This window comes from Melospiza georgiana, chromosome 25, assembly GCF_028018845.1.
Source record: "Melospiza georgiana isolate bMelGeo1 chromosome 25, bMelGeo1.pri, whole genome shotgun sequence".
NCBI lineage: Eukaryota > Metazoa > Chordata > Aves > Passeriformes > Passerellidae > Melospiza > Melospiza georgiana.
The window spans coordinates 4,825,860-5,066,070 of record NC_080454.1 but is presented as its reverse complement, the minus strand read 5'-3'; the positions used below and the strand labels follow the sequence as shown (position 1 = coordinate 5,066,070).

Genomic DNA, 240,211 nt, shown 5'->3' with positions numbered 1-240,211 from the left:
GTCAGGGGAAGGGGGGTGAGGGCAGTGGGGGGTGCAGGGGGTCCCTGTGCCCAGGAAAGGGGGTGCACGGGCAGATCCCCGGGGTTGAGGAAGGTGATGGGTGGGGGCTGGGGAAGGCAGGAGTGGGGGTTCAGGGGGTGCCGGGGTGAAGGAAAAGCGGGGACTGGGGTGTCTGAGAGGGGGAGGGCCGGGAAAGGGGGTGCGGGGGGGGGCATTTGGGCTGGATAAGGGGGTGCAGGGGGATCCCCGTGATGGATAAGGGGGTGCAGGGAGGGCTCCTGTGCCTGAGAATGGAAGGTTTGGGAGGGTTTCCGTCCGGGATATGGGGGTGCACAGGGGTCTGGGTGCAGAGGAATGTGGGTTCAGGGGGTCCCAGTGCTGCATAAGGGGATGCACTGGCGTCTTGGTGCACAAGAAATGGGGTTCAGGGGGGTTTCCTTCCCGGGTTCCGGGGTTCAAGGGGTCCCGGTGACTGAAAAATTGTGGTTCAGGGGGGTTCCAGTGCCCAGGAAATTGAGATTCAGGGGGTCCCGGTGCCGGATAAGGGGATGCAGTGGGTCCCGGTGCCCAGAAATTGAGGGTGGTGGGGTTTCCGTGCCCGGGAATGGGGATTCAGGGGATTCCAGGCTCCAGATAAGGGGATGCAGGGTTTATCGCGGCTGGGGAAGGTGGTACGGGGAATCCCGATGCCCCGAAATGAACTTTCAAGGGGGTCTCTGTGCCCAGGAAGGGGGGTTTGCCCGGAAAGGGAAGTTCAAGGAAGGGACTGGGAGAGGCGGGATGGGGGATCCAGGGGGTCGCTGTGCCCACCAAAGGGTCCCTGGTGTTGAGGGCAGTGCGGTCTGGGAGCTGGGAAAGGCAGGAATGGGGGTTCAGGGGGTCACCGGGTCACAGGAAGGGGGGTCTGGGGCTGGGAGAGGCGGGCGGATCCCGGGGATGCAGCCTGGGAGAGGCGAAAGCGAGACGGGGAAAAAGGGGAATTCCAGGGAATTCATCTGGATCCCACTGGATCCTCGCTGAGACCCCTGAGACCCCCTGGGACCCTCTGGGACCCCTGGAACCCCTTCCAGGAAGCGCTGGGAATGGAGGACGGGGGGAACCCAGGAATTTGGGAGATCTAGGGGTGCAAAAGCTGAGGAAAAGGGGGGGGACTGGCGTCTGGGAAGGGCGGGATGGCCGGGAATGGGTGTGCAGGGGGTGCCGGAGCACTGATGGCAGTGCGGGGGCATCCCAGTCCCGGATTGGGGGGCAGGGGGGTCCCAATGCTAAAAAACGGGGGTCAGAGGGGTCCCAGTGCCCAAAAAATTGGGGTTCAGAGGATTTCCATGTCGCGGAATGCGGTTTCAGGGGGAATTTCCTTCCTGGAATTTGGGGTTCGAGGGGGTTTAGGTGCTCGAAATGGCGTTTCCAGGGGCGCTGGTGACCAGAAATGGGGGTTCAGGGGGGTCTCAGTTCCAGATGAGGGGTACAGGGGTGTCTCGATGATGGGGAAGGCGATTGAGGAGCGTCATAGGACACAAAGTAGGGGTTATGTGGGGTGCCCCTGTCCGGGAATGGAGGTTTAGGGGGTCCCGGTGCCCGAAAATTGCAGTTCCGGGAATGCCAGGGACCAGAAATGGGGGTTCAGCGAGGGTCCCTTCCCGGGTATCGGGGTTTAGGGAGGTCCCTGTGCCAGATAATGCCCTGGCTGGGATCTGGTGCTGTGGAAGGGCTGCAGGACGTCTCTGTTCACAGGAATGGGGGGGCTCGAGGGGTCCTGGTGTAGTGAAATGAGGGTTCAGGGGGCCCGGTGTCAGATAATGGTACCCAGGAAATGGGGTTCAGGGGGGTTCCCTTCCCGGGTTCTCGGTTCAAGGGGTCCTGATGCCTGAAAATTGAGGTTCAGAGGGGTCCCGGTGCCCAGAAATTGGGGTTCAGGGCGGTTTCTGAGCCCGGGAATGTGGGTTCAGGTTGTTACATGCTTCAGATAAGGGGATGCAGGGTTTATCGGGGCTGGGGAAGGGGGTACAGGGCAGGTCCAGGGGTCCCCGGTGTTGAGGGCAGGGGGGTCTGGGAGCTGGGAAAGGCAGGGATGGGGCTCCAGGGGGTCCCTGGGTCACGGAAAGGGGGGTCTGGGAGAGGCGGGCGGATCCCGGGGACGCAGCTTGGGAGACGCGAAAGAGACCGAGGGAACGCAGGGGAAGGGGACAGAGGGAAAGGGGGAATTCCAGGGAGTTCATCTGGATCCCTCTGGACCCGAGTGTGACCCCCCCGGGACCCCCAGGACGCTCTGGGACCCCGTTTCAGGAAGCGGTGGGAGTGGAAAACTGGGGGGACAGAGAAAGCTGGGAGATCTGGGGGATCTAAAGTTCTACGAAAAGGGCGGGTCTGGGCTCTGGGAAAACCAGGATGCCCGAGAAGGGAGGCACGCGGGTCCCAGAGCACTGACGGGGGTGCGGGATGTCCCAGTCCCGAACAAGGGGGCGCAGGGGGGGGGGTCCCGATGCCCGGAAATGGAGATTCAGGGGTGGCCCCGTGCCCAAAAATGGGGGTTCAGGGGGGTTCCAGTGCTGAGATTCGGGGATCTAAGTGATCCTGAACCCCAGGAATGGGAGATCCGGTGGGTCCCGGGGCCAGATATGGGGGTGCAGGGGAGCCGCACCGCCAGGAAATGGACGTTCATGGAGGTCCCCGTGCCCAGGAATGGGGGCTCAGGAGCTTTCCCTGCCCAGGAATGGGGATTCAGGTGATTCTCTATCCGGAATTGGGGTTTCAAGTGGGTCTTGGTGTCAGGAAATGGCGATTCAGGGGCCCCCGGTGCTGGGGAAGGGGGATCAGGGGGGTCCCTATGCCCAGAAATGGGCGCTCAAGGGGCCCCCGTGCTCAGGAATGGGGGCTCAGTGGATTCTGATGCCCGAGAATGGCGGGTCACGGGGGGTCCCGATGCTGGGGGAGGGGATCAAGTGGGCGTCACAACCACCCCACAGGCTATGGGGGGTTCCCATGCCCGGTAATGGAAGTTCAGGAGGGTCCCGGTGCCCGGAAATGGAAGTTCAGGGGTTTCCCGGTTTCGGGGTTCCCACTCACCTTTGGTCGCGCCCCCCGGGTCCCCCAGGAGCCCCAAGAGCAGCCCCAGACCCAGCGCTGCAGCCATGGCGCTGCTCCGCTGAGGCCCCGCCCACAGACTTGACCCCGCCCCAGACCTGACCCCGCCCCCAGAACCGCCCCAGCCCCGCCATAGGCGCCGGTATTTCCTGCCCGCCAATGGTAGCCCGATCTGTCCGTGACGTCACCGGTCGCCGGGCAGATCCCGGTCTCGCAGGTTGGGACACGGAAGCGAAAGGGACCGAGGAGGGCGGGGCGGGGAGGAGACGGGGGAATTGCAGAGAATCCCTCTGGATCCCTCTGGATCCCGCTGCGACCGCCCTGGAGCCCTCTGAGAACCACCTGGGAACCCCTGGGACCCCCTTAAGGAAGCGCCGGGAGCGGAGAACTGGGGGGACCCGGAAATTTGGGAGATCTGGGGGTGCAAAGGTGAAGGAAAAGGGCGGGTCTGGGATCTGGGAAGGGCGGGAGGGCCAGGGAGGGGTGCGGGGGGTCCCAGAGGGGTTTGAAGGGGATCCAGGAGGGGGTCCCAGTCCCGGATTAGGGGGTTCAGGGGGTCCCCATGCCCTGGAACGCAGGTTCAGGGGGTCCCAGGTCAGGGGATGGGGGGTGAGGGCAGTGGGGGGTGCAGGGGGTCCCTGTGCCCAGGAAAGGGGGTGCACGGGCAGATCCCCAGTGTTGAGGAAGGTGATGGGTGGGGGCTGGGGAAGGCAGGAGTGGGGGTCCAGGGGGTGCCGGGGTGAAGGAAAAGCGGGGACTGGGGTGTCTGAGAGGGGGAGGGCCGGGAAAGGGGGTGCGGGGGGGGGCATTGGGGCTGGATAAGGGGGTGCAGGGGGATCCCCGTGATGGATAAGGGGGTGCAGGGTGTGGTCCTGTGCCTGAGAATGGAGGGTTTGGGAGGGTTTCCGTCCTGGATATGGGGGTGCAGAGGAATGCGGGTTCAGGGGGTCACAGTGCTGCATAAGGGGATGCACTGGGGTCCTGATGCCCAGAAAATGGGGTTCAGGGGGGGGTTTCCTTCCCCCCGGGTTCCGGGATTTAGAGGGGTCCTGGTGACTGAAAAATTGAGGTTCAGGGTGGTTCCAGTGCCCAGGAAATTGAGATTCAGGGGGTCCCAGTGCCGGATAAGGGGATGCAGTGGGTCCCGGTGCCCAGAAATTGAGGTTCAGGGCGGTTTCCATGCCCGGGGATGGGGGTTCAGGGGGTTCTAGGCTCCAGATAAGGGGGTGCAGGGTTTATCGGAGCGAGGGAAAGGGCACAAGGGAGTCCCAGTGCTCCGAAATGAACGTTCAAGGGGGTGTCTGTGCCCAGGAACGGGGGTTCGCCCGCAAATGGAAGTTCGGGGGGTGCCCGTTCCCGGGAATTGCGGGTCAGGGGCTCTCGGTGCCAGGGCAGTCCCCGGTGCCCGGGCGGATCCCGGAGCCGCAGCTTGGGAGACACGAAAGTGACCGGGGCAGCGCGGGGAGGGGGAGGGGACAGAGGAAACCCTGGGAATTCCCCTGAAATCCCCGGAACCTGCCCGGACCCCCCGCAGGACGCGCAGGGGGTGGAGAACTGGGGGGACGCAGAGATTGGGGGGTCTGGGGGCGTCCAAAGGTCGGGAAGCGAAACCGGGAGAGCTGGGAAGGGTCCAAGGTTCAAGGAAGGGACTGGGAGAGGCGGGATGGGGGATCCAGGGGGTCCCTGTGCCCACCAAAGGGGGGTCCAAGGATCCCCGGTGTTGAGGGCAGTGGGGTCTGGGAGCTGGGAAAGGCAGGAATGGGGGTTCAGGGGGTCCCTGGGTCACAGGAAGGGGGGTCTGGGGCTGGGAGAGGCGGGCGGATCCCGGAGACGCAGCTCGGGAGACAGGAAAGCGAGACAGGGAAAAGGGGAATTCCAGGGAATTCATCTGGATCTCGCTGGATCCTCGGTGAGACCCCCGGGAACCCTCTGGGACTCCTGGAACCCCTTCCAGGAAGGGCCTGGGGGAATTAGGGGCGCCCAGGGGGGTCCCAGTGCCCAAAAATTAGGATTCAGGGAGTTCCTCTGCCGTAGAATGCAGGTTCAGGGGGAGTTTCCTTCCCGGAATCCTGGGCTCGAAGGTGTTTAGGTGCCCGAAAATGGCGTTTCCAGGCGCATCAGTGACCAGAAATGGGGGTTCAGGGGAGGCCTGGTGCTGCCCAAGAGGGCACAGGGGGGCGGGGTGGCTGGAAATGGGCGCTCAAGGGGGTCCACGTGCTCAGGAATGAAGGTCAGGGGGATCCAGTTGCCAGATGAGGGGGTACAGAGGGGTCTCGATGGTGGGGAATGGGATTCAGGAGGGGTCACAGGACCCAAAATAGGGGTTTAGGGGAGTTCCCCGGGAATGGAGGTTTAGGGGGTCGCGGTGCCCAAAAATTGCATTTCTGGGCGTTCCAGTGACCAGAAATGGGGTTCAGGGGGAGTCCCTTCCCAGGAATCAGGGTTCAGGGGTATCCTGGTGCCAGATAATGGCCTTGCCGAGCTATGGTGCTGTGGAAGGGGTGCAGGGGGTCTCTGGTCACAGGAATGGGGCGCTCGAGGGGTCCTGGTGCAGCGGAATGGGGGTTCAGGGATCCTGGTGCCAGGTAACAGGATGCACTGGGGACCCGGTGCCCAGGAAATGGGTTTCAGGGGGGTTCCCTTCATGGGTTCTCGAGTTCAAGCGGTCCTGATGCCGGAAAATTGAGGTTTAGGGGAGTCCCGGTGCCCAGAAATTGGGGTTCAGGGCGGTTTCTGAGCCCGGGAATGTGGGTTCAGGGTGTTACATGCTTCAGATGACGGGGTGCAGGGTTTATCGGGGCTGGGGAAGGGGGTACAGGGCAGGTCCAGGGGTCCCCGGTGTTGAGGGCAGGGGGGTCTGGGAGCTGGGAAAGGCAGGAATGGGGCTCCAGGGGGTCCCTGGGTCACAGAAAGGGGGGTCTGGGGCTGGGAGAGGCGGGCGGATCCCGGGGACGCAGCTTGGGAGACAGGAAAGAGAAAGAGACCGAGGGAACGCGGGGGAAGGGGACAGAAGCAAAGGCGGAATTCCAGGGAGTTCATCTGGATCCCTCTGGACCCGAGTGTGACCCCCCCGGGACCCCCAGGACGCTCTGGGACCCCGTTTCGGGAAGCGGTGGGATGGAAAACTGGGGGGACAGAGAAAGCTGGGAGATCTGGGGATCCAAAGCTCTAGGAAAAGGGCGGGTCTGGGCTCTGGGAAAACCAGGATGCCCGAAAAGGGGGGCACGCGGGTCTCGGAGCACTGACGGGGTGCGGGATGTCCCAGTCCCGAACAAGGGAGTGCAGGGGAGAGTCCCGGTGCCCGGAAATGGAGATTCAGGGGTGGCCCCGTGCCCAAAAACGGGGGTTCAGGGGGGTTCCCGTGCCGCGATTCGGGTTTTAAAGGGATCCTGAACCCCAGGAATGGGAGATCTGGTGGGTCCCGGGGCCAGATATGGGAGTGCAGGGGAGCCGCACTGCCAGGAAATGGACGTTCATGGAGGTCCCCGTGCCCAGGAATGGGGGCTCAGAGGATTCTCTTCCCAGAATTCGGGGTTCGAGTGGGTCTCGGTGTCGGGAAATGGCGATTCAGGGGCTCCCGGTGATGGGGAAGGGGGATCAGGGGGGTCCCTATGCCCAGAAATGGGCGCTCAAGGGGTCCCCGTGCTCAGGAATGGGGGCTCAGTGGATTCTGATGCCCGGGAATGGCGTTCAGGGGGGGTCCCGGTGCTGGGGGAGGGGATCAAGTGGGCGTCACAACCCCCCCCCACAGGCTATGGGGGGTTCCCATGCCCGGTAATGGAAGTTCAGGGAGTTCCCGGTTTCGGGGTTCCCACTCACCTTTGGTCGCGCCCCCCGGGTCCCCCAGGAGCCCCAAGAGCAGCCCCAGACCCAGCGCTGCAGCCATGGCGCTGCTCCGCTGCGGCCCCGCCCACAGACCTAACCCCGTCCCCAGAGCCGCCTCCGGCCCCGCCATAGGCGCCGCTATTTCCTGCCCGCCAATGGTAGCCCAATCTGTCCGTGACGTCACCGGTCGCCGGGCAGATCCCGGTCTCCCAGGTTGGGATGCGGAAGCGAAAGGGACCGAGGAGGGCGGGGCGGGGAGGGAACGGGGGAATTGCAGAGAATCCCTCTGGATCCCTCTGGATCCCGCTGCGGCCGCCCTGGAGCCCTCTGAGAACCACCTGGTAACCCCTGGGACCCCCTAAAGGAAGCGCCGGGAGTGGAGAACTGGGGGGACCCGGAAATTTGGGAGATCTGGGGGTGCAAAGGTGAAGGAAAAGGGCGGGTCTGGGAAGGGCGGGAGGGGCGGGGAGGGGTGCGAGGGGGGTCCCAGAAGACGTGAAGGGGATCCAGGAGGGGTCCCAGTCCCGGATAACGGGTCCAGGGGGGTCCCAGTGCCCAGAAATGGGGTTCAGGGGGATCCCTTCGCAGCAATCGGGAATCAGGGTGCTCCCGGTGCCAGATAATGGCCTGGCTGGAATCCGGTGCAGGAGCCGGGGTGCAGGGGGTCCCCCCCATTCACAAGAATAGGGGGCTTGGGGGGGTCCTAGTGCAGCGGAATGGGGGTGCAGGGGTCTGAGGGCTGTATAAGGGAGATGCAGTGGGGTCCCAGTACCCAGGAAATGGGGTTCAGGGGGGTTCCCTTCTTGGTTTCCGCGATTCAAGGGATCCTGGTGCGTGAAAATTGAGGCTCAGGGGGCTTCCAGTGCCTAGAAATGGGGTTCAGTTGGTTCTGGTGCCAGATAAGGGGATGCAGTGGGTCCTGATGCCGAGAAATGGGGGTTCAGGACAGTTTCTCTACACAGGATTTGGGGTTCAGAGAGTTCCAGGCTCCCGATAAGGGGGTGCAGGGGTTATCGGGGCTGGGGAAGGGGGTACAGGGGGGTCCCGGTACCCCGAAATGAGCGTTCAAGGGGGTCTCTGTGCCCTGGAAGGGGGATTCGCCCACAAATGGAAGTTCAAGGAAGGGACTGGGAGAGGCGGGATGGGGGATCCAGGGGGTCCCTGTGCCCACCAAAGGGGGTCCAGGGGTCCCCGGTGTTGAGGGCAGTGCGGTCTGGGAGCTGGGAAAGGCAGGAATGGGGGTTCAGGGGGTCCCTGGGTCACAGGAAGGGGGGTCTGGGGCTGGGAGAGGCGGGCGGATCCCGGGGACGCAGCTTGGGAGACGGAAAAGTCTCCCAAGGGGAGATTCCAGGGGAATTCCAGGGAATTCATCTGGATCCCGCTGGATCCTCGCTGAGACCCCCTGGGACCCCGGAGGACCCTCTGGGACCCCTGGAACCCCTTCCAGGAAGCGCCGGGAATGGAGAACTGGGGGGAGGCAGAGATTTGGGAGATCTGGGGATCCAAAAGCCGAGGACAAGGGGGAGACTGGGGTCTGGGAAGGGCGGGATGGACGGGAATGGGGGTGCAGGGGGTCCCAGAGCACTGAGGGGGGTGCCGAGGCGTCCCAGTCCTGGTTTGGGGAGTGCAGGGGGTTCCCCGTGATAAAAAATGAGGGTTACGAGGGGTTGTAGTGCCCAAAAATTGGGGTTCATGGGATTTCCATGCCATGGAATGCGGGTTCAGGGGGAATTTCCATCCCGGAATTCGGGGTTCGAGGGTGTTTAGGTGCTTGAAACTGGTGGTTCCAGGGGCGTCAGTGACCAGAAATGGGAGTTCAGGGGGGTCCCGGTGCTGCTGAGGAGGGGACAGGGGGGTCGGGGTGGCTGGAAATGGGCGCTCAAGGAGCTCTGCGTGCTCAGGAATGGGGGTACAGGGGGATCTCGCACCTAGATGAGGGGTACAGGGGGACTCTCGATGCTGGGGAAGGGGATTGAAGGATGTCACAGGACCCAAAAAGCGGCTATGTGGGGTTTCCCTGTCTGGGAATGAAAGTTTAGGGGGTCCCGATGCCCAAAAATTGCGGTTCCGGGAGTGCCCATGACCAGGAAATGGGGTTCAGAGGGAATCCCTTCCTGCGAATCAGGGTTCAGGGGCATCCCGGTGCCAGATGATGGCCTGGCCGAGCTATGGTGCTGTGGAAGGGGTGCAGGGGGTCTCTGGTCACAGAAATGGGGGGCTCGAGGGGTCCTGGTGCATCAGAATGGGGGTGTAGGGGGTCCTGGTGCCAGGTAACGGGATGCACTGGGGTCCCGGTGCCCAGAAAATGGGGTTCAGGAGGGTTCCCTTCCTGGGTTCTCGGGTTCAAGGGGTCCTGGTGCCTGAAAATTGAGGTTCAGGGGGGTCCCGGTGCCCAGAAATTGGGCCGGGAATGGGGGTTCAGGGTGTTACATGCTTCAGATAAGGGGGTGCAGGGTCTATCGGGGCTGGGGAAGGGGGTACGGGGAGTCCCGATGCCCCGAAAAAAGCGTTCACGGGGGTCTCTGTGCCCAGGATGGGGGGTTTTTCCGGAAACGGAAGTTCAAGGAAGGGACTGGGAGAGGCGGGATGGGGGATCCAGGGGGTCTCTGGGCCCACCAAAGGGGGGTCCAAGGGTCCCCGGTGTTGAGGGCAGTGGGGTCTGGGAGTTGGGAAAGGCAGGAATGGGGGTTCAGGGGGTCACCGGGTCACAGGAAGGGGGTCTGGGGCTGGGAGAGGCGGGCGGATCCCGGGGACGCAGCTTGGGAGACGGAAAAGTCTCCCAAGGGGAGATTCCAGGGGAATTCCAGGGAATTCATCTGGATCCCGCTGGATCCTCGCTGAGACCCCCTGGGACCCCGGAGGACCCTCTGGGACCCCTGGAACCCCTTCCAGGAAGCGCCGGTAATGGAGAACTGGGGGGGACGCAGAGATTTGGGAGATCTGGGGATCCAAAAGCCGAGGAAAAGGGGGGGAATGGGGTCTGGGAAGGGCGGGATGGCCGGGAATGGGGGTGCAGGGGGTCCCGGAGCACTGATGGGGGTGCGGGGGGATCCCAGTCCCGGATTAAGGGGGGCAGGGGGGTCCCAATGCTAAAATACGGGGGTCCGAGGGGTTCTAGTGCCCAAAAATTTGGGTTCAGGGGATTTCCATGTCACAGAATGAAGGTTCAGGGGGAGTTTCCTTCCCGGAATTCGGGGTTCGAGGGTGTTTAGGTGCCCGAAAATGGCGTTTCCAGGCGCATCAGTGACCAGAAATGGGGGTTCAGGGGAGTCCTGGTGCTGCCCAAGAGGGTACAGGGGGGTCAGGGTGGCTGGAAATGGGCGCTCAAGGGGGTCCACGTGCTCGGGAATGAAGGTCGGGGGGTCCAGTTGCCAGATGAGGGGGTACAGAGGGGTCTCCATGGTGGTGAATGGGATTCAGGGGGGTCACAGGACCCAAAATAGGGGTTTAGCGGAGTTCCCTGGGAATGGAGGTTTAGGGGGTCCCGGTGCCCGAAAATTGTGGTTCTGGGGGTTCCAGTGACCAGAAATGGGGTTCAGAGGGAGTCCCTTCCTGGGAATCAGGGTTCAGGGGCGTCCCGGTGCCAGATAATGGCCTGGCTGGGATCTGGTGCCAGGGAAGGGGTGCAGGGGGTCTCTGTTCACAGCAATGGGGGGCTCGAGGGGTCCTGGTGCAGCGGAATGGGGGTTCAGGGATCCTTGTGCCAGGTAACAGGATGCACTGGGGAGCCGGTCCCCAGGAAATGGATTTCAGGGGGTTCCCTTCCTGGGTTCTCGGGTTCAAGGGGTCCTGATGCCTGAAAATTGAGGTTCAGGGGAGTCCCGGTGCCCAGAAATAGGGGTTCAGGGCGGTTTCTGAGCCCGGGAATGTGGGTTCAGGGTGTTACATGCTTCAGATGAGGGGGTGCAGGGTTTATCGGGGCTAGGGAAGGGGGTACAGAGCAGGTTCAGGGGTCCCCAGTGTTGAGGGCAGTGGGGTCTGGGAGCTGGGAAAGGCAGGGATGGGGCTCCAGGGGGTCCCTGGGTCACTGAAAGGGGGATCTGGGGCTGGGAGAGGCGGGCGGATGCCGGGGACGCAGCTTGGGAGACGGGAAAGAGACCAGGAGAACGCCGGGGGAGGGGACGGAGGGAAACGGGGAATTCCAAGGAGTTCCTCTGGATCCATCCGGACCCGGGTGTGACCCCCCCCCCGGGACCCCCAGGAAGCTCTGGGACCCCGTTTCGGGAAGAGACGGGAGTGGAAAACTGGGGGCACAGAGAAAGCTGGGAGATCTGGGGGATCCAAAGCTCTAGGAAAAGGGCGGGTCTGGGCTCTGGGAAAACCAGGATGCCCGAAAAGGGGTACAGGGGGGTCCCAGAGCACTGACGGGGGTGCGGGATGTCCCAGTCCCGAACAAGGGGGTGCAGGAGGGGGGGTCCCGGTGCCCGGAAATGGAGATTCAGGGGTGGCCCCGTGCCCAGAAATGGGGGTTTAGGGGGGTTCCAGTGTCGAGATTCGGGTTTTAAAGGGATCCTGAACCCCAGGAATGGGAGATCCGGTGGGTCCCGGGGCCAGATATGGGGGTGCAGGGGAGCCGCACTGCCAGGAAATGAACGTTCATGGAGGTCCCCGTGCCCAGGAATGGGGGCTCAGGAACTTTCCCTGCCCAGGAATGGGGGTTCAGAGGATTCTCTTCCCGGAATTCGGGGTTCGAGTGGGTCTCGGTGTCGGGAAATGGCGATTCAGGGGGTCCCGGTGCTGGGGAAGGGGGATCAGGGGGTCCCTATGCCCAGAAATGGGCGCTCAAGGGGTCCCCGTGATCAGGAATGGGGGCTCAGTGGATTCTGATGCCCGGGAATGGCGGTTTAGGGGGGTCCCGGTGCTGGGGGAGGGGATCAAGTGGGCGTCACAACCCCCCCCACAGGCTACGGGGGGTTCCCATGCCCGGTAATGGAAGTTCAGGAGGGTCCCAGGGCCCGGAAATGGAAGTTCGGGGGGTTCCCGGTTTCGGGGTTCCCACTCACCTTTGGTCGCGCCCCCCGGGTCCCCCAGGAGCCCCAAGAGCAGCCCCAGACCCAGCGCTGCAGCCATTGCGCTGCTCCGCTGAGGCCCCGCCCACAGACCTGACCCCGCCCCCAAAGCCGCCTCCGGCCCCGCCATAGGCGCCGCTATTTCCTGCTCGCCAATGGCAGCCCGATCTGTCGTGACGTCACCGGTCGCCGGGCAGATCCCGGTCTCGCAGGTTGGGACGCGGAAGCGAAAGCGACCGAGGAGGGCGGGACGGGGAGGGGACGGGGGAATTGCAGAGAATCCCTCTGGATCCCTCTGGATCCCTCTGGGTCCCGCTGCGACCGCCCTGGAGCCCTCTGAGAACCACCTGGGAACCCCTGGGACCCCCTTAAGGAAGCGCCGGGAGCGGAGAACTGGGGGGACCCGGAAATTTGGGAGATCTGGGGGTGCAAAGGTGAAGGAAAAGGGCGGGTCTGGCGTCTGGGAAGGGCGGGAGGCCCTGGGAGGGGTGCGGAGGGTCCCAGGGGGGTGTGAGGGGGGTCCAGGAAGGGGTCCCAGTCCCGGATTAGGGGGTGCAGGGTGTCCCCATGCCCGGGAACGGAGGTTCAGGGGGTCCCAGGTCAGGGGAAGGGGGGTGAGGGCAGTGGGGGGTGCAGGGGGTCCCTGTGCCCAGGAAAGGGGGTGCACGGGCAGATCCCCAGTGTTGAGGAAGGTGATGGGTGGGGGCTGGGGAAGGCAGGAGTGGGGGTCCAGGGGGTGCCAGGGTCAAGGAAAAGCGGGGACTGGGGTGTCTGAGAGGGGGAGGGCCGGGAAAGGGGGTGCGGGGGGGGCATTGGGGCTGCATAAGGGGGTGCAGGGGGATCCCCGTGATGGAGAAGGGGGTGCAGGGTGGGGTCCTGTGCCTGAGAATGGAGGGTTTGGGAGGGTTTCCGTCCTGGATATGGGGGAGCATGGTGGTCTTGGTGCAGCGCAATGTGGGTTCAGGGGGTCCCAGTGCTGCATAAGGGGATGCACTGGGGTCTTGGTGCACAAGAAATGGGGTTCAGGGGGGTTTCCTTCCCGGGTTCCAGGGTTCAAGAGGTCCTGGTGAGTGAAAAATTGAGGTTCCGGGGGGTTCCAGTGCCCAGGAAATTGAGGTTCAGAGGGTCCCGGTGCCGGATAAGGGGATGCAGTGGGTCCTCGTGCCCAGAAATTGAGGTTCGGGGGGTTTCCGTGCCCGGGAATGGGGGTTCAGGGGATTCCAGGCTCCAGATAAGGGGGTGCAGGGTTATCGGGGCTGAGGAAGGGGGTACGGGGAGTCCTGAGGCCCCGAAATGAGCGTTCAAGGGGGTCTCTGTGCCCTGAAGGGGGATTTGCCAGGAAATGGACGTTTAACGAAGTAATTGGGAGAGGCGGGATGGGGGATTCAGGGGGTCTCTGGGCCCACCAAAGGGGATCCAGGGGTCCCCGGTGTTGAGGGCAGTGGAGTCTGGGAGCTGGGAAAGGCAGGAATGGGGGTTCAGGGGGTCCCTGGGTCACAGGAAGGGGGGTCTGGGGCTGGGAGAGGCGGGCGGATCCCGGGGACGCAGCTTGGGAGACAGGAAAGCAAGACGGGGAAAAGGGGAATTCCAGGGAATTCATCTGGATCCCACTGGATCCTCGCTGAGACCCCCTGAGACCCCAGGGGACCCGCTGGGAGCCCTGGAACCCCTTCCAGGAAGCGCCTCGGGGAATTAGCGGGGCCCAGAGGGGTCCCAGTGCCCAAAAACTGGGGTTCAGGGGGTTACTGTGCCGGGAAATGCGGGTTCGGGGGGAGTTTCCTTCCCGGAAATCGGGGTTCGAGGAGATCCCGGTGCCCGAAAATGGGGGTTCCGGGGCGCTGCTGACCAGAAATGGGGGTTCAGGGGGGGGGTCCTGGTGCCAGATGAGGGGGTACAGGGGGGTCCCAGTGCTGCCGAAGGGGGTACAGGGGGGCCGAGGTGACTGGAAATGGGCGCTCAAGGGGGTCCGTGTGCTCAGGAATGGGGGTACAGGGGGGTCTCGATACTGGGGAAGGAGACTGAGGGGGTTCAAAGGACCCAAAATGGGGCTATGTGGGGTTTCCCTGTACGGGAATGGAGGTTTACGGGGTCCCGGTGCCTGAAAATTGCGGTTCTGGGAGTGCCGATGACCAGGAAATGGGGTTCAGAGGGAATCCCTTCCTGCGAAATCGGGGTTCGGGGGGGTCCTGGTGCCAGATGATGGCCTGGCTGGGCGGGGGGTCTCTGTTCACAGGAATGGGGGGCTCGAGGGGGTCCTGGTGCAGTGAAATGGGGGTTCTGGGGGCCCGGTGCCAGATAACGGGATGCCCAGGAAATGGGGTTCAGGAGGGTTCCCTTCCCAGGTGCCCAGAAAATCGAGATTCAGGAGAGTTCCAGTGCCCAGAAATGGGGCTTCGGGGGCGAGCCGGTGCCCAGAAATTTGGGTTCAGGGCGGTTTCTGTGCCCGGCAATGGGGGTATAGGGGGTTCCAGGCTCCAGATAAGGAGGTGCAGGGGATATCGAAGCTGGGGAAGGGGGTGCAGGGGGGTCCCGGTAGCCTGAAATGAGCGTTCAGGGGGTCTCTGTGCCCTGGAACGGGGGTTCGCCCGCAAATGGAAGTTCGGGGGTCCCCGTTCCCGGGAATTGCGGGTCAGGGGCTCTCGGTGCCAGGGCAGTCCCCGGTGCCCGGGCGGATCCCGGAGCCGCAGCTTGGGAGACGCGAAAGTGACCGGGGCAGCGCGAGGAGTGGGAGGGGACAGAGGAAACCCTGGGAATTCCCCTGAACCCCCCCGGGACCTGCCCGGACCCCCCGCAGGACGCGCAGGGGGTGGAGAACTGGGGGGACGCAGAGACTGGGGGGTCTGGGGGCGTCCAAGGGTCGGGAAGGGACCCGGGAGAGCCGGGAAGGGTCCAAGGTTCAAGGAAGGGACTGGGAGGGGCGGGATGGGGGATCCAGGGGGTCTCTGTGCCCACCAAAGGGGGTCCAAGGATCCCTGGTGTTGAGGGCAGTGGGGTCTGGGAGCTGGGAAAGGCAGGAATGGGGGTTCAGGGGGTCCCTGGGTCACAGGAAGGGGGGTCTGGGGCTGGGAGAGGCGGGCGGATCCCGGGGACGCAGTTTGGGAGACGGAAAAGTCTCCCAAGGGGAGATTCCAGGGGAATTCCAGGGAATTCATCTAGATCCCCCTGGATCCTCGCTGAGACCCCCTGGGACCCCGGAGGACCCTCCGGGACCCCTGGAACCCCTTCCAGGAAGCGCCGGTAATGGAGAACTGGGGGGACACAGAAATTTGGGAGATCTGGGGGTGCAAAAGCCGAGGAAAAGGGGGGGACTGGGGTCTGGGAAGGGCGGGATGGACGGGAATGGGGGTGCAGGGGGTCCCGGAGCACTGATGGGGGTGCGGGGGGAGCCCAGTCCCAGATTAGGGGGGGCAGGGGGTTCCCAGTGCTCAAACATGAAAGTTTAGAGGGGTTCTAGTGCCCAAAAGTTGGGGTTCATGGGATTTCCATGCTGCAGAATGCAGGTTCAGGGGGAGTTTCCTTCACGGAATTCGGGGTTCGAGGGTATTTAGGTGCTTGAAACTGGCATTTCCAGGCGCGCCGGTGACCAGAAATGGGGTTCAGGTGCTGCCGAGGAGGGCACAGGGGGGTCGGGGTGGCCAGAAATGGGCGCTCAAGGGGGTCCACGTGCTCGGGAATGGGGGGTACTGGGGGATCTCAGAGCTAGATGAGGGGTACAGGGGGGGCCTCTATGCTGGGAAAGGAGACTGAGGGCGGTCACAGGACCCAAAAAGCGGCTATGTGGGGTGTCCCTGTCCGGGACTGGAGGTTTAGGGGGTCCCGGTGCCCGAAAATTGCGGTTCTGGGAGTGCCGGTGCTGGGGAAATGGGGTTCAGAGGGAGTCCCTTCCTGCCAATCGGGGTTTACGGGGTTCCCAGTGCCTGGCTGGGATCTGGTGCTGTGGAAGGGGTGCAGGGGGTCCCTGTTCACAGGAATGGGGGGTCTCGAGGGGGTCAAGATGTAGTGAAATGGGGATTCAGGGAGCCTGCTGCCAGATAATGGTATCCAGGAAATGGGGTTCAGGGGGGTTCCCTTCTCGGGTTCCGGGGTTCAAGGGGGCCTGGTGCCTGAAAATTGAGATTCAGGAGAGTTCCAGTGCCCAGAAATGGGGGTTTGGGAGGGTCACGGTGCCAGAACTTGAGGTTCAGGGCGGTTTCCGTGCCCGGGATAATGGATTCAGGGTGTTCCAGGCTCCAGATAAGGGGGTGCAGGGGTTATCGGGGCTGGGGAAGGGGGTTCAGGGGGTCCCGATACCCCGAAATGAACGTTCACGGGGGTCTCTGTGCCCTAGAACGGGGGTTCGCCCGCAAATGGAAGTTCGGGGGGTGCCCGTTCCCGGGAATTGCGGGTCAGGGGCTCTCGGTAACAGGGCAGTCCCCGGTCCCCGGGCGGATCCCGGAGCCGCAGCTTGGGAGATGCGAAAGTGACCGGGGCAGCGCGGGGAGGGGGAGGGGACAGAGGAAACCCTGGGAATTCCCCTGAACCCCCCGGGACCTGCCCGGACCCCCCGCAGGACGCGCAGGGGGTGGAGAACTGGGGGGCGCAGAGATTGGGGGGTCTGGGGGCGTCCAAGGGTCGGGAAGGGACCCGGGAGAGCCGGGAAGGGTCCAAGGTTAAAGGAAGGGACTGGGAGAGGCGGGATGGGGGATCCAGGGGGTCTCTGTGCCCACCAAAGGGGGTCCAGGGGTCCCCAGTGTTGAGGGCAGTGGAGTCTGGGAGCTGGGAAAGGCAGGAATGGGGCTCCAGGGGGTCCCTGGGTCACAGGAAGGGGGGTCTGGGGCTGGGAGGGGCGGGCGGATCCCGGGGACGCAGCTTGGGAGACGGGAAAGAGAAAGAGACCGAGGGAACGCGGGGGAAGGGACGGGGCAAACGGGGAATTCCAGGGAGTTCATCTGGATCCCTCTGGACCCGAGTGTGACCCGCCCTGGGACCCCCAGGACGCTCTGGGACCCCGTTTCGGGAAGCGACGGGAGTGGAAAACTGGGGGGACAGAGAAAGCTGGGAGATCTGGGGGATCCAAAGCTTTAGGAAAAGGACGGGTCTGGGGTCTGGGAAAAGAGGGATGCCCGAAAAGGGGTACAGGGGGGTCCCGGAGCACTGACGGGGGTGCGGGATGTCCCAGTCCCGAACAAGGGGGTGCAGGGGGTGGGTCCCGATGCCCGGAAATGGAGATTCAGGGGTGGCCCCGTGCCCGGGAATGGCGGTTCACCGGGGTTCCCGTGCCGCGATTCGGGTTTTAAAGGGATCCTGAACCCCAGGAATGGGAGATCCGGTGGGTCCCGGGGCCAGATATGGGGGTGCAGGGGAGCCGCACTGCCAGGAAATGGACGTTCATGGAGGTCCCCGTGCCCAGGAATGGGAGCTCAGGAGTTTTCCCTGCCCAGGAATGGGGGCTCAGGTGATTCTCTACCCGGAATTCGGGGTTCGAGTGGGTCTCGGTGTCAGGAAATGGCGATTCAGGGGGTCCCGGTGCTGGGGAAGGGGGATCAGGGGGGTCCCTATGCCCAGAAATGGGCGCTCAAGGGGTCCCCGTGATCAGGAATGGGGGCTCAGTGGATTCTGATGCCCGGGAATGGCGGTTCAGGGGAGGTCCCGGTGCTGGGGGAGGTGATCAAGTGGGCGTCACAACCCCCCCACAGGCTATGGGGGGTTCCCATGCCCGGTAATGGAAGTCCAGGAGGGTCCCAGGGCCCGGAAATGGAAGTTCGGGGGGTTCCCGGTGCCCGGTAATGGAAGTTCGGGGGGTCCCGGTGCCCGGAAATGGAAGTTCAGGGGTTGCCCGGTTTCGGGGTTTCCACTCACCTTTGGTCGCGCCCCCCGGGTCCCCCAGGAGCCCCAAGAGCAGCCCCAGACCCAGCGCTGCAGCCATGGCGCTGCTCTGCTATGGCCCCGCCCTCGCAGACCTGAGCCCGCCCCAGACCTAACCCCGCCCCCAGAGCCGCCTCCGGCCCCGCCATAGGCGCCGCTATTTCCTGCCCGCCAATGGTAGCCCGATATGTTCGTGACGTCACCGGTCGCCGGGCAGATCCCGGTCTCGCAGGTTGGGACGCGGAAGCGAAAGGGACCGAGGAGGGCGGGACGGGGAGGGGACGGGGGAATTGCAGAGAATCCCTCTGGATCCCTCTGGATCCCGCTGCGACCGCCCTGGAGCCCTCTGAGAACCACCTGGGAACCCCTGGGACCCCCTTAAGGAAGCGCCGGGAGTGGAGAACTGGGGGGATCCGGAAATTTTGGAGATTTGGGGGTGCAAAGGTGAAGGAAAAGGGCGGGTCTGGGATCAGGGAAGGGCGGAAGGGCCGGGGAGCGGTGCGGGGGGTCCCAGGGGGGTGTGAGGGGGGTCCAGGAGGGGGTCCCAGTACCGGATAAGGCGGTGCAGGGTGTCTCCATGCCCGGGAACAGAGGTTCAGGGGGTCCCAGGTCAGGCGATGGGGGGTGAGGGCAGTGGGGGGTGCAGGGGGTCCCTGTGCCCAGGAAAGGGGGTGCACGGGCAGATCCCCGGGGTTGAGGAAGGTGATGGGTGGGGGCTGGGGAAGGCAGGAGTGGGGGTTCAGGGGGTGCCGGGGTGAAGGAAAAGCGGGGGCTGGGGTGTCTGAGAGGGGGAGGGCCGGGAAAGGGGGTGCGGGGGGGGGCATTGGGGCTGCATAAGGGGGTGCAGGGGGATCCCCGTGATGGATAAGGGGGTGCAGGGTGGGGTCCTGTGCCTGAGAATCGAGGGTTTGGGAGGGTTTCCGTCCTGGATAAGGGGGTGCAGCGGAATGCGGGTTCAGGGGGTCACAGTGCTGCATAAGGGGATGCACTGGGGTCCTGAGGCCCAGGAAATGGGGTTCAGGGGGGGTTTCCTTCCCCCCGGGTTCCGGGATTTAGAGGGGTCCTGGTGACTGAAAAACTGACGTTCAGGGTGGTTCCAGTGCCCAGGAAATTGAGATTCAGGGGGTCCCAGTGCCGGATAAGGGGATGCAGTGGGTCCCGGTGCCCAGAAATTTGGGTTCAGGGCGGTTTCCATGCCCGGGGATGGGGGTTCAGGGGGTTCTAGGCTCCAGATAAGGGGGTGCAGGGTTTATCGGAGCGGGGGAAGGGGCACAAGGGAGTCCCAGTGCTCCGAAATGAACGTTTAAGGGCGTCTCTGTGCCCTAGAACGGGGGTTCGCCCGCAAATGGAAGTTCGGGGGGTCCCCTTTCCCGGGAATTGCGGGTCAGGGGCTCTCGGTGCCAGGGCAGTCCCCGGTGCCCGGGCGGATCCCGGAGCCGCAGCTTGGGAGACGCGAAAGTGACCGGGGCAGCGCGAGGAGTGGGAGGGGACAGAGGAAACCCTGGGAATTCCCCTGAACCCCCGGGACCTGCCCGGACCCCCCGCAGGACGCGCAGGGGGTGGAGAACTGGGGGGACGCAGAGACTGGGGAGTCTGGGGGCGTCCAAAGGTCGGGAAGCAGAACCGGGAGAGCTGGGAAGGGTCCAAGTTTCAAGGAAGGGACTGGGAGAGGCGGGATGGGGGATCCAGGGGGTCCCTGTGCCCACCAATGGGGGGTCCAAGGATCCCCGGTGTTGAGGGCAGTGGGGTCTGGGAGCTGGGAAAGGCAGGAATGAGGGTTCAGGGGGTCCCTGGGTCACAGGAAGGGGGGTCTGGGGCTGGGAGAGGCGGGCGGATCCCGGGGACGCAGTTTGGGAGACGGAAAAGTCTCCCAAGGGGAGATTCCAGGGGAATTCCAGGGAATTCATCTGGATCCCGCTGGATCCTCGCTGAGACCCCCTGGGACCCTGGAGGACCCTCTGGGACCCCTGGAACCCCATCCAGGAAGCGCCGGTAATGGAGAACTGGGGGGATGCAGAAATTTGGGAGATCTGGGGATCCAAAAGCCGAGGAAAAGGGGGGGACTGGGGTCTGGGAAGGGCAGGATGGACGGGAATGGGGGTGCAGGGGGTCCCGGAGCACTGACGGCAGTGCTGGGGGGTCCCAGTCCTGGATTAGTGGGGGCACGGGGTCCCAGTGCTAAAAAATGGGGGTTCAGAAGGGTTCTAGTGCCCAAAAATTGAGGTTCAGGGGATTTCCATGCTGCGGAATGCAGGTTCAGGGGGTATTTCCTTCCTGGAATTTGGGGTCCAAGGTGGTTAAGGTACTCGAAATGGCATTTCCAGGGGCGCCGGTGACCAGCAATGCGGGTTCAGGGGGGTCCCGGTGCTGCCGAAGGGGGTACAGGGGGGTCGGGGTGGCCAGAAATGGGCGCTCAAGGGGCTCTGCATGCTCAGGAATGGCGGTACAGGGGGCTCTCGGCGCCAGGTAAGGGGGTACAGGGGGGGTCTCGATGCTGGGGAAGGAGACTGAGGGGGGTCACAGGACCCAAAAAGGGGCTATGTGGGGGGTCCCTGTCCCGGAATGGAGGTTTAGGGGTTCCCGGTGCCCGAAAATTGCGGTTCCAGGGGTGCCGTTGCCGGGGAAATGGGGTTCAGGGGAATCCCTTCCTGCGAATTGGGGTTCGGGGGGTCCTGGTGCCAGATGATGGCCTGGCTGGGCGGGGGGTCTCTGTTCAATGGAATGGGGGGCTCGAGGGGGTCCTGGTGCAGTGAAATGGGGGTTCAGGGGGCCCGGTGCCAGATAACTGGATGCCCAGGAAATGGGGTTCAGGGGGGTTCCCTTCCCGGGTGCCCAGAAAATCGAGATTCAGGAGAGTTCCGGTGCCCAGAAATGGGGGTTTGGGGGCGACCCGTTGCCCAGAAATTTGGGTTCAGGGCGGTTTCCGTGCCTGGCAATGGGGGTATAGGGGGTTCCAGGCTCCAGATAAGGGGGTGCAGGGGTTATCGTGGCTGGGGAAGGGGGTGCAGGGGGGTCCCAGTGCCCCGAAATGAACGTTCAAGGGGGTCTCTGTGCCCTAGAACGGGGGTTCGCCCGCAAATGGAAGTTCAGTGGTCCCCGTTCCCGGGAATTGCGGGTCAGGGGCTCTCGGTGCCGGGGCAGTCCCCGGTCCCCGGGCGGATCCCGGAGCCGCAGCCTGGGAGACGCGAAAGTGACCGGGGCAGCGCGGGGAGGGGGAGGGGACAGAGGAAACCCTGGGAATTCCCCTGAAACCCCCGGGACCTGCCCGGACCCCCCGCAGGACGCGCAGGGGGTGGAGAACTGGGGTGACGCAGAGATTGGGGGGTCTGGGGGCGTCCAAGGGTCGGGAAGGAAACCGGGAGAGCCGGGAAGGGTCCAAGGTGCAAGGAAGGGACTGGGAGGGGCGGGATGGGGGATCCAGGGGGTCCCTGTGCCCACCAAAGGGGGTCCAGGGGTCCCCGGTGTTGAGGGCAGTGGAGTCTGGGAGCTGGGAAAGGCAGGAATGGGGCTCCAGGGGGTCCCTGGGTCACGGAAAGGGGGGTCTGGGGCTGGGAGAGGCGGGCGGATCCCGGGGACGCAGCTCGGGAGACGCGAAAGCGAGACGGGGAAAAGGGGAATTCCAGGGAATTCATCTGGATCCCACTGGATCCTCGCTGAGACCCCCTGGGACCCCAGGGGACCCTCTGGGACCCCTGGAACCCCTTCCAGGAAGCGCCTGGGGGAATTAGCGGGGCCCAGGGGGGTCCCAGTGCCCAAAAACTGGGGTTCAGGGGGTTCCTGTGCCGGGAAATGCGGGTTCAGGGGGAGTTTCCTTCCCGGAATTCGGGGTTCGAGGATGTCCCGGTACCCGAAAATGGGGGTTCCGGGGGCGCCGCTGACCAGAAATGGGGGTTCAGGGGTGCCAGATGAGGGGGTACAGGGGGTCGAGGTGGCCGGAAATGGACGCTCAAGGGGGTCCGCGTGCTCAGGAATGGGGGTTCAGGGGGGTCATGGGGGTTCAGGGGGGTCTCGGTGCCAGGCCAGGGCGTACAGCGGGGGGCCGGGTCAGGAGAAGGGTATTGAGGGGGGTCACAGGACCGAAAATGGGGGTTCAGGGGTGTCCTGGTACCCACGAATGGAGGATTAGGGGGTTCCTTATGCCCGCGAATTGCGGTTCAGGGGGCGTCCTGCTGACTAGAAATTGGGGTTCGGGGGGTCTCGGTGCCAGATGAGGGGGTACAGGGGGCTCCCGGTGCTGGGGAAGGTGATTGAGGGGGGTCACAGGACCCAAAATGGTGGTTCAGGGGAGTTCCCCTGCCCGGGAATGGAGGTTTAGGGAGGTTCAGATTCCCGGAAATGGAAGTTCAGGACGGCCCCGGTGCCCGGGATTTGCGGTTCAGGGGGGTCCCGGTTTCGGGGGGTCCCACTCACCTTTGGTCGCGCTCCCCGGATTCCCCAGGAGCCCCAGGAGCCCCCAGAGCACCCCCAGCCCCAGCGCTGGAGCCATCGCAGCCGTCCCCGATCGCGGCTGTGGCGCAGCTGGAGAGACGCGAAAGCGAAAGTGCCCGAGGAGCGCGGGGGGAGGGGAAAAGGGCGAATTCCAGGGAATTCACCTGGATCCCCTCCTGGCCCCCTCTGGATCCCTCGGGATCCGTCTGGGACCCTCCAGGGCCGCGCCCTGCGGGACCCCCGGGCCGGGCTGTGCTGAACTCCCGGCCCTGCGCTCAAACTCTGCCCGGACCCCGCTGGGCTCGGCCCAAAGCCGGGCAAGCACCGCGAGCAGCGGAGCCAATTTTTCCTGCGGGGGCGGGTCCCATCCCCGGCGGAGCATGGCTGGCCGCTGGGACCCGACCCCTGATTCGCAATCTCCTTCTCTCTCTCCCTCTGCTGTTCTCTCCCTTTCCTATGGGGGATCACAAATCCCAGAGCGGCCGCAGAGCCCCGTGCCCAGGCTGGGTTTCCCAGCAAAGGGAGGCTGGGGCTGAGGTGCCCCGGGCTGGCCGGGAATGGGGGCCCGGGGGTCCCCGGGATCACGGAAACGGGGGATCCAGGGGCCGGGAGAGGAGGACACCCGGGAAAGGGGGTACAGGGGGGTGTTGGTTCACGATAAGGGGGTGCAGGGGGGTCCCAGTGCCCGGGAATGGGGGGGGGGAGGTCAGAATCTGGGAAACGGCAGCAGCTGCTGGGGAGGGACTGGGATGGACTGGGGAAAGAACTCACTGGGAGCAGAGCTGGGGTACCAGGGATCATACTGGGTTATACTGGCACCGCACTGAGGGCTACTAGGCGTGACTGGGAACACACAGGGGACAATTGAGATATACTGGGAGAGACTGGGAGTGGTGTGGATCATCCTGGGATTGACTCGAGTCATACTGTGAGTGATCAGATCTGTAGTAGGGTTGAAGAGGAGAAACTGGAATAATGCAGGGAGCAACTGGGATGATACTGGGAGCAGCTGGCCCATGCTGGGGTCATACTGGGATTATACTGGGACTGATGGGGTGACACTTGGAATGACTAGCATGGTACTGGGAGTGTCTGGGAGTAACTGGGATCATACTGGAGGTGACTGGATTCATACTGGGAGCAACTGGGACCACAGCAGGGGTAAATGGCATCGTGTAAGGTGTGACTGTGCTCACACTGGAAGTGACTGGGGCCACACTGGGCTCTTACTGAGAGGAACTGAGAGTGAAAGGAACCATACAGGGCATGACTGGGAGCCACTGGGACCCTACTGTGAGTTGGAACATACTGGGAGTGATCGGGACCCCACAGGTGAGGTGGCGGCGGAGCTCGGAGGCGGCCGCAGCGCAGGTGGGAGCCGCGCTGGGTTGTGCGGGGGCTCGGGGCTGGCTGCGGGCCTCGGGGGCGGCAGGGGGCTCGGGCGGGTTCGTTGTGCCGTGTCCGGCCCGTGTTGCCGCTGGCGTGAGGGCGCTGCGGGAGCGGCTGCCCGCGGTCTCCTTGCGGCCGCTGCCTCGGCAGGAGCCGCTGCCGGAGCAGCGCTGGCTCGGCCCGGCTCCTGTGGCTGGGACAGAGGGGGCTGCCCCGCGCCCAGAGGCTGCGGTCCGCCGCCGCCTCACCAGGATCCGGTAATGGCGGCTCTGCCGAGCCAAGGCCGCCCTCAGGGCGGCACCAGGGGCCGTGCTTGGCCCCGCTCCCACCAATCACCGCGCGAGCTCGAGGAGCGACGGCAGAATCAGTCAATCGCAGCGTGGGGCCGGCTCTGCACACGGCACGGCCCCGCCTCCCTTTCCCCGAACTCCGGCATTTCCCGGCAGCCGCGGCTGAGGAGCGGCCCCGGCGCTGTGCCCGGCCCGGGCAGGAGGCCAAGGAGCCGCTGCTGCTGCCCCGAACCGCCGGGAGCTCGGCGTGACCGGGACCTGAGGGCGCTGGGAGCTGGGGTGAGTGCGGGACGGAGCCGGGACCCGCCTGCAGCCTCGGCAGGAGCCCAGGCCGGAGCACGGGATGCTGGAGGGAGGCCAAAACTTCTCTGTCACTTCCCTCCTCCACCTGGGCAGGGAACAGAGCGCGTAAGGAAAGGCTCGGGGGTCTGGGTAAGCGTGGGGACAGTTCAATCACTGGTGACGGGCACAACGCACTTGTCAGGAGAATTAATCCACAAACCTCAGAGGTTTATGTCTAACAAGGAGACAGAGGAGTCCTTTTCCTCTATTCGAATAAAGAGAGAGGCCATGGGGCATTCCCCTGGGGTCTCTCCAATTTTTGGAGGACACAGCCTCCCTTTTTATCCCAGTTTCCCGGCCGCATTTCCCTTCTCTCTTTCCCCATTGGCTGAGGTACTTGAGAGGTTCAGATTTCCCGCTACTCACGATACTTAAGATTTCCCTCTGATATATAACCCTTCCTTTTAATTTTTAATTCTTATGGAATTTAGGGTTTTCCCTTATTGTTTCTTTCATCTTTCAGTGTTCAGTTTCATTTATCAGCAAACCTAAAGTTTGTTTGTAAAAGCCACTATCTTTTCCCATTCATCAATCAATGGAATCTTTTCCATTGTTTCTTTTATCTCTCAGTGCTGGTTTGATCTACCAGCAGACCCACAGCCTGTTTGTTAGGAGAAAATCCATCATTCCTCTCACACTTGACTTGGGGAAATTAATTGAATCTATTATCAAACATAGCGGGGCAAGAGAATGAGAACTGAAATAATTCCTACGAAAATATCCTGCCCCCACTTCTCTCTCCTTCCCGGGCTTAACTCTGTCCTGCATTCCCTCCCTTCTCCCCAGCCAGAGGCGTAGGGGATGGGGGTCACAGCCCGGTCCTGTCACAGCCTCCCCTCAGGGACAGGAATCCTCGTCCTGCTCCGGCCTGGGGTCCCTCCCACGGGACACATCCCTCGGGAACGGGCTGCTCCAGCGGGGATCCCCCCGGGCTCACAGGTGCCGCCAGGAGCCGCTTCCATGGCTCTGCAGGGGCTTCCCAGGGGCTCGGGGCCTCTCTCGGGCATCCCCTGCCCGCGGTCTCCTTGCGGCCGCTGCCTCGGCAGGAGCCGCTGCCGGAGCAGCGCTGGCTCGGCCCGGTTGCTGTGGCTGGGACAGAGGGGGCTGCCCCGTGCCCGGGGCTGTGCGGGGAAATTGCCGTGGCCGGAGATTTCTGTACCCAGAGGAGACAGAGGAGTCCTGTAAAAGTGACTTTATTGTGAGCAGAGGGAGAGGCCGAGGGGCATTTGCCGTGCGCTCTGTGCCATTGTTGTAGTTCGCAGCCTCCTTTTTATCCTCATTTTCCCGGCCTCATCTCCCTCTCCCTTTGCCCACTGGCTGAGGTACTTGGAAGGTTCAGACCTCCCGATCCTCCAACTGCATGTCCTCGGTAATGTGCGCCCCCAGTTTTGTATAACAGCTGATATTCACTGCTCTGTTAAGTCTTTGTTCTTCTCGAAATTCAGAAATTCAGCGGGACTTTGAGGAACTTTCTGTGTCAATTTCCAACATTTTCTAAAGCTGATGGTTTCTCCCATTACTTCCTTATCTACAAGTCCCCAGCCCTATCTCCAGGCAGATTCACTCATTGACTCTGTTTTTTAATTCCTGGGTCTTCTTTGGTTTTGGGATTATTCTCAGTGCCCTCATTCCCTGACCTTCTGTGGCTGTTTCTGGATCAGGAGGCCTGGCTGCCACCTGCATCCCCTCGCTCAGCTGCTGAATGAGCTGCACTCTCAAGGTGTGGAGCATGGTAAAACAAATGCTGTTTCTCCTCTGTAGCACATCAGAGGAGAAACAGCATTTGTTTAACCCATGGTCTGCCAGGGAGCCACAAAACCGTGTCCCATTCTGTTATGGTTAGAGGCTGGCACAATGCTAGTGCTCCTATGAAGATAGTTTCTCTCTGGTGTCTGCTGTGAGATGTGACCAGGAATAAGCGAAACAGGCTTTTACTTAGAAATAAAGAAAAGAAAACTTTATTAACTAAACTACAACTCTAAATAACAAGAAATATGCAGGGAAAATGAAAACTTTGTAAAAACATTTCCTCCTCTCTCTACTAAATTCCAATACATCTATCTCTCAAATTTCAACTCTCGGTCTACCACTAGTCTTTAGATAATCAATTGTCAATTCATCAAGAGGAGAGGAGTCTTTCTTGTGCTATAGGCTTCTTCTGGAAACACCATTGAAACTTCGTGTGTTTCTGTGTCCCTCGTGGCACCGCCAGGAGTAAATCTGATGTCATGACCTCTTCCCTTTATGTCCAGTGCTCTCCCTGCTGAACATGGACTAGAGCTGCTCCTAGGGTTGTCTTTTTAAGGATGCTTTGTCCCGTTACCAAACAGAGCACAGTCCCATCTTTGGGACACTTGTCTTCTTCAGATTTCCCTTCTTGGGGCTGAGGGGTACTAACACTGAACTTTCTTGGGTCTGAGCCATTTCCTCCCTCTGGATGCAGTCTCTGTGTCACAAGGAACATGATTCTGTCCATGGCTATAACAAGAAGAGTCTAGGTAAGCTACTTTATCATCTCTTCTCACTTAAGATTCTTCACTTTGACACTTGCACACTTCTTTCTTCCATTTCATCTCTATCACTCTTCTAGGAAAGGTTAATGTTCTGCAAAGTTTTCATTGTCTGAGAAAGGGTTCAAAGCTCCCACAAGCGGCAGGACACCTTCTCGCTGCACCCCCCATCCTTCTCCACAGGCCGGGCTGCCTGCCAGCGCTTGATATCAAATTTCAAGGGGGCACAGGCTCTATCTCTGTCTCTGTCTCCTGGGTGGGGGGGCTGCCCGATGCCTCCTGGTGCTTCTCCCACCCTTCTGTGCTGGGCCTCTTCACTTCCCTCGCTGGAATTCCAGAGATCTTCCCCCGAGAGTTCTTTGCTCTTAACCCCTGCGTTCTCAGAGGCGTGTCTAATGTCTCTAGTGGCTACACTAGGTGCTAATATAAAAATCTGAACACTTATTGGTGACTACAGCATATCTCAGAAAACTTACTTCCTCTCAAACTATGACACATTCCCATCTTATCCGCGTTTGGATTGGTGCATGAGCTGCTTTCTTGTTTCCTTTGTTATCTGTTTCACCACTTTTCCTTTGTCATCTATTTGCCAACAGCAGTTTGAGTCATTGATTTTTGCAGAAACTCCTCCTCCTTCTGCTAACAGATGATCTAATTCCATCTCATGGAGAAATGTTGTGTTCCTCATTTCAGTGGATTGGTCAGCAGCAAGGTCAGGAGCCGGAGCTGTCTGGTTGGTTATTATTGCGAGGGCAGCTTGAAATCTAATGATGCCATTGAAATGAGAAATGGGTTCTGTGGCTCCTGATATGAATTGGTTCGGGTTCCCAGGGGCCGGTCCATGGTGTTGTAGGATTTGTTCTGCTGGCCGTTCAGCTTTTTCCCGGTTTTGGGCACTGCCTCAGGAGCCAAGACTGCATCAATTGACCACTTTTCTCTAATTAAATCATCAAATACTTTGATTCCAAACTGATTTCCCTGAACTTGTGATAGCTAGAACATCTTAGTGCTCTAATACATCCTCTATAACATACAGACAGTCACAGCACATGTTGGAGTGGGCAGAGGGATGATTCCCCCCCCCATTTATTTAAAGTGAAGTTTTCCCAACATTCTCCATGTGCTGTTTCCCTTTGCAGCTTCACCCATTTCTGTTGCAGGGTCAGATATCCTCCCCCTGGGCTCTGCCTTGAGCTGTGCAAATTCCATCATGCCAGCAGGCAGAGCTTGGGGTGAGGGGCAGAGGGAATCAGCCCAATTCCTGCCCCAGGCAAGAGACCCAGGTGCCTTGTCCACCCTTTGCCCAGCAGTGTTCATTTGCATTTCTAAAGCTCCTCTGCAGGCTGCCTGGAATGAAGCTTCTCTTCCAGGGTGTACTCACACATGCCCCCCTCCCTCCCCCCCCTCCCCCAAAGCCAGGGGTTTTTGGGGTATTTTTAATTTTAGGGGTTTTTTTTTGAAGAGTGTTCTATTAACTGTTTATGAGTTAAAGGGACACCTTTAAAGCTCTTCTAGTTCTGTAAAATGCAGCCTGAAGGTAAACACCAGAAAACTCAGACCAAAATTTTGCAATCCCCAACAGCCACACAAACACACAAGAAAAAGAATCCAAAGCAATAAAGATTTTTTTCTACTTCTTCTGCTAAGAATAAAAATTGATTCTCACACTCCTGGCCCAAATCTAACTGACAATATCAAAGTAACATTAATTTGAAACAACATTCTCATGGTGTAATCTTATTCCAGCCAGCCCAGTGTGTGAGTGCAACTGAGCTCCAGAGTGGAATTGTGCCATGGTATTCCCCAGCAGCTGTGGCAGTGCAGGCCCAGACAGACATGTGGTACAACAGAACTAGGCTCTGTATCAACTTTTATAAAATTAATTTGCGTTCCAAGTTTAGAAAACAAATCGCTTCCCAGTCAATCATGATAGCAATTAGGAGGAAATAAAAGTTCATGCATTTCAAACCCATTGCCCACATCTGCTAATAGTGGTTGAATAAAACCACTGCTCTTTCCCACTTATCTCCTTACTAATCAAACATATTTCTAGCATTTTTTCCCTCTTGGGTCTAAGATTCAAAGTGCATTGAGAGGCTCCTGTGTCCATCAAGGGAGGCCTCCTCTCAATGCAAACCCACCCTGAATGTTCTCAGTGTGGAGGGTCCCTGGTGTGATGGGAGCTGTGACAGCCCTGCCAATCCATGTCCATCAAGGGGTGGACTTGCTGGTCCTGAGGGTGCTGCTGTCTGTGCTTGCAGTGTCCTTGTGCCCTGCAGCTGGAGCCCTGGTTCCTTGCCAGGGGCTGTTTGGGTGGGCTCTGCCCTGCCGAGGAGGGCAATGCCTCTGCCAGGTGCTTGTGGCCGAGCCGTGCCCTGGGTGCTGGGGCCCCCTTGGGCCCTGGGGTTGATCCCTCAGGGGCTGTAGGAACTGTGCCCTGGCCTTTGCCTTCAGCTTGGCCTTTTGCTGCTCCCTTCTTGCACTCACCTGCTGTGCCTTTGTGCCCAAGTGCTGCAGGGCCTTCTTGTGCCCCTCCTGCAGCCCCCCTCAGTGCCTGTGGGTGCTCATCCTCTGACAGCTGCTGAGCTTTCTGCAAAATCATTTGTTTTCCAGCGACTCAAAGAATATCTTGATCCTTCCCTAATAATCCGCCTTTCCCAGGTGTTCCTTGCTCCTCCTCCCTGTGCTCAGGGTACCCTCCCCAGCCCGTATCCCAGAGCCGCTCCCTGTCCTGCCGCAGTGTCCAAAGGCGCCCCTGGCGGGCAGGGCCGGCAGCTCCACGGGGCCGGGCAGCGGCCGGGGCGTCCCGCAGCCTCCTGGGGGCCGGGGGCCGCTGCCGGCCCTGCCCGGGGCTGGTGGGGTCAGGCAGCGCCCGGCGCTGAGCCCCGGCTGCCCCACAGCCCCGGCCCGGCCCCGCAGCTCCCCACAGGCCCCCAGCCCGTGCTCCCGGTGCCGCAGCTCTGCGCCCGGTGCTGCCGCCCACAGAGAAACCCCCTGAAACCCTGACCTCCTTGATTTCCTCTCCTGGAAACCGGGGATACAAATGATCAGCTGACAAATATTGAGGATAAGACTCTGTTGAAAATCATCCCAATCCTCGGTATTTTTCTCTTCCTCCTCTTTTCTTTTTCTTACCACATAGATTCCTCCTGCTGCTTCTTGCCTTAACCATATTGCTGCACACTCCCCTTCATCCAGTCTCTTCCCAGCACACCAACACCATCCATCCATCCATCCATCCATCCATCCATCCATCCATCCATCCATCCATCCATCCATCCATCCATCCATCCATCCATCCCCTGTTTTCCAAATCCCTTTTCCACTTCCCTTATTGCCCCTCTGGGTATCCATGTCCATAATTACCTCTGGGGGAATGTGTACTCTTCCTCAACCTTCTCCAAAGGGACCCTTCAGAGATATTTTGGGATCATCATCTGTTGCATCCCTTTGGCCAGGACCCCTTCCCGGCTTTCCCTTTTCTACCCTCCATGGGTGCCCTGTCATGTTCACTCCCCAAAGATCCCAGCACACTCACAGATGAGATTTGCAGTGCTCTCTCCCTGCTGACTCTTCAGAGCCTCCCCTGATGTGTCACTTGTTTGTCTCCTGGTCACTCTCGGGTACCCAATCAATCCCTGGTGCCGCCGCCCCCCAAGGGAGTCACCCAAGATCACCCAAACTGGGTGAGGCACCTTCAGCTGCACTCGCTGCCCGCCACCCCGGATGTTGGAAGGAATTCTGGACGAGTCCCAAGGTGTGTGGAAAAATGGACACCACCAGAGGTTTCTGTTCAGGAAGAAGACAGAGGACTCCTGTAAAAATAATTTCATTCAAAAAAAAAAAAAAAAAAGTGAGAAGCCATGGGACATTTCCTATGGAGTCTCTCCACTTGTTGGAGGACACAGCCTCCTGTTCATCCTAAGTTTCCTGTCTACATCTCCCTTTCTCTTTCCCTATTGGCTTGAGAGCTACAGACATCCCAGTCTACCTACTGCTTCCCCTTCCTAATATGCTCCCCATTTTTGTATAGCAAACAATATTTATGGCTCTGTGAAGTCTTTGTTCTTCTTCTCGAAGTTCATTAATTTAGCAGGACCTTGGCTGAGCAGCAGTCTGTGTCATCAATTAATAACATTTTATGAAACTGATGGCTTCTCCTGTCGCTTCTTTATGTACAAGTCCCTGGCTCTATCTCTGAGCAGATTCACAGCATCTGTTTGTAAAGACACTTTCCTCTTCTTCCTTTCATGGGGGTCCCCCATTTGTGGGGCATCCCCCCTGGAGCAGGGTGTCCCCCCTTGCTGCAGCCCCACCCTCAGGCAGTGCTCAGCCAATCAGCGCACACGCTGATGATGACTCAGTAGTTGCCAGGCAGACCCGCGGCTCTCAGCGTTCCCCATCTGCGCTCCCGCTCGGCCCCAGCGCCCCCCTCGAGGGGAATTTGGGGAGGTGGGAGTGCGGCAGCGCCAAGGCCGGGCCCCCCCGCGCTGTCCCGGCGGGAGCGGCTGCAGTGGGGACCGAGTGCGGGCGGGAGCGGCCAAGAGCCCAGCGCTGCCCCAGCCCGAGCTGCCCCAGCTCCATCCCTGCCCCTGCCGTGGGATGCTGTGGGTTTGGGGGCAAGAGGGAGCCGGCAGTGGGTGCTGGGCCTGGGGCAGGAGGAGAAGGGAAGGAGAAGCAGGGTTGAGGAACAAACTGGTCAAACGATGCACGTGGGACGAGATGGTGGGATTGTGCAGGAGAATGAGGAATAGCAGGAGGAAGAGGAGTGTGAAGAAGAGCGGAGACACAGGAGGAGGAGCAGAAACAGGAAGCATCAGAAGGTTCCATCTCTCCCTGTATCTGCAGGCTCTACCCCAAGCCCCAGGATCATTGTCCCCTCATATGCAGCAGATATCCAGGGAGGAGGATCCATGAATTTCACTGGGGTGAATCTTGGTGTTTCTGAGCTTTCTTGGGCTAAATGTTGGTGCTTTGGTTTTTTGTAGAGGCTGAATCTTTATCTTTTGGAGGAGGTTTTTGCCAAATCATGATGTTTGGGGAGTTTTTGATCTGTGTCTTGGTGTTGGAAGAATTTTTGTGCTGAATCTTGGTGTTTTGGAAGTTCTTACAGACACAAGATGTCCTATTAGTTCCTGAGATGAAGTTGGGCAAGGAGGAACTCCCAGTGCAAGGCACCCTCTTATTCTTTTTCTTTTTTTTTTTTTTTTTTTAACCTAAACCAGGATTTTTTATTCCCAAGGCTTGGTCTAATGGAGGATGAGGAAAAACCCCGGAGATCCTGCACAAGGAGTGGCTACAAACCCAGCCCAGGGAGCTGCGAGGAGGAAAGAGCCCCCCTGAGCCAGGAAGATGGCCAGAGATCCAGCCCGAGCTCAGAGCTGGTGGAGAAGCCTCATGGCAGGAAGAAGCCCCACAAGTGCTTGGAATGTGGGAAGGTTTTCAGCCAGAGCTCCGACCTGATCCAGCACCAAAGGATCCACACTGGGGAGCGGCCCTACCAGTGTGGGGAGTGTGGGAAGAGCTTCAGACAGAGCTCTGGCCTAATTCAGCACCAGGTGATCCACACTGGGGTACGACCCTACAAATGTGGGGATTGTTGGAAGAGCTTCAGAGACAGCTCTGACCTGATCCGGCACCAGATGATCCACACTGGCGAAAAGCCCTATGAATGTGGGGAATGTGGGAAGAGCTTCAACCAGAGATCCCACCTGATCCAGCACCAGAGGATCCACACTGGGGAACGGCCCTACACCTGCTTGGAATGTGGGAAGAGCTATGGGTGGAGCTCAGACCTGAGAAAACACCAGCGCAGCCACACCGGGGAGAAGCCCTACGAGTGTCCTGAGTGTGGGAAGAGGTTCCAGATCAGCTCCACTCTCCTCAGACATGAGCGGATTCACACAGACGAGAGGCCGTTCCGCTGCCCCGACTGCGGGAAGGGCTTCAACCGCAAATTCGCCCTCGTCTCCCACCAGCGCATCCACTCCAGGGAGAGGCCCTAAGAGTGTGGGGAGTGTGGGAAGAGCTTCTCCCTGAGCTCATCCTTGACCAAACACCAACGGAGGCGTCACTGAGGGAAGCCCTGTGGGTGCCCTGAGTGCTGGAAGAGCTTTGTGCACTGCTCCAGCTCCATCCCCCATGGGAGGATCCACGTTTGATGATCCCCAGTGACCTCTGTTAGGCAGTGCCCTGGTGATCTGTGTTGGGATGACACCTGGCTGGGGATGCTCCACATCTTCCTGGCTCCCTCTGGGCACTTGGACGAATGCAGAGAGCAGAACATCCATCAGGAGGTAGACCAACAATGGGAATTCCATGGGGAGAGCAGATGTCTTGACTTTCAACGCCAGAACATCTTTTGTATTCACTCCTATCTTCTGGTGTCATCAAGGAGTTCTGGATGGTCTTGGAGGTCTTTTCTAACTTCAGGGATTCCATGATTTTAATTTCCTGTTGCCTAAGGGAGTCTTCTACAGGCAGATGATGAAAAAGTGAAGAAAAGACCAAAATTTTGGAGACAGTAGGGTAGAAACTCCACCAAAAAAGGTTCTTCTCTCCCACCCAAGCAGGTGGAACCTCAGCTGGCACTGTCATGATCTGTCCCAGCGGACAGGTAACGCGATGATTTTTAGGTGCAAAATTAACCAACAAGGCACAGGGGATTTGCAGTAACAAATCGACAAAATGCAGTTTTATTGAAATAAACACAACTGAAATGCGTTGGTAAGCGGAACTGGGGAAAAAAGGGAGAAGATAAGGGAAGAGGGAGGAAAAGAGGGAAGACAGGTATAGCTGCCGAGACATGATACCTCTTTTGTCCTTCAGGGTCCGGCCATCAAAGCTCACTGGGTCACGTCCGGGAGATCTCGAAAAGCATGGCTAACCAGGGCTCCAATTATACGATTTTTCATTGCGGGGAAGGGGAGCCGAAACAAAGGTCTCCCGGGAGGGGGAAAGAACAGAAAAGGGGGTGCACAGAGTCCTAGCCAAGCAACAGGCAAAAACCATTGTTTTCCTGGCCCAATGCTCGCAGGTGCGTTTACTCTGGGCAGCTTTTCCCCCCTTCGTGCACACCTCCCCCGAGTTGGGGGGGTTCAGTCTCAGTGTCTGGAAGAAGGTGCGAGGGGGATTTTCTTGCACGGGGATTTCCTGTCTTGGTTCTTTGATGAAGAGGCTTGCATTTCTGCTTGTCTGTCACAATGGCTGAGGGCGGATGAGAGGGGTCTTCTGTGGGAGACCACCCAGAGCTCAAGCGAGGCAGGCCAGGAGGTAGGGAGAGTCCATTGTTCAGAAGGGGCAGAATGCACCCTTCGTGTTCAGCTTGGGGTGTTATGCAAATAACACCTGTGGAAACAAACTGACAATCGCATGACTTCCCCTCCCCACTGGCTCAACAGTTTTAACTTTTTGGTGGTCTTTTCTTCATGACAGTTGTGAGGCATAAATGAAGGATATTTCGGACAGACTCTCACAGGCACGGACATGGAAATATTTTTATTTTAGGTTGATTTTCTTTTAATATCTCTTTATCCCTTTAAAATATCCAACACAAGCGTAAAAATAAAGACATCGAACTAAGACATGGGTGTGGTCACGGTGGACACAGACTTGGTGGGACACAGACATGGGGACTGACAAGGGGACACATGGACATGGAGGGGGATGGGGACATGGGGGCACAGGGGCACAGAGGCTGATGTTGGGGACAATGACAGGGATGGAAACACGGTGGGGAGACAGCCATGGGTGAGGACATGGTGGGACATGGCCGGTGACCTGTGGAGGCATGGCCATGGCTGGTGCCATGGGGATAACTTGCAGGGGATGTGGGGGATGCTGGGTTTGAGGGAGTTGAGGGTTCCTGGGAGGGACCTGGGTCTTGCTGAGGCCTTTGGAGACCCCAGGCTGAGCAGCTCCAGCTGTGCTGGGAGACCCTGGGGGAGGTTCTGGGGCAGCTGCTCAAGGACCCTCTGACCTGGAGTCCCAGCCAGGCATTGGGCTCCTGGAAGGGGATGAACGTCCTTGTCCCCAGGAGGGAAATCCCAGCACCCCAAGGGTGTTGGAGGCAGCTGAGGGGCCACAGCAGGAAGGGGAAAGCCAGAGAGAGCTGTCCCTCTCCAAAACTGCACCCCAAAAATCCCAAAACTCAGGGATTCCTCTCAGGAAAAAGCACCCAAGAGCTGCCAGATTTCAGGGAAAGGGGGAATGTGACCCCCCCCAAGACAGAGCCAAGAGGGGCTTGGATCCCCCAAAACCCAAGCACGAGGGTGAGGGATGGGGCTGGAGGGACAATGGCAAAGGGGCAGAAGAGCAGGGGAAAAGAGGATTCAAAGAGAGTGGGAGAGGCATGGGACCCCAAAACTGAGTTGCGAGGGATCTTTAGTTTGGGGGAATGATGGGAGAGGGGAGTAAAAGGTGGGGATGGAACAGAAAAAGGGCAGTTCCATGGGGATCCCTTTGTGTTCCCCAGTTGATCCCTGAAGTGTTTCCCTGGAACTCTGGGGAGGGATGGATCCCCACTGGGTGGGTCCTCAAGCCCATTGCCCATCCCTGGGGGTTCATGGGGGGTTCCCTCCACCCAAATGCTGGTGGTGCTGTGGCTGTGGGAGAGATGTGGTGGGGAAAGGGGGGTCTGGGGTGGGCAGGGAGGGGGAGCAAGAGGAAGAGGAGGGAGAGAGGGATGAGGGGGAGGAAAGGAGGAGGGAAAGGAAGAACAGGAACAGTACCAGGAAGAGGAAGAGCAGCAGGAGAACCACGCGGTTCCCTCACTCACTGAGTCCGCAGCTCTCGCTGCTTCTGGCAGCATCAATCCACCCTCCACATCCTGCAGGTGAGCAGGGAGGGGTAGCTCGTCCCACATCCCTCAGGGAGTGTCCAGGAGGGCTTTTTGCAAGGGAGGGGATGTTTGGATCTCACAGACCCCATCAGCTGAGCCGCAAATGCCCCTTGGAGGGGTCTTGGAGGACCCACATGGTGATTGCCTGCTACCAGAAGGGGCAGGGGGGTGACATCAGTTTTGGGGCTCACTGGGAGTGGGAGAGCAGGGAGGAGCAATCCCGGAGCTGGGGGATCCCACCAGCCTGGAGGGGTGGGGGAGGCTGGAGATGAGCAGGGTCTGGGCCCACCAACAGTGAATGGACTTCTGGAGCTGGACTTGATCAGAAGGACCAAGGTGCTCACCCCAAGCCAGGATTTGTCAATCCCAAACTTTGTCCAGATGGAAAAGGAGGCTGCAAGGAAAAGGAAGATGCAGGGACACGGAGGCAGGTGAGGAGGAAGTCACTGCTCCTTTCCCCTTTCCTCTGTTCCATTTCCCAGCCTAGCATCACCCCTGGCTGCAGAACAACCCTGATGATGAAGCTGTCCTGCCGGGGATGCATTGGGTGGGTCTCCTTCCCCTTCCCTCTGGCATGGAGGCAAATCTCGTCCTCTCCTTGTCCACCCTCGTTCCTCTCCTCATTCTGTCCTTCCTTCTTCATTCCTTCCTCTCCTTTTCTTTCCTTATTCCAGGCACTGAGCTGCAGACGGAGACCAGGGAGGACAAATCCCCATGGCAGAACCTCATGGAAGAGGCCGTTTTGAGTGGCTCCAGGGCAGAGCACGGGAATCTAACGGGTGCGGGATATCTTCTCCCTGCGAGGGAGCTCCTGGGCAGGTGCAGTCAGAGCAGACTCCTCAAGGTTCGAGGGAGCAGCTTCCCCAGCCCACCTTGCACTCAGGCCCTGATGGATAATCTTGTGCTCAACCAGTTGAAGAAGGAGGGCTCTAGACACTGCTGAGGGTCCAGCTGGTTTATTGTAGGAGAGTCGAAGGGTCCAGGTGAGGAGAGGAGCAGGGACACAACCACAGCCAAAGGAGAGCTAGTGGCAGAGCCCAGAACAAGGGTGGGGCCAGGATTTATAACAGGAAGAAGGTGGGTGGGGCCAGGATACAGACAACCAATAGGAAGAGGGATCAGAGGAGAAGTCAAAGTGGGGTGCACCAATGGGAGTGGTGGGAAAGGGTGGTCTTACAACACAATCCAATGGGGAAATGAGGAACAGAGAACCTTCTAGAAATTGGGGAGTGGACCACAGCTGATTGACAATTAGACAGAAGTGTCCTCCCAAGGCATCTCTGCCCCATTCTCCCTGTGGTCCCTTCCCACAAAAGTGGAGGAAAAGCCCTGGAGATCCCACAGAAGGAGAGGCTGCAAATCCAGCCCCAGGAGCTGTGAGGAGGAAAGACTCTCCATGTGCCGGGAAGGCGGCCAGAGGGAGATCCAGACAGAGCTCGCAGCTGGTGGAGAAGCCTCAGGATGGGGAGAACCTCCACAAGTGCTTGGAATGTGGGAAGGGCTTCAGAGGGAGTTTTGGAGCTTCAACTTGATCCACCACCAGGTGATCCACACAGAGAAAATGGCCCTAAGAGTGTGGGGAATGTGGGGAGGGCTTTGGGCAGAGCTCCAACCTCGTCAATCACCAAAAGATCCACAGCAGGGAGAAGCCCTATGAGTGTCCTGAGTGTGGGAAGAGGTTTCAGACTAACTTCCATCTCCTTTACATGAGCAGATTCACACACAGGAGAGGCCCTACCACAGCCCCACTTGCAGGAACGGTGTTAACTGCAACTCCACCTGTGCATCCACACCTGGGAGAGGCCCTATGAGTGTCCTGAGTGTGGGAAGAGCTTCTCCAGGAGCTCTGACTTGACCCAACACCAACGGAGGCATTGGTAAGGGAAGCCGTGTGAGTGCCCCAAGTGCTGGAAGAGCTTTGTGCGCTGCTCCAGCTCCATCTTTAGTGCAATACAGCCATCCCCCATGGGCAGATCCACACTGGATGATCTCCAGTGATCCCCGTTGGGCAGAGCCCTGGTTATGCCCATTCTGGGTGACTCTTGTTGGGTTGGGAGGAGGTGTTGGAGAGATTTATTTCCTCTCTCCTTGTCCTGATTTGATTTGGTTCATAATAAATTCCCTCCCTGTGCCCAGGCTGTGTCTGTGATGCTCATTTTGGTGTTTAGTGAGGGATCTCTTTTCATCTTATCCTGACCCAGGAACCCTTGGTTAAATTTTCTCTCCCCTGTGCACCTGCCGGGGGGCAGGGACAGAGTGGCTTTGGTGAGTGCCTGACATCAGGCCAGCATCACCCAGGCCATGGGTGTCTTTCTGTCCCTGGCCGTCCAGGGAATGAACCCCTTTGCAAAACATACAGAAGACCTTTCCCTGTTCCTTGTCCCTGACCTCAGTGCAGTCCTATCCCCAATGCAGTCCACCCATGCTGTAGAGCAGCTGTGCCCTATGGCTGCACCCTGGTTTAACTGCTACCTCAGGACAGCCCACTCTCACCCACGTTGCTGGGAGCCGTTTGGGCCAAAGAGATCTGGCACCACAGCACCCGTCCTTCACCCAGTGGGAGATGCAAGAGCATCTGAAGTGAGGATTTCAGTGACCTCTGAGGAGAATTTTTTACAGGGACCTTGCTTGCACTGACTGTTTCTGTCTGTGTGTGTGCCCCTGCACATATGTGTGACTGTGATTGAAAAGGGTCTTATCCAATTAAATATCTCCCAAGGCTGCAGCCATCTCAGTGGCCAGGACCTGAAGGGGCACGGAGTTCAAACGAATGAGAGCATCCAGACCGGATCTTTCAAATGCACTGTGTAAGGGGGTCTTGGGAAATAAACTGCCTCTGTTGCCACATGAAACTGGGGGTGAGTGGTCTCCATCTCTTGTGCCCTCTCCCCCCACACTTCACCTAACACGTGGTGACCTCCAAAGTGATCAGGACTCTGCCATAACCTGGCACAGAGCAAAGGAGACAGATGGCGAAAAGCCGCTATGGTGTTTAGAACCAGGAATATTACAGTGTAAAGCTGGGAATCGGTGTAGAACCGGGTTACAAGCAGTGTAAGAGCTGGGAATCAGTGTAGAACCAGGTTACAAGCAGTGTAAGAGCTGGGAATCTGTGTGAGAACTGGGTTACAAGCAGTGTAGGAGCTGGGAATTGGTGTGGGAACCGGAATAAATACAGCGTAAAACTGGGAATTGACGGGACAGCCAGCATGGTAATGTGACTGTGGTCACAAGGGTTCTTGGATGAGGGAAGAGACGAGAATGTTGACTCCATGTTCAGAAGGCTTGATTTATTATTTTATGATATATATATATTACATTATAACTCTACTAAAAAGAATAGAAGGAAAGTTTTCCTCAGAAGGCTAAGCTAAGAATAGAAAAGAAAGAATAACAAAGATCTGTGGCTCAGACAGAGTCCAAGCTATCTGGTCTGTGGTTGGCCATTAATTGTAAACATTCAAGATGGCCCAATCAAAAATCTACCTCATGCATTCCACAGCAGCAGATAACTATTGTTTATATTTTTTCTCTGAGGCCTCAGCTTCTCAGAAGGGAAAATCCTAAAGAAAAGGATTTTCACAAAAAGATGTCTGCAACATGGTGAAAAACCAGAACTTTGCTAAGTAGATATTGGGAAGGGCTGTGAGGTTTCTAGCCCTGTTTTTGTGGAGTGGAATCACCTAGGAGACCATGGGAGCTTGGATGTCAGCACCAGAAAACTCTGTAATGAAGGTACTGATTTTCTTCTTTAAAGGAGAGGGATTGATTATGATGAATGAGCCCTACAAGTTTTGTTCACATGGTGTGAAAGCCATCAGCTGGATGTATCAGAAGCGGCTGTTTTAGATTTGCCCTTTTGGCAGGGAGCTGGACAATATATATTTGCAGCAGCCTCTAATCCTGAGGACAAAGCCATGGGTGTTATAAAGCCTTGGTCAGCAATTATGGACCTGCTAAAACAGTTGGAATATGAGAAGCAAAGGGGGAAGAGCAGCAGCGCAGCCGCTCCTTTGTGTAATGCCGTGCGGGAGCTGGCGGGCCCCGGCCGCTGTGAAAACGTGTCCTGCTACATTGGGACTGCGGCTGAGAACTGCTGTGAAAAGCGCCAATCACTTGGGTTTTTAAAAAAAATTTAAAAGTTTAATAGTAATAAAATGGTTATAAAAATAGTAACACAATTAGAGTAATAATATTCTGGACAATTTGAATTAGGACAATATGACACAATAGAACCAAAGAGTTACAGATGTCTGGGTACCTTTTTCTGGGCAGTGTGTTTCTAGTATCCATTTTCTGTCTGAAAAAGGACACCCATTAACAAAGGATTAACCTTTAAAAACAACAGCCTGTTGCATATTCATACACTTCATGCATGATACATAAATTCCATTCAAAAATAGGATTCTGTCTGGTCATTGTTAGCTTCGTCCTCTGAATCTTTACAGCGCCTTCGAGGTGGTAGGATGTTAATTTCTTCTGATAAGAGGGCAATAAATTTTTTTTCTCTGAAAGATTTAGGTGTCCTGTGGCTGCTATTTCGCTGCAAGTCCTTTCCTTAAAAAAAGTATCCTACATAGCATTGTTTATACTTTAACATTGTTTATAACCTAAAGCTATATTTAACACACTACTTACGAGAATTAAAACAGCATTACTTTCTAACACAACACATATAATATTCATTTTAATATTTGCATAAAGCCAATCATAAAATACGCATTTTTCACAATCCTCACTCTTATTCTTTGTAAATCATTTGGTTTGAGCAATATTTCTTGTCTACTTGCATCTTCTGGACTATGCTGGCAAAATAAAACAGGGGATTACGCAAGGAAGAAATATCAAATCAGTTGTAACACATAAAATGAAAAATCTTAATTTCTTCTAATACATTACCCCACCAGCTAGGTTTTAACATTGTTTTCTGATTTTTGGACTGGTACCTGGGTTATTATCTGCATACATTTTTTCTTCTTCGATTTCTTTTGCTTTTTCTAGAATGACTTTTCTGTGGTCATCAATTTTCAACAATCTGATATATTCAACTTTCCACAAACACCCCCTTCTTTGGCCAATACATAGTCTAAAGCCAACCTATTCTGATACACTACAGTTTTTGTTTGGCTTAGCTGACTTGATATTAACTCTAATGCCTGGGCAGCTTTATTTGCTACTATTTCTGTAAATGCTTGGAGTCTTGTAATACGACTCAACAGATAATTTGGGGTCAATACAGAGTTAGATTGCTGTGCTGGTTTTACCTTTTTGTTTACTAGTTGTTTTTTTACCAAATCCTGAACTGTAAGTTCAAATGTAAAACAAATCCATCTCTCTCCTTTTGGACATTCAATTCCAAATCTATTACCATTTTTCCTAAGTTTCTTGCAATCCAATAATTTTCCCCATTTTGCCTGCAGGTACCTAATTTGCATGGGTTATATAATAGTGGCTGTTGACATGGGTGTGTGTAATGGAAGAGGAACTTTGGTTTCTTTCCATGTAATACTTTCTGTGGCATTTGTGATGATCTTGCTGGTATTCCAAAAGGGAAAAGACAACTGTCTTGGTTTGGAAAGACAAGTGCCTGCTAAGGAAGGCAGGAGCCTCCCCTGAAATGGAGAATGTAAACCCTCCCCACCCCTCCGAATTGCTATAAATTTTAAATTAAGAGGCTCTCAGGCAAAAAATATGAGATCAAGAAATAACAGATCTTTATTAGGGAATAAAAATAAAAGGATAAAATAAACAATGCAGTACACCAGAACAACACTGACAGAGTCAGAACTCAACCTGACACCCTGTTAGTCAGGGTGTTGTTAGCAGTCCCATTGGAAATGTGGCTGCAGTCCTCCTGGAGTGTTAGGGGTGGTTCTGTTGCAGCAGGGGGTCCTGCAGAAAAGGGTTTAATCTTCCTCCAAAGATCCAGTGGAAGAAGAGGCAGCTGCTGTTCCTCTGGGGAATCCAGTGGAGAAGCTGTGTTGGTGTTTCAGAACCTCTGGATTATATCTGGGTAGCAATGCTTGGCTCCTCCCTCTGGGCAGAGAATCTCACAATGGGATGTTATAGTTCTTATCAGTCATGCAGTGACATTCAATAGTCTGTTATCAGCAGATGTCCCCTCCCAAGGGAGGAGTGATTGTGGTCACTCAAAGAGAGAGAGATAAGGCAAACTGCCCACTTGACAAAAGACAACTGCCATCCAGATGGTAATAGAATACATCTTTCCTTGCAATCTGGAACAGATGGGCTCAGCGTCATCTTCCTCCTGTTCATTTACTTCAGTTTCTTGCTCTAATTCCTGTTCCTCCAATTCCTCCCCTCTATCTTGTTCTGCTTTTCATTCCTTCAATGCTTGATACAACAGTCTCCAGGTAGTAGCCAAATTGACATCCGTCTTATCTCCCTTAGATATCACTTCCCATAGTCTCTTCCCAAACATTTTCTATGCCCTGACACTGAAGGCAGTGTCGGCATCAGCTTTAAAGTCGTGTGATTTACACCATATTAGTAAGCTATGAAGAGCATAATCAGAAGCTTGAACATTTTTTCTTTTCAGTAAAGTTTTTCACGTAGACAAAAAAGTCTTTTCCTCGTTTGATAAATTATTTCCCATTATTTTCCAAATCACTCACCTTGAATCAGACATCTGAATTAGGTCCAGACCTCCATAGCGTCCGTGCTGCCTTCCCTGAATTTTAGGGTACTCTTCACCTTTTTTTCTCTCTTTTTTCACTTTCCTTTTTTACAGTCCAGTTGCAATCATGGTGGTTGGCACCAGATGTTGCTATAGAACGAGACACAGCGCAAAGCACCAGCTCCATCAGAAGGGTGTATAAGAGCGATTTAATATAACAACATGTTGGCTTTATAGTTTTTCAAGATATTTTAATTTACTTAGCAGACACATCCACTGCCCATTTGTCATAAGAAAGAAACAATGTTCTCAGTAGGTGAACAAGGAGCCACATCATTCTGTGAGCCAGCTAAAGTCCGTATCTTTTTACTTTCTCTTTTCCATCCTGTTGCCATGGGGATAGCCTTGGTGTCTTCCTTGAGAGAGATACGAGGAGGAAGGCTTTCCTTATCTTCAGGAAGCCTTTGCTGGTTCACAAGAACAGCACAAAATGCCTTTCGTACACTGCCATGCCTATTGTCTGGCACTGGTCAAGCACAAGGGGATTGAAGCCAATTTACCCATAAGGATCAGCATAATTGCCTGTGCCAAACAGCACATCAGTGCCAGTCACACGCCTGGGATCCTGCAGACCCAGCATAGCATTCTGCTCCACTGCCCTGGCTGCCAACTGAGTCCATTTAGACTCAAAAATGCCGAATTCTACAGTCAGAATAGAAGCCAAACTGTGGATGTCATAAGGTGTCAGCAAATCAGTAGCAAGCATCGAAGCAGCTGCATGACTTCAACAGACCCCAGACCATATTGTCCAACCTTATCATGGAGTTCCATCATAGCTATCCATGATAAAGGCTGATAGGTGTTATGAGTAACACCCCTAAGCACAGGGAAAGCCTGGCAACCCCCCAGTAAGGTGGCCGCACCTACCAAGTCTCATCCTTTGGGCCCCACAGGGACAGAGGCAGACGCCTGACTGGGAGTCAGCTCAACACCACGCAACACTGCGTCCCCTGCAGCATCAGCAGGGCCAGAGGAGCCATCTCGGCAATCCAGTAGATGCTGCGTGAAGGCACAATCAACCATTTCCTCGACCTTAGCTTTGACTTCTCACCAGAACCACCTGTGTTCCCTCAGACGTACAGTCACCTGACACGGGGAGAGTGTCCACAAGGCCATCAAGGAGGGTCTACGCCGGCCGCGTCACCATTTGCGCTTAAAGTGAACACCAGAGCATCTTCCTGCACCACAGCCCCAGTGTCTGTGGGAGGCAGGGGCGGCGGGGCCGAACCAGCCACTGCAGGGCCCACTCCAGCCCCAGCAGAGCCCGTGCCCGTTGGCAGCCCAGCAGTGCTGTCTGCTGCACTATGGGCAGAGGACATGGCGGTGGACGCAGGTCCTGGCAGTACTCGTAGATCTGGTGTGGGTCGGAGCGGGACCTGCTTGGGGCCCCCTTACGCAGCGTGGGAGAGGAATGGGGCGCAGAGAGAGACGCGACTCGTGGAACTGCAGGGCAGCACAGGAGTGTCCAGGACCACCCCTATGAGAGTTCTGCCCATGACATGAAACCCCACAGCAGACACCGCCCCCCCGAGTGGAGTGGGGTGGGCTGCCCACCCACCGTGGTGGGGCCCAAGATAGCATCGATCACACCCTGCCTCCAGCAGCTTCCACCGCCTGTGCATGCCCAGCAGGCTGCGCAGACTCAGAGGCGGTTGATACCGCCCCCCTGAGGACGAGACCAGTGCTGAAGTGGATGAACCTGCTCCCGCTGTGCCCAGGGGTTGTTTTGTGGAAACGCCACAATTTCGACAAAGTGTTGTCACCAAATCAGACTCAAGCAGAGGTGGAGGCTGAGCCGGGGCTCCCTGCAGCCCCTGAGTGCCAGGAAGGTAAAAAGAGAGGGCAATGCCCCCACACACCGCCGTCTCCACGGTCTGAGGCAGGGTGGGCTTGGCTTAGCTGACTCCACAGGGCCCCCAGAAGTCTGCGGGGTTCTGCCCACTTGCTGGCTGCTCAGAGCCAGCTGGCTGAGAGCCCAATCCACCTTTGGGGAACAAGCGTCACCCTCTGAGCCAGAACCGTCTCCCAGCTCACCATCCCGAGGGAGAGGGGAAGCTTCTGCTTCATGCAGAAATTCAAATTCCCCCTCCTCCATGTCCAAGATGGAAGAGTCCCCCTGGGAACTCTGAGAGCTACAAAACCCAAACCCTTGCCAAACCATGTCAAACTTTTTCCATTGCACCAGCAACAAACCCACGTCTATACTACAATCAGCAAAGAGAGCTTCCATGAGGCATTCTCCCACGAGAGACCACGCCTCCCTGGAGAACACCTCTGCGGGGTCTGAAAAAAACCCCTTGCTCTCTGGCCCACAGACATAATCTTTCAAAATTGTTCCAGGAAATGAAAGCCTGTTTCCACTCCATGAGACCTTTCCTGAGATCCAAAACCAAAGAGTCCTCCATAGAAACCACAGGGGTTGCCACTACGACAAGAGCTGCAGGCAAAGTGCCAAACGGCTCACAGTCACCATGCTAAAGCAGGGAGTGGGGGGTAAAACTATACGACCTCACTCATGGCTGTCCCACACATGGACACCAGATAATTCAATTGGACACGAAATAATAAAACGCGGACACTGGAATTCCATGGTAAGAAGAAAGGAAGTTTATTTTCTGATTCCACTATTTATAGACTTTCAAAAGTGACAGAGGATTGGAGGATGGAATTGCCACCTCCCCACTGACACTGGACAAGCCAACAATCCAACAGATTTCTCCTCCTCCAGAAAGGAATGTAAAAACAACAATTATTTACATAAAAGTGCGTGAGAAACTCCATTACAAGAATGTAAACATCAGAAGGCTTAGAAGAACTTAGAAGACCAGGGCAACAAGGAGCCAAGCATTCCTAACTGGATATAATCTGAGATTTGGAACAATGAAGACAGCCTTTTCCCACTGGAATCCTAGAGAAGCAGATTTTTTCTACACTAGATTCCCAGAGGAAGTCCAGGCCCATCTACACCGCCACTGGATCTTCAGAGGACAACTCCACCTTTCTACAGGATCACTGCTTCAACAGAACCACACCTGTCACTCCAGGAGCACTGCAGCCACCATTTAATAGGACTGCTCCCACCACTCTGACCCACTGGGTGTCAGGTCGTATTCTGACTGTCAGTTTCCTTTGTTTTGTACTATTGCATTTGTATTTTTTTTTCCCTTATAAAGAACTGTTATTCCTATTCCCACATCTCTGCCTGAGAGCCTTTGAATTTCAAAATTATAATAATTCAGAGGGAGGGGGTTTACATTTTCCATTTCACAGGAAGTTCCTGCCTTCCTTAGCAGACACATGTCTTTTCAAACCAAGACAGAATGTCATCCATATAATGTAGGATAATGGCATCTGGGAAGGTCCTTTGGATGGGAGATAGGACATGGGCCATGTACCACTGGCATAGAAGGTGAGTTGTCCATTCTTTTGGGGAGGACTCACCATTGGTAGTGCTTCAGAGATGCCTGTCTGTTCAGGGAGGGTATGGAAAAGGCGAATCTGGGAGCATCTCGAGGATAGAGAGGGATGTTAAAAAAGTGGCCTTTAATATCAATGACTCCATTCAGTCTCCAATCATGGGGAAGCATGAAGTGAGAGAGAAGGCCAGACTTCAAGGGACCCATGTCCTCCATTATTTTAGCGCATTTTCTTTGTTTGGCAGGTTCACTGCTGAATTTGTGATTTTGTTCTCTACCTAATCTGTGGTCTTGTAGTCCCCCTGTATTGTCCTCCCCCTGTCTTCACAGTGGCATAGGCTCCTCATTTTGTATTTTGTGTTTCTAAAATTAGACGTACTCCCTCATTGTTATTCAGTTCAGTTAGATGTCAATAATTTTCTTTGTCACCTATCCACTCCCTACCGAGGTTTAATCCCCAACCTTCCCAGTTGCCAATCCTTCCTATTCTTGCCCCTTTTCCCCAGAATCCTCCTTGCTCTCCCCTCCCACTGAATGTCAATCCTCCCCCAAACCTGCCCTTTCTTCTGGAGAATTCCCTGTCTATTCTGTATCTTTTAGAACCCTAATTGGTTTACCCAAGTTATGTCCCTCCCTATGGCTCCCTTACTGGTTCAAGTGTAAAATGTCCTGCTTGGACCCCTCCCCAACCATACTCCTATTGGTTTGCTACCCTAAACCCCTCCTCCTGAGTGATGTTATAAAAGCTCTTGTTCACCCCAAGTCTTTGTCTTGGCTGCTGGTCATGAAATAAAGCCACCCATGTTTCACCCCCAAGACCCGTGCTGCTGCCTTTTTGTTCCTGCACTGGACTGGGACTGGTAGCTGGGATTTGCAGAACTTGGGGGGATCTGTCACGCCCCTGTTGTCATTGTCACCTGGCCAGGGCACAGTCCATGCCGCGACACTCCATGACCTCATTAATTTTATGAAGGTCATGGAGGAGCTTCCACCTGTCCTTACCAGATTTTTTAAGAACAAAGACAGAGGAGTTCCAAGGGCTGTTGGTAGGTACAATGTGGCCCTTGGAAAGCTGCTGCTCCTCCATAAGGAGCTCGAGAATACATAATTTCTCTGTTGAGAAGGGCCACTGATCCACCCACAGTGGGGTGTCAGTCTTCCAGGTGAGTTGTGGGGTGTTGCACTCTGCAGTGGCCCCAACTAGAAATCCTGGGATGGAGGTGGAATATCAAGTCATGCTCCCCATTGGGACAATAGGTCCCTGGCCCACAGGGTGATGGGTGTCCTGAATATAAATGGCCTGATGGTGGCAGTTTGGCCCTCTGGTCCCTCTATTGTGATAGTATGCTTGCTCCTCATGGAGATGTAGGCTCCTCCAATCCCTGAGATTACTCCAGTGACAGGAGTCAGCTCTGTAGTAGATAGGGTCAGGCGTTCGGAAAATCTCGCGATGTCATGGAAAGCAGCAGGATTCCTCTCCCCCTAATGCCTAGTGATAAGGGATCACCCAAGAATGTAGTCCCCCCTAACATTAGTAACTTTCTACTCCTTATTAACCAATTACAGTAAGGTAAGACCTCCTGATGTAGAGAAAAAACTTTCCCGAGTATAAAACCCGATGGGATGGGACAATAAAGGTCTTTGAACCGTCCACCATACTGGTGCCTGCGTGTGTTCTTGGCCCGAGTGACCCTGGAGAGTTTGGGTCGCCGTGCCATTTCCTCAGAACCAGGTCGCCTTGCCTTGCATCAGAAGGCAACAACTGGTGCCGACACCCGGGATCGAACCCGTGCCCGGGGAACGGGGAGCCGCCTGGAGAGAGGACGGCGGCTGCACAGCTGGCCTTGTGCAGTGGAGGGGACGCCCTCGAATCATGGAAGCAATTGCAAAGGTAGTAAGTGAAATGCATGCACAATGGGGAATCGAATGTAAGCTTAAAGATATGACTCTCGCATTGCCGAGATTGGTTAAGCTGGAGGCTATAGAAAGCCCCGTGGATATTTTACACCCGGAGGTGTGGGATAATTGTATGAAAACCCTGGTCGAGGATACCATGTGTTCAGGCTTGGGGAAAGCCCTAAAATCGTCGGGCAGAGTCATCCGGGCTCTGCAAAAAGCTCGACAAGAGCAAGAAACCTGGAAAGCTGCCAGAAGCTGCTTAATAGCCATTCCGCAGCTAGGGGTGGGGGCAGCGACACAGACCACCCCAGAAAGTGATCAGATTGCAGACGGGGATGTGCGATTGCAGACGGGGATGTGCGATTGCAGACGGGGATGTGCGGGGGCTAGGCGCGTCCCACCTCCCCCTGAGCCCCAGCCCAAAGCCCCCGGGAGACCCCCCAACCCCCCCGCGGAGCCCGCCATATCCCAGCCTCCCCTTGGAGCCTCTCGACCAAACCACGGCTCCTCTACCCGTCTCCCCCCGCCGATTGCCGACCCGACGCAAGAGGCAGAGCAACAGGCGCAGTGTTTCTGCGGGGAGCTGGCAGAGGAGGCGCGGAAAGCGGCGGGATGGTCAGAAACCGCCCGGATCGATAAAATCTCTCCGCTGCCGTATGGGCTCGAAGATGGCAGCTGGCCGCGTGGTCAGGGCGGAAGAGAAGAGGGGACAAAGGGCGGAAATGGAGTCAGCCTGCTTAACATCGCATGCGCGGGCGAGCGGGGAGGGGGGGCGGTCCCCACAGTGAAGGGTGAGACCAATCAGAGCGCTCTATTCAAATTAAGCCCGTATAAGGCAAGAACCTCCCACAGCAGGAGGCAGGGAGACCCCAGGGGGAGGGAACGGTCTGCCCCCCACAGGAGGGGGCGGGGTCGGAGCCCGAGAAAAAGGCAGAGCAGCCCGGAAGTGCTCGATCATTCCACTTCCGACTCCGACTCAAACTGGAGCCGGGATGAGTCTGAGAGGGAGTCGGGGAGCTCCGGTTCGGATACTAGCCTTAACAGAGGGAGAGCAGCAGCATATAAGGTCTCTAGTCACAGCGCTCCCTCATGGGTGAAGGGGTCATCAGAGAAAGACCGAACCCCACTTACAGACTGGTGAAAAATAAAGATAGCCTGCGCCGAGTACGCCCCTTCAGCCAAGCTAGTGTTCCCAGTCCGTGTGGGGGGGGCAGGCGAAAACCAAAGAAAGACCTATTCTCCAGTGAATCCAAAAGAGGTACAGGCAATTATTAAAGCGATTGCAGACAAGGGAATTAATTCTGCCATGGTTACCACACTTATTGACAGCGTTTTTGGGGGGGATGACATGCTTCCCTTTGACATCAAACAGACATGCAGAATGATTTTTGATGGGGCAGGAATGATTGTTTTTAAACAAGAGTGGGAGGATCAATGCACAAAGGAGCTAGCCCAGATAATGGGACCTGACCATCCACTGCACGGCTCCAGTATACAGAGATTGATGGGTAGAGACCCCACTATGATCACCCCCCAGGCCCAGGCTGAGGGATTAAGGGCCCATGAAGTTATGACAACCACCTGGGCTGCCCGAGAGGCCATTCGTTCTGTTTCCAAAGTAGTGGCTAACCCTGCCCCGTGGTCCACCATAAGACAGAGCGAAAGTGAGAGCTTCGCTCAGTTTGTGGACAGGCTTCAGGCCACATTAGATTCCTCTTCATTACCCTCAGAGGCTAAGGGTCCTGTGCTGGCAGACTGCCTATGCCAGCAATGCAACTCAGCCACCAAGGACATTTTAAGATCACTGCCACCTGGGGCTAACATAGATGACATGATCAGACACGTTGCAAAGGAGGAACACCTTGCTCCCATCCAAGCAGCAGTTCACACTGCAATAACCAGTGTGATGGCATGCCTTAAGTGTGGCCAGGCAGGCCACTTGGCAGTAAACTGCCCCCAGCCAAGGAGCCGATCAGCAGCTGCTCCACCACGCCAAGGGGGATTTAGGGGACCGTGCTGGGCATGTGGGAAAAAGGGACAGTTTTGCAGCCAGATCACCCTAGCTGGGCCATAGGCAGAACGTGGACAGTAGTCCTTCAAGGGTCAAAAGACAGAGTGAATGCGCGAATTATTAAGCTCCAACCGTCGGCACCCCGAGCGGTCGGACCCAACAAAGTGATTAAAAGCGTGCCGAAAGGGAGAAACGCGACCCACCCCAAAGCCTTGCCCACAAGGGTCGCTGATATCCCGACCGGCCATGTGGAAGCCTTTCAGATAGACCGTTTAGCCAAGTCAGATTTAGACCCAATCCTTCGTATGTTAGAAGCTACCTTCCTATCCCTGAACGAATCTAACCCTAACCTAACCGAATCCTGCTGGCTTTGTTACGATGTCGAACCTCCCTTTTACGAAGGAGTCGCTTTAAACACTCCCTTCAGTTACTCCACAGCCAATGCCCCTCACCAGTGCAGATGGGATACCCCCCGCAAAGGAATCACCCTGAGTCAAGTCACAGGCCGAGGCAGATGCTTTGGCAATGCAACCCTAGCTAGGCAAAAAGGCAACGTCTGCACCGATGTTGTCAAACCCAACAGGAAAAACAATAAGTGGGTAGTCCCATCCACATCTGGGATGTGGGTTTGCCAGCGATCTGGAGTGAGTCCTTGTGTGTTCCTTGCCAAATTTGATGACTCTAACAACTTTTGTGTCCAAGTTCTGATTGTTCCTAGGGTCCTGTACCACGCAGACGAAGAAGTGTATCACCTTTTCGAGGAACCCAGCCGGCTCCACAAAAGAGAAATAGTAACAGGTATAACTATCGCAATGCTGCTGGGCCTAGGAGCAGCAGGAACGGCCACAGGAGTCTCAGCCTTGGTGACCCAGCACCAAGGACTGTCACAGCTGCAGGCAACAATTGACAAGGACCTGCAGAGGATCGAGAAATCCATCTCCTTTCTAGAGAAGTCAGTCTCCTCACTCTCAGAAGTAGTCTTGCAGAACAGGTGAGGACTGGACCTCCTGTTCATGCAGCAAGGGGGCCTGTGTGCCACCTTGAAGGAGGAGTGCTGCTTCTACGCAGACCACATGGGAGTCGTGAGAGACTCCATGACAGAACTCCGAAGCAGACTGGCTCAGAGACAGAAAGACAGGGAAGCCCAACAGGGTTGGTTCGAGTCCTGGTTCAGTCGATCACCATGGCTAACCACCCTAATTTCTACCCTAATAGATCCATTGGCAATGCTACTTTTAGCTGTCACCTTCGGACCATGCCTGCTGAACAAGGTAGTTTCATTCATTCAGACCCGCCTAGAACGGGCCAACATCCTGTTCATAGGCCGGCAGCAAATGCTGTGAATTCGACCAGGGAACACTGCCAGTCACAAGATTTTCTACCCAGGTTTACCAAACCCCTTTCTTTGTCAACAACCTCATGCCTCATCTCAGTACCTATGTATATGACTACTTCGTTCATTTGTGAAAAAGCGGGGGGAGATGTAGTAGATAGGGTCAGGCATTCAGAAAATCTCGCGATGTCATGGAAAGCAGCAGGATTCCTCTCCCCCTAACGCCTAGTGATAAGGGATCACCCAAGAATGTAGTCCCCCCTAACTAGTAACTAATTAGTAACTTTCTACTCCTTATTAACCAATTACAGTAAGGTAAGACCCCCTGACGTAGAGAAAAAACTTTCCCGAGTATAAAACCTGATGAGACGGGACAATAAAGGTCTTTGAACCGTCCACCATACTGGTGCCTGCGTGTGTTCTTGGCCCGAGTGCCCCTGGAGAGTTTGGGTCGCCGTGCCGTTTCCTCAGAACCAGGTCGCCTTGCCTTGCATCAGAAGGCAACACAGCTCCCAGTTCGGGGGCCATTTAGGTTGTGTAATCATAATAATATCAGCACCTGTGTCCACCATCCCGTGTAGGTAGATGTTATTACCTTTATTCAACTGACTGCAGTCTATAAGAGGTTTGTCTTGGCCCATGATTTCAACCCAGAATGCCACTGGGTGCTCTGGGATATTGTCTATGCTTAAGGCAATAGAAAGGCTTGGGTGATCACAGTCTCTCTGTGCAGGAAGTGTGGTGGTTTTGCGCAGCGGACAGTGACTGTGATTTCATCAATTGGCCCAACAGTTTGTACTGCTGCTGTAATATGTATTTCATTTGGTCCATGAATACAATTATCTTTTACCAGCACATCTCTAGGGGTCCATATTTTCTTATGGGAATACAGTAGAAAGCAGAGTCATCAAATAGTACGGACAGAGCACTCACCAATTGGCGTCAGGTCCTGACCTGAACTTGCTGGAAAGCCTTGGTGACTCTGGTCTGCTGTTCGGAGTATGAAGAGCTCAGTGGGAATTTCACATCTTGGACCTCTGGAATAGTGGGGAGGGTACGGTGAAACAGTTTCCATTTGCTGTCTTCATGCGGGGCCACCCTGCAGTCTGTTGGAAGTTTTTTGGCTGATAATGGTGGTGGTGAGGCTGCTGGTGATTACGAAACTGAGAACGGTTGTTAGAATGTCTGTTGCAATCCATACAATGTGGTGAATGGCACCCCTTTTGTGGCTGCTGGTCTTTAGGCATTTTGTATTCTTGACAGTCCTTCATAAAATGGCCCAGTTCCCCACAATTAAAACATTTTGCAGCGTCTTTGACATGTTAAAAAGGTCTCTGCTACTCTCTTAGAAATTGCCTTTGCCACGGTGTGTTCAGCAGAAGTCAATTTGGCACAGGCCTCATCCATCTGGTCAATTGTAGGTTCTGGGTCGAAGGGGAGAGCTCTTAATATTGTTTTGCAGTCAGCGTTCACCTTTGCCAACGCCATTTTCTTTGGAACTTCCTTCCTGGCCTCTGGGCTTTCTATTTGTCTCTCAAGTGCAACTTTAGGTCCGTCTACAAATTTGATGAAAATTTCACTTGCCCTCGTTTGATGTTAGTGAAACTCTGTGTATGTAGGGTGCCATTGGGAGTGAGGAGCTGGGATGTCTTTGCAGTAGTGGCGATGTCATTGAGTGCAGCTTCTTGTAAATCCTTTGCTTGGTCTTGTGGCTTCTGGAAGTCACCTTCTCCTGCCATTTTTTCAAGGGTTAAATTTGGTTTGTTGGCATCTTTTGAATATGTGTCTGCCAGTGATGTGAGATGCCTTTTTTACTGCCTCTCCCACAGCATGCACTCGGCCAGGGAGAGTAGGCAGTTCATGATATTTTTAATATCATGAGGGATCAAGATACAGGCAGACATAGTAGCTTTCAGCAAGTTTTTTAAGAAATGCATCCCTTGACCATATTCCTTAGCCACTTTGCAGAGCTCCTTCAATTCCCCATAGGGGATTGGCTCCCAGGAATTGATTGCAGTCACCCTTCTGCTGTGTTTACATATAATTGACAAGCTCAAGATTTTTTGGCAAGCTCTGACCCCTCCCAGGTAGCTTCCCTCTGCATCTTGTCCCAGCAATCCTCAGACTCAGGACCGGAATCCAGGTCTGCGGAATCCCTACTTTCATCCCCCGAGGAGGATGGAGGGTGCTTGATGACTGCACGGGACCTCTTGGGGCAGCCAGAATCTGCCTGTTTGTGGGCAGCTGTGGAAGCCAATATGGCCTCCTTTTGGTCACTGTCATCACCACTTCTGGCTTCAGTGTTGTGGGAATGGGAAGGGGAGGACAATCAGGGGAGGAGTCAAGAGAGGAGGGGATTCCCAATAGACAGGGGAAGTCCCAACGGGGACACACTTCCTGACAGAGAAGGGAGGGGCAGGGCGCGATTACAGGAACAGAGAAAGTGGGGGGAGGGTAAGAGAGGCCATTTTTGGTAGGACAGGGAGGTGACAAAATGGCGGTCACCTTTGTGAGGTCAGCATCATTTTTTGGAAAAAGGGCAGGAAAACTTGGAGAGGGAGAAGACAAGATGGCAGGGCGAGCAACATTGCTGGCACCATTTGGGAGAACAACTAGGGGTGGTAGAACTGGACATTGGTAAGAGGGTTAGGGGAGAGCCCAAGGCAGCATGGCCAGTGCTGCCCTTGAGAGGGAACAGAGAACACTGGGAGATGTCAGGGTGACGGTAGCAACCCTGCGCCTGCTGGCAGGATCCATCTCCTGATCCTCCCTGAGGCAGAGAAGAGGGTTTAGGGATGCAAGGGGAGGAACGGGGAGAAGGGGTGTTAAACTGGGATCCTGAATGTTTCCCAACATTTTCTACAGATGTAACAATAAGGCCAAAGGATAAAATTTCCCCACTGAAAGATCCCCTTTAACTCGAAGAACGTAGAATCTTTTCTCTATATGGTCCCAAAACTCATTGGAATGGATTCCCTCATAATATCAGGAAAATACTTGAACAAACAATGAAGAAAAGATTTTAAATCTCCCTTTGAAAAATGAAAATTTTCCCCAACAAGGATTCCGTTAACTTGGGTATAAACTTCCCTCTGTGGGTGGGTCAGTTTGGCTCCCATCCCCACACTTCCTCCCAACATCCAAGCGGAAAAGAAGGCAAAGGAAAGACAAAAAAGGGTGACCCCCAAATATATTACTCACCAGGAAGGAATCAGCAAAAGCTCTCCAGGTGCTCTGTCAGCTCCAACCGATCTTCTCACCTCAAGAAAGTTGCCGGTCACCTGTGTGATTCCCCCAGTAAAACTTAGGAGTATCCTCTGGGAACTGGCTGCTCCGAACATGGCTTAATTTGAGTAGCAAAAAAGCTACTAAAGATGCCTCCAGGAACGCTCTGAAGAGGTTCCTGTTCAGGCTGCCAACTGTCCCAAGCTGCAAGCCCACTGGTGGTGGAGTGAGAGGAAGTGGAGCTGTGACCTTCCAGAAACATCTCCAGTAATGAAGCTGCTCAGTGGCACAGGTGCGCACACACAGAATCACTGCAGCACACACTTCTCTTGTAGAATCACCAACGACAAAGAAACAGGAAGGGCCTGTCTATGGAGGTCTGAGGCGGAGGTTTATTCCAGCCACGCACAAACGGGTCCAGGGACAAAGACAAAAAGAACAATGGAGGGTCCAGGTTTAAATACAGGGGACAAGGGAGGGCAGAGCACAGCATCTGCCAATGGCCCAATGGGCTGAGGCCTCAGGGCAGTACAGAGGGGAGACATGGGGTGGCAGCCAATAGGTTAAAGGGGGTGGGACACTGAGCAATATGGGGCCAATGGATAAGCAGGGAAGGGATAACATTCTAGGACATATAAATATAACAAAAAATGGAGGGAGATGCCAACAGTTCAACCAAGAAGGTAGAACTGGGTACATTTGCATATACAACAAAGCATCCTGGAAGAGGCTCTGCTCAGTTGCCCTGAACAGGGGAGATTTCTCCAGCTTGGGGTCTGTCTGTCTGTCCAAAGGACTATAATGACCTTTGTTCTGTAGGCTCTCTGGCCTCCACAGATGCTCAGTGGAAAAAGGGGTTAGAAGCCTTGCTTGTGAAATTTGTGGGACATGCAAACCAGAATATCACTGTCCTCATGATTGACCACCTGGCTGGAGAGGGAACCCACTCAGACCCTGTTGGGCAAACCAGCATTCCTGGAGAGGCCCTTGAGGGTATTACTGAAGCTGTGGATAGAACATATTTAAAGGTTCCCGATGCTGTGACCCCCAAAAAGTATTTACTTATGTAAAGCAAGGACCGGCGGAGCCTTATATGCAATTCAAGGGCTGCTTGAAACAAGCTCTTAAAAGACAAATTGAGAATGACATTGCCAGAGAGATGTTGCTTTCAAAATTAGCTGTTGAAAACACTAATGAGAAGTGTAAAAATCTTCTGAAGTCCTTGTCTAAGGAGGAACCCACCCTGCTGTAAATGATAGAGGCATGTAACCTGTGTACCTTCAGCATAGGGCAACTGTTACTTATGAAGCTGTGGGGCTGGTATAGCAAGTGCCTTTGTGTGGAAGGGGCTAACAATAGGCCTGTTAGCTAAAGGAGTGAGAAGAAAGGTAAGAAGCAAGAAGTTGATCAGGAGCTCTCTCCAGGGCTGTAACTAAGAAGACCATGAGAAGTGAGGAATTCAAGAAAGATAAGAAGAGAACTTTGCAGCTGGATGAAGTGTTTTTTAGAAAGTCAGTTGAAGTCACTGTAACTTTTCAGCAATGATGTTATGTTGATTTATTGTGGCCAATAGTTAGGGTAGAAGAAGTATAAATAATTAGAAAGTGTATAAAAGGTCAGCCATGTTCGATAATAAAGTTGCCATCTGAGACTGCTTGTAGTCTCTGCTTTATGTCATGACTGCCTTGACAGTGTCCTCTGGTGACCCCGACGTGATTCAACACCCTTAAGAACATACTTGGTCTGGACCCATACGGGGTCCTAGCGACTGGCAACCGTGACCCACTGGGACCTAGTGGGGGAAGTGGCCTTGGTGCAGCTGAGAATGGCGGGTGGAAGCCACAAGGAAGTCCAGACCTGACTTTCTCCTATCAGGACACCTGGAAGTAGGAAAGCCACCAAGTAGTAATAATGGGAAATAATTTATCTAATGAAGAAGAGACTGTTTTTGCTACATGGAAAGTTTTGTTAAGAAATAAGGGAATTAATAGTTTAGACTATGCCCTTCATAGTAAATTGCTGTGGGCTAAATCACAGGATTTTCGTAGTGATCCTGACACAGCATTTAGTGTTAAGACATGGAAAAAAGTCGGGGGCAGACTGTGGGAAGTCATCTGAGCAGGAGATTAAACTTTTTTTGATCTAGCTGTTACCTGGGGATCACTTTTTGAGGCATTAAAAAAATGGGAAAAAGACCAAGAACAAGCAGAGCAGAACGCGGACTAAGAATCGGGGTTGATAACAGAAACTGATGAGGGAGATGAGGCAGACGGGGCCTCTGATGGGGAACTTGGTGAATCTCTCCTTGAAGAAGATGCAGGTGCCATGCAAGTTACCAGGTAGGCTACCAAAGCTTCTGGGAAAGCTGCCAGAGTTTCTGGGCTGGATGCCAAAGCTTCTGAGAAAGCTGCCAAGGCTTCTGGGCAAACTGCACAGCAGCTCCCGATGGTGTCTGTATACACTACAATGCTGCACCAGGTAGCTGAAATGCTTTTAGCAGAGAGAGAAACCCAGCTGTCTGCCCCCCTGATTCCCTCTGCTCTAGTCCAGCCATCTACTCCCTCACTCGCCTTGAGCTGCATGAACAATCTGCAAGGTTGTATCCTCTGTTACCTGACAGTGACAGCAACAGTGAATCAAGTGAAGAGTTGCCCGCAGTAACCTGAGTTGGGGCAGGGAACTGTTGACAGTTCACCTTCTAATAGCTCTAGCCTTACTGCCCCATAGATTTTGCCCCCATGTCAAGTAACTGGGCTTCCTTGACAGCCTCAGGAGTTTTGGGAATTTGTTAGGAAGAAAACAGCTGAAGAAAAGAATTGGGACATGATAGAAAGATTCGTTGCTCCAAGAGTACCTCAGGAGAACAGTGCCAATGCAAATGTTGCCTGTGATAATCCTATGGCTTTTCCAGGTTTTAAAGCAGCTCCTGAAACACGGCAGGATGATAGTCTTCACATCTTCGCCTGGAAGGTTGTGCAAGATCTCCAATCGAAAGTGGCTCAGTATGGTATTAATTCCTCAGAGATAATGCAATTAATACATGTAATTAATGCAGTTATCCTTGCACCTTATGACATCATGCATCTTTCTACAATTTTATTTCAGCCAGTACAGTATGGTGTATTTCAAGAAACTTAGAGGCAAGTGGCTGAGTGCCCAGCTCTAACAAATATGCAGTTGCCTCAACACAACCCTCCTCATGCTGTGGGTGTTGATGCCTTACTGGGCACTAGGCCTTTTGCTAACCCAGATTTACAGGCAAGGTGGGATCCCTCAGTTTTGGCACAAGCTCAGAGAATTGGCATGAGTGCTTTAATTAAAACAATGGAAATGGCAGCTCCAAAACAGAGATGTATTACTATACAACAAGTGATGAGAGTACCATTTTTGCAATTTGTGGAAGAACTTGCTGCAGCTATTGAAAAACATGTAGATAATGAATCTTTGCAACACAAATTGTGTATACATTTGGCTAAAGAAAATGCAAACTCAGACTGCAGAAAGATTATTGACACTTTACTTGGGGAACCCACATTGCCTGAAATGATTACTGCTTGCTCAAAAGTTGGTTCAGTAGAGCATAAAATGGCAGCTCTTGCTGTGGTTCTAAGACCTTCATCAAAATGCTATAATTGTGGACAGCAAGGGCACGTAAGGGCACAGTGTAATACCCAGAAAATAACATCTAAGTCAAGTGCAAACAGCAATATTGTGCGCAATTGTTGTGCTGAATTTGGGCACTATGCTAAATAATGCAGGAATAAATATCATGCAATTGGTCAGCTGTTTCAGGGAAACAAGAGGAGGAACATGAAGGGGCATGTGGGAAAACAAATACCCCAACAACCACAGCAGCAAATATGGTCCTTTCCAGCACTGCAAAGCTACCCATTTGTGAACAATACTCAGGGGCAACAAGTGGGTCTGCAGGGATTGATATACCCACTGCCGACACAGTAACCATTCTGACAAAAGAAATGTGCAAAGTGCCCCTCAATGCCTATGGTCCTGTAGGACGGGGATTGAGTGTATTTTTGATAGGAAGATCAAGTACTACACTTAAAAGGTATTCATGTGCATGTAGGACCTATTGATGCTGATTATTTAGGGCAGATTCATGCTATGGTATCCATTGATGACCCTCCTGTCACTATTCAGAAAGGAACTTGCATTGCTCAACTTGTACCTATTGTGAGTTCTGTTCCGGATACAGTGGACCGAAGTTGCGGCACAGGAAGTTTTGGATCAACAGGGGTACCTCAAGTGTTCTGGACTGAGAAAGTAATGGAGAACTGTCCAGAAAAGACATGCATCCTCACCGCCAGTTGACAGTGGTCACAAGGGTTTGGAGGTGAAGAGAGGTGAGAATATTGATCTCATGATCAGAAGGCTTGATATATTATTTTATGATATATATTCTACATTATAACCATACTAAAAATAAATAGAAGGAAAAGTTCTCAGAAGGCTAGCTAAGCTAAGAATAGAAAAGAATGAATAACAAATGTCTGTGTCTCAGCAGAGAGCGAGACTCAGCTCTGCCGGGAGTGGTCAGTAAATCCAAACATCCCCAGGAGACCAATCACGGATCCACCTGTTACATTCCCCAGCAGCAGATAACCATTGTTTACACTTTGTTGCAGAGGCCACAGTATCTCAGAAGGAAGAAAAATCTCAAGAAAGGATTTTTCACAAAAGATGTCTGTGACATTTCACCCTTTTAATTTTATTAAATTAAAAAGAAAAACGTTTGTAATTTTCTCTGCTGTGCACATGCAGAGGAAAGAACAAACACTTGAGATGTTATCTGTTGCCAATCCAAATGTCTGTCAAGTGCTGGTGTGGAATGAACAGGGAATTTCTTCACCTGTAGAAAATTAAATGCTATCAAATCACTAAAACAATCTTACAATATAAGAAAATGCAAAAACAACACAAAAAAGTCCAAGTCCAAACAGCTGAGTTTCAGGAAAAAGTCCATGGACTGAAGATGTTCCTCTTTGACATCTCTGAAACTCCTTTTTGGTCCTGAAACAGGCTTGCTGCAGAAAAGTCCATCAATAGTTATCAAAAGTCCATTGACAGTCATACAGTCATAGAACAATTTCAAACAATTTGCCACACCACAGCCCTTTATTGAACAACTTTGGGCTGAAGTTAATTTTTGGCCCTTCAGTGCTTCAGAGCTGCTGCCAGGTATTTCAACTCTTCTGATTTAGTTAATTTTTTTTTTTTTTTTTTTTTTTTTTTTTTTTTTTTTTTTTTTTTTTTTTTTTTTTTTCCTCTCGAAAAAAGCAGCAGTAGCAGAGCAGCCCAAGAAAAGCCCTGGGAGGCCCTGGCCCATGGAGAGGGATCAGGAACCCCAGATCGGGCCCACAAAAAGGTGGGCCAGGACCAGAAGGGTGAAGCAAAACCCCCAAACCCATTAGGAGGCTGGAAGGTGGCCCTGGCCCAGGGACCCAAGCCCAACAGCCCAGGCCCAGCCCCCGAGGCAGGCTCTGCCTTGCCACAGGCCTGCACCCTGCTGCCAGCACAATGGCAGAACGGATGGTGAAACACTTCTTTTCCCCAAAATCACTGAGGCATGCCAGCAGCAGGGGAATAGAAGCCCTCCCAGAAATCCTCATCTCGGGTGTAAGATTGTTTGTTCCTCACAGCAAGCAAGCCATGATCGCTTCCTGCTGTGCCCTCGGCCTCTGCAATGCAAATGCAACAGGTGTGTCTCCCATCTGCCTCACGGCACCACCCCCTCTGGGCTGGGGACCAAAGGCAGAGCTTTCGGGACCCACCTGCCCCTCGCCGCTGGGGTGCACGAGGGGCGGGACGGATGGCAACCTCCAAGGGGCAATCCCCGAACAAACGCCCCCCAACCCACCAAGAATGGTGATTTTGAAAACAGGCAGCCGGGCTGCCCTCGCCCCCAGCTGTCAGGACATGCCTCCTCCATGGAAGGAGAGGCTGACGCCCTCTTCTCCTGTCCCAGCTCCCCCTGCAGGGGCAGCCTCGGGACAGCCCAAAAAACTCAGGGGGGGAAATCGTTTTGGGTGCAGGAGCCGCCGCGGGCTGCTCCGAGGGTCCTGAAGGTTCAGAGGCGTTTTCAGCATCATCCTGAACAGGGACTGTCTCGGCGGCAGGCGGCAGGGGTGCACAGGAACACACCGCTGCTGTGTCGCTTGGCTCCGGGAGCGGCAGCGCAGGCGACGAGGCCGGAGAGGGGGCTGGCGCCGGCAGATCGCTGTCACCTAGCAACATTGGTGCAGCCACAGGGAGTGGTGTTTCTGAGCTGTCAGACGCAGGCATGGAAGCCGGTGAAGGCGCGGACAGGGCCGCCCGAGGAGGCGGCCGCGGGGCGGCTCCGGGAGGCGGTCCCGCAGGCCCGGCAGAGGGGGCATTGGAGACTGGTGCCGCCCCCATCTCTGAGTGGGGTGGGGTCCAGGAGGCCGGCCGTGGGGGGCCTGCCAGGCTTCCAGGGGCCGTGCTTGCAGCGCTGGCCAGGACAGCACTGCCCACTCTTCATTCCCCGGAGAGAAGGGGGGGAGAAAGACGGCCCCATCTGAGCATGCTCTGAAGACACAGTAAAAAAACCCTTTTCGGCTCCAAGTGAAACTTCGCCCCCCCGCCATGCAGGGGGACTGGGAAGCAGCAGATTGTCCCCCTCCAAAGGATCTTCTCCTGCTGGAGTCAGGGGAAATGGGGCGAGCCTGTTGCAGTTAGCAATCCAGGGAAAAAACGCTGCTCTTCGTTCCAAGACCGGAAAGAGTGCCTTAAATGTTAGATAAATTCAGGGGTGCCCGAATCCACGGTCCAAAAGGACTGGGAAAATGGATTCCATGCACCCCCATACAAACACATCCAGGGCATACAGCACATTCATAAAAATCCCAAAAAGCTTTGCCCATTGGAAAAACTCATAGAAATGCCTTTCTGACAGGAAAATTCCACTAATTCCATCCTCTTCACCCCATTTTTGCCAGAGGGCAATAATATTCTCCTCCGAAGGGGAGAAAGGAACCTCGGCCCCGGTGGGAATGCCCCACCACCTTTGCAGCCATAATCTGCAAAGGCCAGGATCAGCAGGAAGGGAAAAGCCAACAGTACCTTTTGAAAGAGTCCAGCATGCTCTAGGCCATCTGCACGGTGCTGAGCTTTCCAGCCATTCTCCTGGAGGCTTTTCAGGAGGTTCTCTTTGTGGTTAGCCTTGCTGTGAACTCTGTCCAAATCAGGATCTTCAGTTCTTCAGCTCCTGGCTAGACTCCACTTCTGTGGTCACTTGTGAAGAAACCATCAATGCCACACATTTGGGGTTTACCTAGTGCAGCAAATGCTCCTCTGGGATCTCATCAAGTGATGATTTGCTCTTCAGACGAGGGGTCACCAATTGATGATTTTTTTCCTCCTCAGTCACTTGGGGTTCACCAGTTGTGACAGTGGTCACAAGGGTTTGGAGGTGAAGAGAGAGGCGAGAATGTTGACCTCATGTTCAGAAGGCTTGATTTATTATTTTATGATATATATATTCTACATTATAACTATACTAAGAAGGAATAGAAGGAAAAGTTCTCAGAAGGCTAGCTAAGCTAAGACTAACACTCAAGTTCTCAGCCTGTGAAGTTAGACATTGATGTTAAAACTGCTACTGATGTACAGAAATTTGTTGGTTTAATAGGTTGGATTAGATCATATTTAGGCATAACTAATCATCAGATGCAACCATGGTTTGATTTGCTCTCAGGTATCACTTCCTCTACTGAGGACAGGCAGTTGACCCCAGTGGCAAAAAAGACTCTAGAAGAAATTGAATTAGCCTTAGCACACAAATTTGTTAACAGAATAGATACCTCTGTTGGTGTTCAATTGTTTATTTTGAAGCACCATGAAATACCATGTGGAATACTGTGTCAATGGAGTGATAATTGGGAAGATTAACTGCATAATCTGGAGTGGATATATTGATCTTTCAGATCTCAGAAAACAGCTCCAGGACTTTATGAGCTTTTTGCAGATATCATCATCAAAGGCCGCAGACGTTGTCATGAGATTTTGGGACAGGACCCTGTGACCATTGTGATACTTGTAAAACAGTGGTATTTTGAATGGTGCTTTCAAAATAATAATGAGTTACAATCTGCCTCATCTTGTTTTACAGGCCAAATAAAATACCATTTGCCTTCTCATCCTGTTCTAAAACTGGCCAAAGAAATTCATTTTGAAGGGAAACAAATTTGTTCTCCTGTTCCAGTGGAAGGTATAACAGTTTTTACAGACGAAACCGGGAAAATGGGAAAAGCAGCTGTGGCTTGGAGAAAGAATGATCACTGCTAATATGAGACAATGATTCATCAAGGATCTCCTCAATTGGTTGAACTTTGTGTTGTTCTTTTGACTTTTACTTTATTTCCTGATTCTGTAAATATAGTTACAGATTCCATTTATGTTGCCAATTAGGTTCTGCACTTAGGTCAAGAAGTGTTGTATAATATTCAAGAGAAACCATTATTTATCATGTTAGTGAAGTTATGGACAGTTATTAGTGGTCAAAAATATCCTTACTTCATCATGCGTATTTGTAGCCATACGCCATTACCTGGATTTTTTTTGAAGGCAAGGCCTATGTAGATTCTCCAGTAACTGCTGCTGCAATCGAGACTGTACCTGATGTGTCGCAGCAAGCAATTTTATCTCATCAAGTTTTTTGTCAGAGTGCTCAAGCTTTACAGCAGCAATTTAAATTGTCTCCTGGTGAAGCAAAATCAATTCTTTCTTCTTGTCCTGACTTGTCACATGACTCATGTCACTCAATATTATAGTACCAGCCCTAGGGGCTTCTTGCTTTAGAGGAATGGCCAACTGATGTTACTAAAATGCCAGAATTTGGTCGCTTTAAGTATATTCATGTCGCAGTTGACACCTTTTCTCATGCAATGGTTGTTTCAGCATTCAAAGGAGAAAAAACTCATTATGCTATTCGTCATTTTCATCATGCCTTTTCTATTCTAGGTGTTCCATGTCACATAAAAACAGATAATGGCCCAGCATATGCTTCGCAGAAAATGCAAACATTCTTTTGTGCTTGGGGCATTGAGCATTCAACAGCCATTCCACGTCTCCACAGGCTAAGCAATCATTGAAAGGGCCCATGGTCTTCTTAAACGCCAGGTTCAAAAACAAAAAGGGGGAATGTATCAGGAGTCACCTCAAGTGAGATTAGATAAAGCTATTTATGTGTTAAACATTTTGCATCCCCTACCTGACTCACAGTTATCTCAATTTTCCCTCTTTGAATTCTAAGCAACCAGATTTCTGTAGAAATGTCAAGGTATGGGTCAAGGATTTAATTACTTGTATGTGGTCTTGTCCAGAGGAACTAATAACCTGGGGAGGGGTTATGCTTGTGTTTTGACAGACAGTGGTCCTCGATGGGCTCCTGCTCGCTGTGTTAAAACTTATCTGGAGCGTGCAGGACGGGACACGATGGATGGTTCTGCAGCTGAAGCAGAACGTGCGGATGACACTGGCTAAGGCCATATATCAGGACATGCATTTCATCAGTTTTAATGTGCATTCATAGCAATTAAAGGGTGTGGTTTTGGTTTGCACTGATCAGGAGAATGCAGGTTTTTGGAATCTTTGTTCTAGTATTCCTGCATCTCCTTTTGAGCACTTGGGGTGGTTATAGTTTAAGGTTTGAGTATTAGACATATAACTTAATAGGATAAAGTAGTTAAGAATTTTAAAAGCACTTATAGATGAAGGACAGGAACGATTGTATTAAGAATGAGAATGTTAATTTTGTTGATGGTTGTGATTGTTGCTTTGTGTTTCCCCTGTCTGCTTGGAATTTTGCAAAGGGCTCTGCAAAAATCCATAGCAGCTGTATTAACAGATAAAAAAAACAAAAAGGAGGAATTGTGGTAGGGGCTAACAGTGGGCCTGTTAGCTAAAGGAGTGAGAAGAAAGCTGAGAAGCAAGAAGAAGCTGATAAGGAGCTCTCTCCAAGGCTGTAACTAAGGAGACCAAGAGAAGTGAGGAACTGAAGAAAGAAGAGAACATTGCAGCTGGACAAAGTAATTTTAGATAATCAGTTGAAGTCACTGTAAGTTTTCACCAATGATGTTATGTTCATTTATTGTGGCCAACCGTTAGGGTAGAAGTAGTATAAACAATTAGAAAGTGTATAAAAGTTCAGCCATGTTCGATAATAAAGAGTTGCCATCTGAGACTGCTTGTTGTCTCTGCTTTGTGTTGTCACCGCGTCTACAGTGACACCTTTGCAGCTTTGAGGACTATGCCAGGGGACTCCTGAACATGCTCCAGGGTCAGGAAATCTGGGCATTTGAATAAAGAAGTGCTTTGGAAAAGGGGAGGCAGATCCAAAGCTCCCAGTATTTGCCGTCGGTGCTGTAATGGAAGGCATTATGCTAATCAACAATGTTCCAAGTTGTGGATTTTGAAGAGCATTTGATACCGAGAAACAGGAGCTGAGGCACAGGGTGGCACTGCACACAGACACAAATGCCCCAGCTGATGCCTCAGAGCAGACCATAGCAAGTCCCAGCCCAGGTGCCACAAGCAGCCTTTGCCTGACCATTGCCAATTTACAACCATCCACAGCAGGGAGCGCCGGACTGGACCTGGCCACCTCTATCACAGTAACGTTGCTTGAGTCATCAGTTCATTTGCTTCCCACAGGAGTTTTCAGACCACCCGGGCAGCGTATGCATGCATTGTTTATAGGTTGGTCCTCCACCTCTTTGATGGGACTTTTTGTTCTCCCTGGGGTTATAGACTCTGACCCTGATAATGAGATTATGATCATGGCCTGGACACTCCAAATGCCTTTCAGTGTTCCCCAAGGAAATTGAAAAGTTTAATTGATTTTATTTCCCCAAACCATGAGGATACCTTTCACAGACATGACGCGAAAAAGGGGATTTGGGTCTACTGCAACACCCCAAGTATGCTGGGTAAAACCTATATTAGAACAACGTCCCACATGCTGGTGTACTCTGACATCAAAAGGACAAAAGAGAACATTTGACAGCCTCATAGACCCAGGGGCTGAAGTTACAATTATCTCTCAAGCCAAATGGCCCTCACAGTGGTCCCTTGCTGAAGTGCTCCAGGCATTTGCAGGCATTGAAAGAAGCAGCTGAAGCTATCAAAGCCAACACTTGATTCAGATCAAAGGCCCCGAGGGACACTGTGCCTCAGTCATACTGTTTGTATTACCAATGTCAATGGTACTGTGGTGGGGGATGTTCTCTCCCAATGGGGCTTTGGAATTCAATCAGATTTTTAATGGGGGCCATTGAAGCGTGACACTTTAACCTGGAAAACAGGAAAACCCGTTTGGGTGGATGAAGGGCCCCTACCATTACAAAAACTTCATGTATTAACAGTGTTGCTCCAACAACACTTCCAGAAAAAGCATATTGTCCCTTCTACCCATCCTTTGAATTCTCCCATGTTTGTTATCAAAAAAACAAACTGGAAAATGGAATTTACTCCATGATTTTCGATAAATGTAGCTGTGGAGAACACGGAGGCCTTACAGCCTGGTATCCCATCTCCTACCATGATCCCTGAGTTTGGCACTAGACTGTTATTAATTTAAAAGATTGGTTTTTTGATACTCCTTTGCATCCTGATGATGCTCCTAAATTTTCCTTTTCAGTTCCAAGCACAAACATGCAGGTGCCCTTACAGCAATATCACTGGGTAGTTTTACCTCAGGGCTTGAAAAACAGCTGAAGTATTTGCCAGTGGTATATTGCTAGGTCCTCAGTTCTGTTCATCAACAAATGCCCAGTGTTCTTTTGTACCATTCTATGGATGATATTCTTGTAGCAGCTGAACAACAGGAAGTCACGGAGAAAGCCCAAGTTAGCCCTTGTCACAAAAGCTGTAAATCCGGCAGGGCTTTGCATAGCTCCCAAAAAGGTACAAAAACATCCTATGTGGAGGTATTTGGGGTAGTGCGTTGGAGTCTATTCAATTTCTCCCCTAGCTCTGCAAATTCAAATATTTGCACCTTACATGATGCACAAAAACTTTTGGAAACAATCAACTGGGTGCACTCCTTTTTAGGGATTTCAAATTCAAGGCTAAAAGTCCTTTGCTTGAATGGTTAAAAGGAGATTCAGATCTTTTATCACCTAGACAACTTACATTTCAAGTTCAGCAGGCACTGAAATGCCCGACTGATGCCATAGTAAGCCAACAAGCTGCACGCTGGGTACCTTGAGGAAAGTGAAGGGAGACAACCACATCCTGATTGATGAGCATCGATCTCCGATTTATTGATCCAGCTTACACACTTTTATAGTAGTGTTAATTAAGCTCATACATATTGCAAAACCTGAGCTCATCATTGGTTACAGATTACACACCAACCCCTCCTTTGTTGTCAATACCTGTGGTTTCATGTTGAGGCTAGTACTTGTTTTTCTCATCCTGCTGTTGACTTGTTATTGAGCACCCTTTCAAGGACTCCATGTTTTTCACCATGCCTTTTCTCATCACTTAGCCAAGGACTCGGTATTTACTGTTTAAGGAAAAAGCCTGAGAACTTGCTGCTTACAGCTGCCTTTTAGTTTTTAACCAGCTGTATGTGCTCATGGCCTTTCTATAAGCCATGTCTGAACAAAATTCTCCCACAGTACCTGAGCAGCCTTTTTTTAAAATAACCTTGCATCCAGCAAAACAGCCCCATACCTTGATGTTTCAATGGGACTCCAAGGCACCAGACTCTTTGTTTATCACTGAATGGATTTATTTACCGCACCAAATGACTAAAACCATTAGTACCCAACATGAAATGATGGTCCAACTGGTTGTTCAGACCTGAATGAGACTTATTTCTCATGCAGGAGGGGAATTTTCAACTATTTTCCTACCAGTAGGGTAGCCTTTGCTGAATTCAGTGGACAAATCTCAATACATTCTGCAAAACATAAGCTGTTTTGACATATTTTAAAAGCTTTTTTAAGCTTTTATATTTTTTTCAATTGACAGAGAAAACCAACTTCAAGGCTTAGCAGTATTCACAGATGGTTCTGGTCACTCTAAGAAATCCGTGGTAGTATGGAGAGACCCCTCTTCTAGTGCCTGGAGAGCAGATGTATCCACAGCTCAGGGGTCCCCTCAAATTGTTGAACTTGCTGCTGTTGTGAGAGCTTTTCACAAGTTTTCTGTTCATTTAATCTGGTTACAGATTCAGCTGAAGTTGTAGGAATTGTGATGAGAGCTGAAGCATCAGTTTTGAAGAAGGTTGAAAATTGACAACTTTTTTATTGGTTGCAGCTCCTTGTTTTTTCCTTGGAAAATAGAACATTTCCTTATTTTGTTAAGCATATTTGACTGCATACAGGACTTCCCAGAATTTTAGCTGAAGGGAACAGGCAAACTGACCTTTTAACAATGCCTGTACGAGAATCTGTTCTACCTAATAAGATAGAACAGGCTAAATTGAGCCATTCATTTTTTCACCAAAATGGTGTCACTTCGATTTGGCACTTTGGCATTAGTAAAGCCCAAGCTTCAAGAATTATTGCTGTTTGTCTTGATTACCAAAAGTATTCTTTTCTCTCTATTGTAGGAAGTATTAATCCCAGAGGGTTTCAGAGCCTTCAAGTCTGGCATCAGACATTACCCATTTTTCTGAATTTGGCCATTTAAAAGACATTAATTCCTCTTTTGATATCTTTTCTGGTGCTCTTTTTGCATCTGCCCATACAGGGAAAACAGCTTAAGATGTCTCTAGACACGTTGCTGCTTTTGCAATGCTTGGTATACGATCTGAAGTAAAGACAGGCAATGGCCCAGCTCATACTTCCTGTCAAGCTGCTATCTTTGTTGCCTTTTGGGGAATTCTTGTATTTGTGGGGTTCCCAGACCAAGGAAGGAATGATGAATCTGACTCCATGTTCTTAGAAGGCTAATTTATTATTTTATTATATTTTACTATATTAAAGAGTGGTATACTAAAACTATATTAAACTACACTAAAGAATACAGAAAGGAGACTTACAGAAGGCTAAAAGATACTAATGAAAAACTTATGACTCTTTTCAGAGTCCTGTCACAGCTTGACCGTGATTGGTCATTAAGTCAAAAGAATTCACACATGAAACCAATGTAACAATCACCTGTTGGATAAACAATCTCCAAATACATTCCAAACCAGCAAAACACAGAAGAAGCAATGAGATAATATTGTTTTCCTTTTTCTCTGAGGCTTCTCAGCTTCCCAGGAGAAGAATCCTGGGTCAAGGGATTTTTCCAGAAAATATGACTTCCACAGGGAATTATGCACAAAACTGGTATTGCTCATTCCCCAACAGGCCAATCTATCACTGAACGGGCTCATGGCTCCCTCGAACGTCTCTTGGTACAACAGAAAGGGGGGGCCAGAGATGGCACCCCTGCCAAGAGACTGCAGAAAGCCCTTTATGTTTTAAAATTTTTGAATTGTTCTTTGATGAACCCCAACCCACTGATTGTTCGACATTTTAATTGTAATTCACAATTGCAACTAAAGGGAAAAAAACCCTGCCTTAATGAAGGATCCAGAATCTGGTAAGATACTGGGGCCTGATCCTTAGTTCACATGGCGTCACCATTGAGTCAGGAACAGGAGTCAGGTGACACATGAAGTCTAACTCTCTTCAGGAGACTAATAATAATTTTATTAGAAACCCATTCCTTTTTATACACTGCTCTGACACAGGTGGACCTGACTGGTCCTTTAATCAACACACTTCACATGATTGGCTACTTAAGGAAACACACTTTAGTAAACATCTTATGAGAAAACAACTGTTCAAAACACCAGCTGCAAGATTGTTTTAATTCTTTCTCTTAGACTTCTCAAAACTCCCCAGAACAATTCCTGCGAAAGTTTATCTGGCTTTCTCTCTCTGACCAGGCTGCCAGTATCCACAACCTGGGGTAGAGGTTTTGCTTGTGTCTCCATAGAGAATGGTCCCAAGTGAATTCCAGCAAAGAATGTGACACCATTTTGAGAATCTTTGAGTGCATACCCTGAAGATTCACCTTGAACACCAATACTGGCAGAGAACCCTTGTGAACAGGACCTCAACACCACATCAGCACCTGTTTAACCTCTAACAGACTTATGCCCTTGGGAAAATGGCTAAGGTTACCCAGTGGTATCAGGCTTTACAGGGCTAGGTAAACTTCTGGGGGACTGGAAACTTGGTGGATGGATAAGAAATTTTGTTAAAATACCCTTATATGTATCAGGCATTGTATTATGCATTGTTATGCTTATTATATTATTTTACAGTGTGTGAAAAAATTAATAGACAAGTCACGTAAGAGTGTATTTTTGTTTGAACAGATAGGGGGAGGTATGGGGAATAAAACAGAGAGTACAGTGGAACTGATAAAGGGGCCTGTTATCTGAGGCCTGATCAAGCAGAAACCATGGGAAAGACAGACACAGATAAAGGTTCTCAGGGCAAGAAGTGACCAAGAAAAATATTGTGAGACTTAGTGATAAGATAATGTTACCAGGCGACATGATGTCCTGAAGAATGTGTAACCAGTGGGGGATTGTTACCGAAAATAGAGCCCTATATAAGTACCATACAAGTAAAAATCTCTATAAACCCCTGGTATACTCAATAAAATTGGCTTCTGATCTAAATTCGGATATCCCTGTGTCTCCATCATCATTAACCCCCCCTGATCAGGGGGAAGAGGCTGGAGAGATTCCTTTCCCTTCTCTTTATCCTGCTGTGATTTGGTTGGTAATAAATTCACTCCCTGTGCCCAGGCTGGGTCTATTTTGCCAATGCCGGTGCTCTGGGCGGGATCACTCCCATTCCTGCTCTCAACTCCCAGGCTCTCCACAGCCAATCGGAGAATGTGATGAACAAGAGTCAGCCAATCAGAGAGAGCAGGTCTGATGACTCACCACTTGCTGGGCAGACCCACAGCACCCAATGTTCCCCACCTGGCCCACACCCTCCCTGCCCAGTCACACCCCAATCCTCCCTGCCCAATCACAGGAGGTCTCAGCCAGGTGCATGGCCATGGGAAGGGGCTGTGGCCGCCACCAGCTCAGGAGCTCTGTGGGCAGAGAAAAGGGGGTGACACCGGGACTGGGGGCACTCACAGGGCTTCCCCGAATGGTGCCCCTATTTGTGTTGGCTCAAGTGAGAGCTTCTGGAGAATCTCTTCCCACACACAGGACACTCACTGGGGCTCTCCCCAGTCTCGATGTTCCTGTGGGTGACAAGGGTGGAGTTGTGCCTGAAGCCCTTCCCGCAGTCAGGGCAGTGGAAGGGCCTCTCCTCTGTGTGAATGGGCTGATGTACTGAAGCACGGAGAGACAACTCTTCAACTAATTAAAGTTGAAAAGAAGGGTATTTTATTGCAGTTCTGGACACATAAGGAATCATTTCCAAATGCAGGTGCAAGGAGTTGCAGACTCCTGCTCTCTATTTATTCAGAAAAGGCTTTACATATCCAAGCAGTTTCTAAGGAGGTGTAGTATATAATCATTACCTGCCCACTTTGTATTATAATCAGCTGAATACCTAATATGGCTGCGCACTTGCACTCCCTTAATTGGGTCAGTCGGATTTTGAAATGAGGGAGTGGGCATATGGGAAGAAGAAAGCTCTCTTTCTCATGGTAAACTCTTCACCCATGGCCAGTTGGCAGGACTTTTTGATCTGCTGATCACAATCCAAGCCTCTCCTTACTGTTTGATTATTCTTAAGGCAAGATATTTCTATGGTCTCTGCTCCTTCACAATTGCTACATCTATCCCTGTCACTCCTAGCTTTACTTTTCTAATATATTTGTTACTCTTTCACTAAGGTAGGTGACTGTGCTAGCTAATTTAGCCTTCTTAACAAATTTTAAAATCTTAACTAAAATACGTAACCTTCTACTATCTCAGTAATATTCCCAGCTGGCCCCTGGACTCATTCACAGTTTTCAATTATCATAAATACATTTCCAGCTTACCCCTTGACTCATTACGATGAGATTGGACCTGCTCAGAAACCACTTCCTACACTCGGGACACTCATAGGGCCTCTCCCCAGGGTGGATCTTGCAGTGATGGATGAGGTAGGAGCTCCACCCAAAGCCCTTCCCACACTCCCCACATTTGTAAGGCCGTTTCCCCATGTGGATCACCTGAAGCCAGATTACATCTGAGCTCCAGAGCTCTGGCTGAAGACCTTCCCACATTCCAAGCACTTGTGGGGTTTCTGCCAGCCATGAGTTGTCTCCACCACCTCTGAGTTCCAAATGGATCTCCAGCTGCCTTCTGGACACAGGAGGCATCTTTCCTCCTCACAGCTCCCAGGGCTGCGTTTGCAACTCCTCCTTATGGGATCTCGAGGGCTTATCCTCCCCATTGCATTCCCATGCTCAAAATGGCCTCTTCCATGAGGTTCTGCAGCAGGGATTTGCTGTCCCTGGTCTCTGTCTGCACCTCAGTGTCTGGGGTAGAGAAAAGGAAAGGAAGGAATGAGGAAGAAAGAAGGACAGAATGAGAAAGGGAAGGAGCTATGGACAAGGACAGGATGGGATTTGCCTCTGTGCCAGAGGGAAGGGGAAGGAGATCCCCCCAGTTCATCCCTGGCAGGACAGCATTGGTAGTGGGCATTGTCCTGCAGCCAGGGGAAATGTTGGTCTGAGACATGGAGCAGAGGAGAGGGGGAAAGGGGCAGCGACTTCCTTCCCACCTGCCTCATGTCCCATGCCATCTCCCTTTTCCTTGCAGCCTCCTCCATCTCCATCCAGACAAAGTTTGGGATTGACAAATCCTGGCTTGGGGGAAAACAACAGGTGAGACCCTCACTCCTGCTTCCCAAGCCCAGTTCGAGAAGAAACCGCCCTGTTCACGGTTGGATGGGCCCAGACCCTACTCATCTCCAGGTTTCCCCACCCCTTCAGGCTGCCGGGATCCCCCAGCTCCAGGACTGGCCTTTGCTGCTCTCCCCAGTGTGATGCCAATAAGAGCCCCAAAATCAAGGTCCCCCCTCAACTGGTACCACTTCCCCAGCCAGTACAGACAGTTTGCCACAGGAACCCTCCACAGTTCTCCACAGGGGCATCTGCATCTCACTTTTGGGGCATCTGCAAGATCCAAACATCCCCTCCCCTGCAACAAACCTTCCCAGAGATCCCTCGATGGATTTGGGGTGAGCTCCCCCTCTCTGCTCACCTGTGAGACCTGGGGGGTTGATGCTGCCAGGGCCAGGGGAGCTTCAGACTCAACGGGCAAGCGGGAAAACCGTGGGGTTCTGCTGCGGCTCCTCCTCTTCCTCTTCCTGCTCTTCCTTTTCCCATCCTCCGCCTCCTCTCTCCCTCCTCTTCCTATTGCTCCTCCTCCCTGCCCACTCCAAGTCTTCCTTTCACACCCTTCTCTCTCCCATGGCTGCAGGATTTGGGTGGAGGAAACCAGGGAACTTCCCATGAGCCCCCCAGGTATGGGCAGGGGACTTGGGAACCCACCCAGTGCAGATCCATTCCCCTCCAGAGCCCCAGGGAATCACTCCACGGATAAAGCAATGGGGACACCATAGGATCCCCACCGAACCACCCTTTGTCTATCCCATCCCCTCTCCCATCGCTCCCCCAACCCAAGAACCCCTCCAAGTTTAATTTGGGGATCCCATCCCTCTCACACTCTGAATCTTCTTTTCCCCTGCACTCCTACCCCTTTCCCATCGTGCCTTCAGCTCCACCTCTCGTCCCTGTGTTTGGTTTTGGGGGATACAGGCCCCTCCTGCTCAGTCTGGGGGGGTCAGATCCCCCCTTTCCCTCAATTCATGCAGCTCCTGGATGCTTTTTCCTGGGAGCAATCCCTGAGTTTTGGGACTTTTGGGGTGTCGTTTAAGAGTGTAACATCTCTGTCTGGCTTTCCCCTTCCTGATGTGGCCCCTCAGCTGCCCCTGACACCCTGGGGGTGCTGGGATTTCCCTCCTGGGGACAAGGACGTTCATCCCCTTCCAGGAGCCCAATGCCTGGCTGGGGCTTCAGGTCAGGGGGTCCTCGAGCAACTGCCCCAGAACCTCCCCCTGGGTCTCCCAGCAAAGCGAGAGCCATTTGGCCGGGGGCCCCCAAAGGCCTCAGCAAGCCCCAGGTCCCTCCCAGGAACCCTCAACTCCCTCAAACCCAGCATCCCCCCCATGCCCTATAAGTTTCCCCCATGGCACTGGCCATAGCCATGTCCCACCATGTCCTCACCCATGGCTGTCTCCCCACCATGTTTCCATCCCTGTCACTGTTCCCCACATCTCCATCCATGCCCGTGTCCACACATGTCCCCATGAATGGCTATGGCCCCCTCCATGTCCATGTGTCCCTATGTCAGTCTCCATGTCTGTGTCCCACCATATCTGTGTTCTACCATGACCACACCCATGTCTTAGTTCAATGTCTACTTTTACCTCAAGATTAGATATTTTAAAGGCATGAAGAGAAATTAAAAGAAAATCAAGACCATAACAAAAGGATTTCAGTGTCCATGCTGGCTGAGGATCCACGTGCTTAGGCAGAAGGCAAGAACCTTTTCTGGTGGAGTTTCTATCCCACTGTCTCCAAAATCTTGGTTTTTTCCCCAGTTTTTCACCATTTGGCTATGGAAGACACCCTTGGGCACTGGGAAATCAAAATCGTGGAATCCCTGAAGTTGGAAAAGACCTTGTCCTTTGGTTCAGGAGAAATTTGGGAGAGAACCCCCAAAGGGGTTCCTCTAGACAGCAGACTGAACTGGCCCCTCCCCCAACTGGTTCAGGAAAAATAAAATACCTCCTTGAAGGAAAGTGGAAAAACCTGTTTATTACACAATAAAACCTAAACAGTATTAAACAATAAAACCTCTTGCTGCTCTAAAAGAGAGACAAACTCACAAAGTCCCTCCATGGGCTGTAGCTTGGCTCACTCAGTCTCTTATCAGTCCCTCTGGTGCTGGAAATGCAACGGCCCAGGCCTGGCCTGGTAGGCCACAGGTGTGAGCTGCTGGTGCTCCCCTGGGTGTTCAGGCCAGAACAGGTTTAAACAGGTCCAAAGAAAAGGGAAAAACCCCACAGTCCAGGGAACTTCTTTGCCTCAGCTAGCTAAACTAACTAAAACAAAGGAGAGCTCTGTCTCGCCGTTTGTCCAACCGCAGACAACACAGCACAGGAGCAGGAATGTCGAGGAGTGAGTGCCGAGTATGAAAACAAACTCCGTGCTTCTTCTCTCCCCCTTTCAGGACAAGTCCTAAAGGTACAAAACTTATTATTCAGCATAAACAGAACAGACTGGGGAAACAAGAATCATTTAGTCCAGTCCACCCTGAACATACCTTCAACATCATTCAGTACTAGCTGATGTTACCAGAAGATAGGATTGAATGCAAGAGATTTTATGTGGTTGAAAGTCGAAATCTGCTGTCCCCAAGGAATTCCTATTGCTGGTCTGTGTCCCAATGGATGTTCCTGCTGCTGCATTTATCTAGTTGCCCACAGGGAACCAGGAAGATGTGAAGCCTCCAAGCCAGGTGTCTTCCCAACACAGATCAGCAGGACCATGGACCACCAGGGCTCTGCCCAACAATGGTCACTGGGGATCATCCAACGTGGATCCTCTCATGGCGGATGGAGCTGGAGAAGCACACAAAGCTCTTCCCACACTTGGGGCACTCGCAGGGCTTCCCTCAGTGGCGCCTCCGTTGGTGTTCTGTCAAGTGAGAGCTCTGTGAGAATCTCATCCCACACTCCCAACACTCGTAGGGTCTCTCCCCGGTGTGGATGCGCCGGTGGATGGTGAGTTTGCAGTTTTGCTTGAAGCCCTTCCCACAGTCGGGGCAGCGGAATGGCCTCTCCTCCGTGTGAATCCGCTCATGTTTGAGGAGATCGCAGCTCCTGTGAAACCTCTTCCCACACTCAGGACACTCGTAGGGCCTCTCCCCAGTGTGGGTGCGCTGGTGTTTTCTCAGGTCAGAGTTCCACCCATAGCTCTTCCCACATTCCAAGCAGCTGTAGGGCCGTTCCCCCGTGTGGATCACCTGGTGCCGAATCAGGGCCGAGCTTCCTCTGAAGCCCTTCCCACATTCCCCACACTCAAAGGGCTTCTCCCCAGTGTGGATCATGTGGTGCTGCACCAGGTAGCCCTTCTGCCTGAAGCTCATCCCACATTCCCCACACTCATAGGGCTTTTCCCCAGTGTGGATCACCTGGTGTCGTATCAGTTGGCCCCTCTGCCTGAAGCTCTTCCCACATTCCTCACACTCAAAGGGCTTCTCCCCAGTGTGGATCCTCTGGTGTTGGATCAGGACAGAGTTGTGGCTGAAACTCCTCCCACACTCCTCACACTCAAAGGGCCTCTCCCCAGTGTGGATCACCTGGTGCTGCCTCAGGGTGGAGCTCCAGCTGAAACACTTCCCACATTCCAAGCATCTGTGTGGCTTCTCCCTGACATGAGGCTTCTTCACTAGCTCTGAGCTCTGGCTGGATCTCAGGATGCATTCCTGGCTCACGGGGCCTCTTTCCTCCCCAGAGCTCCCTGGGCAGGGTTTGCTGCCCCTCTTCATGAGGTACATTTGGGGCTTTTCCTCCTCCTCCATCAGGCCACGCCCTGGGAATGAAAAATCCTGGTTTAGGGAAAAAATCAAGAGGAGAGCAGCTTGGACTGGAAAAACCTCCATGTCCAAGTTCATCTAGGAAAGTCATTAGGCATCTTGTGTCTGTAAGAACCTCCAAAACACCAAGATTCAGCACAGAAATCCTCTAAAGATCAAGATGCAAGTCTAAAATTTCCCAAACATCAATATTCAGCAAAAACTCCCGCCAAAATAAAGAGATTCAGCCCTCACAAAAAAACAAAAGCACCAACATTTGCCCAATAAAGCTCAGAAACATCAAGATTCAGCCCCCAGGGCTTGTGGTAGATAGGGGCAGGCGTTCGGAAAATCTCGCGATGTCACGGAAAGCAGCAGGATTCCTCTCCCCCTAACGCCTGGTGATAAGGGATCACCCAAGAATGTAGACCCCCCTAGCATTATGAACTTTCGACTCCTTATTAACCAATTACAGTAAGGTAAGACCCCCTGACGTAGAGAAAAACCTCCCCGATTATAAAAACCCACGGGACGGGACAATAAAGGCCTTTGAACCGTCCACCACATTGGTATTAGTGTGTGTTCTTGGCCCGAGCGACCCTGGAGAGTTTGGGTCACCATGCCGTTTCCTCAGAACCAGGTCACCTTGCCTTGCATCAGAAGGCAACAGGGGCTGAGGGGAGGCTGCAGATATAGGGAGGAGTAGAACCTTGTGGTGCCACCTCTTTCTGCTCCTCCTTCTCCTCTGTCCCTGCTCTTCCTCACACTCCTCTTCCTCCTACAATTCCTCCTTCTCCTGCACAATCCCACCTTTTCCTCCCACGTGCAGCATTTGACCAGTTCGTTCCTCAACCCTGCTTCTCCTTCTGCCCCAGGCCCAGCTCCCACTGGTGGCTCCCTCTTCCCCCCAGACCCACAGCATCCCACAGCAGGGGCAGGGATGGAGCTGGGGCAGGTCGGGCTGGGGCAGCGCTGGGCTCTCGGCAGCTCCCGCCCGCACTCGGTCCCCACTGCAGCCGCTCCCGCCAGGACAGTGCGGGGGGGCCCGGCCTTGGCGCTGCCGCACTCCCACCTCCCCAAATTCCCCTCGAGGGGGGAACAGATGGGGAACGCTGGGAGCTGCAGGTCTGCCCGGCAACTTCTGAGTCATCAGCGCCGCGTGCTATGATTGGCTGAGCACTGCCTGAGGGGTGGAGCTGCAGCAAGGCGGGGACACCCTGCTCCAGGGGGGATGTCCCACAAATGGGGGACCCCCATGAAAGGAAGAAGAGGAAAGTGTCTTTACAAACAGATGCTGTGAATCTGCTCAGAGATAGAGCCAGGAACCTGTACATAAGGAAGCGACAGGAGAAGCCATCAGTTTCAGAAAATGTTATTAATTGATGACACAGACTGCTGCCCAGCCAAGGTCCTGCTAAATTCATGAACTTCGAGAAGAACAAAGACTTCACAGAGCCATGATAACCGTTTGCTACATAAAAGCAGGCAGCACATCAAGGGGATATGTAGTAGGTGGATTGGGAAGTCTGTTCCTTTCAAGTACTCCACCCAATGGGGAAAGGAAGAGGGAGATGCAGCTGAGAAAATTAGGATGATCAGGAGGCTGTGTCCTCCAACAATTGGAGAGACTCCATAGGAAATGTCCCATGGCCTCTGCCTTTCTTTAGGAATTAAATTACTTCTACAGGACTGGTCTGTCTGCTTTGTGGACAGAAACCTCTGGTGATGTCCATTTTTCCACACACCTTGGGACGCGTCTGGAATTCCTTCCACCATATGTAGCGGCGGGCAGTGAGTGCAGCTGAAGTTGCCTCACCCAGTTTGGGTGATCGGCTTCCTTGGGGGGGGCAGCACCACGCGGGATTGATTGGGTACCCGACAGTGACCAGGAGACAGACGAGTGACACATCGGGGGGGCTGTGAAGAGTCAGCAGAGAGGGAGCACTGCAAATCTCATCAGTGAGTGCACTGGGATCTTTGGGGAGTGAACATGGCAGGGCACCCATGCAGGGTAGAAAATAGAAAGCCGGGAAAGGTCCTGTGCCAAAGGGATGATGATCCCAAACTATCTCTGAAGGGTTCCTTCTGAGAAGGTTGAGGAAGATTGCACATTTCCCCAGAGGACTTGGACATCCAGGGAGGCAATAAGGGAAGTGGAGAAGGGATTTAGATAACAGGGGATGGATGCTGTTAGTGTGCTGGTAAGAGACTGGGTGAAGAGGAGTGTGCAGCAATAAGGTTAAGGCAAGAAGCAGCAAGAGGAATCTATGTGGTAAGAAAAAGAAAAGAGGAGGAACAGAAAAATACTGAGAATTGGGATGTTTTTCAGCAGGATCTTATCCTCAACATTTGCCAGCTGGAGAGGAAAACAAGGAGGTCAGGGTTTCAGGGGGTTTCTCTGTGGGCGGCAGCACCGGGTGCAGAGCTGCGTCACCGGGAGCACGGGCTGGGGGCCTGTGGGGAGCTGCGGGGCCGGGCCGGGGCTGTGGGGCAGCCGGGGCTCAGCGCCGGGCGCTGCCTGACCCCACCAGCCCCGGGCAGGGCCGGCAGCGGCCCCCGGCCCCCAGGAGGCTGCGGGACGCCCCGGCCGCTGCCCGGCCCCGTGGAGCTGCCGGCCCTGCCCGCCGGGGGCGCCTTTGGACACTGCGGCAGGACAGGGAGCGGCTCTGGGATACGGGCTGGGGAGGGCACCCTGAGCACAGGGAGGAGGAGCAAGGAACATCTGGGAAAGGCGGATTATAAGGCAAGGATCAAGATATTCTTTGAGTCGCTGGAAAACAAATGATTCTGCAGAAAGCTCAGCAGCTGTCAGAGGATGAGCAGCCACAGGCACTGAGGGGGCTGCAGGAGGGGCACAAGAAGGCCCTGCAGCACTTGGGCACAAAGGCACAGCAGGTGAGTGCAAGAAGGGAGCAGCAAAAGGCCAAGCTGAAGGCAAAGGCCAGGGCACAGTTCCTACAGCCCCTGAGGAATCAACCCCAGGGCCCAAGGGGGCCCCAGCACCCAGGGCACGGCTCGGCCACAAGCACCTGGCAGAGGCATTGCCCTCCTCGGCAGGGGAGAGCCCACCCAAACAGCCCCTGGCAAGGAACCAGGGCTCCAGCTGCAGGGCACAAGGACACTGCAAGCACAGACAGCAGCACCCTCAGGACCAGCAAGTCCACCCCTTGATGGACATGGATTGGCAGGGCTGTCACAGCTCCCATCACACCAGGGACCCTCCACACTGGAGCCCTTGAGAACATTCAGGCAGGGTCTGCATTGAGAGGAGGCATTTCCTGATGGACACTGGGGCCTCTCAATCCACTCTGAATCTTAGACCTAATGGGCAAAACAGTAAAGGCATGGTTTAATTATTAAGGGAATAAGTGGGAAAGATGAGCAGGTATGATTTAATCAACCACTATTAGGAGATCTAGGGGATATGTTTGAAATAAATGAATTTCTTTTTCTTCCTACTGTGATTGCAATTTACTGGGAAGGAGTTGGTGGCTGGATTTTGATATTGTAAAAGGTCATACAGCGGCTTATGCTGTTGAACTTGTGTGTCAAATGTCTGGCAAGGCCTACACTGAAGAGACCCCAAAAATGTGGGAAGTCCCAGGTAAAGAACGGAAATTAGCTATGGAGCCTCATCGAATTACTTTGAAGCAACAAGGACAAGAGGTTGCTTCTATTTATTTAAAATCAATACCCTATTCCAAGAGAGGGAAGGAAGGAAGGGCTTTCAGCTTATTACTCACTACCTGTTAAAGGCAGGGTTTTGGAGCCAGGGATCTCTCCCTAGAATACTTCAGACAACAAACTGGATGGATGGACACAAGGAGGAATCACAGAATTTTCAAGTGTTAAAAAGCACATTAACTGAGGCTCCTGCCCTGGCCCTCCCAGACAGCGAGAAAGAATTTGAATTATAGGTGGATTTTAAACAGGGCCATGCCAAAGGAATTCTTGTGTTAAAATGTTTAACCCAGTGGCCAGAGATTGGCTTCATTTTCTGCAGAATTGTGCAGACACAGCTCACATGGGAACTGAGAGCTGAAAACAGATGACAACAGGAAGATCTCCTATAGTTCAAGTCTGGCACCAAGGTAAAGCTTTGACAACCAAAAGAGCCTCTAAATGGATGAGCAGGGCTCGGTTATTACAGTATGAAACTTGTTCAATGGCACAGGAGGATTTAGAACTGAGGACAGGGCAAGGGTTTAACCCAGCCTCCTGTCTGAACAGCCTGGAGAGGGGCTGGCAAGGAACCCAGGACTGCACTCAAGGGACAGAGCTCCAGACCCAGGCTGGGAGAGATTGATGATGGGACATTCCCTGGCCTGAGGGAGAAAATGTGTTTGTGGACGGCTCTGCAAGGGCAGCAGAAGGGAAAAGAGCTACAAGACAGGCTGTTATTAAGGAAGGGGAATCAGACACAGCGCAGGTCACCGCCCCATGCTCAGCTCAACCCGCGGAGCTGTGGGTGCCTGTGAGAGCCTGGCACTGAAATGCCCTGAGTAGGAAGGCTTCAACATCTTCTGCTGACACCATGGCACCTAACAGAGGGGCAAAGGCAATTCTCACTGCTTCGGCATTCACTGCATCACTTATCAGGAATTTCTAAAAGAACAATTCATAGAGAAGGGATTGTGGAAGCAATAGACTCAGAAAGAAGAAGTCATTTTACTGGAAAGATCCTTCAGGGGGTTATGGCAGCTTTAGGAATACAATGGGACCTCCATATCCCCTGGAACCCCCAGAGTTCAGGTCAGGTAGAAAGAATGAATGGGGAAAGAAAGAAAGAACGAAAGAAAGAAAGAATGCAAGAACGAAAGAAACACCTTTGGAAGCTGGTGATAAAAACCAAGATGCCATGGGTACGGCTTTTGCCATTGGCTATGGCAAGAAGAAGAGACAGACTCAGGGCAGATATTCAATTATCTCCCTTGGAAGGGATGTCTGGAATTCCTTATCCTGGTAATTCTCCACCTAGAGCAGGGTGGAGATGAGGGATGTACATTTAAGGCAGTCTGTGGCCACAATCCTGTCACTTGCGAAATCTCTCACAAAGGAAGCTGGGCTGGCACACAGCCTGCCCTGGCACTTCGCTGCTGCCAACACCCAGCCAGGACATCGGCTCCTGCCTAAGGAGTGCAAAGCAGCACCACTGGTGGCCAAGGGGCCCATGCCAAGTGTCCCTGAGGCCAGAAACAGCCGCCAGCACAGCTCAACACGGGGGGACCCCTCAGCCTGGCCTCAAGGGCTCTGAAGCCCCGGAGATTTGCACTTCCCGCCCACAGCAGGAGGATGGGAGGCCACCCCTGAGCCTGCCCTGAAGGCAACGCAGCAGCAGCCAGGGCTCCACAGCGGGCCAAGCCCCTGCGCCTGCCCACAGATCCTCGCCTGGAATCCTCTGCAATCCTGGCCACCCTCCTCTGCCATCTCCAGCCCCTGGGGCCAAGCCTTGCTGCCACTGCTGCAGCTTCAGCGCTGGCTGGGCCTGCACTGCCACAGCTGCTGGGGAACACCACGGCACAATTCCACTCTGGGGCTCACTGACACCCACACTCTGGGCTGCCTGCCATTGCACTGCTGCAAAATGTACCGAGTTTGGTTCTTTTAAACCTTATTTCTCTACTCAGGCTTGGTTTGTCTTTGCTTTGGGGAAAGGAATTTTAAAGGTTTTATTTAAGGGATGTTACACCATTCAATGGAGATGAGTTCAACCTCTCAACAGACTGGGAATAGCCCAAAAGACACCCACAGAGATAACGACCAGCAATAAAACATCAACATTGCCCAGCAGCAAACAGCAACCAACAGCTACCCCAGACACTGCCCCCCCCAGAGCTGGAGACACCTGGGCTGGAAAAAGGCTGAGAAGGAAATCCAGGAGTTTGGACCTAATTTACATCAGAGGGGAAGAAATCTGGGTCTAATAGGAAACCACACACTAAAAACTTACACAACTTGGAAGCAATGAACATTAAACCAGTGGATTTCTGTGGGTTTTGGATGGCATAAAGTTTAGGAAAAATCTAGTAAAACTCACGTGTCATTCAACAATTTTCTTTCCACACCCGGGCTGTGTGTGAGTGAAATGATTTCTGTTGCACATCCTGGCCAGAATCAAGTAATTCCTTGACTTTTTAACACTGGAAATGTTGGAGAGTTTTGGCTCTTCCCACCATTTTGGTGATAAGATTACAACATTAGAATGTTTTTTTCTTAATAATCCTTCTTTTGGTCAATAAGGTTTAGGTCAGGGGTGTCAGAATCAATTTCTATTCTTATGAGAAGTAGAGGCTTTTTGGGTATGTGTGTGCGTGTCTCTTAGCGATGGCACAATTTTGGTCTGTGTTTCTCCATGCTCACCTAAATTTAGGAAAAACTAGAAGAGGTTGAAATGCGACGCTTTAACTCATAAACAGTTAACAGAATACTATTTTAAAAAAGGAAAAAAAAAAGACATCAAAAAAAAGGCAAAGGAAGGTGGGTGGGAAAGGAAAAGGGGAGTCACCAGGTTACTGCCCTGGAAGAGAAGCTTTGGTTCTAGTCAGCCTGAGAGGAGCTTTAGAAATGCAAATGAACACTGCTGGGCAAAGTATGGACAATGTACCTGGGTCTCTTGCCTGGGGCAGGAATTGGGCTGATTCCCTCTGCCCCTCACCCCAAGCTCTGCCTGCTTGCACTGATGGAATTTGCACAGCTCAAGGCAGAGCCCAGGGGGAGGATATCTGACCCTGCAACAGAAACGGGTGAAGCTGCAAAGGGAAACAGCAAATGGAGAATGTTGGGAAAACTTCACTTTAAAAAGTGGGGGGGAATCATCCCTCTGCCAACTCCAACATGTGCTGTCACTGTCTGTGTTATATAGGGTGGATTACAGCATGGGGGGTGTTGCTACCACAAGTTCAGGAAAGCAGTTGGGAACCCAAGTATTTGATGTTTAAATTACAGAAAATTGGCCAACTGATGCAGCCCTGGCTCCTGAGGCAGTGCAAATAATGGGAAAAACATCAACGTCCACCAGAACAAATCCTACAACACCATGAACCAGCCACTGAGTACCCGAACCAATTCATATCAGGAGCCACAGAACCCATTTCTCATTTCCATGGCATCATTAGATTACAAGCTGTCCTCGGAATAACCAAGCAGACAGCTCCAGCTCCTGACCTTCCTGCTGACCAATCCACTGAAATGAGGAACACAACACTTCACCATGGGATGGAGTCAGATCATCTGGTAGCAGAAGGAGGAGGAGTTAATGAAAAATTAAATTACTCAAACTGCTGTTGGCAAATAGATGACAAAGGAAAAGTGGTGAAACAGATAACAAAGGAAACAAAAAAGCAGCTCATGTTCCAGCTAAAACGTGAAAAGAATGGCAATGGGACACGGTTTTGTGGCTCCATGACAGACCATGGGTTAAACAAATGCTTTTTCTCCTCTGATCTGCTACAGCAACTCTCATCTTTGTACCATGCTCCACACCTTGAGAGTGCAGCTGCAGCTCATTCAGCAGGTGAGCAAGGGGATGCAGGTGGCAGCCAGGCCTCCTGATCCAGAAACGGCTACAAAAGGACAGGGAATGAGGGCACTGAGAATAATCCCAAAACCAAAGACACAGTAAGGAAAAAAAGAAAAAAAAAAAAAAATCACTGAGTTAATCTGCCTGGCGACAGGGCCAGGGACGTGTAGATAAGGAAGGGCGAAACCATCAGTTTCAAAAACTGTTACTAATTAACATGGACTGCTGCTCAGACAAACTCCCGCTGAATTCCTGAACTTCGGGAAGAACAAAGACTTAACAGAGCCGTGAATATCAGCTGTTATACAAAAGTGGGGGTGCACATTAACGAGGACATGCAGTTGGTGGATCGGCAGGTCTGAACCTTCCAAGTACCTCAGCTAAGGGGCAAATGGAGAGGGAGATGAGGCCGGGAAATGAGGATGAAAAGGAGGCTGCGAACTACAACAATGGCAGAGACCGCACAGCAAATGCCCCACGGCCTCTCCCTCTGCTCAGCAATAAAGTCACTTTTACAGGACTCCTCTGTCTCCTCTGGGCACAAAAACCTCCAGCCACGGGAATTTCCCCGCACAGCCCCGGGCACGGGGCAGCCCCCTCTGTCCCAGCCACAGCAACCGGGCCGAGCCAGCGCTGCTCCGGCAGCGGCTCCTGCCGAGGTAGCGGCCGCAAGGAGACCGCGGGCAGCCGCTCCCGCAGCGCCCTCACGCCAGCGGCAACACGGGCCGGACACGGCACAACGAACCCGCCCAAGCCCCCTGCCGCCCCCGAGGCCCGCAGCCAGCCCCGAGCCCCCGCACAACCCAGCGCGGCTCCCACCTGCGCTGCGGCCGCCTCCGAGTTCCGCCACCGCCTCACCGCGCTCCGGCCACTGCCGCCGCTCACGGGCCCGCTCCGACAATGGCGCCGCTGCCCAGCCACGGCCACCCTCAGCCCGCCACCGGGGCCCTGCTCCGCCCGGCTCCCACCAATCAGCGCGCCACAACCACGACTGACGGCACCATCGCCCAATCCCAGCCAGGGGCGGGCTCTGCACACGGCACAGCCCCGCCCCGCGCTCTCAGCGCCCCCCGGGCTGCGTGAGGGCAGAGCCGGAGCTGAGGAACAGCCCTGGAACGGGCCCGGGCCCGAGGGGGATTGAGCTGAAAACACAAACAAACTTCTCTGCACCTCCCGCCACGGCTTTCCTGGCACTGCGGCTCCGGTGGCTCCGGCTCAGCGGGACGCCCTGGAGCCTCATTTCTCCTACCCCTAATTAGGAGCATCAGTGCATCGCTTTGATTTCCCCCAAAAACGGGAAAACCGCCCCAAAGCCCTGTGGATGAGTGGGGGAGTGGAGAGATTTGTGACAGAAAACTCCAAAAACTCAGAGCAGCATAATGAGAAGTAAGTGGAGACCCTTAAATCCAGCTTTCCCCCACGCCTCCCTCCTTCCAGCTGCACCTCCTACCCTGGCCGTGCCGGAGACAGGGAATGGGGCCGGGCTCAGTTCATGCCCCGGGGCTTCTCCCTCTGCTCAGGGACAGGAGTCATTCCCCTGCTGCACCCTGGGCTCTCTCTCACCGGAGACTTCTCCAGGAACTTCTCCGAGCTGAGTCCATCCCATGGGGCACAGCCCTCTCCAAGTGCTGCAGCGTGGGTCACTGTGCCCCGGGGTCAGTCCTGCCAGGACAGGCTGCTCCAGCGGGGCCCTCTGGCCGCGGGGTCACAGCCTCCTCTCAGGCATCACCGTGCTCAGCGTGGCTGCTCCGGGGGCTGCAGGGGGATCTCTGCATCCAAATGGATCTGCAGGGGGATGTCTGCAGCCTCATGGATCTGCAGGGGGATCTCTGCATCTCCACGGATCTCTACATCCGACACCACCGTCTTTGGAGTCACCACGAATAGGTTGAGCTCTACCTGAAGCTCTTCTCACATTCCCCACACCCTTCCCAGCACAGGGAGGCTTTTACCTCCTCACAGTTCCCTGGGCTGACAAGGAGAAGAAGAGACATGGAGAAGGGAAAAGGAAAAGGCAGAAGGAGAGGAAGGAACGAGAAGGAACAAGGGAGGAAGGAGATGAGAAAGAAACGTGGATGGATGTAGGACAGAATGAGGAGAAGAAGGAGGGCAGACAAGGAGAAGATGGGATTTGCCTCCATGGCAGAGGGAAGGGGAAGGAGATCCCCCCAGTCCATCCCTGGCAGGATGGCGTTGGCAGTGAGGCTGTCCTGCAGCGATGCTGGGCTGGGAGATGGAGCAGCAGAGAGGGGAAAGGGGCAGTGATTCCTCCTGCCCTGCCTGGCTGTCCCAGTCTGGAGTGTCCTGGCGCTGCCGAGGCCCTTGGAGCGTCCGGCACTCCGGAGCCCGAAGCTCATGGCTGCTTTATAAAGCTGACAAAGTCGGCAGGATGGGTCTGGGTATGATCTGCAGCAAACTGGGTTTATTGGTACAGGAACAGGGGCAGAGCTGAGCAGGGCCCAGGAACAGAGACAGGGTGCAAGCTGAGGGCACAGGGGGTTTTTATCTGGGGTAGTGAGGGTGGAGCTGAGGGCCAGGGTCCAATGGATATGGGGGAAAATGGTGCAAAGGAGGGGTTAAGGGTCGGGTCAGTTAATAGGGAAACAGGGGCAGAGGAATGCAGTAAACTAGGGCTAATGGAGGGACAGAGAGAGGAGAATATTCTAGGGACTAACCAGAGATGGGTAACAGGGGTTGAACTAGGGTAATTAGGCCAACAGGCCAATGGAGTAACATAACTTTACATAAATCAGCATGTGCCTGCAAAGATCTGTGGGAGAAGCAAGCTTCTCCCATAACCTTGAAATCTATTCCTCTTATTGGGGACCAGTCCTCCACGAGTGGGAGATTAAACTCTAATGGTAGGCCCACGGGCCTCTACACCAATGCATTTTCCTTTTCTTTGCAGTCTTTTTCTTCTCCATCCAGACAAATCTTAGGATTGACAGATCCTGCCTTGGGAGAACAACAAGGGGTGAGGACCTTGGGTGTTGTGAGAAAGGAGCCTCACGCTTTAGAATTTTTAGAATTTTAATAAGGGATAACTAGAGACACATGAATAACAGCACTGGTACTTGGCGATGGCCTGAGGCACACCTGTTAACCACTGCAACTCTTATCTCCTTTTCCCCCTACATTGGTCAAATACATATTCATAATCATTATAGTAATTCAAACATTTCTTTTAACTTGTTTACATGTTCCAGGAATTCTTTAGGTTGGTTTGACCCCAACTCGCCTTTTTAGAGCACTTGCAGGAATCGTGGATTGCTGTTTTGAGGGTTGTGTGTCACTCCCTCACAAGGGCCCCTGTTCTGTGGTTTCAGCAGGTGACAGTTATTGACAGTGGAAGGGTCAGTGGCAGGGCTCCTCATCACATCCCTTCCTGAAATGGTATCTGACCACGCAGACGCTTTTTGCTATTTCCACAAGTACTTTAAATGAACATTAGCTATTTCACAAATATCTCTGAATTATTATTGTCAGTTAGTTACAAAAATAAAAGCATTAGTTATTATTTCACAACTACAGCTACTTCTGCAAAAGTTAACATTATAACGGACAACATCTGGCATCCACTTTAATATTTTGCAAAAGCCAAAATTATAATGTATGTTTTTCACACTGTTCCCAAACTAAAATATCATCCATAAATGATGTTCTGAGGATATGAGCTACACAGGGGCCAGGGCATTGGCCACAAAAACCTGACAAATTATACTACAGCAAAAGCAGTTAAAAGTGATTACAAACTGTACTGCATCAAAATCGTTGTGATTAAGAATAATTTGCAGATGTCAATACATAATAGCAAAAGCCAACACTACCCAGTTATTTATAACAAACCCAGGGCAGGTTTTTCCCTTGCATGGAGCACTTGGGCCTTCCCCGGGCCCCTTCTGCCCTCGTGCAGAGCCGGTGGCATTTTCCAGCACACCCAGTTTGTAACCAAGAGCCGGGTGCAGCCGAGAAGGCTCCAAGCGCCTTCTTCCAGGCTGACTCTGCAGGGGCCGAGGCTGCTCTGGGCTCTGCCAGGGCTCTGCTGGGGCTCAGCTCTGGGCCAGGCTGGGCCCGCTCTCCCCTCACATTGCTCCGGGCAGCTGAGGCACAGCGGGAGAAGGAAGGGACACGGCAAGGCAGTGGAGGGTTAAGAGAGTTTTTATTCAAACAACTGCCATAACAAACAGGCTGTCCTAACTACCATCACAAACAGGCAATCCTAACTACCCTAACCAACTAGCAGTGCTAACTACCATAACCAACTAACAGTGCTAACTACCATAACTACCTAGTTGACCTAACTACTGTAACAAGAAGCTGCCCTCAAGTGCTTCATCTCCTCCGCTGCTCCCTCAGTTGCTTTGCTGCAGTGATCAGAGGTGTCAGGCTGGAGAGAGGCTTGGCTGATGATAAAAATGGGTGCTGCCAAAAGGATAAAGAGGAAAGAAATGAACTGTTACTTTCCAGAGTCAAGTTCCTCACAGGCTCTGTTGCAACAGGACAAAGGGAAATTGTTTGAAACTCAGGAGAGGGAAGCAGGCTCAGATTAGATCTAAGGAAGAGCTTTTTAACCAGCAGAGTGGGGAAACACTGACAGAAGGTGCCCAGAGATGTGGGAGGTGCCTCCTCCCTGGAAACATCCAAGCTCAGGTCAGGCAGGGCTCTGGGCCCCCTGAGCTGCTTGAAGATGTCCCTGCTTGCTGTGGGGCACCAGGCCCAGATGAGCTTCAAAGGAGCCTGCCAAGCCACAGCAGGCGAGGATTCTGCTTGCTCTGCATGTGGAACGCAGCCAGACTGGAGACTGTCGGAGGGGGCCCCACAAGAAAACCCCTCCCTGGCGCTGCTGCATTCCCTGCAGCCCCCGGCCCTCACCTGCAGCAGCTCCTGGGCAGCCCAGCGCCGCTCCTCGTCCGTCTCCAGGCTGCACTCGAGGAAGTCCCGCAGCAGAGCCGACAGGCGCCGGGGCTCCTGCAGCTGCGGGGTCCCGTTCTGCCGGATCAGAGCGCGAGCCTGCAGGGAAAGCAAACTCAGCGCTCTGCCAGCTCCCTTCACACCCACACGGGCTCACATCCACCCCGGGCCTCAGCCCCAGCTCCAGGGGCACTTTCCTCCCTGCCACAGATGCTGCTCAGAGCTCATTTTGCTATGCCAGCCAAAAAAACCAAACCCTGGGGCTCCCACAGCCACTGCAACATCCAAATGATCTCGCCTTGAGAGCCAGTTTCACTGGCTGACTTTGTTTGTTGGAACCTCCATCAGAAATATTGTGTTATTTCAGAGGATTCTTACATCAAGTGCATCTCTGCAGTGCCACTGACACTCAAGTAGATGCATTCCTGATGCTCCGTCCCAAAAACTGCCAGGCAAGAAAGAGGAGATTTGTGTTGCTGAAAGTTCAGGATTGGTGACAAAGAGAAAGTAGCTTGGACTAGGAAAGAAATATGTTAGACTCTAAAGGGGATGTTAAGCAATCATCTTCAGGTTTTAGACAAGTTTCCCAGTGAGACGAATCAGGGGGGTGATCATCTTGCAAAACCTCTTTTAGAAACTCCTTCAGAAAACTTGTTGGGATTTGTGGGTGGCATTTGGGGATGGTTTGGGGTTTTCTTGCAACATTAGAGCTACTGCATTCCTTCACATTTTCAGGTCATCCTCACAGCCAGAAGAGCTGCAACAACATAAATCCCAAAGCAGATTTTTGCTGGAGACTGCAGAATAATCATCTGTGTTAATGATGGAGTCCACTGGGAATTCCCTTCCCCATGTGTAGAAACCTCCAGCTGCTGCTCCCAGTGCAGGGTCCCCCTGTGCTCACAGGCCTCTGCAGCCACTGCAGAATTTGCCTCTTACCATGGCCGCCGATTCCTTGAAGTAAGGAGGTTCTCCTTCCACCATCTCGATGGTCACAATGCCAAAGGCCCAGATGTCCACCTTGGGGCCATAAGGAGATCTGGTCACAACTTCTGGGGCCATCCAGTGAGCAGTGCCCACCATGGAGCTGCACTGGTCCTGCTCAGGGCTGAGCTGAGCGCAGAGGCCAAAATCAGCTGAGGACAGAAACAAACCCTGTCAAAGGCAGCTGGAATGAGGAAACCAAGCACAAAGAAGGGCCATAGGCAGAGCAAAGGCACTGCTGGCACCCTGCTCCTCTCCTGAGCTCTCTGCAGGGACAGCCGCTCTCAGCTGGCAGCAGAGGCCGGGCAGTGCCCCCAGCAGCCCTTGTGGGGCTCTGGCCCTCCCTGGGAAGCAGCCCCACACCCGCAGCCCGGGAGCGCCGTGCCTGGCCAGGAACACCCACCCAGCCTGACAGAGCCGTCCATGCTCAGGAGGATGTTGGAGCTCTTCAGATCCCTGTGGATCACCCGGTTGGAATGGAGGAAATCCAGGCCCTGCAGACACTGAGAGAGAACAAGAAACATGAGGGCAAAAACCAATGGCCAGAATATATCACACAAGAAAGGACGGTTCAGAATTGTGCCAGCAGCAGCTTTGCTGTGACAGGCCAGGAGTGCAGTGCACACAAGCTCCAGGCAAACGGTTCAAGGCACAGCTGAGAACAGCAAATCAAATCCAAAACAGACAGAGAGTACCAGAACAGCAGGAGACAGAACAAGAACAGAGTAGAAGTGCAGTGATGCTGGCAGGCCGTTCACTGCAGAGGCTCTTTCTTCTCCAGCTCACAAAAACAACACAGAAACAAAGCTCTGAGCATGGAGCCACTCCTGTTCTCACGCCCTGTTTGGAAGGACCATCGTGTCCCAGCCATGGGAGTGACAAGCAGGATCCCTCACCTCCCGACTGACAGCTGCCATCTCTCCTTCAGCCATGCGTATCTGTCTGACAACATCCTGCAAAGTTCCTCCATCCATGTATTGCATCACCAGCCAGACATCTCCATCAACAAGGAAGCTGGAAGAGGAAAGCAATGGCATGGAAATGAAAGTGCAGAGCTCAATTCCCTCATGGAAAAGCCTGGAGTGGAGTTTTGTTTCCAGGTCACTTGTCAGTGAGGACAGAATCAGATGGAGAGACATTCCTGCCAGGCTGCACAGCCCTTGGAATCTGCACAGTCTAAAGGAGAAGGAGACACCTGTGAGAAAGGAGAGGCCTGAGATGGCAAGCAGGTGAAAAATGCAGTTTAGCAACAGCCCAGATCAATGTGGAACCACAACCCTTGGCCCCAGCTGGTTCAGCTCCTGAACTCATCAGTTCTACCACTCCCTGCAGAACAAGGCAACACAACTGCCAGGGTTATCCAGGGGAGGAGGCTGTGCAGCACTTGGGACAAAAGCAGTCAGAAAACCTTTCAGAAAGTCCCTTCAGAAACAGGCAAGGCCAGTGAAAAATGGGTAAATGAGGCATTTTTGGAAAGAAGAACCTGGTCTTCCTGGCATCTGTAGCAATGGAAAAGGGCTGGGAAGAAGAAGCCAAGGGAAATAATTTCTGCTGTGGTTCATCAGCACTTGTTAGAAGACACAGCAAACGGGGAGGAACTTGAAGGAAAAACCAAAGCAAAGCAACCAAAGCACATGGAGGGAGTAAACTGCCAGGCTGTTGTTTTGGGAAGATGTGGCTGAGTCAGGCATTTTCAAAACAGACTACAGACTCCAGATGCCAGGAAAGGTTAATGCAGGGCCTGGGCATGGGATAAGAGCTGAAGCACTCACCTGTCCAGAAATTTGACAATGTTGGGGTTCTTCTTGTCCTTCAGGAGCAGGATCTCATTCACAGCTCGTTCCCTGTTCTGCCCTCTGAGACTCATTTTCTTGATGGCCACCTGAAGGGACATTGCAGTCTTTAACTGCAGGAGTCTGTGCCAGGAGGCCACAGCAAACACGGAGCGAGACTTTGTAGAGCAACGGAGCTGGGCTGGGCCCAACTGCCTTGGGATGGGACACCAGAGCTCAGCAAGGGCCATTCCCACAGCCCATTGCTCTGCCAGCTGGGGGCTGCTTACAGAACACATGGCCAGAGACATTTGGCCTTGCAAGCTCTGCAGAAATGGTCCCTCAGCTGTCAGCCTCAAAGCTCTAACAACATTCTCTGCACCTACAGTCCCCTCAAATGGCCTCAACACTCTCATTATTATTATTATTATTCAAACACATGTTGCAAGCAGGAGGTAATTCTGGTTCTGTGAAAACAGAGCAAAACAGCCAGAAACCCTTTAGCAATTCTATGGGATTTGGTCATGATTTCAGATCCAACGGCTCTGTTTGGGATTGCACAACAAAGCAAACACACACATCCATTGCTCAGGTGATGCCTGTCACAGGCTATCACTGACACCAGACCCAAACACAACTGCAGGATTTAGGAGAGAGCTTTGCTTTGACATCCATCTTCTCATTTCTGTCCCTCTCCTTCTGTGAACAGCTGAAGTAGGACTAAAACTGAGCCCAAGCAGGATCTCTCCCTAATTAGGCCTTGAGGTTCCCTTTGAAGATAAAAGGCAGGATGGAAAAACTGCTAAATAATGTTCCTGTCTGAGGCTGGGATGAAGATAAACTGGACCTCAGTCTCCAGCAGCTGATGCATTCACACTTTTAGATATCAAGACCAAGCCAGGGCGTCCTTCACTGACAGACATCGCTGCCCTCCTTCCATTCCGTTGGCACTTGAGGAGGACCAAGTCTGTCCCAGCTGTGCTCTGCAGGCTGACACTGCTCTGCCTTCAGAGGAGCAATCTGGGCAGGAAAGCTCTTCTGGCCCCCAGAGCTGCAGCCACAGCTCCCAGCAGAGGGGAAAGCCCTGCAGAGCTGCCAGCCGTGCTGGGCGTGTTGGCACTGACCTCTCCTCCAGTGGCCCTGTCGAGTCCTTTGTAAACGGTTCCGAAAGCCCTGGAGACAAAAGAGCAGAGAAGAAAGAAGCAGCGCTTTAGGCCCTGGCAGTGAAAGCCAGCCCAGACAGGAGATCTCTGCTACCTGCAGCGTTCACAAACACCTGGGTGCATCGACCCTTCCAACAGCAGCACAGCAGCCACCAGCCCTCTGCCATGCAAGGTGTGCAAGAGGAAACTGAGACCCAACACGAAGGAACTGGGCTGGAGCAAATTCCAAATGTCCACCCTGAATTGCTTTAGCTCAAAACCTGAGGTGAGAAATGGGTGTCTAAAGAAGTGGAAAAGAATGCATTTCATCCTTTTCCATTTCCTGCCTAAGACCTGCAGGATCCACAAGGGCCCTGCCATCAGGCAGGCAATGCATTTTACCCCAGAGTGCATCAGCTCTGTGTCTGTTACTGAATGTATGGGGTCTGCTACCTGTGCTAGATTAGAGCACTTATTAGTTCATCTCTGGTTTCTGTTTCTAAACCATTAGGTTGATAATCCTGACCAGTGGATATTTTTTGAAGCAAAATATTTGAAAGAAATATTCTTGAGAACTGTTTTCTGACAGTCACCAGATGGTGAGTTGCTCTTTTAGGCAATCCAGTTCCAGGGACAGAAGATCTTCCAGGTCCTGCTCCTTGCTGCAGGCAGGACACTGCCAGCCTCAGGGGCCTTTGACGGCGCCTTCTGACCACAGTTATCAATTCTGATCAGGACTGAGAGACAGCAGGATGGTAGCCCAGTGTCTGAAGGTGCTTTGGGCTCTCCTGACCTCTCACTTGATCCTGCACCAGCACAACACCCAGCCCTGCCTGTGCAGAAGCAGCTGCCGTGCACTTACCCTTGGCCAATCTGCTCCACCTCCAGGTATTTCTGGCCAGGCTCCGCCTCACTCACGGTGTTCCCTGAAAGAAAAAACGTGGAAGACGCTCCCTCCCAGAGTGAGAGCCCGCCTTGCAGCTGAGCCAGAACTAGCCCCACTCCCTGGGGCCGTGAGCCCCTTGGTGTCAGCTGGGGAAGGACAATTAATGGCTCTGTGACATTCAGCTGCAGAGCAACCCTGGGTACAGCTGATGCCCAGACACACACACAGCACCTGCTCGGGGACCCAGGAACAGAGCAGACGTACTCAGCTGCATCAGGCACCACTCCCCTCTCCCCTCTGGCTGCAGGGCTGTGCTGCTGTCAGAATGTTCAGCCCAGGATCCCGCAGCGGAGGGAGCTTCATTGTCCTCTTCCCAAGCAGAGGGAGGTTCTCCAGCCTCTTCCCAAAATGCTGCAGCTTCTCCATCCTCTTCCCAAAATGCTGCAGGTTCGCCATCATCTTTCCAAGCCAGGGGATGGTCACTGTCCACTTCCCATGCTGGGAGATGTTCACTCTCCTCTTCCCAAGACACAGGATGTCCTCCATCCTGTGGGAGGAGGATGGGCGATGGGAGATGTCCTCCATCCTCATCCCACACTGCGCGTTGTCTGTTGTCCTTGTTCCACTCCAGGAGATGTCCTCCATCCTCATCCCACACTGGGAGATGTCCTCCATCCTCATCCCACACTGGGAGATGTTCTCCATCCTCATCCCACTCCGGAAGATGTCCTCCATCCTCATTCCACACTGGGAGATGTCCTCCATCCTCATCCCACTCCGGGAGACGTCCTCCATCCTCATCCCACTCCGGGAGATGTCCGTTGTCCTCGTCCCACATTGGGAGATGTCCTCCATCCTCATTCCACACCGGGACATGTCCTCCATCCTCATCCCACTCCTGGAGATGTCGTCCATCCTCATCCCACACTGCGAGTTGTCCGTTGTCCTCGTCCCACTCCGTGGGAGCTTGGCCATTCTGGTCCCACTCCAGGGCACATCCACCGTCCTCGTCCCACACCGGGAGATGTCCCCTGTCCTTGTCCCACCCCGCGGGAGCCTCGCCGTTGCATTCCCACACCGCGGGATGTTCGCCCTCGTTTCCCAGAGCAGAGGGAAATTCACTGTCATCTCCCGGCACTGAGGGAAGTTCACCATTGGCCCCCAGAGCAGCGGGAAGCTCACTGCTGTCTTCCTCCTCTTTGGCCTCCTCTTTGGAAGCAGAGGGAGCCCCAGGAGGTGCTGGTGCTGCTTTTGTGCCCTGTGGACAGACGGCAGCGTGAGGGACGTGTCTCAGTTATCACCTTATTTATCCTCAGCTGGACATCCAGCTGCACTAAGCAGAAATTGGGTTCAGAGCTGTTCCAACTAACAATTGGCTAAAGTCAACATTGCCACTTATTGTTGGGAATTCAATATTCCACCATGGCTAAAGCCAGCAAGCAATCCTCTGCCTGCAAAACCAGACCTGCAGCCCTTCAAAAGCTCTTCAGCAGAAAAGGAGAAAACTGATGGGAATTCCTTTGCTGCTGCTGCTGCAAAGACACTGACAGGAACTTTGCTTCAGCCTCCCAGGCTGGCACTCAGCTGCCACATGCTGAGCTCACAACTTGCTGCACAATTCCAAACACCAAAGGTTCCTTTCCCACTCACCGAAGGAGGAGCTGCTCGGAATGTAGACATGAGGTGCCCTGCAATGGGAGAGGGAACATGAACCAGATGCTGTTAGGAGAAAAACTGCCTGTGGTGGGAAATGCCACGGAGCAAGGCAACCCCGAGAGAGCATTTTGCTTTCACAGCATCCCTCCAGGAGCCACATTCCCTTCCCGCAGCAAGCAAGAGAACAGCACAAAATACTGGGCTGGGTCAGTTCTTGGCTGGAGCAGCAAAGGGAGGGAGTTCCAGGCTCTGCTGGCACAGACTCCCTGCTTGAGGGAACAGAACCCCCCAGGGCTCTTTGCAGATGCTGTGCACGCCCTGCTGGCTGCAGACACCCCCTTTTCCAGCTGCAGCTGTTGGCAGGAGCTCTCCCAAAGCAATGGTGTCTTCATGGCAATTTGGTTCCAAAGTCAACACAGCTCCAGAGGAAGAACAGAAAGCACACAGCAAGCCCAAAGCCACTGATGCTGCAAGAAAGGAAAACCTCGACTTACGTGCCAAGTGGGTTAAAAAATACCCTGAATAAGCCACAGAGTACAGAGTGCAAACTGCAGCAGCCACGTGCTGCATCATTTTGGCTGCGCTGCACACGTCTGCAGCCTGTAGCCCTGGAAGCACAGAAGGACACCCGTCAGGGCTGGCCTGGCTGCTGAGAATGCCTCGGGCAGGAGGATCCTCCAGCAACGAGCCCAGAGCCACTCTGGGCACTGAGGCCTCCGTGTCCCACAGCAATGGGAACACCATGGGGACGTGGCGCTGTTCCTGTGACATCCCAGCAGCAGCTCACGCAGAAACCGCCTGGAAGGTTCTCCTGTGTCACAAAGGAGCACAAAGAACCCTCCCAGGGCACAGCCTATGGCCCAAAGGGTGCAAGAGGAACTCGGAAAATGCAGCAAACAAGGACACCCCATAGCCCAGCCTGCACACTGACGAGGAACAAGAACGGTACCAAACCAAAGGAAACGTTACCTTTAGTCACTGATACTTCTGACTAAAAGCATCAAACCTTGTTCCATCTGGGATCTTTGTTCTGGTTCTAAATGCAAGCAAGGTTCTCCACTCTAAATACACAGAAGGCAGGAACTGGGGAGGAGGTGGGGTTAGGAAGGAGGAGGAGGAGGAGGGAGAGAGGAAAAGGAGGAGCAGGAAAAGGAAGAGGAGGAGCAGGAGCAGGAAGAACATGAGGTTCCAGTGCCCCCTGTGGCCGCGGCTGCGGGACCATCGCCCCCAGCACGTCCTGAAGGTGAGCGGGGAGGGGGAGCCCGTCTCAAATCTATTGGGGGTCCCTGTGAAGGTTTTATATTGGGGTGTGTTTGGAGCTCACAGATTGTGGAATTGACCCCAACTATTATCTGGTGTCCCTGGGAGGTTTTTTCTCTGTGTGTGTAGGTTTGGATCTTGCAGGAGCCCAAAGCTGAGCCCCTTGGGGGATCTTTGGGGGCCCACGTGGCCATTGCCCAGTATGGGGAGGGCAGGACATTGGTCCTGGGGACCCCCGGGAGAGCAGAGGAGGGGAACCCCTGGGATCCCCAGATTGGGGAGAGCAGAGAGGGGAGATCCCAGAGCTGGGGGACCCCAGCAGACTGGAAAGGGAGGGCCTGGAGAGGAGGGATCCCTGGGATCCCTGGAATCTCAAAGTAGAGCATCAGGGCAGAAGGGCCCCATGGACCCCCAAAGGCCCCTGGAACATCCCTAAGCCAGACGCTGGAAAAGGGGGAACCCCTGAAACCGTTGGGCTGAATCTTGATATCGTGGAGATTTTCATGGGCACAAGACTCCTGCTGAGTTCCAGAGATAGACCTGGCCAGGAGGAGCCTCTACTCCAAGGCACTCCCACCTTGGTTTCCCCCAAACCAGGGTTTGTCATTCTCAAGCTGTGGCTAAATGGAAGAGGTGGAAAAGCCCCAGAGATCCTGCATGTGGAGGGGCTGCAAACCCAGCCCAGGGAGCTGTGGGGAGGAAAGAGCCCTCCTGAGTCAGGAAGATGGCCGGAGATCCAGCGAGAGCTCAGAGCTGGTGGAGAAGCCTCATGGCAGGGAGGAAAGCTTATGTTTCCTTCTTGCTGGTTGGTGGAGACATTGCTGTGATCTTGTTGATGACATCAGTGGGAATCTGACGCCATCCATCTTGCACTTTACTCCAGGAACTGGATTTTTTTGGGCAGGTCCCTTGACTTTGCTCTTCTTGATGGTGAAGCTGGCTTCCAGCAGAATCTGGATGATCCTCTCTCCTTTCTCAAACACTTCCATTGCTGTGTTCCCCCACACAATGATGTCATCGATGTATGACAAGTGCCCTGGAGCCTCACCCCTTTCTAGTGCAGTCTGGATCAGTCCATGGCAGATGGTGGGGCTGTGCTTCCACCCCTGGGGCAATCGGTTCCAGGTGTACTGCATGCCCCTCCAGGTGCAAGCAAACTGAGGCCTGCATTCTGCTGCCAGAGGAATGGAGAAAAATGCATTGGCAATGCCAATGGTGGCATACCATTTCACTGCCTTGGACTCCAGCTCGTACTGGAGTTCCAGCATGTCCGGCACAGCAGTGCTCAGTGGTGGAGTCACTTCATTCAAGCCACGATAGTCCACAGTCAATCTCCATTCTCTGTGAGACTTGCGCACAGGCCAGATGGGGCTGTTGAAGGGTCAGTGGGTTTTGCTGAGCACCCCTTGGCTCTCCAGCTCATGGATAATTTTGTGGATGGGGATCACGGCATCCCAATTTGTCCAGTACTGCCGGCGGTGCACCGTCAAGGTGTCAATTGGCACTTGTTGCTCTTCCACCCTCAGAAGTCCTACTGCAGATGGATTTGTGATAGTCCAGGCAAAGTGTTCAATTGCTTAATGTTCTCTGTCTCTACAGCAGCTATGCCAAAAGCTCACTTGAGTGTTTCTGGGTCCTTGTAAAGCCATTCGGGAGGAAGTCTATGCCCAGAATACACGGGGCCTCTGGGCCGGTCACAATAGGATGTTTCTGCCACTCCTTCCCAGTCAGGCTCATCTCAGCTCCCAACGGGGTCAATTGCTGGGATCCCCCTGTCACCCTGGCAATGGAAACAGGTTCTGCCCCCACATATCCCGATGGTATCAGGGTACACTGCACACCAGTATCAACTAAGGCATCATATTTTTGTGGATTTGATGTGCCAGGCCATCAGATCCACACTGTCTAAAAGATCCAGTTTGCCCGTGCCTCTTCCTGGCTAGAGGCAGGGCCCCTCTAGTCCATGTTATTTCTTTCCTGGGCATACATGGTAGAGGTTCCTTCAAGGGGATCTGACAGATCATACTCAGCAGCTCGGTCATGGGAGGTTGAGGCTACCTTCACTTTACTGGAGTTCCCTCGATTAGTGTTTCCCTCCTTGAATTGACGCACCCGTGCTGCTAGGACAGAAGTGGGTTTTCCATCCCACCTTCCCATGTCTTCCCCATGGTCATGCAGGGAGAACCACAGGTCAGCCCCTGGGGGGTACCCTCTCTGTCTAGCTGGGGAACATTGGGCTCTGACTTTGGGGCCTGTGACTTGCACTGGTGCCATATGGGAACTGTTGCTCCTCACTGTGACGGTGTTCACAGGGGTCCCAGAATGAGGGAAGAGATGAGAATGTTGACTCCATGTTTCAGAAGGTTTGATTTATTATTTTATGAGATATATTATGTTAAAACTATACTAAAAGAATAGAAGAAAGGATTTCATCAGAAGGCTAGCTAAGAATAGAAAAAGAATGAGTAACAAAGGCTTGTGACTGACCAAGACAGTCCAGACAGCTGGACTGTGATTGGCCATTAATTAGAAACAACAACATGAGACCAATCACAGATCCACCTGGTAATTCCACAGCAGCAGATAACTATCGTTTACATTTTGTTCCTAAGGTCTCTCAGCTTCTCAGGAGGAAAAAATCCTAAGGAAAGGATTTTTCATAAAATATGTCTGTGACACCTTGCCTCCTCCCTCATCTCCTCTTTGAGATTTTTAATCACAGCAGAGACATGAGCCAGCATTGGGCCATTGATCATACTGTCATAATTTCTAAGCTTGTTGGCAACAGAGCCCACTGTCTCTCGGTTGGTGTCGGCATTAATAGTTGAAATAAAGGTGGTGTATTGAGATAGCCCCAGATTTACCAGACTCCACAACATTTGCGTTGTGCACCTGACGTTGTTGGGGTCATTATCATGCTGTCCATCCCTCCCAAAGAGTACCTCCAATACTGACACATCTCTCAGCTGTTGGATGCCTTCCTCAAGGGTCTTCCAGCATATTCTGTGGTGGTGCTCCTGCATGCTCTCCCTGTGGACAAACCTCTCTCTGGCACTCATTAAAAGGCGCTTCTAGAGGGAAAGGGACCCTGGCTCCCTTACAAAAATCTGATTCATACCTGAGTGCTGGGTCAAGGGTCCCAAATTCCTTGCCTCACCACCATCTAGTACAGGACACCTGTACTTATAAGGTCCCAAACCCTAAGTAGCCAGGTTGTATAAGTCTCACATCCCCATCATACAATGTCTTTGTGCAGATTTTGGAGATTTTCGTACGTCAGGGACTCGGTGACAATCTCAACCTCTGGATCTGCTGAGGGTTGTGAGGGCTTTTCCTTATCGGGGTGCTCTGCTTTCATCTTAGATCTCCTTGTTTCTACAGGGGCAACTGCTGCTGGCTGTGACTGCCTTTGCAGTTCAGCAGGAACCCGGACAGTTGTAACAACTGTGGGTTCCATTGCTGCACTATTAAACTCTCCCTCTTTGAGGCACTGGGAGGGCTTCTCATGAGCTTGAGAAATGTGCTTTATCTCACGTATCTCTCCCTCACCAGAACACCCATCCAATCTGGGTAGTTTATAGCTGAGATGGGCTGTGGGAGAGGGTCAGGCTCTGGGGCAGCATCTGTTGTCTTTGGGGTAGGTGTCAGGGTGGTGTGGGATCCCTGAAAAAGGGGGGCAGGGGCCTCCCAGAAATCTGACTGGGCTGTAGGGGAGTCCCAGTCCCAGATAATGGGGTTTAGGGGAATCCCAGTCCTGGAAATGGAGATTCAGGGGTGTCCCAGTGCCCAGGAATGGGGGTTCAGGGGGGTTCCCGTGCCGAGATTCAGGATTCAATGGGATCCTGAGCCCCAGGAATGGGAGATCGTGTGGGTCCCGGTGCCAGATAAGGGGGTGCAGGGGGTCCCGCTGCCATGAAAGGTTCACAGGGTCCCTGTGCCCAGGAACAGGGACTCAGGGGGGTCCTAGTGCTAGGGAAGGTGATAGAGGGGGATCACAGGACCCAAATTGGGGGTGCAGGGGAATTCCCCTGCCCAACCAACAATGGAGGTTAGGGGGTTCCCATTGCCCGGAAATGGACATTCGGAGGGGTCCCTGTTGGGATTTTAGCTGACTAGAGATTGGAAAAGTACAAGGCCGTGGCTAATTCCAAGTCCTGCACCTGCAAGATAGCGTGTCCTTGGGCCTAGCTGTAGTATGATAACAAATAGTGAAAGAGACATGAGAACAAGAGAGATGTAACCCCTAAGGAATGGGGAAGAGCTGATATTGTGGTGTGGCCAATGGACGGTGTAAATTACAGAATATTCATGAGTTTATTACTTGCTGTATAAGTGTCTGATGCTCTCTTCAATAAAACAGAACTTGCGGATGACTCATATTGAGTCCGAGTTTTCCGCTCACCCGACAAATGGCTCATCCCTGACAAACGGCTCATTCTGCAACAGGTCCCGGTGCCCGGGAATTGCGGTTCAGGGGGGTCCCGGTTTCGGGGGGGTCCCACTCACCTTTGGTCGCGCTCCCCGGGTTCCCCAGAAGCCCCAGGAGCCCCAAGAGCACCCCCAGCCCCAGCGCTGGAGCCATCGCAGCCGTCCCCGATCGCGGCTGTGGCGCGGCTGGAGAGACGCGAAAGCGAAAGTGCCCGAGGAGCGCGGGGGGAGGGGAAAAGGGCGAATTCCAGGGAATTCACCTGGATCCCCTCCTGGCCCCCCTCTGGATCCCTCGGGATCCGTCTGGGACCCTCCAGGGCCGCGCCCTGCCGGACCCCCGGGCCGGGCTGTGCTGAACTCCCGGCCCTGCGCTCAAACTCTGCCCGGACCCCGCTGGGCTCGGCCCAAAGCCGGGCAAGCACCGTGAGCAGCGGAGCCAATTTTTCCTGCGGGTGCGGGTCCCACGCCCGGCGAAGCAGGGCTGGGCGCTGGGACCCGACCCCTGATTCACAATCTCCTTCTCCCTCTCTGTGCTGTTCTCTACCTTTCTTTTGGGGGATCACAAATCCCAGAGCGGCCGCAGAGCCCCGTGCCCAGGCTGGGTTTCCCAGCAAAGGGAGGCTGGGGCTGAGGTGCCCCAGGCTGGCCGGGAATGGGGGCCCGGGGGTCCCCGGGATCACGGAAACGGGGGATCCAGGGGCCGGGAGAGGAGGATAGTCGGGAAAGGGGGTGCAGGGGATGTTGGTGCAGGATAAGGGGGTGCAGGGGGGTGTTGGTGCAGGATAAAGGGGTGCAGGGGGATCCCAGTGCACCTGGGGGGTGGGGCAGGATCTGTGAAATGGCAGCAGCTGCTGGGGAGGGACTGAGATGGACTGGGACAGATTGGAAAAAGAACCCACTGGAAGCAGAACTGAGGCACCAGGGATCATACTGGGATATACTGGGACCATACTGAGGGCAACTGGGAGCAACTCAGAGCATGCAGGTGCAATTGAGATATACTGGGAGGGACTGGGAATGGTTTGGATAATCCTGGGACTGACTGCAATCATACTGGGAGTGATCAGATCTGTAGTAGGGGTGAAGAGGAGAGACTGGAATAATGCAGGGACCAACTGGGATCATACTGGGAACAGCTGGCCCATGCTGGGGTCATACTGGGATCATACTGGGACTGATGGGGTAATACTTGGAGTGACTGGCACAGTACTGGGAGTAACTGGGATCATACTGGAGGTGACTGGGGCCACAGAGGGCTCTTACTGAGAGTGAAAGGAACCATACAGGCCATGACTGGGAGCCACTGGGACCATGCTGGGGGCAACTGGGATCCTATCGGGAGTAATTTGGAACATACTGGGAGTGACCGGGATCATCCAGGGGGTAACCGGGACCCCACAGGTGAGGCGGCGGCGGAGCTCGGAGGCGGCCGCAGCGCAGGTGGGAGCCGCGCTGGCTTGTGCGGGAGCTCAGGGCTTGCTGCGGGCCTCGGGGGCTGCAGGGGGCTCAGGCGGGTTCGTTGTGCCGTGTCCGGCCCGTGTTGCCGCTGGCGTGAGGGCGCTGCGGGAGCGGCTGCCCGCGGTCACCTTGCAGCCGCTGCCTCGGCAGGAGCCGCTGCCGGAGCAGCGCTGGCTCGGCCCGGTTGCTGTGGCTGGGACAGTGGAGCCTGCCCCGTGCCCGGAGGCTGCGCTGGGGCCGCCTCCGAGCTCCGCCGCCGCCTCACCGGGCACCGGCCGCTGCGACCGCTCCCGGGCCCGCACGGACGCCCCGGTAATGGCGGCCCTGCCGAGCCAAGGCCGCCCTCAGGGCGGCACCAGGGGCCGTGCTTGGCCCCGCTCCCACCAATCACCGCACGAGCTTGAGGAGTGACGGCAGAATCAGCCAATCACAGCGAGGGGCGGGCTCTGCACAAGGCGCGGGCTCTGCACACGGCACGGCGCCGCCCCGCCTCCCTTTATCCGCACTCCGGCATTTCCCGGCAGCCGCGGCTGAGGAGCGGCCCCGGCGCTGTGCCCGGCTCGGGCAGGAGGCCAAGGAGCCGCTGCTGCTGCCCCGAACCGCCGGGAGCTCGGCGTGACCGGGACCTGAGGGCGCTGGGAGCTGGGGTGAGTGCGGGACGGAGCCGGGACCGGCCTGCAGCCTCGGCAGGAGCCCAGGCCGGAGCAGGGGTTGCTGGAGGGAGGCCAAAACCTCTCTGTCACTTCCCTCCTCCACCTGGGCAGAGAACAGAGCGCGTAAGGAAAAGCTCGAAGGTCTGGGTAACGGTGAGACAGTTCAATCACTGGTGACGGGCACAACGCACTTGTCAGGAGAATTAATCTACAAACCTCAGAGCTGTATGTCCAAAAAGGAGACAGAGGAGTCCTTTTACTTTATTCGAATAAAGGGGAGAGGCCATGGGGCATTGCCCTGGGGTCTCTCCAATTTTTGGAGGACACAGCCGCCGTTTTTATCCCAGTTTCCCGGCCGCATTTTCCTTCTCTCTTTCCGATTGGCTGAGGTACTTGACAGGTTCAAATTTCCCGCTACTCCCGATACTTAAGATTTCCCTCTGATGTACAACCTCCCTTTTAATTTTTAATTCTTATGGAATTTAGGGTTTTCCCTCATTGTTTCTTTCATCTTTCAGTGTTCAGTTTCATTTATCAGCAAACCTAAAGTTTGTTTGTAAAAGCAAATATCATTTCCCATTCATCAATCAGTGGAATCTTTTCCATTGTTTCATTTATCTCTCAGTGCTGGTTTGATCTACCAGCAGACCCACAGCCTGTTTGTAAGGGCAAAATCCATCATTCCTCTGACACTTGACTTGGGGAAATTAATTGAATTTATTATCAAACATGGCTGGACAAGAGAATGAGAACTGAAATAATTCCTACGAAAATATCCTCCCCCCACTCCTCTCTCCTTCCCGGGCTTAAATCTGTCCCGAATTCCTTCCCTTCTCCCCAGCCAGAGGCGTAGGGGATGGGGGTCACAGCCCGGTCCTGTCACAGCCTCCCCTCAGGGACAGGAATCCTCGTCCTGCTCCGGCCTGGGGTCCCTCCCACGGGACACATCCCTCGGGAACGGGCTGCTCCAGCGGGGATCCCCCCGGGCTCACAGGTGCCGCCAGGAGCCGCTTCCATGGCTCTGCAGGGGCTTCCCAGGGGCTCGGAGCCTCTCTCGGGCATCCCCTGCCCGCGGTCTCCTTGCGGCCGCTGCCTCGGCAGGAGCCGCTGCCGGAGCAGCGCTGGCTCGGCCCGGTTGCTGTGGCTGGGAGAGAGGGGGCTGCCCCGTGCCCGGGGCTGTGCGGGGAAATTCCCGTGGCCGGAGGTTTCTGTGCCCAGAGGAGACAGAGGAGTCCTGTAAAAGTGACTTTATTGCTGAGCAGAGGGAGAGGCCGTGGGGCATTTGCCGTGCGCTCTGTGCCATTGTTGTAGTTCACAGCCTCCTTTTTATCCCCATTTTCCCGTTTTCATCTCCCTCTCCCTTTGCCCGCTGGCTGAGGTACTTGGAAGGTTCAGACCTCCCGATCCTCCAACTGCATGTCCTTGTTAATGTGCGCCCCCACTTTTGTATAACAGCTGATATTCATGGCTCTGTTAAGTCTTTGTTCTTCTGGAAGTTCAGGAATTCAGCAGGACTTTGAAGAGCTTTCCGTGTCAACTTCTAACATTTTCTAAAGCTGATGGTTTCTGCCATTACTTCCTTATCTACAAGTTCCCGACCCTATCTCCAGGCAGATTCACTCATTGAGTCTGTTTTTTCTTCCTGGGTCCTCTTTGGTTTTGGGATTATTCTCAGTGCCCTCATTCCCTGCCCTTCTGTAGCTGTTTCTGGATCAGGAAGCCTGGCTGCCACCTGCATCACCTCGCTCACCTGCTGAATGAGCTGTACCCTCAAGGTGTGGAGCATGGTACAAAGATGAGAGTTGCTGTAGCACATCAGAGGAGAAGCAGCATTTGTTTAACCCATGATCTGCCAGGGAGCCACGAAACTGTGTCCCATTCCCATCCTTTCCATGTTTGGGTCAGAACATGAGCTGCTTTCTTGTTTCCTTTGTTATCTGTTTCAGCACTTTTCCTTTGTCACCTATTTGCCAACAGCGGTTTGAGTCATTGAATTTTCCAGAAACTCCTTTTTCTGCTAACAGATGATCTGATCCCATCCTATGGTTTAGTGTTGTGTTCCTCATTTCAGTGGATTGGTCAGCAGGAAGGTCAGGAGCTGGAGCTGTCTGCTTGGTTATTAATATGAGGACAGCTTGTAATCTAATGATGCCTTGGAAATGAGAAATGGGTTCTGTGGCTCCTGATATGAATTGGTTTGGGTTCCCAGGTGCTGGTCCATGGTGTTGTGGGATTTCTTCTGGTGGCCTATCAGCTTTTCAGAATTTCTTTTGCCCCCCTGTTAGGTGCCATGGTGTCAGCAGAAGATATTGAAGCCTTCCTGGTCAGGGCATTTCGGTGCCAGGCTCTCACAGGCACCCATAGCTGCACGGGTTGAGCTGAGCATGTGGCGGTGACCTGGGCTGTGTCTGATTCCCCTTCCTTCCCTCCCCTGGAACACGGTGTTGCTTTTAGACACCACTTGTCCTGGTTGCTTCAGAGTGCTTTGGACAGACTCCACATCTAATTTACCCTCTTTCCCTGGGGCTGCCCACACTTCTGGGTTCACTTCAGCATAGGCCTGGCCAGACATATGACCCAGAGGTACAGCTGAACTGGCCTCTGTATCACCTTTTATAATATTAATTTGTGTTCTGTGTTTAGTGATCAAATCCCTTCGCAATAAGTCATGATAACAATTAGGAGCAAATAAAAATTCACGCATTTCACACCCATCTCCCACATCTGCTAACAATGACTGAATAAAACCACGCATCTTTCCCACTTTCCCTGAATAATCCAAGACGTTGGCATTTTCTGTCCCTTGGGTCTGAGATTCAGAGTGGATTGAGAGGCCCCTGTGTCCATCAGGAAATGCCTCCTCTCAATGCAGACCCACCTTGAATGTTCTCAAGGGCTGCAGTGTGGAGGGTCCCTGGTGTGATGGAAGCTGTGACAGCCCTGCCAAACCATGTCCATCAAGGGGTGAACTTGCTTGTCCTGAGGGTGCTGCTGTCTGTGCTTGCAGTGTCCTTGTGCCCTGCAGCTGGAGCCCTGGTTCCTTGCCAGGGGCTGTTTGGGTGGGCTCTCCCCTGCCGAGGAGGGCAATGCCTCTGCCAGGTGCTTGTGGCCGAGCCGTGCCCTGGGTGCTGGGGCCCCCTTGGGCCCTGGGGTTGATCCCTCAGGGGCTGTAGGAACTGTGCCCTGGCCTTTGCTTTCAGCTTGGCCTTTTGCTGCTCCCTTCTTGCACTCACCTGCTGTGCCTTTGTGCCCAAGTGCTGCAGGGCCTTCTTGTGCCCCTCCTGCCGCCCCCCTCAGTGCCTGTAGGTGCTCATCCTCTGACAGCTGCTGAGCTTTCTGCAGAATCATTTGTTTTCCAGCGACCCAAACGATATCTCGATCCTTCCCTAATAATCCACTTTTCCCAGGCGTTCCTTGCTCCTCCTCCCTGTGCTCAGGGTGCCCTCCCCAGCCCGTATCCCAGAGCCGCTCCCTGTCCTGCCGCAGTGTCCGAAGGCGCCCCTGGCGGGCAGGGCCAGCAGCTCCACGGAGCCAGGCAGCGGCCGGGGCGTCCCGCAGCCTCCTGGGGGCCGGGGGCCACTGCCGGCCCTGCCCGGGGCTGGTGGGGTCAGGCAGCGCCCGGCGCTGAGCCCCGGCTGCCCCACAGCCCCGGCCCGGTCCCGCAGCTCCCCACAGGCCCCCAGCCCGTGCTCCCGGTGCCGCAGCTCTGCGCCCGGTGCTGCCGCTGTCCCTCACAGAGAAACCCCCTGAAACCCTGACCTCCTTTTTTTCCTCTCCTGGAAACTGGGGATACAAATGATCAGCTGACAAATGTTGAGGATAAGACCCTGCTGAAAAATATCCCAATCCTCAGTATTTTTCTCTTCCTCCCCTTTTCTTTTTCTTCCCACATAGATTCCTCCAGCTGCTTCTTGCCTTAACCATATTCCTGCACACTCCCCTTCACCCAGTCCCTTTGCAGCACACCAATTCCATCCATGCCCTGTTGTCCAAATGTGAGGGGAATTTGGGGAGGTGGGAGTGGGGCAGTGCCAAGGCCAGGCCCCCCCGCGCTGTCCTGGCGGGAGCGGCTGCAGTGGGGATCGAGTGCGGGCGGGAGCGGCCGAGAGCCCAGCGCTGCCCCAGCCCGACCTGCCCCAGCTCCATCCCTGCCCTTGCCGTGGGATGCTTTGGGTTTGAGGGAAAGAGGGAGCCAGCAGTGGGTGCTGGGCCTGGGGCAGGAGGAGAAGGGAAGGAGAAGCAGGGTTGAGGAACAAAATGGTCAAATGATGCATGTGGGAGGAGAAGGTGGAATTGTGCAGGAGAAGGAGGAGTTGTAGGAGGAAGAACAGTGTGAAGAAGTGTGGAGACACAGGAGGAAGAGCAGAAACAGCAAGCATCACAAGGTTCCACTTCTCTCTGTATCTGCAGCCTCTAACCCCAGCTCCCGGAGTGTTGCCCCCTCACATGCAGCGGATATCCGGGGAGGAGGATCCATGATTTTCATGGGGGCTAAATCTTGGTGTTTCTGAGCTTTATTGGGCTAATAGGTTGGTGTTACGACTTTTTTGTGAGTTCTGAATCTTTGTATTTTGGAGGTGGTTTTGTCTGAATCTTGATGTTGGCAGAGTTTTTATCTATGTCTTGAAGATTGCAGGATTTTCGTGCTGAATCATGGTGTTTTGGAGGTTCTTACAGACATAAGGTTCCCAATTACTCGGGCTTAGGGCAACCACCAGCCCAAGGCACTCTCATCTTGTTTTTTTTCCCCCAAACCAGGATTTTTCATTCCCAGGGCGTGTGTGGATGGAGGATGAGGAAAAGCCCTGGAGATTTCGCACAAGGAGGGGCTGCAAACCCAGCACAGGGAGCTGCGGGGAGGAAAGAGCCCCCCTGAGCCAGGAAGGCGGCCAAAGATCCAGCCAGAGCTCAGAGCTGGTGGAGAAGCCTCATGGCAGAGAGAAGCCTCATGGCAGGGAGAAGCCCCACAAGTGCTTGGAATGTGGGAAGGGCTTCAGGTGGAACTCCAACCTGATCCAGCACCAGAAGACCCACACTGGGGAAAAGCCCTACGAGTGTGGGGAATGTGGGAAGTATTTCAGCCGGAGCTCAACCCTGATCCGGCACCAGGAGAGCCACACTGGGGAACGGCCCTTTGAGTGTGGGGAGTGTGGGAAGAGCTTCAGAGACTGCTCTGACCTGATCCGGCACCAGAGGATCCACACTGGGGAACGGCCCTACGAGTGTGGGGAGTGTGGGAAGAGTTTCAGCCAGAGCTCCCAACTGATTCGGCACCAGATGATCCACACTGGTGAAAAGCCCTATGAGTGTGGGAAATGTGGGAAGAGTTTCAGGCAGTGCTCTGGCCTGATGAGACACCAGGTGATCCACACTGGGGAACAGCCCTACACCTGCTTGGAATGTGGGAAGAGCTTTGGGTGGAGCTCCACCCTGAGAACACACCAGCGCATCCACACCGGGGAGAGGCCCTATCAGTGTCCTGAGTGTGGGAAGAAGTTTCATGTCAGCTCCGATCTCGTCAAACATGAGCAGATTCACACCGAGGAGAGGCCCTTCCGCTGCCCCGACTGCGGGAAGGGCTTCAAGCGCAATTCCACTCTCACCACCCACCGGCGCATCCACACCGGGGAGAGGCCCTACGGGTGTCCTGAATGTGGGAAGAGCTTCTCCAGGAGCTCAGCCTTGACCCAACACCAACAGAGGCACCACTGAGGGAAGCCCTGTGAGTGTCCTGAGTTCAGGAAGAGCTTTGTGGGCTGCTCCAGCTCCATCCCCCATTGGTGGATCCATGTTGGATGATCCCCAGTGACCGTTGTTGGGCAGATCCGTGGTGACCCCTTATGGGGCATAAAACAGAGAGTACAGAGGAACTGATAAAGGGGCCCGTTATCTTAGGTCTGAGCGAGCAGAAAGTGTGGGAAAAACAGACACAGATAAAGCCTCCCTGGGCAGCAAGTGACCAAGCAACATGTGAGATTTTGGTAAGATAATGTTACCAGGTGACATGATGTCATGAAGAATGTGTAACCAATGGGAAAATGTTACCAAAAATAGAGCCCCATATAACTACCATGCAAGTGAAACCCTATATAAACCTCTGGTATACTCTATAAAATTGGCTTCTGATCTAAACTCGGATATCCCCATCTCTCCATTGTCGATAGCCCCTGTTCTGGGTGATCCCCGTTGGGTGGGGGGAAGGTGTTGGAGAGATTTTTTCCCTTCTCCTTGTGCTGCTGTGATTTGGTTGGTAATAAATTCCGTCCTTGTGCCCAGGCTGGCTCTGTTGTCCCCGTGCTGGTGCTGTGGGCAGGATCTCTCCCTTTCCTTCTCTCTTCTGTGCCACTCCTCAGCCAATCAGAGAATGCGATGAACAGGAATCAGCCCATCAGAGAGAGCAGGGCTGATGACTCACTTGCCGAGCAGATCCGCAGCACCCAGTGTTCCCCACCTGGCCCCCACCGTCCCTACCCAGTCACAGCCCCCCTTGCGGGGTCCCCCCAAGTCCCTCGCCAGTGCCCCCCATAAACTGGACTGTGTTTAACTGGGAAGATTTACTGGGAACACTGGGAGCAGCCAGGTGGGGGGAGAGCGACAGCGGGGCTTGGGGGACACACGACCCACCCCCAAAATCAGCATGGGTATGGAGCAGGAGGTCCTGGCCGGGCCCGAGGCCACGGGGATCTGTTTTCCCTTCTCTAAATTTTCAGTGTGAGGTGCCCTGATAAACCAAACACCATTTGTTTTTTCTGATTTCTCCTCCAGGATTTTACAGGTCCATATTGTCTACTGTAATTAATCTAATCTACTGCAACCTCACTCCATGTCCAAACTTTACGGCTACTGGCAGGTGAATTAGATTGAGAAGCTGGGGCCTGTGAGGGGATGGAGTATGGAGTGAAACCAGAGTCAGTAGATCCAGTTTGGTTGGTGAGGTTACCAAGGAATCTACCTAGTCTCTCTATGGGACCCAAGGCCATGATGGTTTTCTGTAAAGTAATTGCTGTACATTTAGGTGTTCTGGAAGCCCTCGAATTAAAGAAGTAATAATTTCAGGCTTTACAGGTAATTGCATTGGTGACTGAAAACCAGGAATCAACTTTTATTCCATGAATCATTTGCAGGCAGGTGGCTTTGTGGATGCTTTTCAAAACTGGGTCGAGGGTACTGACTATAGCTAAAGGGTCTCCCCTTTCCAAAGTATTAATTCCCCTGGCCCAGAAAGCTGCACATTGTGTCAGGGACCATGTGTCACGCTTATCTCCTGTTGTTAAGAAAACTCCATGTCCCCAGTACCCACTAGCCTCCTGTTCAGTTAATTTAATTTGATCTCCACCACTGAGGGACACTCAGAAGACATATTCTTCTCCGATTCTTGTGGAAGGCGGCCATATTTTTTCTTCAGCTTAGCTAATTCGGTAGCACTGAATGGTATTTGTTCAGTTGTGATATGTGGTTCAAAATCTTCATCATTAATATAACTATATTCTGTTTTAACCAGGAGTCTCAAATGAGGGCAGCAGTTTTCTCCACAGTGTTTTACTGCTTCTAGTTCCTTATGGGGATAAATCTGTTTAATGTGAGGAGTTTCTTTTCCTCTGCCTGTGTTGAGGAATCAGCATTCAGTGAATTCTTAACATGTTCCTCTCTAAGGGCAGCTCGTAACAGATGGATCTCATTCCTTTATTAATTTAATTGTTTTTGCAAAATTTCAACTAGGTTTTGAAGGGAGTCCATTATAGCTTTTTCCTCACTTCTTCACTTTAAGAGAGTTTCTATAGCTGCTGTAAGACAAGCTCCCAAAACTGAGCAGACAATAGTTTCAGTTTTGCCCAGTTTAAATTTTTTTTCATGTTGTAAAGAACATACTCTATCAATAACATTTTCCAAATTAAATCAGTTACTTTGTGCCCATTCTACTCCTCCTGGAGAAGGTTTGGCATTGTGTTTGGCTAGTAGAGCATAAAATTCAGCTTTAACTTTTGCACTGAGGTTTTCAGTCATTTTATGAAGGGACCAAAACCATGATAGGGAGGTATAGACTTAAGTTACACAATCTTACAGCCTTTGCTGTGTTTCCCTTCACTTCCCTGAGTGGGTGAAGAGACTAAATCTGCCTGGGAGGTTCTACTCAGTTACTTCAAGTTGTCCCTTCACTGTCCAGACAGTCCAGATTTGCACATACACAAAAAACAGTTTCCCCTTTTTGCACTAAGAGATCTTTCATGAAATTCTGAAGACAGAACCCTCAATTGAGTATGGGGGTGCTTTTCACCTAGGCTTGTGCAGTTTGTTGCAAATTCGAGTCACCCCCCTTGCTTTCTAGACAACTGCTCACCCCTTTTGGGTTGTTGGGCTCAGTGCAGCTGGAGTGAAATGTCCTTCCCCTGTTACAGACTACACACAACCCTGCAAACCCCTCTGTCTGTCAGAATCCGATCCATGATGCCAATTTAATGTCATGATCTGCTCGTACAAGTGGGGTTGTGATGGTCCAGTTTACCGATCTCAGAGTGCAAAAACAACACAGAGGGGATTTCAGTCTTAATCAAAACAAATGCACCTTTTATTGAGTGCCCATAGCAAATGCGAGAGAAGGAATAGAAAGGAGATAAAGGATAGAGGGAGAAAGAAAAAGAAGGGGTGGGAATAGCTACCAAGGCAGAGACAAAATTCTCCTGGTCCAGCCAATAGATCTGTCTTGTCATGTTGGGGAGAATCTCAAAATCTTTGGATAACTCAGGGGTCTTTTATAGTCATCCACTGAGGGGGGAGCGGATAAAAGACAATGTAGAATAAGTCTATTGAAAATGAGTACAGACAGTCCATGTTCCAAAACAGGACAAGTCAATCTTAGCAGTGAGTGGGATCCATTGTTTTCAGGATTGGTGTCCATGAGAAACCATTCTTGGTCTAGCAAACACACCTGCAGACAGTACTTGGCAAACATATTGCATCAGTCAGGCCAGCGCCCCTGTATTAGAATTTTAAGGGTCTCAGTCTCAGTCCTTGGGAGGGGTCCTTACAGTCCTTTCCCTTACAGCGGTCATGAAGCAGATGAGGGATTTTCTGTAGAGGATCACCAAAGTTACCCCAGAAAGTTCATTTGGCCAAGAGGTGGGGAAATTCATGGACCATTGTGATGAGCAGGGATCGTGAAGCAGGTGTAAGTGTACAGAGCAAGCCACTCGCTGTCAGCCCCTGCTCAAAGCAGTTGTACTGTTGTGACACAGCAAGCACAGCTGCAAACAATCACTTGGCGAGCATCCACCTCAACCAGGCCAGAACTCCAGCCAGGGTCTTCAGGATCTTGGTCTCTGTCCTTGCCACGGTCAGGAGGCAAATGAGGGAAACTTTGGACCATCTCTTACAGCAGTTTACTTTATGGCTTCCTCAACAATCCCCCCTCTGGGAGATATCTTCTGTTAATGGGCCATTGAGTGTCACTGCATGACTGATAAAAATTTCATCATCCCCTTGTGAGGTGCTCCGGCCAGAGGGAGGAGCCAGGCATTCCTACCTGGATATAATTTGACATTTGGAAGAGGAGAGACAGCCTTTTCCCACTGGATTCCCAGAGGAAGTCCAGGCCCATCTATGCCACCACTGGACCTTCAGAGGATAACTCCACCCTTCTACAAGATCTCTGCTTCAACAGAACAATACCTGTCACTGCAGGTGCACTGCAGCCACCATTTAATAGGACTGGTACCACCACTGTGACCCACTGGGTGTCAGGTCATATTCTGACTCTGTCAGTGGGGTTTTTTGTTTGTACTATTGCATTTGTATTTTTTATTTTCGTAGTAAAGAACTGTTACTCCCATATCTTTGCTTGAGAGATTTTAATTTCAAAATTATAGTATTTCAGAGGGAGGGGATTTACATTTTCCATTTCACAGGAAGCTCCTGCCTTCCTTAGCAGATACCTGTCTTTTCAAACCAAAATAGAATGTCATCCATATAATGAAGGATGATGGCATCTGGGAAAGTCCTTTGGATGGGAGACAGGACATGGGCCATGTACCACTGGCATATAGAGGGTGAGTTTTTCATTTTCTGGGGGAGGACTCACCAGTGGTAGTGCTTCAGATGTGCCTGTTCAGGGAGGGAATGGAAAAAGCGAATCTGGGAGCATCTCGGAGATAGAGAAGTATGTTAAAAAAGTGGCCTTTGATATCTATGACCACCAGTCTCCAGTCATGGGGAAGCATGAAGGGAGAGAGAAGGCCAGACTACAATGACCTTGTTAATTTTACAAAGGTCATGGAGGAGCCTCCACCTGTCCTTGCCAGGTTTTTAAGAACAAAGACAGGGGAGTTCCAAGGGCTGTTGGTAGGTACGATGTGTCCCTTGGAGAGCTGGTCCTCCAGGAGGAGCTCTAGAGTACGTAATTTCTCTGTTGAGAGGGACCACAGATCCACCCACGGTGGGGTGTCAGTCTTCCAGGTGAGTGGTGGGATGATGCACTCTGCAGTGGCCCCAACTAGAAATCCTGGGATAGAGGTGGAATATCAAGTCAAGCTGCCCACTGGGACAACAGGTCCCTGTCCCACAGGATGATGAGTGCCCTGACTACAAATGGCCTGATGGTGGCAGCTTGGCCCTCTGGTCCTTCTATTGTGATAGTATGCTTGCTCCTCATGGAGACAATGGGGGAGATGACTCCAGTGACAGGAGTCAGCTCCTGGTTCAGGGGCCATTTCGTTTGTGTAATGATAGTAATGTTGGCCCCTGTGTCCATCATACCTTGTAGGTAGATGTTATTACCCTTTTTCGACAGGCCACCCTCTATAAGGGATCTGTCTTGGCCCATTATTTCAACTCAGAATGCCACTGGGTGCTCTGGGATATTGCTATGTCTAATGGCAACAAAAAGGCTTGGGTGATCACAGTCTCTCTATGCAGGAAGTGTGGTGGTTTTGAGCAGCAGACAGTGACTTTGATTTCGACAATTGGCCCAACAGTTTGTACTGCTGCTATAACATGCATTTCATTTGGTCCATGAATACAATTACCTATTACCAGCACATCCCTCAGGTCCTCCAGGGGTCCATATTTTCTGATGGGAATATGATAGAAAGCATAGTCATCAAATTGTACAGAGCACTCACCCGCTGGCGTCAGGTCCTGACCTGAACTTGCTGGAAAGCTTTGGTGACTCTGGTCTGCTGTTCGGAGTATGAAGAGCTCCACGGGAATTTCCCACATCTTGGACTTCTGGAATAGTGGGGAGGGTACAGTGAAACAGCTTTCCATTTGCTGTCTTCAGGCAGGGCCACCCTGCAGTCTGTTGGAAGTTTTTTGGCTGAAAATGGTTCTGGTGGTGGTGAGGCTGCTGGTGATAATGAAACTGAGAACTGCTGTTAGAATGTCTGTTGCAATCCATACAATGTCATGAATGGCACCTCTTTGGTGGCTGCTGGTCTTAAAGCATTTTGTATTCTGGACAGTCTGTGGTAGATAGGGACAGGCGATCGAAAGATCACGCGATGTGACGGAAAGCGGTAGGACTCCTTTTCCCCTAATCCGTTAAGATAAGAGATCACCCTACAAATGTAACTAGGAATGTAGCCCCCCTAACGATAGTAATGCTGGTAACTTTCCACTCCTTACTAACCATAGATGGTACTGCAGACCCCCTCTGACATAGAGAAGCCCCTTAGACTATTAAACCCTACGAGATGAGATAATAAAGGCCTTTGACCTTCTACCACATTGGTGTCTGCGAGCTCTTTGGCCCGAGCGACCCTGGAGAGTTTGGGTCACCGTGCTGCTCCTCGAAACCAGGTCGCCTTGCCTTATATCAGAAGGCAACAACTGGTGCCAAAACCCGGGAAGAAGCTCGGGCAACGGGAATTCGCCTGGACAGAGGACAGCGGCTGCAGCGACGGGACCGTCTGCAGCGGGGGGGACGCCCCCAGACCAGCGTTGAATATGGAGGCCATAGGGAAGGTCGTAAGTCAGATGCATGCACAATGGGGTATTGAGTGTAAGCTTAAAGATCTATGTCTTGCATTACCGAGTCTGATTAAGCTTGGGGCTATAGAAAGCCCAGTGGATATCCTCCATCCGGGCATGTGGGATAATTGTACAAAAGCTCTGGCCGAGGAAGCTATGTCCTCAAGCTCAGGGAAAGCCCTAAAATCGTGTGGCAGAGTTATGCAGGCTCTGCAAAAAGCTTGACAAGAGCAAGAAACCTGGAAAGCCACGCAAACTTGTTTATTAGCCATGCCGCAGCTGGGGGTGGGCGCGGCGATGCAAACCACGGAGGATCTTGAACCGGGCGAGCGTGTGGAGGTGCGAACGCCGGAACCCCCTCAGCGAGCCGACTCACCATCAGAGGGGGGGGACACGCGCGGGCGTTCTGGCAGGGGCTAGCAGAGGAGGCGTGGAACGCGGCCGGATTGTCAGACCCCATAGGGATTGATAAAAACTCCCCCCCACCCTATGCATTTGAAAATTGCGCCGAACCACGTGTTCAGGGTGGAAAGGAAGACGCGGAGGGTGGAAATGCTGTTAGCCTGCTTAACAACGCATGCGCAGGCGAGCAGGGAGAAGGGGCGGCCCTCGCGGAGGAGCGTAAGACCAATCAGAGTGCTCAGTTCACATTAGGTCCCTTTAGGGCAAGGACCTCCCCCAGCAGGAGTCGGGGGGACCCCAGGGGAAGGGAACGGCCCGACCCCCGCAGGAAGGGGCGGGTTGGGAGCCCGAGAAAACGGCAGAGCAGCCCGGAAATGTCCGGCCAGTCGACTTCCGGCTCGGACTCTGATTCGAGCTCTGAGTTCGAGAGGGGATTGGAGGATTCCGACTTGGATTCTAGTTTTAACAGAGAGAGAGCAGCAGCATGTAAGGTCACTAGCCACAGCGCTCCCGCGTGGGTGAAGGGGTTATCAGAGAAAGACCGAACCCCGCTTATAGACTGGCGGAAAATAAAAATAACGTGCGCAGAGTGGGCTCCGTCTGCGACACTGGTGTTCCCGGTCCGTGTGGGGGGGGCAGGCAGAAATCAAAGGACCTATTCCCCAGTAAATCCGAAAGACGTGCAGGCAATTATTAAAGCGATTGCGGACAAGGGAATTAATTCTGCCATGGTTTCCACACTCATTGACAGCGTTTTTGGAGGGGATGACATGCTACCTTTTGATATTAAGCAGAGTTGCAGGATGATTTTTGATGGGGCAGAGATGATCGTTTTTAAACAGGAGTGGGAGGACAACTGTATAAAGCAGCTGGCTTTGGTAACCGGAGCTGACCATCCACTGCACGGCTCCAGCATACAGAGGTTAATGGGAACAGACCCCACTATGATCACCCCCCAGGCGCAGGCTGAGGGCCTGCGGGCCCATGAGGTCATGACAACAACCCATGCTGCCCGATAAGCCCTCTGTGTTGCTTCCAAAGTAATAGCCAAACCCTCCCCATGGTCCTCTATAAAACAGAGTGAGAGTGAGAGCTTCACTCAGTTTGTGGACCGTCTTCAGGCAGCATTAGATTCCTCTGCATTACCCTCAGAGGCGAAGGGTCCTGTTCTGGCAGAATGCCTACGCCAGCAATGCAACTCAGCCACCAAGGACATTTTAAGATCACTGCCGCAGGGGTCTAATATAGCTGCCATGATCAGACACATTGCAAAGGAAGAACATCTAGCTCCCATCCAAGCAGCAGTCCAATCTGCAATAACCAGTGTGATGGCATGCCTTAAGTGTGGCCAGGCAGGCCACTTGGCAGTAAACTGCCCCCAGCCAAGACGCCAATCAGCAGCTGCTCCACCACGCCAGGGGGGACTTAGGGGACTGTGCTGGGCATGTGGAAGGAAGGGGCATTTAGATAAGGAATGCAGATCCAGGCCTCATGGAAACGGGAGAGGGAGGGGGCAGCCAGGCCGTATCCAGCCTCCTCCCACCTGGAACATGCAGTGGCCCAGCTACAGCAACCCCCAGTGGGGCAGGGGACCCTCATACCACATGCCCCCACAGGGAGCAGTCAGTTTCGCACCCCCGCCAGTAGCACAATGGCAGAGTTGTGCAGCACTGCCAGCAGTACTTTCGCATTCTCCACCACCACAAGCTGCGCTGGTGCCACAGGGCCAGCAGGGGATGCCCCAGAGCGGGATCCCTGGGTGGCCCTGGCCATGAAAATAGGGAAGGAACCCCTGATGGTGTGGGGGACATGCCGCCTTTACGGCAGCCAAGATCCCCACGTCATAGGGTTTCAGTTCTGGGCGGACACAAGATCAGACTGCACGATTTTCCCCCAAGCGCATTGGCCCAGACATTGGCAATTCAAAGAAGTCCCTCCAGTGAACGGAGTGGGAGGGCAGTCCCGGGCATGGAAAAGCACCCAGCTGGTGGCTATAACACTTCACATGAAAAAGGGACCAGAACAGACAGTAGCAGTCTACCCCTACATTTTGCAAAATTCTCCACCCCTGATAAGAAGGGATGTCCTTGCTATGCTAGGAGTCAGGATTACAAATTTATCATAAGGGCCACTGCCGTACACCCTCCGCTGCCAATCAAATTGACTTGGAAATCATCAGACCCCATATGGGTCAAGCAGTGGCCCCTGACAGAGCCTTGAGTGGCAGCCTTGCTGGAACTGGTCAACCACGAACTGCAAAAGGGTCACACAGAACCCTCCACCAGCCCATGGAACACCCCTGTATTTGTGATCCCCAAAAGGTCTGGAGAAGGTTATCGTCTCATCCACGACCTGAGAGAAGTGAACAAGATGATCCGACCCATGGGCCCAGTCCAGACACTGCTACCCACGAACTCAGCCATCCCCGCAGGGCAGCCATGCACAGTGCTGGACATCAAAGACTGTTTCTTTTTGATACCCCTGCACCCTGAGGACAGAGAACGATTCGCCTTTTCCGTTGTGTTTCCAAACGGTGAGCGGCCCAACCTCCACTTCCAATGGCGAGTATTACCACAGGGCTTAGTAGACAGCCCGACCATATGCCAAATCACGGTGGACAAAGCACTAACGCCAGTCTGACACTCCTATCCCACTGCGACCATCATCCAGTACATGGACGACATCCTAGTCACTGCACCATCGGCAAGCCAAGTAGATCACCTGGTGTCCACAATCACGGAAACCCTTCAGGCCAACGGCTTCGAGATCGTGAGCGCAAAGATCAAGAGAGGACCCTGCGTGACCTTCCTGGGAGTGGGGATCACAAGCTCCTACGTAACCCCCCCCAAGGTGAAGGTCCATCGAGACATCAAGACGCTCGAGGACGTGCAACGCCTGGTGGCATCGCTGCAGTGGCTTCGCAGCATCGTCCTAATTCCTCCCGAGGTCATGGACCCTCTATATGACCTCCTGAAAGGAAAGCACCCCTGGGAACCCAAGGAGCTGGCGCCACAAGCAACGAGCTCCCTCAACTTCATCGAAAGCCAGATGTCCACTGGCACACTTGCCAGGTGGCATCCAGCCGTGTCCCTGGACCTATACGTCCACTTTACACCGAAGGGGGGAGTGGGAGCACTGGCCCAAGGACCTTCCGAAAAGTCCCGACCAATCCAATGGGTGGTCCTTGGAAGACCTGCTCGTGCATTTTCCCCAGGAATCAAATGCATCGCTAACCTCATCATGAAAGGCAGGAAACACCTTGAAACACCTAGGAACCAAGCCGACAAGCATCCACCTTCCTTTCCACAAGCAGCTGACCATGGAGTCAGCCACAATATCGGAGCACCTAGCCCTTGCTCTCACTGGCTTCAGAGGAGAAATCTCCTACTCCTCCAGACCACCCTGGACTCAGCTGCTGACCATTGTCGACATGGACATGCCACCAAAGGTCATGGACCGACCGCAGCCAGGACCAATGGTCTTCACAGACGCTTCCTCCATTACTTCAACCCCAACAGCAGTGTGGCAGGCAGGAGAATAATGGCATTGCCTGTTGGAGAATTTTGCTCAGAAATGGCTTATAGAGTTTTGTTCAGACATGCCATAATAATATACAGCTGATGGAAAAGTAGAAGGCAGCTGTAAGCAGCAGTTCCCAAGCCTGTTTCCATAAATAACAAAAGTTCTCAGGCACGTTTATGTAAACAGCAGAAGTTCTCAGGTTGTTTTTAATAACAAGTAAATATCTTATCCTTGGATAAGTTTTGGGAAAGCAAAAGTGACAAACATGGAAGCCTTGAGAACCGTTCACATCAGGGTGAGAAAACAAATCTTGGTTTCAATAACAAACCACAGGTATTGAAAACAAAAGGAGGGATTAATGTTCAATCTGTAACCAATGATGAGCTTGGGTTTTGCAATATGGATGAGCTTAATTAACACTGTTATAAAATGTGCCTGGTGGATCAACAAATCGGAGTTCGATGCTGATCAAAGGATGGGTCATCTCCCTTCACTTTCTACAAATGGTGACACCTGATCGTGATACGGCAACACACCACGAAGGAGCGAAGAAACGGGTCAGGCCCAAGCAGCCGGGGCGGCAGTAAACGCGACAAAAGGGATAAAAAAGAAGCTGAGACGAGTTGTGCCTTGGGTGATCGTAAAGGCGAGCCCAACTGATATGTGCTGCACCGACCTTGAAGAGGCTGCAATCAGCGCTGACGATTTTAGGTATGGAAAGGCAAGCAGCATATGAATTATTGACTGCCTTTTTACAAAAAAGGCAGGTTAAGGGGGTAGATTTGCAAAAGGAATTACCAGGACTTTTGGCTGACAGTTATGCTAGAGGGGTTTTCCTTAACCCCCATACGGTTCACGAGTTAACGGAATGGCATAAATTTGGTGATTTATTATGGGAGGCTACTTTAGATGATGATAAAACTGCCAAGAAGTTAGGTAAATTATGGAGGGTCATTCGCAATGAATTACTGCAGTTTCAGGCCGAAAAAGAGGCTGCCCAGCAGGCTAACGCCGCTCATGGGTGTAATAAAGGATACGATCAGGACAGGGGATTACCATTGGCCCCTGCAATGAGGACGGTTTTATTATCTGCTTCGCCGCCCTCTTCAGCAAGCCAGGCTACACAGAGCGCTTCTGAGGCTCCCGCACCCCCTGAACAACAGCAGCCATGGCAGAGACCCCCTGATCAGCTCCCGAAAATCAATCAGCCGATCCCTGGGGCGAAAAATGACCTAGCGGGGGCTATTGTAAGGGAACGGAGGGCTGCGCTTGCCAGAGATGCTATGAAAGGGGGGGATCGGGAGCTTATCAGCGTTGGTGCCAAACTGGCTTGTCCTGTTGTATCCACAGCACAGGAGGGAGGGGTCATGCAGGCTACTATTACAGATTTTGATTCGAAATTGCTGTCTCAACTGAGATCTACTGTTAGTCACTTTGAAGTGAAAAATGAGCCAGCCAAACAGATGTTAGATTATATTTTTGATGCCTACCTTCTCCTTCTGGAGAATGAGTGTCATGAGATAACTAAATTGATCTTATCTCAGCCCCAGCAATTGTTATTTAATGCTCATTGACAAGGGCTTGTAAATGAACGCGTAGCACAATTGGGGCTAGGGACCTCTCAGAATCAGGTGTTAGCTGCTCTTGCACCTCTTCAAGTGTCAGTCGCATTGGCACCAGCAAATAGAAGAGGCCGCATGAAATGTTACCGATGCGGAGGCATGGGTCACAAGCCCCGGGAATGCCAGGCTGCAGGACTCTGGTGCTGGAGATGCTGATCGGACACTCATAATACGAGCGCTTGCAGACGGAAATCGGGAAACTTCCCCAGGAGTACAAACTGCAGTGACCAACAGAAGTCGTCGCTGCAGCATCAGCACCCTCTCCTGTCTCCAACCTGACACCACAGGGAGCCGCCACGGGGGGAGCGGAGCCGCTGCGGGGGGAGTGACCCGTGCCGCCATGGCTGTAGCGCGGACGGAGCGCGCGCCGCACCCAGCGCGGGGGGGTAGGTCGCCCGTTCTGACACAAGCAGCACGGGACTGGAGCGCTTTTCCAGCGCCAGCGTTTCTTCCTCCGACCCACAGCCGGTAAAAGCTTCAGTTTTAGACCTAACAGCCATAATAAATATGACTCTTGGCAATAAAAGAAGGGCTCCCTACTGCAATTAAGAAACCAGTGATAATAAATAAGCGACACCAAGGAGCATTATTATCCAGACGTTCCTTGCCTGTTATGCTGTCGTAAAATCACCTGTATTAACACAAACTTTAGATATCAGAAGTCCAAATAACTCAGTCGGTGAAACATCAGACTCTAAAATTATATTTTGAAAAATTTAAAAATGTTAAAAATGTGTTAGTGATTGTAGAAATAAGATGTAATGAGTGTGTTTTTTATATTTTTTAAGCTTTGTTTAGATGTGATAGATGTAAAAGTGAGCACTGAATTCAAAAGAATTTTTCCACAGGTATACCTTAAACAAACTTTTTATGTTTAAGTGCATTCAAGTATAAAAATGCTGCAGCAAACACGTGAAAAAAGTTGTTTTAGCTTAGTATTTTAGAATTAGGCCTGTAAGTAAGTTATAGTAAATGCTATATTATTTTTTTATAGCAAGTTTTATTTGTTGCTAAGTAGTTTAAGTTAAAATTATCTCTTAAGTCTTAGTAAGTTTAAGTGAAGTAGATTCTGTTAAAATTAAATTATATTAGGTTTAAGTTACGTAGAATTTAAAGTCAGTGAAGTTCTGTTAAAGTTAAGTGGTTTTATATGTAAGTTTTCTTGATTTGAAAATCTATTAAGTTTAAGTTCTGTTAAGGTTTAGTTCTGTTGAGTTAAAGTTTTGTTGAGTTTAGTTTTTGTTAAGTTTAAGTAAAGATAGATCTAAGTAATGTTAAGTTCTGTTAAGTTTAAGTATTTTAAGTATTTTAAGTCTAAGTGGTATTAAGTTTTAGTGATGTTAGATAGATTTATGCTAGATGTTTATTTTATGATCTGCATTTGTTGGGACTATTTGTTTTGCTTGGCATCATTGATGTGGACCATATGGTCATGGCATATACCCCTTTTTCCCCACTTCAAATCAACAAAGGGACAGAGAATTCCTCAGCTGGTGACATTTGAGCCAAATGACTAAGGAATTACAGACTGTAAAAGGACAAGAGAGGGGAAAAATGGTTTTGAATCCACCGGAGGACTTACCTTACTGACTTTGAACTTTTCTGAGAAAGCCAAGAAAACGGGTGGACGTGGAATTTTCAAGCTTGTTGGACACTGGGGTCGATTCCAGCATTATTAGCCCTAGCTGTTCGCCTCCTCTCTGGGTTTGCATGAATGAAAACAGCTAACAGCCTTCTTTTCTTAGTCAAATTACCACCTACTGTGCAACGCCTGATAAGGCAGGACATTATGGCTCAGCTGGGGGTGGTTTTAACCCTTTGGGGTAAAAGCCATTGCTCGGACCGTGGCTGGGGAACCTTATGGAGATGCTGGGTGTGCTTGTGACGCTTTTGCTTGCTTTGCCTTGTATTTTTTGATTGTGTTCAGGATATGGTCAGCAGAATTAGGTGGAGGGGCCCTGGCAGACTGGCCTCCATGTGCATAAAAGAAAAAAAATGGGGAATTTGTTGGAGAATTTTGCTCAGAAATGGCTTATAGAGTTTTGTTCAGACATGCCATAATAATATACAGCTGATGGAAAAATAGAAGGCAGCTGTAAGCAGCAGTTCCCAAGCCTGTTTCCATAAATAACAAAAGTTCTCAGGCACGTTTATGTAAACAGCAGAAGTTCTCAGGTTGTTTTTAATAACAAGTAAATATCTTATCCTTGGATAAGTTTTGGGAAAGCAAAAGTGACAAACATGGAAGCCTTGAGAACCGTTCACATCAGGGTGAGAAAACAAATCTTGGTTTCAATAACAAACCACAGGTATTGAAAACAAAAGGAGGGATTAATGTTCAATCTGTAACCAATGATGAGCTTGGGTTTTGCAATATGGATGAGCTTAATTAACACTGTTATAAAATGTGCCTGGTGGATCAACAAATCGGAGTTCGATGCTGATCAAAGGATGGGTCATCTCCCTTCACTTTCTACAATTGCGTCAAAGCCTGTGAGCCCACACTGTCAGTGCAACAACTGGAGGCAGCAGCAGTGGTCTTGGCGTGCGGACTCTTCCAAGATGAACACCTCAACATTGTAACGGACTCTATATTCGTGGCAAGGCTCTGCCTAGCCATGGCAGGACCAGGTGTGTCAACATCTGCAGCAGCCCTAATGCTGGAAGAAGCACTCTCCTCGCGACAGGGCACCGTGTCAGTCATTCACATTAACAGCCACGACCCAGCCAAAGGTTACTTCCAGATTGGCAATGACAAAGTGGACGCCGCAGCAAAAGGCGTATGGACGTTGCAGGAAGCTCGTCAACTGCACGAGTCGCTCCACATCGGAGCCAAAGCACTGGCGAAGAGATGCGAAATCTCGACAGCAGACACAAAACATGTGGTAGCCACCTGCCCTCATTGCCAGAAGACACCCCTATGTGGGGTCAACCTGAGAGGTCTCAAGCCTTCAGAGATCTGGCAGTCGGACTTCACCTTGTGTCAACTGCTGAAGCCCTGAGCATGGCTTGCAGTGACAGTGGACACTTATAGCAGAACAATCATAGCCACACAGCACCACAAAACTAACTCCAAGGCCACAATTCAGCACTGGCTGACAGCCATGGCTTGGCTTGGTATCCCCAAGCAGATCAAAACTGACAACGGTTCCAATTTCACCTCCAAACCAGTGCAAGAATTCGCCTCAAAATGGAGCATCACATTAGTGCAAGGTATCCCATATAACAGTACCCGGCAGGCCATAGTTGAGAGAGCAAATCAGACCCTGAAAACCAGGTTAGAAGTGTTGGCGAAAGCAGAGGGCTTTGCCAATTCCATTCCCTCAGGAGATCAGGCACGTATGTTGGCAACCGCTTTGCTAGCACTGAATCAATTCCCTAGGGGAGATGAAACAAACAGTCCTGTTCAAAATCACTGGGCCAACCAAACGCTAGAGGAGGGCCCACAGGTTGTAATTAGAAATGAGCTAGACGAATGGGAATGGGGCTGGAGGCTGATGCTCACGGGGTGAGGGTACGCAGCTGTCAAAAAGGACGGCAAAATCAGGTGGTGTCCACTTAAGTCAATCTAGCCCGACCTTCACAATGAGCAGAATGAGACTGACGAGAGTTGCGAGTTTCTGTTTACAGGACATGCTTGTGGGGCGTCCTCGTGATGCGTACATCCCCATTCCAGAAGAAAGTGACAGACCACCAAGCCGCCAGGCAGTGCCCGAGAGACCCGCATGGGTGAGACCCAAGCATCAACCGTGTCTCTGTGTGATTTTGCTGTTGGGGCTTGTTGCCAGAGGGCAAGCCAGCCCAGACCACTACCCCCATCGGCCATTCAGGTGGGTCATGCAACACCTTAGTAGCGACAAGGTGCTCAAAGAAATCACCACACCGAACGCCCCATCCTTCGTGCTCCGCATTACCGACCTGTTTCCAGGAAAACCAAAGGTAGACCTCAATTCCCCACATGCCACACACATGTACCTCTCCTACTGGTGCCCAGTTTCAAACCCAGGAAAAAGCTACTGCAATCACCCAGGGTGGGGATATTGTGGGCACTGGGGCTGCGAAACCATTGTTACAGATGCAAGACCGTCCGGGCCTGGGTGGGAGCCACAAGAGCCCAACAAATTCCTACAGTTCACCTGGGCACCCACCGGCTGCAAAACACCTCTTTTCCTCCAGGAAAGTTTCCATCGAAACCGCCATAAAATCCCTAGATTTCGGAAATGCACTGGCTATAACATGACGGTTTTCCAGCCAGATCACCCTAGTTGGGCCATAGGCAGAACGTGGACAGTAGTCCTTTAAGGGTCGAAAGACAGGGTGAATGTGTGAATTATCAGGCTCCAACCGTCGGTACCCCGAGTGGTTGGACCCAACAAAGTGATTAAAAGTGCGCAGAAAGGGAGAAACACGACCTACTCCAAAGCCTTGCCCACAAAGGTCACCAATATCCCGACCGGCCATGCGGAAGCCTTTTAGATAAGCCGCTCAGCCGGGTTGGACTCAGACCCAATCCTTCGTATGTTAGAAGCTACCTTTCTATCCCTGAACAAATCCAACCCTAACCTAACTGACTCCAGCTGGCTTTGTTATGATGTTAAACCCCCCTTTTATGAAGGAGCTGCTTTAAACACTCCCTTCAGTAACTCCACAGCCGAGGCCCCTCACCAGTGTAGATGGGATACCCCCTGCAAAGGAATCACCCTGAGTCAAGTCACAGGTCAGGGCAGATGCTTTGGCAATGCAACCCTAGCTAGGCGGAAAGGCAATGTCTGCACCAAAGTTATCAAGCCCGACAGGAAAGACAATAAGTGGGTAGTCCCATCTGCATCTGGGATGTGGGTTTGCCAGCGATCTGGAGTGAGTCCCTGTGTGTTCCTTGCCAAATTCAATGACTCTAACGACTTTTGTGTCCAAGTTCTGATTGTTCCTAGGGTCCTGTACCACTCAGACGAAGAACTGTTCCACCTTTTCGAGGAACCTAGCCGGCTCCACAAAAGAGAAGTAATAACAGGTATAACTATCGCAATGCTGCTCGGCCTAGGAGCAGCCAGAACGGCCACGGGTGTCTCAGCCCTAGCGACTCAACACCAAGGACTGTCCCAGCTGTAAATGACCATCGATGAGGACCTGCAAAGGATCGAGAAATCCATTTCCTTTCTAGAGAAGTCAGTCTCCTCACTCTCAGAAGTGGTCTTGCAGAACAGGCGAGGACTGGACCTCCTGTTCATGCAGCAAGGAGGCCTGTGTGCTGCCTTGAAAGAGGAGTGCTGCTTCTATGCGGACCACATGGGAGTCGTTAGAGACTCCATGGCGGAACTCTGGAACCGACTGGCTCAGAGACAGAAAGACAGGGAAGCCCAACAGAGCTGGTTCGAATCCTAGTTCAATCAATCACCATGGCTAACCACCCTAATTTCTACCCTAATAGGTCCATTGGCAATGCTACTTTTAGCTGTTACCTTCGGACCATGCCTGCTGAACAAGCTGGTCTCATTCATTCAGACCCGCCTAGAATGGGCCAACATCCTGTTCATAGGCTGGCAACAAATGCTGGGAATTCGACCAGGGAGCACTGCCAGTCACAAGATTTTCTAAACTTGCCTGGCAAAAACTTACTCAGGTTTACCAAACCCCTTTTCCTTTGTCGAACTACAACCCTATACCTCATTTTAGTGCCTATGTATATGACTACCTCATTCATTTGTGAAAAAGGTGGGGGGAGATGTGGTAGATAGGGACAGGCGATCGGAAGATCACGTGATGTAACGGAAAGCGGTAGGACTCCTTTTCCCCTAATCCGTTAAGATAAGAGATCACCCTAGGAATGTAACTAGGAATGTAGCCCCCCTAACGATAGTAATGCTAGTAACTTTCCACTCCTTACTAACCATAGATGGTACTGCAGACCCCCTCTGACGTAGAGAATCCCCTTAGACTATTAAACCCCACGAGATGAGATAATAAAGGCCTTTGACCATCTACCACATTGGTGTCTGCGAGCTCTTTGGCCCGAGCAACCCTGGAGAGTTTGGGTCACCGTGCTGCTCCTCGAAACCAGGTCGCCTTGCCTTATATCAGAAGGCAACAACAGTCCTTCAAAAAATGGCCCAGTTTCCCACAACTAAAACATTTTGCAGCATTTTGGGATGTTTAAAATGACCCTCTCCCTTGGAGATTGCATTTGCCACAGTGTGTTCATTGGAAGAAAATTGGCGCAGGCCTCACCCATCTGGTAGATTGTAGGTTCTGGGTCGAAGGTGAGAGCTCTTAATATTGTTTTGCACTCATTTGCCTTTGCCAAGGCCATTTTATTTAGCACTTCCTTCTTGGCCTCTGGGCTTTCTATTTGTCTCTCAAGTGCAACTTTAAGTCTGTCTACAAATTTGATGAAAATTTCACTTACCCTTGTTTGATGTTAGTGAAACTCTGTGTAGGTAGGGTGTCATCAAGAGTGCGGAGCTGGGATGTCTTTGCATCAGTGGCAATGTCAATGAGTGCAGCTTCTTGTAAATCCTTTGCTTGGTCTTGTGGCATCTGGAAGTCACCTTCTCCTGCCATTTGTTCAAAGGTTAAATTTGATTTGTTGGCATCTTTTGAATATGTGTCTGCCAGTGATTTGAGATGCCTTTTTTACTGCCTCTCCCACAGCACGTACTCGATCGGGCTGTGAGACTCTATCCAAAATTTCTCTCATCTGCCTCATAATCGTCATTGGGGAGCACTGAAGAAAAGACCCTTGTCTGAAGTTTCTGGCCCTGTTGGAGAAAATTACATGCCAACGGCTCTGAGACCTGAGCACAGTGCTAAGCTATTGTTCACAGGTGTTGTTTGCTGTATGGTACACTGAGCCCAATGAAAGAAGAAAGGGGCATCTTCCTTTTTCCAGCAATAGCCTTAAAATCTGTCCTAGCTCTCAGCCTGGCTGGACTTCTCCTGAGTCTTGGGTGGTCCCTCACCTGTTTTACAACCACTGTGACAGACAGACTGAGATGTAAGAAGCCTCTCCATCAAAGACCGAGACATGAAACCCCCATGTGAAAAGGCCCCACTTCTCCTTCCAAGGACTGGGAATGAAACCCCCAACTCGGGAGAGATGTGTGTGGGAGGCAAGCTGACCAAAGCGAGATGTTTGCCTGCAGGTTGTGACCACTGGACCAAGAAGACAATGGCTCTCACTGCTCAGAACATGGACTACCTGTTACATCTGTTATTTATTGTATCTGTTTCCCCCCCGCCCATCCTTGCAATTTTCAATAGAGTTATCATAATAAAAACCTCTGAGTTAGCTAGAGATTTCAAGATCTCCCTAGACCTGACCTGGTGAACTCCATCAGCTGGACATCAAAGGACTTCACTGTTCTATGTTTGGTAGCTATATACCTTCCTTACTCTTTCTCCCTCTTTTAATTCTTTTTCCCTTTTTTCCCCAATTCCTCCCCAATGCATTTGGCTGTGGTTATTCAATAAAGGTGCATTTGTTTTGATTATCACTGCAAACCCCCCTGTGCCATGTCGGTTTTTTGCACCCTGAGATCAAATCCACAAACAATCACAAAACCCATTCATAAGGACGGATTGTGACACGGGAAGAGTAGGCAGTTCATGATATTTCTATTTTCATGCACGACCAAGACACGGGAAGAGAAGGTGGCTTCCAGAAAGTTTTTAAGAAATGCAACCCCCGACCGTATTCCTTAGCCACTTTGCAGAGCACTTTCAATTCCGCATAGGGAATCGGCTCCCAGGAATTGATAGCAGTCACCCTTCTGCTGTGTTTACATATAATGGACAGGCCCACAATCTTTTTGGCGAGCTCTGAGCCCTCCCAGGTAGCTTCCTTCTGCAGCTTGGCCCAGCGATCCTCAGACTCAGGACCAGAATCCAGGTCTGTGGAATCCCTACTCTCATCATCTGAGGAGGATGGAGGGTGCTTGATGACTGCATGGAACCTCTTGGGGCAGCCAGAATCTGCCTGTTTGTGGGCAGCTGTGGAAGCCAATATGGCCTCCTTTTGGTCATTGTCATCACCACTTCTAGCTCCAGTGTTGTGGGAATGGGAAGGGGAGGGACTATCAGGAGAGGAGCCAAGAGAGGAGGGGGTAGGGATGGTGTGCATTATGGGGAGGGGATTCCTGATAGAGAAGGGAAGTCCTGACATGGACACACTTCCCAACACAGAAGGGGAGGGGCAAGGCGCAATGACAGGAATAGAGAAAGTGGGAGGAGGGTCGGAGGGGTCATTTTTGGCAGGACAGGGAGGTGACAAAATCGCCATTGCCTTTGTGGGGTCAGCACCATTTTGTGGAGAAAGGGCAGGAAAACTTGGAGAGGGAGAAGACAAGATGGCAGGGCTGGCCACATTCCTGGCACCATCTGGGAGAACAACAGGGGGTGGTAGAACTGGCTATGTGGACATTGGTAAGAGGGTTAGGGGAGAGCCCAAGGCAGCATAGCCAGTGCTGCCCTGGAGAGGGGACAGAGGAGATTGGGAGATATCAGGGAGACGGTAGCAACCCTGCGCCTGCTGGCAGGATTCCTGAGGCAGGGAAGAGGGTTTTGGGATCTGAGGGGAGGAATGCGGAGAAGGGGTGTTAAACTGGGGTCCTGAATGTTTCCCAACATTTTCTACAGATGTAACAATAAGGCCAAAGGATAAAATTTCCCCACTGAAAAATTCCCTTTAACTCGAAGAACGTAGAACCTTTTCCCTATATGGTCCCAAAACTCATTAGAATGGATTCCTTCATAACATCAGGGAAATACTTGAACAAACAATGAAGAAAAGATTTTAAATTTCCCTTTGAAAAATGAAAATTTTCCCCAACAAGGATTCTGTTAACATGTATAAACTTGGGTTTAAACTTTCCTCTGTGGGTGGGTCAGTTTGGCTCCCATCCCCACACTTCCTCCCAACATCCAAGAGGAAAAGAAGGCAAAGGAAAGACAAAAAAGGGTGACCCCCAAATATATTACTCACAAGACAATAGGTCAACAAAAGCTCTCCAGGTGCTCCGTCAGCTCCAACTGATCTTATCACCTCAAGAAGGTTGCCAGTCGCCTGTGGGATTCCCCCAATAAAACATAGGAGTATCCTCTGGGAACTGGCTGCTCTGAACATGGCTTAATTTCAGTAGTAAAAAAGCTACTGAAGACGCCTCCAGGAATGCTCTGAAGAGGTCCCTGTTCAGGCTGCCAGCTGTCACAAGCTGCTAGCCCATTGGTGGTGGAGCTAGAGGCAGCAGAGCTGTGACCTTCCAGAAACATCTCCAGTAATGAAGCTGCTCAGTGGCACAGGTGCGCACACACAGAATCACTGCAGCACACACTTCTCTTGTAGAATCACCAACAACAAAGAAGAGGGAAGGGCCTGTCTATGGAGGTCAAAGGAGGAGGTTTATTCCAGCCACACACAAAGGAGTCCAGGGACAAAGTCAAAAAGAACAGTGGGAGGTCCGGGTTTAAATACAAGGGACAAGGGGGAGTGGATTAGAGCATCAGAGCCAATGGGCTGAGGGCTCAGAGAGGTACAGAGGGGAGACAAGGGGTGGCAGCCAATAGGGTAAAGGGGGTGGGACACTGAGGCAATATAGGGCCAATGGATATGCAGGGAAGGGAGAACATTCTAGGACATATAAATATAAGGAAAAAGGGAGGGAGAGGCCAACACTCCAACTGGGAAGGTAGAACTTGGTACATTTGCATGTACAACAAAGCATCTTGAAAGAGGGTCTGCTCAGTTGCCCTGAACAGGGGAGATTTCTCCAACTTGGGAATTCTGGGCAAACTGCACAGCAGTTCCCGATGGTGCCTGTATACACTACACTGCTGCACCAGGTAGCTGAAATGTCTTTAGCAGAGAGAGGAACCCAGCCATCTGCCCCCCTGCTTCCCTCTGCTCTAGTTCAGCCATACCTACCCCCTCACTCGCCTCTGACCTGCATGAACAATCTGCAAGGTTGTATCCTCTGTTACCTGACAGTGACAGCAACAGCAAATCAAGTGAAGAGTTGCCCGCAGTAACCTGAGTTGGGGCAAGGAACTGTTGACAGTTCACCTTCTAATAACTCTACCCTTACTGCCCCATGGATTTTGCCCCCATGTGAAGTAACTGGGCTTCCTTGACAGCCTCAGGAGTTTTGGGAATTTGTTAGGAAGAAAGCAGCTGAAGAAAAGAATTGGGATATGATAGAAAGATTCGTTGCTCCAAGAGTACCTCAGGAGAACGGTGCCAATGCAAATGTTGCCTGTGATAATCCTATGGTTTTTCCAGGTTTTAAAGCAGCTCCTGGAACACGACAGGATGATAGTCATCACATCTTTGCCTGGAAGGTTGTGCAAGATCTCCAATCGAAAGTGGCTCAGTATGGTATTAATTCCTCAGAGATAATGCAATTAATACATGTAATTAATGCAGTTATCCTTGCACCTTATGACATCATGCCTTTTTCTACAATTTTTTTCTAGCCAGTACAATATGGTGTATTTCAAGAAACTTGGAGGCAAGTGGCTGAGTGCCCAGCTCTAACAAATATGCAGTTGCCTCAACACCACCCTCCTCATGCTGTGGGTGTTGATGCCTTATTGGGCACTGGGCCTTTTACAGGCAAGGTGGGATCCCTCAATTTTGGCGCAAACTCAGAGAATTGGCATGAGTGCTTTAATTAAAACAATGGAAATGCTCCTCTGTGATCTCATCAAGTGATGATTTGCTCTTCAGACGAGGGGTCACCAATTGATGATTTTTTCCTCCTCAGTCACTTGGGGTTCACCAATTGTGGCAGTGGTCACAAGGGTTTGGAGGTAAAGAGAGAGGCGAGAATGTTGACCTCATGTTCAGAAGGCTTGATTTATTATTTTTTGATATATATATTCTACATTATAACTACACTAAAAAGAAGGAAAAGTTCTCAGAAGGCTAGCTAAGCTCAGAATAGAAAAGAATGAATAACAAAGGTCTGTTTCTCAGCAGAGAGCGAGACCCAGCTCTGCCGGGAGTGGTCAGTAAATCCAAACATCCCCAGGAGACCAATCACGGATCCACCTGTTACATTCCACAGCAGCAGATAACCATTGTTTACACTTTGTTGCTGAGGCCACAGTTTCTCAGAAAAGAGAAAAATCCCAAGAAAGGATTTTTCACAAAAGATGTCTGTGACAGCCAGTGAATGTCATCCAGGAACCATACCAGTAACAGTTTTGATTGATACTGGAGCAGATGTCAGAATACTCTCGTGACTTTGCTGGCCTCAATCGTGGCCTCTCGCTTATGCAAGTTTTGGACTTCTGGGGTTGGGTGGTGCCACAACAGGTGGTTTGTTAGCCATTGTAATTAACGTGAGACATCCTGATGGCCAGCAAGCTAACATCAGACTCTATGTTGCCAATGCCCCTCAAAGTTTGTGGGGACTAGATTGTTTATGTCAATGGGGTGTCAAAATTACTACGAATTTTTAATAGGGCCACTGTGATGCAGGGCAATGAATGTCCAGTTGTGGCCCTGACATGGTTGACAGATAAACCTGTCTGTGTTGGCCGGTGGCACCTTACTACCGAAAAGCTTACTGCCCTGCAGGAATTAGTCACAGAACAATTGCAAGCGGGACATAAGAAGAATTGAAGAATTATTCAGCTCCTGGAATACCCCTGTTTTTGTAATAAAAAGAAATGGTGAAAATGGAGACTTTTACATGATTTACGGTAGATAAATGCCGTAATGGCAACAATGGGAGCTTTACAAGCAGGCCTTCCTACACCTACAACGATTCCACAGGAATGGCAAATAGGTCATTGGTTTGAAAGATGGTTTCTACACATTGGCTGAGCAAGACAAAGAAAAATTTGCTTTTACTGTGCCTTCCATAAATCATGCTGCACCCAATAAAAGATACCAATGGAGGTTACTCCCCCAAGACATGAAAAATTCGCATGGATCAGGAAATCTGGGCATTTGAAAAAAGAAGTGCTTTGGAAAAGGGGAGGCAGATCCAAAGCTCCCAGTATTTGCCGTTGGTGCCGTAATGGAAAGCATTATGCTAATCAACAATGTTCCAAATCGTGGATTTTGAAGAGCATTTGATATCGGGAAACAGGAGCTGAGGCACAGGGTGGCACCACACACAGACACAAATGCCCCAGCTGATGCCTCAGAGCAGACCACAGCAAGTCCCAGCCCAGGTGCCACAAGCAGCCTTTGCCTGACCATTGCCAATTTACAACCATCCACAGCAGGGAGCGCCGGACTGGACCTGGCCACCTCTATCACAGTAACGTTACTTGAGTCATCAGTTCATTTGCTTCCCACAGGAGTTTTCAGACCACCCGGGCAGCGTATGCATGCATTGTTTAAAGACTGGTCATCCACCTCTTTGATGGGACTTTTTGTTCTCCCTGGGGTTATAGACTCTGACCCTGATAATGAGATTATGATCACAGCCTGTACAATTCCATCGGCCTTTCACTGTTCCCCAAGGAACTTGAATAGTTCAATTGATATTATTTCCCCAAACCATGAGCATACTTTTCACAGACATGACATGAAAAAGGGGATTTGGGTCTACTGCAACACCCCAAGTATGCTGGGTAAAACCTATATTAGAACAATGCCCCACATGCTGGTGTACTCTGACACCAGAAGGACTAAAGGTAACACTTGACAGCCTCATAGACACAGGGGTTGAAGTTACAGTTATCTCTCCAGACAAACGGCTCTCACAGTGGTCCCTTGCTGAAGTGCTCCAGGCATCTGCAGGCATTGGAGGAAGCAGCTGCAGCTGTCAAACCACCACTTGATACAGATCAAAGGCCCCGAGGGACACTGTGCCTCAGTCATACTGTTTGTATCACCAATGCCAACAGTACTATGGTGGGGGATGTCCTCTCCCAATAGGGCTTTGGAATTCTATCAGATTTTTAATGGGGGCCATTGAAGCGCGACACTTTAAAACTAACCTGTAAAACAGAGAAACCAGTTTGGATGGATCAATGGCCCCTACCATTACAAAAATATTGTGCAATAAAGGAGTTGGTCCAACAACACCTCCAGAAAGAGCATATTGTCCCTTCCACTTGTCCTTTGAATTCTCCCATGTTTGTTACCAAAAAACAAACTGGCAAATGGCATTTACTCCACGACCTTTGAAAAATGTACCTATGAAGGTCCTAGAGGCCATACAGCCTGGTCTCCCATCTCCTACCATAATTCCCTAAACTTGGCACTTGACTGTTATAGATTTAAAAGATTGGTTTTTTAACATTCCTTTTCGTCCTGATGATGCTTCTAAATTTTCCTTTTCAGTTCCAAGCACAAACATGCAGGTGGCCTTACAGCGATATCACTGGATAGTTTTACCTCAGGGAATGAAAAACAGCTGTACTATTTGCCAGTGGTATATTGCTAGGTCCTCAGTTCTGTTCATCAACAAATGCCCAGTGTTCTTTTGTACCATTCTATGGATGATATTCTTGTAGCAGCTGAACAACAGGAAGTCACGGAGAAAGCCCAAGTTAGCCCTTGTCACAAAAGCTGTAAATCAGGCAGGGCTTTGCATAGCTCTCTAAAAGGTACAAAAACATCCCGCGTGGAGGTATTTGGGGTGGTGTGTTGGAGTCTATTCAATTTCTCCCCAAGCTCTGCAAATTCAGACAAATATTTGCACCTTACATGATGTGCAAAAACTTTTGGAAACAATCAACTGGGTGCACTCCTTGTTAGAGATTTCAAATACAAAGCTAAAAGTCCTTTGTTTCAATGTTTAAAAGGAGATTGAGATCTTTTATCACTTAGACAACTTAGATATCATATTCAGCAGGCGCTGCAATGCCCAACTGATGTCATAGTAAGCCAGCAAGATGCACACTGGGCACCTGAGCTGCCTTTTTTAAAATAACCTTGCATCCAGCAAAGCAGCCCTGATCAATAAAATTGAGCCTGTGATGATCATATTGATGTCCTGGTTCCCTTCCATCGACAAATGGTGGAGAATGCGGGCAAAACCAAATCTCTGCCCTTTTTTCTCGGATTAAAAGAAAAAGGGGATTACGCCACGGTCGAGGAAGTTGGGTTTGGGTCCTTGCAGCCGGGACGGTGCCGGAATTTGAAGCACCCTTGAGGTTCACAACGGTGACTCAAGCCAATACGTGTCTGCCGGAGCCTGGAGAGCTGCAGCAGCGCGCGCTGATTAATAGGTATGGACAGGCAAGCGGCATATGATTTATTCGCCGCATATTTAGAGCGGCGAGGGATAAAAGGGATAGATTTAAAAAAGGAGTTACCAGGGTTATTAGCCTATGGCCATGCTAAGGGTATCTTTTCTAACCCTCATACAGTTCATGAGCTAGCAGAGTGGAAGAAGTTTGGGGAAATACTGTGGGATACAGTGCTAGACGATGATAAGTCAGCAAAGACATTAGGAAAGTTATGGCGGGTGGTGTATAACACGTTACTTCAGCAGGTCTCTGAGAGAAAGGCAGCCGAAAGGGCAACAGAAGCTCATAAGAGGAATATAGGGCATGGTCGTGAGGATGATCCCCTGGCACCTTCTGTAACTAAGGTACTTATGCCTAAGAGTCCCCAGCAAAGTGGTGTGGAGGATTTTCCTATAGGCGCAGTGGAACTGTCTGCACCTTTTCTGTCAGAGGGGGAGGGCGAGTCGGATGGTGGGGGTAAGAGCAAACCAGCTTTGCCTCCGCCACCAACTTCAGGCGGGTCGGATGGTGGGGGTGGGAGCAAGCCAGCTTCGCCTCCGCCGCCAGCTTTGCCTCCGCCGCTTCCCCCGAGCGAGCCGGCTCTGGTTACAGCTGCAGCGGTGGGGCCACTTCCCCCGCGCGAGCCGGCTCCAGCGGGGGGGCTGATTCCTCTGCGCGAGCCAGCCTCTGCTTCACTGCCTCCCCCGTGCAAAAGCTCGGTGTCTGCACCGAAGCGCCAGCAGCATAGCACCCTTAAAGAGTCAGATCCCCTCCCAGGGGCACACCGTGATCCATGGGCGGAGATGGCTAAACAGAGGAGGGAAGCTTGGGCTGCTTTGGCGAAAGAAGTAATGCAAATGGGGGATGGTGAAGCGGTGGAAGTAGCTTCTAGTCTTGCATGTCCAGTCACATACACACCACAGTATGATGCACAGGGGAACCTTACGCATAATATAGCAGAATATACTCCCTTAGATTGGAAGCTGTTAACTCAGCTACATTCTACAGTTAGTCAGTTTGGAGTAAAAAGTGAACCTGTTAGGCAAATGTTAGATTATCTTTTTAATACTCAGGTTTTATGTCCTAATGATTTAAGAGGAATAGTTCGGTTGATATTCACTCAGCATCAGCAGTTATTGTTTAATGCACATGACCCATTACATGGAGTAATAGTAGAGGAGCTGATGGGCTTAGGGGCATGTTTATGTACAGAGGCACAGATGATGTCGGGAGCAGATAAACTTAGAGAGTCTATGGGGTTAGTGCGTGCTGCAATAGATATGGTTAAAGAGCCAGGAGGGTTACCGGCTTATATGGGTATTAAACAAGGTAGAGAAGAATCATTTGGAAATTTTATCGATAGAACAGCTACTGCTATAGATTGGGCTGGTGTTGCAGGGCGCTATTGAAGCAGTGTGCCTTGCAAAATAGCAATCCAGCAACCCAAAGAGTGTTAGCTACTTTAGGGGCAAATTGGACTATTGAGGAAGCATTAGAGTGAATGGCATTAATGCCAACAGCTTCACAGGCATTTATAGCAGAAGCCTTAAAGGAGTTAGGATTAGGATTGCAAAAGCAAGCAGAGTCTACTCAGAGTCAGGTGTTAGCTGCTCTTGCTCCTCTCCGAAGTGGCTCACTGGCATTCACGCAAGGAGGTTCAAAACCATTCATCAAGTGTTACCAATGCGGCAATGAGGGACAGACACAAGTTGCCGCCGTGACATCGGAGACACCAGCTGCTGCCGTAACATCGTTGCTACCTCCTGTCTGCAACCCGCAACATCAGTGAGCCTTGGTTTGGACTTATCAGCAGCAGTAGACGTCACACTAATGACGAACCAGCCTGAGAGGATACCCACTGGAGTAAAGGGCCCTCTTATATTAAATGGACAAACATGTGGAGCATTACTATTGGGATGTTCTTCTACAACTATGTTGGGATTATTTGTTTTGCCTGGTGTTATCGATGCGGACTTTACAGGGGAAATACAAATCATGGTTTACACACTTTATCCTCCGATTAAAATTACAAAAGGACAACGCATTGCACAATTGATACCACTGTTACAAATGACATCGGGAATACAACCATTTACTGGGCAAACACGGAATGAAAAAGGTTTTGGCTCTACTGGTGTTACACTTCTGACTGTGGATTTACAAAATAGACCAAAGCAAAAGTTTGAAATTACTTATGGGCATCAAAGCATAACCCTTTATGGATTATTGAATACAGGTGCAGATACCAGCATCATTTCTCCAGAAGCATGGCCACAACATTGGCCCCTATTTCCATCATCAAACATGCTCACAGGAGTAGGAGGATTTACATTGGCAAGCAGATCGCCGTCTTTGTCTGTGTGCATTGAGAATCAACAAATATCTGCTGTGTTTTCAATTGTTCAACTGCCTCCTACAGTTTCCTGCTTAATTGGAAGGGACATTTTAACACAATTGGGAGTGGTGTTAACTAATCAGCACCCTTTGGGGTAATTGCCATTGCTTGGACTTTCCCCATTCCACTCACCTGGAAAACGGATACACGGGTGGTGGTTAAGCAATGACCATTAAAAGGGGAGAGTCTTATGCACGCCCATGAATTGGTAAAGGAACAATACACACAGGGATAGCTTACAAACCCTGGAATTGTTAGCAGAAAAATGGGCAGTGTCCAACTTACAGGAACCTTTAAATGTGGTCACAGACTCTATGTATGTTGCAGGAGTAGTCAGACGAATAAAGGAAGCAGCAACTAAGGAAGTGAATAATAAATGATTGTATGAGTTACTGATACAGTTAAGGAAAGCTTTATGGGTAAGAGCAAACGGTACCCTTAAGCAGTATATTGAAAAACATCAAGATTTGAGAGATCCACAAGCATGTTTGGCTAAGGTTTTGTATGTGATTAATCATTTATGCATTTTTGGGGAAGATGATACCCCTCCTTCAATGAAGCATCATCCGAGGTCAGGACAGGAAAATACTAAGGAAACAGAGGTCTGGATTAAGTATAAGAACCCGAGTACAGGATTATGGGAAAAACCTGCAAAAGTATTATATTGGGGTCGGGGCTATCTTTGTGTTTCCTCACCTACAGGGCCTTTGTGGGTGCCTGCTAAGTGGACTAAACCTGTTTTTGATGCAGCCTCTGGTGGATCGCCTTACGGAGGAGGACAGGGAGCGACTGGGGAAGAAACTGCTTCTAGTCCTACAACCACTACTGTTACAATTGAAGGGGTACTCGGAAGCAGTGGACAGAGCACTGACACGTCACTATCGGACAGCCCAGGAGTTGATTGGTTTCATTGACTCATTATCAACTTTTCGCTTAACAAATCCAGCGAAACTACATTGCCTTGACTGTCACAATCCACATTGTGCTGCCTGGATAGCTCTGCGTTGTGGGGGTTGTGAAAGAACTTTTTGGATAGAACAATCATTATTGTGGGATTTGTGGTGTCACACTTGTGAACATGAGCACACGTGGGGAAAAAGCTGGCAAGATGAATTAAGGAGAAAAACAGGGCAAAACGCATATATAGCTTTAAATCTTTATGAGTCTCCTGAACAGAAGGTTCTTGCTTATTATCGATGGGAAGTACAATGTATTGTAAATAGAATTAAGGTTCAAAGTAAATCACGTATAGTTTCTATAAGGTGTAGGAAATTAGTGCCTTTAACACAGCATTCAATTGTAGGACCCTTCAAAGGGGATCCTGATAGAGCATTAGATTGCTGCATTGACAAGTTGCAAAAATTGAGTTTGCAAGTGGCAGGACCAGTAAAATCAGGAGCAGCAAGATTGAAGACAGATAAGAAAAGGAAGGCAAAAAGGGAACGGTCTCATTTGAATAAGGATATCAGTGATTGCTAATTAATTTTCTATGATTAGAACAATTTTACAGTTGTGGGACCCTCAGGAGGATATAGTTGTTGAGGAGGATAACGAACAAGAACTACGATTACGGAATAAGATACGCCTTGTGTTAAAGAAAGACCTTGAGCTATTAGCCTCATATAGTAAAAAGGCTGAAGAGGCTTTGCGATCACCACCATTGAATTGGTTGCTTTGGATTGAAGAAACAGACTTTTATACTGGTCCTTACTTATATTCACTTCCTTGTTACGTTTGCAAAAGGGATAATGATAAGTGCTATGCATGGATAGCTTTGCATTGTGCAGATTGTAATCAGGTTTATTGGTATTCACAGCGGTCAGTAGATTATTTATGGTGTGCACCTTGTTCTGGAAGGTGGATTCGAAATTTTTTCTGGGTTAGAGCTCTTGAACAAAGTACTGGCCTGCCAGGACGGACAGGATTACAGCTCTTTGAGAGTGCAGAACAAGTGGTTATAGCATATCTTAGGTGGAAGTTGCAGGAAAACCTTAGAATATTTGAAATTAATAAAGCCTCACGCATCATAGCAGCTCACTGTAAAGCTGATTTGCCTTCAAACTTATCTCATGCTATACTTGTGAGCAAGGATGCTGATTTAGAATTAGATCAGTATTTCAAAACTTGACTCAGCCTTACAATAGACAATCTAGCAAACCAGGGAAAAGACAGCGAAGAAAGAAAAAACAAAGCAAGCAGAAGGAAGCAAAGGAGAAGCAAAGCAAGCAGAAAGAAAAATGAGGTTTGTTCTTGTTATACTGCTCAATGCTGTAGCAAGTGAAGCAGTAGGAATAACACACTTTAGTCAACCAAGGCAAAATTTATGGGTAACACTTGCTAATCAAACTAACCAATCATCACTCAGTCTTGGAGGAGTCACTAACCCATTTCGAACATGCCTGGTGGGACTTCCGGTGTGGTCTCCTGGAGAATTTTGCAGTTTGATAAACAATCAAACCTTATGTATGTCTAACATGTCAAACATCACATTGCCAGCGCAACAAGGGTATACTGCAGGTCAGAGTGATGGCTATCGTCAATGCTTACTAATCCAATCACTTAACACCTCTTTGCATTCTCCTCCTGAAGAATTGGATCTTTTTGGAAGTACAAATGCCAGTATATCTAACACTACAGCTGGCGGATGGTTTAGCTTTAAACTTTCGGGTGCTCAGAATTTAAACCAACCTAAAGAAACATGGGCCACCCTAGATTCATCCCTGAATGTAAGTGAATTCTCTCCACAGCATTACAGTCAATGTAATGGCACGAATATCACAGCACCAATGAAATTACCCACAGGAATATTCTTGATTTGTGGAGACGGCATGGAATGGTATACCAGCTAAACCACAGGGTGGACCCTGTTTTTTGGGAAAATTGTCACTGTTTCACCCTAATGTGTCCTTGCTAATGCAGCTGAGTCAAAATTCAAACAGGAAAAAACGTAGCATACATGACTTAGACTGCAGCCAGATAGGAGATCCACGGTTTTGTGGCACCTTCAAACAGGTGGTGGTTTCAACTATCTTGCCAGGAGGATCTGCCAATAAAGCCATGAATTTAGCAAAACAATTAGGATGCTGGGCAAGGGATGAGCTGAACAAGACATCACAAATTCTAGACATGTTAACTGCAGATGTGCAGAGTGTTAACCATGCTGTTTTGCAAAATAGAGCTGCTGTAGATTTTTTGCTCTTGGCACAAGGGCATGGATGTGAAGAGTTCGAGGGAATGTGTTGCATGAATCTGTCTGATCATTCGGTGTCCATTCACACTAAGATAAAAGAATTGCAACAGGGACTTCACAAACTTAAGGAAGAAGATGGTTTAGGAATTGACGAATGGCTTAAAGGCTTAGGACTTGGACCGTGGCTGAGGAACCTTGTGATCTATGCTATAGGCCTGCTGGGTGTAATTTTACTGTTTTTGCTTATTTTGCCTTGTATCTTTAACTGTATTCAAAACATAGTCAGCTGTACAATAGCAAAAACATGGCAAACCAATCTCCTTGCTCAAGAAGAAAACGGGGGAAATGTGGAGAGATTTATTCATAATTGGTTAGCTGAGAAAGGCCATACTGACATAATGCCGCTGGTTAAGCTGAAGGAAGAAAGTCAGCAGTCAGCAAGCTGAAAGGAAAGGTCAGCAGTGACCTTGCTGCAACATGAGGATAGGGAGTAGAGATTAGTCCTGAATATATCCTGAGAATATGTAGAAAGTATCAAAAGTAGAACCATAGGAATGCAGAAGTAGGCGTAGGTGCTGATATGTAACTGACCAATCCTGAGCTCAACTTTTGCAATATGTATGAAGTTCATTATTAACTGTATTTAACCCGCCGTACTGATCAATAAAATTGAGCCTGTGATGATCAAATTGATGTCCTGGTTCCCTTCCGTCGACACAGCCCCATACCTTGATGTTTCAATGGGACCCCAAGGCACCAGACTCTTGGTTTATCGCTGAATGGATTTATTTACCACACCAAATAACTAAAATCATTAGTACCCAACATGAAATGATGGCCCAACTGGTTGTTAAGGTGTGACAAAGACTCATTTCTCTTGCAGGAGTGGAATTTCCCACTACTTTCCTACCTTTAACCACCTTTTATTTGAATTGGGTACTTCAGGAATCAGAGGCTCTTCAGATATCCTTTGCTGAATTCAGTGGACAAATCTCAATACATCCTGCAAAACATGAGCTGTTTTGACATCTTTTAAAAGCTTTTTTAAACTTTTATATTTTTTTCAATTGACAGAGAAACCCAAGAGGAGTGAGGTTCCACTTCAAGGCTTAGCAGTATTTACAGATGGTTCTGGTCATTCTCAGAAATCAGTGGTAGTATGGAGAGACCCCTCTTCTAGTGCCTGGAGAGCAGATATATCCACAGCTCAGGGGTCCCCACAAATTGTTGAACTTGCTGCTGTTGTCAGAACTTTTCAAAAGTTTTCTGTTCCTTTAATCTGGTTACAGATTCAGCTGCAGTTGTAGGAATTGTGATGAGAGCTGAAGCATCAGTTTTGAAGAAGGTTGAAAATTGACAACTTTTTTATTGGTTGCAGCCCCTTGTTTTTTCCTTGGAAAATAGAACATTTCTTACTTTGTTATGCATATTTGATTGCATACAGAACTTCCCAGATTTTTAGCTGAAGGGAACAGGCAAGCTGACCTTTTAGCAATGCCTGTACGAGAATGTGTTCTACCTAATAAGATAGAACAGGCTAAATTGAGCCATTTGTTTTTTCACCAAAATGGTGTCACTTCGATTTGGCACTTTGGCATTAGTAAAGCCCAAACTTCAAGAATTATTGCTGTTTGTCTTGATTACCAAAAGTATTCTTTTCTCTCTATTGTAGGAAGTATTAATCCCAGAGGGTTTCAGAGCCTTCAAGTCTGGCATCAGACATTACCCACTTTTCTGCATTTCGGCATTTAAAATACATTAATTCCTCTCTTGATACCTTTTCTGGTGCTCTTTTTGCATCTGCCCATTCAGGGAAAACAGCTTAAGATGTCTCTAGACACGTTGCTTCTTTGGCAATGCATGGTAAACCATCTGAAGTAAAGACAGGCGATGGCCCAGCTCATACTTCCTGTCAAGCTGCTACCTTTATTGCCTTATGGGGAATTCTTATATTTGTGGGGTTCCCATACCAAGGAAGGAATTATGAATTGGCCTCCATGTTCTTAAAAGGCTATTCTATTCCATTATATTATATTATATTATATTATATTATATTATATTATATTATATTATATTATATTATATTATATTATATTATATTATATTATATTATATTATATTATATTATATTATATTATATTATATTATATTATATTATATTATATTATATTATATTATATTATGCTATACTAAAACTATATTAAACTACACTAAAGAATACAGAAAGTAGACTTACAGAAGACTAAAAGATACTAATGAAAAACTCGTGCCTCCTTCCAGAGTCCTGACACAGCTTGACCATGATTGGTCCTCAAGTCAAAACAATTCACATGAAACCAATGTAACAATCACCTGTTGGATAAACAATCTCCAAATACATTCCAAACCAGCAAAACACAGAAGAAGCAATGAGATAATATTGTTTTCCTTTTTCTCTGAGGCTTCTCAGCTTCCCAGGAGAAGAATCCTGGGTCAAGGGATTTTTCCAGAAAATATGACTTCCACAGGGAATTATGCACAAAACTGGTATTGCTCATTCCCCAACAGGCCAATCTGTCACTGAACGGGCTCATGGCTCCCTCGAACGTCTCTTGGTACAACAGAAAGGGGGGGCCAGATATGGCACCCCTGCCAAGAGACTGCAGAAAGCCCTTTATGTTTTAAAATTTTTGAATTGTTCTTTGATGAACCCCAACCCACTGATTGTTCGACATTTTAATTGTAATTCACAATTGCAACTAAAGGGAAAAAAACCCTGCCTTAATGAAGGATCCAGAATCTGGTAAGATATTGGGGCCTGATCCTTAGTTCACATGGCGTCACCATTGAGTCAGGAACAGGAGTCAGGTGACACATGAAGTCTAACTCTCTTCAGGAGACTAATAATAATTTTATTAGAAATCCGTTCCTTTTTATACACTGCTCTGACACAGGTGGACCTGACTGGTCCATTAATCAACACACTTCACATGATTGGCTACTTAAGGAAACACACTTTAGTAAACATCTTATGAGAAAACAACTGTTCAAAACACCAGCTGCAAGATTGTTTTAATTCTTTCTCTTAGACTTCTCAAAACTCCCCAGAACAATTCCTGCGAAAGTTTATCTGGCTTTCTCTCTCTGACCAGGCTGTCAGTATCCACAACCTGGGGTAGAGGTTTTGCTTGTGTCTCCACAGAGAATGGTCCCAAGTGGATTCCAGCAAAGGATGTGAAGCTTTTTTGAGAATCTTTGAGTGCATGCCCTGACAATTCACCTTGAACACCAACACTAGCGGAGAACCCTTGTGAACAGGACCCCAACAACACATCAGCACCTGTTTCACCTCCAAAACAGACTTATGCCCTTGGGAAAATGGTTAAGGTTACCCAGTGGTATCAGGGTTTACAGGGCTAGGAAAACTTCTGAGGGACTGGAAACTTGGTGGATGGATAAGAAATTTTGTTAAAATAGCCTTATATGTATTAGGCATTGTATTATGTATTGTTATGCTTATCATTTGTATTTTACAGTGTGTGAAAAAATTAATAGATAAGTCACGTAAGAGTGTATTTTTGTTTGAACAGATAGGGGGAGGTATGGGGAATAAAACAGAGAGTACAGTGGAACTGATAAAGGGGCCTGTTATCTGAGGCCTGATCAAGCAGAAACCATGGGAAAGACAGACACAGATAAAGGTTCTCAGGGCAAGAAGTGACCAAGAAAAATATTGTGAGACTTAGTGATAAGATAAAGTTACCAGGTGACCTGTTGTCCTGAAGAATGTGTAACCAATGGGAAATTGTTACCAAAAATAGAGCCCTATATAAGCGCCATACAAGTCAAACCTTATATAACACCTGGTATACTCAATAAAATTGGCTTCTGATCTAAACTCAGATTTCCCCGTCTCTTCATCGTCAATAAGCCCTGTTGTGGGTGATCCCCGTTGGGTGTGGGGCAGGTGTTGGAGAGATTTTTTTCTATTCTCCTTGTGCTGCTGTGATTTGGTTGGTCATAAATTCACTCCCTGTGCCCAGGCTGGGTCTGGTGTCCCTGTGCCAGTCCTCAGGGTGGGATCTCTCCCATTCCTTTTCTCAATGCCCAGGCCTCTCCACAGCCAATCAGAGAATTTGATGAACAAGAGTCAGCCAATCAGAGAGAGCAGGTCTGATGACTCACCACTTGCTGGGCAGACCCACAGCACCCAATGTTCCCCACCTGGCCCACACCCTCCCTGCCCAGTCACACCCCAATCCTCCCTGCCCAGTCACAGGAGGTCTCAACCAGGTGCAAGGCCACGGGAAGGGGCTGTGGCTGCCACCAGCTCAGGAGCTCTGTGGGCAGAGAAAAGGGGGTGACACTGGGACTGGGGGCACTCACAGGGCTTCCCCGAATGGTGCCCCTATTTGTGTTGGTTCAAGTGAGAGCTTCTGGAGAATCTCTTCCCACACAAAGGACACTCATTGGGGCCCTCCCCAGTGTGAATGCGCCTGAGGGTGATGAGGGTGGAGTTGCGCCTGAAGCCCTTCCCGCAGTCAGGGCAGCGGAAGGGCCTCTCCTCTGTGTGAATCTGCTGATGCACTGAAGCACGGACAGACAACTCTTCAACTAATTAAAGTTGAAAAGAAGGGCATTTTATTGCAGCACTGGACACATGGGGAATCATTTCCAAATGCAGGTGCAAGGAGTTGCAGACTCCTGCTCTCTATATATACAGGAAAGGTTTTACATATCCAAGCAGTTTCTAAGGAGGTATAGTACATAATCATTACCTGCCCACTTTGTATTATAATCAGCTGAATACCTAATATGGCTGCGCACTTGCACTCCCTTAATTGGGTCAGTCGGATTTTGAAATGAGGGAGTGGGCATATGGGAAGAAGAAAGCTCTCTTTCTCATGGTAAACTCTTCACCCATGGCCAGTTGGCAGGACTTTTTGATCTGCTGATCACAATCCAAGCCTCTCTTAACTGTTTGATTATTCTTAAGGCAAGATATTTCTATGGTCTCTGCTCCTTCATAATTACTACATCTATCCCTGTCACTCCTAGCTTTACTTTTCTAATATATTTGTTACTCTTTAACTAAAGTATGTGATTTTCGCTAGTTAACTTAGCTTCTTAACTAATTTTAAAATCTTAGCTAAAATATGTAATCTTCTACTATCTCACTTATACTCCCAGCTGGCCCCTTGACTCATTCACAGTTTTCAATTATTGTAAATACATTTCCAGCTTACCCCTTGACTCATTATGATGAGATTGCAGCTGCTCAGAAACCACTTCCTACACTCGGGACACTCATAGGGCCTCTCCCCAGTGTGGATCTTGCAGTGATGGATGAGGTAGGAGCTCCACCCAAAGCCCTTCCCACACTCCCCACATTTGTAGGGCCATTTCCCCATGTAGATCACCTGAAGCCAGATTACATCTGAGCTCCAGAGCTCTGGCTGAAGACCTTCCCACATTCCAAGCACTTGTGGGGTTTCTGCCAGCCATGAGTTGTCTCCACCACCTCTGAGTTCCAAATGGATCTCCAGCTGCCTTCTGGACACAGGAGGCATCTTTCCTCCTCACAGCTCCCAGGGCTGCGTTTGCAACTCCTCCTTATATGGGATCTCCAGGGCTTATCCTCCCCATTGGATTCCCATGCCATAGAGCTGCTCAAAATGGCCTCTTCCATGAGGTTCTGCAGCAGGGATTTGCTGTCCCTGGTCTCTGTCAGCAGCTCAGTGCCTGGGGTAAGAAAAGGAAAGAAAGGGAGAGGAAGGAATGAAGTAGGAGGAAGGACAGAATGAGAAAGGGAAGGAGCTGTGGACAAGGACAGGATGGGATGTGCCTCTGTGCCAGAGGGAAGGGGAAGGAGATCCCCCCAGTTCATCCCTGGCAGGACGGCATTGGTAGTGGGGTTGTCCTGCAGCCAGGGGAAATGTTGGTCTGAGACATGGAGCAGAGGAGAGGGGGAAAGGGGCAGCAACTTCCTTCTCACCTGCCTCACGTCCCATGCCATCTTCCTTTTCCTTGCAGCCTCCTCCATCTCCATCCAGACAAAGTTTGGGATTGACAAATCCTGGCTTGGGGGAAAAACAACAGGTGAGACCCTTGCTCCTGCTTCCCAAGCCCAGCTCGAGCAGTAACCGCCCTGTTCACAGTCGGATGGGCCCAGACCCTGCTCATTTCCAGGTTTCCCCACCCCTCCAGGCTGCCGGGATCCCCCAGCTCCAGGATTGACCTTTGCTGCTCTCCTCACTCTGATGCAAATCAGATCCCCAAAATCAATGTCCCCCCTCAACTGGTACCACTGCCCCAGCCACTACAGCCAGTTTGCCACAGGAACCCTCCACAATTTTCCACAGGAGCATCAGCATCTCACTTCTGGGGCCCTGCAAGACCCAAACATCCCCTCCCCTGCAAACAAACCCTCCCAGAGATCCCCCGATGGATTTGGGGCGAGCTCCCCCTCCCCGCTCACCTGTGAGATCTGGGGGGTTGATGCTGCCAGGGCCAGGGGAGCTTCAGACTCAGCGGGCAAGCGGGAAAACCGTGGGGTTCTGCTGTGGCTCCTCCTCTTCCTCTTCCTGCTCTTCCTTTTCCCATCCTCCGCCTCCTCTCTTCCTCCTCTTCCTATTGCTCCTCCTCCCTGCCCACTCCAGATCTTCTTTTCACACCCTTCTCTCTTCCATGGCTGCAGCATTTGGGTGGAGGAAACCAGGGAACTTCCCATGAGCCCCCCAGGGATGGGCAGGGGGCTTGGGAACCCACCCAGTGCAGATCCATTCCCCTCCAGAGCCCCAGAGAATCACTCCAGGGATCAAGTGATGGGGACACAATGGGATCCCCACCGAACCACCCTTTTTCTATCCCATCCCCAACTTTTCCTCTTCTCTCCGATCATTCCCACAGCCCAATAACCCCTCCCAAGTCAATCTGGGGATCCCATCTATCTCCCACTTGGAATCCTCTTTTCCCCTGCACTCCTACCCCTTTCCCATCATGCCTTCAGTTCCACGTCTCATCCCTGTGTTTGGTTTTGGGGAATACAGGCCCCTCCTGCTCAGTCTCAAGGGATCACATCCCCTCATTCCCTCAATTATGGCAGCTCCTGGATGCTTTTTCCTGGGAGGAATCCCTGAGTTTTGGGACTTGTGGGATGTAGCTTAGAAGTGTGACAGCCCTCTCTGGCTTTCCCCTCCCTTCTGTGGTCTCTCAGCTGCCCCTGACACCCTGGGAGTGCTGGGATTTCCCTCCTGGGGACAAGGACATTCATCCCCTTCCAGGAGCCCAATGCCTGGCTGGGGCTTCAGGTCAGGGGGTCCTCGAGCAGCTGCCCCAGAACCTCCCCCTGGGTCTCCCAGCAAAGTGAGAGCCATTTGGCCGGGGGCCCCCAAAGGCCTCAGCAAGCCCCAGGTCCCTCCCAGGAACCCTCAACTCCCTCAAACCCAGCATCCCCCCCATGCCCTATAAGTTTCCCCGATGGCACCGGCCATGGCCATGGCCCACCATGTCCTCACCCATGGCTGTCTCCCCACCATGTTTCCATCCCTGTCACTGTTCCCCACATCTCCATCCATGCCCGCGTCCACACATGTCCCCATGAATGGCTATGGCCCCCTCCATGTCCATGTGTCCCTATGTCAGTCTCCATGTCTGTGTCCCACCATATCTGTGTTCTACCATGACCACACCCATGTCTTAGTTCAATGTCTACTTTTACCTCAAGATTAGATATTTTAAAGGGATGAAGAGAAATTAAAAGAAAATCAAGGCCATAATAATAGGATTTCAGTGTCCATGCTGGCTGAGGATCCACATGCTTAGGTAGAAGGCAAGAACCTTTTCTGGTGGAGTTCCTATCCTGCTGTCTCCAAAATCTTTTCCCCAGTTTTGCACCATTTGGCTATGGAAGACCCTCAGGCAACAGGAAATCAAAATCGTAGAATCCCTGAGGTTGGAAAAGACCTTGTCCTTTGGTTCAGGGCAAATTTGGGAGAGAACCCACAAAGGGGTTCCTCGAGACAGCAGATTCAATTGGCCCCTCCCCCAACTGATTCAGGAAAAATAAAATACCTTCTTGAAGAAAAGTGGCAAAAACTCTTTATTACACAATAAAACCTAAACAATATTAAACAATTAAACCTCTTGCTGCTATAAAAGAGAGACAAACTCACAAAGTTCCTCCATGGGCTGTAGCTTGGCTCACTCAGTCTCTTATCAGTCCCTCTGGTGCTGGAAATGCAACGGCCCAGGCCCGGCCTGGTGGGCCACAGGTGTGAGCTGCCAGTGCTCCCCTGGGTGTTCAGGCCAGAGCAGGTTTAAACAGGTTCAAAGAAAAGGGAAAAACCCCACAGTCCAGGGAACTTCTTTGCCTCAGCTAGCTAACAAGCATCATATAGTTCACCCTGAACATAACTTCAACACCATTCAGTACTCCCTGATGTCAGCAGAAGATAGGATTGAACGCAAAAGATTTTATGGGGTTGAGAGTCGACAAATCTGCTCTCCCCAAGGAATTCCCATTGTTGGTCTGTGTCCCAATGGATGTTCCTGCTGCTGCATTTATCTAGCTGCCCACAGGGAACCAGGAAGATGTGAAGCCTCCAAGCCAGGTGCCTTCCCAACACAGATCAGCAGGACCATGGATCACCAGGGCTCTGCCCAACACCATTGTTGGGGATCAACCAACGTGGATCCTCTCATGGCGGATGGAGCTGGAGAAGCACACAAAGCTTCTCCCACACTTGGGGCACTCGCAGGGCTTCCCTCAGTGGCGCCTCCATTGGTGTTCTGTCAAGTGAGAGCTCTGTGAGAATCTCATCCCACACTCCCAACACTCGTAGGGTCTCTCCCCGGTGTGGATGTGCCGGTGGATGGTGAGTTTGCAGTTTTGCTTGAAGCCCTTCCCACAGTCGGGGCAGCGGAAGGGCCTCTCCTCTGTGTGAATCCGCTCATGTTTGAGGAGATCGCAGCTCCTGTGAAACCTCTTCCCACACTCAGGACACTCGTAGGGCCTCTCCCCAGTGTGGGTGCGCTGGTGTTTTCTCAGGTCAGAGTTCCACCCATAGCTCTTCCCACATTCCAAGCAGCTGTAGGGCTGTTCCCCCGTGTGGATCACCTGGTGCCAAATCAGGGCCGAGCTTCCTCTGAAGCTCTTCCCACATTCCCCACACTCAAAGGGCCTCTCCCCAGTGTGGATCACCTGGTGTGGTATCAGTTGGCCCCTCTGCCTGAAGCTCTTCCCACATTCCTCACACTCAAAGGGCTTCTCCCCAGTGGAGATCCTCTGGTGCTGGATCAGGACGGAGTTGTGGCTGAAACTCCTCCCACACTCCTCACACTCAAAGGGCTTCTCCCCAGTGTGGATCACCTGGTGCTGCCACAGGGTGGGGCTCCAGCTGAAACACTTCCCACATTCCAAGCATCTGTGTGGCTTCTTCCTGACATGAGGCTTCTCCAGCTCTGAGCTCTGGTTGGGTCGCAGGATGCATTCCTTGCTCACAGGGGCTCTTTCCTCCCCAGAGCTCCCTGGGCAGGGTTTGCTGCCCCTCTTCATGAGGTACATTTGGGGCTTTTCCTCCTCCTCCATCAGGCCACGCCCTGGGAATGAAAAATCCTGGTTTAGGGAAAAAGTCAAGAGGAGAGCAGCTTGGACTGGGAATACCTCCATGCCCAAGTTCATGTGGGAAAGTCACTGGGCATCTTGTGTCTGAAACAACCTCCAAAACACCATGATTCAGCACAAAAATCCTCTAAACATCAAGGTGCAGATTAAAAAATTCCCAAATGTCAATATTCAGCAAAAACCTCCTCCAAAATACGGATATTCAGCCCTCACAAAAACAAAAGTACCAACATTTGCCCAATAAAGCTCAGAAACATCAAGATTAAACCCTGGTTAAAATCATGGATTCCCCTTCCCCCGGTCACCTGTGCTATATGGGGGCACAAAGCTGGGGGGGCTGGGGTGGGGCTGCAGACACAGAGAGGAATAGAACCGTGTGGTGCCACCTCTTTCTGCTCCTCCTCCTCCTCTTCTTCCTCCTACAACTCCTCCTTCTCCTGCACAATCCCACTTTATTTCCACACACCTTGGGACTCATCCAGAATTCCTTCCACCATCCAGGGCGGCGGAGTGCAGCTGAAGGTGCCTCACCCACTTTGGGGGATCGGCTCCCTTGGGGGGTGGCAGCACCGGGGATTGATTGGGTACCCGAGAGTGACCAGGAGACAAACGAGTGACACATCAGTGGGGGCTCTGAAGAGTCAGCAGGGAAAGAGCACTGAAAATCTCATCAGTGAGTGCACTGGGATCTCTGGGGAGTGAACATGGCAGGGCACCCATGCAGGATAGAAAAGAGAAAGCCGGGAAGGGGTCCTGTGCCAAAGGGACGATGATCCCAAAATATCTCAGAAGGGTCCCTTCGGAGAAGGTTGAGGGAGTTTGCACACTCCCCGAGAGGTAATTAAGAACTTGGACACCCAAGGGGGCAATAAGGAAAGCGGAGAAGGGATTTGGAGAACACGGGATGCATGGTGTTGGTGTGCTGGGAAGAGACTGGGTGAAGGGGAGTGTGCAGCAATACAGTTAAGGCAAGGAGCAGCAGGAGGATTCTATGTGGTAAGAAAAAGAGAAGAGGAGAAGGAAGAGAAAAATACTGAGGATTGGGATGTTTTTCAACAGGGTCTTAACCTCAACATTAGTCAGCTGATCATTTGTATCCCCGGTTTCCAGGAGAGGAAATCAAGGAGGTCAGGGTTTCAGGGGGTTTCTCAGTGGGAAGCAGCGGCAGCACCGGGCGCAGAGCTGCGGCACCGGGAGCACGGGCTGGGGGCCTGTGGGGAGCTGCAGGGCCGGGCCGGGGCTGTGGGGCAGCCGGGGCTCAGCGCCGGGCGCTGCCTGACCCCACCAGCCCCGGGCAGGGCCGGCAGCGGCCCCCGGCCCCCAGGAGGCTGCGGGACGCCCCGGCCGCTGCCCGGCCCCGTGGAGCTGCCGGCCCTGCCCGCCAGGGGCGCCTTTGGACACTGCGGCAGGACAGGGAGCGGCTCTGGGATACGGGCTGGGGAGGGCACCCTGAGCACAGGGAGGAGGAGCAAGGAACACCTGGGAAAGGCGGATTATAAGGCAAGGATCAAGATATTCTTTGAGTCGCTGGAAAACAAATGATTCTGCAGAAGCTTAGCAGCTGTCAGAGGATGAGCACCCACAGGCACTGAGGGGGGCTGCAGGAGGGGCACAAGAAGGCCCTGCAGCACTTGGGCACAAAGGCACAGCAGGTGAGTGCAAGAAGGGAGCAGCAAAAGGCCAAGCTGAAGGCAAAGGCCAGGGCACAGTTCCTACAGCCCCCGAGGGATCAACCCCAGGGCCCAAAGGGGACTCAGCACCCAGGGCACGGCTCGGCCACAAGCACCTGGCAGAGGCATTGCCCTCCTCGGCAGGGGAGAGCCCACCCAAACAGCCCCTGGCAAGGAACCAGGGCTCCAGCTGCAGGGCACAAGGACACTGCAAGCACAGACAGCAGCACCCTCAGCACCAGCAAGTCCACCCCTTGATGGACGTGGATTGGCAGGGCTGTCACAGCTCCCATCACACCAGGGACCCTCCACACTGCAGCCCTTGAAAACATTCAGGCAGGGTCTGCATTGAGAGGAGGCCTCTCCTGATGGACACAGGGGTCTCTCAATCCACTCTGAATCTCAGACCCAAGGGGCAAAACAGTCAAGGCATGGCTAAATTATTAAGGGAATAAGTGGGAAAGATGAGCAGGTATGACTTAATCAACCACTATTAGGAGATCTAGGGGATATGTTTGAAATAAATGAATTTCTTTTTCTTCCTACTGTGATTGCAATTTACTGGGAAGGAGTTGGTGGCTGGATTTTGATATTGTAAGAGGTCATACAGCGGCTTATGCTGCTGAACTTTTGTGTCAAATGTCTGGCAAGGCCTACGCTGAAGTGAAGCCACAAATGTGGGAAGTCCCAGGGAAAGAAGGGAAATTAGCTATGGAGCCTCATCAAATTACTTTGAAGCAATAAGGAAAAGAGGTTGCTTGTATTTAGTTAAAATCAATACCCTATTCCAAGAGAGGGAAGGAAGGGCTTACAGCTTATTACACACTACCTGTTAAAGGCAGGGTTTTGGAGCCAGGCATCACTCCCTACAACACTCCAGTCAACAAACTGGATGGATGAACACAAGGAGGAATCACAGAATTTTCAAGTGTTAAAAAGCAGATTAACTGAGGCTCCTGCCCTGGCCCTCCCAGACAGCGAGAAAGAATTTGAATTATAGGTGGATTTTAAACAGGGCCATGCCAAAGGAATTCTTGTGTTAAAATGTTTAACCCAGTGGCCAGAGATTGGCTTCATTGTCTGCAGAATTGTGCAGACACAGCTCACATGGGAACTGAGAGCTGAAAACTGATGACAACAGGAGGATCTCCTATAGTTCAAGTCTGGCATCAAGGTAAAGCTTTGACAACCAAAAGAGCCTCTAAATGGATGAGCAGGGCTTGGTCATTGCAGTATGAAACTTGTTCAATGGCACAGGAGGATTTAGAACTGAGGACAGGGCAAGGGTTTAACCCAGCCTCCTGTTTGAACACCCTGGAGAGGGGCTGGCAAGGAACCCACGACTGCACTCAAGGGACAGAGCTCCAGACCCAGGCTGGGAGAGATTGATGATGGGACATTCCCTGGCCTGAGGGAGAAAATGTGTTTGTGGATGGCTCTGCAAGGGCAGCAGAAGGGAAAAGAGCTACAAGACAGGCTGTTATTAAGGAAGGGCAATCAGACACAGCGCAGGTCACCGCCCCATGCTCAGTTCAACCCGTGGAGCTGTGGGTGCTTGTGAGAGCCTGGCACTGAAATGCCCTGAGCAGGAAGGCTTCAATATCTTCTTGCTACAGCAATATCTTCTTCTTCATCAGCTACCCCAGACACTGCCCCTGGCAGAGCTGGAGACACCTGGTCTGGAAAAGGTTGAGAAGGCAATCCAGGATTGTGGATCTAATTTACATCAGAGGGAAAAAAATGCAGGTCCAATAAGAAACCAAATACTAAAAACTACACAACTTGAAAGCAATGAACATTAAACCAGTGGATTTCTGTGGGTTTTGGATGGTATAAAGTTTAGGGAAAATCCAGTAAAACTCACGTGTCATTCAACAATTTTCTCTGCACACCTGGGCTATGTGTGGGTGAAATGATTTCTGTTGCACATCCTGGCCAGAATCAAGTAATTCCTTGACTTTTTAACACTGGAAATGTTGGAGAGTTTTGGCTCTTCCCACCATTTTGGTGATAAGATTACAACATTAGAATGGTTTTTTTCTTAATAATCCTTCTTTTGGTCAGTAGGGTTTGGGTCAGGGGTGTCAGAATCAATTTCTATTCTGCGGAGAAGTAGAGGCTTTTTGGGTATGTGTGTGCGTGTCTCTTAGTGATGGCACAATTTTGGTCTGTGTTTCTCCATGCTCACCTTTAGGATGCATTTGGAAAAACTGGAAGAGGTTGAAATGCGACGCTTTAACTCATAAACAGTTAACAGAATAGTGTTTAAAAAAAGGAAAAACAACAGGCATCAAAAAAAGGCAAAGGAAAATGGGTGGGAAAGGAAGAGGGGAGTCACCAGGTTACTGCCCTGGAAGAGAAGCTTTGGCTCTAGTCAGCGTGGAGAGGAGCTTTAGAAATGCAAATGAACACTGCTGGGCAAAGTGTGGACAATGCACCTGGGTCTCTTGCCTGGGGCAGGAATTGGGCTGATTCCCTCTGCCCCTCACCCCAAGCAGTGCCTGCTGGCACTGATGGAATTTGCACAGCTCAAGGCAGAGCCCAGGGGGAGGATATCTGACCCTGCAACAGAAACGGGTGAAGCTTCAAAGGGAAACAGCAAATGGAGAATGTTGTGAAAACTTGACTCTAAAAAGTGGGGAGGAATCATCCCTCTGCAAAATCCAACATGTGCTGTCACTGTCTATGTTATATAGGGTGGATTACAGCATGGGGGGTGCTGCTACCAAAAGTTCAGGAAAGCAGTTGGGAACCCAAGTATTTGATGTTTAAATTACAGAAAATTGGCCAATTGATGCAGCCCTGGCTCCTGAGGAAGTGCAAACAATGGGAAAAACATCAACGCCAACCAGAACAAATCCCACAACACCATGGACCAGCTCCTGGGAACTCGAACCAATTCATATCAGGAGCCACAGAACACATTTCTCATTTCCATGGCATCATTAGATTTCAAGCTGTCCTCAAAATAATAACTAACCAGACAGCTCCAGCTCCTGACCTTCTTGCTGACCAATCCACTGAAATGAGGAACACAACACTTCACCATGGGATGGGATCAGATCATCTGTTAGCAGAAAAAGGAGTTTCTGGAAAATTCAATGACTCAAACTGCTGTCGGCAAATAGATGACAAAGGAAATGTGCTGAAACAGATAACAAAGGAAACAAAAAAGCAGCTCATGTTCCGGCCCAAACGTGAAAAGGTTGGCAATGGGACACAGTTTTGTGGCTCCCTGGCAGACCATGGGTTAAACAAATGCTTTTTCTCCTCGGATGTGCTACAGCAACTCTCATCTTTGTACCATGCTCCACACCTTGAGAGTGCAGCTCATTCAGCAGGTGAGCGAGGGGATGCAGACGGCAGCCAGGCCTCCTGATCCAGAAACGGGTACAGAAGGACAGGGAATGAGGGCACTGAGAATAATCCCAAAACCTAAGAAGACTTAGTAAGGGAAAAAAAAAAAAAATCACTGAGTGAATCTGTCTGGAGATTGGGTCAGGGACTTGTAGACAAGGAAGGGAGAAACCACCAGTTTCAAAAAATTTTACTAATTAACATGGACTGCTCAGACTAAGTCCTGTTAGATTCCTGAACTTCCAGGAGAACAAAGACTTAACAGAGCAGTGAATATCGGCTGTTCTGCATAAGTGGGGGTGCACATTAACGAGGACATGCTGTTGGCGGATCGAAAGTCTGAACCTTCTAAGTACCTCAGCCAGTGGGCAAAGGGAGAGGGAGATGAGGCCGGGAAAATGAGGATAAAAAGGAGGCTGCGAACTACAACAGTGGCAGAGAGTGAACGGCAAATGCCCCACGGCCTCTCCCTCTGCTCAGCAATAAAGTCACTTTTACAGGACTCCTCTGTCTCCTCTGGGCACAGAAACCTCCGGCCACGGGAATTTCCCCGCACAGCCCCGGGCACGGGGCAGCCCCCTCTGTCCCAGCCACAGCAACGGGGCCGAGCCAGCGCTGCTCCGGCAGCGGCTTCTGCCGAGGCAGCGGCCGCAAGGAGACCGCGGGCAGCCGCTCCCGCAGCGCCCTCACGCCAGCGGCAACACGGGCAGGACACGGCACAACGAACGCGCCCGAGACCCCTGCCGCCCCCGAGGCCCGCAGCCAGCCCCGAGCCCCCGCACAACCCAACGCGGCTCCCACCTGCGCTGCGGCCGCCTCCGAGCTCCGCGGCCGCCTCACCGCGCTCCGGCCGCTGCCGCCGCTCACGGGCCCGCACACACGCTCCCACAATGGCGCCGCTGCCCAGCCACGGCCACCCTCAGCCCGCCACTGGGACCCTGCTCCGCCCCGCTCCCACCAATCAGCGTGCCACAACCACGACTGACGGCACCATCGGCCAATCCTAGCCAGGGGCGGGCTCTGCACATGGCACAGCCCCGCCCCGCGCTCTCAGGGCCCCCGGGGCTGCGTGAGGGCAGAGCCGGAGCTGAGGAACAGCCCTGGAACGGGCCCGGGCCCGAGGGGATTGAGCTGAAAACACAAACAAACTTCTCCGCACCTCCCGCCACGACTTTCCCGGCACTGCGGCTTCGGTGGCTCCGGCTCAGCCCTGGAGCCTCACTTCTCGTACCCCTAATTAGGAGCATCAGTGCATACCTTTGATTTCCCTCAAAAAGGAAAAACGGCTCAAAACCTCTGTGGATGAGTGGGGGAGGGGAGAGATTTCTGCCAGAGAACTCCAAAAACTCAGAGCAGGATAATGAGAAGTAAGTGGAGACCCTTAAATGCAGCTTTTCCCCACGCCTCCCTCCTTCCAGCTGCACCTCCTACCCCGGCAGTGTCGCAGACAGAGAATGGGGCCGGGCTCAGTTCATGCCCCGGGGCTTCTCCCTCTGCTCAGCGACAGGAGTCGTTCCCCTGCTGCACCCTGGGCTCTCTCCCACCGGAGACTTCTCCAGGAACTTCTCCAAGCTGAGTCCGTTCCACGGGGCACAGCCCCCTCCAAGTGCTGCAGCGTGGGTCACTGTGCCCCGGGGTCAGTCCTGCCAGGACAGGCTGCTCCAGCGGGGCCCTCTGGCCGCGGGGTCACAGCCTCCTCTCCGGCATCACTGTGCTCAGCGTGGCTGCTCCGCGGGCTGCAGGGGGATCTCTGCATCCCCATGGATCTGCAGGGAGATCTCTGCATCCACACGGATATCTGCATCTGACACTGCCATCTTTAGAGGCACCACGAATAGGCTGAGCTCTACCTGAAGCTCTCCTCACATTCCCCACACCCTTCCCAGCACAGGGAGGGTTTTACCTCCTCACAGCTCCCCAGACTGACAAGGAGAGGAAGAGACAGGGAGAAAGGAAAAGAAAAAGGCAGAAGGAGAGGAAGGAACAAGAGGGAACAAGGGAAGAAGGAGATGAGAAAGGAACGTGGATGGATGTGTGACAGAATGAGAAGAAGGAGGGGAGACAAGGAGAAGATGGGATTTGCCTCGATGCCAGAGGGAAGGGGAAGGAGATCCCCGCAGTCCATCCCTGGCAGGATGGCGTTGGCAGTGAGGCTGTCCTGCAGCGATGCTGGGCTGGGAGATGGAGCAGCAGAGAGGAGAAAGGGGCAGTGATTCCTCCTGCCCTGCCTGGCTGTCCCAGCCTGGAGCGTCCTGGCGCTGCCGAGGCCCTTGGAGCGTCCGGCACTCCGGAGCCCGAAGCTCATGGCTGCTTTATAAAGCTGACAAAGTCAGCAGCATGGGTCTGGGTATGATCTCAGCAAACTGGGTTTATTGGTACAGGAACAGGGCACACAGCTAAACAGGGCCCAGCGACAAAGGTTGAAAGCTGAGGGCACAGGGGGTTTTTATAAGGGGTAGTGAGGGTGGAGCTGAGGGCCAGGGTCCAATGGATATGGGGGGAAATGGTGCAAAGGAGGGGTTAAGGGTTGGGTCAGCTGATAGGGAAACAGGGGCAGAGGAATGCAGTAAATTAGGGCCAATGGAGGGACAGAGAGGAGAATATTCTAGGGGCTAACCAAACACCTGTAATAGGGGGTGAACTAGGGTAATTAGGCCAACGGGCCAATGGGGTAACATAATATAAATGAGCATTTGCCTGCAAAGATCTGTGGGAGAAGCAAGCTTCTCCCATAACCTTGAAATCTATTCCTCTTATTGGGGACCAGTCTTCCGTGAGTGGGAGATTAAACTCTAATGGTAGGCCCATGGGCCTCCACACCAATGTATTTTCCTTTTCTTTGCAGTCTTTTTCTTCTCCATCCAGACAAATCTTAGGATTGACAGATCCTGCCTTGGGAGAACAACAAGGGGTGAGGACCTTGGGTGTTTTGAGAAAGGAGCCTCACGCTTCAGAACTTTTAGAATTTTAATAAGGGATAACTAGAGAGACATGAATAACAGCACTGGTGCTTGGCGATGGCCTGAGGCACATCTGTTAACCACTGCAACTCTTCTTATCTCCTTTTCCCCCTACATTGGTCAAATACATATTCCTAATGGTTATAGTAATTCAAACATTTCTTTTAACTTGTTTACATGTTCCAGGAATTCTTTAGGTTGGTTTGACCCCCAACTTGCCTTTTTAGAGCACTTGCAGGAATCGTGGATTGCTGTTTTGAGGGTTGTATGTCACTCCCTCACAAGGGCCCCCTGTTCTGTGGTTTCAGCAGGTGACAGTTATTGACAGTGGAAGGGTCAGTGGCAGGGCTCCTCATCACATCCCTTCCTGAAATGTTATCTGACCATGCAGACGCTTTTTGCTATTTCCACAAGTACTTTAAATGAACATTAGCTATTTCACAAATATCTCTGAGTTATTATTGTCAGTTAGTTAGAAAAATAAAAGCATTAGTTATTATTTCACAACTACAGCTACTTCTGCAAAAGTTAACAGTATAATGGACAACATCTGGCATCCACTTTAATATTTTGCAAAAGCCAAAACTGTAATGTATGTTTTTCACACCGTTCACAAACTGAAATATCATCCATAAATGATGTTCTGAGGATATGAGCTACACAGGGGCCAGGGCATTGGCCACAAAAAGCTGAAAAATTATACTGCAGCAAAAGCAGTTAAAAGTGATTACAAACTGTACTGCATCAAAATCGTTGTAATTAAGAATAATTTGCAGAAGTCAATGCATAATAGCAAAAGCCAACACTACCCAGTTATTTATAACAAACCCAGGGCAGGTTTTTCCCTTGCATGGAGCACTTGGGCCTTCCCCGGGCCCCTTCTGCCCTCGTGCAGAGCCGGTGGCATTTTCCAGCACACCCAGTTTGTAACCAAGAGCCGGATGCAGCCGAGAAGGCTCCAAGCGCCTCCTTCCAGGCTGACTCTGCAGGTGCCAAGGCTGCTCTGGGCTCTGCCAGGGCTCTGCTGGGGCTCAGCTCTGGGCCAGGCTGGGCCCGCTCTCCCCTCACATTGCTCCGGGCAGCTGAGGCACAGCGGGAGAAGGAAGGGACACGGCAAGGCAGTTGAGGTTTAAAAGAGTTTTTATTTAAAAAACTGCCATAACAAACAGGCTGTCATAAGAACCATAACAAACAGGCTGTCCTAACTACCCTAACCAACTAGCAGTGCTAACTACCATAACCAACTAACAGTGCTAACTACCATAACTACCTAGTTGACCTAACTACTGTAACAAGAAGCTGCCCTCAAGTGCTTCATCTCCTCCGCTGCTCCCTCAGTTGCTTTGCTGCAGTGATCAGAGGTGTCAGGCTGGAGAGAGGCTTGGCTGATGATAAAAATGGGTGCTGCCAAAAGGATAAAAAGGAAAGAAATTAACTGTTACTTTCCAGAGTCAAGATCCTCACAGGCTCTGTTGCAACAGGACAAAGGGAAATGGTTTGAAACTCAGGAGAGGGAAGCAGGCTCAGATTAGATCTAAGGAAGAATTTTTTAACCAGCATAATGGGGAAACACTGACAGAAGGTGCCCAGAGATGTGGGAGGTGCCTCCTCCCTGGAAACATCCAAGCTCAGGTCAGGCAGGGCTCTGGGCCCCCTGAGCTGCTTGAAGATGTCCCTGCTCGCTGTGGGGCACCAGGTCCAGATGAGCTCCAAAGGAGCCTGCCAAGCCACAGCAGGCGAGGATTCTGCTTGCTCTGTGTGTGGAACGCAGCCAGACTGGAGACTGTCGGAGGGGACCCCACAAGAAAACCCTCCCTGGCGCTGCTGCTTCCCCTGCAGCCCTTGGCCCTCACCTGCAGCAGCTCCTGGGCAGCCCAGCGCCGCTCCTCGTCCGGCTCCAGGCTGCACTCGAGGAAGTCCCGCAGCAGAGCCGACAGGCGCCGGGGCTCCTGCAGCTGCGGGGTCCCGTTCTGCCGGATCAGAGCGCGAGCCTGCAGGGAAAGCAAACTCAGCGCTCTGCCAGCTCCCTTCACACCCACACGGGCTCACATCCACCCCGGGGCCTCAGCCCCAGCTCCAGGGGCACTTTCCTCCCTGCCACAGATGCTGCTCAGAGCTCATTTTGCTATGCCAGCCAAAAAAACCAAACCCTGGGGCTCCCACAGCCACTGCAATGTCCAAATGATCTCGCCTTGAGAGCCAGTTTCACTGGCTGACTTTGTTCGTTGGAACCTCCATCAGAAATAGCACATTTTGCTTCTCCAAATGTGGACATCAGCCTTACAGGCCATTTTCCAGTCAGTGTGGTCTGCCTGTGTTATTTCAGAGGATTCTTACATCAAGTGCATCTCTGCAATGCCACTGACACTCAAGTAGATGCATTCCTGATGCTCTGTCCCAAAAACTGCCAGGCAAGACACAGGAGGTTTGTGTTGCTGAAAGCTCAGGATTGGTGACAAAGAGAAAGTAGCTTGGACTAGAAAATAAATATGTTAGACTCTAAAGGGGATGTTAAGCAATCATCTTCAGGTTTTAGACAACTTTCCCAGTGAGAAGAATCAGGGGGGTGATCATCTTGCAAAACCTCTTTTAGAAACTCCTTCAGAAAACTTGTTGGGATTTGTGGGTGGGATTTGGGGATGGTTTGGGGTTTTCTTGCAACATTAGAGATACTGCATTCTTTCACATTTTCAGGTCATCCTCACAGCCAGAAGAGTTGCAACAACATAAATCCCAAAGCAAAGTTTTGGTGGAGACTGCAGAATAATCATCTGTGTTCAGGATGGAGTCCTCTGGGAATTCCCTTCCCATGTGCAGAAACCTCCAGCTGCTGCTCCCAGTGCAGGGTCCCCCTGTGCTCACAGGCCTCTGCAGCCACTGCAGAATTTGCCTCTTACCATGGCCGCCGTTTCCCTGAAGTAAGGAGGTTCTCCTTCCACCATCTCGATGGTCACAATTCCAAAGCCCCAGATGTCCACCTTGGGGCCATAAGGAGATCTGGTCACAACTTCTGGGGCCATCCAGTGAGCAGTGCCCACCATGGAGCTGCACTGGTCCTGCTCAGGGCTGAGCTGAGCGCAGAGGCCAAAATCAGCTGAGGACAGAAACAAACCCTGTCAAAGGCAGCTGGAATGAGGAAACCAAGCACAAAGAAGGGCCATAGGCAGAGCAAAGGCACTGCTGGCACCCTGCTCCTCTCCTGAGCTCTCTGCAGGGACAGCCGCTCTCAGCTGGCAGCAGAGGCCGGGCAGTGCCCCCAGCAGCCCTTGTGGGGCTCTGGCCCTCCCTGGGAAGCAGCCCCACACCCGCAGCCCGGGAGCGCCGTGCCTGGCCAGGAACACCCACCCAGCCTGACAGAGCCGTCCATGCCCAGGAGGATGTTGGAGCTCTTCAGATCCCTGTGGATCACCCGGTTGGAATGGAGGAAATCCAGGCCCTGCAGACACTGAGAGAGAACAAGAAACATGAGGGCAAAAACCAATGGCCAGAATATATCACACAAGAAAGGATGGTTCAGAATTGTGCCAGAAGCAGCTTTGCTGTGACAGGCCAGGAGTGCAGTGCACACAAGCTCCAGGCAAACGGTTCAAGACAAAGCTGATAACAGCAAATCAAATCCAAACCCGACAGAGAGTACCACAACAGCAGGAGAGAGAACAAGAACAGAGCAGAAGTGCAGTGATGCTGGCAGGCCGTTCACTGCAGAGGCTCTTTCTTCTCCAGCTCACAAAAACAACACAGAAACAAAGCTCTGAGCACGGAGCCACTCCTGTTCTCACACCCTGTTTGGAAGGACCATCGTGTCCCAGCCATGGGAGTGACAAGCAGGATCCCTCACCTCCCGACTGACAGCTGCCATCTCTCCTTCAGCCATGCGTATCTGTCTGACAACGTCCTGCAAAGTTCCTCCATCCATGTATTGCATCACCAGCCAGACATCTCCATCAACAAGGAAGCTGGAAGAGGAAAGCAATGGCATGGAAATGAAAGTGCAGAGCTCAATTCCCCCATGGAAAAGCCAGGAGTGGAGTTTTGTTTCCAGGTCAATTATCAATGAGGACGGAATCAGATGGAGAGACATTCCTGCCAGGCTGCACAGCCCTTGGAATCTGCACAGTCTAAAGGAGAAGGAGACACCTGTGAGAAAGGAGAGGCCTGAGATTGCAAGCAGGTGAAAAATGCAGTTTAGCAACAGCCCAGATCAATGTGGAACCACAACCCTTGGCCCCAGCTGGTTCAGCACCTGAACTCATCAGTTCCACCATTCCCTGCAGAACAAGGCAACACAACTGCCAGGGTTATCCAGGGGAGGAGGCTGTGCAGCACTTGGGACAAAAGCAGTCAGAAAACCTTTCAGAAAGTCCCTTCAGAAACAGGCAAGGCCAGTGAAAAATGGGCAAATGAGGCATTTTTGGAAAGAAGAACCTGATCTTCCTGGCATCTATAGCAATGGAAAAGGGCTGGGAAGAAGAAGCCAAGGGAAATAATTTCTGCTGTGGTTCATCAGCACTTGTTAGAAGACACAGCAAACGGGGAGGAACTTGAAGGAAAAACCAAAGCAAAGCAACAAAAGCACATGGAGGGAGTGAACTGCTGGGCTGTTGTTTTGGGAAGATGTGGCTGAGTCAGGCATTTTCAAAACAGACTACAGACTCCAGATGCCAGGAAAGGTTAACACAGGGCCCGGACACCGGATAAGAGCTGAAGCACTCACCTGTCCAGAAATTTGACAATGTTGGGGTTCTTCTTGTCCTTCAGGAGCAGGATCTCATTCACAGCTCGTTCCCTGTTCTGCCCTCTGAGACTCATTTTCTTGATGGCCACCTGAAGGGACATTGCAGCCTTTAACTCCACAGCAAACATGGAGCGAGACTTTTTGGAGCAACGGAGCCAGGCTGGGCCCAACTGCCTTGGGATGGGACACCAGAGCTCAGCAAGGACCATTCCCACAGCCCATTGCTCTGCCAGCTGGGGGCTGCTTACAGAACACATGGCCAGAGACATTTGGCCTTGCAAGCTCTGCAGAAATGGTCCCTCAGCTGTCAGCCTCAAAGCTCTAACAACATTCTCTGCACCTACAGTCTTCTCAAATGGCCTCAACACTCTCATTATTGTTATTATTATTCAAACACATGTTGCAAGCAGGAGGTAATTCTGGTTCTGTGAAAACAGAGCAAAACAGCCAGAAACCCTTTAGCAATTCTATGGGATTTGGTCATGATTTCAGATCCAACGGCTCTGTTTGGGATTGCACAACAAAGCAAACACGCACATCCATGGCTCAGGTAATCCCTGTCACAGGCTGTCACTGACACCAGACCCAAACACAACTGCAGGATTTAGGAGAGAGCTTTGCTTTGACATCCATCTTCTCATTTCTCTCCCTCTCCCTCTGTGAACAGCTGAAGTAGGACTAATAGCCCAAACTGAGCCCAAGCAGGATCTCTCCCTAATTAGGCCTTGAGGTTCCCTTTGAAGATAAAAGGCAGGATGGAAAAACTGCTAAATAATGTTCCTGTCTGAGGCTGGGATGAAGATAAACTGGACCTCAGTCTCCAGCAACTGATGCATTCACACTTTTAGATATGAAGACCAAGCCAGGGCGTCCTTCACTGACAGACACTGCTGCCCTCCTTCCATTCCTTTGGCACTTGAGAAGGACCAAGTCTGTCCCAGCTGTGCTCTGCAGGCTGACACTGCTCTGCCTGCAGAGGAGCAGCCTGGGCAGGAAAGCTCTGCTGGCCCCCAGAGCTGCAGCCACAGCTCCCAGCAGAGGGGAAAGCCCTGCAGAGCTGCCAGCCGTGCTGGGCGTGTTGGCACTGACCTCTCCTCCAGTGGCCCTGTCGAGTCCTTTGTAAACGGTTCCGAAAGCCCTGGAGACAAAAGAGCAGAGAAGAAAGAAGCAGCGCTTTAGGCCCTGGCAGTGAAAGCCAGCCCAGACAGGAGATCTCTGCTACCTGCAGCGTTCACAAACACCTGGGTGCATCGACCCTTCCAACAGCAGCACAGCAGCCACCAGCCCTCTGCCATGCAAGGTGTGCAAGAGGAAACTGAGACCCAACACGAAGGAACTGGGCTGGAGCAAATTCCAAATGTCCACCCTGAATTGCTTTAGCTCAAAACCTGAGGTGAGAAATGGGTGTCTAAAGAAGTGGAAAAGAATGCATTTCATCCTTTTCCATTTCCTGCCTAAGACCTGCAGGATCCACAAGGGCCCTGCCATCAGGCAGGCAATGCATTTTACCCCAGAGTGCATCAGCTCTGTGTCTGTTACTGAATGTATGGGGTCTGCTACCTGTGCTAGATTAGAGCACTTATTAGTTCATCTCTGGTTTCTGTTTCTAAACCATTAGGTTGATAATCCTGACCAGTGGATATTTTTTGAAGCAAAATATTTGAAAGAAATATTCTTGAGAACTGTTTTCTGACAGTCACCAGATGGTGAGTTGCTCTTTTAGGCAATCCAGTTCCAGGGACAGAAGATCTTCCAGGTCCTGCTCCTTGCTGCAGGCAGGACACTGCCAGCCTCAGGGGCCTTTGACGGCGCCTTCTGACCACAGTTATCAATTCTGATCAGGACTGAGAGACAGCAGGATGGTAGCCCAGTGTCTGAAGGTGCTTTGGGCTCTCCTGACCTCTCACTTGATCCTGCACCAGCACAACACCCAGCCCTGCCTGTGCAGAAGCAGCTGCCGTGCACTTACCCTTGGCCAATCTGCTCCACCTCCAGGTATTTCTGGCCAGGCTCCGCCTCACTCACGGTGTTCCCTGAAAGAAAAAACGTGGAAGACGCTCCCTCCCAGAGTGAGAGCCCGCCTTGCAGCTGAGCCAGAACTAGCCCCACTCCCTGGGGCCGTGAGCCCCTTGGTGTCAGCTGGGGAAGGACAATTAATGGCTCTGTGACATTCAGCTGCAGAGCAACCCTGGGTGCAGCTGATGCCCAGACACACACACAGCACCTGCTTGGGCACCCAGGAACAGAGCAGACGTACTCAGCTGCATCAGGCACCACTCCCCTCTCCCCTCTGGCTGCAGGGCTGTGCTGCTGTCAGAATGTTCAGCCCAGGATCCCACAGCGGAGGGAGCTTCATTGTCCTCTTCCCAAGCAGAGGGAGGTTTTCCATCCTCTTCCCAAAATGCTGCAGCTTCTCCATCCTCTTCCCAAAATACTGCAGGTTCGCCATCATCTTTCCAAGCCAGGGGATGGTCACTGTCCACTTCCCATGCTGGGAGATGTTCACTCTCCTCTTCCCAAGACACAGGATGTCCTCCATCCTGTGGGAGGAGGATGGGCGATGGGAGATGTCCTCCATCCTCATCCCACTCCGGGTGATGTCCTCCATCCTCATCCCACACTGCGCGTTGTCTGTTGTCCTCGTTCCACTCCGGGAAATGTCCTCCATCCTCATTCCACACTGGGAGATGTCTTCCATCCTCATCCCTCTCCAGGAGATGTCCTCCATCCTCATCCCACTCCGGAAGATGTCCTTCATCCTCATCCCACACCGGAAGTTGTCCTTCATCCTCATTCCACACTGGGAGATGTCCTCCATCCTCATCCCACACTGTGAGTTGTCCGTTGTCCTCGTCCCACTCCGTGGGAGCTTGGCCATTCTGGTCCCACACCAGGGCACATCCACCGTCCTCGTCCCACGCCGGGAGATGTCCCCTGTCCTTGTCCCACCCCGCGGGAGCCTCGCCGTTGCATTCCCACACCGCGGGATGTTCGCCCTCGTCTCCCAGAGCAGCAGGAAGTTCACTGTCATCTCCCAGCACTGAGGGAAGTTCACCATCGTCCCCCAGGGCAGCGGGAAGCTCACTGCTGTCTTCCTCCTCTTTGGCCTCCTCTTTGGAAGCAGAGGGACCTCCAGGAGGTGCCGGTGCTGCTTTTGTGCCCTGTGGACAGATGGCAGCGTGAGAGACAGGAAGTTCTATCTCAGTTATCACCTTATTTATCCTCAGCTGGACATCCAGCTGCACTTAGAGGAAATTGGGTTCCGAGCTGTTCCAACTAACAATGGGCTAAAGTCGACATTGCCACTTATTGTTGGGAATTTAATATTCCACCATGGCTAAAGCCAGCAAGCAATCCTCTGCCTGCAAAACCAGACCTGCAGCTCTTCAAAAGCTCTTCAGCAGAAAAGGAGAAAACTGATGGGAATTCCTTTGCTGCTGCTGCTGCAAAGACACTGACAGGAACTTTCCTTCAGCCTCCCAGGCTGGCACTCGGCTGCCACAGGCTGAGCTCACAACTTGCTGCACAATTCCAAACACCAAAGGTTCCTTTCCCACTCACCGAAGGAGGAGCTGCTCGGAATGTAGACATGAGGTGCCCTGCAATGGGAGAGGGAACATGAACCAGATGCTGTTAGGAGAAAAACTGCCTGTGGTGGGAAATGCCACGGAGCAAGGCAACCCCGAGAGAGCATTTTGATTTCACAGCATCCCTCCAGGAGCCACAGTCCCTTCCCACAGCAAGCAAGAGAGCAGCACAAAATACTGGGCTGGGTCAGTTCTTGGCTGGAGCAGCAAAGGGAGGGAGTTCCATGCTCTGCTGGCACAGAGAGGGAACAGAATTATTTCCCTCTCCTGCTTGAGGGAACAGAACCCCCCAGGGCTCTTTGCAGATGCTGTGCACGCCCTGCTGGCTGCAGACACCCCCTTTTCCAGCTGCAGCTGTTGGCAGGAGCTCTCCCAAAGCAATGGTGTCTTCATGGCAATTTGGTTCCAAAGTCAACGCAGCTCCAGAGGAAGAACAGAAAGCACACAGCAAGCCCAAAGCCACAGATGCTGCACCGAGGGAAAACCTCTACTTACGTGCCAAGTGGGTTAAAAAATACCCCGAATAAGCCACAGAGTACAGAGTGCAAACTGCAGCAGCCACGTGCTGGAGCATTTTGGCTGCGCTGCACACGTCTGCAGCCTGTAGCCCTGCAAGCACAGAAGGACACCTGTCAGGGCTGGGCTGGCTGCTGAGAATGCCTCGGGCAGGAGGATCCTCCAGCAACGAGCCCAGAGCCACTCTGGGCACTGAGGCCTCCGTGTCCCACAGCAACGGGAACACCACGGGGACGTGGCGCTGTTCCTGTGACATCCCAGCAGCAGCTCACGCAGAAACTGCCTGGAAGGTTCTCCTGTGTCACAAAGGAGCACAAAGGACCCTCCCAGGGCACAGCCTATGGCCCAAAGGGTGCAAGAGGAACTCGGAAAATGCAGCAAACAAGGACATCGCACAGCCCAGGCTGAACACTGAGGAGGAACAAGGACGGCACCAAACCAAAGGAAACGTGACCTTTAGTCACTGATACTTCTGACTAAAAGCAGCAAGCCTTGTTCCATCTGGGATCTTTGTTCTAGTTCTAAAAACGAGCAAGGTTCTCCGCTCTAAATACACAGAAGTCAGGAACTGGGGAGGAGGTGGGGTTAGGAAGGAGGAGGAGGAGGGAGAGAGGAAAAGGAGGAGCAGGAAGAGGAGGAGCAGGAGGTTCCAGTGCCCCCTGTGGCCGCAGCCGCGGGACCCCGCCCCCAGCTCGTCCTGCAGGTGAGCGGGGAGGGGGGAGCTCATCCCAAATCCATTGGGGTGTCCCTGAGAGGGTTTTTTATTGGGGTGTGTTTGGAACTTGCAGATTGTGGAATTGACCCCAACTATCATCTGGTGTCCCTGGGAGGTTTTTCTCTCTGTGTTCATAAGTTTGGATCTTGCAGGATCCCAAAGCTGAGCCCCTTGGGGGATCTTTGGGGGCCCACGTTCCATTGCCCAGTATGGGCAGGGCAGGACATTGGTCCTGGGGACCCCCGGGAGAGCAGAGGAGGGGAACCCCTGGGACCCCCAGAGTAGGGAGAGCAGAGAGGGGCGATCCCAGAGCTGGGGGACCCCGGCAGACTGGAAAGAGGGGGAGCCTGGAGAGGAGGGACCCCTGGGATCCCTGGGATGTCAAAGTAGAGCATCAAGGGAGAAGGGACCCCATGGACCCCCAAAAGGCCCTGGATCATCCCTAAGCAGGACGCTGGAGAAGGGGGAACCCCTGGAGGCATTGGACCCCTATGATCCCAAGGAAAGGAAATTGCTGGAACCCCAAAAGTGGAGAGATCAGCAATAGGGAACTCCTAGGAGTGTTTTTTGGGCTGAATCTTGACATTGTGGAGATTTTCATGGACACAAGACTTTTGCTGAATTCCAGACATGGAACTGTGCAGAAGGAGCCTCTACTCTAAGGTGCTCCCATCTTGGTTTCCCCCAAATCAGGGTTTGTCATTCCCAAGCTGTGGCCAGATGGAGGATGAGGAAAAGCCCCAGAGATCCTGCACGTGGAGGGGCTGCAAACCCAGCCCAGGGAGGTGTGAGGAGGAAAGAGCCCCCCTGAGCCAGGAAGGCGGCCAGAGATCCAGCCAGAGCTCAGAGCTGGTGGAGAAGCCTCATGGCAGGGAGAAGCCCCACAAGTGCTTGGAATCTGGGAAGGGTTTCAGCTACAGCTCCACCCTGATGGAACACCTGAACATCCACACTGGGGAGAGGCCCTGGGAGTGTGAGGAATGTGGGAAGAGCTTCAGTGGGACCTCTGACCTCAGCAAGCACCACAAGATCCACACTGGGGAAAGGCCCTAGGAGTGCTTGGAATGTCAGAAGAGCTTCAGGTGGGATTCAGAGATCGTCACTCACCAGCACTTCCACAACAGGGAGAGGCCCTGCGAGTGTCCCGAGTGTGGGAAGAGCTTCGTGCGCTGCTCCAGCTCCATCCCCCATGGGAGGATCGTGGCTGGATGATCCCCAGGGACCCCCGTTGGGCAGAGCCCTGGTGACCGCTGTTCTGGCTGATCCGTGTTGGGCGGGGGGAAGGTGTTAGAGAGATTTCTTTCCCTTCTCCTTGTGCTGCTGTAATTTGGTAATAAATTCCCTCCGTGTGCCCCGGCCGGGTCTGTTGTGCCCGTGCAGGATTTGCTGAGGGATCTCTCCCAGTCCTTGTCCCCATGCAGGAACCCTCGGTTCCAATTTCTGTCCCTGTGCGGCTGCGGGGGCAGAGACAGAGCGGCTCTGGGGGTGCCTGGCATCGGGCCAGCGTCACCGCTCGCCACGGGCAGCCCTGAGATGACGCGCACCTGGGCACGCATTGCTGGGCTCACCTGAGCTCCCACCTGCCCAGCGCCCCAAGGTTCCCCCCCCCACCTCCCCAAAAACCCCCAGCCCGGGGCTGCAGCGTCCCGGGAACCCCTCAGCCAATCAAAACACAGCCAAAACGCGCCGCAGCCAATGAGAGCGGGTTGATGAATCATCAGTTGTGTGGCAGAGTCTCTGAGATCGGAACCCCAAAAGTGGCGGCAGCCAATGAGAGCGCGCGGCGCTGCCGAGCCCGCCCTGCTCCGGACTGGCGCTCCCAGCGCAGCGCGGCTTCTTTGGGGCTGCTGCTCCCTGCCCGGCCCCGGCCATGGGGCGAGGGGCGGCAGCTGGGGCCCTGCTGGTGGCACTGGTGGTGCTGGGAGCCCCCCCGGCTGCGGGCGCGGAGCTCTCGGGTAAGCGGGGGACGGGAGGCGCTGGGACAGGGAGGGAGAAGGGGGAAAAGGGGGCGAAGGGGGGAGCCCGGAATGGAGGGGGAGGAGGAGGGGACCCCCCAAAGGGAGAGCGGGAGGGGCTGAGGGCGGGGGGGAGGTGAGTTAGGGGTGGGAGACGGTTAGAAAGTGGGGAAAAGTGGAGGGTGGGACCCCAAAACCGAGCCCATGGGACCCCGCAGAGTTGCCGCCGGAGCTGCCCACAGCAAGATGCTGACAGGGTTTACGAACTCCGTGTTGTGCTTCGTCTTCCTGGCGCTGGGGCTCGGCTTCTACTTGTGCAAGAAGGTGAGGGGAGGTCCCGGGAGTCGTGTCCCCCCGTCCCCTGGGGTGTGTGCGCTTCCCCCGGGGCCCCCCAGCCCGGTGTCATCCCCTTTTCTTTGCCCACAGAGCTCCTGAGCCGCCGGCGGCCGCAGCCCCTCCCCGTGGGCTCCATCCCGGCCGGGACCCCCGCTCCGTCCCTGCTCTGCTGATTATGGGGGTGGGTTTGTGTCCCCCCCAACTCCACTTTGACTCACAAGAGAACTTGCTAACACTTTATATGAAGTTCAGAGTTATATACTAGCACAGTACAGAATATGGAAAATATGGAAGTTAAAACTTAAGGCATCATTCTTATGGTCTTGATCACCACATGGCCATGGTTGTATTGTGGTCATGTCTTGGTCGCAATCATCTCCTGCTCATGGTCATCTCATGGTCACAGTCCTGTCACGGTCACATTCATGGTCATCTGACTGTAATGGTCATCTTATGATCATGGCTGTGTCATGGGCATGGTCAGCTCATGGCCATCTCAGGGTGATGGTCATTTCTTGGGGACCACTTCCTGATGACCATCATCTTATTCTTGTGGATATCTCGCTATAATGGTCATCTCACAGTCATGTCATGATCATCATCACACATGGCCATGGTGTGTTGTGATAATCTCTTGGTCACAGTCATCACATGCTGATGGTCATCTCATTGTAATGGTCATCCCATGGTCATGATTGTGTCATGGTCATGGTCATCGCATTGTCATGGTCATTTTATGATCATCTCATGTTCAACTCATTTGCCACAATCTTATCATGGTCATCTCTGGGCTACGTTTGGGTCATGGTTATCTAATGATCACAGTCATGGCCATCACATGGTCACGGTCATTTGCTGACAGTCATCATGCATCCTCTCAGTCATCTCATTGTTATGCTCATCTCATGGTCACAATCACATCATGGTCAGCTCATGGCCATCTCATGGTCACAGAATTCACAGAATCACAAGGTTGGAAGAGACCTTAAAGATCATTGAGTCCAACCCATGCCCCAACACCTCAACTAAACCACGGCACTGAGTGCCATATCCAGTCTTTTCTTGAAAACATCCAGGAATGGTGACTCCACCACCTCCCCAGGCAGGCAATTCCAGAACTTTATCACCCTTTCTGTAAAAAACCTTTTCCTAATATCCAACCTATATTTCCCTTGACGCAGCTTGAGATTCTGTCCTCTGATTCTGTCAGTGCTGACTGGAGAAAGAGACCAACCCCACCTGACTACAATCACCTTATTCAGGGAGCTGTAGAGAGTGATAAGGTCACCCCTGAGTCTCCTTTTCTCCAGACTAAACAACCCCAGCTCCATCAGTTGTTCCTCACAGGGCTTGTGTTCCAAGCCTCTCACCAGCCTAGTTGCCTCCTCTGGACGCACTCAAGTGTCTCAATGTCCTTCCCAAACTGAGGGGTCCAGAACTGGACACAGCACTCAAGATGTTGCCTCACCAGTGCCGAGTACAGGGGAAGGATGGCCTCCCTCGTTCTGCTGGCCACACCATTCCTGATTCAGGCCAGGAGCCCTTGGCCTTCTTGGCCACCAGGGCACTCTGCTGGCTCATGTTCAGCCGGCTGTTGACCAGCACTCCCAGGTCCCTTTGTGCCTGGGCACTGTCCAGCCAAACCATCCCCAGCCTATAGCACTGCAGAGGGTTATTGTGGCCAAAATGCAGGACTGGGCACTTGGATTTATTAAACTTCATCCTGTTAGACTCTGCCCATCCATTCAACCATTCCAATTCTGTCTGCAGAGCCCTCCCACCTTCCAACAGATGGACACACGCTCCCAGCTTAGTGTCGTTTGCAAACTTACAAATGAAAGACTCAATCCCTTCATCCATGTCATCAATAACGATATTAAACAGAACTGGTCCCAGCACAGACCCCTGAGGTACACCACTGGTGACTGGCTGCCAGCTGGATGCAGCACTGTTCACCACCACTCTCTGGGCCCGGCCATCCAGCCAGTTCCTAACCCAGCACAGAGTGCTCCTGTCCCAGCCGTGGGCTGCAGCTTTTCCAGGAGTGTGCTGTGGGAGACAGTGTCAAAGGCCTTGCTGAAGTCCAGGTACACAACATCCACATCCACCAGGAGGGCCACCTGGTCATAAAAGGAGATCAGGTTGGTCAAACATGACCTACCCCTCCTAAACCCCTGCTGTCTGGGTCTGGTACCCTGGCCATCCTGTGAGTTCTGTGTGATGACAGTCAGTATGAACTGTTCCATAACCTTACCTGGTACTGAGGTCAGACTGACTGGCCTAAAATTACCAGGATCCTCCATCCCACCCTTTTTGTGAATGGCTCTCACATTGGCCAGATTCCAGTCATCTGGAACCTCACCAGTGAGCCAGGACTGCTGGTAAATGAGAGAGAACAGCTTCACAAGCTCATCTGCCAGCTCCCTCATCACCCTGGGATGGATCCCATCTGGTCCCATGGATTTATGAATATCCAAGTGGCTCAGCAGTTCTCTGACTGCCTCCTCTTGGATAATGGGGGATACACTCTGCTCCCTGACACCACTGAGCAGCCCAAGAGCACAGTTGTCCTTGAAGGCAAGTCTTCTCACGAAAAACTGAGACAAAGAACGCGTTAGGTACCTCTTCCTTCTCTTCATTTGCAGTTATTAAGTTCCATCCCTCATCCAGTAAAGAACAAAAGTTGGTCGGTTGGTCTTACTCTTCCTTTTACCATATATATATATATATATATATAAACATTTTTTGTTATCCTTTACGCAAGTTGCAGTTTTAATTTCAAACCGAGCTTTAGCCTCCCTATTTTTTTTTCCTGCATGCTCTAGCAGCCCCCTTAAAAACTTCCTGAGAGACCTGACTCTCCTTCCAAAGATAATACATCCTTTTTTTATTCCTGAGTTCTTCCAAAACCTCCTTGCCCATCCAGGCTAGATATTTGCCTCTTCGACTCATCTTTTGGCACACAGAGACAGTCTGTTCCTGTGCCCTCAAGACCGCCATTTTGAAGCATGCCTGCCCTTCCTGAACTCCTTTGTTTTTAAGGACTACTTCCCAAGGAACTCTCTCAATAAGTCTCCTGAGTAGGCCAAAGTCTGCCTCCCAAAAGTCCAGTGTAAAAGTCTTATTAATGCTCCTCTTGACTTCACCAAATATTGAGAATTTTATCATTCCATGATCACTATGCCCCAAGTGGCCTCCAACTACCACATCTCCCACCAACCCATCTCTATTTGCAAATAGATCACTATGATTTCACGAGCATGGTCATCTCATGGTCATCTCTTGGTCACAGTCATCACATGCGCACAGTAATCTCACATTCATGGTCATCTCATTAGAATGGTCATCTCATAACCATGGCCATGTCATAGTCATAGTCAAAAGTCATTGTATGGTCATGGTCATCTCATGATCGTCTCATGCTCAACTCATGGCCACAATCATATCATGGTCATCTCATGGCTGTGGTTGTGTCATGGTCATGATAACCTCAAGGTCACAGCCATTTCCTGATCACCATCATCTCATGGTCATGGTTATCTCATGGTCATCTCACACTCACCTCATGGTCACTATTGTCTCATAGCCAAGGTCATGTCATGGTGATGTCATGGCCATGGTTCTGTTTTGGTCATCTCATATTCATAGTCCTGCCATGGTTATCTCACAGTCATGGTCACCACATGGTCAGGGTCATCACACGATCACATCATGGTCACCTCACGGTCACGGTCATCTCACTGTCATCGCAGAATCACCTCATGGTCACAGTGGTCTCATGGCCATGGTTGTGTTGTGGTCATATCATTGTCATCTCTTGGTCACAATCATCTCATGGTCATGGTTGTCTCATTGTTATATGTTGTCTCATGGCCATGGTTATCTCTTGCTCATCTCGTGGTCTTTATGACCCCATGGCCATGGTCAAATCATGGTCATCTCATGACCTTGATCACTTCATAGCTGTGTCATGGTCATGAAATGCTCACGGTCATTAAATGATCATGGTCATCTCATGGTCGACTCATGGTCGTAGTCATGTCATGGTTGTGGTCATTTCCTGAGCACCATCATCTCATGTTCATGGTCATCCCCTGATCACCTCAAGGTCATGGTCTTCTCATGGTCACGATCTCATGCTCATGGCTATGTCATGGTCATCCAATGGTCACAGTCCTCTCACGGTCATGAGCATATCATGGATATGGTCACAGCCATGGTCCTCACATGGTCATGGTCATCTCAAGATCGTTTCATGGTCAACTCATGGCCACAATCATCATGGTCATCTCATAGTCATGGTTGTGTCATGATCACAGTCATGGTCATGGTGACCTCATGGTCACCTCATGCACAGCAATGAGGAACAAGGACACATGGACCTTCTTGCTTGTTCCAAAGAAGTTTGTTTATTGTAACCAGCTGATCTTTTTTATATTCAAAACTTGCCCCAAACTTAACAAAAATAAGCATGCATTGTTTGCCTGCCACTGCAGTGTTGCTATTGATTTGCTCAATCAGCTTTACCCAGTCAGCTCTCTCTGATCATGTGGTGTCCATGCATCTCCTCAGCCAATCCCTGCCTCACACATGAGGCAACCACCAACCACCAACTCTCTGGCCATCGACCCACAGCTGAACCTCCCCAGAATGCCTTTTGGTGAACAGAAGTAAACAGGATTGAACAAAGGTGGGAAAGGTCCTTATTCTGTAAGGCTTATTCCCCACAGTTATGGTCATCACCATCACCTTATGGTCATGATCATCTCATGGTCATCTCACAGTCACCTCATGGTCACAATTGTCTCACAGCCATGGCTGCATCATGATCATTTCATGGTCGTGATCACCACATGGCCATGGTGTGAGACGATTGTGGTCATCTCATGGTCACCTCTTGGTCAAGATCGTGTCATAGTCATAGTGATGGTCATCTCAAAGCCTTCATAATTTCATGGCCATGGTGGTGTCATGGTCATCTCATGGTCATCCCATTGTCATATTCATCTTATGGTCATGTCATGGTCATTGCCATCTCATAGTGATGGTCATGGTCATTTCCTGATCACCATCATCTTATGCTCAGGGTCACATCACTGTAATGGTCATCTCATGATCATGTCATTGTCACTTCATGGTCATCTCGTGGCCACGATCCTGTCAGGGTCACCTCAAGGCCATAGTTGTAGCATGGCCAAGCCACAGTCATCTCTTGGTCCAAATCATCTCATGGTCAGGGTTGTGGTTGTGTCATGCTCATGGTCACAGTCACGGTCATCCCATGGTCATGGTCGTCTCAGGGTTGTGTCACTCATGGTCATTCTCACGGCCATCTCATGCTCGTGTCATGGCTGTGGTCATGGCCAGGGAACCTCTCTGAGATCCTGAGCCCTGATTTTGGGACACTCAAGGACCTCTGGGGACAACAAGGCCTGGCCTGACCCCTCCCCCCATCTGACTGTCCCTCCAGGAGCCCAGCGTGGCCAAACCCTTCTGGGGAAACCTCAGACATGGGACACGGAGCGGGAAATTAATCCCAGGAGATGGAGCCGGGTGTGGCTGGCAAGCCCCCATCCTGCTCCTGGTGTCCCAGTCCAGCTCCTGATCTCCCCATCCTGCTCCTGGTGTCCCCATCCCTGCTCCAGTGACCCCATTCCCATTCCTGGCTCCTAGAGATGAACTGCCAGACACTGGAGGAAGGAACCCACATTTATTGCCCAAAGCAGGATAGTTTCACACCAGAAGCGAAGCATTGTGAATATTTGTGGTTCTTGCCTTTAAAGCATTAGAAAATGGGAAATGGATCTGTTAGCAAGAGCTGTGGGGTGGGTGGGAGCAGCAGGATGAGCTCTGCTGGCAGCTCTCAGCTTTCCTGGGAAGAGGGAAGGGGCCAGATCCAACTCCAAGGATTGCTCAGGCGGCGATTCCTGCCAGGATGAGAGAGAGTCATGGTGTCACCCTGTCCCTGTCCCCATTCCACAGGTTGGCCTGGCTGGAGCCCATGGAGAGCAGGAGATGCTCCAGTATCCCACATGATCCCACCCCAATCCTGCTGCAACCCTGCTCCATCCATCCCACCCGATCCCACTCCATCCACTCTGCTACAACCCTGCTCCATCCATCCCTCCTGATCCCACTCCAGAATCCAGCCCCAATCCCACTCTACAATTCCACCTGATCCCACTCTGGACCCTGCTCTGATCAGAAATCCCTCCCCGATCCCAGTCTGTCCATCCGGCCCCGATCCCCCTCTGGAATCTCTCCCTGATCCTGCTCCATACCTGTGCTCAAGCCATTGGTTCCCACATCTTTTCCTGCAGAAAGAGAAGATCCATGAGATTCCAGCATGGATCACACAGTGGGATTAGCCCCAGGATCCATCCTGGGATCCACACAGAGGGGATCCAGAGCTGGATCAACCACTGGAACTCACCGGCTGCTGGGTTGTATCCCTTCCAGTCTCTCCTCCCTGTGGAAACAAAGTGGGATCAGAGTCAGTGGCACAGGATTCCCAGAACGGTGCCGAGTGGATCCGTGTCCCTTCCCAACCCCCATCCCGTGTGTTACCGGATTGGAGCTTCCAGACGCCGAATCCGATGAGGACGATGAGGATGGCAGCGATGATGGACACAGCGACCATCACAGTGAGATTCCTGCCAGATGTCGGCTCTGGGAAACGCGGGATAGTGAGGAGGGTGAGGGGAATCCCCATTTAGGAATTCCAAATTCCCAATCCCCACATTCCCAGCCTCACCCCAAGCGAAGATCCCGGGCTCTGGCATTCCGGGATGCTCCACCCTGCACCGGTACTGCTCCCGCTCCTCCGGCAGCGCCTCGATCCTGGCCCAGGTGTGGAAGGTGCCGTCGCTGTTGGGAATGATCCCGCCCCACTCCGTCTCCTGATCCAAGGTTTCACCCCCCTTCATCCAGCTGACTGCGATGGTGTTGGGGTAGAATCCGTACACGTGGCAGGACAGGATCAGCGTCCCGTGTTCCTCTCTTCCGGACACGTGGACATCAGGGGGCTCTGAAATGGGATAATAGTGTAATCCACCATTGGGGTGAACTCTACTCGTGGAATTCCCACTGGAATGGGATAAGAGTGAGATCTGACCATGAAATTTGATGGGAATGTGATGGTGGCAAGATCTACCCATGGAATTCCCACAGTAATGACCATGTTCCCAAGTCCTCCATTCCGAAATTCCAAATCTCCTCAGGAATTCTGCTCCCACCTTTGCGCTCCAGCTCCTTCTGCCCGTATCTGACGTATTTCCGGAGCCATTCAGGGCAGACGTGCTTCAGGTAATTCAGGTGCCTCTCAGCCACGGTCCCGTCCTGTTCCCAGCGCCTCCTGGTGATCTCACCAACGTTGTCAGCTGCCACCAATCTCCCAGATCCCCAGTCAAAGGAAATGAAATCCCGCCCGTCGTAGCCCTCCTGGCGGGACCCACGGACGCTCCCATCGGACAGGAGTTCACAGCCAGAAAGCCACTGTACGGTGTGGAGACCTGGGGGGATTGTACCCACAGAGACCCATGGAATTGTGTCCCAGCCCCATAGAGCCCCATTCCAGCCCTATGGAGCCCCAGAGTCTGATGGAGACCCACAGAGCCTCATCCCAGCCCCTTGGAGCCCCATGGATCCCAACCCAGCCCCACAGATCCCATCCCAGCCTCATGGATCCTCATCCCAGCCCTACAGTTGCCATTCCAGCCCCATGGATCCCAACCCAAGCCCATAGATCCCATCTGTCCTGGGGTGACATTATGATGCTTGTATCCCCATTCATATGTTCTGTGCCTTTAAGACTGTCTCTGAAGAGTGAAAGTTTTATTTGGGTTTCTCTTATCAGGGACACAGAGACAGGCAGTACATAGGGCTGCTTTCACTTTTTGCTTTTGGCTTTCTGCTTTGCCCGCTCTCTCTGTGCTCTTGTTTCTGCTTGCTTTTGCTTCTGCTTATTAGCTAGTTCTAGCTAAACAGTCCAAATTCCTTCCTGGACTGTTTCTCCTCTCCTGTTTCTGTGACCATCTTGAACCTGCTCCGGACTGGGACCTGGGAACACCGAGGGTTTGCACCTTGTGGCTGCAGCAGCTGCCCCAAGAGCCAGAGGGACTGAGAACAGAGCGACAATCCCCAAAAGAGACTTTCTGATTTTGTCACCTTTTTCAGAGTGGTGTCATCCGGTATTGTTCATTTTGTGTGCTGGGGGCTGCTGTGCCTGTTAAATAAACAGGTTCCTTCCACTTCTCTCTGAGGAATCCTTCCCAAACTGGTTGGGGGGAGGGGCCATGTGGGTTTGCTTTCTGGAGGGGCCCTCCTTTGGAGATTCTCTACCAAATTTGCCCTAAACCAGGACACCATACCAGCCCCATGGATCCATATCCCAACCCATGGATCACAAGATATCCCATGCCAGTCCCATAGATCCCCATCCCAGCCCTACAGTTCCCCTTCCAGCCCCACAGATCCCATCCCAGCCTCATGGATCCCCATCTCAGCCCCACAGATCCCCCCCACTCACCCCCGCTCTGGTTATATCGCTCTTGCAGTGTCTCCAGGTTCCTGGCAGCCACATGCTGGTTCCTCTCATTCATCTGGGTCTGCTCCTCCCAATATTCTGGCTCAACTCCGTCCTTCATCCACTCTGTCAGTGGCTCAGCCCAGCCCCGCTCGCTGTCGTAGCGCGTGAAGGGGATCCCATCCAGGTACCCCATGGACATGAACTGGGGGATTCCCGGGCTGGGCTCTGACACCGCCATGTGCAGGTAACGTAGGGAGTGGAGAACTGGGGGGCATGGAGATTTGGGGGGGTTGAGGGGATCATGGAACAATGAAAGGGGAACTGGGAGAGCTGGGAAGGGGTCTGGGGATCCTGGGGCCAAGGAAAGGGTGTGCAGGGTGGGAGAGGTGGGATGGACAGCAAAGGGCCTGCAGGGGGTCCTGGTGTCCAGGAATGGGGGCTCGGGGGGTTCCAGGGTTATGGGGGGGGGGGGGGGGGCAGGGACTGGGAAAGTGGGATGGGGGTTCCAGGGGATCCCTGTGCCCAGGAAAGGGGGTCCAGGGGTCCCCAATGACAATGAAAGAGGTCACAAAATGGGAGGACATGGGAATAGGAGGCTCAGGGGTCCCTGATGCAGAGGTAAGGGGGGCCTGGGGGCTGAGAAAAGCAGGAATGGGGTCCAGGTGATCTCAGAGACAAGGAAAAGGGGGGGTTGGGGACTGGGGAAGAAAGGATGGATGGGAAAAAGGGTGCAGGGAGGTCCCAGTGCCCAGAACTGAAAATTCAGGGGGGTCCTGGGGCCCAGAATCCCCCCAGGGACCCCCCTGGGACCCCCCACCGGATGAGCAGAGGATGGAGAACTGGAAAGGTGCAGAGACTGGCGGGGGAGGAAGGATGGGGAATGAGGAGAGCCGGGAAGGGTCCAAGGTTCAAGGAAGGGACTGGGAGAGGTGGCATAGGGGGATCCAGGGGGTCCCTGTGCCCACCAAAGGGGGTCCAGGGGTCCCCGGTGTTGAGGGCAGTGGGGTCTGGGAGCTGGCAAAGGCAGGGATGGGGCTCCAGGGGGTTCCTGAGTCACAGAAAGGGGGGTCTGGGGCTGGGAGAGGCGGGCGGATCCCGGGGACGCAGCTTGGGAGACGCAAAAGAGACTGAGGGAACGCGGGGGAAGGGGACGGGGGAAAGGGGGAATTCCAGGGAGTTCATCTGGATCCCTCTGGTTCTCCCCTGCGACCCCCCTAAGACGCCTGGAACCCCGTTTCAGGAAGACGTGGGAGAGGAAAACGGGAGGGACACGAAAAGTTGGGAGACCCGAGGGGTCCAAAAGTCAAGGGAAAGGTTCAAAGGGTCTGGAGTCTGGGAAAAGTAAGATGCCCGAAAAGGGGGTGCAGGGGCGTCCCAAAGCACTGACGGGGGTGCAGGGGGAGCCCAATCCCAGACTGGGGGGTGCAGGGGCGTCCCGGTGCCCGGAAATGGAGATTCGGGGTGGCCCCGTGCCCGGGAATGGGGGTTCAGGGGGGCTCCAGTGCCGACATTCGGGTTTTAAAGGGATCCTGAACCCCAGGAATGGGAGATCCGGTGGGTCCCGGGGCCAGATATGGGGGTGCAGGGGAGCCGCACTGCCAGGAAATGAACGTTCATGGAGGTCCCCGTGCCCAGGAATGGGGGCTCAGGAGCTTTCCCTGCCCAGGAATGGGGGTTCAGGTGATTCTCTACCCGGAATTCGGGGTTCGAGTGGGTCTCGGTGTCGGGAAATGGCGATTCAGGGGCTCCCGGTGCTGGGGAAGGGGGATCAGGGGGGTCCCTATGCCCAGAAATGGGCGCTCAAGGGGTCCCCGTGCTCAGGAATGGGGGCTCAGTGGATTCTGATGCCCGGGAATGGCGTTCAGGGGGGTTTCCCTGCCCAGGAATGGGGGTTCAGGGGGGTCCCGGTGCCACATGAGGGGGTACAGAGGGGTCCCGGTGCTGGGGAAGGGGATGGAGGGGGGTCAGTAGACCCAAAATGGTGGTTCAGGGGAATTCCCCTGCCCAGGAATGGAGGTCTAGGGCGTTCCCGGTGCCCGGAAATGGAAGTTCGGGGGGTTCCCGGTGCCCGGTAATGGAAGTTCGGGGGGTCCCGGTGCCCGGAAATGGAAGTTCGGAGGGTTCCCGGTTTCGGGGTTCCCACTCACCTTTGGTCGCGCCCCCCGGGTCCCCCAGGAGCCCCAAGAGCAGCCCCAGACCCAGCGCTGCAGCCATGGCGCTGCTCCGCTGCGGCCCCGCCCACAGACCTGACCCCGCCCCAGACCTGACACCGCCCCCAGAGCAGCCTCCGGCCCCGCCACTGGCCTCGCTATTTCCTGCCCGCCAATGGCAGCCCGATATGTCAGTGACGTCACCGGTCGCCAGGCAGATCCCGGTCTCCCAGGTTCGGACGCGGAAGCGAAAGCGACCGAGGAGGGCGGGAAGGGGGGAGGGGACGGGGGAATTGCAGAGAATCCCTCTGGATCCCTCTGGATCCCTCTGGATCCCGCTGCGACCGCCCTGGAGCCCTCTGAGAACCACCTGGGAACCCCTGGGACCCCCTTAAGGAAGCGCCGGAAGTGGAGAACTGGGGGGATCCGGAAATTTGGGAGATCTGGGGGTGCGAAGGTGAAGGAAGAGGGCGGGTCTGGGATCTGGGAAGGGCGGGAGGCCCTGGGAGGGGTGCGGGGGGTCCCAGAGGGGTGTGAGGGGGGTCCAGGAAGGGGTCCCAGTCCCGGATAAGGCGGTGCAGGGGCGTCCCCATGCCCGGGAACAGAGGTTCAGTGGGTCCCAGGTCAGGGGAAGGGGGGTGAGGGCAGTGGGGGGTGCAGGGGGTCCCTGTGCCCAGGAAAGGGGGTGCACGGGACCCGGGGTTGAGGAAGGTGATGGGTGGGGGCTGGGGAAGGCAGGAGTGGGGGTTCAGGGGGTGCCGGGGTCAAGGAAAAGCGGGGGCTGGGGTCTGAGAGGGGGAGGGCCGGGAAAGGGGGTGCGGGGGGGGCATTGGGGCTGCATAAGGGCGTGCAGGGGGATCCCCGTGATGGATAAGGGGGTACAGGGCAATCCCCATGATGCATAAGGGAGTGTGGGAGGGTCCCGGTGTGTGAGAATGGAGGGTTTGGGAGGGTTCCAGTCCTGGATAAGGGAGTGCACGGGGGTCCTGGTGCAGGGGAATGGGGGTTCAGTGGTGTCCTGGTGCCAGACAATGGCATGGCAGGGATCCAGTGACTGGGAAGGGGGTGCAAGGGGTCCCCGTTCACATGAATGGGGGGCTCGAGGGAGTCCTGATGCAGTGGAATGGGGTTCAGGGGGTCCCAGGGCCAGATAACGGGATGCACTGGGGTCCCGGTGCCCAGGAAATGGGGTTCAGGGGGGTTCACTTCCCGGATTCCGGGGTTCAAGGGGTCTTGCTGCCTGAAAATTGAGGTTCAGGGGGGCCCGGTGCCGGGTAAGTGAATGCAGAGGGTCCCCGTGCCCAGAAATCGGGGTTCAGAGTGGTTTCCGTGCCCGGGATTCAGGGTTCAGGGGGTTCCAGGCTCCAGATAAGGGGGTGCAGAGGATATCGGGCCTCGGGAAGGGGTTACAGGGGGATTCTGGTGCCCCGAAACGTTCAAGGGGGTCTCTGTGCCCAGGAACGGGGGTTCGCCCGCAAATGGAAGTTCGGGGGGTGCCCGTTCCCGGGAATTGCGGGTCAGGGGCTCTCGGTGCCAGGGCAGTCCCCGGTGCCCGGGCGGATCCCGGAGCCGCAGCTTGGGAGACGCGAAAATGACCGGGGCAGCGCGGGGAGGGGGAGGGGACAGAGGAAACCCTGTCTAATTCAGGGAATTCCCCTGAAACCCCCGGGACCTGCCCGGACCCCCCGCAGGACGCGCAGGGGGTGGAGAACTGGGGGGATGCAGAGACTGGGGGGTCTGGGGGCGTCCAAGGGTCGGGAAGGAAACCGGGAGAGCCGGGAGGGGTCCAAGGTTCAAGGAAGGGACTGGGAGGGGCGGGATGGGGGATCCAGGGGGTCCCTGTGCCCACCAAAGGGGGTCCAATGATCCCCGGTGTTGAGGGCAATGGCAATGGGGTCTGGGAGCTGGGAAAGGCAGGAATGGGGGTTCAGGGGGTCCCTGGGTAATGGAAAGGGGGGTCTGGGGCTGGGAGAGGCGGGCAGATCCTGTGGACGCAGTTTGGGAGTGTCATGATCCGTCCTTACGAACGGGTTTCATGATGGTTCATGGATTGATCTCAGGGTGCAAAAGAACTGGCACAGTACAAGGGGGTTTGCAGCGATAATCAAAACAAATGCACCTTTATTGAAATAACCACAGCAAAAACGCACTGGGGAGGAATCAGGGAAAAAGGGAAAAGAGGGAGGAAAAAGAATGGGTATACAGCTACCAAACGTCGAACTGCGAAGTCCCTCCATGTTCAGCTGATGGAGTTCACCAGGCCATGTCTGGGGAGATCTCAGAGGCCCAGCTCATCTGGACCCCAATTATACTCTTTTTTGATGGGGGAAGGGGGGATGGATTATGGATTCTGTAATCGAATCAAAGTTAGTTTACTGTATCTTCGGGGGGAAAGAATGGTGTTTGGAAAGGGGCACGCACAGTCCATGTTTGGCAGTAGGTGAGAGCCATTGTTTTTGTGGTTGACTGTCTGCACTTGCAACATCCATCTTGCTTTGGGCAGCTTTCCTTCCAATCCCCCCATAGACCTCCCCTGATTTGGGGGTTTCAGTCCCAGTCTCTGGAAGAAGGTGAGAGGGGCCTTCTCACATAGGGATTTGGTGTCTCGGTCTCTTGATGAAGAAGCTTCTTACATCTCAGTTTGTCTGTCACAGTTGTTATAAACGAGTGAGAGGGGTCTTCTTTGGGGGGGACCACACTAAAGCCTAGGAGAAGTTCAGCCAGGCTGAGAGGTGGGGAGAATTCCAGAGCTATTGTGCAAAAGGGCAAAATGCCCTTTGAGCTCAGTGTAGCGTATAGCAAATGCACCTGTGAAAACAATAATTTAGCAATGCTCTCAGGTCTCAGGCATATGACTTTCCCCTACAGGCTCAGAAACTTCAGACAGGAAGGGTCTGTTTTTCAGTGACCCCCCCAATGACGATCATGAGGCAGATGAGGGATATTTCAGACAGACTCTCACACGACCCCGTGACTCACTATTGTCTTGAGGAATCTTCATCCGCAGGGCTCTGGAGTGTTGTTGATGAGTCTGCAGAACTCGCTGTACGTTGGTAGTATAACCCAGAAAAATAGGGACAGTATGACAGAGAGAGGAAAGAGAGAGAGAGAGAGAGAGAAAGGAGGAAAAGAAAGGATAGGAAAAAGAGGGGAAAAAGGGAGACAATAAACATAATTAGTATTGATTATAACAGTATTATTTTCATAACAATTTTCAAAATGGTTAATTAATTAAAGTAGGGCTATTTTTGTAACAATTTTCAAATGGTTGAAACAAATCACAAATAATCAAAAGCAAAAGCAATAAAGAAATCATAAGCATTAACTTTAAAATTATTTTCTAAAACAAAACGCTAAAAATTGAAGGTAATTCTCACAAAATCATAAACTGGAATCAAGGATTGCTCTAAAACACACATGCTTAATTCATAATTGCCTTGTGTCAACTGACTTGGGGATGTCCACAGTGTAGAGGACATCAGCCAAGTTGTGTGCATGAACTATAGACATCAATCTTGTCAGCCGTTTCATCATCCTCCAATTCATAACAAATAGGGCTGCTGACAAGATAAAGCAGAATTAGAATCAAAAGGATAACAATGGGGTGACACGCTGTTTGGACACCCGTGGCAGTAGGTGACCACCCAAAGAGGGTATCTCACCACCTGTGCTCGGCATCTTTCTTTACCCTCTCCATAACACGGTGTATCTGTCTCACATTGTGATGAACAGTTACCAGGGTTTTCTGTCTGTTTTTCTTAATCTTTTCAAGGATTTCTACCAAGTCTTGATGGAGCAGCAGTTGTCTTACCAAAGTGAGATTCATCCCAATAGGAGTAGGCATCAGTTTGTGAATCAGTGTGTAGTTAGATTGCAATAGGTGGTGAGAGGTAACTGGAGCTTCATAAGAGAAATCACATCCTGTAATCTTGGTAAAGTTACAAGCACAAAAATTTGAATCATTTTTAGTATCTACAACAACATTCTCTACAAATAGAAAATCACAAGCAGTTCTGAAGCATGCACACACCCATTGCCTATATATATATAAGGACTGTTTCAGATGCCTCATTGGGACAAATTTCAAAATGACAGATATTTTGCTCTGTGTCTAAACAAATGTCTTAAGCTATGATTGCATTGCTTTTACAGATGAACCCTTGTTGTTCTCGGACAATACAAGATTCTAAATTGACAGTTTGCCGTTTCTCACCAATTTGATGGGCCCATTCCCTATGCTCAGGATAGATAATAGCTCCATCATGATTCAAACCTAATGCAATCGTAGGAACTATGAAATGCACTGAGGCATTACATATGGTTAACACAAAAGCCGTGGTTGTGTTTGTAATGGGATTGTGAGTAAAATTCACTAAGTTCCACCAGGATTGGAATTCTCTTTCAAAATCAGTGGCTCTGTCCCAAATTATTTTCTGAATTTCAGTGGGAAAAGTGCCTTCTTCACCTTCTCTTACACTTGAGGCAGCAACTGACTGCATCCACAATTGTGCCTGGATACAGCTGAGAGCCAAAGAAACATTGTTTTGTGCAGCGCCGAGTGCATCAATTACCAATTTGTGGACATTTACGTTTTCCCAATTTGGCAAAATGTTTGATAGCAGCCACTGGTGTGTTCCTAAAACCAGTACGGACGACTGCAATGGTTGTTGCAATTTGGTCAAATCTCTAGTTGTAGCAGCCAATTTTATTCATTCACTTCTGAATCAATACTTTTTAGAATTTCCAATCCTGTTCCCACAACACTGGTTATGTCTCTTAGCATCCGTCTTTTAAAAGAGTTCTGCTTTTGCAAACAGGTCATCCAGCCCTCAAAGGAAGTTTGCAAGAAAGGTGAACAGGCCGGCTGAATTTCTGAGACATTATTTTGCATCAGCAGTTTGACTTGTTTAAGTAACCATGCGGGATTGAACAGTATTTTTTGTTGTCCTGTTTTCCTAATTATATATGGTCCATTTTCAAAAATTCTTGGGCTAAACATAACCAGTGGTTGGGCTGGAGCGGTGGTGGTGTAAATTGTAACAAGTTGGGCTATAACATTTAATATAAACTTAAAATGTGGGCCCTACAGGCCTACATTTTTTGGACCAAAGACAAACCACTTCTATGGTTTGTGCTAATGTAAAATTGTGCCAACAATCCTGTACACTTGGGTGCGTACAAACCTTTTCATGCTTATTTGTTTGATCTGTCAAAACACTGATTGAGGTTGCCTTACTATGGGTAGTACAATTAATCATTTGGATCCTATACCAATTTTTTTCCCCACTATCCCTTGAAGCTGCCAGGTTTTTTGGTTTTCCCATTCCTGCCTAGTGTATATCTGATTTTCATGCATATCAACAGTTGATAGTTTTAAATCCTTCACATTTCCTGTGGATTCGGAAAAATGAACAAAAGCCTGGGACCAAGGCCATTTAGTACCAAGTTCACTAAGGGCGCTCTCAGTCCTTTCTACCCATTGGGGTGTAACTACTGTACTCAGTGTGGGCTTTGTTATAGCGTTTGTCTTAAATTTGTAAACCGGCCCGTTTAAAATTAATGGATCTGTCAAGTTATTTTGCCAACGGCGTGTCACATAAGTTGGTTTGGCTAAAGTAAAATTATGCCAGCAATCAGTTGATTCATTTCTATAATCCTTTGTAATTGCATTGTTGGTTCTGGGGCCTAAAGTGTAGTTACCAACATACTCCTGCTGGCAGCACAGAGTGAGGGGAATTTGTTTGGTACACTCCCACTTTGTCGTAGGACACAGTTCTGTTGTAGGGATGTGCAAATAGTTTTTTCCATCTGGTTCTAAAAATTTTCTGGCAACTGTAATGGAGGTGGCTTTCTCATAGAGAGATCCTTCCACTTTTTTGCATGCGACCACAATTGGCTCACCAATTGTTCCAGTTAGGGTTCTAGTCCGGTCCTTCTGATCCCATCCCCACTCACCTGGACAATATACCTCGGAGTCATGCAGCACTATAGACTCTAGGTTCAGGTGGTGACACTTGGGATACGCTCCTAGAACATTAGTGTGATGGATGGTAGCTTCAGACCACGACCACTCAGCAAGATTCTGTCCATGAAATTGTGGTAGGATGCAGAAAAGTATCACCAGTGTTATCATGGTTCAGATGATCCTCATGTCCCTTGGGGTTCTTCTGTAAAAGTAAACACAACAGAATTCGACCATAAGGGGCAGAAAAAGTTAGAATCATGGAATTATCCAGTGTGTATTTATCTGATGATCTCTCCCTAGAGCATCAGAGGCTACCCATGCGTATTTATTCAGAGGGGGTTTTAGCATTAGTGGTACTTCCCCTACAGTAGAGAGGTCCACCAGAACAGGTTGTCCAGGGTAATGTACTGGAATCTTGAAATCATCTGGTCTCCCTAGAGAGGTAATTATGCTTGGAGTTATCGGGCAAAAAGCAGTGATTTTGGGACACCCATTTACCCCCCGTCTATCATTCACACTTTTCACAGCTTCCCATAACCAAACATTCTAATTTCCCTCCTCTGGTTCCAAAAGTCGTTTCAAAAGACCATTGATCCTTTCTATGATCCCGTTAGCTTGAGGGTAGTAAAGGGTGTGAAAAGTCCACTTAATCCTTCATTTTTTGACTAATCCTGTACAATTCTAGCAGTGAAGTGGGACCCATTATCAGAATGAATTTCTTATGGTTTTGGGAAAATTCCACACCATCCCTGCAATGCTTTAACAGTATTATCTTCTGTAGCTCTTTTAAAAGCATCGACCTGGACCAACCCAGATACAATTTCTAGTCCTACCAGCACAAAGTGTTTGCCTCCTGACTTCTTAAAGGGTCTGATATAATCTACCTGCCATGCATCCCATAAGCCTTTATCCTTTCTTAAATGCAGAGGGTTATCTTCCAAAGGATGTCTGTCCAGTCTCCAGTCTGTGATTGTTCACAGGCTGATACGCATGTTTTACACCTTTCCCTGGTGATAGCCAACCCTGGGCAAGTGCTTCCTTGCACAAATCTTTTGCATCTGTGTGCTGTCTTTTTACATGCAGCCATTCTAATAGTTGATCCCTCTCCAATTTGTTGCTTTTCAGAGGACTTAGTCTTGTTCCACCTTCCTGCTGGATTTCCATCTGTCTGGTGAAAGGCTGCCCACCCCGACAAAGTTCCCTTGGCTTGCGATGTTTGAAATTTCTTGCCACTTTTCCTTTTGCCATACTGGAATTCTGTTAACTTCTCAATAATTTTGCTGCCAAAAAGGAAGCCACTCAGTACATCCTTTATACACAGGATAGGAGTCAGTGTAGATGCAGACAGGAGAGGTATTCTGTACCTCACATTGGAGAGCACTCCAAACAACTATCAGCTCCCCAACCTGAGCGCTGCCTTCTCCCTCAGTAATAATTTGTTCACCAGAGGGAATGTGGAGGGCTCTGCCGCTGTATCTCCACACCTTCCCCTCTCATTTAGCAGAGGCATCAGGGAAACAAGAATTTGCTGATTGTTCAGGGGAGGAAGGTAGGGCTACTTTAATTACAGATGCAGGTTTATTTTGTCTGCAACCAAAGTTCTCGGTTTCTTGTATCGCTAAATGTTTTACAGCACCTTCTGTTATGGAGAAAGTGTTAGAGTCATGTTCAATCTGAGCATACCAGTTTGTAACTGAGGCCTTCTGGGCCACCCCGTCAGGTGGGGGGGTCCCAGTGGTGTCTTTATAACTTTGAAAAGGGCCTCTCAGACAATTAGTTGTTGTCGTGCAATTTTTTCCTCTTCTATGAGAGATAAGCTAACCACAAACAATCATTTTTCCCAGATAATGTATCTTTTCTCAACATCTTTGAAACCACAGGAATTGAAACCAACAGGCCTCATCAGACCCTCAGGACCCCACTGCCAAATGTGTACTGATAGCCCTGAGGAGGCAAATCCACATTCCACCTGAAAGGGATCTGTGAGATGGACAGGGTCCAGTGCTTGGTAAGCTGTTGCTTCAAAATCAGTAATTGCAATGCTTCGTCCTGAGAAGGAGTCCAATCCCATTTCCTCAGCAAGTCAAAAAGCAGCCTAGCAATTATTGAAAGATCTGGAATGTGTTTTCTCCAGAACACTAATAATCCTAGAGTTTACTGGAGATCTTTCCTGGATTCAGGCATTTTGATCTGATCTAAAGAGGTTAGGATATCAGGTGGAATACATGTCATACCTCCTTTCCAGCAAATTCCAAAAAACTTCACTTCCTGAGAAGGCTTTTGAATTTTCTCGGAGGGAATTTGCAAATCAAGACTTTCTAAATGGGAGATTATTTATTGTTGGGTATCTCCCACTACTTCTATTTAATCTCCTTCCACCAGGATATCATCATGTATTGATAAACAGCTACATTGTCAGGTTTGGGTATTTTTTCTAATTCCTGGGCTAAAGTAAGGTGGACCAAATTGGGGGAGTGTTTGTAGCCTTGAGGGAGCCTAGTGAAAATGTATTGCTGTCCTTTCCATGTGAAGGCAAAACGGTCCATATCTTCTGGCTGTATCATAAAAATTGTGTCTTTGACATCTATTATTGCCATGATTGAGTGAGCCTTTTTTTGAATTGATGTTATTAATTCAGCCAAATCTGGGACCACTGCTGTAAGAGGGTCTGTGTTGGCATTAAGCCTGTGAAAGTCAACTGTCAGCCTCCACTTCCCATTGGGTTTTCAAACTGGCCAGACTGGCAAGTTGAAAGGAGAATGAGTATTGACTATTACTCCTTGGTCTCACAAGTCCTTCATAACTGGTTGATGCCCTCTTTGGCACCAGAGGGTAAGAGGTATTGTTTTACATGAGCAGTTTTGCTAGACAGTAAGGAGGGTGCAGCTTGGAGCAGTCTAATGTTAAGATGTGGCACACCAAATGACCACAGGAATCCTTCAGAACCTTCCCACTGCCTCCCAGCAAGAATATCCATCCCTAATAAATTGTTTGGAATATCCCCAATTACCATTTTAAGAACTAATTCTCCTCTGTCATTATAGAGCACGACGCAGTACAATAATACACAATTCCATCAAACGGTGTAAGAGATAAAGTTATTAAACCAACGTAGCTTTTATAGCTCTTCCAGATCTTTACACCCATCTAACACACATTCAGTGCCCATTGGCCATAAAAGAGAAACAAAGTTCCCAGCAGGCAACCAGGGAGCCATGTCACTCTGCGAGCCAGCCAGAGTCCATATCTCCCAACTTTCTCTCCTTTCTCTGGTCTCCACGGTAACGACCTTGGTATTCCTTCAGGAGAGATAGAGGGCTTCTCCTTATCTTCAGGAGGCCTTGCTGGCTCACAAGGACAGCACAGAATGTCTTTCCCACACTCCTTTCCATGGAGCGTGAGCTTTACTAAGGTCACATTCATAGATTCTGTAGCTCCTAGGACGTTTAAAACACAACATTATTTCTTTGTTGGAGCAATTCTACACTTCTGGGCATCCTTTTTGTTAGTGCAGAGATTTGTACCCCAGTGTCAATCAGAAAGGTTACAAGTGTCCATTTGAGGCCTGTGATTGCTATGATCATATTACCTCCTGATTTATTTTTAGTGAGCATTCTCACATACATCCATGCTCTGATCCTTCGCTCACCTATAAGGGATGGAGAACCTAGTTTCTCTGGTTCTGTGTTTGCTTTGGCTCACATCCTAAATTCTGAGGGAGAGGCTGGGAGAGGGTTTCTTTTGGCTCACCGCCTCGATTCTGAGAAGGGAGGGGTGCACTGGGTTGAACTGATAAATTCAGTTTTTGATAGTGCCAATTAGTTATTATTTTCTGTAATTTATCAAGGGGCAAACCATCCATCACCTCTCTGGGGACCCACCTTTTAACTTCCAACAATCACCAACATTGCAAGTTAGAGATCTGTTTTCCCTTCTCTAAATTTTCACTGTGAGGATCCCTGATAAACCAAACACCTTTTTTTTTTTCTGATTTCTCCTCCAGGGTTTTTACATGTCCATATCATCTATTGTATTTAATCAAATCTACTGCAACCTCACTCCATGTCCAAACTTTATGGCTACTGGCAGGTGAATCAGATTGAGAAACCGAAGCTGTGAGGGGATGGAATATGGAGTGAAACCAGAATCAGTAGATCCAGTTTGGTCAGTGGGGTTACCAAGGAATCTATCTAGTCTCTCTATGGGACCCAAGGCCATTATGGTTTTCTGTAAAGTAATTGCTGTAGGTTTATCAAGCCCTCAAATTAAAGAAGTCATGATTTCAGGCCTTACAGGTAATTGCATTGGTGACTGAAAACCAGGAATCAGCTTTTATTCCATGAATCATTTGCAGGTAGGTGGCTTTGTGGGCGCTTTCCAAAAGCTGGTCTGGGGTACTGACTATAGCTAAAGGGTCTCCCCTTTCCAAAGTATTAATTCCCCTGGCCCAGAAAGCCGCACATTGTGTCAGGGACCATGTGTCACGCTTATCTCCTTTTGTTAAGAAAACTCCATGTCCCCAGTACCCACTGGCCTCCTGTTCAGTTAATTTAATTTGATCTCCACCACTGAGGGACACTCAGAAGACATATTCTTCTCCGATTCTTGTGGAAGGCGGCCATATTTTTTCTTCAGCTTAGCTAATTCGGTAGCACTGAATGGTATTTGTTCCGTTGTGATATGTGATTCAAAATCTTCATCATTAACATAATTATATTCTGTTTTAACCAGGAGTCTCAAATGAGGGCAGCAGTTTTCTCCACAGTGTTTTACTGCTTCTAGTTCCTTATGGGGATAAATCTGTTTAATGTGAGGAGTTTCTTTTCCTCTGCCTATGTTGAGGAATCAGCATTAAGTGAATTCTTAACATGTTCCTCTCTAAGGGCAGCTTGTAACAGATGGATCTCATTTCTTTCTTCATTTAATTGTTTTTGCCAAATTTCAACTAGGTTTTGAAGGGAGTCTATTATAGCTTTTTCTTCACTTCTTCACTTTAAGAGAGTTTCTATAGCTGCTGTGAGACAAGCTCCCAAAACTGAGCAGAAAATAGTTTTGTTTTTGCCCAGTTTAAATTTTGTTTCATGTTGTAAAGAACATACTCTAACAATAACATTTTCCAAATTAAATCAGTTACTTTGTGCCCATTCTTCTCCTGGAGAAGGTTTGGCATTGTGTTTGGCTAGTAGAGCATAAAATTGCTTTATGCTCTACTTTAACTTTTGTGCTGAGGTTTTCAGTCATTTTGTGAAGGGACCAAAACCACGACAGGGAGGTATGGACTTAAGTTACACAATCTCACAGCCTTTGCTGTGTTTCCGTTCCCTTCCCAATTCCCTGGGTGGGTGAAGAGACTAAATCTGCCTGGGAGGTTCTACTCAGTTACTTCAAGTAGTCCCTTCACTTCCCAGACAGTCCAGATTCACACATACACAAAAACAGTTTCCCTTGTTGCACTAAGAGATCTTTTGTGAAATTCTGAAGACAGAACCCTCAATTGAGTATGAGGGTGCTTTTCACCTAGGCATGTGCAGTTTGCAGAAAATTCGAGTCACCCCCCTTGCTTTCTAGACAACTGCTCACCCCTTTTGGGGTGTCAGGCTCGGTGTGCCTGGAGTGAAACGTCCTTCCCCTGTTACAGACTACACACAACCCTGCAAACCCGTCTGTCTGTTGGAATCCTGTCCGTGACGGCAATTTAATGTCACAATCCACTCGTACAAGTGGGGTTGTGATGGTTCATTAACTGATCTCAGAGTGCAAAAACAACACAGGGGATTTCGGTCTTAATCAAAACAAATGCACCTTTTATTGAGTGCCCATAGCAAATGCAGTAGAAGGAATAGAAAGGAGATAAAGGATAGAGGGAGAGAGAGAAAGACGGGGGTGGGAATAGCTACCAAGGCAGAGACAAAATCCTTGTGGTCCAGCCAACAAATGTGTCTTGTCATGTTGGAGAGAATCTCAAATTCTTTGGTTAACTCTGGGGTCTTTTATAGTCATCCTCCAAGGGGGCAACAGATAAAAGACAATGAAGAATAAGTCTATTGAAAATGTGTATAGACAGTCCATGTTCCAAAACAGGACAAATAAATCTCAGCAGTGAACAGACGCATTGTTTCAGGATTGGTTTCTATGGGAAACCAGTCCTGGCTCAGCGAACACACCTGCAGGCAACACTCGGCAAACCTCTTACTTCAGTCAGGCCAGCGCTCCTGTGTTACAATTTTAAGGGTCTCAGTCCTTGGGAGGGGGCTTCCCTTACAGCAGTTGTGAGGCTGATGCGGGATCTTCCATGGGGGGATCACTGAGTTACCTCAGAAAGTTCATTTGGCCAGGAGGTGGGGAAATTCATGGACCATTGTGATGAGCGGGGATCGTGAAGCAGGCGTAAGTGTACAGAGGAAGCCGCTCGCTGTCAGCCCCTGCTCGAAGCAGTTGTACTGTGGTGACACAGCAAGCACAACTGCAAACAATCACTTGGTGAGCATCCACCTCAACCAGGCCAGAACTCCAGCCAGGGTCTTCAGGGCCATGGTCTCTGTCCTTGTGACAGTTGTGAGGTAAATGGGGGAAACTTCAGACCGCCTCTCACAACAGTTTGCTTTATCTCTTCCTCAACAATCCCCACTCTGGGAGATATCTTCTGTTATTGGGCCATTGTCACTGCATGACTGATAAAAATTTCATCATCCCATTGTGAAATGCTCCAGCCAGAGGGAAGAGCCCAGCACTCCTACCTGGATATAATTTGACATTTGCAAGAAGAGAGACAGCCTTTTCCCACTGGATTCCCAGAGGAACAACTTTCTTTTCCACTGCATTCCCAGGGGAAGTCCAGGCCCATCTATGCCACCACTGGACCTTCAAAGGAAAACTCCACCCTTCTACAAGATCTCTGCTTCAACAGAACCACACCTGTCACTGCAGGAGCACTGATGCAGCCACCATTTAATAGGACTGCTACCACCACTGTGACCCACCGGGTGTCAGGTCATACTCTGACTCTGTCAGTGGGGTTTTTTGTTTGTACTATTGCATTTGTAATTTTAGTTTTCCTAGTGAAGAGCTGTTATTCTTATTCCCGTATTTTTGCTAGAGAGCTTTTTAATTTCGAAATAATAATATTTCAGAGGGAGGGAGTTTACATTTTCCATTTCACAGGAAGCTCCTGCCTTCCTTAGCAGATACCTGTCTTTTCAAACCAAGACAGAGTGTCATCCATATAATGTAGGATGATGGCATCTGGGAAGGTCCTTTGGATGGGAGACAAGACATGGGCCATGTACCACTGGCATATAGAGGGTGAGTTTTTCTCACTTTGGGGGAGGACTCACCAGTGGTAGCGCTTCAGATGTGCCTGTTCAGGGAGGGAATGGAAAAAGCGAATATGGGAGCATCTTGGGCATAGAGAGGGATGTTAAAAATGTGGCCTTTGATATCTATAACCACCAGTCTCCAGTCATGGGGAAGCATGAAGGGAGAGAGAAGGCCAGACTACAATGACCTCGTTAATTTTACAAAGGTTGTGGAGGAGCCTCCACCTGTCCTTGCCAGGTTTTTAAGAACAAAGACAGGGGAGTTCCAAGGGCTGTTGGTAGGTACGATGTGTCCCTTGGAGAGCTGCTGCTCCTCCACAAGGAGATCGAGAGTATGTAATTTCTCTGTTGAGAGGAGCCACAGATCCACCCACGGTGGGGTGTGAGTCTTCCAGGTGAGTTGTGGAGTGGTGCCCTCTGCAGTGGCCTGAACTAGAAATCCCGGGATGGAGGTGGAATATCAAGTCAAGCTGGCCACTGGGACAATAGGTCCCTGGCCCACAGGGTGATGGGTGCCCTGACTACAAATGGCCTGATGGTGGCAGTTTGGCCCTCCAGTCCCTCTTTTGTGATAGTATGCTTGCTCTTCATGGAGACAATGGCTCCTCTGATCACTGAGATGACTTCAATGAAAGGAGTCAGCTCCTGGTTCGGGGGCCATTTAGGTTGTGTAATGATAGTAACATTGGCCCCTGTGTCCATCATCCCATGTAGGTAGATGTTATTACCTTTAGTCGACAGGCCACCCTCTATAAGGGGTCTGTCTTGGCCCATGATTTCAACCCAGAATGCCGTTGGGTGCTCTGGGAAATTGTCTATGCTTAATGGCAATAAAAAGGCTTGGGCGATCACAGTCTCTCTGTGCAGGAAGTGTGGTGGTTTTGAGCAGCAGAAAGTGACTGTGATTTTGTTTGTTGGCCCAACAGTTTATACTTCTGCTATAACGTGTATTTCATTTGGTCCATGAATACAATTTCCTATTACCAACACATCCCTCAGGTCCTCTAGGGGTCCATATTTTCTGGTGGGAATACAGTAGAAAGCAGAGTCATCAAATAGTACGGACAGAGCACTCACCAGTTGGCGTCAGGTCCTGACCTGAACTTGCTGGAAATCCTTGGTGACTCTGGTCTATTGTTTGGAGTATGAAGAGCTCAGTGGGAATTTCCCACGTCTTGGACCTCTGGAATAGTGGGGAGGGTAGAGTGACACAGCTTTCCGTTTGCTGTCTTCAGGTGGGGCCACCCGGCAGTCTGTTGGAAGATTTTTGGCTGATAATGGTGCTGGTGATGGTGAGGCTGCTGGTGATAACGAAACTGAGAACGGCTGTTAGAATGTCTGTTGCAATCCATACAATGTGGTGAATGGCACCCCTTTTGTGGCTGCTGGTCTTTAGACATTTTGTATTCTGGACAGTCCTTCAAAAAATGGCCCAGTTCCCCATAATTAAAACATGCAGTGTCTTGGGATGTTTAAAAGGCCCTCCCCCTTAGAGATTGCCCTTGCTAGAGTCTGTTCAGTGGAAGATAATTTGGCACAGGCCTCATCCATCTGGTTGATTGTAGGTTCTTGCTTGAAGGAGCAAGCTCTTAATATTGTTTTGCACTCATTTGCCTTTGCCAAGGCCATTTTATTTAGCACTTCCTTCTTGGCTTCTGGGCTTTCTATTTGTCTCTCAAGTGCAACTTTAAGTCTGTCTACAAATTTGATGAAAATTTCACTTACCCTTGTTTGATGTTAGTGAAACTCTGTGTAGGTAGTGTGTCATCAAGAGTGAGGAGCAGGCATGTCTTTGCAGCAGTGGTGATGTCACTTGAGTGCAGCTTCTTGTAAATCCTTTGCTTGGTCTTGTGGCTTCTGGAAGTCACCTTCTCCTGCCATTTTTTCAAGGGTTAAATTTGGTTTGTTGGCATCTTTTGAATATGTGTCTGCCAGTGATGTGAGATGCCTTTTTCACTGCCTCTCCCACAGCATGTACTCAATCGGAGTGTGGGACTCTGTCCAAAGTTTCTCTCATCTGCCTCACGATCGTCATTGGGGAGCACTGAAGAAAAGATCCTTGTCTGAAGTTTCTGGCCCTGTTGGAGAAAATCACCTGCCAACAGCTCCGAGACCTGAGCACAGTGCTAAGCTATTGTTCACAGGTGTTGTTTGCTGTATGTTAACTGAGCTCAATGAAAGAAGAAAGGGGCATCTTGCCTTTTTGCAGCAATAGCCTTGGAAGCTGTCCTAACTCTCAGCCTGGCTGGACTTCTCCTGAGTCTTAGGTGGTCCCCCACAGAAGACCCTTACCTGTTTTACAACCACTGTGACAGACAGACTGAGATGTAAGAAGCTTCTCCATCAAAGACCGAGACATGAAACCCCCATGTAAAAAGGCCCCACTCTTCCTTCCAAGGAGTGGGACTGAAACCCCCAACCCAGGAGAGGTGTGTGTGGGAGGCAAGCTAACCAAAGCGAGATATTTGCCTGCGGGTTGTGACCACTGGACCAAGAAGACAATTGCTCTCGCTTACTGCTGAGAACATGGACTGTTGCATCTGTTCTTTATTGTATGTGTCGTCGTCCTCCCTGCCACCCCCAGCAATTTCCAATAGAGTTATCATAATAAAAACCTCTGAGTTAGTTAGAGATTTCAAGATCTCCCCAGACGTGACCTGGTGAACTGCATTGGACATCAAAAACTTCGCTGTTCTATGTTTGGTAGCTATATACCATCCTTACTCTCATTCCCTCTTTTCCTTCTTTTTCCTTTTTTTCCTCAATTCCTCCCCAGCGCATTTGGCTGTGGTTATTCAATAAAGGTGCATTTGTTTTGATTATCACTGCAAACCCCCCTCTGCCATGTCGGTTTTTTGCACCCTGAGATCAAATCCACAAATAATCATGAAACCCATTCATAAGGACGGATTGTGACACGGGAAGAGTAGGCAGTTCAAGATATTTCTATTTTCATGCACGACCAAGACACGGGAAGAGAAGGTGGCTTCCAGAAAGTTTTTAAGAAATACAATCCCCAATGATATTCCTTAGCCACTTTGCAGAGCACTTTCAATTCCGCATAGGGAATCGGCTCCCAGGAATTGATAGCAGTCACCCTTCTGCTGTGTTTACATATAATGGACAGGCCCACAATCTTTTTGGCGAGCTCTGAGCCCTCCCAGGTAGCTTCCTTCTGCAGCTTGGCCCAGCGATCCTCAGACTCAGGACCAGAATCCAGGTCTGTGGAATCCCTACTCTCATCATCCGAGGAGGATGGAGGGTGCTTGATGACTGCATGGAACCTCTTGGGGCAGCCAGAATCTGCCTGTTTGTGGGCAGCTGTGGAAGCCAATATGGCCTCCTTTTGGTCACTGTCATCACCACTTCTGGCTCCAGTGTTGTGGGAATGGGAAGGGGAGGGACTATCAGGAGAGGAGTCAAGAGAGGGGGGCGTAGGGATGGTGTGCAAAATGGGGAGGGGATTCCAATAGAGAGGGGAAGTCCCAACCCGGACTCACTTCCTGACAGAAAAGAGAGGGGCAGGGCACGATTACAGGAATAGAGAAAGTAGGAGGAGAGTCTGAGGCATCATTTTTAGCAGGACAGGGAGGTTACAAAATGGCCATTGCCTTTGTGGGGTCAGCACCATTTTGTGGAGAAAAGGCAGGAAAACTTGGAGAGGGAGAAGACAAGATGGCAGGGCTGGCCACATTCCTGGCACCATCTGAGAGAACAGCTAGAGGTGGTAGAACTGGGTATGTGAACATTGGTAAGAGGGTTAGGAGAGAGCCCAAGGCAGCATGGCCTGTGCTGCCCTTGAGAGGGAACAGAGAACACTGGGAGATGTCAGGGGGATGGTAGCAACCCTGCGCCTGCTGGCGGGATCCATCTCCTGATCCTCCCTGGGGCAGGGAAGAGGGTTTAGGGATGTGAGGGGAGGAACAGGGAGAAGGGGTGTTAAACTGGGGTCCCAAATGTTTCCCAACATTTTCTACAGATGTAACAATAAGGCCAAAGGATAAAATTTCCCCACTGAAAGATCCCCTTTAACTTGAAGAACGTGGAACATTTTCCCTATATGGTCCCAGAACTCATTAGAATGGATTCCCTCATAATATCAGGAAAATACTTGAACAATCAATGAAGAAAAGATTTTAAATCTCCCTTTGAAAAATGAAAATTTTCCCCAACAAGAATTCCTTTAACTTAGGTATAAACTTTCCTCTGTGGGTGGGTCAGTTTGGCTCCCATCCCCACACTTCCTCCCAACATCCAAGAGGAAAAGAAGGCAAAGGAAAGACAAAAAAGGGTGACCCCCAAATATATTATTCACAAGACAGTGGGTCAACAAAAGCTCTCCAGGTGCTCCGTTGGCGCCAACCGCTCTTCTCGCCTCAAGAAGGTTGCCGGTCACCTGTGGGATTGCCCCAATAAAACTTAACAGTCTCCTCTGGGAACTGGCTGCTCTGAACATGGCTTAATTTGAGTAGCAAAAAAGCTACTGAAGATGCCTCCAGGAATGCTCTGAAGAGGTCCCTGTTCAGGCTGTCAGCTGTGGCAAGCCGCAAGCCCATTGGTGATGGAGTGAGAGCTGTGACCTTCCAGAAGTGTCTCCAGTAATGAAGCTGCTCGGTGGCACAGGCACACACACAGAATCCCTGCAGCACACACTTTTCTTGTGGAATCCCCAACGACAAAGAAATGGGAAGGGTCTTTGTATGGAGGTCAGAGGAGGAGGTTTATTCCAGCCACACACAAAGGAGTCCAGGGACAAAGACAAAAAGAACAGTGGAAGGTTCGAGTTTAAATACAGGGGACAAGGGGGGCCGATTAGAGCATCAGGGCCAAACGGCTGAGGGCTCAGGACAGTACAGAGGGGAGACAAGGGGTGACAGCCAATGGGGTAAAGGGGGTGGGACACTGAGGCAATATGGGGCCAATGGATAAGCAGGGAAGGGAGAACATTCAAGGACATATAAATATAACGAAAAAGGGCAGGAGAGGCCAACAGTCCAACCAGGGAGGTAGAACTGGGTGCATTTGCATATACAACAAAGGCTCCTGGGAGAGGCTCTGCTCAGTTGCCCTGAACAGGGGAGATTTCTCCAATTTGGGGTCTGTCTGTCTATCTTTCCAAAAGACTATAATGGTCCTTGTTCTGTAGGCCCACCGGTCTCCACAGATGCTCAGCAGAAAAAGGGGTTAGAAGCTTTGGTTGTGAACTTTGTGGGACATGCAAACCAGAATATCGCAGCACTCATGATTGATCACTTGGCAGGTGAAGGAACCCACTCAGAACCTGTTGAGCAAGCCCACATTCCTAGTGAGGCCCTTGAGGGTATTACTGAAGCTGTGCATACCACATTTTTAAAGGTTCCCTATGCTGTGACCCCCAAAATGTATTTACTTATGTAGAGCAAAGATCGGCGGAGCCTTATATGCAATTCAAGGGCTGCTTGAAACAAGCTCTTAAAAGACAAATTGAGAATGACTTTGCCAGAGAAATGTTGCTTTCAAAATTAGCTGTAGAAAATGCTAATGAGAAGTGTAAAAAACTTCTGAAGTCCTTGTCTAAGGAGGAACCCACCCTGCTGTAAGTGATAGAGGCATGTAACCACCTGTGTACCTTCACCATAGGGCAACCGTTACTTGTGAAGCTGTGGGGCTGGTATAGCAAATGCCTTTGTGTAGAAGGGGCTAACAGTAAGCCTGTTAGCTAAAGGAATGAGAAGAAAGGTAAGAAGCAAGAAGTTGATAAGGAGCTCTCTCAAGGGCTGTAACTAAGGAGACCAAGAGAAGTGGGGAATATAAGAAAGATAAGAAGAGAGCTTTGCAGCTGGATGAAGTAATTTTAGAAAGTTAGTTGAAGTCACTGTAACTTTTCACCAATGATGTTATGTTGATTTATTGTGGCCAATAGTTAGGGTAGAAGAAGTATAAACAATTAGAAAGTGTATAAAAGGTCAGCCATGATTGATAATAAAGAGTTGCCATCTGAGACTTCTTGTTGTCTCTGCCTTGTGTCATGACCGCCTTGACAGTGTCCTCTGGTGACCCCGACGTGATTCCACACCCTTAAGAACATACTTGGTCTGGACCCATACGGGGTCGTAGCAACTGGCAAACGTGACTCACGGGGATGTAGTGGGGGAGGCAGCCTTGGTGCAGCTGAGAATGGAGGGTGGAAACCACAGCGAAGCCCAGACCTGATTTTCTCCTATCAAGACACCTGTAAGTAGGTGAGCCACCAAGTAGTAATAATGGGAAATAATTTATCTAATGAAGAAGAGACTGTTTTGGCTACATGGAAAGTTTTGTTAAGAAATAAGGGAATTAATAGTTCAGACTATGCCCTTTGTAGTATATTCCTGTGGACTAAATCACAGGATTTTGGCAGTGATCCTGACACAGCATTTAGTGTTAAAGCATGGAAAAACGTTGGGGACAGACTGTGGAAGTCATCTGATATGGGATATAAAACTGTTGTCAATCTAGCTGTTACTTGGGGATCGGTCTTTGAGGCATTAAAGGAATGGAAAACAGAGTCAGAACAAGCAGAGCGGGACGCAGATGAAGAATCGGGGTTGATAACAGAAACTGATTAGGGGGATGAGGCAGAGGGGGCCTCTAATGGGGAACTTGGTGAATCTATCCTTAAAGAAGGTGCAGGTGCCATGCAAGTTACCAGTCAGGCTACCAAAGCTTCTGGGAAAGCTGCCAGAGTTTCTGGGCTGGATGCCAAAGCTTCTAGGAAAGCTGCCAAAGCTTCTGGGAAAGCTACCAAAGCTTCTGGGAAAGCTGGCATTGTATCTCCTTATCAGACTCCTAAACTTCTTTATGTCACAGCTGCACAGCAGCTCACGATGGTGCCTGAATACACTACACTGCTGCACCAGGTAGCTGAAATGTCTTTAGCAGAGAGAGAAACCCAGCCGTCTGCCCCCCTGATTCCCTCCACTCTAGTCCAGCCATCTGCCCCCTCATTCCCCTCTGAGCTGCATGAACAATCTGCAAGGTCATATCCTCCGTTACCTGACAGTGACAGCAACAGCAAATCATGTGATGAGTCGCCTGCAGTAACACCTGAGTTGGGGCAGGGAACTGTTAACAGTTCACCTTCTAATAACTTTAGCCCTACTGCCCCATGGATTTTGCCCCCATGTCAAGTAACTGGGCTTCCTTGACAGCCTCAGGACTTTTGGGAATTTGTTAGGAAAAAAACAGCTGAAGAAAAGAATTGGGACATGATAGAAAGATCAGGTACTCCAAGAGTACCTCAGGAGAACAGTGCTAATGCAAATGTTGCCTGTGATAACCCTATGGCTTTTCCAGGTTTTAAAGCAGCTCCTGGAACACGGCAGGATGATAGTCATCGCATCTTTGCCTGGAAGGTTGTGCTAGATCTCCAATCGAAAGTGGCTCAGTATGGTATTAATTCCTCAGATGTAATGCAATTAATGCATGTAATTAATGCAGATATGCTTGCACCTTATGGCATCATGCATATTGCTACAATTTTTTTCCAGCCAGTACAATACGGTGTATTTCAAGACACTTGGAGGCGAATGGCTGAGCACACAACTCTAACAAATATGCAGTTGCCTCAACACAACCCTCCTCATGCTGTGGGTGTTGATGCCCTACTGGGCACTGGGCCTTTTGCTAACCCAGATTTACAGGCAAGGTGGGATCCCTCAATTTTGGCGCAAGCTCAGAGAACTGGCATGAGTGCTTTAATTAAAACAGTGGAAATGGCAGCTCTAAAGCAGAGATATGTTACGATACAACAAGGGATGAGAGAACCGTTTTTGCAATTTGTGGAAGAGCTTGCTGCAGCTATTGAAAAAACAGGTAGATGATGAATCTTTGCAACACAAATTGTGTGTACATTTGACTAAAGAAAATGCAAACTCAGACTGCAGAAAGATTATTTACACTTTACCTGAGGAACCCACATTGCCTGAAATTATTACTGCTTGATCAACAGTTGGTTCAGTAGAGCATAAAATGGCAGCTCTTGCTGCAGTTCTAAGACCTTCATCGAAATGCTATAATTGTGGACAGCAAAGGCACGTAAGGGCATGGTGTAATACCCAGAAAATAACATCTCAGTCAAGTGTAAACAGCAATGCTGTGTGCAATCGTTGTGCTAAATTTGGGCACTATGCTAAACAATGCAGGAGTAAATATCAGGCAAATGGTCAGCTGTTGCAGGGAAACAAGAAGAAGAGCACCAAGGGGCATGTGGGAAAACAAATACCCCAACAACCACAGCAGCAAATATGGGCTTTCCAGGACTGCAAAGCTATCCATTTGTGAACAATACTCAGGAGCAACAAGTGGCTCTACAGGGACTGATATACCCACCGACGACACAGTAACCATTCTGACAAAAAAAAAAATGTAAAGTGCCCCTCAATGCCTATGGTCCAGTGGGACATGGATTGAGTGCGTTTTTGATAGGAAGATCAAGTACTACACTTAAAAGGTATTCATATGCATGTAGGACCTATTGATGCTGATTACTTAGGATAGATTCATGCTATGGTATCCATTGATGACCCTCCTGTCAGTATTCAGAGAGGAACTTTCATTGCTCAACTTGTAAATATTGTGAGTTCTGGTCCAAATACAGTGGACCAAAGTCATAGCACAGCAAGTTTTGGATCAACAGGGGTACCTCAGGTGTTCTAGACTGAGAAAGTAACGGAGAACCGTCCAGAAAAGACATACGTCCTCACTGCCAGTGAATGTCATCCAGGAACCATATCAGTGATAGGCTTGATTGATACTGGAGCAGATGTCAGAATACTATTGTGACTTTGCTGGCCTCACTCATGGCCTCTCACTTGTTGGGATTTTAGCTGACTAGAGATTGGAAAAGTACTGGACTCAGCCTAATTTGAGCTATTGCACCTGCAAGATAGTGTGTCCTTGGGCCTAGCTGTAGTATGATAACAAATAGTGAAAGAGACATCAGAAAAGAGAGATGTAACCCCTAAGGAATGAGAAAGAGCTGATGTTGTGGTGTGGCCAATGGACGGCGTAAATTACAGAATATTCATGAGCTTATTACTTGCTGTATAAGTGTCTGATGTTCTCTTCAATAAACAAAACTTGCTGATGACTCATATTGAGCCCCGAGTTTTCCCTGCACCAGACAAATGGCTGGGAAACCGCAACAATTGGTGCCCGAACAGTGACCCTATGCACTCTACAGACCCTACGGACTTTACAGAAAACTTGGGCCTGTGAGCCACGGTCCGGTGCAGTATTTCCGTGTCAGTCCCAACGCAGCCTGGGAGGCACAAACAGCAGGCCCCACGTTTCAGGCGACCCTATATAGAAGAGCTGACGAAAGGCAAAAGGGCGGGCTTCGGTGCCCTGGCGACCACATAGGAGAGTCCAGCTGACTGAACGCCGCTGACATCCTGGAAAGGCTGCAGCGCACTGAATATCAGGTTAAAAGGTAATACAGAGACAAGCGGCGTATAGACTTTTAAGTGCTTTTTAGAAAAGCGGGGACTATAGACTGTCGACTTGGGAAGAGAATTCCCGAGATTGCTGCATATAGACTTGCAAAAATGTGTATTGTGGTGCTGGCACTGTAAGTACATGCACAATAAATCAGCGACCCTGCTGTGATGGCGGCAGCAGCCGTGGCTCGGGGCGCCTGTGAGGCTGTGCCACTCCGAACTTGGCATGGGCGCTGCGCCATGGGGAGCAGCCGCAGTAAGCGGCTCGCCTGAGGCAGCAGTGGCGGCTCCAAGCAGCGGCGGGCACGGGCGGATCGTCTGGGGTGGCAGTGGTGGGGGAAGCGGAGCCCCGCCACACGGGGAGCGACCTGCGCCGCCATGGATGCTGCGCTGGGTCTGGCCCACACAGTGAGTCAGCCTACAGTGCGTCTCGCAAAACAAGAAGCCCAGCATGGAGGGGGTCGCCCCGCTGCATTGCGGGCGGTGGTGCGGGACTGGAGCGTTTTTCCCATCATGAGCTCTTCTTCCCTCCGCTTGCAGCTGGCAGGGGCCTTAGTTTAGACCCGGCAATCTTTAATAGACTGAACCTTAACAGACTGCAAGTATAGGTCTGGAGCTCCCTCATCACCCTGGGATGGATCCCATCTGGTCCCATGGATTTATGAATATCCAAGTGGCTCAGCAGTTCTCTGACTGCCTCCTCTTGAATAATGGGGGATACACTCTGCTCCCTGACATCACTGAGTAGCCCAAGAGGACAGTTGTCCTTGAAGGCAAGTCTCACTAAAAACTGAGACAAAGAACGTGTTAGGCACCTCTTCCTTCTCTTCATTTGCAGTTATTAAGTTCTGTCCCTCATCCAGTAAAGAACAAAGGTTGGTCTTACTCTTCCTTTCACCATTAATATATATATATGTAAACATTTTTTGTTATCCTTTACAAAAGTCACTATTTTAATTTCAAACCACGCTTTAGCCTCCCTATTTTTTTTCCTGCATGCTCTAGCAGCCCACTTAAATATTTCCTGACTCTCCTTCCAAAGATAATACATCCTTTTTTTATTCCTGAGTTCTTCCAAAACCTCCTTGCCCATCCAGGCTGGACGTTGCCTCCTCTACTCATCTTTTGGCACACAGGGACAGTCTGTTCCTGTGCCCTCAAGATCTCCATTTTGAAGCATGCCTACACTTCCTGAAGGACTACTTCCCAAGGAACTCTCTCAATAAGTCTTCTGAGTAGGCCAAAGTCTGCCTCCCCAAAGTCCAGTGTAAAAGTCTTATTAATGATCCTCTTGACTTCACCAAATATTGAGAATTTTATCATTCCATGATCACTATGCCCCAAGTGGCCTCCAACTACCACATCTCCCACCAACCCATCTCTATTTGCAAATAGATCACTATGATCTCACAAGCATGGTCATCTCATGGTCATCTCTTGGTCACAGTCATCACATGCTCACAGTAATCTCACATGGTCATCTCATTATAATGGTCATCTCATGATCATGGCCATGCCATGGTCATAGTCAAAGTCATTGTAGGGTCATGGTCATCTCATGATAGTCTCGTGGTCAACTCATGGCCACAATCATATCATGGTCATCTCATGGCTGTGGTTGTGTCATGGTCATGATAATCTCAAAGTCACAGCCATTTCCTGATCACCATCACCTCATGGTCATGGTTTTCTCATGGTCATCTCACACTCACCTCATGGTCACTATTGTCTCATAGCCAAGGTCATGTCATGGTGATGTCATGGCCATGGTTCTGTTTTGATCATCTCATATTCATAGTCCTGTCACTATAATGGTCATCTCACAGTCAGCTCATGGTCATAATCACATGTGGCCATGGTGTGTTGTGATAATCTCTTGGTCACAATCATCTTATGCTCACGGTCACCTCACAGTCACGGTTATATCATTGTAATGGTCATCCCGTGGTCCTGGTCATCTCATGGTCACAGTCCTCTCATGGCCATTTCATGATCATGGTCATTTCTTGATCACCATCATCTCATGGTCATGGTCATCTTAAGATCATGGTTGTGTCATGGTCATTGCATGATCATTTTGTGGCTGTCTCATTGTCACCATCATGTGTTGGTCTTGATCCTGTCATGGTCATGGTTATCTCATGGTCATGGTCGTCACATGATCACATCATGGTCACGTCATGGTCATCTCACTGTCATCTCAGAATCACGTCATGGTCACAGTGGTCTCATGGCCATGGTTGTGTTGTGGTCATATCATAGTCATCGCTTGGTCACAATCATCTCATGGTCATGGTTGTCTCATTGTTATATGTTGTCTCATGGCCACGGTTATCTCTTGCTCATCTCGTGGTCTTTATGACCCCATGGCCATGGTCAAATCATGGTCATCTCATGACCTTGATCACTTCATAGCTGTGTCATGGTCATGAAATGCTCACGGTCATTAAATGATCATGGTCATCTCATGGTCGACTCATGGTCGTAGTCATGTCATGGTTGTGGTCATTTCCTGAGCACCATCATCTCATGTTCATGGTCATCCCCTGATCACCTCAAGGTCATGGTCTTCTCATGGTCATGATCTCATGCTCATGGCTATGTCATGGTCATCTGATGGTCACAGTCCTCTCACGGTCATGAGCATATCATGGACATGGTCACAGTCATGGTCCTCACATGGTCATGGTCATACGAAGATCATCTCATGGTCAACTCATGGCCACAATCATCATGGTCATCTCATGGTCATGGTTGTGTCATGATCACAATCATGGTCATGGTCATCTCATGGTCATGCACAGCAATGGGGAACAAGGACACATGGACCTCCTTGCTTGTTCCAAAGAAGTTCGTTTATTGTAACCAGCTGATCTTTTTTATACTCAAAACTTGCCCCAAACTTAACCAAACTAAGTATGCATTGTCTGCCTGCCACTGCAGTGTTGCTATTGATATGTCCCTTTACCCAGTCAGCTCACTGATCATGTGGTGTCCACGCATCTCCTCAGCCAATCCATGACTCACACATGAGGCAACCGCCAACCCACTCTCTGGCCATCAACCCACAGCTGAACCTCCCCAGAATGCCTTTTGGTGAACAGAAGTGAACAGGATTGAACAAAGGTGGGAAAGGTCCTTATTCTGTAAGGCTTATTCCCCACAGTTATGGTCATCACCATCACCTCATGGTCATGATCATCTCATGGTCATCTCACAGTCACCTCATGGTCACAATTGTCTCACAGCCATGGCTGCGTCATGATCATTTCATGGTCATGATCACCACAGAGCGGACTTTCACAGGTAGCCTCCCTACCCTGGTAGCAATGTCTTTCCACTCTTCAGCAGCTCAAATTGGTTTTCCTCTACGTTGCCAGTTGGCCTTTTTCCACCTCTCCAGCCATCCCCACAGAGCATTGGCTACAATCCATGAATCAGTGTAGAGGTAGAGCTTTGGCCACTTCTCTCTCTCAGCAATGTCTAGGGCCAGTTGAACAGCTTTGAGTTCAGCAAGTTGGCTTGGTCCACCTTCTCCTTCGTTAGCTTGTGCAACCTGTTGTGTGGGGCTCCATACGGCTGCTTTCCACTTCCAGTTCATCCCTACCTTGCGACAGGAACCGTCAGTGAAAAGAGCGTAGTGTGTTTCCTCTGGTGGTAGTTGGTTATAGGGAGGAGCCTCTTCAGTCTGTGTCACTGGTTCTTGTTCCTCTTCATCTGTGACACCAAAATTCTCACCTTCAGGCCAATTTGTAATTACCTCCAAAATCCCAGGGCGATTCAGTTTACCTATACGGGCATGCTGAGTGATGAGAGCAATCCACTTGCTCCGTGTAGCACTGGTGGCATGGTGAGTGGAAGGAACCTTGCCTTTGAACATCCACCCCAGCACCGGTAGTCGGGGTGCCAGGAGGAGTTGTGCTTCAGTGCCTATTACCTCTGAGGCAGCCTGGACTCCTTCATAGGCAGCCAAGATTTCCTTCTCTGTGGGGTTGTAGTTGGCTTCAGACCCTCTGTAGCTTTGACTTCAAAATGCCAGTGGTCGACCCCGATTCTCTTCAGGCACCTTCTGCCAAAGGCTCCAGGACAAGCCATGGTTCCCAGCTGCAGAGTAGAGCACATTTTTCACCTCTGGTCCTGTCATGACCAGGCCAAGGGCAACTGCATGAGCAATCTCCTGCTTAATCTGGACAAAGGCTTGTTGCTGCTCAGGGCTCCACTGGAAATTGTTCTTCTTGCGGGTGACCAGGTAAAGAGGGCTCACAATCTGACTGTACTCAGCAGTGTGCATCCTCCAAAAACCTATGGTGCCTAGGAAAGCTTGTGTCTCTTTCTTATTGGTGAGTGGAGACATTGCTGTGATCTTGTTGATGACATCTGTAGGAATCTGACACCGTCCATCTTGCCACTTCACTCCCAGGAACTGAATCTCATGAGCTGGTCTCTTTACTTTGCTCTTTTTAATGGCAAAACCAGCTCCCAGGAGAATCTGGATGATTTCCGTCCCTTTCTCAAACGCTTCCACAGCTGTGTTCCCCCACACAATGATGTCATCAATATACTGCAGATGTTCTGGAGCCTCACCCTTTTCCAGTGCAGCCTGGATCAGTCCATGGCAGATGGTGGAACTGTGCTTCCACCCCTGGAGCAGTCGGTTCCAGATGTACTGCACTCCCCTCCATGTGAAAGCAAACTGAGGCCTGCATTCTGCTGCCAGAAGAATGGAGAAAACTTCATTGGCAATGTCTAGAGTGGCATACCACTTTCCTTGGACTCCAGCTCGTACTGGAGCTCTAATATGTCAGGCACGGCAGCGCCCAGTGGTGGTGTCACTTCATTCAATGCATGATAGTCCGCAGTCAATCTCCATTCTCCCTCAGATTTTCACACAGGCCAAATGGGGCTGTTGAAGGGTGAGTGGGTCTTGCTGACTACCCCTTGGCTCTCCAGCTCTTGGATCATCTTATGGATGGGGATCACAGCATCTCGAGTGGTTCCATACTGTCATCGATGCACTATGGAAGTGGCAATTGGCACCTGTTGCTCTTCTCCCGTCAGGCATCCTACTGCAGATGGATTCTCAGACAACCCAGGCAAGGTGTTCAATTGCTGGATGCCCTCTGCCACTACAGCTGCTATCCCAAATGCCCACCTGAGTCCTTTTGGGTCTTTGAAATACCCGCTTCTAAGGTAGTCTATGCCCAAAATACATGGGGCCTCTGGGCCAGTCACAATAGGATGCTTCTTTCACTCATTTCCTGTTAGGCTCATCAGCTTCCACCAAAGTGAAATCCTGGGATCCCCCTGTCATACCCACAATAGAAACAGACTCTGTCCCCACATGTCTCGATGGAAATAATGTGCATTGCACACCCGTATCAACCAAAGCTTTATACTGTTGTGTTTCTGATGTGCCAGGCCAACAAATCCACACAGACCAGAAAACACGATTTTCCCTAGCCTCTACCTGGCTAGAGGCAGGGCCCCTCTAAGCCTGGTTATCCTTCTTTCCCTGGGCATATGTTTTGGATGTTCCTTCAAGGGGATCAGACATATCATCATCATACCTGGCCATTCGGCTACGGGCAACTGGAGCTGCTTTCCTTCTGGTGGCCTCCTTCAGTTCACGCACCCGTCGTGCCAGAACAGCAGTAGGTTTCCTATCCCACCTTCTCATGTTTTCCCCACAATCATGCAGGTAGAACCAAAGCTCAGCTCGTGGGGTGTATCTTCTCTCACCATCTGGGAAACGTCTGCCTTGGATACCAGAACCTCTGATCTGTACTGCTGAAATTTGGAGAAGGAGAAGGTCTTCTTTAATCTCCTCTCTAAGCTTCTTATGATTCTCCTCTATCTTATCCTCTAAGTTCTGCAGACGTGTTTCTACCGCTGCAATTCTGGCATGTGTCGGGCCATGCACAGCATCTGCATATGTTTGGAGCTTCCTTGCCATGTCAAGCACAGTCTCATCCCTCTCATCCTCTTCATTATAGCTAAGGCAGAAGCATATTCATGTGGCCCAAGTCGTACAAGTTTTGGCCACATCACAGACGTGCATGGTACTAAGTCTGGGTTCCTAGTTGTTACGTCATCTGAGAAGATAATCTCTGCCACTGCCATTTCTCTCAGGCATTGTATCCCTTGCTCTATGGTCTTCCACTGAGTTTGTTGCATATAAAGATCATCTGCACACAGGTATCTTCGTGCAACACTGTCCAAGACCCGAGCCCAGAGGCTGTGTGGATTAGCCCCCCTCATCATTTCTTGGTCGATGACAGGATCCTGTGACAGGGATCCCAAATGCCTCGCTTCAGTGCCGTCCAGAATTGTAGCCTCGCCTGCAGCATCCCAGAGACGCACCAGCCAACTAATTATGGATTCATCAGGTCATTGGGTGTAATCCTTCTGTAAGCCACAAAGGTCCTTCAGGGAAAAGGACTCAATATTTGCATCTGATCTTGCACCTGCTGCTTTGACTCCTGATTTTATGTCAGGAGGCACTGAGGTTCCTTCTCCTTCATCATCATCATCATCATCCACTGGTCGATTGGTCTTGTCCATGCATTTCTCACTTCTAGTGCTGGTAGCAACAGCCATTGGTTTAGCTGCTGGCTTAGGCTCACTCTTTGGTTTGGCTCCTGGCTTCGAGCCTGGGCTGTTGGCTGCAGCCTGAGTCACCGAGATAGTTGCTGATTTATCTCCCTGCCCCCCTGCCTCTGTCTGCTGCCCGACAGGATCTAGCAGTGAGCGATGAGCACAAGCCAGGGCCCAGCTCACTGCAATGATCTTCCTCTCCTTAGGCTCATCCTGGTACTTCTCTTTCAGATATTTCTCCACCTCAGCTGGGTTTTGAATTTGTTCATGGGGAAAATCCCAGACTATAGGGTCAGAGAATTCCTTCAGGATTTGGCCTATATCCTCCCACGTCCCACACCACTTAGGATTTTCCACACTGGGGTCTACTCCTGAGTCAGGGGTCTCATCAGCCCGTCTAGAAATCTCAGCCCTCATCCTAGAGAAGCAGCAGGCTGTATAGAGGAAGGTTACCAGACTGAATACCAGAAAGATGGTTTCTTTAACATTGAGGGGAAACTGAACATCCTTCACTAGTGATGCAACGGATTCATAGGAGAAGAAGGAAAGCAGAGGCTGAAAAACCTCATTTCCTGCTGCTCCCCCTCTAACAAACTGGATGCATAACCATAGCCATGAACCATTCATACCTGGAGCAGACCCCAGCATGTTTATAAACTTCTTGCAAATCATTGCCACCAAGCCCATCAGGATAGCTATTCTGGTCACTGCCCCTCTGATGTAAAAACTACGTATTAGGGACAATACTAAAGCTATTTCTGGATAAGAAAATAAACCTAGGGACCAGAGAGGTATTAAAATCTCAAAAAACCCTAGGGACCAGAAATGCATGCAAATCTTCACCCCAATAGACATTATGAATTCAAAAAGCATGGCTATTAGCTGATTTAAATGAACACAGAGGAATAGCAACCAAAATGCAGTCAAAACAGGGTTTTTCCACTCTCTCGAGCCCCCAGGATGGGTGCCAATATTATGGCCTGGTTTAGGGCAAATTTGGTAGAGAATCTCCAAAGGGGGCCCCTCCAGAAAGGAAAACCCACACAGCCCCTCCCCTCAACCGGTTCAGGAAGAATTCCTCGGAGAGAAGTGGAAGGAACCTGTTTATTTGACAGACACAGCACCCCCCAGCATACAAAATGAACAATACCCGATGACACCGCTGTGAAAAAGGTGACAAATTCAGAAAGTCTCTCTTGGGGATTTTTGCTCTGTTCTCAGTCCCTCCGACTCTTGGGGCAGCTGCTGCAGCCACAAGGTGCAAACTCTCGGTGTTCCCAGGTCCCAGTCCGGAGCAGGTTTGAGATGGTCACAGAAACAGGAGAGGAGAAACAGTCCAGGAAGGAATTTGGACTGTTTAGCTAGAACTAGCTAATAAGCAGAGGCCAAAGGAGAGCAGAAAAGAGAGCCAGCAAAGCAGCAAGCTGAAAGCAAGAAGTAAAAACAGCCCTATATACTGCCCGTCTCTGTGTCCCTGATAAGAGAAACCCAAACAAAACTTCCACTCTTCAGAGCCAGTCTTAAAGGCACAGAACATATGAATGGGGATACAAGCATCATAACGTCACCCCAGGACATTCCACCCCTTATCCCCATATCATCAACATACTACAACACATCATGCATTATTCATACAAAATTTCCATCCGTTCCCCCAAAATTTACAAGCAATACCCATCATGACTTCATCACATCCCCACACTGGACCACTGAATCCAGGTCCTATATTACAGAGCTGTAGGATTCCCCCTTTTCACTTTAGTCACTTAAAGCTCCATCTATCACTATCATCATAACATCACCCCAGAACACAGGTGCAGGACTTGGAATTAGCCACGGCCTTGTACTTTTCCAATCTCTAGTCAGCTAAAATCCCAACAGCCAGGTGTGGCTGACAAGCCCCCATCCTGCCCCTGGTGTTCCCATCCTGCTCCTGGTGTCCCCATCCCTGCTCCAGTGACCCCATTCCCATTCCTGGCTCACAGAGATGAACTGCCAGACACTGGAGGAGGGAACCCAGATTTATTGCCCAAAGCAGGATAGTTTCACACCAGAAGCGAAGCATTGTGAATATTTGTGGTTCTTGCCTTTAAAACATTGGAAAATGGGAAATGGATCTGTTAGCAAGAGCTGTGGGGTGGGTGGGAGCAGCGGGATGAGCTCTGCTGGCAGCTCTCAGCTTTCCAGGGAAGAGGGAAGGGGCCAGATGCAACTCCATGGATCACTCAGGCAGTGATTCCTGCCAGGATGAGAGAGGGTCATGGTGTCACCCTGTCCCTGTCCCCATTCCACACGATGGACCTGGCTGGAGCCCATGGAGAGCAGGACCTACTCCAGAATCCCAAGTGATCCCACCCCAAGCCTGCTGCAATCCTGCTCCATCCATCCCACCCCATTCCACCCCATCCATCCTGCCCCAATCCTCTTCTGGAACCCCAACCTGATCCTGTTCCATTCCATCCCACCTGATTCTTGTCTGGAATCTGGCCCTGATTCCACTCCATCCCTCCCACACCAATCCTGCTCCATCCATCCCTCCTGATCCCACTCCAGAATGCAGCCCCAATCCCACTCTACAATTCCACCTGATCCCACTCTAGACCTCTGCCCTGATCCAGAATCCCTTCCCGATGCCAGTCTGTCCATCTTGCCTCAATCTCCTTCTAGAATCCCACCCTGATCCCATGCTGTACCTGCAGTGGAGCCGTTCATTCCCATGTCTTTTCCTGCGGAAAGAGAAGATCCATGAGATTCCAGCACAGATCACATAGTGGGATTAACCCCAGGATCCATCCTGGGATCCACACAGAGGGGATCCAGAGCTGGATCCACCACTGGAACTCACCAGCTGCCGGGTTGTATCCATTCCTGTCTCTCCTCCCTGTGGAAACAAAGTGGGATCAGAGTCAGTGGCACAGGATTCCCAGAACGGTGCCGAGTGGATCTATGTCCCTTCCCGACCCCCATCCCGTGTGTTACCGGATTGGAGCTTCCAGACGCTGAATCCGATGAGGACGATGAGGATGAGGATGGCAGCGATGACAGACACAGCGACCACCACAGTGAGATTCCTGCCAGATGTCGGCTCTGGGAAACGCGGGATAGTGAGGAGGGTGAGGGGAATCCCCATTTAGGAATTCCAAATTCCCAATCCCCACATTCCCAGCCTCACCCCAAGCAAAGATCCCGGGCTCTGGCATTCCGGGATGCTCCACCCTGCACCGGTACTGCTCCCGCTCCTCCGGCAGCACCTCGATCCTGGCCCAGGTGTGGAAGGTGCCGTCGCTGTTGGGAACGATCCCACCCCACTCCGTCTCCTGATCCAAGGTTTCACCCCCCTTCATCCAGCTGACTGCGATGCTGTTGGGGTAGAATCCGTACGCGTGGCAGGACAGGATCAGCGTCCTGTGTTCCTCTCTTCCAGACACGTGGACATCAGGGGGCTCTGGAATGGGATAATGGTGATAGACATCCATGGAATTCCCACTGGAATGGGTCTGGGGTGAGATCTGACCATGGAATTCCCACTGGAATGGGATGGAGGGGAGATCTGACCATGGAATTCCCACTGGAAGCGATGGAGGGGAGATCTGACCATGGAATTCCATGGGAATGGGATGGAAGTCAAATCTGACCATAGAATTCCATGGGAATGGGATGGAGATGAGATCTACCAATGGAATTCCCATAGAAAATGACATGTTCTCAAGTCCTCCATTCCCAAATTCCAAATCCCCACAGGAATTCTGCTCCCACCTTTGCGCTCCAGCTCCTTCTGCCCATATCTGATGTATTTCTGGAGCCATTCTGGGCAGATGTGCTTCAGGTAATTCGTCCAATACTCAGCCACGGTCCCATCCTGTTCCCAGAATCTCCTGGTGATCTCAGCACCGCTGTCAGCCGCCACTAATCTCCCAGATTCCAGGTCAAAGGAGATGAAATCTCGCCCATCGTAGCCATCCAGGTGGGATCCACGGACGCTCCCATCGGACAGGAGCTCACAGCCAGAAACTCGCAATCTCGTGTGGAGACCTGAAGGAATTGTACCCACAGAGACCCATGGAATTGTGTCCCAGCCCCACAGAGACCCATTTCAGCCCCATGGAGCACCAGAGTCTCAGGGAGACCCACAGAGCCTCATCCCAGCCCCTTGGAGCCCCATGGATCCACATCCGAACCCCATGGACCCCAACTCAACCCCACAGATCTTATCCAAACACACAGATCACAAGATATCCCATACCAGCCTAATGAATTCCCATTTCACCTCCTTGGAGCCCTGTGAATCCACATCTGCTACCTATAGATCCTATCCCAGCCCCAGGGATCCCCATCCCAGTCCCATGGATCCCCATCCCAGGCCTACAGTTCCCATTCCAGCCCCACAGATCCCCCCACTCACCCCCGCTCTGGTTGTACCGCTCCCGCAGTGTCTCCAGGTCCTTGACAAATGTGTGCTGGTGTCCCACAAGCTTCTGGGTCTCCCTATCCCAATATTCTGGATCGACTCCATCCTTTATCCACTGCGTCAGTGGCTCCACCCGGCCCCGCTCGTTGTCATAGCGCACGAAGGGGATCCCATCCACAAACCCAATGGCCATGAACTGGGGGGCCCCCAGGCTGGGCTCTGACACCGCCACTTTCAGGTAATGCAGTGAGTGGAGAACTGGGGGGACACGGAGATTTGGGGGGGGTTGAGGGGATCATGGATCAATGAAAGGGGAACTGGGAGAGCTGGGAAGGGGTCTGGGGATCCTGGGGCCAAGGAAAGGGTGTGCAGGGTGGGAGAGGTGGGATGGACAGGAAAGGGCCTGCAGGGGGTCCTGGTGTCCAGAAATGGGGGCTCGGGGGGTTCCAGTGTTATGGAAGGGGAGGGGAGGGGGCAGGGACTGGGAAAGTGGGATGGGGGTTCCAGGGGATCCCTGTGCCCAGGAAAGGGGGTCCAGGGGTCCCCAGAGCTGAGGAAAGGGATCACAAGGTGCGGAGACCTGGGAATGGGAGGCTCAGGAGTCCTTGATGCAGAGGAAAAGAGGAGCTGGGGGCTAAAAAAAGCAGGAATGGGTGTCCAGGGTGATCTCAGAGACAAAGAAAAGAGGGGTCTGGGGAAGGTGGGATGGATAGGAAAGGGGGTGCAGGGGGATTGGATAAGGGGGGTGCAGGGGGGTCCCAGTGCCCAGAACTCAAAATTCTGGGGGTCCTGGGGCACAGAATCCCCCCAGGTACCCTCCCAGACATCCTGAGAACCCCCCGCAGGATGCGCAGGGGGTGGAGAACTGGGGGGACGCAGAGACTGGGGGGTCTGGGGGCGTCCAAAGGTCGGGAAGCAGAACCGGGAGAGCTGGGAAGGGTCCAAGTTTCAAGGAAGGGACTGGGAGAGGCGGGATGGGGGATCCAGGGGGCAACTGTGCCCACCAAAGGGGGGTCCAAGGATCCCCGGTGTTGAGGGCAGTGGGGTCTGGGAGCTGGGAAAGGCAGGAATGGGGGTTCAGGGGGTCCCTGGGTCACAGGAAGGGGGGTCTGGGGCTGGGAGAGGCGGGCGGATCCCGGGGACGCAGTTTGGGAGACGGAAAAGTCTCCCAAGGGGAGATTCCAGGGGAATTCCAGGGAATTCATCTAGATCCCCCTGGATCCTCGCTGAGACCCCCTGGGACCCCGGAGGACCCTCTGGGACCCCTGGAACCCCTTCCAGGAAGCGCCGGTAATGGAGAACTGGGGGGAAATTTGGGAGATCTGGGGATCCAAAAGCCGAGGACAAGGGGAGACTGGGGTCTGGGAAGGGCGGGATGGACGGGAATGGGGGTGCAGGCGGTCCCGGAGCACTGATGGGGTTGCGGGGGGATCCCAGTCCCGGATTAGGAGGAGCAGGAGGGTTCCAGGGACCAAAATGGGGGTTCAGGGAGGCTTCCCGTGCCGGAGAATGCGGGTTCAGGGGGAGTTTCCTTCCCGAAACTCGGGATTCAAGGGGCTCCCAGTGCCCGGAAATTGCGCTTACTGGGGCGCCGGTGACCAGAAATGGGGGTTCAGGGGGTCCTGGTGCTGGGGAAGGGGAGTGAGGGGGATCACAGGAACCAAAATGGGGGTTATGGTGGGTGTTCCTGCCCGGGAGTGGTGGTTCAGGGGGTTCCCGTGCCCGGAAATTGCGATTCCGAGGGTGCCGGTGACCAGATATGGGGGTAATGAAGGGTCCTGGGACCAAATAAGAGGGTACAGGGGTGTCCCAGTGCTGGGGAAGGGGATTGAGAAGGGGTCACAAAATAGGGGTTCAGAGGCGTTCCCCTGCCCGACAATGGAGGTTTAGACGGTTCCCGATGCCCGGAAATGGAAGTTCCGTAAATGAAAGGTCCCGGTGCCCGGGAATTGCGGTTCAGGGGGGTCCCGGTTTCGGGGGGTCCCACTCACCTTTGGTCGCGCTCCCCGGGTTCCCCAGAAGCCCCAGGAGCCCCCAGAGCACCCCCAGCCCCAGCGCTGGAGCCATCGCAGCCGTCCCCGATCGCGGCTGTGGCGCAGCTGGAGAGACGCGAAAGCGAAAGTGCCCGAGGAGCGCGGGGGGAGGGGAAAAGGGCGAGGGGAAAAGGGCGAATTCCAGGGAATTCACCTGGATCCCCTCCTGGCCCCCCTCTGGATCCCTCGGGATCCGTCTGGGACCCTCCAGGGCCGCGCCCTGCCGGACCCCCGGGCCGGGCTGTGCTGAACTCCCGGCCCTGCGCTCAAACTCTGCCCGGACCCCGCTGGGCTCGGCCCAAAGCCGGGCAAGCACCGCGAGCAGCGGAGCCAATTTTTCCTGCGGGTGCGGGTCCCACCCCCGGCGGAGCAGGGCTGGGCGCTGGGACCCCGACCCCTGATTCCCAATCTCCTTCTCTCTCTCCCTCTGCTGTTCTCTCCCTTTCCTTTGGGGGATCACAAATCCCAGAGCGGCCGCAGAGCCCCGTGCCCAGGCCGGGTTTCCCAGCAAAGGGAGGCTGGGGCTGAGGTGCCTCGGGCTGGCCGGGAATGGGGGCCCGGGGGTCCCCGGGGTCACGGAAACGGGGGATCCAGGGACCGGGAGAGGGGGATACCCGGGAAAGGGGGTGCAGGGGGTGTTGGTGCAGGATAAGGGGGTGCAGGGGGGTGTTGGTGCAGCATAAGGGGGTGCAGGGGGTGTTGGTGCAGGATAAGGGGGTGCAGGGGGGTCCCAGTGCCCGGGAATAGGGGGGGAGGGAGGAGGATGTGGGAAATGGCAGCAGCTGCTGGGGAGGGACTGGGATGGACTGGTACAGACTGGGAAAAGAACTCACTGGGAGCAGAATTGGGACACCAGGGATCATACTGGCTTATGCTGGCACCACACTGTGGGCAACTGGGAGCAACTGGGAACATGCAGGAGACAATTGAGATATACTGGGAGGGACTGGGACTGGTTTGGATCATCCTGGGACTGATTGGAATCATACTGGGAGTGATCAGATCTGTAGTAGGTGTGAAGAGGAGAAATTGGAATAATGCAGGGAGCAACTGGGATGATACTGGGAGCAGCTGGCCCATGCTGGGGTCATACTGGGATTATACTGGGACTGATGGGGTCACACTTGGAGTGACTGGCATAGTACTGGGAGTGTCTGGGAGTAACTGGGATCGTACTGGAGGTGACTGGACTTATACTAGGAGCAACTGGGACCACAGCAGGGGCAATGGTGTAAGGTGTGACCGGGTTCATACTGGAAGTGACTGGGGCCACACTGGGCTCTTACTGAGAGGGACTGAGAATGAAAGTAACCATACAGGGCATGACTGGGAGCCTCTGGGACCCTACTGCGAGTTGGAACATACTGGGAGTGATCGGGATCCCACAGGTGAGGTGGCGGCGGAGCTCGGAGGCGGCCGCAGCGCAGGTGGGAGCCGCGCTGGGTTGTGCGGGGGCTCGGGGCTGGCTGCGGGCCTCGGGGGCGGCAGGGGGCTCCGGCGGGTTCGTTGTGCTGTGTCCGGCCCGTGTTGCCGCTGGCGTGAGGGCGCTGCGGGAGCGGTTGCCCGCGGTCTCCTTGCGGCCGCTGCCTCGGCAGGAGCCGCTACCGGAGCAGCGCTGGCTCGGCCCGGTTGCTGTGGCTGGGACAGAGGTGGCTGCCCCGTGCCCAGAGGCTGCGCTGGGGCCGCCTCCGAGCTCCGCCGCCGCCTCACCGGGCACCGGCCGCTGCCGCCGCTCCCGGGCCGCCGGACGATCCGGTAATGGCGGCTCCGCCAATCCAGGGCCGTCCTCAGGGCGGCACCGGAGGCCGTGCTTGGCCCCGCTCTCACCAATCAACGCGTGAGCTCAGGGAGTGACTGATTGGCAGAATCAGCCAATCGTAGCGAGGGGCGGGCTCTGCACACGGCACGGCCCCGCCTCCCTTTATCCGCACTCCGGCATTTCCCGGCAGCCGCGGCTGAGGAGCGGCCCCGGCGCTGGGCCTGGCCCGGGCAGGAGGCCAAGGAGCCGCTGCTGCTGCCCCGAACCGCCGGGAGCTCGGCGTGACCGGGACCTGAGGGCGCTGGGAGCTGGGGTGAGTGCGGGACGGAGCCGGGGCCGGCCTGCAGCCTCGGCAGGAGCCCAGGCCGGAGCAGGGGATGCTGGAGGGAGGCCAAAACCTCTCTGTCACTTCCCTCCTGTCCCTGGGCAGGGAACAGAGCACGTAAGGAAAGGCTCGAGGGTCTGGGTAAGCGTGGGGACAGTTCAATCACTGGTGACGGGCACAACGCACTTGTCAGAAGAATTAATCCACAAACCTCAGAGGCTTATGTCCGAAAAGGAGACATAAGAGTCCTTTTACTTTATTCGAATAAAGGGGAGAGGCCATGGGGCATTGCCCTGGGGTCTCTCCAAGTTTTGGAGGACGCAGCCTCCCTTTTTATCCCAGTTTCCCGTCCGCATTTCCCTTCTCTGTTTCCCTATTGTCTGAGGTACTTGAGAGGTTCAGATTTCCCGATACTTAAGATTTCCCTCCCTTTTAATTATTAATTCTTATAGAAGTTAGGGCTTTCCCTCATTCCAGCAACTCCTCCTTTTTCTGCTTACAGCTAATCTGATCCCATCCCATCCCATGGTGAAATGTTGTGTTTCTCGTTTCAGTGGATTGGTCAGCAGGAAGGTCAGGAGCTGGAGCTGTCTGGTTGGTTATTCCGAGGACAGCTTGTAATCTAATGATGCCATGGAAATGAGAAATGGGTTCTGTGGCTCCTGATATGAATTGGTTCGGGTTCCCAGGGGCTGGTCCATGGTGTTGTAGGATTTGTTCTGCTGGCCGTTCATCTTTTCTCCATTTTTGGGCACTCCCTCCAGCCAAGACTGCATCAGTTGACCACTTTTCTCTAATTGAATCATCAAATACTTTGTTTCTGAACTGATTTCCCTGAACTTGTGCTAGCAAGAACATCTCAATGCTCTAATGTACCCTACATAACATAGACAGTGACAGCACATATTGGAGTGGGCAGAGGGATGATTCCCCTCCACTTCTTTTAATGAAGTTTTCGCAACGTTCTGCTTTCGCAGTTTCCCTTTGCAGTTTAATCCGTTTCTGTTGCAGGGTCAGATATCCTCCCCCTGGGCTCTGCCTTGAGCTGTGCAAATTCCATCAGTGCAAGCAGGCAGAGCTTGGGGTGAGGGGCAGAGGGAATCAACCCAATTCCTGCCCCAGGCAAGAGACCCAGGTACATTGTCCACACTTTGCCCAGCAGTGTTAATGTGCATTTCTAAAGATCCTCTGCAGTCTGCCTGGAATGAAGCTTCTCTTCCAGGGAAGCCATCTGGTGAGTCATATGTGCCCCCCCCCCCCCAACCCAGGTTTTGAGGTATTTTTAATTTTTGGGGGGGGGTTTGAAGAGTGTTCTATTAACTGTTTATGAGTTAAAGGGTCACCATTAAAGCTCTTCTAGTTTTGCAAAATGCAGCCTGAAGGTAAGCACCAGAAAACCCAGACCAAAATTTTGCAATCTCCAACAGCCACGCAAACACACGCACAAGAAGACTCCAAAAAGATTTTATCTACTTCTGCTAAGAATAAAAATTGATTCTCACATCCCTGGCCCAAACCTAACTGACAATATAAAAGTAGGATTATTTCGAAAAAAGATGCTCATGGTGTAATTTTTATTCCAGCCAGCCCAGTGTTTCGGTGAAAGTGAGCCCCAGAATGGAATTGTGCCGTGGTGTTCCCCAGCAGCTGTGGCAGTGCAGGCCCAGCCAGCGCTGAAGCTGCAGCAGTGGCAGCAAGGCTTGGCCCCAGTGGCTGGAGATGGCAGAGGAGGGTGGCCAGGATTGCAGAGGATTCCAGGCGAGGATCTGTGGGCAGGCGCAGGGGCTTGGCCCGCTGTGGAGCCCTGGCTGCTGCTGCGTTGCCTTCAGGGCAGGCTCAGGGGCGGCCTCCCATCCTCCTGCTGCGGGCGGGAAGTGCAAATCTCCGGGGCTTCAGAGCCCTTGAGGCCAGGCTGAGGGGTCCCCCCCCGTGTTGAGCTGTGCTGGCGGCTGTTTCTGGCCTCAGGGACACTTGGCACGGGCCCCTTGGCCACCAGTGGTGCTGCTTTGCACTCCTTAGGCAGGAGCCGATGTCCTGGCTGGGTGTTGGCAGCAGCAAAGTGCCAGGGCAGGCTCTGTGCCAGCCCAGCTTCCTGTGGGAGAGATTTCACAAGAGACAGGATTCTGGCCACAGACTGCTGTAAATGTACATCGCTTATCTCCGCCCTGCACTAGGTGGAGAATTACCAGGGTAAGGAATTCCAGACATTAATTGCAAGGTAGATAATTGAATATCTGGCCTGGGACTGGCTCTTATTCTTGCCAGAGCCAATGGCAAAAGCTGTACCCATGGCATCTTGGTTTTTATCACCAGCTTCCAAAGGTTCTTCTTTATTCCCCCATTCATTATTTCTATCCAACCCAAGCTCTGGGGCTGCCAGGAGTTATGGAGGTCCCATTGTATTCCTGAAGTTGCCATAATCCCCTGAAGGATCTTTCCTGTAAAATGAGTTCCCCATCTGAATCTATTGCTTCCACAACCCATTACCTTTGAATTATTTGTTGTAGAAATGAGTTAATAAGTGATCCAGTGGTTGCTGAAGCAGTGAGAATTGCTTTTGCCCCCCTGTTAGGTGCCATGGTGTCACCAGAAGATATTGAAGCCTTCCTGCTCAGGGCATTTCAGTGCCAGGCTCTCACAAGCACCCACAGCTGCACGGGTTGAACTGAGCATGGGGCAGTGACCTGCGCTGTGTCTGATTCCCCTTCCTTAATAACAGCCTGTCTTGTAGCTCTTTTCCCTTCTGCTGCCCTTGCAGAGCCAGCCACAAACACATTTTCTCCCTCAGGCCAGGGAATGTCCCATCATCAATCTCTCCCAGCCTGGGTCTGGAGCTCTGTCCCTTGAGTGGAGTCCTGGGTTCCTTGCCAGCCCCTCTCCAGGCTGTTCAAACAGGAGGCTGGGTTAAACCCTTGCCCTGTCCTCAGTTCTAAATCCTCCTGTGCCATTGAACAAGTTTCATACTGGAATAACCGAGCCCTGCTCATCCATTTAGAGGCTCTTTTGTTTGTCAAAGCTTTACCTTGATGCCAGACTTGAACAATAAGAGTTCCTGTTGTCATCAGTTTTCAGCTCTCAGTTCCTATGGAAGCTGTGGCTGCACAATTCTGCAGACAATGAGGCCACTCTGGCCACTGGGTTAAACATTTTAACACAAGAATTCCTTTGGCAATACTCTGTTTAACATCCACCTATAATGCAATTTCTTTTTCCCTGTCTGGAAGGCCCAGCTCAGCCGCCTCAGTTAATCTTCATTTTAACACTTGAAAATTCTGTGATTCCTCCTTGTGTCCATCCATCCAGTTTGTTGACTGGCAGGATAGGAGTGTTGTAGGGAGAGATCCCTGGCTCCAAAAGCCCTGCCTTTAACAGGGACTCAGTACCAGGATGTGAGCCCTTCCTTCCCTCTCTTGGAACAACGTATTGATTTTAGACACTTTTTGTCCTGGTTGTTTCAAAATCATTTGGGGAGGCTCCATATCAAGTTGTCTGTATTATTCTGGGGCTGCCCACACTTCTGGGTTCACTTCAGCATAGGCCTTGTCAGATTTTGGCACAAAGTTAGAACAGAACTAGCCTCTGTATCCCCTTTTACAGTATTAAAATCCAGCTCTCAAATTCCTTCCTAGTTAATTACAATCACAGGAGGAAGAAAAAGAAATTAATTTATTTCAAATCTATCCCCCACTTCTAATAATGATTTGTTCAACCACTTCTAATAGTGGTTGAACAAATCATACCTGCTCATATTTCCCACTCATTCCCTTAAAAATGAAAATATTCCTTTACTATTTTCCCCTTTAGGTCTAAGATTCAGAGTGGATTGAGAGGCCCTTGCGTCCGTCAGGAAATGCCTCCTCTCAATGCAGACCCACCCTGAATGCTCTCAAGGGCTCCAGTGTGGAGGGTCCCTGGTGTGATGGGAGCTGTGACAGCCCTGCCAATCCATGTCCATCAAGGGGTGGACTTGCTGGTGCTGAGGGTGCTGCTGTCTGTGCTTGCAGTGTCCTTGTGCCCTGCAGCTGGAGCCCTGGTTCCTTGCCAGGGGCTGTTTGGGTGGGCTCTCCCCTGCCGAGGAGGGCAATGCCTCTGCCAGGTGCTTGTGGCCGAGCCGTGCCCTGGGTGCTGGGGCCCCCTTGGGCCCTGGGGTTGATCCCTCAGGGGCTGTAGGAACTGTGCCCTGGCCTTTGCCTTCAGCTTGGCCTTTTGCTGCTCCCTTCTTGCATTCACCTGCTGTGCCTTTGTGCCCAAGTGCTGCAGGGCCTTCTTGTGCCCCTCCTGCAGCCCCCTGAGTGCCTGTGGGTGCTTGTCTTGCTTTACAAGAGAGGTGTCTGCTCGGGAAGGCAGAAAAAGCCTCTCTTGGAATGGAGAATATGAACCCCCTCCCTCTTAATTTTTAGAATAGTGAAATCAAGGGGCTCTCAGGCAAAGATATGGGAAGAAGAATACCAGTTCTTTGCTAGTGTGTATAATAAAGCAAACAAACACCAACAGCTGCGGCACTGACAGCAAACAGAGCCCGGACCCAGTCCCGGCCTTTGGGCTGCGGCGCTTTGCCCTTGGGTGCAGTTCCGGGCACGGCCGGCAGGGGCGCTGGTGGCTCCCGTGGGCCGGGGCAGCGCATCCCTCCCATGGGAACTTCTCTGAACGGAAATAGAGCAATCCCTTCATCTAACTCTTTCACTCTTTTACCTTCTGTGGCCTTTCTCCCGTGTTTTGAGAAAGAATTTGGAGAGGGCTGCCTTTTAACTGAGCTCCTAGTGTTTCGATAAGGTACTTCCTGTACAGAGAGAGAGTTTCCCTTAACGCCGGAGCTGTGGGTACCAAGGGTATGTAACTCAGAGCAGGACAGGGTCAGGGGAGGATATCCCGCCAAGGCTGGGTCGGAGTGTGGGCAGGGTCTGCTGCCGGAATTGGCAGAGGGGGATCTTCCTGTGGAGCCCGAGGCGGAGCGTGGGTAGCCCCCACATGGCTGATGGCGGCTGATCCGGCAGCTGCCGGCAGAGCAAAGGCAGGTGGGAGAGCCCGGCAGCAGCGGCGGTGCCCAGCGCAGGTGGCACGGGCAGGGCAGCCGGGGATGGGATGGCTGGGACCCCCCCTGGGTGCGGTGGGCGCGGTGACCTCGGAGCAGGCGGCAGGACAGAGCAACCCCCATCTTCCCCAGCATGGCCGGCAGAGCGGCCGCGGGCCAGGCAGTGGGAGCAGGGCACACAAATTGAGCGACAGCGCCGGGGCAGGTGGAGCTGCCCTGGGCAGTGAGGCCGCACCTGGGATGGAAACCGGGGCAGGCGGAGCTGAGGCGGGCAGCGAGCCGGGACCCGGGACAGGCGCCTGGGCCGCGAACGGAGGGGGCAAGACCTGCAGAGGATCCCACTCTCTTTCTGATTTTTCCTCTTGTTCTCCTCCCTTTCATTTCCCCTTTTTCTTTTCTTGTTTTTTCTTGGGTGTTTGTGATGCTTTAAAGATTTTTATTCTCCTAAAATCTCCTGTCTAACATATGGCATATTGTCTTTCTTCTAGATTACACGGGTGTTTTTTACAAATAAATCCAGAGCCGAACAAATCTAAACTTCTGCTTGGATACTTTGAAATGGTCGATGAGCTAAGTCACGACCTCCTAATGTTTTTCTCATCACCTTTTTATTTATCCTTTGGCAAATTAAGCATCTTTCAGTTATTTGATTTGCTACTCCAAAAATCCCAGTGCACCCATAGTTCCTTAAAAAATGATCACACAAAGCTTGAGTATCCCAGTGGGTTTTCTGATGTATGTCTTCTAATATTTTCCTAGTAAGCACATTTTATTAAGTAATTGTCTTCCATTAAGAAGTTTCCATTTCCCTGGTTTATCTTGTTCACTTCCAATTCTTTTTTCTCTGATTCCCTAAACTTTGGAATTTCCAGTTTTTTCTCGTTTGGAGTTAATATTAATATTAACATAACTCTTTCAGCTCCATTTTCTGCTGCATCCTTAGCTTCGTGATCTGCCAAATTATTTCCTCTTATTTCTGGAGTCTTTCCCTTTTGGGGTTCCTTAATATGTACTATAACTGTCTCTTTTAGGTAATTGTAATGCCTCTAAAACCTCTAAAGTAAGTTCCTCATCCTTTTCTTCTTGAATTAAGTAATCTTCTTTCTTTCCAAATTTTTTAAAGGTATGTACTACTCTAAAGGCATACCTTGAATCAGTATATATAGTTCCTTTTTTTGTGTTAAATATTCTAGTGTTCTTTTTAAAGTATATAATTCACAAGTTTGAGCTTACTAGTTTAAGATTAATTTCCCTTTTTCTATAGCTTGCATGTTTTTCCCATCAACTACTACATACCCTGTATTTTCTCCTTTTGCAAGGAGTTGTATCTCTGTTAGGTAACATAACTCCCAAAGGACTATTTTGGGGTATCTCTGCTAGTACACCTTTATTCCCTCTTTTTTTTTTCTTTTTTTTTTCCCTGTATCCAACTTACTGGTTTTCTGTCTAATTTTTCAACAAGATCTTATCTATTCATCTTCTGCCTCTGTTTTTCACTTTCACTAACAACCTAAGTACCACTTTTCTTTCAACTACACACACAAAAATAAAAAACCTTTTTCTCACACTACTTTCAATACAATACACCTCCCTCCAAGGAGATATAGTGAAGCTTAAAATACAGAATATACATTACCTATACTTTCATTCGTCTACATTCACTCACTTTTATTTCTCACTCACTTCCACACATTGTTTCCCACCCTCAGGACACAGAGTGGATCCCTGTTGACAGAGAATCGCGGGTCCCTGTGGCCCCCCCTCACCTTGGGGTGGCCTCCGGGTCTCAGTATCTCCGGGCCTTCTGGGAGGGCCCTGACTCTGCTGCCTCCGGTGCCGTTCACCTGTGAGGCTGATTTGTGTGTCACTCACACTTTTTAGCCACGGCCCCCTCACACGCCCTGGGGACAATGGCCCCTTTGCAGGTCACCTGTACCTTATGCCACAGCTCCCACACACCCAGGACAACAATGGCTTATTTGTGGGTCACACACTCCTCTTTCCACAGCCCCCCTTCCCACCCACCCGGGAAGCTGAGGCTGATTTTGTGTGTGACTCACTCTCACACACAACAAGACAACAATAAGGTACCTTTTACTTTCACATCACCTATTACAAGTTTAGGTGTTTCTGGCCAGTCCCTGTGCTCTTGGATATCCCTCAACCCAGCTGTGTTGTCCAACCCCAGATGCTCTTGAGCATATCCTCAATCCAGCTGAATTTTGCTTAACCCTGAATGCTCTTGGAATATTAATCCCTCAACCCAGCGGGTTTTAATTCTGGATGCTCTTGGGCACTCTTATCCCTCAACCCAGCAGGTTTTTAGGGGCCCCTTTTGTCCCGTTTCCTAGTGGATTGGGCTCAGAAACTCCTCTGCTCCCTTCCTCCGAGGGGTCCAGCCCCTCTCTGGGACCCAGTCCCAGCTACCCCAGGGGATTCTCTCACTCCTGTTAGCATTCACTTCGTCTCTTTCCTGGCCACTTACCGCGGGAAGTCGGAAACGCAGTGTGGGAGACTCCAGCACTCACTTGGCAGGTCTGGGACAACCAGCCCTCCTCTCATTCACACACATTCATCCCCCTGTACCTGCCCCCCCCGAGAAATACTTACCAATCCCTTTTTCTTCCCGGATTCTTAATGCACATTACTACTCTTAGGGGGCCAATTGCTGCGGCTGTAGGGAGCCTTTTCCCTTCTCTTTGTTTTATTGTCTCCTTTTGTCCACCATAACCTCTGTCTGTGGGTCACCCCAGGGGAGACAGAAGGAGGCTGCCAATGGGACAGGGCGCGCCTTCCTGGCAGACCTCATTGAGCGAGCTTTAAACTAAGCTCGAAGGGGGAATGGGAACCAGCTGAGCTAATTGGAAGCAGGCCCAAGAATTGTAAACGTAAGATAGGGGTGAACTCAGTTGCCCAGATGAAGTGCATGTATACAAATGCACGAAGTTTGGGCAACAAACAAGAAGAGCTGGAGGCCATGGTACAACTGCAAAGCTATGATGTAGTTGCCATCACGGAAACGTGGTGGGATGACTCATATAACTGGAGTACTACATTGGCTGGATACAGACTCTTCAGGAGAGATAGAAAAGGAAGAAGAGGAGGTGGCGTAGCTCTTTATGTTAAGCAAACCTTTGACGCCATTGAAATTGAAACAAAGGAAGAAGGAGTTGAATGTTTATGGATAAGAATCAACGGGAAGGCCAACTACGCCGACATCACATTGGGAGTCTGTTATCGTCGACCTGATCAAGAAGAAGAAGTCGACGATCTATTCTATAAGCAGTTGTGCAATGTTTCAAGAGCATCAACCCTTGTTCTTGTTGGTGACTTTAATCTACCAGATATCTGCTGGGAATTTAACACAGCAGTCAAGAGGCAATCAAGAAAATTCTTAGAAACTATGGAAGATAACTTTTTGTTACAGCTGGTAGATGAACCCACCAGGGAAGGGACTACATTAGATTTGTTATTTACAAACAGGGATGGGCTGGTGGGGGATGTGATGGTTGGAGGTCGTTTAGGGCAGAGTGATCATGAAATAATAGAGTTTTCAATACTTGGCGATATTAGGAGGAGCACGAGTAAAACTCGTACATTGGACTTCCGGAGGGCAGACTTTGGCCTGTTTAAGAGATTAATTCAGAGCATCCCTTGGGAAGCAGCCCTTAAAAATAAAGGAGTTCAGGAAGGGTGGGCTTACTTCAAGGCAGAGATCTTGAAGGCGCAGGAACAAACCATTCCTGTATCCCGAAAGATCAGTCAACGGGCCAAACGTCCAGCCTGGCTGGGTAAGGAGATCTTGGAAGAGCTTAGGAATAAAAAGAGGACGTATCAGAGTTGGAAAAAGGGTCAGGTCTCCAAGGATGTATTCAAGAGGGCTGCTAGAGTATGTAGGAAAAAAATTAGGGAGGCCAAAGCCCAGTTTGAACTCAGGATAGCGACCGCTGTTAAGGATAACAAAAAATGTTTTTATAAATATATTAATAGTAGGAAAAAAGGTAGGACCAGCCTTTGTTCCTTAATGGACACAGGTGGGAATTTAGTATTTACAGACGAGGAGAAGGCAGAAGTGTTCAATGCCTATTTCACCTCGGTTTTTAAAGAGAAGATGACTTGCCCTCAAGACTCCCATCCGTCTGGACTGGTAGATGGTTTTAGGGAACAGAATGGTCCCCACATTATCCAAGAAGAGGCAGTTATAGAACTATTGAAATGCTTGGACATTCACAAATCTATGGGACCAGACGGGATCCACCCCAGGGTGATGAGAGAGTTGGCAAATGAGATTGCAAAGCCACTCTCCATCATTTACCAACAGTCATGGATTACTGGTGAGGTTCCGGATGACTGGAAGCTGGCCAATGTGATACCCATTCACAAAAAGGGCGCAAAGGATGATCCTGGCAATTTTAGACCAGTCAGTCTAACATCTATACCTGGCAAAATAATGGAACAGTTCATATTACGTGCCATCATGCAAAATTTGCATGATGGCCAGGGTATCAGACCCAGCCAGCACGGATTTAGGAGGGGTAGATCATGTCTAACTAACCTGATCACTTTTTATGACCAGGTAACCCGGCTAGTGGATGCAGGGAAGGCTGTAGATGTTGTTTTTCTGGATTTCAGCAAGGCCTTCGACACTGTATCCCATAGCATACTCCTACACAAGCTAGCTGGCCGTGGTCTGGATAGGAATACCCTTTGCTGGGTTCAGAACTGGCTGGATGGCCGGGCCCAGAGAGTGCTGGTGAATGGTGTCACATCTAGCTGGCAACCAGTCACCAGTGGTGTCCCTCAGGGGTCTGTGTTGGGACCAGCTTTGTTCAATATTTTTATTGACGATATGGATGAGGGCTTAGAGTCTTTTATTAGTAGTTTTGCTGACGATACCAAATTGGGAATGAGTGTAGATCAATTAGAGGGGTGTAGGGTTCTTCAGAGAGACTTGGAAAGGCTGGACATATGGACAGAATCAAACGGGATGAGCTTCAATAAGTCCAAGTGCCGAGTATTGCACTTCGGCCATAATAATCCCCTGTACCGATACAAGCTGGGGATGGAGTGGCTGGATAGTGCCCAGGTGGAAAGGGACCTGGGGGTGCTGGTTGACAGTCGATTGAATATGAGCCAGCAGTGTGCCCAGGTAGCCAAGAGGGCCAATGCCATCCTGGCCAGTATCAGAAATGGAGTGGCCAGCAGGAACAGAGAGGTCATTCTTCCCCTGTACTCGGCACTGGTGAGGCCTCACTTAGAGTATTGCATCCAGTTCTGGGCCCCTCACTTTAGGAGGGACGTCGAGTTACTTGAGCGTGTCCAGAGGAGAGCAACGAAACTAATAAAGGGCTTGGAACACAAGCCATATGAAGAGCGACTGAGGGAGCTGGGGTTGTTCAGCCTGGAGAAAAGGAGACTAAGGGGTGACCTCATCACTCTCTACAACTTCCTGAAGGGTGGCTGTAGTGAGCTGGGGGTCGGCCTCTTTCTCCGGGCGACAATGGATAGAACAAGAGGACACAGTCTCAAGTTGCGTCAAGGTAGATGTAAGTTAGAAGTAAGAAGGAAATACTTCACAGAAAGAGTGGTCAGAAACTGGAATCATTTACCCAGTGAGGTGGTGGAGGCATCATCCCTTGAAGAATTTAAAAAAAGACTGGATGTGGCACTTGCTGCCATGATCTAGTTGGACAGTTAGAACATCGGCTGGACTAGATGATATTATAGGTCTCTTCCAGTCTTGAAAATTCTGTGATTCTGTGATTCTGTGATTCCCCACTCTGACTCTCCTAACGCACCGGCAGCGAGGTGTTAGTAACCATCCTCTGCTACCAAATTGTGAAAAACGCCAATCACTGGTTTTTAAAACTTTATAAGTTTAATAGTAATAAAATAGTTATAAAAACAGTAAACAATTAGACTAATAAAAATTTGGACAATTAGGATTTAGGACAATACAAGACAATGAGAACAAAGAGTTACGGACAGTCCAGGTACCTTTTTCTGGGCAAAATAAGCCCAAAAATGGACACACGTTAACAGAGGATTAACCCTGAAAAACCATAGCCCATTGCATATTCATACATCTCATACATGATACAAATTCCATTCAAACAAAGGATTCAGTCTGGTCAGTGTCAACTTCTTCCTCTTAGTCCTGATGGCATCTTCAGGGATGAGCAAGGCAGGAAAAAGTTAGTTTCTTCTGATAATGGAGCAATAAATTCTCTTTCTCTGAAAGATTTAGGTGTCCTGTGGCTGCTATCTGATGCAAGTACCTCCTTCCTTTCTTTAAAAAATATCCCACATACATAGTTTCTATTTTGACATTGCTATAACCTAAAACTACACTTAACACACTACTTTAAAAAATTAATACAGCATAACTTCCTAACATAACACATATAATACTCATTTTAATATTTGCAAAAAGCCAATCATACACATTTTTCACACGGGCTCGGTCAGCAGCAGTGGAAAGAGCAGCCTAAGGGCAGCAGCTCCAATTGTCCTCTTCCAAAAACCTGGGAGAGGGACAAAAAACTGAGAGAGGGCCAGCAACTGCGCCCAGCCCTACCCCCAACCCCCCTACCTCCTCCGGCATCTCCGCCCCCTTCCTCCTCCTCCCGGCCCCCCGCCCTGCCCCTGGGAAAACTCCCAAAAAAAACAGAGGTCCCGAGCACCCAGCAATCAGCTCTCATCAGCACCTCAACCCTAACTCTAACCTTCTGACAGCTGTGCTGTTTTCTGCAAATTCATTTCTCCAATGACCCAACCCAAATCCTTAGAAGAAAATCCTGATCCTTCCATGTGCAATCCGCCTTTCCCAGGCGTTCCTTGCTCCTCCTCCCTGTGCTCAGGGTGCCCTCCCCAGCCCGTAGCCCAGAGCCGCTCCCTGTCCTGCCGCAGTGTCCGAAGGCGCCCCCGGCGGGCAGGGCCGGCAGCTCCACGGGGCCGGGCAGCGGCCGGGGCGTCCCGCAGCCTCCTGGGGGCCGGGGCCGCTGCCGGCCCTGCCCGGGGCTGGTGGGGTCAGGCAGCGCCCGGCGCTGAGCCCCGGCTGCCCCACAGCCCCGGCCCGGCCCCGCAGCTCCCCACAGGCCCCCAGCCCGTGCTCCCGGTGCCGCAGCTCTGCGTCCGGTGCTGCCGCTGTCCCTCACAGAGAAACCCCCTGAAAACCTGACCTCCTTGTTTTCCTGGCCTGGAAACCGGGGATAGAAATGATCAGCTGACAAGTTTTGCGGCTAAGACCCTGCTGAAAAACATCCGAATCCTCAGTATTTTTCTCTTCCTTCTCTTTTCTTTTTCTTACCACATAGATTCCTCCTGCAGCTTCTTGCCTTAACCATATTCCTGCACACTCTCCTTCAGCGAATCCCTTTGCAGCACACCAACACCATCCATCCGCTGTTGTCCATATCACTTCTGACTTTCCCTTATTGCCCCCCTGAGTGTCCAAGTCCTTAATTACTTGTGGGAGAATGTGCAAACTCCCTCAACATTCTCCCAAGAGACCTTCCAGAGATATTTTGGTGGGAACCCCTTCCCGGCTTTCTCTTTTCTACCCTCCATGGGTGCCCTGCCATGTTCACTCCCCAAAGATCCCAGTGCACTCCCTGATGAGATTTTCAGTGCTCTCTCCCTGCTGACTCTTCAGAGCCTCCCCCGATGTGTCACTCGTTTGTCTCCTGGTCACTCTGGGGTACCCAATCAATCCCCGGTGCCGCCGCCCCCAAGGGAGTCACCCAAGATCACCCAAACTGGGTGAGGCACCTTCAGCTGCACTCGCTGCCCGCCGCCCCGGATGGTGGAAGGAATTCCGGACGAGTCCCAAGGTGTGTGGAAAAATGGACATCACCAGAGGTTTCTGTCCACAAAGCAGACAGAGGAGTCGTGTAGAAGTAATTTCATTCCTCAAAATAGGGAGAGCCATAAGACATTTCCCACGGAGTCTCTCCAGTTGTTGACTCAGCCTCCTTTTCATCCTAATTCCCCTGGGCACATCACCCTTTCCCTTCCCCTATTGGCTGAAGTACTTGAGAGGTACAGACTCTCCAATCCACCTACTATGTACCCCCCCTTTACATGCTCCCCAGTTTTGTATAGCAAATGATATCCATGGCTCTGTGAAGTCTTTGTTCTTCTCGAAGTTCATGAATTTAGCAGGACCTTGTCTGGGCAGCAGTCTGTGTCATCAATTAATAACATTTTCTGAAACTGATGGCTTCTCCTGTCGCTTCCTTATGTACAGGTTCCTGGCTCTATCTCTGAGCAGATTCACAGCATCTGTTTGTAAAGACACTTTCCTCTTCTTCCTTTCATGGGGGTCCCCCGTTTGTGGGGCATCCCCCCTGGAGCAGGGTGTCCCCCCTTGCTGCAGCTCCACCCCTCAGGCAGTGCTCAGCCAATCAGAGCACACGGCGCTGATGACTCAGTAGTTGCCAGGCAGACGCGCAGCTCCCAGTGTTCCCCACCTGTGCCCCCCCCCCCTCCGCCCCAGCGCCCCCCTCGAGGGGAAATTTGGGGAGGTGGGAGTGGGGCAGCGCCAAGGCCAGGTCCCCCCGCGCTGTCCTGGCGGGAGCGGCTGCAGTGGGGACCGAGTGCGGGCGGGAGCGGCCGAGAGCCCAGCGCTGCCCCAGCCCGAGCTGCCCCAGCTCCATCCCTGCCCCTGCCGTGGGATGCTGTGGGTTTGGGGGGAAGAGGGAGCCGGCAGTGGGTGCTGGGCCTGGGACAGGAGGAGAAGGGAAGGAGAAGCAGGGTTGAGGAACAAAATGATCAAACGCTGCATGTGGGAGGAGAAGGTTGGATTGTGCAGGAGAAGAAGGAATAGCAGGAGGAAGAGGAGTGTGAGCAAGAGCAAGGAGACTAGATGCATAGGAGGAGCAGAAACAGGAGGCACCAAGGTTCCACTTCTCCCTGTATCTGAAGTTTCCTGCTCAGCCCCGGTAGCATTCTCTCCTACCATGCAGCAGGTGACCAGGGAAGGGGAATCCATGATTTTCACGGTGCTGTATCTTGGTGTTTCTGAGCTTTATTGAGCTAAATGTTGTTGCCTTGGGTATTTGGGTGTGTGAATCTTTATATTTTGGAGGGGAGTTTTGGTGAATCATGATGTTTTGGGAGTTTTTGATCTGTGTCTTGGTGTTGGGAGAATTTTTGTGCTGAATCTTGGTGTTTTGGAGGTTCTTACAGACACAACATGCCCAATGACTTCCTGAAATAAACTTGGGCAAGGAGGAACTCGCAGTCCAAGATGCTCTCATTTTCTTTTTTACCCATACCAGGATTTTTCATTCCTAGGGCGTGTGTGGATGGAGCAGGAGGAAAAGCCCTGGAGATTCCGCACAAGGAGGGGCAGCAAACCCAGCCCAGGGAGCTGCGGGGAGGAAAGAGCCCCCCTGAGCCGGGAAGGCAGCCGGAGATTCAGCCAGAGCTCAGAGCTGGTGGAGAAGCCTCATGGCAGGGAGAAGCCCCACAAGTGCTTGGAATGTGGGAAGGGTTTTAGTCGGAGCTTAGACCTGACTGAGCACCAGGTGATCCACACTGGGGAGCAGCCCTACGAGTGTGAGGAGTGTGGGAAGCGTTTCAGCTGGAGCTCCAGCCTGAGGCAGCACCAGGTGATCCACACTGGGAAGAGACCCTATGAGTGTGAGGAGTGTGGAAAGAGCTTCAGCCAGAACTCTGTCCTGATCCAACACCAGAGGATCCACACTGGGGAAAAGCCCTTTGAGTGTGGGGAATGTGGGAAGAGCTTCAGGCAGAGGGGCCAACTGAAGCAACACCAGATGATCCACACTGGGGAAAAGCCCTATGAGTGTGGGGAATGTGGGATGAGCTTCAGCCAGAAGGGCCACCTGATGCAACACCAGAGGATCCACACAGGGGGAAAGCCCTATGAGTGTGGCGAATGTGGGAAGAGCTTCAGCCAGAGCTCTGGCCTGAAGAAACACAAGAGGATCCACACTGGGGAAAAGCCCTATGAGTGTGGGGAGTGTGGGAAGAGCTTCAGCATGAAATGCCAGCTGACGGAACACCAGAAGATCCACACTGGGGAAAAGCCCTACAAGTGTGGGGAATGTGGGAGGAGCTTCAGAGGAAGCTCGGCCCTGATTCGGCACCAGGTGATCCACACGGGGGAACGGCCCTACACCTGCTTGGAATGTGGGAAGAGCTATGGGTGGCACACTGACCTGAGAAAACACCAGCAGAGCATTCACTCTGGGGAGAAGCCCTACAAGTGTCCCCAGTGTGGGAAGAGGTTTCACAGGAGCTCCGATCTCCTCGTACATGAGCGAAGTCACACAGACGAGAGGCCCTTCCGCTGCCCTGACTGTGGGAAGGGCTTCAAGCAAAACTCCAAACTCACCATCCACCGGCGTATCCACACGGGGGAGAGGCCCTACAAATGTCCTGAGTGTGGGAAGAGCTTCTCCACGAGCTCAGTCTTGACCAAACACCAACGGAGGCGCCACTGAGGGAAGCCCTGTGAATACCCCAAGTTCAGGAAGAGCTTCATGCACTCCTCCAACTCCATCCCCCAAGGAAGGATCCACATTGGGTGGTCCCCAGTGACCCTCATTGGGCAGAGCCCTGATGATCCATGGTCCTGGTGATCTGTGTTGAGAAGACACCTGGCTGGGTGGCTCCACATCTTCCTGGCTTCCCGTGGGCACATGGATGTATACGGGGGCAGGAACATCCATTGGGACGCAGACCAACAATGGGAATTCCTTGGGGAGAGCGGATTTGTTGACTTTCACCCCCATAAAATCTTTTGCATTCAATCCTATCTTCTGGTGGCATCAAGGAATACTGAATGGTCTTGGAGGTCTTTCCCAGTTTCAGGGATGCCATGATTTTGATTTCCTATTGCCCAAAGGTGTCTTTGGCAGACAAATGGTGAAAAAGTGGAGAAAAGACCAAGATTTTTGAGACAGTGGGGTAGAAACTCCACCAAAAAAGGTTCTTCCCTCCCACCAAGCACACAGGTCCTCTGCCAGCATAGACACGGAAGTCCTTTTCTTTTGGCCTTGATTTTCTTTTCATTTCTCTTCATCCTTTTAAAATATCTGATATTGGAGTAAAAATAAAGACATTGAATTAAGATATGCATGTGATCATGGTAGGATACAGACATTGAGAGCAACATGGGGACATATGGTCATGGATGGGAATGGGGACATGGGCATGGATGGAGATGTGGGGGACAATGAGAGGGATGGAAACATGGTGAGGAGACAGCCATGGGTGAGGACATGGTGGAACATGGTCAGCGACATGTGGGGACATGGCCATTGCCGGTTCCATGGGGAGAACTTGCAGGGGATGCGGGGGATGCTGGGTTTGAGGGAGTTGAGGGTTCCTGGGAGGGACCTGGGGCTTGCTGAGGCCTTTGGGGACCCCAAGTGGCTCTGGCTGTGCTGGGAGACCCAGGGGGAGGTTCTGGGGCAGCTGCTCAAGGACCCCCTGACCTGGAGCCCCAGCCAGGCATTGGGCTCCTGGAAGGAGGTGAACGTCCTTGTCCCCAGGAAGAAAATCCCAGCGCCCCCAGGGTGTCAGGGGCAGCTGAGGGGCCACAACAGGGAGGGGAAAGCCAGAGAGAGCTGTCACACTTCTAAGCTACACACCAAAAGTCCCAAAACTCAGGGATTGTGCCCAGGAAAAAGCATCCATGAGCTGCCATAATTGAGGGAAAGGGGGAATGTGACCTCCCCAGACTGAGCAGGAGGGGCCTGCAACCCCCAAAACCAAGCACAGAGGCTAGGGTTGGGGCTGACGGGATGATGGGGGAAAGGTGGAAGAGCCTGGAAAAGGAGATTCAGAGAGAGCGGGAGAGGGATGGGACCCCCAAATTGAGTTGGGAGGGGTCTTTGGGTTGGGGGAATGATGTGAGATGGGAGGGAAAGGTGAGGATGGCACAGAAAAAGGGATGTTCCATGGGGATCCCTTTGTGTCTCCATCACTCAATCCCTGGAGTGATTCCCTGAGTCTCTGGAGGGGAATGGATCCGCACTGGGTGGGTCCCCAAGCCCCCTGCCCATCCCTGGGGGGCTCATGGGGGGTTCCCTCCACCCAAAAGCTGGTGGTGCTGTGGCTGTCAGAGAGAGGTGGAGGGAAAGGGGGGTCTGGGGTGGGCAGGGAGGGGGAGCAAGAGGAAGAGGAGGGAGAGAGGATGAGGGGGAGGAAAGGAGGAGGGAAAGGAAAAACAGGAACAGTACCAGAAATAGGAGGAGCAGCAGGAGAACCACGCGGTTCCCTCACTCACTGACTGAGTCCGCAGCTCTCCCTGGTTCCAGCAGCATCAACCCACCCTCCACATCCTGCAGGTGAGCAGGGAGGGGCAGCTCGTCCCACATCTCTCAGAGAATGTCCAGGAGGGCTCTTTGCAAGGGAGGGGATGTTTGGATCTCACAGAACCCATCAGCTGAGCTGCAAATGCCCCTTGGAGGGGTCTTGGAGGACCCACATGGTGATTACCTGCTACCAGAAGGGGCAGGGGGGTGACATCAGTTTTGGGGCTCACTGGGAGTGGGAGAGCTCCGGTGGGCCCGGAGCTGGGGGATCCCAGCAGCCTGGAGGGGTGGGGGAGGCTGGAGATGAGCAGGGTCTGGGCCCACCAACAGTGAATGAGGCGGTGACTTCTGGAGATGGACTTGATAAACAAGGGGCTAACACGTTTTTCCCCCAAGTCAAGATTTGTCAATCCCAAACTTTGTCCAGATCTGAGTTGGCTGTGCCGCCCCAGCCGGAGCTGCGGATCCCTCTCCAGCCAGCGCCGCGGCTGCTGCTGGTCCCCACAGCCCCTCCCGCAGTCACCCCTCCAGCAGAGCCCATGAGGGCTCCAACGGTGGCAGCTCCCCCTTCGCCTGCCACGCTGGTGGAGGAAGTTGAAGCTGAGAACAGCGACCAGCAATCAGCACTGCCCCCACTGGTCCCCAGCAGTTCTGCCACCTTCCACTGGCCCGGTCCCAGTTCAAGATGATGCTGAGGATGGTGCCGAGCCTGTGGAACCATCTTTGGAGCTGTCCATGGTCCCCCTGCCCCCAGTGGCAGATGCCGCGGCACCTGCAACCAGCGTGGCTTCCCCCCCCCGAGCCTTTTTGGGCTGTCCCGGGGCTGCCCCTGCAGAGGGAGCTGGGACAGGGGAAGGGGACGCCAGCCTGTCCCTCCATGGGGAAGGCGTGGCTCGGCAGCTGATTGCGGGTGCATCCCGGCTGCCTGCTTTCAAACTCAGCATTTTTTATGGGCCAGTTCGTGTTTGGCCAGGGATTTCCCGTTGGGGGTTGGAATGCCTGACTCCCTCCATGCGCCCCAGCGGCATGAGGGATGTGGCTCCCGGGAGTTCTGCCTCTGGTCCCTGGCCCAGAGGGGGTGGGCATGGTACCGGGAGGCAGAAAGAAGAAACACCTTTTGCTTATGCATTGCAGAGGCAAGGGAAACAGCGGAAAGCAACCATCGCTTGCTTGCTGTGGAGAAAAAACATCCCCGGACCCGAGATGAAGATACTCGGGACGGCTTCTGTTTCCCAACTGCTGGTGTGCACCAGTGTTGCTAAAGGAAGGAAGCGTTTGGTCACTGGTGCTGCCCAGGCATTGGCAGCAGAGTGCCGGGCTGTGAGAACACAGAGCCCACCTCGCAGGCTGGGCCTGGGCTGTTTGGCTCGGTTCCCTGGGCCAGGGCCTCCTCCCGGTCAGCTGATGGGTTTGGGAGCTTTGCTTCCCCCATCAGGACCTGGGCCATGGTCCCGTGGGCCAGGTCTGGGATCCCTGATCCTTCCACAAGGGCCAAGGCCCCTGCAGGGCCTCACAGGCTCCTCTGCTGCTGCTCTTTCTGAAAAAAAAAAAAAAAAAAAAAAAGAATAAAAAAGCAAAGAGTTGAAAGAGCTAGTAGCAGCTCAAAAGCAATGAAGAGCCAAAAATTAACCTTGACCCAAGTGGTTCAATAAAGGGCTGTGGCCAAGACATTCCAGAGACTTTTTCAAAATTGTTTTATAAATGTCAATGGATTTTAGATAATTATTGATGATTTTCTTTAGCAGTTCTTTGTTTCAGGATTCTGCAAGCCTGTTTCAGGATCAAGAGGAACTTTCAAAGATGTCAAAGAGGATCATCTTCAGTCCATGGACTTTATCCTGAAACTCAGATGTTTGGACTTGAAGCAATGAACTTTCTTTGCATTGTTTTCAGCATTTTCTTATATTGTAGGATTGTTTTAGTGATATGATAGAATTTTATGTTCTACAGGTGGAAGAATTTCCCTGATCATTCCACATCAGCACTTGATTGAGGTTTTGATTGGCAACAGATAACCTGTCAAGTGTCTGTTCTTTCCTCTGCATGGGCCCAGCAGAAGAAATTACAAACATGTTTCTTTTTAATTTAATTATAATAAAAAGAGTGAGATGTCACAGATACATTTTATGAAAAATCCTTTCCTTAGGATTTTTTCTCTTGAAAAGCTGAGAGGCCTCACGAACAAAACATAAACAATGGTTATCTGCTGCTGTGGATTGCAACAGGTGCATCTGTGATTGGTCTCATGTGGTTGTTTCTAATTAATGGCCAATCACAGTCAGCTGGCTTGGATTCTCTGTCCGAGACACAAGCTTTTGTTATCATTCTTTCTTTTCCTATTCTTAGCTAGCCTTCTTATTAAATCCTTTCTTCTATTCTTTTAGTATAGTCTTGATATAATATATATCATAAAATAATAAATCAAGCCTTCTGAAACATGGAGTCAGATCCTCATCTCTTCCCTCATCCTAAGACCTCTGTGCACACTGTCACAGGGATCAAGTGACTTTTTATTCCACTGAATAAGCAGGGGATAAAATTTAGCACTAGGACCGAGGATCACTAGGGAGAAAGGTTGGTCTGGACTATACCAGCGGGCTTATTTACCTCTTAAAGCATCGGCCACTTTATTTACTGCTTCCTTGGTCTCTGGTGTAAGTGATCACAGAGAGTCCAGGTTCTCACTGCCTTTTAGAAGCTGGAATAGCAGTGTGTGGTCTTTTGTTGTAATTCCCAGCAGAGAACAAACCCAGGTGATGTCCTTGCAAAGTTGATGGGAGTTCTTGCGGGGTTCTGGGATCATTCTTGATGTCAATTGGTTTGGGTACGATGGTCCTCACCATGATCCTGAGGCCAAGGTATTTCCATAGTGAGGTATACTTGTATCTTGTCTGGAGCTACCTCAAACCCCATGTCTTGAACTGCTTTGGAAACACTGGCTAAAGCAAGGTGGAAGTCTTTCCACAAATCAGAATGTCATCCATATAAGGAAGAATTATCACTTTTGGGAATTTTGTCTAATGGGAGATAGCATACAAGCCATGAACCCATTGGCCAATTGTTTGTCTGTTCCTCATGCCCTGGGGCAAAGCTGTCCAATGGTATCTCTGTAGAAGTGCTCTGTTTATTCAGAGGCAGGACAGAAAAGGCAAATCAGAGGGCATCTTCGAGGTGCAGGAGAATGTTGAAAAAAACAGTCCTTGAGGTCAATGATGACCATCTGCCAATCCCTCGGTAGCATGGAGGGAGAAGGTAGGGCAGGTTGCAAGGGACCCATATCTTCCAGGACCTGATTGATTTTACGGAGGTCCTGCAGGAGCAGCCACCTGTCTTTGCCTGGCTGCTTGATTACAAAAAGAGATGTGTTACAAGGGCTGGCAGGTGGTATAATGTGGCCCATCGACAGCTCCTGAAAGAGGGACTGCAGCGCCTTTAACTTTTTCACTGGAAAGGGCCACTGATCCACCCAGACAGGGTGACCAGTTTTCCATGAGAGCTGCAGGGTGGTGCACTGCTCAGTGGCCTTGACCAGAAATCCTGTGGTGGCTTAAGGATTTCTAGCAGAGTCCCCCACTGGCACAACAGGTCCCTACCCCAAAGCGTGACAGGTGCCCCTATCACTGAATGTTGCAGTGAGGCAGAGAAATTTTAAAGAAAAGCCTCATAAAATCAAGCCTGCTCTCCTAAAATCAGTGTCTGGCCTTGTCAAACTAGCACTTTACAAGTTCCCATGTGAAAGCAATCCTGGTGTGAGCAGTTTGTTAACATAACAATCTATTCCTGGGGGAAAAGCAATTAGCACCTGTGTAAACTTTTTTTACAACGTTAGATAGAAAAATGAAAACTATCGCTCACGAACAACTTTTCCGGCATGTACACACCAGGGGTTTGAGTGACCAATCAATACAGGGCAACAACTTGTTACTTACCAATAAAATAATTGGCAAGAAAGCTACTAACCAATTGGAGTCACACACAAGCTCTGTAAAACTGTATAAAAGCAAGTTACCTGAATAAAGAGGGGGCTTTTCCACCATGAAAAAAATTGAGTCCTGCATGGTTTATTTCCATAAAATAGGTTTCCTATCCCACCTTCCCATGTCTTCCCCACGGTTGCAAAAGAAGAACCACAGGTCAGCTTGTGACATTTACCCTCTCTCTTTAGCTGGGTGACATTTGGCTCTGACTTTGGGGCCTGTCACTTGCACCGGTGCCTTATGGCAACTGCTCCTCCTCACCTCCTGCCTCACCTCCTCCCTCATCTCTGCTTTGAGTTCCTTGACTATGGCAGAGACGTGAGCCTGCATTGGCCACTGATCATACTTTCATAATTTCTAAGCTTGTTGGCAACAGAGCCCACTGTCTCTCGGTTGGTGTCAGCATTAATCGTTGCAATGAAGGTGGTGTATTGAGATGGCCCCAGATTTACCAGACTCCACAACATTTGCCCTGTGCACTTGACCTTGTTGGGGTCATTATCATGCTGTCCATCCCTCCCAAAGAGTACCTCAAATACTGCCACATCTCTCAGCTGTTGGATGCCTTCCTCAAGGGTCTTCCAGCACATTCTATGGTGGTGCTCCTGCATGCTCTCCCTGTGGACAAACCTCTCTCTGGCACTCATTAAAAGCCGCTCCTAGAGGGAAAGGGACCCTGGCTCCCTTACAAAAATCTGATTCATACCTGAGTCCTGGGTCAAGGGTCCCAAATCTCTTGCCTCTCCACTATCCACTTGCTCATCTGTACCCATAAGGTCCCAGACCCAAAGTAATCAAGTTGTATAAGCTTCACATCTCCATCGTACAATGTCTTTGGGCAGATTAGGGAGACTTTCGTACGTCAGGGACTTGGTGATGATTGCAAACTCTGGCTCTTCTGTAGGCTGTGAGGACCCTCCTTTCTTATTTTTATCTGGGTGCTCTGGTTTCATCTTAGATCTCCTTTCTACAGGGGTTTCTACAGGGGCAACTGCTGCTGTCTGTGGCTGCCCTTGCAGTTAAGCTGGAACCTGGACAGTTGTAACATCTGTGGGTTCCACTGCTGCACTTTTAGACTCTCCCTCTTCAAGGCAGGGGGAGGGCTTCTCACCAGCTGGGGACATGTGCTCCTTTAGCATCTGGCCTATTTCCTTTACCAGAACCCCCACCCAATCCAGGTGATTTATTTCTGAGGTGGGCTGTGGGACAGTGTCAGGCTTTATGGCAGCCTCACTCATCTCTGGGACAAGGTCAGGCTGCGTGG

General features: G+C 51.5%; 7 protein-coding genes across 13 annotated transcripts; 2 read left to right on the top strand and 5 right to left on the bottom strand.

Moving 5' to 3' along the window:
• Nucleotides 1-24,030: 24,030 nt before the first annotated feature.
• Nucleotides 24,031-34,269, top strand: LOC131093433 (zinc finger protein 436-like). Its single transcript, XM_058040601.1, has 2 exons — nt 24,031-24,148; nt 31,947-34,269. Exon 2 carries the CDS (start codon nt 31,974-31,976, stop codon nt 32,724-32,726), a length of 753 nt encoding a protein of 250 aa, XP_057896584.1. The 5' UTR covers nt 24,031-24,148; nt 31,947-31,973; the 3' UTR covers nt 32,727-34,269.
• Nucleotides 34,270-73,558: 39,289 nt separating this feature from the next.
• Nucleotides 73,559-84,136, bottom strand: LOC131093423 (zinc finger protein 239-like). Its single transcript, XM_058040589.1, has 2 exons — nt 84,072-84,136; nt 73,559-75,750 (listed from the first exon to the last, which is right to left on the bottom strand). The coding sequence occupies exon 2, from the start codon at nt 75,737-75,739 to the stop codon at nt 74,831-74,833; it is 909 nt and encodes a 302-aa protein (XP_057896572.1). The 5' UTR covers nt 75,740-75,750; nt 84,072-84,136; the 3' UTR covers nt 73,559-74,830.
• Nucleotides 84,137-87,497: 3,361 nt separating this feature from the next.
• Nucleotides 87,498-100,445, bottom strand: LOC131093356 (serine/threonine-protein kinase PAK 3-like). Its single transcript, XM_058040508.1, is given in 12 exon segments — nt 87,498-87,674; nt 88,125-88,262; nt 89,103-89,299; nt 89,551-89,650; nt 90,044-90,161; nt 90,920-91,029; nt 92,044-92,092; nt 92,924-92,987; nt 93,179-93,484; nt 93,854-94,210; nt 96,447-96,575; nt 100,370-100,445. Coding segments are annotated over 12 exon segments (1,734 nt in total). The 3' UTR covers nt 87,498-87,584.
• Nucleotides 100,446-102,262: 1,817 nt separating this feature from the next.
• On the top strand, nt 102,263-233,781 carry LOC131093385 (zinc finger protein 850-like). The gene is given in 5 exon segments (XM_058040537.1): nt 102,263-102,396; nt 107,161-108,104; nt 130,664-130,672; nt 167,695-168,022; nt 232,130-233,781. Coding segments are annotated over 4 exon segments (2,277 nt in total). The 5' UTR covers nt 102,263-102,396; nt 107,161-107,187; the 3' UTR covers nt 233,153-233,781.
• On the bottom strand, nt 147,818-155,176 carry LOC131093428 (zinc finger protein 239-like). Its single transcript, XM_058040593.1, has 2 exons — nt 155,111-155,176; nt 147,818-149,257 (listed from the first exon to the last, which is right to left on the bottom strand). Exon 2 carries the CDS (start codon nt 149,244-149,246, stop codon nt 148,425-148,427), a length of 822 nt encoding a protein of 273 aa, XP_057896576.1. The 5' UTR covers nt 149,247-149,257; nt 155,111-155,176; the 3' UTR covers nt 147,818-148,424.
• LOC131093326 (serine/threonine-protein kinase PAK 3-like) lies at nt 158,440-167,685 on the bottom strand (the record flags this gene model as incomplete). Its single annotated transcript, XM_058040486.1, is given in 11 exon segments — nt 158,440-158,673; nt 159,123-159,260; nt 160,167-160,363; nt 160,615-160,714; nt 161,108-161,225; nt 161,984-162,093; nt 163,094-163,142; nt 163,974-164,037; nt 164,229-164,534; nt 164,814-165,170; nt 167,502-167,685. Coding segments are annotated over 11 exon segments (1,713 nt in total), but the record flags the coding sequence as incomplete, so codon positions are not given.
• Nucleotides 174,810-215,722, bottom strand: LOC131093411 (class I histocompatibility antigen, F10 alpha chain-like). Of its 7 annotated transcripts, XM_058040576.1 has the most exons (9): nt 215,523-215,719; nt 213,526-213,789; nt 212,880-213,155; nt 212,296-212,568; nt 212,136-212,210; nt 175,681-175,710; nt 175,547-175,582; nt 175,395-175,427; nt 174,810-175,040 (listed from the first exon to the last, which is right to left on the bottom strand). In XM_058040576.1, the coding sequence occupies exons 1-9, from the start codon at nt 215,596-215,598 to the stop codon at nt 175,027-175,029; spliced, it is 1,077 nt and encodes a 358-aa protein (XP_057896559.1). In that variant the 5' UTR covers nt 215,599-215,719; the 3' UTR covers nt 174,810-175,026. The 7 variants fall into 7 exon arrangements, with proteins under 7 accessions (XP_057896559.1, XP_057896558.1, XP_057896557.1 ...); XM_058040575.1 differs by lacking the exons at nt 175,395-175,427; nt 175,547-175,582; nt 175,681-175,710 and adding exons at nt 211,817-211,849; nt 211,969-212,004 and having other exon boundaries at nt 212,103-212,210; nt 215,523-215,720; XM_058040574.1 differs by lacking the exon at nt 175,681-175,710 and having other exon boundaries at nt 212,103-212,210; nt 215,523-215,716.
• Nucleotides 233,782-240,211: the final 6,430 nt, after the last annotated feature.

Bases quoted from the DNA above. Each gene is read 5' to 3' on its own strand.
- LOC131093433 (XM_058040601.1), top strand. From the start codon at position 31,974: ATGGAGGATGAGGAAAAACCCCGGAGATCCTGCACAAGGAGTGGCTAC.
- LOC131093411 (XM_058040571.1), bottom strand. From the start codon at position 179,854: ATGGCTGCAGCGCTGGGTCTGGGGCTGCTCTTGGGGCTCCTGGGGGAC. The intron at 176,625-177,640 runs GTGAGTGGGGGG...CAATCCCCCCAG, and splicing joins GCGATATAACCAGAGCGGGG to GTCTCCACACCGTACAGTGG. The intron at 176,141-176,348 runs GTGGGAGCAGAA...ATCCCATTTCAG, and splicing joins GAAGGAGCTGGAGCGCAAAG to AGCCCCCTGATGTCCACGTG.
- LOC131093423 (XM_058040589.1), bottom strand. From the start codon at position 75,739: ATGGAGGAGGAGGAAAAGCCCCAAATGTACCTCATGAAGAGGGGCAGC.
- LOC131093428 (XM_058040593.1), bottom strand. From the start codon at position 149,246: ATGGAGGAGGAGGAAAAGCCCCAAATGTACCTCATGAAGAGGGGCAGC.